Source organism: Pyrgilauda ruficollis, unplaced genomic scaffold (genome assembly GCF_017590135.1).
Source record: "Pyrgilauda ruficollis isolate IOZ18807 unplaced genomic scaffold, ASM1759013v1 scaffold25, whole genome shotgun sequence".
NCBI classification, from domain to species: Eukaryota; Metazoa; Chordata; class Aves; order Passeriformes; family Passeridae; genus Pyrgilauda; species Pyrgilauda ruficollis.
The window spans coordinates 7,552,330-7,797,718 of NW_024523822.1; the positions used below are offsets into that span (position 1 = coordinate 7,552,330).

The window sequence follows — 245,389 nt, forward strand, 5'->3', positions numbered from 1 at the left end:
TTTCGTACATGGAGCTGCAGAATCTTTACAAGTGTGTGTCTGAGACACCTCTTGAGGCAAGGCAAAATATTTGCCTCCAACCTTGCCGAAATGGAACCTGAAGTTTGCTTCAGGGTGTTTTTGTAAGCATCAGCTTATGGTCATTAAAATGTGACCAGCGTTCTGCTGGTTGTATTTCTGCACTCTCAGGTCACTCTTTTGGTCCATGGAGTTTATGCCGTGGGCAGTGGCATTGGCAGTGACAGAGCTTGGAGCCAGAGGCACAATTGTTGTATTAATAAATTGACACAAGTATAATGCCACATTGACATGTCTCTCTTGCTCTCAGTACCCAAAAAAGTAAATTTTCATGGCTTTATTCTGTAGATAGAATAGTTTGTTTGGCGTTTTAGGAACATACAATTCCTCTTTTCCCACAACAGTTCCTAATTTTCTTCCTAGGTTGAGTATTTTTCTTCCCAAGATGAAATCTAAAGTTCTAAACTTCCCAAGTTTAAATCTAAAATTCCTTTTATATAGATGGGAGAGGCTTAGTTGTGCAATAACACAGTGCTCCGCTCCTTACTCAGGTCTGTAGTCCAGTAACCACTGTGGAAGCACTGGATCTTGGATTAGCCCCCACTGTTCATGCCTTGCAAAAGGATCTGTTCTGCAAGGTTTGCTGGCTGATACCTGCTGCTCTGCAGCCGACAGAAAAAGTAGAAAACACCAGAACAAGCTCCATTCTTAGTGGAGTCCCAGTAGATTTTCATGAAACAAAGTTGGTTTATAGGAAGTTGTAAAATCCATTAAATGAATGGCTGCTGTTTCTGTAGAAATATTTCATCAATGATGATACATGAGAAACATAAGCACCTCAGTTTCTGTAGACTGTGTAATGGGGGGAGGGGGGTGGAGGGGTGGGTCTTAACTTCTTTTGGAAAAACTTCTTTTGATCAGTATAATTAATGCACAGTAGGGTGAGGCTCAGAACTTGCTTTCCAAATCTTAACACCTTTAAATTAACTCTATCATTTTATTAAGATATTGAAGTATTTTCTTGAAGGGAGAAAGAATACCTTTGTGGTACCAAAAAAAATTCTATTATTATCTTTTATTGAATTTCAGTATTGGTTAATCTCTCCGATTAAAGTACTGTTGATACTATAAATACCACAGTGGTCCTCTAGCATGTCAGCTCTTCATGCTCCTGTGCCTCAGGAACTGTCTTTGTCAGTTTTTTTCATTAGTTTGTCAAAAATGTTTTTATTTCTAGTCTTAATAAAGTCTCTTTTAAAAAAATCTTTCTCAGAGGGGTAGTTAATTTTATCTTTTATCTTAAGCCAATGTTTTTCATTTCAATTTCTAAGTAAATATAAGTGTTAATTCAATTAACAGTTATAAAATAATGAAATGGTCTCCCTCTATCTTCTTGAAATCTCTACAATATCTTTGTATGTGATTATGTAGAAACATTGTTAATTTTACTTGCAGCTCTCTGTTACCCTGTTTGAAATGTTCCTTAAGATACACCTTGAATTCTAAAGTTTAGGAAATAATACTCTATTTCAGCTCTAAAGTATAATACAAGTAGACTACCACACAAATTACAGTATTAGTAAGTCCTAGCTACAAACTGGTTATTCATAAATGCTTTTCTCATGTTTACATTCCAATATTGGAATATTATTCCAATTTTATTATCAATCAGAATTCCATTACCATATACTTTGAAAAAAAAAAACACTTCTTAATTAAAAAAATCCCAACCTTGAAAGTAAAAATTAGTTGGTATTTTCTCTATTTTTGTCCCCCAAATCTCAGTATTTAAATTTAAATATTTCCTGAAAAGAATGGCCCCATTCTCCTTTAGCAATATCCCACTTATAAGCCAGGCTTCCTCAGGTGCCTTTGCCATTTACAGTTTATTCAAATCTTGATTGCCAAAGCTTGGAGGAAAAATAACCTCTCTACCAAGGAAAAACCATTTCATGCTTTCATTTCTTATGTTCTTTAAAGAACTCCTCCATCTGTCAGGACATGATGCCTATCTTTGGACTAACCAGTTCTTTATATTTATACTTATAGATAATATAAAATCCTGATGTCAATAATATGATGCCAGGAGAGGGTAATCATTGACTGCTTCACTTTCCTGTGCAAGGCTGACTACTTTGGTGGTATTAGTACACAGACTCTCTCCAAATTTCTTTCAGTTTTATGTCTGTATGCTGTTCCTGCTTTGAAATATTAAATCTCTGACATCACCAGGGTTCCTATCCAACACAATTGTCTTGCTGAAAGCAGGGGCCTGGAACTTACATTTGGATTGTGCATGGCTCACTGGATGACTTCAGCTGTTGCAGAAAAAGTTATGTATACAACAAGCAAATGTTTTTAATGAGAAACTGGAAAAAAATCAATACTGAAGAAGGAATTTGAGAATGTTCATCATGTTGTCTGTCAGCAGTCTCATTTGCTTTAATTCCTTTATTAAAAACAGCTCTTACTAGTTCATTATATGACATAATTTAGGTTAAAACACAACCCGCATTTATCCTGTGGCCAAAGAGTCTCCAAGGGTAGCAGAAGTTGTATAACTTCACTTTGGAGAGAGAGAGGAGCAGAAGAACAGTGAGATAGGGTAGAGGAGTCCACAGTTTCCTTTCTAGTCCTATAGCCTTGTCACATGAACGCATTTGCTATGTAAGCACATGCTCTGACTGTGCAGTAAATGAGTACACAGCTGCCCTTGAAGTAGGAGGGCAAAGGTTTAATCTTATAAGTTTCCCCCACTGAAGCTCTATACTTTCTCTTCTTAAGATTAGATGGATTTCATCCTTAGGTGATGACTAACACTTTATGAGCTCATTCTCTGCCATCTGGGAATATAAATCCTTTAACACTGGCATTTGAGTAGCTTTACATCTTTTAAGCACTTGAGAAGTAATCCATCCTCTATATGCAGTTTTGTGTGCTGGATTTTCTCAGGTGGTGGCAGAGGAAGAGTTTCTCTCCTGGCAGGATGGAGCACCCTATAGGCCAGTCTTTACTCCCTGGTAGGAAGGTGAAGCAAAGATTTTTTGCAGCTTTGGTCTCTAATAGTCCTGCCATTCCCATCACACTGAAGCAACTATGCTCCAAGTTTGAACCAAAAGGAAACTTCCCTTAAGGACACATCCCAAGTCAGGCCAGACTGTCAGTCACTGACTGGATTTTTAATGCTGCCATGCCTCCAAATGTGGCTTCAGCTGCTTTCTGCAGGGCAGCATTGGGCTGTTTGCTCTGAGTGCTGACTGACAAGCATCAAATGCTCAAGCAAACTAGTTCTGAGTTTTAATACAATCATATGCTGTCTGAAGCCAACCACTCCAGGAAGCTTTGGGCAGTCAGAGAAATAAAAAGAACATGTGGAGATGGGCGTAAAGATATTTTGGGTGTAGTTGGTGACAAATCAGATATTGTCAGATTCACTTCAGACCAAGTATGTCTTTGCTGGCTTCTGGTCTTCTGCTCCAGGACCAATAGAGTTCTGGCATCATGACACTATCAGCTACCAGGAACTGAGGACAGTGGGGGTCAGGAGATTGTGGCAAAAGGGAAAGGGATGCTTTTCAACCAAAGAACTAGAAATAAGAAATATCAGAGGACTAGGAAGTTACCACAGTTGGTCGAACAAAGAGAAGCAAGAGAATGAAAATCTGGCAAACTTCAGGTAAGAAATTGAGAAACTATTCTCTCCTATTGAAATCATTTTGAGCAGCAGCATATGATCCCCAAAGACCAAGAAAGAAACTTGGTAGTTTGGGGAAGTGCAAAGCTGATCTAATAGATATTAAGTCCCAACTAATCTGGGGACCATTTTTTCCCAGGGACAAAAGCAATGCTCCCCCACAGTCCCAACTGGGCTGAGCCCTGCCTCAGTGCAGCTGACAACTGAACCCTTGACGTTGTTTCTCTGGGTAAATGGATGACAGCTGTGTATCATCCTTCCCTTGGTGACTCTTTCTTCTGGCACCATTTGTTTCCATTTCATTTTAAGGTCAGTATGAATTGTCTCAGGCAAAAATGACTTAATAATGAAATTAATAATATAAAATTATGTTAAAGTAATACTATAAACTTATCTTTTGGCAATCTGACAAGCAAGGGAGGCTTTAGATCAGATTATCCAACAATTACTTTTTATAAATATACCAAAGCCATTTCTTAGTGTAAACTTGCCAATTGCACAAGCACTCAGCAGTCTCTTGTAGGCTGCAGATTCTATCTTTCAAAAAACTTAGCAAGGTTTGCTGCACGAAACTCTCAGTTTAAAGACTGATATAACTGATTGCTTTAATATAATTTTCTACCAGAATGTTCCATGGTACACTGTGCCCTGAGATAGCATCTGAAAGTGGTTGTATGGGAGAGGTGTAGGAGGATCAGGATTCGTGACTCTATGGCAACTGAGAAAACCGGGATCCCAAAGCCATAAAAAAATTACTCCCTGTGATAGGAAGTTCTGTTTGCTCTTTGAAACTGAGCGCAGTAGAAAAAAATATTTTATATCTACCTATTGGAACAGGGAGGGAATTTCACACACTGATCAGAGAAAGCAAATATGGGGAAGGGAAGGGAAGGGAAGGGAAGGGAAGGGAAGGGAAGGGAAGGGAAGATCCCATAACAATTATTCTTTATGAGTACATGGATCTCCTAGCCAAAGACATGACAAATCACATCATAGGCCATGAAGTAACTGGCCCACAGCATCACAAGGAGGAAATGAAGACAGAAAAATGAGGAACACATCTCTTGAAGTAAAAGAGCATGGCAGCACTTCAGTCAGGACTAAGAACTCAGCCTGGAAGGCATTAACAAATGAACACTATAGGAAATTATTTTCCAGAGTATTGCACATTGAGCAGAATCTTACGTCTGTATTAAAATGTGCAAAAAGTGCTGTCATTTTGCACAGATGACTACCTAAGGAGCAAAGGCCAAGACAGTCAGCTCTTTCATCTCAACAGTCACAGGCAGGAACAAAAGAGATCTGGTGATCTACTAATGTCACGATACAAGTTTTTTCTTCCACAGAAAAGGATTAAGTACATTCTGACCAGTAACTTCTATCCTCATAATAAGCAGTGAAAGACTATTTTAACTAAGCCCAGTAAATCAAAGATGTGTGTGTACAGAGTAAAATTGCTTCTTTTCTTTTTTACAGTTACAAAAAGACCATCTGATTCCAATGATAATCAGCCACTCCACATGATTCCCATTAGCTCTGTCCGTGGAACACCTGAACAAAAGCCAAAGGAACTTGGACATGTTCCTCATTCTGCCTTTTCATTTTTCTCATCTAAACATCTGTTTTCCCATGTTGACGTATGAGCTCATAACTTGCAGAACAAAGACAACCCGTGCCTTCATGTAGCAGCATGTTTATGTAGGTAGCATTGGGGTTTTTCTGATAATTTCACCATATCAATTCTACCTTTTAGTCTGTTGTCCAAATTCACTGCCACATTGCAAGGAATGACCGAGAGTCACTGAATGTTTCTTTAGTGGGGAAAGTTTAAAAAAAATAACCAGAAACTAAGGCATAATTTAATGAGGTATATTGGTTAAATATAGCTTTATAAGGAAAACATGATGGTGATTACTTCATGAATAGCAATGCTATGACCACTATCACAGATCATGTCTATTTAGCTGCACAACACCATAGCATTTTCAAAACAAATGTAGTACTTGTGCCCTATTTTGAAGCTTTTACAAGTATTTGCTTTTCACCGATCACAGGGATGTCTCGCAATACCCCAGGCTAAGTATGTGTGTGATGGGTGTGTAACAGCTCAAAAGGACCAGGGCCTCTTAAACACCCTGAATTTAAGATCATCGGATCCTGTGGAATGTCTCACATATGGAAAACTATGAAAAGTTGAAGTGCTTGCAGATCAAATAAGTGAATTTAGAAAAAAAAAAGGTGAAAGATAAAAAAAGTCAGATTAGAAAACAGAGTACAAAGTAGAGTTGCTTTGGATTGTAATGTGATTTGTGCTTGTCCTGCTGGTGTTGGCTTTTCTTTGTTTACAGTATGAATGCTGTAAACCCCCTACAGCAAAACTACAATCCAAAGTTGAAATAAAGTTAGATTCAGTGTTAAGCATTTAAATATTTTTTTAAAATTTAACAGTTCACAGTGTTAATTTTTTCTTGCAATAATGCAGTTAATATTATTTTTAGTTTAGAGTTTACATAAAAATAAATATTTTCCTTCCATCCTTCTCAATTACATAAGCAGATGGGGGATCTTGAGATCAAGAAAGTGGAAGGCAGAGAGGGAGAGCAAGATGATAAACAACACATGAGTTGTAGCAGAAGGAACTTCATAACAAATGACAGAATGAGTATCATTAGGTTAAGGTTAGGACAGTGAGGCAGTAACAGTATGGATGTACAGATTTGTGGCCCTTAATACAGAAGTACAGAATATCAAATGTAGCCCTGTGTATTCCTTCAGTAATATAAACAGAGTGTCAAACACTCCAACAAATAATGTCAGAGTGTGGCACCTGGCTCCAAAGAGAGGAGACAGGCTGCTGTGGGCAGGCTGCTGTCAGAGGCCATGGGTGGACACCAGCTCCAGCACTGGCTTCAGACAGCTGGGGCTTAACAAAGTTCTTGCAGACCCTGGTGACACAGAAGTGGATTGAGTGGGGTTTCAGCAGATTTGGGGGGGCTTCTTGTGATTACTCATGCAGAAATTGTTTTCTCACCTCAGCTCACTTTAGGGAACCTGTATTTTCTATTAGGGATTTTTGGAGATGCCCATTTCCATAAAGTTTCCTGTTGGAAGGCTGAAAATTTAACCATAATTACTAGCATTTCTGCCAAAAAAGACAGTCATAATTTCAAGTATTAGCTGCCATCGACCCAATCAGCTGCAGCTACTCATATATCTTTCCCACCCAGGAGGAGAGCTCAAATGCCAGTTTTAGCTGACTCTTGTCCCATGGCAAAGACAGACATTAAGAGCAATGGATTCTTATAACATGTTTACATACAGCAGATGCAAAGGAATGCAGTTTGTACCTTTTTTTTGCCGAGCTTTGTTTCATCTGAGTTGGTATGCACTGAGAGGAAGCGTTCATGCTGTGCAGTTTCATGGGAAGACTGGAGAGTTGGGATCCCTGTTTGCTGGACAGATGGGCTCACCTGGAGGGCAACTGACCATGCTACCACTTCTTCACTGATTCAGCTCATGTGGCCAGCTGATGCCAAACTGGGCAGGAAAAGCCTTCTCAAATACCTCACAAATACCTTCAGATCTGTTTTTATGCCTTGTCTTAGGGTGGCACTGCACTGACACTCTCTGCAACACCTTAACAAACCAGGTTGGGGAGCTAAAATAACACTTAGATATTTGCATTCTCTTCAGCTGGTTTCTGATAAATTGGCTTCTGGTCCCATTCCCTTTGAAAGGGCAAGGGGTATTCCATTGCAGTGGTGCTGAGTCTCTGCCAGGTCACCAGCCTACACAGAAACCTGCAGCATGACTGACCAGGTGCAAATGTTTTGGGTCTAGACTCTTAAGAAGTCTTGAGTTGTGTATATATAGCCATACAAACTTATGAATCTGATTGTAGCAAGCCCTGCAGAAACATAGCTAAATGCTTCCCTGCCCTAAGAGATGTTATACACAATTTGGGAGAAGACCAAATGAGAAGTGGGAGAGGAAAAACATTAAATAATAGAAGCAAATATCCTTGTAATGACTATAAGGAGCTAAAGTCTAAAAGATTCAAACAAGATTAAACATTAAGAAGAAACATTTCATACAGGTATGGATAATTTGGGAAAGATTGCTTGGAGAAAATTAGTGTTTCATGCAGTTCCATGGTTCCACAGATTTGTATCATTCCCAGATGTTTCACATCTGAGATCCTCCTTGAAAAAGAGTGTGAAAGAGAAGGACAGTTCCTTGCAAATAATTCAGAAAAGATAAAGGGGCGCCTTAAGGGGGGGCACAGCAAAAAGGCAGACACAGCAGAGCAGATAGCTGAAGGAAAAATAGTGTTACAAGAAACTTAGCTATTGAATGCTTTCACAAAAAATGTACATGCAGTGAAATCAAACAAGTTTTACAAATCTGTTTTCATGCTCTCTGTTTATATTTAGGGTTGATTTAAGCTTTTATTTCAATTATAGCAGTTTTAGTACAAATTAATTCTCATAGTTTGGTTCCAACTGCTCCATTTTGATTTATAAAAAAACCCCACCACAGACAATGAAAAGTATCCCTCTCTGTTCTTTAAATAGCCTTCTGTTCTGTTCACTCAGAGTGCTGCACAATTATAGTCACAGCTCTGTTAATTAAGAACATGCTGTTATCCTCAGCACTGCGAGAAATGAAGTTACTGATAGATAAAGTTTTGAGGTACCCATCTCCCATGAGAGCTTACAATGAAAGGAAATGTGGGTGACTGATGATGTAAGAGCTTTGCAGCATGGCTGAGAAAACTGACCCTGTCTCTTTGCACCCTTGGGTATTCTAACAAGAGTGGTGCTCTTCCTGCAAGCGCTCTTCTGGTTTCAAATTGGATTATTCATAATATGTGTTGAGTTGTGAGAAGTTCCACAGCTATCCTTCTCTTCTTCTTTCTCTATCCTTCCTTGCTTCTGGAACATATTGTACATAAAGTTCCAGCAATGTGGGGATATAGGAACTTCATGCTTTGGTGATCTCATGCCTAAATAAATGGTCTAGGACATGATTAAGTTCCAACTAATTTTATATATCAGATAATAGAAACAACTTTATGTAAGGTTATGCTGATTACAATCCCCCAGTGAAACTCCCAGCAGCACAAAATCACATTTAAACCTCAGTAGGTCCTCTTACAGTTATTTTCCTGCTATTTTCCTTCATGGTTTGGTCTGTATAGATGCTTAGATGTGAAATGATACATGTGACAGATATACCAATATTTGTATCACATAAGGTTTTATGTTTTGATTTAAGAAGAAAGAAAAGCTATGCCTCCTAAAGTCAAAATTCTCAGGTGAGGATTGTTGCACTTGTTGCATAAAAACATTTATGTGTCAGCCTCGCAGCGCCCACAGCAATGAACAGGGCATGAGGAAAGATAAGCAGAAGTTTCTAGTCAATCAGCCTTATCTTTTTTCTCTTTTTTTGTCTTTCTCTCCTTCCAGATGCATGAAAGGGAGAGCACACAATGGGTAGTTCTCAACAAACCAAATTAAAACCCAGGCTAATCTCCTGATCCTTATCAGGACAATGACACAACAGCACACTATGCTTAGAGGATAAAGGATAATATTTTATAAATATACGTACATGGCTCTGGGACAACTATTTATGATCAAGAGATACTTGCTTCCTACATGTGATAGAAATTTTATCATGCAAAAAAATTATACCATGCAAGACCTAAAGTACATTTACTGACACTTAGGTTCCCCTAAGAACTGCACAGATAATTTAGAATTATTACATTCTAAATTCTAAATACTAAATTCTTCTTATTTGTGTTTGAAGTCTAACAGTCCAATGTTACATACTGATGTAGGTGCTACTAAACACTTCATGTTGTATTTCACACTGGCATGAAAGCTTGACTTTTCAAAAAGTAATATATTTTCTTTGGACATAGTTACCTCTGTTAGTTACAAAGCAGGAGGCTGGACTTGCTAGTGGACATTTTCAATACTTGACCTTTGGCACACACTTCTTAGGAAATTCCCTTAATTCACAAATTCTGAAACTCTTACTCATATTAAACAGACTTCAGCATAAATAAGTGTCATGTCACTCAAGCTTACACTAGATAACCAATGGAAAAATGGTTTAACAATCTCCTTTTGATCCTTCTGATCTATGGAATGTCTTCAAAATTTGATATGGGTAAAACTCCTACCAACATATTAGTACCATCAGTAGTAATTAGTACAATCAGTAGTAATAACATCAACAAAGCATCGCTGGCATTATCTATTTTTTGCCAAGAGACTTGTTATCATAATAAAGAAATAGAAGGCCTATTTACTTTGAGGTGTTTATGAAGCATTTAAATTTCTATTCAAAGAACCATATTAAGCAACTAGGTAATATTTCACATTAAGAGTGAAGAGGATCCCTGTCCTGACAGAAGCTGATCATTGTCTAAAGAGTGTTTCACAGAAGAAAAGTTAGAAATAGGACAGAGGAAAGTTTAAAATAAAATACTGAAAGAAACGGCTTCCTAAAGTACCATATAAACAAAATAACCCAGCCAGCTAGGGAAAAGAAGCTCAAATCCCACAAGACCAAAAAAAAAAGGGTTACGAAACTCACTGGTTTCCTTTGCAGAACATTTTTCAGGCACCAAGGAAGAACAGTTTTGATCTTCTCAGCTGAAAAGCTAATGAACAAAATCTGAGATTGTACAGCATCTCCTGTATGGGAGTTTGAGAGTTTTGATTCACAAAGTATCAAAGGAAAATAAGAATGGAAATTAAATGTCATATAGTTTATAAGTTAAATGGTCTTTCATAGCATAGCTCAGATCTGGAAAATAACTCAGGCTATGACTTTTTGCAATGATCAAGCTATTTCCTACTATTTCCTTTGTTTTGTCTTTTCCCAGTTGGGCCATTTTTCTTAAACAGTAGACAAATAATAACAGAATGGAACACATTGAAGTGAAATTAGAGCTCTCCATCAGCTAGTCTATTTTATGTTTCTTACACCATGAGGTGAACTTTACTGTAACTTCTTTGGCTCTGTGAACTCATATAAAGGAAAGAGGGAGCTAATGAGTACAGTAGGATGAATGGCAGTAAAAATAGAGTAGATGTCAAGATTCACTGTAAAGCATACCATGGCTTTAAATCTACCATAAATTGTCCAGACTTGTATGAGTTTCTCCTGTTACAAAATGCCTAAATGACTTCAACTTGGAAGGAACAATTCTGACTGATTAATTCACATTAGCAGTGGCTATTCATGTGAGTCAGTAAAAAGAAATATTAGTACTCAAACATCATAACACATGCTCAAATGAAAAGAGTTTCTGCTATTGTTGAACAGCTAGATTCCTAATCATTACTTCACTCAAATATTTCCTTTTTTTTTTCAAAAAGTACTCCATAATGAAAGAGAAGCATACTCTAGGAATTCTGTAATAATTAAATGTGTAAAAAATAAGACAAACTTTAGTAATGCTAAATATTATTATTAAGATATTATTGAAAGATATTATTAAGATATTATTGAAATATGTGTGTCTTGAGAATCAGTTATTCAGGTTTTAGCTCCTGCTTTTCTTGATGTTCCCAGTCCCATGGCTGCAGTACTGATCAGGATGACAGGATTACATTGGATAAGCAATACCTGCCATCTGCTGGAAGGATATTTTCTAGCACTGATGAGGCTGGCATTGTTTGGGTAGGTGGCCAAATACAGAGAAATTGAATTAACAGCATTCTAGAAGTTGTTGAGAAATTGAAATTCAATCTGCAGTATAATAAAAACCTTCAGATGTTGTTTACTGGTGGAGAAATGAGTCACAGCAAAAATTATTTCCAGAGCAACCAAATAGAACAGGACTAGAGACTTCATCAAAGTACTAATCCCCTTTTCAGTATGGTATCCCACAATTCTACCACTGCTACTACAGAAAAAAAAGAAGTGGGGGGGGGGGGGGGGGGGGGAGAGGAGGAAATGAGAGGAGGAAATGTTAGCAAATCCCACTAAACCCTATTTTCTATTCAAACCATTTCAAAAATGCAATTTTCCTCTATCCACTCTGTAATCATTTGCCAGAAACATAAAATACAGCAGTACTGCATATTTGAACAGAAAAGGGTCTTGGTCTTCCTATTTTACACAAGTAAAGCATTTAAGTTAACCATGATGATGAAACATTTTAGAAAGGGAATCCAACGTAGTGATCATGTAATGGTATTACAGACATAGATGTCTACTGCCACACACATATGTATTACATACAGATAAACTTCCACAATATATATCTTTGGGATTTTGATAAAACACTGCTATTTGTCTGTGCTTTTTAATGCCGTTGAAAGTATTCCATTAGGCTTCAAACTGACATTTCCACAATGTGAATGAATTAAGTGAAACGCTATAATTAGCTGAGCTAACAGAAATTGCACACTGCCTTTGCTACTCTTTGGTAGCAGCAGTACATTACCTGTTTAATACATTAGCGTGCTGTAGTAGGACTTGTAGTACTATTATGACAATTATCCATCACTTCTGAACCCAATTCCCTCTTATCAGCAGCATATAATTTTGCCATACATGAATAGCTCAGTCTAGAATTTTCCATGCTGGATGTTTGCCTCTGGACAATTTTGTAGAAAACTTCAGTCAAAAGATTTCAGCTGTTTCTGAAAACACAATTAAGGGGAAAAGAAAAAAAAAAAAAAACCAACAACAAAACCAACACACTGCTTTGACCATGTTAAAATATTCTGGCAGTCTGTTCTTTTAATAGCTATAGTACATTCATCCTTTGGTACAGGGGCTTCCTCTTTGCAAGGTGGGTGGCCTATTTATCAAAGGTAAACTTCTTGCTATCTTCACAAAACTTTATCAAAGCCTGTCCATATTATAAACCTTGAAGCCTTTGCATAACATGTTTCCAGTAGAAATGGCAATACATCCACTCACTCCAGCCTTGGGCTGCACACTACTTTCACAGCCTTTCAGGCTCCAAGCTGACATCGTGGCTGGCTGGTCCAGGCCTGTGATCTGAGACCAAGGAGACACTTTCAACAGTCCCAACACTGAGTCCTGGCAGTATGGGACAGGAAAAAAGGGGAGCTGGCCAGAACAGAAATGCTATGGTAATTGTGGTATGCTGCAGAGTGGTGTGGTGTGGGGTGGGATGGGATGGGATGGGGTGTGCTGTGGTGTTGGGGTGCTGTGGTGTGGGTGTGGTGTGGTGTGGTGTGGGTGTGGTGTGGGGTGCAGAAGGTGCAGCATGAGAGCAAAGTTGGGATGGGTTGCCACGGCACTGAGAGTGGTAGAATGGGAACAATCGAGAAAAGAAAAGGTTGGTGTGGTTGCCTTAGACCTAGTTCAAGATGGGGTTGAGATGAAGATCTAGAGGAGTGTGAAAGTGAACAAATAGGGTAGCAAGAAGGAGATATGAAAGGGAGATGGATTCAATTAGTGACCAGATATGTAGGAAATAGTGGCAAACGTCTAGGAAAATACATTAGAACAAGTAGTCAAGAGCAGATGACAAACCTAAAGGAGAAGATTGGAAATCATTGTGAATGGGGAAGCTGAGGAAGAAAGACTAGATGAGGAGTTAGGAGAGAAGAAAAAGTATGGGTAAGACAAGCATGAAAACATAAGCTGAGGAATGAAAGGAGGCCAGTCAAGGAGACAGGGTGGGAGTAGAGCTGGGATTTAGTTGGAGCAGAGATTAGTACCGGCTTGAGAAGTCTGTCAGACTGAGTATTCTCAGCCATTATTTATTTCAAGGCTCCTGGGTCAATATGGGACATATGTCTCAGTGGACTTTCTAAGGCATGGGCTGTAGGCTGGGTATCCCCAAGTGATGTTATCACACTTATCTTTTGCTCTTGTTTTGTTCACTTATCTGCTCTGATGATGCATTTACTACTAGTGTGGTAAAGGAAACTGATTCTTTGCTGGCCAAAATGTGCTTTTAACAGAGGTGAATGAAGAATTTAATTCAGTAAACTTATCACCTATCAAAGACAGTCTGTTTTTTCCTTGGCTATATCCAGGTATTTCCACAGCCCTTAGGAAGGCTGTGCCTGTGTGTGTATGCATGCATTTATCTTAGGTTACCTTTCCTTCACAGAGTGGGAGAGAGGTATGAAGGAAGAGACATCTCAAACTGTTTTTAGACATGCCACCCTCTTTATTGCATGCTGCTTTAAAAATGAACCTAAAGTTTATTCATATTTCTTCTGGTATGAAGAGAGCTGAAAAGTTTAGAGAGCACACTGAGAGAGCCAGCACATTGAGAACCACAGACTGGAGAGGACAAGATGCGTGGGCAGAGCTGTGGGCAGCTGGCAGTGAGCACAAGCTGACTGGAAGTTGCTTGCGCTGGATAATATGCAGAATCCCATTCAGTCCCTGGCCATACATGTACCTTGTTGAGAAAAGAAATCTCAAGAGTTCCCCCCCTCCAGTTTACTCATAATTTTTGAAGACCGCATTGGTCTCAGGGGCACTCTACTGATAGACCCTTAGTAATTAATTATTTTCATATTTTAATATCCATGATTAGAATATCAGTTGTTTTGTTACTTCAGCAATAGAGAGATGTCATTTTCTCATGCAGCTGAGGAATGGGGAGAAAGTAATGCAGACACACTGCATAATGCCCCTATCCACTGAAGACTGTAGTGAAAATGCTCATCTCCATAAAAGTAAGAGGAAAAAATGTACATGAGATTAAAGGATACTTAGTCATGTGTATAGCATTATGGATGAGTGGATTTAGAATAGATAGGTATCCATTGCTCCCTGAAAAGCCGCATTTAAAATATCTAATGTCCTGTAGAATGTATGTTTTGCCAACTTACCAAAAAAAAAAAAAAAAAGAGTTCAAATATTTAGAATATTTCAAATACTTAAAATACTTGTATCTAGAGTATAGTCTCTATACTTTTAAGAGGGCCTTACTACCACAACTGATCTTTAGTGTCTTTCCACGGGATTCAGAGCAAATATGAAAGAACAACCCATGTTATTCAGTGACAGACAAGGGAGTCTTTTAAACTATGTGGGTGATGTGTGTACTTAAAGACTTCCATTGCTCTCTGGTGGCAAAGGTTCCTGGGCATCAGACCTTTCCCAAGTGGTCAAAACCAGAGTTTTTTAAATGTCCTCTAAGTTCTAAGCTATTTTCTTTCTTCTTTCTCAGTCCACCCATGCCTGTTCCTGTCTCGGGTTCATGCAAGTGCAGAGTCCTGTGGTATTGCTGCCTAGTACTCAGAAAAAGCTGTCCTGTGCAATAGCAGCTCTGTCTTATGTGCTGCAGCTAATTAGTGTCAAAACAAAAAGAGGAACAAAGCCAAAAATAGAAATAATGACATCTTGAAAATATTCTTACTATTTTTTTTTTTTTTTTTTGTAGGATCAAAAAATTAATTCTCTCTCCTGGACTGGTGTCAGGAAAACAGAATCCAAATCACACAAATACCCTTCAGATGTGGTGTGATGTATATCTATTCCCCATGCATAAAATTTCTCCCCCCCATCTCCTAGCTGGCACCATTGAGGGAGAGAAGAAAAACCTTTTAGAGTCACTTGGAACTTGCTGCTGCTTCTCTGTAGCCCAGTTTCTGGATGTTTGAGCTTTAATTCACAGGCACATGCCAATACAAAAACCCATATTGAGTTCAGTGGGATCATTTGTAATGTTTTTCTTCTTGGTATGATTTCATGGTTTTAGCAAGTCTTTATACCTCTCTCCCCATTAAGAAGCGTTTCAATTCCTTGGTCTCTGGGTAGCTCTTCTTTGTTGTAAACTCCTCCCACTTTTTACAATAAGGTCAATTTTTCAAAGCATCAAAGTGGTCAAGTTAGGAGAAAGGCACAAAAGGGGTAAGGGCATGGCAAAAATATTTCTGGAAGAGGGCACTGAGTACCTGTGTAGAGAACTGACTGCATTTGTACAGGATTCAAGATTTCTGTATGTTGTGCCTGGGACCAAGGATAACATGACCAAGGATTATACGCTCAATAAATATTTCTGAACCAAGTAAAGGAGATAGAAGATATCCACTAATATTCCTCTAAAAGGAAGTATGGTCTCATGGACAGATACTGTCCTTTTATTTCTGTTGGTACATTACACATATTATTGGGTGTCTCAAGGGAACTCAATTAACAATAACAAAAATAAGCAGTTGAAGAATTTAGATTATACAAAGTTCATTTAAGTAGTTAAATTGTAGCCCCCTTTTTGTTCCTTTTTAAATTCTGCACTTGCAAGGAATGTTCAGCAACATCTAATGTTCAAGGTATGCAAGTCTAATGTGAATTTTACCTAAAGAAAGTTGAATGGAAAAGACTACATTTTTAACACTGTCACATTGTTAGTCCTGAGTAAAAATGTAAACATGATCAGCACATTCCTCAGGAAACAAAAAGAAGTGTGAAGTCCTGCTATTCTTTTTGTTGGCATATGACTGAGGGAATTAATGCAAGGAAGGCATGGTGAACTACCCCAGTCCAACACTTGGTCTTTTTTCTCTTTGGGTGCAGCTTGCCTGGCTTTTCTACTTGACTCCACAGTGCAAAGCTTTCTAGGTGACCCATATCATTCTTCAATGCTGGATAAAGCTGTTGACAGTCTTACAGCAGACAAAATTCATTAAATGGATTCAAGTTTGGAAATCTCATTTTCTAATGCTTTGCTGCAGCATCTTAACAACCACATCCAGTGTTCCTAATCAGTTACTTCTTATTAAAATATCACTTAATTGATTAAGAATCATGATAATAAAAGGAAATAAGCCATTTTTCTTGTTATTATTACTCTAAATGCAGGTCTCACTTTTCTCTTAACCCTAGTATATTGCTACCATGATTGGTGAAGTGTGCACAAGGGACCAGATCAAAGTTTTCTTTTTAAGCTATCCCAAACAATTTTCCAACACTGTGAGTCTCTGACTACTCTTCATTCTCCTGATCAGTCCTTCTCCAGTACCACAGCATCTTCTCCCGTCTCCTGAGGATTAAACTACTCTAGTTCTCTACTTCTTCAGAAGACAGTTCCAAAAGTGGCATTTCTGCTGTAATTTTATTGAGGCTTGGATAGTTATCAGTCTAGACAGACAATTTAATCAGGCTGGAAACGTGCCAAGAACTCCCTAGGAGCCAAGACTGATATGAGATCTCTAGACAAGAGCCAAAAATGGAGTGCACTGAGACAATTTTTTTTCCCTATTTCAGGATGTCGTTCTTCTCTAAATCATATAACAGATGGAGCCTCTTTCTTCCTTTCCTCAGCCAGCCTGATCCATTCAAGTGTTTGGGTCCTTACAACTGTAACAAAAAGCAATTTTGCAGTGGTGTCCAAAGGGATGCGTAAAAGGGATGACAGTGTACCTAACCCCACAAAAAAATTTTTTTAAATAATCCATCAAAAGAGGTATTGATCTGCCCTGAACACTTTGCACTTGTTCCATTAAGAGAATAGAAATTTGACAGAAAATAAACCCTTTGTGTTCCAGCTGGTTCTCAGAGATGAGGGAGGCTGGGTGTTTCTGGGTTTAATTTCTGATTATAACCAGTTCAGCTCTCTAAGTTTGGTCATGTTCAGTAAGAACTTTGATGAGCACAGGTTCACAAATAGTGCAATTTCAACAGTACGAGTCAAGTCTAATCAATAAGAATGTGTGTGAGCAAGATTCAGGAATAGTGTGATTTACCACTCTGATACTGGAGCTCTGGCCAAGTTCAGTAAGAACTTACATGATCCAGAGTCACAAATAGAATGGTTTATTGAAGAAACAGGAAAACAAGTTCTGGATTGACAGTGGTAAATGCACTAACTGCAGAGAGTTAGTATGTATAGCAACCGAAGGTACAGTAACAGAGATCCATTATAAATATATGTATAAATATATACATATGTAAATAAATATTCCTGAAACTGCTCCAATACAGATGTTCACCTAAATGCTTCCCTTTGGGAAGGAGGAGAGACACAGTCCACTGACTGATCCCAGACAAGCAGAGGTGTTTTCCCCTCCTCGTATATTTTTTTCTTTCTTTTTCTGCCCCAAACCCCTCTTCTTTTATACAATAAGTTTTAGCCCGTCCCAAAAGGAGGGAACAATTGCATGTTACACGCAGGGATCGGTGACTGTAACAACACATGTAAGGCATGTTCTCTTTCACTTGCATTCTTACTGGGTGAAAGTTAATAAGAAAACCAGGCTTCATGGCAGTCTTGGATACTTTCATTCAAAATTCATAGTTGATAGAAAGAGTAAAATAAACACTTTAGTCTTCCTCCACCTACAAAAGAGGCAGTAAAGGCTGTCTGAAATTCACCAGAGAGCTTTTTTGTGCATACTTATCTCCTTAAAGGACCCGATTTGTAGCAAGTCTTGTTTGGCACTGTGTAAGAGGGAGTAAAGCCAATGGCTGGTCTGAGGCATGGGTGCTCTTCTGTGCTTCACTGGAACAACACTGAGCAGTGAGGCCTCCACTTTGCTCTGAACATCATTCAGTTGTTAGACCTTACTTGAGCCAGGTGCAAGATAAGAAAAAGGCTCAGCTCATGTTTTTCCCAACCAGCCTCAGCAATTCTTCACCAGATTAAGGCAACTCTTGTAGAGGGTCTGATTTATGGTAACACAAATAGGATGAAAACTAGATGTAACATGCACATGGAAAAGGCTAGCAAACTTTCCAACCATATTATATTGGGTTTTATTCAGTAATAAATATATATATATTGTAGTAATAATATTACATATTATAGCATTATATCTCTTATAACAAGAAGTAGCCAGGAATGAATTACAGGAACTATGGAATTAGAAACGAGCAAGAGTGCAGGCATAACTCTGAAATGAAAAAGGTGGGAGGGTCATAGGGAACTGAAAGGTCTAGGAGGAAGGTAAGTCAGAGGATAAACAGATGAGGTTGCAGAAATGGCAGTAAAGGAAACACGACCAACAAGAAAGGAAAAATTCCTAGCATCCACTCCAGAGCATGCAGCATGATATTTGTGCCCAGTAGAATAAATGAACAATCTATTGGCCTTTTAAAAAACTCTCTCCATTATTGTTCAAATGATACTGCAAGAAATCCAGTATTTCAGGATTTATTAGAGAAAACTTTGAGAAAAACGGTCACCATAAATATAACTACTCTAAAAAATTAGGAACTGAATGCAACTGCTGGAGGCACTTTGGCACTTGCATAACTACCACCTTGGATTTTAATAGGAGTCCATTGTCTTGTAAAGAAATGTTATTTCTTCCCTAATGCACACAGACTGCTGATGTACTGAGAATATTTTCTTACTGTTTCTGAGTGGAATTCCTGAAAGAATATCCTACATTTCATGAGAGGATTTAAGAGTATGTTTTTAATACAGGAAATGGAATTACTATTTTAGACACAGTAAAAAAGGAGAAGCAATTGTTGATTGGTCTGCACAAATGACACATAATAAACCAAATTATCATAAAAGTTATTCCTTAGGTTAAATAGGGACTTTACAAATAGAATGAAATGAAAGAAGGAAAGGGGATGTGCAGGGTTTTCTTAAGGTCAAAGACCATGGTCCAGTAAGATGTTCTGATGGCAGAGAGACAGCACAGCTGCAGACAGAAAGTTGGGATGCTGCTCAGAAATATAGTATGCAGTCATCAGTGACTGCCAGTCAACCCACTGGTTCATGATCATGGAAATGTGTTGAAAACTATGTGGAATTCAACACCCGTGACTTTTTAGGTCTTCATTTTTTTTAATGAAACATGCCTGTTCACCTTTTGAAAGCTATAAAATGTTTCTTGAAGCTCAACACACAGAAAAAAATGAATTAATAGTGAATATGGTAAAATTGAACTAAAGGGAAGTGTTTATGAATTTGGGTCAAACTGATGACTAAAACTTTTAGTTGGAAGACAGGGTGGAAAATCCATATAGATTGAAACAGTTAAGCTTCTTTGCAATAAAATATTTCTGTTCAGACATGCCAAAAGCTTGAAAAGAATTTTTTTTTGTTTCAAAATAAAATTCTCGCTTTTTAAAAACAAGTAAAACAAGAAAAAGACTAAGCAAAGGACATAATTCTAAAAAGACATAAATAACTCTAAAAAGGCTTAAATTCTAAAATTTCTTTGCAGGCAGGAAGACTTGCTTTTGTCCAGATTTAGTTTTCAGCCCCAAGTATCTGTTTTGGTCAGAGCTTTCTTTTTATTTATATTTTTTGTTTGTTTACATACTGATTTCAGGCTCTAAAATCTATTTTCTCAGTTTTCTGAGAAAAAAAATGTACTGTTTTCTCAATATTTTTCCATACTTACAGGGCTGGAGCATATGCCTTAACAGAAGATTCGGTTTTGGTTAGCTTGGAAAAGAGAAGGCTGAGAGGAAATTAACTACCATCTTCAGCTAACTAAAGAAGAGTTGCAGAGAAAACAGCCATAGACTCTTCTCAGATGGGCACTGCAAAAACATAAGAGGCTGCAAGCCACATCACAGGACATTCCAGCTGGAGATAAAGACAATAGCTTTCACAAGAGTATGGCCAAGTACTGGGATGCAAAACTAGAGAACCTGAAGGATCTCCATTGTTGGAGACTTTCAAAACCTGACTGGGCAAGCCTGAGCACCCTGATCAAACTTCAGAATTAGCCCTACTTCTTGCAGGCAATGGGAATACATCGGTCACTCCAATTCAATTTACTCTGTATTTCTAAATGTGAATGTTTTGCACAGTAGTGCTCTGGGTTAGATCAAAACACTACCCAGAACGATTAAGTAACAACTACATGACTACCAAAAAACACTGGTCTGGCAGCTAGTGCACACATTCCATAGAAATCCAAGTGGTATTTCATGCTCTAATTTAGACTTTCAAGCTGAGCTTGGCCAATTACGAGGAGGAAATTTGCATCCTGAGCTTGGTTTGGACCACACCAGCTAACTTTCCAACCAAAACTCAGGCAGCATGCTCAGGATATTTTACATTAAGCACTGTTGATGTGGTTTGGACCTACACAACCCTCGTGTGTTGAAATATCTTCACAGACCCTTACAGCACACAGCAAAGCATGCAACCCTCAATCTCATTCTATAAAAAACTTCTCTCTGACAAGCCGCAACATAGCCCTCACATTGTGTCTGACAGCTTGACCTAAGAAAAAACCTACAAAAAAATAGCAGTTATCTCTCAGGGTCATAGGAACATCACATGGTACCCAAATGAAACCAGAGGCACAACTCACTCAGTATGGACACAGTTCATCAGTTAAAGCAGCGTGGGTGTGAGCCAGTGTGCCACCCCAGAGCCAGGAACTGAAACAATCCCTGGGATTGTTTTATTGAGCACCATAGACACATATATTATAGACACTGCAGTCTTTCAGAGAGTCAGGTTTCAATTAGTTTTAAATGAGGCTGAAGTTTTTACTCTGTATGGGAATAATGTCTCTCTGAAGCAGATTTTAAAACCCAGAAAACTTTTTTTTTTCTGCTTGATTTTCTAAAAAGTCTAATTTGTATGTAAATTTTTCAGTCAAGGATAATTAAGAATGCCAAATCAAGCACACAAAAGTTAGGAAATACCACCTCTAGGACTGACATTTCAAACTGAATTCACACGTGTTCTATGTATTTTTCATAGCTTCATGATTGACTGGTGGGTTTTTTCCTTCTCCCATTGGACTATACAGCTTTCCATTGACTAAAAAAAAGGGATGGAAAATACATGATATTCTACCTCAGGAAAGGGGTTTGTTTTTCTGGGTTTCCAAGATAACAGCTGCCAAGAACAGGTCTTTTCTGTGGTAGGCCTCATAGCCAAGGGTGCCCAAGCTTCACAGTACTCTGCTACATGAACCATCAGGGAGATCAGGATGAAATTAGGCTCCTTTATTGTGCCTAAGGTGATGCCTCAGGTTTTAACTTTAATATTTTTCAGATTCTGTACTGCTTTAGTGTATACATCTGAGCTTCATATTAGGGGATATCAAGCCCTCTTTGCAGAGTAGGTAGACAAAACAATTCCTTCTCTAGCTGGGGACCAAGGATAACCAATCCAAATCTCAGGCCCAAGAGCATAAACAACCGTGGACTGAAGAGAGAAAAACAAGAAGGATGGGACTTTATGGGCTAAAGCTGTAATTGGAGAATTACTCCAATATGCAAATAGACCAGAACTTATAAAAGCGTGAGATCCCATGACCGGTCATCCATTTTGTGACCATTTTGGGTTCATCTTGAGTGTAGCCCTGGCTGGGCTCTTGTGCTGCCCAAGGTGGATCTATTGAAGCCTCCTAATTTAAACTCCTACTTTATCCTTTAACTCTGTGTAGTCTCTGTTCTAGGTCAGCCTACAAAACGCATCAAAGGTGTGCTGCATTGAAAGCTCACTGAAAGAGAGACATTTTCCTTTGTAACTGTAATTTCCCTGAGCTGATTTAGTATTTTGAAATATTTCCACCTTCCTCTGGCACAGAATGACAGAAAACAGTCCAAGGCTGTAATGAAATTTTTTAGAATAGGACATACCAAAAGAACTTGAATATGTCTACACTGACATCCTAGCAGTTTTGTGACTCTTGCTAGCTCAGGTACTGAGAGCACAGGACAGTGAGCAACACAGACTGCAGTGCTACAGGCTAAATGTGTAAATGAACCTGCATACTTGGATTCTGTAATTGTATTGCTAATAAATTAACCACATGGTTTAAAGTTAACTTTGTGCCACTTCTATGAACAGCAACACCTCTTGATTAAAATGCTGTATTAGGAAAACTGTCTTGCCTATGAAAAAAAAAAAACAACCCTATGAAAACTCTCCAAACACACATATTACAGGAGATATTTAATGTACACTTAATACAATTTTATATAACCAATGATATGAGCTAATAGGCCTATAATTTGGTGTTTGCTTTCCATTAATTCAATGAGTTTTTTCTCAGATGGGTAGCAAGTCTTTGCATATTTATTCTTCTCAGTATTTAGGGCTGATAGAAATTTGAATGTGCCAAAGTGTTCTTCACCTCCCAAGGCATTGAGCTCTATCAGTCATAATGACAACTTCGCTTTGATGACTAAACACTACTTATGGCAAGGTTTAATGAGAACAGACTTTTCCATTGTACAGGGAATTAAGTTTAGTATTTTTAGCAGAATGTTTCTGTATTTGAATTATATGGTTATGCGCAAGAATGTGAACTAAAATGAAAAATAATGTAAAATTGAGAAAGACTTGAAGAACACATTACTCCTTAACAGTGAATTTTGATTTAGGATTCTGTCTCAACCCAAAAAGCTGACCATGCCAACAGGAAAAAAAATAAGGTGAACTTTGAAGGTCAGAATGGGACATGGGTTACTCTTATAACAAGCTCTTCCTTTTCCCTTAGGAAAGAAATCCTTCCAGAAGCACTGCATCAATCTGTCTTGCTTTGACCACTCTGACAAGGCAATCATTGACCACTCTGAGAAGAGAACTGAGCACTAGCCCAGGTCCACCAGCCATGTCCCAGGTAAACAAACTCTCAGGGGACAATGTTTTTTTGCAACATGCACCTTCCTTCAGCAACCTCCTTCAAGCTTCTCTTCTAACTGAGCTCTGTGCTTTGTCTCTCTCCCCACCCCAAATTTATGTGTTTGTGGGGACTTTGCCCCAACTACCCCAGACTCTGTGTTGGTTGAGACCGTTAATTCCTAGCTATGAGTCAGATAAACATGTTCTCATGTAAATTTAAGCACAGCTGTCTTGGGGTGATTTTATGATGATTAGTCTATTCCCTGATTGCATGCTTCATGCCCAAGAATGGTTGCTGTAGCTTTAAGGTGGGTCTGGAGGGAGATGGGAGCCTTGAAGCTCTTCAGTGGGCTTTTCCAAAGCCTCACCCCCAGGTGTCCATCATGCTGTGTGGTCTGGGTTTTTGCTTGGCTAGCATGGATTTTTTTTGTTAGCCCAGGCAGAAGTTTTTCTTTGTCCTTCCTGGATTTGAAGAGGCTGCAGCAGCAATTCTTCAGCAGCACTTCAAAGTGAACTGGAGATCAGAGACTAGTGGGAAAGACGAGGGGCCTCTCCATTTCAGCTTCACATCTTGGGAAAACCTGAGACAGCAAGAGAAAGCTCACCTGCTTCCTCTGCTGTGAAGAGCGGGCTGACGTCAGAGACTCACCAGGTTTTACATCTGTTTGCCTGAACTGCTGCTTGAATCGACTGGGGTTTTTTTTTGTTTGTTTATTTTCCCTGAAAACCCATCCCATTTTGTACCCATTAAGAGGCAAACTGCTGTTGGCTTTTTTCTTTTCCCTGGCATTTTGGATTTTTGTTCCGGTGTGTATGTGTGCAAGGGTGTGGAGGGGGCTAAGTTCTGAAAATTCAATATCTAGCATTTATTTACTTTTTACTTGCCATGTGGGCACTCTGTTTGTCAATAAATGGTTGGGGGTTTTTTTCACTTTCATCCACTAGTATTCATATTGACAGAAAGGGACTGTTGGAACTCTTTTTTTTTTTTTTTTTTTTAGAGAAAACACTCATTCCAGAGTGTTTTTCCCCTAAACTTGTCTCTAAACCAAGAAAACAGCACAAGACTTCAGGAAAGAATTCTTCTGATACTCTACTGTTCCCTTTGGCAGCCTCTTTCCAGGCTTAACTGGACTAAACTGGAGCTTCTACTCTTTGTGTCTCTTCCAACACTTATCCCAAACCTAGGTGTCAGGTGAGATCCAGCTCAATATTCTCAAGTCATAGCCCAGGTGAACATATCCTCAAGGAACAATTATTTTTGCCCCCATCCCTTCCTTTGTCAATCCATTTTCAATCCCTGACCAAATGAAGTGCTAAGGCTTTCTCTGTTTTCCCAAAGCTGAACATAACCAGATCCCTAATCATAGGTTCAGGCTGAGACAGCCCAAAGCCCCTAACCATCAACCAGATGGAAACTTCTCTGAAAATAATTCTTTCCTGCCCCACTCCAAATGGGTATTCAAACTTGGCCTGTTTCCTGTCCCTAAACCTAATTATAGCCACAACTTCAACTTTGGTTGGTATCTGCAGAGACCAGCCAAAGTCCCCAAGCCATAGCCATGATGAACAAGTTATCCCAAGAGAATTCCTACAGCAGATCTTTTTATCAAAATGGAGTGCTTGGCTCTGCCTTGTTACAAGTCTAACTTAGTCTGAATGCAAAAGATGGGTTGATCCTTAGTTCCAGATCCTGACCTAGCACCCAGAATAAAAAGATTTCAGGGAAGAGGTATTTTTGCAGCCTACCCCTTACTCCAGCTGTTCCTTTTCTGCCCCCCCCCCCAACTGCAGCCCCAGTTTTTTTCTCTCTCCTAACCAAGTATGTAATGTTAACATTAACCCTAATCCCAGACACCAGCTGAGCCTTCTCCAACATGCTCAGCCATGGCCTGGATGAAAAATGTCTCCAGGAAGAATTCTTTTCATGTTCCACCCCTTTCTGGCAGCTCTTGGTGACTCCACAAAGTGCATTTCCAGGCATGATGAGCCTCATTCTCCTAATCCGACACTTAACTCTAAGCCCATTCCTCAGGCTGGGCTGAGTTTTGGCTCAAGGCTTCCAAGCATGACCTAGATGAGAAATTTCTCAATGAAAATTCTGTCTGCAGACTACTCATCCCTTTTCCAGCTACTTGTTAACATTGCCAAGGATGGTGATTCTTGGATCAGGGATGTTCTTGTTGTTGCTCCCTCCTTCCAGAAAAATAATGGATATATGACTTAGTATTTTCAGTGAATTATGTACTGAGTTCACCTTAAAGCAACTCAGTCACGATCCATATAAGACAGCAAAATAGCTTATTGTTCAAGATATTTTCAATTTCCTGTCACAACAACCTTGAATGTGTTTTTATTGGGATTCTGCTTATTTACCTGATCAGAGGCTTTATCTGCTTCTGCCATATCCATCTGACTTCTAATCTAAAGAATTTATACAGCTGCAAGACACATGGCTTCAATATCATTCAAGATAATCATTAAAACCTCCTGAAACAAGTATTTTGAGACTGCAAAGCAATAGTTGGGTTTCCTTCATGCCACGGCAACCGGCCGTGGAGCTTTAAATATGGTGGTAAAGGTACTGTGTAAGGTATGTCTAATAGCTGTTGTGGTAAAACAAGGAATGTTTGCACAGTCAAGAGAGCTGGCATTTAAAAAATTAAGTTTAAGCTTTGTCTCCATTCTTTTTGGTTTTGCCATCATTTTCTCTTTTTTAGTGTGTCATCTGTAATGTGTTGATCTTATGCCGTGATCTTTGGGAGAATGGCATGAGAAAGATGATACTTTATATTAGCACTGCTGGAAGAGTCCTTGGGGTAACTTTGATCAGACCTATTAATACAGTTGAAGATTAATACTAGACTAATATGTGTCAAAATTAGTTCCAAATAAAATGTTTGCCTTATCTGATGAGTACAGCCAGAGTAGTATATTTGTTCCCAAGTGTTTTAATAAGTCACACAGACTTTCTTCAAAATATTTCAATTTGCTACAACTGTACGCCTATTTATGGCTATATCTCATTGCTTCAGAATAAAAATATATTTATTCCTTTCAGATTAATTTACTTTACCAGTCGAATCAAACTGAAACTGGCTATTTCCAGGTGCGGAACCGCTCCCTTTGTTCTTTATTAAGACAGAAATGTTTTTCCGACGAGAGCTCGGCTCTTCACGATGCTGCCACTTGGTGGTGCCCCGGCGCCGCAGTGAAAACCATCGTGTCGATCGCTCGGATTGTGGCATTCAGCCCCACCAGGTTCTTGCGGTGCTTTCTTTAAAATGGACAATATTTTCTGTCCCATGGCCTCGGTTTAATCTCTCTCTCTCTCTGTGTATAGGTATATGTATAAGTATGTATACATACATACATACATATATATATATATATACTTTGTTCTTTATTAAGACAGAAATGTTTTTCCGACGAGAGCTCGGCTCTTCACGATGCTGCCACTTGGTGGTGCCCCGGCGCCGCAGTGAAAACCATCGTGTCAATCGCTCGGATTGTGGCATTCAGCCCCACCAGGTTCTTGCGGTGCTTTCTTTAAAATGGACAATATTTTCTGTCCCATGGCCTCGGTTTAATCTCTCTCTCTCTCTCTCTGTATAGGTATATGTATATGTATATGTATAAGTATGTATACATACATACATATATATATATATATACACACATTTATACATATATCTATATATATACAAAACACAAAACATTCACTGGAGTTGAATGATGCCTTCAAATTTGTTAGGCATATTTCTTTGACTGATGTATTTAAAATACATTTAAAATACTATAACTACATTATCACTGTTCTGTCACCTCTATCTATATAGTGCAACATCCTAAACTTCTTAAAATACTTACAGAATACATTATTTGGGATGTTAGGGTGGCTCAAATGTGCAACCAGTTGCAACAACAACAGTTAATATTTTCTGAAAAATGAAAACAGTCCATGCTAAAGCATCCTTGACTAACTGATGTGCATCTATGACAAGGTGATCCACTTAGTGGATGAGGGAAAGAAAGGCTGTGGATGTTGCCTACCTGGACTCTAGTAAAGCCTTTGGCACTGTCTCCCACAGCACTCTCCTGGCTGCTGACGAGTTGAGTGAGTGCACTGTTTGCTGGATGAAATACTGACTCAATGTCAGACCCAGAGAGTGGTGGTGAATGGAACTAATGTAGTTGGCAGTTGGCCACTACTGGCAGTGATCAGTGGTCACTAGTGACAGGGATCAGTACTGGGTCCAGCTCTGTTTAATCTTTATCAATGACCTCGACCAGGGGATCAAGTTGACCCTCAGCAAGTTTGCAGCTGACACCAAGTTGCGTGGGAGTGTTGATCTGCTGGAGGGCAGGAAGGCTCTGCAGAGGGATCTGGACAGGCCGGATCGATGGGCCGAGGTCAATTTTAAGAGGTTCAATGAGACTGAGTGCTGGGTCCTGCACTTGGGTCACAGCAACCCCGTGCCACACGCTTAAGGCACAGTGTCTGGAAAGCTGTCCAGTGGAAAAGGAGCTGGGAGTGCTGGCTGACAGCAACTGAACATGAGCCAATGTGTGCCCAGGTGGCCAGGAAGGCTGATGGCATCCTGACCTGTATCAGAAATAGCTTGGTCAGTGTGACCACGAAAGTGACTGTCACCCTGCAGTCAGCACTGGTGAGGCTGCACCTCAAATCCTGCGCTTAGCTCTGGGCCCCTCACTACAAGGACATTGAGCTGCTCGAGCATGTCCAGAGAAAAGCAACGGAGCTGGTGAAGGGGCTGGAGCACAAGTCCTGTGAGGAGAGGATGAGGGAACTGGGGGTGTTTAGCTTGGAAAAAAATGAGGCTCAGGGATCACTTTATCGCTCTCTACAACCACCTTTAAGGACGGTGAAGCCAGGTTGGGGTGGGCCCTTCTAGGAAACCAGTGACAGGATGAGAGGACATCACTTCAAGCTGCACCGGGGGAGCTTCACTTTGGAGATTAGGAGGAATTTCTCCACAGAAAGGGTGGTCAGACATTGGAATGGGCTGCCCACCCCCGAAGGTGTTTAAGAAAAGACTGGACGTGGCACTTAGTGCCAAGGTCTAGTTGACAGGAAGGTGTTCACTCATAGGTTGGATTTGATGACAACAGATTCCAACCCCTCGGCTTCGGCCGCTCCCGCTCCGTTCGCTGCCTGCCACGTCGAGACAGCAGCCTTCCCCGCGGGCACCGCCCTTGGCTGGGCTGGGGGGAGGAGGAAGAGGAGGAGACCCGGGGGGCCCCGAGGCTGAGGCAGCCGCGTCCAGCGGAGGCTCCGCTCCCGTCCCGCCCCGTCCCGTCCTACCCCCACCCCCGGTGCCTCCGGTTCGGTCGGGCCGGCGCAGCTCTCCCGAGGCCGCGATGCGCTCGGCCTGAGCGCGCCCTCGCCGCCCCGCTCGGTTCGGGCCTCTGCGAGGCCGGGGACCGCGATGGCTGCGGGAAGCTGGCAGGAGGCGGCGGCCCGGTGGGCTGAGGAGGCGGCGGCCCGGGTGCGGGACGCCTTGTCGGGCGGGCTGGGGCTGCTGCGTGCCGAACTGGGCCTCGAACTGGGCCTCGACCCGCAGGCGCTGCCCACCTGGCTCGCCCTGGCGGTCCCGGCCGCGCTGGGGTTCGTGTTGCTGGGGCTGCTGCTGGCCGCGGCCTGCGGGGGCGGCCTCCGCAAGAAGCCGGCGCGGAGCGCGGCCGTGAGGAAGGGTGACGAGGCGGTCGGCGCGGGCCTGACGGCCGGCGGGGGCCAGGGCAAGTCGGCCGGCCCGGGCCCCGGGCAGCTGAACCTCAAAGGCGACGAGCAGAAGAAGCGAAACAGGAAGAAGCTGCCGGAGAAAGCGGCGCGGGTAAGAGGGGTGTGAGGGCCGGGAGGGCAGCGCAGGTGAAAGGCGAGCTGACAGCGGCGGGACCGGGCGGGCTGTGGCACCCGGCCGGGTCCCAGTGGGGAGGCGAGGGGGTCGCGTCTGGCGAGCGGCCCCCGGCCCGGCTGCCGCTGCCCAGGCCCTGTCGCGGTGGGAAGGATCTGGGTGCCATAGAGCTCTTCCCGAGCGGCCGTGAGATACTTGCTTGTGAAAGGAAGGGTATGGGGGTCCTGATTGCTCTGGAGCCGTCTCACGTCGTCTGGGTTATTTTGTTATTTTGAAAACCTGGAGGGGCAGCGCTGCCACAAGTAAACTACGCCTTAATAGCCCTGTGCGATGAGGAAAAGGCTGGCTTTTTGGATGCATTTTATTGTAAACAAAAATCATATGAAATCTGCTATTACTGTTATTATTCACTGAATAATAGGGTTACCAACCAGTAGTGGAAACCTTAGCATGGCTTAGAATTTCAAGCCAGGAGTTGTAGTCTAGTCAGCTAAAGACTATTGGAAGTAGCATTCTAAGCCCTATAAATGCTGTGATGATTCAAACTTGAGTAAGCGTTTTGCTTTGCATTTTCAATGGAACATGTTAGTGTCAGTGTTGCTGTGAGTGTACCTCAGTAGGAATGTGTCTGATTTAGTTATTACAGTAAGGATCATCTCCTTTAATAAGGAAATCTGTGTCTTAGCAGCCCCTTAAAAAGAGATAATTCCTGTAATTTATATTGTTTTAAATCCTCAATATGTAGTGTGGGAACCTTCCACCTTTGATAGTATGTGTCCACTTAAGAGAAAATTAGTAGAATGCAGAAATTGTCAGCTATCCTTTTAAGGCTTACAGTTGTCACAGTTTTGGGGCTTGAAGGGATTGCTTCTATAGCTTTTATATTGTTAGGATGTTTGTAATCCTATTTATGTCCCAATGGATTATAGGAATGAAAGTGTAACAGATGTCCCCTGCCTATTACAACTGTGTCGTATAATTATATCTTGCACTGTAAAATCTGAATTGTTTCCCTAATGATGAGAGAAAGGAGGGACAGTGGGTTTGTATCTTCATTTGAGTCTGTGGCAGCATTAAGATTTGAGAAGTTTGGGAAACTTTTTCATGAGAGTGTAAGGCTAGAATATCTTAAACAGAAAAAAAGTCTGTGTATGCTGCCAACCTGTCTTTGAACAGTGAACTACTGAAGTTGTTTCGGGAAGTTGCAAGAGACTGAATGCTGAGCACCAAGAAGAGGAAACATGATTCAGAACCTTTCTAGTGTAGCTAGGTTCTCCATTTTGGAGAAGGCATGCCAAAGATGTAATGTTTTTGCCATCTTGAGAGGCAGATACTTCAGTGTCAAATAGTTCTGTGTCAAAAAGTGTTATGCTTTCTTGACAACAAAGACTAATCCTAGAAATTAAATCGATTTTGCTTCGTTTATTTAGTTGAAACTCCAGTATGAAAACAAATCATAAACTCTTGCAAGTCATTGCCGAAGACATTAAAAAATGCCTCCGCAGAAGATTGACTGAATAGGTAGATATCAGTCTTGACTTGACAATGCTTTGTAGTATACAGCTTCATAAAAAGAAACTTGAGTAATTTTGTATAAAAAATAGCTGACATTTTTCATGAATGTGAATAATTGTACTCTATTGAGCTTGGTTTACGTAGGCATAGAATAAAGTTAAGGCAATCTTCTTGTAGGAGCAAATCTTCTTGTAATCAAAAGAGCTAAGTAGTTTTTAAGTCATTCTGTATCATTAAGATTTTAAAAGTTATTTTTATAGTACTTTGTATTCATTATTTCCATTGTGAGATGGAAAAAATCCTACCTTCTTCCAAAAGGAAATGCACAAACTGAATAATTAACTGTAGGTGCAATAAGTTTATACCAGTGACAAAGTTTAATAGGTCTGTCTTGTGCTCATTTTCCAAGAGAAGTTTGAAGATACCAGTATTCGCATGTCCCAATGTTTTCTGACTTACATGTGAAAAATTCTCAAAATAACTTTGGAGACTTAAAGATGCAACAAAAATTCTTACAGATTGCTGCCTGGTGATTTTCATCGTGTGGTTTGTGTGCTGTGATGCTAATACTGAGGGCTGGGAGGGGAAAAGAGTAAGCCTATTACCAGTAGATTTACTACAGGGCTTGCTGTGCCAGGGTCTAGATTTCCATTGCAGGAGTTTCAGAAAGCTTAGAGCAACTGGTCTGTGGCTTTAAGAACACACTACAGATGTCTAATTAAAAGCTGTAGGGTTACTTTAATACAGAATTCCTGAGCTCTCTGTATGGCAGGTGATGTGTAGCACTCATCAGTCAGGATCAGAAGTGTTTTTCACTGCAGCTTTTCTGAGGAAAAGTATCAATTGCTTTTTTCCTTGCATGTGGCTTTATTCAGTACCTGTAAGTAGGGTACAACTTACCTCATGATCTTAGTTAAATGTGTTTCTTTGAATAACACTGTGTTGACTGAATGCAGTAGTATCTGTGAGATTCTGTTTATTTACTTGCTGTTAATAGACTGAGAAAAAAATGGAGCTGAAACTGTTTAGCATTCATTAACATTAAAGTTTACAGAGCCAGTTCTGGCTTTCAGGCTGCTTGGAGCAAGGTATCATGGTGTCTTTACATCAGATTCTGTGCGGTAAACCTGAAGCTGCTTTTTTCTTTTTTTCATTTTTACTTTAACTCCTGCAAGAGGCAGAGGTCTTTGGCCTCATTAAGAATTTTTTTTTTCTGTCCCTAAAACTTAATATTTAATTTTGATTCCTTCCCTTCTGAATAATTACTGTGCCTCTCTCTCCTACTTCAGCAGAAAAAAGTGAAGCTGTTCTTACATGGTTTCTGTGCAATGTGCCAAACAACACAGAAACTTGACAGTAGCCGTCTTCTGTGCTCTGCTACCACTTTGGGAAGCCATTCACACCATCTGTTTGTAGACGTGGAAAATACCAAATTGACTTTGTACTTCCTATTTGTCATGCACCTGAAGAATAAATGCTACACATTCTAGTAAAAGTATTTGCATTCATTTGAGGAAGTTTCATATTTGGTCTGCTTGAAAGAACTTTCTGGGCTATGGCTGTTTATTGCTTATATGCACTTAGATTGTGTAAAGACTTTATACTCTCAGCTGATACTCATGGGTTGGTTTGTGTGTGTATTAGTGGTCAAATGGCAAACATAGGGCTGTAGGATTCTTCGGGCCTCACAGAGAAAATTCCTTAGTTTCTTTATGAAGAGAAGCTTGCAGAAAACATTGGCAAACAGATTCTTTCCTTGCCCAAGATATTCTAAGAGGTATCTTTATAATATGTGACTGAGGACTTTGGCTAATACAGCATTGTAAGATTGAGGTGATAGCAATTTCATTAATACTGTTTGAAGCATGAAACTGAGTTATCCTTTGCACTACCATGTTTAAAGAGTACTTTTTGTTTTGACAGTCTAAGCAAAACCTTTTTTACATTTGGTATGTATTAACGTCCTCATATGAATGTGTGTGGAAAAAGGTTTATTTAAGTATTGGAATTTTAAGGTCCTCAGGCAAGAAAAGCATTCAATAATCAATACTGTTACTGACAGCATTACTTCTGCCTTGTTGCAGCTTGCCTGGCAGCTTTAAGATGAGGGTAGAAAAGATGGAAAGTAATAAATTGCACAATTTTGAGTTAATTAATTTTGTCAGTGGATGTTTATTACCCATAGAGTTTTAAACTTTGGGCTACGGTTATCTTTTTAAAATGAAACATTTCTGAATACTGCAGAAAAACTTTCTTCCTTCTTGCTTCTGGTGCTTTCTTTGGTATATCCAAAAATGGTCACATGGATTTTGGTTACAATTCTATGATTCATCTGTGGGCAGAAAATAAATGTGGAACACTTCCACAGAAAAGGCGAGTATTACAATTAAGGGATGTATTTCTCCCGAATGTATCGAAGTCCAAGTTTTCTAGCATATTTCTAAAGGTTGTTGTTTACATGATCAGATGATCAGACAGCATTTTGAGCAGTCATGTGGATGAGTTTTTCCAGAGGGTTTTTAATGGATATGAATTAGTTTATTAGTTTCAGAGAAAAAGCTGAAAAAGGGTTTTTTTTTTTTTTAATTAAAGATTAAAACTCCTATTTATTGAATAGTTGGGAGGGATTAAGAAAGTTGTTTTCACTTTAAGGTATATATGTATATACCGTATATATATGCTACTAAGCAGGGTACAGAATTTAAAAAGTTAGTTGGCTGTAAACTTTTTTGTTACACATCCAATACTAGATGCATCAAATATGTTGTCTAACTTTACTTCTAAAGAGTCCGTGGAGAAAATAGAGAGGCACAAGAACTGAGTTTTGGCAATGAGTTATTTTCAAGATTAAGTATCAGTTCTTTGGTATCCCTGTGGAATATACAAATAAGGTGGACTTTGTTGAGAAGAACTTTTAGAGAGAGTTCCTAGACCAGACTTGTAAAATTTACTTTGTTTTCAGAATGCTAAGGGGAAATGTACTGCATATTAGATGTGACAAGTCTAGTTTAAAGCTGGTTGTTGAAGGAGAAGAGGGGTTAGGTGACCTGATCTTTCAATTTCTATTTATAGTTACTTTGAAGAAGTTGGCATGCTTGCTAACTACAGTAAGCAATACTATGTTATGCACTAGTGAAATCATGCCAAGGGTGGTTTGTAAGCATAATACAATGTGGCAAGACTTAAATGCCTGTAACAGTTAAATTGAGGATCAGATCTAATATTTGAAGGAGTAGGCCACACTAAGTTGTGATACGGCTTTTGTTCTACTTGAAAACAGTTAGGTTTGTGTGATGCAGAGTTACAACAGCTTTTGGGTTTTTAATAGCAAAAAAAAAACTAAAGATAATTGAGCTTGAAATTTATTTTGAAAGAATTGCAGGAATTAAAGCAGCTCTGAAGTAACTATTTATGCTTATTTAGTTTTCAGTCATTCATCTATCTGAGTCATTCTGAACGTGAACCAGTGATATTTGTGTGGACTCTATCAATTACTATTCTTAACAATTGTTTTCCATGCATTGAAATTAATGGCTGACTGTAGTAAAATATTTTCATCTCTTTTGCAGTTAAGCAGAGTAACTTCAGTCATAGTCATTTGTTAGAAGTAAATGATTTCTAAATTACTACATTTCTGTATGGGGAATATGTAGGCTAAGGTGTATGCCTTTGCTGTCAAAAGTAATGTAAAGACTCATTTAGTGATTGTCCAGAGTTCTGACTTTATATGTTGAATAATATATGCTAATTTTCTTTCCTTAATTGTGTGAGGGGGAAATGGTAGACTAATGTAACACCTGTAATCAAGTATGTCTGAAAAGAACAATGGGCTACCTTGCTTAGTCATGCTTCATGTTTGATTTCTAATTCCTGTTCTACTATGAAGTTTAACTTCTGAAGGAAGTGAGCTGGGAGGGAGATGCATAGAGAGAACTTGCAGGTGTTTGGTCAATGTAAAAATTATTTTTAAAAATTAGTCCTCTTGCTGAACTGCTACAAAGTGGTAATTGTGTTAATTTAATTAGATAATTTATGCCATGTATGACTGCAGCTGTTCTGAATCAGTTTTCAGAACACCTATAGGTAATTTTAAAAGCTGGTAAATTTCCAAAATGTACCTTTTGTTTTGAAATTCCTGGATTGAATAGGAGTGCGATGAAATGAGAAGACCTGTTCTCTTTCCTTTCTGATTTCTGTGTGTGGTAAATACAGAATTGCAGTAGATCCTTTGAACAACAATCCACAATTTCATCTGCTCTATTCAATAATCTTACAAGCATTTTTCTGTCAACAGTTGCATTTCAGTAATTGTGTAATTTGAGCTTTGCTTCATCTTTCTCTAATTTTTTTATTATTTATGCTCATTGTTTCCACAGCCTAATGGACGGTCTTTCCTTGAGGTATCTGAAGATGTAGTAATACAAGCTGTCCATAAAGACAATATAAAGCAGCCTGTGGACACAGAAAAGAAGAATGAAAAGGTTAGTTATGGCTATAAAGCAAAAATGTTAAAGTTTGATTTATAATATTTCAGTATCTAATAATTCTGGTTTTGGTTTAAAATCCTGTTACTTATATGAATGAAGAGGCAGATTTCTTATTGTGAAGAGTACTAATCTAATTTTGAGTTGAAAAGAGCTAAAATAGTATTTTCTTAACTTCTGAGACATGCCTTATCACAGAATGTTTGTCAAGGAAACCCCACTCCCAGCCCCCCACTAAACACTGATATCTCTGTTCATCATGTGACAGTGTTAAGCCTACAGAAATAAAGTTTGTTTCATCTTGATGGCTTCATGGGGATGCAGCATAATGATAGTATTGTTAAGTGCCTTGTAAATGGTCTACCAATTGGGGACCTACTATTCAAAGGATTTAGACCATGTGCCTGCTTATTTCTTTTGCCAGATGTATCCATTAGTAATTGGAATTGTTGATTTTTGATGATAAATGTGAGCTTTGAAGTCTGGTGTGGGCTTTTTTGTTACGCAAATTAAACAGCTACATTAAAAATGTCTTTTAAAACATCTATCTGCAATGTCTAATCTAAAAGGTAACCTTACTACTGGCAGTGTTATTTTTTGAACTGTGAGGACTAACCTTTTTTTATTATATATGCTGTCCTTTATGGGCAACATGGATATGCTCGAGCCTTTGATAATTTTTTTTTCTTGGTTCTTTTGCTAACATTGTGCATAAAGTTTTCCTACTGTCATTGTTTTCTGACTTTTCTTCAATAAAATGTTTTTATTGTAGCTATAATGAGGAAAAACAAAAGGTTGTGTATAAACTTCACTGTGAGGGTGGTGATACACTGGAACAAGTTGCCCAGGGAGGTTGTGGATGCCCCATCCGTGGAAGTGTTCAAGGCCAGGCTGGACAGGGCTTTGAGCAACCTGGTCTAGTGAAAGGTGTCCCTGCCCATGGCTGGGATTGGAACTAGATGATCTTTAAGGTCCCTTCCAATCCAAGCTCTTAATAAATACACTTGCTTACCCTCCAGTAACTTCTTTTGTGTTTAATGTTTTGGCTAAAAGACTCTATCCTTTTCGTTTGCTGTAGGACTTTTAAATATTTTTGCAATTGGCAAATTGAGTAACTTTTCTGTGAAATAGGTTTGCCTTAAAGTTCCATGATGTGTGGCTCTTCCTCTTCTCCATGCTTTGCATATCAGATTGACTTTGCTGGTTTTTTTTGCCCAAGAACATACCACAGTTTGAACCTGAATGAATAACTCTGTTTGCAGGTTTTTCAAGTAGATTAGGTGTTTAAATCCTCAGCTTCACGTTAAAATTGCAAACATAGTGACCTGAATTTTAAAATGTGAAGCTGAAACTGCAGCTCTAGGAAATAAGTACCACTAAATAGATGTGAATGATTAGTCAAATTGTGGTTTCATATCACTTTGGGGGATCCTGGGCAAAAAATGATTGGGTAAGGAGTAAATTGTTACCCTTCAATTAAAAGCATGCTTAAGAACTTGCTTTGAACTACAGGTAACTGTACAGGCTTCTAATTATTTGATAAGGCTTCTCAGGGCATCTATAACATTTGTAGCATTACAAACCTGCTGAGGTTGTAGGGGGTCCTGTGTAAGTGCCTTTGTGTACCATCTTTGGGATGGATGGTGTAAGACAATGGCTGTGATTTAAGTTGTATGTGCATGTGTGTACATATATGAATGCATGTAACCTATGGCCTGAAGGGCATATTTTTTTGTGCTTCAGTATGTGTGTTCAGTGAAAATCACACATCCTTTGTGTTTCTGTATTTCTTGGCTGCTTCAGGGTTGTGAATGTCATGTGTGTTTTTCTGCTTTGTGGGAGGGGAAGCTTTGGGCTCTGGCTGTTCACAAGGTTTATTACTCTGCAATTAGTGACTTGCCACAGTACAGGACAGGTTTTTTTAGTGTTTGGTGTAAGGGACTGTTCCCTAAGACATGACTCTGTGGATGAGATCGTGGGAAGTTAAAATGTCATCATCCATTCTGTTTGCAAGCACATAACTGCTTTGTCTTGAATACTAGAAATGATTACTCAGCTAGGGATCAAGAAGAAAGGTTTATTTTTCTATTGTTCTTGCATGGGGCTCAATGCATCCTAATGACTTAAAAAATTTGGTGAGCCTGCAGTATTCCTCATGTGCTCTTTGGCTGTTGGCAGAGCCAACACTGGCATCTTTGTGTGTTGCAGAAGGTGACCCTCTGAATGCATAGACTTCTGCAGAATGACCAGCTGGCTTGCTCTGGCTTTAGCATCTCTTGCTGTTTCCATCAGTTTGATACTGAGATAGCAACTGGTACAGTAGGAAGTTTAGCAGGTGGTGGGTTAATTGGATAAAAAAGGATGATTCTGGTTTTTCAGAACAGGGTAACGCAGTTTAGGAAAGTAAACGTGTTTTCAAGATTTACATTCTTGATTTTTTTAAAAATAGTGTTTGTTAATCACAAACTTCTTTTTCAGCTGTTAAACAACGATGTTTTTCTGAAAACTATAAAATTTGATGGCAATACTTCCATAGGAGCTAGTTATTTAAGGAAACTGAAGTTATAATTTGGAAGAGTAGTCGTCTTGAACTGTTGTCTGAGAGATTTCTGAAGTAATTTCAGGTCTTCTCTTAGTGCCAAAGGACAGTTGGGTAGTTATGGCTTTGTGGATAGAAACTTTAGGATCTCAAGTTCCAGTCTTAGAGTAGCTGCAAATGGGAGACAAAGGTACAAACTTATTCTGTTTGTAATCTTTCTCTGTTTGAGCTTGAAGAGGCAATTTATAACTAATTTTAATGCTAATTCTCACTTTCCTTTTTAATTCTTTCATTAGAAGTTGCCCTAGCAAATAATTTGACTTGTTCATATTTTTAGAACCAATTCTTCTCAGGTTGCTTTTGAAACCAGCCCTTCTCTTTTGGAGGCTTTTCAGAAGTTAGTTAGCTGTGTGCGGGCAAAGGTAGTCTGCTGAGCAAATGAGAATTCCATTTGGGTGCATCTGTAGTTTGGGTGTCCATGTACATTAAACCATGAGCTAACTGTTCAAATCAGTTCCCTAGATGTTATAGGTGTGGTGATGCAGCATTGCATATAAGCAGTGAATTTTTTATCATCTCTGCTGCACTAACAAGCTATACTGCTCTCAGTACCTGTATTGAAGCTACAGATTACTCTGGGGACGTGGTAACTCTAAGGCATATGAACTGAATAACATTGTGGGGGCCCATAGCATATCTGCAGCAGATGTAGTAATAATTTAGGTGTTACCAGTTCTGAATTCTAGAGAGATTGTTAGACACTTCTTGAATATTTAAGACTAGAAAACCAAATCGTGGGAACTCAGGTATACAGCTGGCAATTACTAGTCTGACTCTGACAGATGTAAGCCAGAAAGACATCCAGCATTCTTAGAATATTTCAGAGACAGTGAATAAGTGAATAGTTCTCCTTATAACATTTGAGTGGATAACCATATTTCTTTTTAAAGTCTTGTTGTTTTTCATTCATGTTTATCTGGTAGTTTTTATACCTTTCTTCACTAGGTTGTAAAGCTTTTCAGTACTGTGTTTTCTTTCTAAGAAGGTAGTCAAGCCAATTTGCTCCAAGGCTTTCTGCAATGTATTTTCTTCCAATAACTTGGGTTTTTTTTCTCAATACTATCTTTTCAACACTCTATATAGTTACCTGGTTGCACCAAAACTATTTGCAGTTTTGTCTGCAAATAGTCTGCAGCAGTCATGTCTGTTCCTATTTGTTTAGCTTAGCTCTTCAAGAAGCCATAATGATGAAACCTTGAGGGGAAAAAAAAAAGTTTGGAATATATGGGCTCTAATCACAGCTTGTGTTTTGAAGTAATTTCCAAGCTGGATTTTTTTTTTTTTTTTAAGGAGTCGCTGGCATTATTTATTTCTCCATGTGTAACTTTATACTTCTGCATAAAACAAATTTTGACAGAGTGGCATCTGCCTGCTAAACAGCTCATTACTCCTCTGTGACTGTGATGCTGCCAGCATAGCTGCTTCTACCTGCTTTCTACTCTGTAGCATAAGTAATGTTCCCCCCACCTGCCAATTCTGTGCTGCGTAAGTCTTTCACAGAAGGTTGTTCAGGAGAATCTGTTTTAAATTTATTCCTGTATTTTAGGGGGGGAGGGAGTTCTGAATCACTATGCCAAGTGATCAGTAAGTAATCATTAAGAACATGTTTTATTTTTATTCTAGTCAAAGAAAAAAAAGAAATCAAAGGGAGATTCCAAAACAGTTCAGGATACCTCTCGTCTGGATGGAAAGGAAGTTGATGAAGGTACTGAACACAAACATGCACAAAACGCAAACATTATGGCTTAAGTGCTGTTAAAGATTTACTTATGTTTGGTTCATAAAGAAACATAAGAAACTCATAACTCCATAGTCACGTATTGTGTATGGAAATATGATCTTTGAAACAACAGTATTTAGTAACTTCAACTGATTTTTTTAAAGCCATCTTTTAAAAACTGAGAAAGTGGATAGTAAGGTGTTCATGCTATTCATGTTTTGCTCTGTGAAGCCAAGTATTATCACAGAAAAACTTAACTTTGGCCATTTGTCGTTTTCAATCTAATGTTGAAGCTGACTGGTTAAACTGCCCTCAGACTTCTGTTGGATATGATACATGATGTTTGATAAGCTACAAATCTTTTCTTCCTCTCTGACTTAGTGATGTTTTCCTTTGGGTGATGTTTTAGGAGCTTGGGAAACAAAAATCAGTAACAGAGAGAAGCGTCAGCAGCGTAAGCGAGACAAGGTGCTGAACGATGGTGGCTCAGGAGAATCAAATCTCCAGGGCATAGAAAACACGGTTACTGTATCCATTGAACAGCTGATGCCTACACCATCACTTCCAGTTGGTCTCAGAAAAAATAAAGGTATGATGCTTGTTAGGTCTGTGAATGTGTCCTAGAAAGATAACTTTATTTGAAAGCTTAAATAGTGACTCTGTTTTGGATGTATGTTAGGTGTATTTGGCAGTGAAACTCTTGAAGAAATTATTTCAAGCTGTGTAAAAGTACTTTCTCATTGTGCAAGACTCCCTTTTTTCTAGCCTCATTTTTGGGGAAACTCAAGAGTGTGTTGGAGCAAGTGGCTAAGGCACTGGCCTCCACCCACACTGGTGCGCTGTTGGATGCTGCACAGCTGCATAGGCCTGTCCCTGTTCCTTCACTTGTGCTCTGTGACTGTGCCCTTTGTTTTCAGACGCTTCAAAGGCATCTTCAGCACTGCTGCAGGCAGCACCAACTCCTTAATTTTTTGAGTGCTTCCTTGTGGGAAGGTTATGCCTCTGAAGTTCTCTTAAAATATCATTCACTGCTTAACACATAGGTATTTTTTTCCAACATAGATTTAGTAGTATCCTGTACTAAAGCTGTTCATAATGGTAAGGCACGTGTGGCTGAGATTTACTAGTCAATTACTGTAGCTGAGGATTCAATAGGTGCTGCTGCTGCATTTACAGAAACAAGAGATTGCATGGGCTGGTTTAAAGCATGTGTAGGCACAGGAATTCCTATTTGGGTAAAACTGAGAAACAGGTGCTTTACTTAAATGAAACTTAATGTTCTAGCAAACAAAGTGACAAAAAGATTGAGCCTGGTACCTTGAAACAGTTTATCGAAATTTGTATACCTCACCCTCCTGTTTCATTGACATTCATTTGCACCTTGACTGAGTGCATAATTCTTGCCCTGAGGACTACATCAGTTGTTTCCTGCCTTTTTTTCAGTCCATTTACACAGGGCTCCAAGAAATGGTAATTCCAACTGTCTTTATGCACTGTTGCTCACCTTAACTACTGTAACCTCTCCAGTGAGAATCCTTTGTGTATCATACTTTTTTTGTATCTTATGTATCACCTTGTACAAGACTAATGCAAAAAGAATTTAGCTGTATCTAGTGTTTTCATGGTGAGGTAGAAGTTAGAAATAGTTACAGGTCTGAAATACTTAGAGCCACTCTTTGCTTGTAAATAACAACCTGTGTTTTAGATTTATGCTCTTTGTTCATTGGGAAAGTAGTTTAAGTTCTTTGAAATCTGCAGTTATTTGGTACATGGGTCCTAAGTCACTTTGAGAGCATTCTATCTGCAACATAAACACAAATAATAAAAAATATAGCATTTTAATTTTATCCTTAAGTTTTCTGGAAGTGTCTTAACTTACTGTGAGGTACTAATATATTATTTTCTTAAAATATTAGTAATGTATTGTTAGAAGATTGTTTTACAGGTGTTGCTTTATAAAAAAGCTTCATCTAGCTTTTTTTCCTCTTCTTAATCAGGTGATACACTTTTGAATGCACAGATTAACAGTTCTAAACCTGCAAAGGGGGAGTCATCGATTCCACAAGGTAAAAAGTTTTTATTATTGAGCATCCTAAGTAACTAGAGAAGTATTTTACAGAAGTGAAAACAGCAACTGTCGGTGCAGGATTTTGAGTTACTGACATGGAAATTTACTGTACATCTGGCTCTTTTGGCTATGCAAATATTATACTTCTAAGTTGCAGTTATTTCTTAAGAAATTGAAAACAGTCTCTGTTACGTGTAGAAATACAATTTTGAATTTTCTGGTAGATTACCTATTATAAAAATCTTTATGTACAGAACAGTAACATTTATTTTTAAGCTCTGCTGAAAATTTTTTTTATGCTAACTTTTCAGACTTACTCACTTATTTGTGTTAATGAATTATTTTCTCAAAGAAACCCTGGTATAGATAACTGCAGAGAGCTCACAAGTCCTGATTATTGTTTACACTTGTATCAGGTTGAATATACGTTACTCAGTTCTTTACATTCTCCTTTGAGATGCATAAATACATTAGTTTTGAAAGTTGTTACATATAAATACATGTTTATAAAAAGAATATACTTGACATATATCATACACAAAACTTAAAATATTTGACTAGTAAATCTTAACAGTTTTCTAATAACAGATACTGCTATAATAGTACTTGAAGTGAATTCGTTTGAGATAATGAAATCAAGATGATTGTTACTTACATATAGCCAACATTAGCTGTGTTGCTTTAATCAAAAATAACTAGTATAAATAAGCAAGTCAACAAATGAGTTATTAAAAGCACACAGATCCAGAAAGTGAATTCCTTTCTGCTTGTTTTTGAGAGCTTTACTTCACACACAAACTTCCTGTACTGTAGCACAGAAGGAGGGTGCTGTATTCTTCAGAGATGCCTAATGGGAGGACAGGAGAAAATAATCAAGTTTCAGTAAGGGGAAGGTCATGAAGAAAAAAGCTTTTCATGAGAGAGTTCAAAGCATCTCTGGACAATCAGTCTTTATGGTTTCCAGAACTTCAGTAATATGGTATAATTTTGAAGTTAGCTCTTCATTGAACAAAAGGTGGGACTAGGTGACTTTGAGAGATCCTTTTCAATCTTCAGTTTTTGATTTAGCGAGAACTGGCTGGTCATTTAGAAGTTAAAGTTTTTGACAAGAGAGTAGTATAATATACAGAGAATAATCAGGCTCCTGCTTCAGGACCTCAGCTGCCTTTTTGCAAAGTTGCAAAAAGGTTTTTCTAGCAGCTGCAGTTTGGTTTCTGTCTCTTCAGTATTCTTTTGTTGCCTTTCATATTACACTAGGAGGACATTGACTGACAGGAGCAATGCTAGTGCTGTAGAGAAAGGGCAGTGGTTTTTGTACAGCAGTGGTGACCTTGCAGATGTCTGTGTTTGGAATTGATTTTTCTGAGAAAATGTAGGCATATCTCACCTAATTAATTCTATGTCAGTGAGGCCAGCTTGAATTGGGCATGTTGATCCTGCCTGAGTTACAAGCTCATTTGAAAAATAAAATGTTTGGTCTGTGTTTTTTGTTGGCATGATACTGACTTGTGCATGAGGGTTTGGCTTACTGTTTAAGTGTTACACATGTAATATGCAAATATTTCTTAATTGCTTGTAGAAGAACGGTTCTTCCGTTTTTTCCACTGCATATGTAAAAAGATAAAGGGGATTTGATATACAAAGCACTTTGAAAAAGGTTTGTGATATATAGGAAGGGAGGCTGGATGCACTAGCCCTTATATTTTATAGGGACATAAATTTTAAAAATTCCATGATAATCTTTGTCTCAGTGTGCTGCTGACTTCTCAAAGAACATATTAAACTTGTAGTGGCTGGTAATTTCTCATGAGGATAACATGTAACAGAGATTCTTGCAGTGTTGTGGTCTTTTACCTTAGTGAAACATAAAATATGTTACTTACAAATGGAGTGTTACTATGATTTCTATCTCTCACTGTGAGGGACTCTATGGTCAGTATATCATCTATGCTCTTTGTAAATTCTGTGTAGTGTTTGGGAAGTATTTTCTAATACTTGGTAATTTCGTCTACATCCTGCTTGGAGAACTGCTGCATGCAGTTATGAAACAGAAAATAGTCTCCATTTAGTGCATGGGTTTTTCCACAAGTTGTCCCCATACTCTCTAAGAGAAATTAGCTGACAGTGTTGAAAGTACCCTCCCCACCCTTTTTCTAATCTAGAGACACCAGTTCACCAACACCAGGTTCAAGCCCTATAAGGAAAGGGATGAGGAAAGAGAGTGCGGTTGGTGCTGTTTTTTCCTCCCTCTTCAAGTTAGTAGACAGATGGTGCATATCATCTGAACTGGAAAATCAGCTGAGACAGAGCAGCAGCCCTGTCTGTATCACACTTGTGTAGCAAAGCTGTTGTTCATTCGGGGGTTTTTTATTAAGTGAATGTGCATATAAGTGATATTTTAATTATTCATCCAGTTGTTATTTTAAATAATCCTTTTATTATTGTTGTATTTAAGTTTCTCCAGGATTGAGTGAAAGCCACACAGTAAATGGAGGAAGCTGGAATGAGAAGTCTGTAAAAATCTCCTCACAGATTGGTGTAGGGGAGGAGAAATGGACATCTGTTCCTTCAACTGCAGCTGGGAAGAGGAAGACTGAGACATTGGCTTGGGGCCAGGACACTGGAGATGCTAATGGAAATGGAAAGGACTGGGGTGTAAGCCTGGTAGGCAGGCCCTGGAAAGAGCGTTCTTTGTTCACTCCTATTGGTAAGCTATTTCCAAGAACTTGCTTCATATAAGCAATTTTACATAAATTTATTTTTCAGTAGTGGATCTCTGAAATATTTTTATGTTTATATATTAAAAACATCTTGACGTGGTCTAGTGAAATGTTAACTGAACAATTTCTGTTCACTGTAAGTTCTGATGGCTTAGCATCTTTGTTTCTGTGTACAGTTAAACTGGGTTTTTTGAGTTTGTCTGACAAAGATTTTTTTCTGTGAAGGAATGTAATGTTGTATATCACTTTCATAAAATTCTGAAGATGATTACTAACCCATTTTGAAGCATAATTTCTTTTAAATTATGCCTTAAAAGCCAGGTTGGATTCTGTTGATCCAACATGATAAAATCAATTGTGTATGGTTTTGGCAGGTGTTTTTTAGGCCCCAGGCATAAACATTGTTTAACTCGTGTGACACTTAGTGTTACACTGTTTTTCTCATTAGAAACTGGTTTTTTTAGCGTTCAGTACAATTTTCTGCCTTTTTTTCTTGTGCTGTCCATAGTAATAATGGAGAAGAGATTTCTTAATTTCTCTCTGGGCAATACTCATCAACTTATTAGTAAATGCTGTAACATGGCCCTTCCCACTGTTCAGTCTAAGTATCCTCATCTCTTCTGGTAGGCAGTGTTCTTTTGTCATCAGCAGTGTTACCTCAGTCTTGTCAAGTAGCCTCCAGCAGCTGAGCCCCATCCAGCCACTCGCTCACTGTCTCACCAGCATGGGAGATATTGGAAGGAGAAAAGCTGGAAAACTCCAGTGTTGATATAAGGACAGTTTAATAGGGAAAGCAAAACCTGTTCATACAAAGAAAGCAAGGAAATAATTCTCTACTTCCCATGGGCTGGTGGGTGTTCAGCCAACACTAGGAGAGCAGCGCTTCATCACATGTAATGGTGACTTGTGAAGACAAACACCATAACTCCAGATGTCCTTCCTTTCCTCCTTCTTCCCCCGACTATACACTGAGCATAATGCCACATGGTAGGGAATATTCCTTTGGCCAGTTGGGGTCACTTGTCCAGGCTGTGTCTCTTCCTACTTCTTGCTGGGAAAACTGCAGCTCTAGCTGCCTTGCTGCCAGTGATGCAAGAAGTGGGAAAGGCCTGGACTCTGTGTGAGCACGGCTCAGCAACATCTCTGTATTACCAGTCCTGTTTTCAGCACAAATCCAAAACACAGCCCTACCCCAGCCATAATCTGCAGAAGTCTAGGCCTTCTTTTATTTCTCTGGCATATTTTGAAATTAAGTTCCTGAGGCTAGATTTTATATACCCTTGGAAGCCTTACCATTGCCAAGTAGAAGTGAAGGGCTTTTTTTTGTGTTCTGTCTAGATGTGTTGTGCTGTGTATTCTAACAAGGCATTTTGTAGTGACTGACCAACATTTTGTTGGTTTTGTTACTGTTGGTTTTTTTACATCATGTCTACCAAGCTGATTTGCTTCTGGTAAAATGAATAATTTTGTGGGGAAGGAGAGCAGTGAAAGACTTTCATGATGACCTCACTAAGGCTTTCAACGCTGTCTCTCACAGTGTGAGAGACAAACTAGAGCAGGTGTAAAACTGATCAGGCCCAAGGTAATGGTCAGTAAGTCCTACTCTCCCTGGAGGCTGGACAAGGAGAGTGTCACAAGGCTGTACTTAGAACTGTCCTGTTTATCATCTTTGTAAGTGAGCTGGAGGAGGCAACCATGTCATTCACATCCAGGTTCCAGATTATATCAAACTTGAATGTGGGGGCAGCAGTCAGTTGAAACAGTCCAGGTCAGGGATCCCATCCAGAAAGACCTAAATCTGATGGGAGTAATGGGCCAACAGGAACCCAAAGAAGTTCAGTGAGGACAAATGTCAAGTGCTGAATCTGGTTGGAAGCAATCCTGGCTGGATATTGACTGCCTGGACTGCAGCTTTGTGGATAAGGGGTCTTGGTGGGCACCAAGGTAGACATGAGCCAGCTGTAGATCCTAGTAGCAAAGAAAACAAACAATATGCTGGGATGCATTAAACGGAGTCAGTAAATTGGAGGTTAGTGGCTGTCTACTTTTTGGACAACATCTGGAATGCCTATCCAGTTTTTAGCCACTTCTCCCCCAATTAAGTAAATGTAATTCTAAATAAAAGCCACTAGTAGTTTTTACTGGCCATTTCTGCTTATTTTCTGCCTTATATGTAACAGTCTAGTATGTCTTTGTTTTTAAGCAGTATCTCCTATTCATCAAAAATTGTTCTGAATTTTATTCCCTTCTTTAACATATATATATATATATATATAATATACTCCAAGCTGTGTTCCATCTACATGTACTTTTCAAAACTTAGTGATAGCAGTAATGGGAGGAATAATATTATGGGGCTCAAAAAACAATTGACTTCTCTTTTGTGAGAAGCTTATATTTGGAAAAGGCTGTAAAGGGAAGATGGTCTTGGAAAGCTTGAAAATTGTTTCAAGCTGTATGTTGATAAAGTCACATCTCTGTCAGCACTAATTAATATTCTCAGTTAGGTGAAGTGCCATCATGGCTGGACTAGCCAGTGTTTTTCTGATCCAATTCGTAATTAAATAACTAAATTTTCAACATTGCCAGCAGTATGTGATGCTCTTTTTATTTTTTTTCCTCCCCTTTCCCACAGCTGCTTGGAATGTGGATGCAAGGATTAATACCTCTGAACAGAATTCTACTTCTTTCTCCTCATTTGGATTAACTCCTGGAGTTTCTGGTATGTGTGCCTTTCAAAAGATTTTTCCACTCTCTTCTACTCCACCAGTGGAATAGAGTTTGCCAAGTGATACTAATATGCATTTTCTCATATTTCTTTGAAAATAGTACTGCAAAGAAGCAGAAGACACTTAAAAAGCTATTTTCTTATGCTGAAATTATGCAGTAAAGTAACTGTATTAAATTGATAATCAAAAGCTAGATCAATCACAATATTAGTAAGAAGGTTGGAACTACAGGGGGTTGGAATGAGGTGATCTTTGTATGTTCTAACCCAAATAATTCTATGATTCTGTGATTTTTTTATTTAGCCGCCTTGTTTGTGTGTTAACTCTAAATAATGGGCATAAGTGTTTTCGCAGCATTGCAATATCTCAAGTTAGAGATCTGAAGATTTCTTTCTAGGAAAGCCCATTTGCCCCAGTCTGTGGCGTGGTTTGTTATTTGATGATTGAGTTTTTCCCCATGAAGGAACTAAATCACTACTTTGAAAATACTTTCCTTAGGCAGGATTTGAAGTCTTGAGTCTTTCCTCTGTATGACAAATAGAAATACTGAAGCTCTGGGGTTTTCTTTTGTGAAGGGTTGTGTGCTCAGAGTACAAACCTGTCTTCATGATAAATCTTGTGTGTTAAACAACTAACATAAGTCCTACAATGATTTATTATGCAATAAAGGGATCATATGTCAGGTTTTTTGCTCTTGCTTGCTTTCACCATGAGCTTGGCATGGCAGTTTTCCTTCGGAAGTAGCTGGCCCAGTGCTTATGTACTTAGGCTGCATTTGCTCATATTGCTGTTTACAGGCTTTTAACTGTTGAACTTAGGCTCAGTGTCCAGCATCTTAATTGTACAAAGAATTTTAATTAAAAAAAAAATCCCAAGCAGACACCTGAAACCAAGTTCAGTCTCTAAGCTAAAACTTATGACAGTTTATTAAATAAAGTAGGATGGCACACTGAGCTAAGATTCATCTACAATACCACCATTTCAACTTCAAGAGAAATAATTTTCTTTGGTGCACCTTAGCCAACAATGTTGTAATGCAAAATGACCACAAAAGAAATGAGAACATGTCCATATTTCTGTCATCTGAGGTATCTTTTGCAGAGGTATATGTAAAATAGAGACCCACATTCTATTCAAACTGAATTTCAGAAGTTTCATCGTACAGTAAAATATTAATTTGTTTAATTCTTACAATTAGTTTTTGTTTGTTTTACTTTTTTGTGAAATTGTTTTGTTTGCTGTTTATTTTTCTGAGAACAGTTATGTTAGATGTGTAACACCTTCTGTTATCATGACTGGTATTGGCCTTACTGTTGTTCATCCTGCTGCTTTTATGTTCTTGAAACCTTTTTTTAAATGAGGTGGATTCTTAGTAATGTGTAATTTGTTTGATCTAAATGTAATTAATGAGGTTTCTTTCTAGTGATCTTTTCTTTTAAGCTTTTTCCTGTAAGAGATCTTATTGATAGAGGGGTAACAATTTTATTACCCATAAAATTTCTTTGTGTTTTTCAGTTTGAGGAAACTGCTCTTACTCACTGTTCTTATCTTTTTGAGTTCTTTTCATGACTTTATTTTGTCTTCCTTCTTCAGCTTCCTTGTTTTTCTGAATATACCTTATGCACAAGACCCTACTAGTTCTCCTGTCTTCTGCAGTCCTTAAAATATGGCATTTTTCTTTGAGCCTTTTGTTTTCCTTTCCTACTTTGATTGGACTTCCTTCCCCAAGAAAACTTCAGGAAGCTTGTTAACTTACAAGTACAATTTTATTTATTCCCTTTCAGGTTCCAACAGTGAATCAGTTTCTCAGGCTGGTACTTCTGATTTTCAGTGGGATTTAAGTCATGCTCAACCCCCTGTTGATGATGAATGGTCTGGGTTAAGTATGTTCCTCTAAAATGTTCATTAACAAAATGTTCATTAACAAAATGTTAATTACTGTGAAGTGTAGTTATTTATATTAGCTACTTGCATTATACAGTGGTGGGTATCTGAGGAAAAACCTGAAATACTTGAATTCTGTAAGCTAATAGTTTGAAGGAATTAAAAATAAGTATTTTAATAAATTCTGATAGGAAATGGTTAGTTTTTAGGAAAAATACTTGGATATTCAAACTCGGAAGTGAGAGAGCTCATGCATTTTAAGGTAGAAAAATCTTTGTAATGAAACAGTCTTGCTGCAAGTGATAAGAAAAATCTATTGCAAGTCTGCAAAATATATATTTAGGAGATAGAATTTGAGCCAGTTCATTTTTACATGGTTGTACCTTACTGGAAAGTTAAGGCAACATCAGACTCTTGTATTTAATCTAACTTGCTTTCTCATTTAGTAAACATTAGGAAGTTCTTACATATATAGGAAGCATATGCAGGGTAGAAATAACTGACATTACTTGGGAATTGTACTTAAGTTGGTGTTTACTCCCCACTTTGTCCTCCCTGTTAATAAAAAAGTGTAGTGCATCTCATTAGGTGTTGACCTGAAGAATTGTTCCAGAAGTTGACAGAAGCAGCCTTGCATGTTGTCTTCTAAGAACAACTTATTGCAGTTAAATAACTGGTAAAGTGGAATAGATGGATGAAGTCCTTGACCACCATGTTGGCATGATTGCTCTGTTAGCAGATAATTTTGAAACTTACCTTTTGTGTTTTATCTAGTTTAAGGATAAGGAAAGCACATTTCAGTTAATCATTTGAAAGTAATCAGTTTTATGTTTTATCAAAAGCATAACTTTTGATTCACATATCTGAGCATAGAATGTTTATGGCTCAAGCTTCTGTTAATAGAATTTTGTCACAGTTGTCAACTAAGTGTACACTAACAGAAGTGGGCAAATGCAAGTTTAGCCCTAAGCGATACACAGATACAGCCTGCTGCTTTATTGGGATAAGAAAACTAACTGTATGTAGTTTTTATTGTTACTAAGAATGGATTTTTTTTCTTAAGCAACTACTGAGAGGGCAGTAGGTAAACTAAAAAGTGTTGAGTAGTATTTTTCAAATCAGTAAATTTTAGCATCTGAAGTAGGTGTCATTAAGATAATATTTTTATTAGGAAAATTTCTAACTATTCTAAATGTTCTAACTAATCTTAATATCTCTTAATTGTATTTTTGGCTTCATAATGCTTGTGAATAAATTTAATTGGGTTTATTACTGCTTTTTATTTTGACTTTAAATTGTTTAAATTGAATGCTACCATAGTTGGCAGACCAAATTTGCTTGTTCTTCAATTTGGTATAGACTAGGGGGGGAGAAATATTTGTGGTGTTAATGTGAATGTGAAACAAAAATGCAATCTTTTACAAAGTGTTCTGTTTTAAAATCCACTTGCTGCAACTTTCTGCTAAACAGACAGTCTAAGGCTTAGTTCTTCCCTTCTGATATTTTTAGTTTTTTATGCAGCTCACTCTTTAAAACTATCATTCCATCAAAATAACAAAATAGAGTATGGACTTAAGGGTCTTTGGAAAAAAAAGATTATTAAAAGTGGCAAAGTTATAAGATGACTTGAATCAGTAACATTTACAGTTTCAGATATATCACTTGTAAAGGAATCTTACTAACGCAAGATTGATCAGTGTTACAGTTCATCCTAATTTTTTCACCAGATAGAAAGAAAATAGAGAACAGCTTAAGACAGATAACTCTTAAGTTTGTTCCTCTTCACATAGTTTAGAAAAAGTCTCAAAGCTACTGCATCTAGCTAGCTGCTGCTGTGATTAGGCTCTGTAAAATCACTGTCATGCTCATTACTTTAAAAAGTCCTCCACTTATCAATAAAGTCTTTACCATTTTTTCAGAAAGATGGGAAATTACCGTTTATATCTTGATATCAAGAAGTGGATGTATGTGTAGGGGTTTTTTTATTTTTAAACTGGAAGTGAGCATGTGTAGAGTAAGGCAATATTCCTGAAAAAAATCTTTTAATCTTTGTAGATGGACTTTCTTCAGCTGATCCAAGCTCTGATTGGAATGCACCAGCAGAAGAGTGGGGAAACTGGGTAGATGAAGAAAAAGTTACTTCTGTTCCTCAGCGTGAAGAGAGATCTGATACTCAGAAGGTAAAAGGTGGTGTTTTCTCCTTAGCTCCAGGACTTTGGCCTTACCACTGCCATTTCTCAAAGTAACTAAAAGGGTATGCTAAAGTAATCTCTCATCACAGTTACACTGATAAGAGTAGCATGACTGTGTTTGCTCTGTACACAGAGAAGGAAAACACTGAATGTTATTGAGAAGAGAAAAATCAGTTAGCTCCATCTTAAACCTTTCTGTCTTGCCATAATTATAAGGACTACGTTATCAGTATAGACTTGGAGGGTTTAGATCTGTTTTTATAAATACTTCTTGACAATATTCAGTATGAAAAACAGCATTTCTGTGCCACTAGTGCCTGGTGGTCTGCTGCCTTTTCCATTCCCAACTCCTCTACCTGTATTACCAGATAGCATGTAAAGAATGTGGTCTTTCTAGAATGAACTAAGTAGAGAAGACTGTGTTCATTTCCACTTATATATGCAATTCCTTATAGCTATTGATTTATGTTTGGTCTATACAGGGTATGTTTCATTGTCATTTAAATGCTAAATACCTTCTGTTCCCATATGAAGATTTCAGATAACGAAAGAGAAAAAGCAGAGCCAATTCTTCAGAGTTCTACAAGTGGCAAATCCAAGAAAAAGAAGAAGAAAAAGAAGAAGCAGGGTGAAGAAGCTAACTCTCCTGCACAGGTAAAATCTTAATGGTTTAAAAGGCAATTGCAAGGAATTCACGAAATTGCCTTATCTTTGGCTATCAGCATCTTGAACAAAAATTATTTTTGGGAAATTAATTTCTTTATGGGATTGGATTGTCTACAGCTGTTTCTCAGGAGTTAAAGTAATTCTTATTTTACTAATATTTCCTTAATTTGTTGTATTCACAAGTTGAATGTGGGATAATTTGTAATTTTGCTGGATTTATGAAAAACAAAGTACATGGAAAGTATTTCCTGTCAAATCCTGAATTACTTATTTTCTGTCAAATCTGGATTCTGTACTGTAGGGATGCTTCCAGGTAGAAGTATCCTCTGCATGGGAAGCCTTTTCCTCATGTCCTTTGAAAGACAGCTGCTTTGGTGAATGTAGGTAGTTAGGAGAATGAAAGAAATTGAAGTTTTCTCTTAAGCTGTCTTCAAGTCCAGTTGTGTGAGAATATAATGGCTTTCTGAAGTACTGTTTTAATTTAATTTCTGTGAAAAGGTAAGTGCTAATGCTTCAAGCTCAGTTGGTGGAGCTAGTCTATGAGTCAAATTTCAATGAGGGAAAGAATATTTTCAAACTGAGAATGGCTGGAGTTTTCTGTGTTACTTAAATAGCTTTTGAAGAATTGCATTGAAACAGATTTATAAAAATAGGAAAAGCAGATTGCACTTCACATGGCAATTGAATCATGTTTGAATAGATGAAGCAAGTACTTTGCTAAAGGGAGAAAGCTTTTAATAGCTAATGATCAGAATGCATCCCGCTTGTGTTTTATTGTGACAGCCATTCATAGTTTACATTCTTTGCAGTTACAGAATGACCAATGTTCAGTGGAATCTGACTAGATTAGACTGAATTAGAGAGGGAAAGCAAAAACTTCAGTCATACTTGCTTTGGATTAGCTTTTATGGTTATCACGTATTCAGTTTATTAAAAGTTGTAAAACATTAAATTCCTGTTACAGGAAATTTTATTTTCAAGTTGTCTGTGTGGAGGTGGAGCTTGTGTTGATTTCCCTTGTTTCTTTTGAGGCAAATTCAGTCTGGAGCACTAGGGTGCTTTTTTTTAATTGAAATTTATTCTGGACTCTGCTATGACTCTAAGTATAAGTCAAGATTAATAAGTTGTGGTTAACAGATGTCTGTGAGTGTCCTACATTAATCTTAAGGTCAGTGAGGGTATTCTGAATTTTTTCCCATTGTTTGTGAGCTGTCTTTTAAATTATATATGTCAAGTAGAGCCCTACTTTCTACATTAATATAATCAGATTTGTTATTTTACTCATGATTCTCCAACCATTCCAATTTTGTTGCTTTTTCTTTCAGTTCATCAGTCTGTGAAGTCATCAGTTTATAGATAAGAACTTATCTGTATTAAATTTTTATGTAGAATTGGAAGCTTTGCTTGATAGGAGCAGACTGAACTGCTCACAGAAGCTACCCTTGTTATAACAGTTTGGTGATTTAACTTGCCAGTCCTACTTCAAACTCGTTTAAAATTTGTGTATTTATTGTGTCCTCTAAAAAATGGAACATGTTCATTTAAACACCTTCATCTTTCTCATTGATTATACTTAAATGTTCACACTCATTTCTTGACTTCAGTGTTTGTTAAGGCAACAGAAGCCAATTGAAAAGCTTGGAGTAAGCCAATATGTGTTCCTTCCTGTCAGGAATCAGACTTAGGCTGTGACTGCATTTTCATTAGGAAATAAGTGAAGGAACAGTGTTTCCAGTTTAAACTCAGAGACCTCTTCACAACCACAGGATGGATTCTTCTACTGCCACTAACAAGTGTAACTACTCTAATTCCACATTTAAAATTAAACCTTTCCACTTTAGAATATCTGAGGAGTAAAGGTTGAGACTCTTGGATACTTTGGATATATTTCCAACTTCTGTTCTGAGGTTTACTTCACATGCATTATGGTAAACTAAACTGCATTGCAAAAATATTAAAGCATCATAAGGATAGAAAACTATATAGCTTGCATTTAAAACTTGTAACAAAGCACAGAACCAAGAGCAGTCAAGTGTCACTGTGATACTTTTGCAAAATGTGTAGAGTAAATTCATTTAATTTCACACTCTTGTAATTTAACAGGAGTGTGAAGTTCAGTTCATTCTGAGATTGGGGTTTTTGTTAGTATGCATGAAGCATCCTGCTTTATTGGATTCTATGGGTATTTCTTTATTGGATTCTATGGATATGTCTTTATTGGTTTCTCTGGGTATTTCTTTATTATGTTGTTCTATACATTTTGAGTGTTAGCATAGGCTAGTATGAGCCCACTGCTTCAGTTATTCTTTTTCCTAGATTTTCTGAGTTATAGAAGCTGATTATGGCCACAAAAGTCATTCACAGGGGAGAAGAGTCAGAACTTGACTGCAAACACAGACTCTTCTTTTTTCCCCTCCCACTCCCCTTTTTGTAGGATGCTGAAGAACTGGATAGAGAAGCTGGAGAGCAATTTCAGGCGGATACCTCAAAAGTTCAAGCACAGCAGGAAAGAGCATTTTCTTTGAAGACCATAAGTACTAGTGAAACAGCTAAGGTAGGGATGCAAAATTTGATTTATGTTACAATTTGATTTGGAATTGCTCAAGTAATTTGACAGGTTAATTTGTGTAGATAAGGTCACGGTAGGAAATCTGTTTCAGGCTGTGTGTGTATGAATATAAAGGGAATTGAACAGTTGAATTTTAGGTAGAGGTCAGTTATGAGTTTTCAGAAGTATGTCTACTCTGTAAAGCAGTATCTTCCAAATCAGTAGTCACTTTCCTTACTGGCGAGTTACTTTCTTGTTTGAATATTCAAGCAATGTTAAAAACTTGGAAATGTAGAAACCTAAGAACTAATAGGTCTGAGCACAACACTAGTGGCATATGCTGCTGTTATGTTGCAACACAATGAAATGTTAATATCTTAATATATTCTGACTTAAAGGCAGTCTAAAATTGATGTTTGATAGCTGTACTGAGCTTAATGGCTGAATAAGAAAAGGTTTTATTTGAACCAATTCACAGACTATTTGCTTCAGCTCACAGTTGAAACATACTCTAGGCAATAGAAACTCTCTTTCAATCTTTCTCCAAACAGCAGCTTTCTTAGGTACTGCTACCTGACAAAGCATCTCCTTCTAGGAAGGTATAAAATATTTAATATTTCTAGTGGCTTTGATTTTTGTTTTTTATTTCCATAAAGAGTGAACAACACTAGGGACACAGCAGTTTGGTACCGGAGAGTATATATCAGAATACTGAGATTTAATTTTTAATTGTTAAGCATTAGTTTCATGATAATAATGCAATCTTAAGAGTCAATGAAAACATGAGAATGAAATGTTTTACAAGGGACTGCAAGTCACCAAATAAAAAGTACAGAAATACTTTTTTGGTTGAAAATGTCTTGAAAAGCACATTCAGACATACTTAAGGCTTATCAAAGTAGGGCTTTACTACAATTATTTACTACAGCTGATTAGTTTAGATCAGTTCAACCTTTAATCAAGGTTGGCAACAGCTGCCTCTTCTATCCTGACTAGTGTATTATTTGGTTTTGTGGTGGCTTTTTTGAAGCTGTATTTGAAAAGACATCTGCCTGTGTATGCAGGCTCCTGGAAGTGCAAGTTTTTGTTTTATTTTAGAAGCTTTAGTTGAAAATGTGTAGACAGAAAACTTGGGTTGTGACATCAAGGTGGCAGGTTTTTGACTTCTAGAAAAAGGCATAATAGTGCATCCTGGAAGACTATAGATTCTGCTGTTCAGAAATCAAAATTGATTTGAAAAATATCTGCAGTTATTTTTTTTTTCTCACAAGCAAGCTGTCAGCACTGCCAGAATACAAGCCCACTTTCACCAGTTTCAGTAGATTTTGCTCAGTGCTTTACTGTTTATAATCACACCCAACTTCCTAGGTGATATGATGCCATCAGCATCTCATGTAGACCTACACTACACTCTTTTTGAGGGGCTTGGGGGCTTCTGTTACTCTTGAATCTTAAATTCAGTCTGTTCATGTATGTGTCTATGTATAGCTATGTAAGTGGTAAGAACTGTGAAGCAAGACATGTTCTGTATTAAACTTTAGTGTGGGAGCAAAGAACAAACAAAATTATTGCTGATATTCTCTGATATAGAGAATAGTTGATAAAAGACAACTTGTGGATTGTTGTCTCTGACAGTGCAGATGGTCTGTCAGTCTTTATCAAGTCTCCTTGACATCAGATTTGGCTTCACTGTGATTTCACACATGCAAAGATGCCTTCCAATATTGTTTGACTTGGCTGTTGTAAAAAGTTTTAGAAACTGTGACTGACGTGTGGAACTGATGACTTAAGTTTCCAAGGTAGGTAGTTAGTCTTAAGCAAATGCTCCAAAACTCAAGAATGAAATACAGGGAAAAACAAACTGAGTACAAACAAGTTGTTATTCAGTATATCCTCATAAACATCAGAAACAGCTGAATTCTTCTTCTTGCGTTTTGCATCACGGCATCTGGTGATGGCATTTCCCCTTGCTATACATTGGGCTGCATTGAAAGCTTTTGCATTTTACTTACAGGCACAAGTTTTAAATGAAGAGAGATACTTGGAAAAATAAATAACAGTTTGACAAGTCGCTACTTCATTATTGAATCATAGAATTATGCACATAACTATATTATTTAATAGGTTTTATTTGTTGTTTCAGGCCTCCTTTCTGAACTAGCTGAGAATATATCTAGCAAAGAGTAGTATCCATTTTTTCATGTCTTCATCACTACCCACTTTCCTGTATTCAAAAATTTGGACAGAACTATTTGGAAAAATTTCCAGATAGTGCTGTATGTATTTGTATCATTACATTTGCTGTAATACTGCACGCTGTAACACTCAAGCTGCAACAGGTTTCTTAGTCAGCCTGAGGCAGCTGAGCTATTAAAATCTTAATTGAGTTGCTTTACCTGCTGGTCAAATGTGACTGTCCTGACAAAACTGTGATGACAAATCTGAATTGATTACCTTGCACTAGAAGCTTTATGTCCTCCTTTTGTTTTAGAAATCACAGTTTGTTAAGTTCATTTATTTATGTAACTGATGATTGCTAACTATTAGACAACATTAGAATTGGCTAAGCTGGGAATTCCTGTAGGGTGGGAGTTCATTTTATCAGCATGGTTGAAAAAATTTGAGATGACTAATTTTTCAGTAAATTGAGATAAATGCTGCAATTATAGATATTAAAAAAAAAAAAAAACTTATTTCAGTTGATGTGTAAGAGCACAGCAAACTACTCATGAAAGGTTAGAGAGCTGCTATCCTTTAAATTCATGTGTTGGGTTTTTTCAATTAAAGCTGTTGAATTTCTTGCTTAGTATGATATGATTAAAAGAAATTTGTATCTTTTTGCTCTCTTGAATGTTCTGACTGAATTTTTGAGATGCTTACATTATAGTGATGGAAGCAGTAAAAAACTGGTGACTGTGACATATTATCTATACATCTGCATCCAGGGATGTAGACTTCATTATTGGGTTTTCACAGTTCCAGGTCTTGGCTGTTGTGACACAACTACAGCTATGATTTCTTAATAGCATCTTAAAGTTTGGGGTTTATTGCTTGGCAAGATGCTGTGTTCTAATACATTCTGTTTTGAAGCCTTCTGTCATTTGGTGACTTGGTGTGGGATCTTATGTTTATGTTCTGAGTTTCCTATTGGAATGTCAAAATGGTTTTTTTTTCTTGTTTTGCTGTAATTTTAATTACAATAAGTGCTACACACTAGGGTACAGTTACATTTTGTCTCTGTAGTGGGAACCTTCAAAATCAACTAGATAATTGAAAAATACTACAAGTACCTTTTACTTGGCAGTTATTTCTGCAATAAGTTCCAGTGAAATACTTGCTGACTGCTTTTGCCAATATTTGTTATTTTATAAGCATACAGAGTGTTTTGAGCAGTTTATAGGAATGACTGGAGATATGATTTGTTTTGAGTTTATCTATTTGGTCCTATTTAACTTGCCTGCTTACCTTGCAACGAAAGGCATATGTGTCACTGTTTCACATCACTGTTGAATATTCTAGAATCCTTTTAGGGTCTTGATGATTTATAGATTGGTATCCCTTTCTTTGCATGTGCTGTATTTTAAGAATTAGTGTCGTTTATCTTTGCTTGTATGCAATTTGCTTGTATGCAATTAAAAATGTTGGCACTAGATGGCAGTCATAGTACTGCAGCCTCAAAAAATGTTAAGGCTTTAAATATTGGCATAATTTTTCAATGCCATCTTCTCAGCAGCTGCTAAGTATGCTGCTGAAATAACACCATTTAAGAGTGTTTGCTTTTGTATTACTTAAAAAACTTATGGAAACTCTTATTTTTGTTTCTCAAATAGTCTGAGGAGGCTCCTTCGCTCGCTGTTTCTACTGAGCCATCTGTAATTGTATCAGAGAGCAATTCTGACAAGATCGCTTCCCAAGTGCCACAGATGCTGCAAGAGACAGATGTTTCTAGTCCCAATATTAAGCAAAACAGTGTGCCTCCTCCACAGAGTAAGTATCTCTCAGTGCACTTTGTCTGAAGTTAGGATGTACTTTTTCCCCATAGAGTATAGTCAGAATGCTTTGCCCTGGGGTTTGAGTTTAAAGTGCTTTATCAGATCATTGTGTCTTATTTATACATCTTGCCATGTTTTTTACTTCCTTAAAGTTAACAGCACATTGATATTTTTGTTTTCATTGTGATGAAAAATTGGCTTCATATGCTTGGATGGCTGAAAATGTCTGTTGGGCTTAAATGTCCAGTCCTTAACAGACATGTGGATGTACTCATCACCATTGGGACTGGAGCTCCGTGCTGTGACTAAGGAGTTCTGCCAACATTGTTTAAAAGGGCTGCTAGCAAGTCTTCAGTGGAAAACAGATGGTTACTAACATTGCAGTTGACAGAATATTTAGCTACCAGAAATTTGGGAAAAATACAAATAATTCAATTTTCAGCCTACTGAGGTATTTTGATTTCTCAATTTAGCTGATTAGCATTTTTTCCCATATGCTTCCATGTAATCATAGAGGGAAACAGTTGCTTATTTGGGAATAGAAAGGTATTGGGTGGAGGTTTTTTTGTAGTCTAACAGTAGATAGATCTGGCTGAATTGCTGCAGGTATATTGTTTTTTGAAAATATACTATGCCCAGAAACGTCAACTGTACCCTCTGTTGTACTTGAGAAAAGTGTTTGTACTCAAAAGCATTTGAAATACTTACACAGTACAACAGGAATTTTAGAAGGGAAGTGAGGATGTGGAAGGTACTGACTTGTTAAAAAAATACGGATATTGATCTAGTATCGATATCCAACTGTGATGGACAAATCCTCTCTGACAGTTTAAAGTTAGAAAGTGTATGTTTATTGTGACTGCCCATGGATAGCTCCCAAATACACACTGCAATTTACAGGTGATTCAGAGTCCTTTTATCTATACAAGTATTGAATACCCAAAATATAAATACATACTCATAACTGTGGTACATCCCATTCCCCACTTCGTATGGTAATTCGTTCAAAAGCTATTAAACATGTGTAGTTTGTTCCTTGAAATATGTCAGTGGTCCCCTTCCAGGGGAGGGGTCCCAAAATGAGGAACTAAGTGAAGTCTTCCTCATACAGACCTTTCTACTTTTTCAATGCAAATATGACAGATGAACCCTTGGTAGAACTCCCATTCCCTGTCTTCAATTGCTTTCAAAACAGAGGAGGCCCACAATTGTCTTATGTTCCTAAAAGCTATTTATCAGTTTCTATATTCTTCATTATAAACCCAGCTAACCAAACATTGTGTTGACAAGCAATCAGTTATTAGTTAACTACTAACTCTTAACTTCATCAAGGCCTACCCATTTATTTTAATCAACTCCAGTAAAACTTATCTCTAACTTATCTTAGCTCCTCTAAAATCTCTAAATTCCTTAAAATTTGTCTCAGTAGTGCTTGGAAAAAAAAAATGTTTTGATTCAGGTTCTTTAATAAAATTAATAAATACTGACAATCCATAACAAGTTGCTGGCTAAGTGTTGAAGTACTAAATGAGTTTTTAATGACTGCAGAAGAATCATGATGACTTTATAATTATAGTCTCATTTGTAGCCATGATATTATGAAAAATCCTTTGCTGGGATTTTTCCTCTCCTGAGAAGCTGAGGAGCCTCAGGAGAGAAATGTAAGCAACAACTATCTGCTGCTGTGGAATGCAACAGGTGCATCTGTGATTGGTCCATGTGGATTGTTTTCCATTGATGACCAATCACGGCCACCTGTGCCAAGGCTGTGAGCAGTCACAGGATTTTGTTATTCTATTCTGTTCTATTCTTGTTGAGCCTTCTGATCTCTCTGTTCTTTAGTATAGTCTTAATGTAGCATTTTAATATAATATTTAACATAATAAATCAGCCTTCTGAAATGGAGTCAAGCCTCGTGTCTCCACACACGGAGAGTTCGCCTCAACACTCATTCAGCTGCATTAATTGGCATCTTGACTTTGAACACATGAAACAATGGAATATTTCAAGTCAATATATCAACTTAGAACTTTTTGTTCTGGTTCTAAAATATGAAATCTTTTGTGATTGATTCGTGCTTCAGCAATTGAAAGAACATCCCTTAGGTTCAGTATGTACAATACTAAACTTTACCACTTTTGTCAGCCAGCATGTTTTAAGGCAATCTGTTTTATTAAGAACGTAGTGCTTCTGTATTGGATTATGGATTCCATGTAACCACATCTTTACATAGTTCAATACCTTTAAAAACTACTCATATGTGGTGGTTAAGAGCAGTGTAATCTGGTAAAAGTGAGCATTTAATGTCAATTAAATCTGTGTTATTTCTAGGCCAGAAAATAACAATGACTCTACTGTAAATAATACATCTGCAAAATGAATGGCCTTTGATGTTTATCACTCTGAGTATTTGTGGGGTAAAAAAGTAGGATGAAATTGGCAAGCATTGTTTTAGATGCATTTCAAATGAAATTATTTTCATTTGAAGCAGATGATTAAAACTTCTAGTTGTTTGATCTGAATCACTTTGTAATAATACAATGTGTATTATCCAGGATTTTTAAAAGCCAATTCTGTGTAAATGTTCTCAGTCTTAACACTGTAATTATGTTTTGGTTTTTTAGCAAAGTCTGAAGAAAGCTGGGAATCTCCCAAACAAGTTAAAAAGAAGAAAAAAGCAAGAAGGGAAACGTGAACTTACTAAGATGGACATGTGTTGCTGAATATTGTCATGAAGATTATGCTGTTTATGCAATAATTTGTGAACATGTACAGAATTTTATATAAATTTCAAACAATTTTTAAAAACAGAACTGCTGTGAACACAAACATCTTTAAAAAGGAATCAAATGAAAGTAACTTTATGATATAACAAACAGAACATGCTACATTTGAAAGACATTCTGAAGAGTCTGTTTTTCCAACTTTTGGAGAGAGATCTTAATTTAAAAAAACTGGTTTTACAACACAGTGCCCTGTTTACAACAGATTATACTCTCATCTACAGCTGCGGATAAAAGATTAATTTCAAGAAAGGGTTTTCTGTAAAAATAATCGTCTGTACAATAATGGGTGTTTCTTGCCTCTCTTATGAGTGATGCATTAGAAGCACAGAATGTCAACCATTTGAATTTGTTTCATGCCTAAATCAAAGTGCTTTGATTCAATACATAATCTGCCATATCTTTACAGTAAGTTGGTTAGCAAGTCTGCTAGCTATCGCAGGAATCTCAAGTGCAAATCATTAACCATTTGTACAGTCAGACCTTCATGGTTTATTATATGAAGTTAACACAATAAAACTGCTTTGGGTTAAAAGTTTGAGAATGTGATTTGAAACTTGAGTATGGTTCATGAAGTTATTTTTTATAATGTCTATTACCTTACTTGAATTATTGAAGATAACAGTATATTTTTAAGAATGCAGTAATGTGCATAAAATTGGTTATCTTTTTCATTCCCTACAGTTTTTGGTTGATTCAGGATCTCATCTAAAAACTATTCTTTCAGCTTCTAAACTCATGAAATGAACTGAAAGCAAATTTTTCCTTCTCCTAATACCTGCTGACTTAGCATACCCAATTCTGTTGTCTATATTACTAAAACTCTGAAGAAATCAAAGTGAATTTTTTGCTCACAAATTATTTGGATTTCAAAGATCTGTTGGAGAACTGGAGTAGCTTCAGACAGCTTTAATTGACATTGTCAAAAACAGTTATCAGGAACACATTTTTTTACTGCCTTAACCTGTAGTATGTAGAATGTGTCTAGACTTCTGGACAGGAGTTAGTGTTTTTATATTAAAAAAAATTAAAATTATGCAAGTGAAACAGTTATAAAATAAAGACCATTTCCCGCTTGAAACTGTTAATTAAAATGGCATTGAAGATGTGTTGTCATTTTCAGGCACTGTAATGAGGTGGTATTAAAGTGGAAATGTGTTTGTGTCTGTAAGGTACGTGCTCAGCCATGTACACTGTAAATAGCCTTTACAAAAGTTGGTTTGGTAAGGATGGTATTTAACATCACCTGGTAAGTTCAGTTAAAGAGTCAGGATTCTTTTCAAATGATTGACTTCTGGTTTTGTGGCACAAACAGAATTGTTAACAGCTGTAACACACGGTACTGATCAACGATCTTGTGCTCTTACTGTACTCAACTGCAGCCTGACAGTATTGCAAGGCAAGAGCAGATAATGCAGCAAGCTGGGTTTAATTGTACTGAAAATGCACCTGCTAATGGAGAGCTTTCCTAATAAATGGATACTAACTTGCACAGGTATTAACTCCTGTATGTCAGGAATGTGACACTCTAAATTGATCTAAATTGTTGTTAAAATAAATTGAGCATATTGATGGTATTGATTTATTTACTGGGAGGGAGTAATGTTTAAGAATGGTATTTGTCATGATTCATGTGAAATAAATTTAGAACTGAAGTACAGCTTTTCAAGGAGTATCTTAAAGTAAACATGAAAAATAGGATATTATGAAATCATGCAGAGTCCTTTGCATGTAAATAATATTATAATTTTACTTGACTTCATAGTAAAGGTTAAAAAATACCCTTTGAATTCAGGTTTTTAATGTATGTCTGAAATCTGTTTCCAATCTGTATGTTATGCTACGAGCCTCTTTTATAGAAAATACAAAGATTTTATGTAATGGAAGAAACTGCCCCCAAGGACTTTCACTGCATAAATTCTTTTTTTTTTTCTCTTGAAAATAAAATCGGTGATATTTCTGGGTTAGTCAAATAGCTTGTCATTCTGGAAAAAGAAACAAACTAGCTAACACATAGGAACCCTGCTAACTGCTACTGCTAAGCAGGGTCATATAAGTACATAGCCTTCCTTTCAAAACGTTACCTATTTAGCAGCACCTCTTACTGTTTTCTTAATATGCAGTTTCAATGTCTTAGAAAGCAAAACTTGCTTTATTTGACATTCATTGAAGAGGTAGTAACTCTATATCATATTGTCTATAAATAGAAACTTGGTTATCTATGTGCTGTCATGTTTCTATGATTCAAGCAGTGGTTAGTCTTAATGATACACTGAATCCAGACTTTGGTACTTGGATAGAGCAAAAAATCACCATTTTAAAGAATCTTTTTTTTCTTTGGGTTTTTTTTCTTCTGTTGTTGTTGAATGCATGGAATGGTTTCATGAATCCAATATGTTGTTTTTTTCTAAATACTCTGGAATTATTTGTATGTGTAATTTAAACTTGTGATGATGTGTAATTGGATAGCCATGGCATATTTTTATTTCCTTTGTGGGGAGGGGAAGCTGTACAGAATTCATATGTGCTTGTTACAAAGGTAACTGTGCATTGGTTTGGAGGGGGGTGAAAATTGTATTTCTGATGCCCTTTTAGAAGTCTAAAGAAAAAAGTGCAAGTGAAGAGCACTACTTTAATATTTACTAAGAAAGAATGTACATATTAAAAGCATTTCAAAATTTATAGAAATATTGCTAGTACTGTTGTGTTGTAACTGAATTATAGCTCACTTGAAACTACCCTATTAATAGTTCCTAGCCATGGGATTGTCCTGTGAATAAGGCTTTTGTAAAGTGCAGACGTCCAAGTACATGCTTTAAGCAGACTTCCATCTATTAGTTGTTGTGCCTTTAACTCAACTAGACTGCCAGTCAAGATTTCAGTTGTTAAAAATTGCAGGTCCCTCACAGACACTTACACCTGTGAGCCTACTCCTGGTGACTACTGAGTAAAAATGAGCAGTTCTGGTTTTTCAGACCAGTACTAAAAGATTTCTTCATTGTTCTGCTGTAACTGGAAGGAGACAAAGCCTGAAAATTTTAATTGCTTCTTAAAATACTCTGCTAAAAATATTTTACTGTTAAAATTCTGAGTGAATTACTTCATTTAAGAACAAGGAGCATAGAGCAAATGAATTTGGGGCAGAAGGAGCAGGAAGGGCTGCGTGACTGATAGTTCCTAACTTGAAAATAATGTGGCAATACAATGAGTTTTGCTCACTGCAGGACTAACAGAACTACTGTTAGTTTGGATGGATGCTGGGAGCAAGGTGGGATGATTTCTGTTTCTTCATGGGTGGGGTGGGAATTATTGTTGGTTGTGTTCTGTATCATGTTATTAATGATTCATGGGTTGTTCCTGTTGAAACTTAGTTGCATTACAAAAATTGTCTGATTTCCATAGTGGGTCCTTCAGTTGAGGAAACTATTGAGCTTCTGCTCTTTTCATTTCTGGCTGTTTGTACCAAGCTGAAGGTTTCTGATTCACTGAAAATTGGTTTTTTAACTGAAACTGTGATGTCTTTAATATTGGTGTATTCTGAAAAGCGCATTTGAAATTCTTAACATGAAACTCATGGTTTCAGGAATTCATACAATACTCTAAAAAAACATGCTTAGGAACATCTGCAATTATAAAACACATTTGCTGTCTTACAGCATTAAATGATCCCTTAACTTGGCTTAGTATGTTTAATTCAGTCCATGGCAGAGGGTAAGCCATGGATCACTTGGAACCGGATTGCCACAATGAACTCAAGACTGACTAGGTATGAGGTGGCTCCCTGTTTCCTCATAGATAGCAAGTCCTGTACTAACAGTATTTCCACTTAGCTGTTCAATAGACTCTGACTTCAAGTGATTCCTTGTTTCAAATACCTGGTGAAGTATAAACTGAATATGTTGTTACTGAGGTGGGTTTTTTTAGAGGCTGTTCTGACAAAGGCTGCCACAGTTTGTTTTTCATGACTGCTATTTCCTTGGCCAGTCTTACCTATGTACCTAACAAATAAAGTCATGCCTAGAGCTATGGCTGCAAACAAAGCTCCAGATGGGAGAGAATTTGTCTATGATGTGATTCTGTAACTTGGACTTGCTCTCAGACAGCCAGACTTTAATGTGTCTTTTGAAGAGGCTTGAGACCCAGGAGACCAGTGCCTTCCTGAGCTGTAGCTAGCTAGCCAAAAAAGTAGGAGCTGTGTCAACTGCTGTCCCTCTGCTGCTGAGGGGCTGAGTGTCTGGGCCTATGTGTAAGGACATGTGCAAGCTTTGCTTCTGCTCTCAGAAGCCTTCAAAGGCACTGTGAAAGATCGGTAACCTCGCATTTTCACCTGTTCACAGAGGCAGCTAGTGATTGTGGAAAATAGCTGCAGCCATGTCTGAAATCACTGCAGTGTTATTTTTTTTCAAAAAGGGACAGATTCCAGGAAAAGCTTCCCTGGAGGGTGAAGAAGCTAGTGATTGCTGGGACTTTCTCAAGAATGCTCTTCTGAAAGCAGAAAAATAGTTCATCTCCTTTAAAGATAAGGTATACGTAGCAGGAGCAAGAGCCCCCTTGGCTTAACTGTGAGGTTCTGAGTCTACTCAAAAGCAAAGCATACCAGAGATGGAAATTTGGATAAATACCCACTGAGAACTATGTGGACATGGCCAAGGTGTGCAAAGATGGGAGCTGGAAAAGAAAAAGCTCAGCTCCAATTGAATTTAGCCAAGATGTCAAAAAATACAAGAATGGGTTCTTTGGCTATAAAAACACCAAGCAGAAGCAGAAGGCAGCTACTGTCCCGTTGATAAACAGGACAGGAGAATTAGTCACTGGTAATGCTGAAAGGCACAGGCTCTCAACAGTTCCTTCACCTCTGTCTCACCAGCACTGCTGGCCCCCTGGCCTTGGGACCAAAAATCCAGGCTGCTGCAAACACAGAGCCAGCAGTGGGGGTGAGCTATTACAGGAGCCAACATTGCAAGGCTGCTCTCCATCTTCTTTGGGAAGTTGTGGACTTCAGGGTGTGGCAGAACACTGAAAAAGGCTAATGTACCCCCATCCACAAGAAAGGCTTAAAGGAAGATCCAGGGAACTTTGGGCCCATCAGTCTTGTTTCAGTCCCTAGGAAAATTATGGAACAAAAACTTCTGGTAGCTATCACAAGTCAGATGAGGCACAGGATTGGGAAAAGCCAACATAGATTGACTAAAGACAAGTTGAGCTCGATAAACCTGGTCACCCTCTGTGACAAAGTAAGCTGCTTGGCTGATGTGGGCTGGGTGAACATTGCCTCCTGGATTTCCCCAAGGCTTTCAGTATGGTTTCCCACGGCTTAGGGGAGACCTTATCACCGTGTTCCACTATTCAAAAAAATATGGAGACTCCCTTTTTACAAGAAGCCACATGGAAAAGACAAGGGATAATGGGTACAAGCTATTCCTAAGGAGGTTCCAATTGGACACATAGGGAAATTTTTTCACAAAGAGAACAATGAACCGTGTGAATAATCTCCCCAGGGAAGTTGTGGATTTCCCCAACATTGGAGAGTTTTGAGATCTGGCTGAATAGATTGCTGGGCCACCTTGTCTCAACTGTGCTTTTGCCAACAAAGATTGGATCAGATGATCCTTGTACTGTACTTTAAAACAAACAAATGAACACAAAACAATGGTACCACCAAATGCCATAAAGCTTGTCAGATACTTTTTTTGTTTGAATGCAGTAAAATTATGAACAGAAAACAGACTAGAATAAAATTCTACATCACTGCTACCTGTCTTTCCATAAGTGGTTTGGGTTTTTTCCTGTGGTATACATAAAATAGATCTCAAGATTTATATTTCTATCAATCAAATTCTGCAGTTACCGAGGTGATTTTCTCCAGAAGTTTGAGGCTTTGTCATGTGTTCTTCAAAGACACAACTGCTTTAGGTACTGTGGTGTTAAACAGTATCCTTCTCATAACCACCACCGTGGCTTCTGAATTACGGAAGAATGTAATCCATCGGTGATAGTGTGGGGGGGAATAAAGCCTATAAATTCAATGATAAAAAAGCCTGTAGTCTTGGCCCAACTGAGTTTTGTCAGGGGCAGTTTAGGACAGGGCAGCTGCCTCAGATGCCTGTTTCAAGTCATCTGTTACAAGTAACGCTGCTGTGCCAGCATCATCTTTCATTTGACTTTTGAAGTATGTTGTTCCAGTTTTGTGCCTTAGTTACACTGCCCTTTAATTTGGCTGCAAAGTTGGAGTCTTTCAATTGCTTTGAAACTTTTTCAGGTTAAACTCTTTCTCCATGAGCTCTTGCCTGCATGGTCTGAGTAGCCACTTCAAAAAAACCAAATCTGAGATTGCAGGGTGGCTCTTGAGAGCAGTGGCCAGCACCCAGCAGCAGCAATGCCAGCTCACCCTAACCATTGCCTGCCCTGCCCCTCTGCCTCACCTCCAGCAGGGGCACAGGTATCTGTTAAATCAGAGGATGGCTGTGATGATGCTTGAGAATTATTCTTACTCCAGCTGGCTCTCTTGGTGTCTCTGCTGGAAGTCAAGTCTGTGGCCTGTGTAGAGTGGGGCTAATATTGGTGTTGCGTTAAGTGTGAGACTCATACAATTGTATTTAACAGCTGAGGTCCACCTTCATAGATAACATCTGTCACCATCATGTCTGACTGGTTATTTTAAAAACATTTTAAAATCTTAATCAGTGGATATTTTCAATATTTTCTTCATTTTTGTTGGAATTCTTTTCTGCATTTTCCAAGGATGGAGGTGCAAGCAGCAGTCTGCTCTGAACAAATGTGTTTATTTAATTTTAAAGAAAGGAAAACCTGTCTTTTTAATAAACAAAAATAATGTTACTTAGACTTCACCTGTGTATTGAACACTTTTGAACAGTAGTACTAGTAGTAAAAAGTATTTAAGTGCTTTTCTGGAGTGGGATCAGCACTTGATAGAATTGAGCTGGCAAATCAATACTGTGCTATTTTATATTCATATGCTACAGACATGCAGTTCAAAGTCATCCAACTCATGCAGCCTGCTGTTAACTGTGGAAATTCTTCATGGTGATTTAGGAGCATGTCTTTTTCTGTGAGCCCTTAGCAGGCATGCAGAACAGAAAATTTAGTGACTGTTTTTGTAATGATTAAAACATTTAAACTTGTACTGCCTTGAATATAAAAAATATTTAATAGAGATGAATAATTGAAGGGTTCCAAAGCCTCACACAGATGACTGAGAGAGGCAGGTTTCACATACCCAAAGATTGCCATATGTTTTGGATTTCTGCAATCACATCATGTGAATGCTAGACTTGGTCAAGCTTAGTCAGAAGTCATATGTGTCAGATTAGAAAATAATTTTTTGTCTGTTTCACTTTGAAGTAGATCATCTTGTGCAGCACAAGATCAGTATGGGAAAGCAGGACTGCAAGTGCTTCACTTTACATTAAGAATTCCATCTCTAAAAATCTTGAATTTGCACTAGTACGCCACTGGAATTTGTGCTGCCAGAGAGCATTGTGCTGGAACACAATTTCTTATGTGAACACTTAATGTAATGTTAACATCTCTTGAGAGCACCACACTGTTTTCTTTCACACAGTGTTTCACTTCTGCTTTGTGTTGATGCTGTATGGGGGACATGATACTGTTGGAGGCTTTAAACTCTTTAGAGACAAATATTCCTAATATTTCTTGAGCAGTCCACCTCAAAAATGGTATTTTAACTGAAGTTTAACTGAAGAAAGAATTCCTAATTGCGTTTTTTTTTTCTTATGGCAAAGCAGCTCAGCCCTGCTCCAGATGAAGTGAGCTATCAAGAGGGTGTTCTGTCAGGGCTTTAAGGATGTCTCCATCAGCATCAGCATGGTAAAACTCACAGTGAGGAGTCTTTTTGTCTTACAAATACAACACTGTCCCATGTGGCAGTTAAGTGGTTTAAAGGCTCATATACATTAAACATCTAAAGGGAAGGGGAAATATGTACAGATTTGATTTTCAAACTATGTTTTGGTTTGGAGAATGTCATGTTGATGATCAGTGATTTTTACATTAAAAATGAAAAGAAAGTTCTCTCCAAAGTGGCAGATGTGTTCTGGTCTGCAGAGATGGGGTTTCTGAGAGCTAAAAACCTCTGGTATTCCAAAGGTTTATGCATAGATGTTTGACACTAAATGAGTTGCAGTGCAGATGATGAGTTGCAACTGTGCAGACATAGATGTTTGACACTAAATTACTGCAATTACACTTTATCTGTGCCTTGACTAGTCCATTACTGAACACCACTGTGATTTGGGACAGCTCTGCAATGTTGGCTCAGTCAGGATTTCCCAAAGTTCGGGGTTTCTGAGAGCTAAAACTAAACCTCTGGTATTCCAAAGGTTTATGCATAGATGTTTGACACTAAATGAGTTGCAGTGCAGATGATGAGTTGCAACTGTGTCTTACTGCAATTACACTTTATCTGTGCCTTGACTAGTCCATTACTGAACACCACTGTGATTTGGGCTAGCTCTGCAATGTTGGCTCAGTCAGGATTTCCCAAAGTTGCCCAAGGCTATAATCAAACATGTTCAGACATGTGCATGCCTATAAAATGCTTTACAGTCACAGTATAGTAAAATACATTGATAACCTATATTGGGACACCGCAGAAAGCTGTGTGATTGTGAGATGTGCTTTTGAAACAATGTTTATACTGCACTTGGAGGTCAGCTGGCAAGTAATGCTATTTCAGTAGAATTATATTGGCATTTATTATGTGATTTGCCATAAAATATATTAAAAATTAGAGATATTATTTGAACTGTCACTGTTACTTCTGGCATTAGATATCTTAGGAGGATGTTTAGGAGACTGTGATGAAGAGAAGCCAAGAGTATCTTTGGTTTTTATAATTAGGAGAATATTAGCAGCCTTGATTTTTTTTTTTCTTTAGAAGAAATGATATAAAATATACAGTATTAGCTTCAGTCTCGTCCCACACACACATACACATGGTACTGGTGGCTCTGTCTTATGTAGCTTTAAATCTAGATTTCCTAGCTGAGTTTCCTAATAAATACAAATGATTTATAAATTGGAACAAACTTAATCCAATTAAAATTTCTGCATCATCAGCACTGTACAGAAGTGTTTCCCTTGCTCTTGAAGCAGTAATGTCATCAGTGCTGTATCTCTGCACTTCATGAAGGACATACCATGGGTCTGTAATCACTTATAGTGTATATAAAAGGTTACATTGCAGGTACAGTACTTGCAGTTTGCCTCTGCAGAAAAAGGCACATATTGACCCATACTGGAATAATGAAGAAGGGAATTAAATCTGGAAATATTCCCAGTGTTGAGCCATACTCAAATTAATCCATAAATTAAACATTAACTAATCTAACTAATGGAACTAAAGGAAGTAAATGCTGTTTGATGTATATTAGCTTTTCTTAGAAGGTTTGCCTCTCCTATCAATCAAAGACCTGTGACCTCCCTGCAAACTCAACACAGTATTAAAAACTGTCACTGTGATTTCCTTTGCTCAAGCAATCTGGCAAGCAGTGAGTCTGCTGGCAACACAACAACAAATTTATCCAACAGCACTGCCTCATCCTTGTATGCTGTACTTTATGTTCTATAACTGGCTACAGATTATGGATAAAATGTCCCAGTCCATTTAATACTGTGTTCAGCATAAACATTCAGGCCAGAAGACCAAAAAGCTCCAAGCATGACCTTCCACTGGGTTGGTGTAGTAAAAGGTCAAATGTAAATCTGGGGATGTTTTAATCTGAGTAGTGGAGAGGAATGGGGGTACAATCCCAATACTGTGTGCATTGATTAAATGAATACTGTTTTGTCTGATGCCTGCAGTTTTAAAAGCTTGGATAAAACTGTCTAGATCCCCACACTAGTGAGGGAAGCAATAAACATACTTAAAGGACTGAAAGCAGTGTCTGATAAGCAGAAAGTTAATTTATCAAAAAAAAAAAAATTGGAGAAGAATTTGTATAGAGTAGAAATTATTGGGACATGAGGTGGTAAAGGGTTCATTAACCTGGCGGAAGAAGAGGTGGTGAGTTTTAGCTGGATACAGGACACCTGCACCTTCCAATTTTGTTGATAACAGTTGCAAACAGTGGTCATGTCTGCACTTCTCGGTATCTTCAGGTATGCTGAGCCAGCAGGGGAAAAGCCAGGAGAACTGAAACTATTACAGAAATTTACAGACTTCAAAGGCAAAAGGAGAGAGGGTTTTTTGGTTGTTAAGGTACTGGCAGAGCCAGGCTATAAGTCCAGTATAAACATCCTCTCCAAGGCAAAACGTGGCAGCCCTGTGCAAAAGTGATTCAGAAAGAACAGCACGGGCAAGGGAGAGGAGAACAGGAATGGACACAAAAGAGCCACATACTTTTGGAAGCAGCCACTCCACATGGAGCAGATCTCTGAGGAGCCCATGGAAAGCAGACTGTGTCTGAGGAAAAGCTTCAAGAACATGTTACCAAACTGCAAATCTGCTGCCAAGCAAATAATTAGATAACTGCCCACCTTATTTTTGAGGTTTTTGCAAGTGTAGCACAGATGATTTCATCTCATCCAAAATGTTAAAATTAATCTGTTAGGCTGGCATGAATGAGAAAGCCAGAAGAAAAAAGAGCTGAATCTCAGTGTACTCTAGAACTCACTTCTTATGAGTCCCATATCTTCAGAGCAAAATCGAAAGGCTTTCAAGTGAGAAAAGGGGGAAAAGAAGGATACAATATAGCAAGCTTTTCATTGGAGAACATTTCAGCTCTTTGCAGGGCAATATATCAAAATATTTTAATGACATGTTTCTTAAAACCACCACCTTCAAGTAGAATTATGAAGCTGTGGCCCAAGGAAGCTACAGTTACAAGTACACTTTGCCATCAGGAAGGAAAATGGGCAAGTATATAAATTTCCTAAGATATTAGAATCACTATCTTCTATAAGACAAATCATGATAAAATATCCCAGTAGTGAGCTAAAAAGTTCCAGAATTTCTCTCAACAAATTTTAATTATTTAAAGAGAACTTTTAAAAGAAAGAAGAAATTATTTGTTGTCCATTGCTTGGTGCTGAAACACAAGAATTTAGCTCTGCAAGCAGTTGCACATCAAGCTGTGTCATTGCAATGGCTTTCTTACAGGCTCTGTGTTCTGAGTCGTAACGTGCTGGAGAAAAATAATACTGTTCTCACTCTGATCCTTTTTAAGCAAACCAGGGGAATGAATGACCTCTTGAACCCAGTTTGAATCGTAGCAGCAGTCCTGTTTGATTGCGTGCTGGCCAGTTCTTGTGGCAGAGGGGTAGTGTCAGACTTTTATTGGAGGCTTCTTCTTTTAGAAAGTACAAGTATTTTTTAAACTTAATTACTTTAAGTATTCCTAAAGCTTTGAATACTTGAATCACTTGCAGCCATCCTGAAACACAGGTTCTGAAGCAAGCTGAACAAAAGGACCCTTGAAATGGCTCTTTACTACAAGAGTCTCTTTCTCAAAGTCGTCACCTCCCTGTGCCTGAGGACAACACCCAGACCTTGGTTTCTGGGCAATGTTTAACCCTTTTCTTATCTTAACTTGCCAACTACAAAACAATTAACAGTGCCTTTGTTCACTCTGGAGCATGTGGCTAATCCTGCAAGCAGAAGATGCGATTCTCTTGAGCTGCCCTTTTGTTTAAATGCTGCAGGCAATGCTGGGCAGCAGTGTAACTGAATTATTCAAAGCCAGCTGAACTATGCTGCACCACCTCTGTGGGCTGTGCGCACAGATAGAAGGTGGGAATCACAAAGAGTTTCTAAGCCAACTGTCCTCTTACAGCAATCTTGTTCAGACAGGTATTAACAGGGTTGGGAAGTACCAGAAACCAATTTTAGTGAGCACTAGAAAGCGCAAGAAAATGCTGAATGGACCAGAGCATCCTCTGGCAGAAGGCAGAAGTTGTCCCTGCAGCGAGATCTCGGGAGAGAGATGGCGAATAGAGAGCAGCAGCAGAACACAGAGTGCACCGGGTTTTGTTAAACAGCTTGCAGCACAGAGAGCAGCTGGCAATGCAGCAAAGTCGGGCTGTGTCCCTTCCAGCTGGCCAGAGAGCTCTCAGGGTGTGCTGTAGGGAATGACTGGCTGTGTGAACGGAGTTGAGTGATCTACAGCTCTGCTGTGGTCAGGAGGGGCAGGCAGGAGCCATGAGCCTGCATTTCTTTTCTGGGTACATCCCACAGCCGTCACTCTGGCCAGCGGCTGAGCAAGGGTGTCAGGCTTTGACCCTCTGCAGTGTTTAATTTCAGCATTGAATGTTCCCTTGGAAAAATTTCTTACCACATGGACGCCACTGCAAAAATTATTTATTTTTTCAGCACAGCTGAAACAAGTGCTTGTAAGTGAGCTGTTAATTCTCTTGAGTTTGTCTCATTTGCTGAGCAAGACAGTAATACTGGTCCTGTCCAAGTTTTGATGAATAAAGATGACAATCTCGAGTATCTGTTGTACCTCTGGGAACCTTGGCAAAACTCAGGTGTCATCCAGTTCAGAAGTTGTCCTTGTTGCACCTTAAATGATTTTCCACCATTTTACACCACGGGGTGTAAGATCAGGTATCCTGGATTCAAAGCCACCTCTGTAACACGTGCTTGTCATTTCTTTCTTTGTAAGGCAAAATGGGAGACATGGAAGTTTTACTTACAGAGGCTGTGTTGAGCAGGGTCTGTGTCTGTGGAATACTCAGGCTCTGAAGCCTCCCCGCTACCAAAACCTTGCCAAGCAAACAAAATACAGCTAGTTATAAATCAGAGTGTGACATGAAGCCTGAGGTTTCCTGCTCTTTCCCATCAGGCTTTTTGAATGGAAATTAATAGTTATACAGGAAACTGCTCTGAAGTGATTAGTGTTTGCTGCTTATTCTTTCTTCCTTTTCCTTCTGAGAATATGGGAGTTAAAGCCACTGATGGGAACTTCACTTTCATAAGTGAAAGCAGACATGCAGTTAACCTCTCCTTACAGAGAGAAGAGCTGTGCTGGAGGATATTGTAAAGAGTGTCTGCCTCTGACAGCTCCAGGACCTGAGTTCCTCCTGCCTGGCTGCTAAAGCCCAGCTCGCTGTGCCCATCTCAGGCTGAGGGATGCAGCTGCTGCTTTCCCGTTTGCGAGCACAGGAGTCCAGCAGGGACAGCTACACAGACAGCCACAGACAAGGTGCTGCCTTCTTCTGTGCCTCCTACACGTAGGACTCACAGAAGATCCAAGCAGAGACCAGCTGGTCCTGCTTGATGTTTGCAAGCAGATAACACCCACCCGCCCACTGACCGCTCACTGATCCCCCCAGCAGCTGGCACTTGCTCCTTATCTCCCCCACACACAGTGTGGAGAGTGGAAACTACACAGAGAGACACTTAAAAAAGGTTTTATAAGAAGTGAGGGTGAGCAGGCAGTCTGTTAGGCCAGACTCAGAACACTATTCACCTCTTATACCCCTTTCTGTCTGATCCTCCTTCTGCTCCTTCCTGATACCCCTCCTCTAACTATTCCCTCCCCTTTTCTCCTTTACAATCCCCTTCTTCTAATGATTCTTTCCAAAGCTTTTCAGAGTCCTCCTCAAATATCCCAAACCACCTTGTTCTTCTTGTTTGCCCCTTCTTATCAGTTACAAACTCCAGGTGACCCTGCCCAAAGCTCTTCAATGGGCCATCAGTCAGTAACCTGACACTTTTGGGTTTTGGCATTGTCTCTCTTGTCCCTTTTCCACCAGGTTTGCATCTGTGTGTCCTTGTTTATGGAATCCCCCTTAATTTATTGCCATCTCTGCTTTGAAAAGGTCAGGTCCTTGGTCAATGGCCTTCACGAAGCAAATGCTCCTACCTTCCTCAAGGGATGCATGCGAGGGTTTAATCTCTAACTTTCCTACTCTCTGGCACTAAAGGACAAGGTCTCTCAAGGTTACCAGTGAGATAGTCCAGACCCCATGGTTTGTGATTTTTCTTTGGGCTCTTGAATATTTGTCAATACTAATTTTTCATTTTACAAGATTTTTAGTTTAGTTTTTGAATATGAATCTTGAAAATATTTGGCTTATGCATAGAATCTAGTCAAAATTATAAATTCAAGGCTACGTGGCTTTTCCTTTTATACACAAAAATCCCTGCCAACCCCTTTCCCGTTTTAAAAGGACAAACTAACAACAGAGGTTATGTAAAATTTCTACTTAAAGTATTTTTATTTAATTTACTATGGTGGCTTTATAAGTAGGGATAAAGCATAGTTGGAAATGTTTACCTGTACCAAGTTAGCTTTTAAGTTCCTGTTCTGTGCAGATGTATGTACGTACGAAATAATGAAGAGCCCCAAAGCAACCATATATGGAAGCACTGGAGTATTTTCAATGTTATATTTTGATGATAAATCGTGGAATTTGGTAGCAAGCCAAGACGAATGGCAGTAAATAAATTATGCTTAGGGTCAGGGTAGACATGCAGACCTTCTCACAGTATTTTCTTCATTATTTCATCTGGAGGACAATGCAAGCCTCAAATAATAAAACATGAAAAGTCAGCTGCTTGGTAGGAAGTTCAGCTCAAATCTGCATCAGTGCTTGAATATGCAGGACTGGGTCCTTCCTCCTAATGATGCGTGCCTCCCTCACACCCCACCGTCATCAGGGCATTAACTACAGGTGTGACCATGAGCTTACTGTTACCTTGTCTATCAGTGGCACGAGGAAATCCCAGGCACCCCAATAGCAGCATCTTTGGGAGTGGATTAGGAGGGCACTGTGAAAGCAAAAAAATGTTCATGGCTGCAGAATATGGGGCAAATTCAAAACATTCCATGACCTCCTCCAATATTATCTTTCCTTATAGAGAAATGGAGTTTATTTTTGCTGCTTTGCCACTCAAGAATTGCGAGACCAACTACGAGCTTTGCCAAGGAAGCGCCGAGCCGGGCTCATTCCAGGCGCGGCGGGGAGAGCATCCCCCGGGCAGCATCCCCCGGGGAGCGGCCCTGACCCGGCAGCGCTGGGGTCGGGCTGCAGCTCGCTGAACGCCCTGGACTGCGCATCCCGAAACCCTCCCGCTCTTCGGCGCGGCTGCTCCGGGCTGCTGCTGTGGGTACCGGCGCCCGCAGGGACCGCAGAGCTGCCTCCGCCCTCCTGGGCCGTGCCGGGCCGGGCCGTGCTCTCGGTCCCGCCCGCCGGGAGGGGCGGCCCCGTTCCGGCCCCGCCCGCGGAGCGGCGCGGACAGAGACGCGGAGCGGCGAAGCCCCGAGGAGCCGCCGAGATGCTGAGCTCGCCCTGGGCACGCTTCTACTCCAACAGCTGCTGCCTCTGCTGCCATGTCCGCACCGGCACCATCATCCTCGGCGTCTGGTACCTGGTAAGCGTGCCCCCGGCTCCGGGCGCTCGGCACCGGCTGCAGGGCAGCCTGAGGGGCTGCTCCGCGGCTGGGGGTGCCGATCGCAGCGGCTCGGGCTGCCCGGGCAGCCCAGGCGGGTTTCGGAGGCAGCCGCGGTGTTAGAGCAGCGAAATGCGCAGGCAGCGCCGCTCGTCCCGGCGGGCACGGGCTGTGCCGAAACTGGGGCACGGAGCGTGTGCGCGGACAGGGCTCAGGGCAGCGGGGCAGGAGATGCACTGCGCGGGCAGGCGCGGCAGGGGCTCAGCCCAAAAGCTGTGTGGGGGTTAAAAATGTGGTAAGTGAAGACCCCCGGGTGAAGGTTTTCCCCCAAACTTCGGGGTGGTCTCAGACCGGGGTGGCTGCAGCACACGGGCCCCGCCGGTGTATTAGCTCCAGCAAGGCTGCCCGGCCCCTGGACACCGCGCAGCAAATCATGTTTTATCATCTCTGGTCGCTGTTTCATAAAGCGTTCGGGTGTTCTTGTCACTGCTGTCCCCTGTGTGGCAGGTAATCGCTTGGCAGTAGCGTTTTGGTCTGCATGCTAGAGCTGAAACCTTGCAGGCAGGTGTTGGCAGGTACGAGAAAGATATCTTTCTTCTGCGGGGATTACGGGACACGAGTGAGGAATTTACCCTGGAGACACCAGCGTTATCATCAGTAACCAAAGGCTGTTTGGCGCTCAGTTATTTGGCCCGGGGAAAGACTCGGTGGGGAGGAGCCGCCTTAAGCTCTCAGTTCCTCTCTGACAATTGTTTCCCCATCCTTTGCAATGTGGGGAAAGCAGTTTTCGCAGAGCTGGTCCAGCTGTAGTCGCAGGGTTTTCAGAATAAAAAGAACTGGTTGATTGCTGTAGGTAACGTAGATGCTCTTCTCAGCCTGCCCCGTCTCTGGGTGTGAGGAATCAATCTCCGTCTGATGGCAGGGCTGTGCAGAGCTGTTTGCCAAGCATCATTTTTCAAATGACTGCAGACGGAAGCAGATTAGACCCGGGTTTATTTGCTAACCACTGAAATTCCCTGCAGAAGCAAGTGAAAAATGCAGGGCTGCCTCCACTGTAGGACAGCTCATTAAATAAATTCAACCCGTGTAATAAAAAAGCTAGGTTGACATTTATGTCCTAGAAATCATATAAAATGTTCTATGTCCTGTAAAATGTGTATTTCACCACTGAGAAAATTGTGCATTAGTTGAACCATTTCTTGCTCCTGGTTTAATAAAAAATGGTTAATAGCAACATCACCAATACTGACAGAATTGTGAAAGATGCCTCTCTTTGCCTGGCTGCAATTAAGTTTTGCTACGTTGTAATATGACCTGAAAGCTTTTGAACATTTCTTCTAGGGGGCTTATTATTTCTTTCAGCCTTCAGCTGAACGAGGCCTTTTCACATTGGTTCCACAGAGACAGGATACAGATATTTTAGCTGTTCAGTGACCTAAAGTTATTTGAGGAAGAGGGAAGTGCATCACCTGGGCTTGGATATAAAGAGAAGTCTGATAGCTTTTTAGACTGTTACCTAATCTGTTATAAACATTTAAATACCAGTGGGCCAATGTCACATAGTATTTTACTGCAAAATTTGGTCATAAATGTCCTTTCCTATGAGCAGGTATTTCCTGATTTACATCTCTTGCTTCTTTTGCTTTCATAACTTTTTCAGGATGTATTTCTAAATTACTTCAAACTGGTACAGTACACATTTCTTTCTGTGCTTTTTTATTGCAAGTATTTGAATTTTAAATTTAATCTTTAAGAATAGATATTTAGATGTATGTAGATAATAAATGCTAAACCTTTTTTATTATGTTAGGAAACAAAAAGTAAGGAAGGAGTAGCTCCTTGAATGAATGGTCGTGGTTGAAAGATCTGGTTGATAAAGTCATATACAAATTGATTTATTTGGCTCAGAAGAACAATTATGGTTTGGTTACATAACCATATAACATAACATATAAAACCATATATCTCTGCATGTATTTTGGTAACATGGTTTTATTACCATGTGCTGTTGAGGGTTAACATAAAAATAGATGTTGTCCTGGTGGCTTTTTTTTTTTCTCTGCATGTATTTTGGGTGATTGCATTACTCCAAACCACACATGACCTACGAGCATTACTTCAAAGTTCAAAAACCCTCTCTCAGCTTTTGCAACACCAGCATGTATTCTATATATGCTTTGCCATTATTCCTTACAGGAAATTACTTGAGGAAAAACATCAACCTTGAGAATGAATAGTTTTCTTGTTGCTCTTTCATTTCTCACTACCTGTGTGGTGTAAGTTTTATTAATTCTATGACAACTAATACAATGATTCAGTAGTAGAAGCATCTGAAGGAGGAAAAAGCAGTAGCTTAGAAGTTTTGGCAGACTTTTAACACAACATTTTCACAGTTTTGCGTTAGCACAATTTCAGGAGGCAGAATTTAATGTCTGAGTAAATATGGAAAGAATAGCGGGTGAGATGGAATTCATCTTCCCATAGCAACCCTCCCAGTGCCACGCTGTTCTTTGGGAGCTGGAAAGGTGTTGGTAACACACCAATGTTTTGTCTGCTGCTGAGCGGTGCTGGCACAGCATCAGTGCTGTGTCTCAACATTCCACCCCCCATCAATAAACTGGGGACCCTTTAGTTTTAATGTTTTAACTAGTTTTAATGTTTTAACTGGGTGTTTGGAGTCCTACAAATAGTGGGGAGAGTGGGAAGCCGAGTGCAGGTGGAGTCATCAGTGCTGCTGTTGAGGGAGTTTTCCCACAAAAGTGAGGGGCAGGAGCAGAGAGCTTTTCCAAGGCAAGCACAGCAGCCACAGACACTTACAATGGTCACATAAGTATCAATAGCTGGGAAATAAAAATTTAACTTTATTTTAGAACATGATGGATCTCAGAATACTAATGTCTCCATAGCTCTTGTGTTTCAGTAGTTTCTTCCTGGTAGAGCCATTGGTACTACATCTAGAGCAATATAACACACCGCTGCATGATACCGCAATATAGCATAATAATGCAATATACATAAAGTCACTGAGCACTGAGGTACTTCAGTGTGAAAAGTGATTTGTTAAGGTTGGAGTAGCCAGGGGAAATTTCCTGAAAAGAATATCTAATGGGGTTGCAGAATAGCCCACACCTCAGGAATTAGAGTGCTGCCTTGGGGAGAACAGCTTAACAGGGGGTGCTGCAATGTTAAATACAATTATGCTAAGGATTAAAATGTCAGCAATATGCTTGACTGGGGGTTAATGTTTATTTAAAACCTGAGGACCAGTTTGGTTTAGCTGGTATTAATTTTTGAATTTTCATCTGAGATGGGTTGTACACTTTTCTATATTATAACACGAAATCAGAGGTCACAATAGTAACGCAGAAACATTTTGGGGCACAAAAGTCTTACAAGTATCTGAGATGGATTGTACACTTTTCTATATTATAACATGAAAGACGTCACAATAGTAACGCAGAAACATTTTGGGGCACAAAAGTCTTACAAGTGTTGTATTTAAAAAAAACCAAGCCAAGTGAAATTAGAAAGTCACTTCCCATAGATGAATTTTGTCACTGTGCTGTTCAGGACAGTGACAATACTGAAATGAGCCAACTTCAGTTCTGATCTCCAGTGGGTGCTGGAGTCTGGGGGAAAGCTGGCATTTCAGTTTCCAAGTGCCCCAGTCATTGCTGGTGAGTCAGAATAACAACACCCCTGTCAGTGACAGCATTTATAAACACAGCGTGTCTTCTTCCTGAGGAAATGGGCTCCACTTTCCTTGTCTAAAACACAAAGAAGGAACAGCATCAGATATGCTGACAGTGTCATGGAAGGATTTTCCACTCTCCTGACAGTGGCAGTGGGGTTTCTGCACACCCTGAGGATCCACTGACACCATCTGGGATAGCAGGAATTCTGATTATTTCTGATTGCTTTGGTGGGGAGAAGACGAAATTGTAAGGTATCAGTTAAAGAAAATAAACAATAAAAGAAGGAGCCTTCTTCTTTGAGCTCTGTGTGCCCAGTGCCTCCTGCTACCTGCCTCAGGGCAGCAGAGCCCTGGGCCCAGGCTGCTCCTCCCCGTGGTCCCACAGTCCCCCCAGAACCCTGCAATGTCACCTGTAGCACCTCCAGTGCCAGTCCAGTGCTGCTGGCCCTGGGAAAAGGATTCCTGCAGAGCGGGGCCTGCTGGGGAGCCGCCGCTGCCACGCCTGGGAGCCGCTGCCCTCCCTCTGCCCCTGAGGCCCCGACAGGGAGGGGCTAAAAATAAAACTAATGGGAGTCTGAGAACCTCTTATAACCACAAGTTATCGAGTTGTGTGGCTCTCACTGAAGGATGTGCAGTAAGAACATAGATAGAGCAAGCTGAAGCGTTTAGCCAAGGTAGGTTAGATGTTTGAGCTGCTATTTGTGGAAAGCTCTGCATGAATTGCTAGTTGTGACATTTCAGTTCTGGATTTTTCTGAATATACTGGTGAAAACATGTCTAATATCCATCTCTGTCCCAGTCATCTTTTTTTTAATCAAAGGATTGAATCCTAATGATGAAAAACTGTACTAGTAGTAGACTTATATTGTGAAGGAAAAGAAAAGCACAACATGCTTAAATCAGTCTTACTGATTTAAGGTTGAACACCCTGATAAGATTGGTAGAGTGCACTTGATCTGATGTCAAAAGGAGAGTGAAAATATTTATTTTGTGACTAGGCCACTTTTATGTCCTGGCATTTTTCAAGCCTCATGCAAAACAGCATGTATGTCAGTGTGCTTAAATACCAGTTAGAAGATTTCAGTAATCTTGTCTTACTTGGCAGGGGGTAGAGATCAGCAGTGACTGCTCATGTAAACAAAATATCCCTGCACTGGATCCTTCCAAGCTGCTGCATCTGCTCTCCTGCAAGCTTTACGCTGCCTGAGACTACTCACATCAGCAAAGAGTTGTGACTGAGGGTCCTGTGAACAGCTTGTGAAGGCTTTTTTAGGGAAAAGAAAGAAATTCTAAGAAGTTCTTGATTATTTTCAAATCTGGGAGAATCAGGAGATTTTGAAAACTGAAAAAAAGAACTGAAGTTGTGAAAAGAGCAAAATTACACAATCAGAACACCTGATGTGTTATCTCAGTGTCAGGTTGTGGGAATTTTCATGAACACAGATACGAGGCCTTGTGTTTTACTTAGAAAATTAGCTTGCTTTGTCTTTATATGGAATGAAATGGGCTAAAAAGAAAGGGTTTTCAACTTTGTCTGTGTGAAGGGCCATAGTAGCCAGCTGACTGAAGGCTCAGTCCCTTCATATCACCCAGGGATGTTGCTTCCCGTGTTGTGCCAGTGGGATATAGCTGGGGTTGGGTGGGATTATCCTGCAGCACAGCCCTTACAACCTCCAGTGACAGCCCAGTTCTGCTGGCCCTGGGGAAAGGATTCCTGCAGAATGGGGCCTGCTGTGGATTCTTCAGGTGTTTGCCCCTCCATGGCCCAGACCTGGGCTGTACATTCAGGGGAAAGAGCTGGGTGGTGCCAATGACATTCCTAATTCCCATCCCTTGGTAGGAGATGCAGTGTCAGCAGTACATGAAATTTCTCGGCTAGCAAGTGAAGGTGTCATAATGTGAAATTAGTTGAGATTCCCAATTCTTCTAATAGAAATGGCTGAATTGATTAAATATTTATGTCCCAAGTGCCATGTCTACAAAATGATCATTAGTTTTTCTATTGTCTGTACTTCATAAGATGAAAGACAAGATGATGGAAAAAAACCAGTAACATTCCCAAGTAACTCATTAGACTTTTCCTATGCACATACTTGGTATTGTGGAGAGTGGAGAGAAAACTTGAAATTCATTATGAATAAAGGAGAATATTAATCTTACTTTTAAAGGCTTCCCTGATGATTGATGTACATGTTGAATGTCCAACTGACACTGGAATCAAAGGAGGTTCGGGGTATATGCTCTTGGACTGGATCACATCCATTTCATTATCTCCAAGACCAGGGGGGAAAAAAGGACTGATTCTGCACACAAATACCTGCTCAGGCCCTGTATGGTATTTTCTTAACAAACTGAAAGCATATGTATGATTAATTTTAGGTATGGCATAGCAAAAAATAAAGCCTAATAATGATCATTAGCATGAACAAAATGATCTTAGCTGAAGGACCTTCTCAATAACCAAATTATGATTGTAACTTCTCTAGAGATACATTTTTAAATAATTTAAGAGTTATTAGCTTCAAGAATGGCATCAGGAGAACTTCTTAAAGAACTCTTTCATGCTGTGCACAGGCCCAGGTTGGTTCCTGCAGTGCAGGACCTTATGCCATCTTTTTTTCTCCAATTCATGCTTTAGGCCCTCTTCAGTTGAATTACAAAATAAAGGAACACGTGGGAGGAATTTAAATGGCACCATCCATAAAATTGCTTGCAAAGAGCCTAATCACTTACCTGTGTGTGACAGAATCCATCCCTGAACAGGCTAAAAGGTTACCTGAACCTTTCATGGGTTCATTGGTACACCATATCCCAAGTTTTACCTGTGCTTTCTGCTCTAGGTAAAAATAGTTGGGTGAAAATTTCTGTTCCCTGTGCTGCAGAAAGAAATAGAAGCAGCATTTTATTCGTTTGTCCCAGACCCTGTCACACATCAGTGTGACATTAAAACATTTATTAAAATTGCTTTTTCATGCCAAAACTTGTAAGTCATTGGAGGGATAAAGTTTCTTGAAAATGTCTTTTGGGCAGCCCTTGCACTTACTGGACTGTTTATTAGTCTGTGACACAACACAAGGATTTATGAAAATGTCTTTAAGCTCTAATCCCCTAACATAGGCAGTTTTTCCTATATCCCCAAATACCACCCAAATATTTCATAGAGTATGTAATCATTGCAATGACAGCTGATAATCTGCATCAGTTATTTTGATAATGACACAGTTGTCTCATGTAATCAATACAATTATCATCTCAGAAACTGCAAACCTTTGTAAAATACCCATTTTTTCTTATTAAGGCCTTCAATTGGATAATAAATTCCCTCCAGTGAGAAAACAGATGGTTGATTGTAAGAGGAGCAAAGTTTACATAAATGCTTGTTGAAGGAAAGAATCCCATTAAGAGTTCAGTATTCTATAATTGCATTTGGGTTTTTATACAAAAAATCATGAATATATTTATGGAAAGGAGAGGAGGTATTACATTAATCAAGTAAAATGTGTTTGGAAGTTCTGTTGAAGGTTAATATGTATCTCCTAGTGAGCCAGAGGAGAACACATTAAGCTTCCTAAACTGATCGTTGATTAGACTGACGTCAGTGCAAATGCAATTAGTCTTATATATTCTTGGACATATGGAACGGATGTTGCAAAATAGCCAGGAATTAATTTCCTTGATTGCTTTCTTTTTCTCTTGTTTTATTGTGAGGCTTGTGCTTTGACTGTAAAACTCTGGAAGTTTAAAGTGGCAGATGCTTGAAGATGTGCAGGGCAATTTCTGTGCTGTTCTCAAGCAGGGCTGGAGGTTTAAAGTCCCAAATCTCCAAACAGCAGAATAAGAAGCAAAAACCCACACCTGTGTCTGAAGGCATCAGAGAGTGCTGCTGGTCAGTGTGAGGTGAATTGCCAGGGAGGCACCCCTGAAGAGTTAATATGGACTTGAGCTTAGCACACTGTCCCTGCACCTCCTGAGGGTCAGCTCTTTTGCAGGTGTCTGCAGTCAGCTCTAGCTATTGTCATCCTGGTACTCAGCCTTGAAAGTCCCTGAAGAGTTAATATGGACTTGAGCCTAGCACACTGTTCCTGCACCTCCTGAGGGGTCAGCTCTTTTGCAGGTATCTGCAGTCAGCTCTAGCTATTGTCATCCTGGTACTCAGCCTTGAAAGGGGTTTTGAGAGTGCTGGGACTGCTTTTCATTTTGTTGCTGCCATGTGCTGAGCAAGGTCTTGTTCTACCCAGAAATACATTAAGCTGCTTAAAACAGACAGGACAAATGCTTTTGGCAGAAACACAGGTTTGTGGGAGATTTTCACCTTGGAGAGATGCATTTCCCAACAGTGAAACAGCTGTGGCCAGCCAGACAGGATACATGTGATCGCGTTCTTTACTATTTCTGTAATTATCTGTACTGTCCCATCCTTCCACTTCTTCCTTGCGTAACTAAATCCCTGCCTTGGCTGCAGAGTGCTTCAAGCGTGCAGTCACTTATATGGCTACTGTGGATATTGCTTGTGGTGGCTGCATAAGAGTGATGGATCAGTGATTTGGTGCGTTTTGGTGTTGGTTTTTATTAGGTTGTTTTTTAAATGAAGTGGTTGTACGTGGCTTGCTCTCAAAAGCAGAGCACAGTCCTCTCAGCAGTGCAGTGGCCAAGTCCAAGGAGGGTGGAGGGGGCTCTGAGCACGGATGGGGCTGTGGGCTGCTGCAGGACACACAGTGTGCTGGCCAGGGCCAGTGGGTGCCTGCACAGTGCAGCCCAGCTAACACCTACAGCGGTGCTGCCTGGCCCTTCCTCTGTCACAAGTTCACACAAAAGTCTAGACCTGTGGGAGCTGCCACAACCCACTTCACAGTCAGACTTCAGCAGGTCTGCCCTCAAGCTTTCACAGTCAGCTGCGAGGCTCAAACATGCATTTTTGGAAGTCAAGGGCAAATGCAGAAACCAAACAAATCCCAGCTGAGCAACCCTTTTTCTAATAAGGTTTTATTGCATACCAATTCTCTGCTAGTTCTCCACTGCATTCTGAACCAAGATGACCTTTAGGAGAAATTGTGAGTTGATCTAGCAATGTTGTACGTGATTATGTTTCTCCATAAATATTTCCCTAGAAGTCTTGTTGGGCAGAAGACCTCAGCAGTCATTCTCAGGACGATACAGGCTAAACTTTCTTTAAATACAAAAAGCAACAAAGACTCCACTGATAAATTTGTATACAAATAGCTTATTTCCTTAAATCAGGGAAAGATGTAAGATTAAATAATGTTATGATCCAATCATTAAAAATTATGTAAAATTATGAAGGAGATGCTTCTGCCCAAATTAAGGTGCAAGCAAGACCATATGCCAAAGTCAGTAGTATGGATTTTATTTAACAGCAAATGGGAGGTAGAAAGAGAAAAAAGGAAATAGAACAAGGAGACGGGAGAAGAAGAGCGTGACAGCGAGACAGATTAAGTAGAAAATATCACCATTCCATGGATCCTGATGGTGTCCTATTGATCCTGTTCTTCTGGTCTTCTTGGTGGTGAGGGTGCCTCAAAACACAGAGTTCAGTGGATTAATGTACACTCAGGCCAGCTGGGAATGCCCAGGCACCTCTCCTGCAGGAACAAGTTTGACACAGTCTCTTGCCACAGGCTCTGGAGCAGTCGCACCACTTTGCATCACCTGCAGGACTCTGCTGCAAGGCATCAGGAATAAGTCTGGGGAGCACTTTGGGGGGTCTTTGATGGATTTTGGCACCCCCTCAGCTGCCTCTCCTGAATGTCCCATGGATGTGGCCTGTGGGGCTGGTGTAGGGGAGGATGGCTGTTCACTGTCTCTGACCTGAGGTTATGCCACACACCCAAAACTCTCCTCCTGCCCCCTTGGTTGGGGAGCAGTCTGTGCAAACTCAGCAGATGAGTCTGTGGGCTGTGGCCTCCCCCACCTCAAACCCAGCCAGAGCTGATTTTCAGGACAGCTGCTGGGTTTGGCTTTCTGGAGGATACTTCATTCTCCCTCAGTCTTGTCTCCTTCTCCCTAGACCTGAGATGATTGAACAATAGTGTCACCTTTGTCTTATCTCAAGTTCCCTTAGGCAGCTTAACTCACTGTCCCAAATTCCCCTCAGGAGGCATCTTCAGGGAGAGGAGGGCTTTGGTGGTTGCAGCTTCTTTATACAGTTTTGCCCTAATGGGCAAAAAGTCCTTCGTAACAATATTTAAGCCACAAACCATAACATTTCAGTCTCTCACAAGTATATAACAAACTAAACTCTGTCTCTAGGGAGGCAGAAACCTCTCATGTGCATATTGCACAATCTGTCCATCTATTTTTGAAATAAATTTAACCATTACCATATTTCACTAATAACAGACCTCTTGTGGTTTGGGTTTTAAGCTTGTTAAAAGGCTGGCAGGAGGCAGTAGTTGAGTCACTTGTATAGAAGAGTGCTGGTAAATTATTCTGGACTTCCTATATCAATTTAATCAGCATAGTCTTTAAAGTTTAGTGTCATAGCAATCAAAGCTGAAATTGTGTATAAAGTCTGATTGAAATATTTTATGCAGCTTTCTATTATATGCTCTCTGTAATATGGACTTTGTAATATGCTAGTCTGAGCCTGTCTGGATGATTCTTTGCCTTCTCATAAGTAGCATGGAAAAATAGTGACTACCCTATCTTCTCCAAATTAAAGAATATAAAAACCTAATTGCTACTTCTGACCTGACTAATGCTCTTCCTATTCCAGTGCAGTATTTCAGATAGCAGCCAGAACCATGCTTTGAGAAACCACACAGGGAGAAAGAACAGCTTGTTCAGGGACAACATTTTAGTTTATTATCCTGTAACGTTAAGGTTGGGCAGTCACCTGAAGCAGGAAGGCTTATATTTTGTTTTTCAGATCTTTTGTGATGTGACTAAACACTTGCATTTCCTTTTAATAAATAGCTCATCCTTTTCTGAATTCCTTCAACCTTTTGGCTTCAGTAATAATGCCTAATAATGAATTTCACTGGTCAAAGGAGTGAAGGATTCCCTTTTAACCCAAGTTCAAGTGTCCCTCTTTCTGTTTCTGTTCAGTCTGTTTTGCTCCATGGGATGAAAAGATAGTTGAGGGTGTCTGGGTTTCTAAGTTGGACCACTCATTAAGCTGTGCATCACTAACATCCACAGCTTGTCCCCAAGCACTGGGAAGTTGAAACATTTTCATTAGCATGAGGCAGAAGGCTTACACAGCAGGAAAAAGAGAGAGATGTCTGCTCAGACAGCCAGGGTTTTCCTGCTCCTCCATTCCTGGAGTTCACACCAGTGGCTGTGCTGCGCTCAGATGTAGCTCCTGTGCCCCCACAGCGAAAGAGATTGAACCACTGCTGTGAGACTTGTCAAGAAACTTGGGTACACAGAAGGGACATCTTGTTTCTTTTTCCTTATGTGCTATTTACCTGCTCTTCGCAGCACTCAGTGTAAAACCTTTATTGACAAAATTGTCTCCTTGTTTCTTCTTCAGTCAGGGTTCAGAGAAAGCCCCCAGTGAACACTTACAAACACAAAACTTTGCCTAACAGGGAGACAGAGAACAGACAGAAAAAAATCTTCCTATATGGGGCAATAAACCTTAATTCATTATCTACACTAACAGAGAAGTTTGGGAAAGGCACCCCAGATAGTGCAGATCTACCATGAGATAGTTAAATCCTGAACCTGATTTTTTTTGCCTTCGTAGAGTTCTTTTGTCCTTTTGTTGAACAAAAGTGTTATTGCTTTTATTAATATCTTCTATGCCTAAAGAAAAAAATGAAGAAATATGCAAGGAACATGTCTAGTGAAAAGGGAAGGGTAGATAGGGAGAATTAGACATTGAGATACTTAAATAGACATTTTCCATTCATTCTTACTTTTTCCGATAGTGATACTGATTTCATATATCCAAGTGCTAGAAAATACTCTTCTGTTTAGTTTCAAGGAGCAAAAGTAGTTTAAGACTGATGTTTTGTTTCTATCATTTCTCTAAAGAACAGGTACCTAGACTCAAAATTGCCTTGAATTTTTTGGAGACAAACAGAGAAAAAGGTACATGGGTTCTTCTTGAGATTTCCTTAAGTTTTACTAAAAATGTTTAGGATTTCTTACTACTAAAATTAATGTCCTTGCCAATTTGCTTCCTTAGTATCTCTGGAGGGGACAACAAACTAAACCATGGCAGTTTTGTGGGATACTAAAAATATGCTAGAACTCCATGTGCCAGTTCCTACATGTTACTAGTCTTCCCAGTGTCATGAAACCAGCTCTGGACTGTAAAAAGGGGCACAGGCAGGGAGTTAGTTCTACACCAATGCTGAGATTTAAGGAGTGTGCTTAAGTGGATCTCTCTTGAGTTCAGTGAGGCTGAAAACAGTAACAGAATTAAAACTGTACGAGCATCTTTCACCACCCATAACACTCAGACTGCTGCATGTATGGATTCAGTTATAAATTGAACCCTCAATAGAAAGAAAAGCTGGGGGAGGCTCTTTTTTCCTGTAAATATAGGTATCTCTCTTCACTGCATTAGAAAGTCTTGGGAGAGCTGTAGTAGAATATTTGTAGAAGGGAACCTGTAGGCTTCAGTAGAAACATCACTGTATTTTTAATGCAGTGTATTGATTTAAAGTGAGCATAATATTTCCTCTTCTATACTCCTTTATCAAAGCTATTTTATTTTGACTCTTGACTGAAAGCCATTGTAACTCCTGGCAATTCTTTCAGTGTTTACAGACATTTATGTAAGTTGCTGGCACAAGCATTTCTCTGTCTGCTTGAGTTAGGGATCATCAGTAGATTCATCATAGATCAGTAGTTAATGGTGTGCTCTTAGGAGCTACTGCAACTAATTTTATTTTAGATAAGCTGGGATAGATACCATGCAGCTGCACTTCTACAAAAGGTCTGAAATTATAGTGATAATTGTTTTCTGATCACCTGTTGCTGCAGTGGTTTCTGACACCTTTCCCCTGCACTTTATTCCCATGGGTCACCACAGTTCACTGCTGACCTCTGTAACAAATGACATGGAAAAAGGGTGACTCATTGACTGTGGAAGTCTGAAATTTTCATGCATTATATAGTTTCTAATTGCTGGATGCTGCCTTTGGAAGACATGAGGTTGTGTCCTTGCATCCTGACCACTGGACATCCTCTCCAGCAAAACTGCCTCACGCTGTGCTTGAGCTGCTGGTTCTTTATCACAGTGCAGGTGGAAGCAGCATCAGTGGCTGGTGGACAGTCCCAGTCTCATCTCCTGCTGCCTGTGCTGCTCATGCCTGCATGCGCCTTCCTCACACAGCTGTTGCTGTTTAAAGTGTCTTCTACTGAAATCTGAAATTATGTTTTATAAGCCCACAGCAGGAACTCCAGTTACTGCTCTAATATCTGGATGTCTCTTTTATAATATTTCCTCTTTCTCCTTGGCTTCATACATTCTGTGGTCTCTATAAAGCAGTTATTTTCCTTGCCTTCATTGATTAAAAAAAGTGATTGTAATTCCATCTGGCTGCCAGAGAAGTAAGATTTTGGGATTTAAAAAGAACAATTCTTTTATTTCCATATCAGAATAAGGGCACAGTTGGGCATTTTCAGGACTTTCTGTAGGTTTCTTGTCCAGTGTGTTGTTAGGGCACTCTGAACACCATCCTGCAGGGACTGAGCCCAGAAGCAGAACTGGGGCTGATCACCACCAGCCCCAGCAGAGCAGGTGATAAACCAGGAAGGCCAAACAAAAGCAAAGAGGGCTGGGACCAGGGACACAGCTGGAGACAAGCTGCAACATGCCTTTACGGGCTCCTCCCTGGAAGCACGGCTGGAGACTGGCGTGGTGTTGTACCACTGGGACCAGAGACTGATGACCCCAGGCTGACCTGGATGGGGTCCTGGGCCATGGGCAGGGTGTGGAGCAGCCCAGGTTGGGGCTGTGCAGGTCGGATAAGGTCTGTGAGTGTCCCTGGAGCTCCTCTCCTGAGCCCCTGGCACCGCTGGGGTGCAATCAGCTGTAGGACCCAGTGGTCACAGTTCCGACTTGATGGTGCAAAGTCTTGCATTTTATTCTTATTGAACACCTGTCATGGGCAGAGTGGGAGCTTCAGATAAAGTTTATTAAAGAAACCCTCCTGGTGAGTCACAGGGTGTAGAAAGGATCCCCTTGCTTTTTAAACTCCTCATAGAGGAGTCTGGGTATGGCTGGATCCTGTCTCAATCCCAGAGTTTGTCAGCAGTTTATGGCTAAAGGATTATATAGGTATAACTGAACCTTTATACAACTTATGTAGGTATAATTGAACCTTTTATACAACTTTGTTCCCCAGGATGAAGGACAGCAAACCAGATATATTTAAATAAATAAGTTTAAAAAAATTATTATTATTATAATGATTAGACAAAACTATTTTAACCAGAATTCTTCACTACACAGTATAGGAGATATAACAGCTATTATAGTACACCATGAAGCAATATTGAAACAATTGTATTAAAGCTAGCAAAAAAATATTAACTGGTAAATAATTATTATTAACAAATCAATGTTACGTACCCATATCAGTGACCAAGGGCCAGTTTCTTTCACTCAGCCTTGAAAGGTAACCTTGAAGGGCATCCCCACTCAAGGGAGAAGTCCCCACACATGCACTGCAGGAGGGAGTGTGGTAGAAGACCCTGCTGTTCAGGTTTGGGACTGGGTGATTGTCTGTCAGCCATTATGTCTCCAGGCCAGCTGTGTCAGCTCAGCAGCTTTAGGTAAACTATCAGCAGTGGCACTTGTTCCTTCATCCACATACTTTTTAGCAGTTCTACCACATTTTCATCTCACTATCAGAATGTTTAACTACAGGATTGAGTCAGACTTGGCTTCAGCCATTGTTCAACACCAAAGGCAGCGTGTATCCCCTTCTTTGTTTACCACTGATAGCTTTGCAAACAGGACACAGTTCAAGTTATTTTACCCCATTCCAGGGAGAGCATCCTGCTGCAATCCTGCTGTTGTATGGCCATGGACACGTTTCAGTTTCTCCATCCATGAAAGGAGGACAGTGTGTCTCACTGGGAAGGTACAGGGTTTAGCAGCTTCCTGCAACTTTGCATAATTAAAATGCTTTCTAAGCATTGCTAATTGGTTGTTACAGTGTTTGTTGCTGAAGAAATGTAAAACATCATGAAGGAAATTTTGGCCCTATCAAAAGAGCACAGGAATCTCTTTTGCTTTTCCTAGAATGGAAATTTCAGCTCTCATACTAACTGCATATACCAACAGGGAATAATTTTTTATGCTTTTGTCCTTGACTGTGTGTCCTTGGAAAACACTACATCAGTAAGTTTTTAGACACACAGAATTTATGCATTAAAGCATTTTTCAAAATTCAACAGTCACATCACTTTCAAAACAAAAGGAAAACCCTAATGAACACAATACACCCAACTGTGCACACATTTCTGGGAGAAAGAGGGAGCAAACAAACATGTGGTGTATTTCACTTGCACTGCTGACAGCACAGCTGGAAAGTGCTCGGTTGATTATGAGGATCTCAAGAGAACAAACTGATAGAACAGAAAAGTAATGCATTAAAGAGCATTAGAGAGATTCCTACTGACTGCAGCAGACTTCAGATCAGGCAAACACAATCTATATCTTATACAGAATTTAAGGCAATGCTGACAATCACATAATCTGAATTAGGACACATCCATAAGGAGAAAGTACAGTGCGTAGGTCAGTATTTTATGAATTTCATGGCTACATCTGTACCCAAAAAAATATGTCTTTAAAATAGCAACACTCTATACATTTATGGTTTCTGAATGCTTGGACATTTTGAGTAGTCTTCTTAGGTAAACATATTTATTACTGGCTTATATCTTCTAGCTTTCGACAAAGGAGTATAAAACAAGAACTAAGTTGTGACATGGAGTTATACATAATGTTAAAACCCAGTAAGATTTATGGAATGTAACTTTGAATTTTGATAGTCATCTGATGTTTTCAAAACCAAGAGAAAGCCAAGACAAGACCATGCTGCAGCATTCCCAACACAAAGCTATTTAACTATTCTATGTAAAAATGCAATGACAGTCTCTAACTCCCTCCAGACAATCTCTGCTTTTCTTATTATTCACCACACTAACTTAAATTTTCTTTTGCTATAATTCAGATCTGTTTACCCAGTAGATCTGTTTCCTCATTCTTTCCCCCCACCTTTCTGCTCATAAAAGACTGAGAGCACCTCCCCCTACTTTTTCCTTGCTAAGTAACCCCAGTTTTTTCCCTATCTGCCCTACATTCCAGATGTCTGACTACCCTCTGTTCTGATGCAGGATCTTCCCCAGGGTTTTTCCTTGTACATTTTAGAAGGACTTTGAGTCCTTTCTGCAGAGGCCCATGGAGGGCAAGTGGGAGGATAGTTTATGCATCTAGTGCCCAGGTTTCTGCAGCACTGCCCAGCACCATGTAGCCTTAAAGCTGAGCTTGTGGGATTCCACTGGGTTCACATTCTTCTGAAGTTCTTCACAAATGTGTTTCTTTATGCTTTTTGTGCTGAATTGCGCTCTGTTGTCTGAATTCTGCTCTAGTTGGTCAAAATAATTTTAATCTTATTTCACAAAGTGCTTACAAATTGGCATTGTCTGCAAATTAGAGAAAGGTAGAGGTTACAAGTCACTTAAAATAACAAGTCTCTCAATGATACTGGAAAACCCTAATCAATATATCTTCTTTTCTGGCTGTGAATCCTTAAATCTGCCACAGCTGTTCTTTCAGTACAGTTATCCAGCTCGCAGTGCATTCACCTTCCTGCACATTCAACCAAACCAGGTTTTCCGTGCTCATTTGTGAGAATCTCATAATGTCAAAAGGTGTGCTAAGATGCAGAGATGTTACCTACTGCTTCTCTCCTGTCCATAAAGCCTCTTAGTCTGTCAGAGAAGGAAAATAAAGATCAATTACTTACAGTTTGTCCTTGATAAGCCCGTGGTGATTGTTATTTGTCACCATACAAATTTGAAGTGTTAATGGGGAGACTGCTTGATTATCTGTTCTTATTTTGTTCTCACAGTCTATCTAGAAATTCATTAAATGACCTTCCAGCTTTGAAATTGCATAAACTGTTCTTGCTCTTTTCTTGTCTTGTGAACTCAATCTATTCTCAGCAGTTTTCAAAGATTGCTAACAGATCTGGTATCAGCTGGACTTGATGGAATTTACCTATCAAAAAGGACTTATCTTACCTGAGAAATTCTCTAGCCTGTTATGTCTTGAAATAACCTGTGCTACACCTACACCTTCTTGTTGCTGTTAGTAACCTGTGATCAGATTAGGATGACTTTGAAGTGAGAACCAAAGCAATAAAATCCGTCTTTCCAAGTGTACTGTTTTGAGCTTTCTTCTTTCCATTTTCTTCACCAGTTATCTTCCTACTTCTGTAGAATAAGCTTTTAGCCTGGCTGCATTATTTCATGCTGAGCAATCTTTTCTGCAATTAGCTCTTTTCACTTCAAAGCAATATGAGCATTTTGTTCAGATTTGTTTTAAAATACAGCTCTTGGCTACCTCTCCAATCCGTTCATAGCTGATACTTGACAATCCGCTTCTACTGGATCACTTGATATTCTTGGCATTTAATTCACTTACTGCATTTCATAGCCAAGGCCTCGGTGGTTGTGAATGTCCATCTGTGTCATATGACACAGGAATGTGAGCATCAGACACGGGGCTCACATTGCCACCTCCTCCCACCCCCCCCAGGCCTCCTCATTTAGCAGCTCACCTGAACCAGCACCCCATTCATGGCCTCTTAAAACATAGTAATTGAGCTCCTCTTTGGTCATCTAGCAGTTTTACAGGATCTGTCCCCAATTCTGCTTCTGCCATGCTGATAGTCCTTGATTACAGCACCCATTTGTAATAATCTCGAAAGGACTTGTGGATGTGCTAACATGTTTTATAGTCTGAAAAAGCAGTGGTAACTTTTCTGGTGTGGAATAGACTTGGAATTAAAAGAGGTAATCTACATTTTGTTTCATTTTCATGCTGCTACTTAGGGAAGAAGTCCTGTTTACCAGCTTAGAGGAATTAGTTGAAGTGTTAAGTACTACAGATGTACAGTTGGGAAACAGTCTCTGTCATAGGCTGGTGTGAAACTTGGTGGGTATGTGCTGCCCAGAGGTTTTCCATGGATTACTTTCACAGACTGATCCTTTTCCCTTTTTCCTCTCTGTAGATTATAAATTCGGTGGTCTTGCTGATTCTGCTGAGTGCCCTGACTGATCCTGACCAGTACCACTTGACTAGTGCTGAATTAGGGGGTGAATTTGAATTTATGGATGATGCCAGTAAGTACAAATTCCCTAATTACTAGCACTCATTGCTCCAGCATTTATGTAACTGTCCTATCGTTCCAGTAATTACTGTCCTTTTAATTATTGCTTCACCTTTGTATCTTGCAGATGCATTTTTATTGTGAAAGGTGTCATGACACAGTTCAAACTTGTTTCCTGGTGGTAACCTTATCTGCCACCTACCTATTAGTAATCAACCCATCTGCTCTGCTGTGTCCTGGCTTGGCAGGGGCAGAGCCAGCCCTTGGCAGGGGGATGTATCCCTGAGCATGGTGCTGAAAGCCCCGGGCGAATTTTGCAGGCCTGAGGGAGATAAGGAGTCTCTGCATCTTGCAGCACCACATCCCAAGCACCTGCACATGCACAAGAGCCCACGCTGCTGTTGTCCCTTCCTGCTGGGTGTATTCATGCACCCCCTGTGCATGTGGCATGACTTGCACAAACCTGCCCAAATAGATGTAGATGCAAATATCAACTGTACAGTCACAGGCATATTAGCAATAACACAGAGAATCCCTTCTCGTACTGAAAGGCATCATAGAAAATCTTCAGTATAGTTTCAGAGAAGGGTAAGCTAGGCCATTTATGTCTCCTACAAAACCTCCTGTCCTTTGAAAATATTTTCCTGTTCCATAGCTTTTCCAAGTTATTTGGTGGTTTGTTGATTCAACTGTTTAATTCATATCTAGTCAAGTTTTCCCTCAATGTGATTTTGATTAAAATGTCTGTTTATTTTCATTTCTGCTCACAAGATAGTTATATTCAACATTTCTCATAGTAGTCTGAAACAAGGTCTGTTGCTAATCACACTGGTGTCTTTCTGCTCAGAATTCCCCCATCTACAGCTAAAGGTTCTAAGTCCTTTCCTCATTCCTACTGAAGTCAATAAAAATGTCTGTAGGAGAAGCAATAGCCCCACACATGAGAAAAAAATTGCCCATTGTTGTGTTGGAGATGCTGGGTATCATGTAAGGGATGAATATTTCCACAAGGTATTTATGCAAATATGCCTTGAAGGTCTACATTGAATTAATGATAAGGGGTGATTGCAACTTTGTGTCTTCATTGAAAAACCACCTACAACTTCTGACTAAAAATCTTTTTATATAACTGGATTTAAGAAAGTAAGGACCATAGTAGATACAGATGGGCTCCTAGCTGATTCTGACATATTAAAACTGACTGCCTTGTCCTAATTCTCAGAGATTAACCTTGGTAATAACTGTCTGTCAGTGTGGTTTTATATAGCTGACATCAGAGGCCTGCCAGTGCCCAAGGCTTTAAAATTGTAATTCTGTTTTGTAATGCAGTAGCTGTCAGATAAAGTACATTGGGGATTTCCATCTACACTTGAAAATTTTATTTTCTGTATATTTTTATCAAGGCTTCTGGAGTGAGCCCTGCAAGACTGTGAAAGGATGGTTTATGGGCCAAGCAACTTCATTTCCATTTGGTAAAGGGAACATTTCACAGGCAGTTAAATTACAAATGAACACTTGAATTAATGTCTTCTTTTATTCTTTGGCTCCCTCTGGTTTGGTGCCTTACTGAGTAAAGGTCGTTGAGTCAAGCTACTGACTTTTATGGTTACTGGAAGTAGCTGGCAGGAGATAATTTCTTTCTTCTATTCTTTAAGCATGACTATATTTGTTCAAATGTAATGAAATGCTTTATTATGAGATAAATCATCAGGAAAATTTCACATACTTTTCTGTTTTCCTGCTTTTGTCTTTTTTGAAGAAGTGTTTTTCAGGTTAGCTGCATGCACTGAAACCATGTGTATGAAATACAGGAAGATACATGATTTTTTTATGCTAAAGAAGATCCCAAAGTTGTTATCTGTACTTCTGTTGACAAATAATAATGACACAAACACTAATAGCCATTATTCTTCTTCCTATTGGTGCTCCTACCAATAGCAAACAACAAAAAAACGCAGACACAGAGTTTACATGTAAAATTTGTCACTCCCTTCCTCTCTCTCCTGTAAGAGGATCCCTCATAAAAGATCTGAAAACATCATCTGGAAAAAAACTTATCAGCTGTGTCACAGTAGTCAAATGAAGTTAATGACAGGTTTCCCTTGACTTCCAAGAAACCAGGATTCCACCAATATTTGTGTTCAGATTTATTTCTAGCTGTGTCTGGTTTATGGAGAAATCTCAATTTCCTGTTCCAGCAATGGGAAAAATTCCTGCCACCTGCAGAGCCACAGCCAGCCTAGTGCAAAGTGCTTGAAAATACCAGTGCAACATCACTTCTAATCCCAGGATTTAGTGTGGTTCCAAGGGCATTACCAGAGGCTCCAAAGTACCTGTTTGATTAGTCAGAGAAAGGATTTACCTGAACACGTAGAAAAAAGCTCTAGGCTATTTATTTTCCCTTCTATTCTAGAAAAGGAAGCAAGGGGGAGGAAAGTCTGCCAAGACTTAACCATGTGGCAGAGGGAGTACTGGAAGACACCAGTGTGTGTGGCTTGTGTGGCTCTCCAAGATGTACATCTCAGAACATGGTAAAATGCTGGGCTTCCTCCTCTGCTGGATATTCAACTGAGCCCATTTAGTCTCATCTTTCTTTTTATTATTTCCTGAGGGAGTTTAGAAGCTGGACTAGGGAAAAGTAGAAATGTGTGAGCTGCTCAATGTAATGCTGCTGCTGTTGAAAGACTAATAATCTCAGCACAGGAGATGGAAAAGCCCTATAATTCATTTTGACTTCCCAGAGGGTTTTGCCTGAGCCTTCTGTTCAGCTTCTTCAGACACACAGATCACCATCCTGACATGTCAACAGCCCAAACAAGCTGTGAGTGTTGCTTGGTTTTATTTACTGCTGTCATAGTGTCAGAGATGTGTGTGTGATACTTCACAGGCCACATGACAACAAGGATTGACATCCTCTGCATGCCCTACAGAAACTGAGGGGAACTTTGACACTGATACCAGCAACTTAGGTCAAAATCTGCCCATGTCCCTGCCCTGGGATGGGCAGACAGGACAAGCAGACATCTCAGGACAGGGGAGAATAATGTGATGATCTCTCAGCTGAATATGACATGCACCCAGGACTTAAAAATATTAATTCAAATAGAAAATTTTTATAAAGAAATCTACCAACAGCAGGCTTGGACTTCTGCTGGGGGATAAATGGAAGTGGAGTAGGTACATTCCTGTCAATCAACACCTCCTACGCAGTACGAGTCCCAGATATAGGGAGGGGCAAAAAACTAGATCCCTTCCCAGTATAGGATATTCAGGGCAGCATCTTCCCCTCTGATTTTATACTCTGGAATAAATGTGCTGGGCCCAAAGGTGCAGAATACTCTTTCCTTCTCATTGCCCTCCTCTCTTTCTCAGGGAGCTGTGCAGGTTGTGACCCGGGGGGCTGCATGGTGGCTGGCAGCAGTGGCCTCAAGCTTGCACAAGCAGCCTGCAGGAGAGAGCAAGGCAGTAATCCTTAGCTGGCGGTCAGAAGGCTCTTGGATAAATAAGGCTGGGACAGTGGAGAAACTGCCTGAGGACTGCAGCCTGCTGCTCAGCAGCTTTCTGACCCCTGCTCTCAAAGCTGAGGGCCAGTGATTAACTCCAGGGCTGCGGCAGGTGATGAGGGTTTGAGATCTTCATGACTCCACACTCTGGGAGTGGCCTTGCTGGCTGCTCCTCCCTGTCCCTGCAGCACCCACCATCAGCCTCCTCTGCAAGAGGAGTGGCGAAGGCAAGGAAATACTTTTGAGGTGATTCGAGGGAGCTCGAGCTGCAGCTTGCTGTGCACACAAGTACCGCATGACAGAAGCTCTGCCCAGCCCCAGCAGCATCTTCTCTCCAAAGAGGCAGGGAAGTAGGATGTCACTGCAAAGTGTAAGAACTAAAGCACTCAACTGGTTTCTTTAAACCCAAGGAGAAAAAAACTCAACTGGTTCTTTTAAACCCAAGGAGAAAACTCAAAAAGCCATCTAGGACAAATAGCTGGATAACTTCTTCAGCAGTCCCAAGTACAGCCCTTCTAGCTATAGAAAGCACAGCATGGCTGGAAAAAAATCATACACCCTTGTCAGTTTCTCATTTAATGTGCTGCATATCTAGTTTCACTCTGATTAATTGAAGCTGACATGGCTCAAAAAACCCAATGAAGCCTTAAATGAGAAAGAACTAGCTTGAGCCAACTAGGACTTGGCATGGTGGAGCACAGTTAGGGAGACAGTGGAGACAGGGAGCATGAGTGTGTCGGACCAGATCTTCAATGTCAAGTTCATCACAATTTGCTGGTCTCTGGCTCTGAACCAGTACTGCCGCAGTCACCAGCAAAGCGGAACCTGTGACTCCTGTATCTGCTGCAAATGACAATGACAGCAGCTTCCCCCCAGATGCAGGAAGTAGGTTGTTGGGAACAAGAACAAATGCATAAGCAGTGCCTCCAAACTGATGGTCAGAATCAAAATATTGATCCATGAGCGTCTTTTACAAGAGGTTCAATTGAGGTTAGTGACTACAGCAGCTATTTTCTCTTCTTTTCTTTCATTACCTTAATTGTACTTGGTCCATTCAAAATAATTTTGATTTCACAGGATGTATGTAGGTAGCCAGAGTAAATGGCCACACAACCAGAAGTGTCTTAAGAGGCGGCAGTACCTTTTATTAGTAGAGTTTATTTTGTGGATACTTCTTCCTCTTGAGGGCAGAATTCAGATCACTTCTAACAGGCACAGCACAGCCTTTACAGCTCCTAAAAACCTGGAGACTGGTCGAGGTAATGCAGCTCAAACACTGCACTGGTTGTCTGAATTCTCTACACATTCTAAGAGGAGAAGGAGGTGCCTTTGGAGAGCAATTTGGGATGCACTGAGATGTTACTCCCTCCTGAATGATGAGCAGGGAGCCCATGCCTCCTGATGCCATCGTGTAGCACCCATGAGCTGAGGTGCAGGAAGCCACTCTGAAGGCAGCAGTGTGTGCCAGGGTGAGCTAAACTCACTGCTGAGTGCAGGCCCCTCTCCTGGGTGAGACCTGCTTATTTTAACAGTGAGACAAAGATTCAAGCATTTCTACTGTGAGAAAGGACATCTGTGCTCCAGGGCCTTATCAGACTACAGTGGTTTGAAGGTGCTCCTCCAAGTGCCAGGAAAGGGCACTTTATCCTTCAAATTTAATCCATTAAATTAGGAAGTAGCCTGCCATAGGACTTTTTCTGTGGCATTTGAGTTCCTATGCCATCACAAGGACAAACTTTGGGGGTAAGAGAGGGAGAACAAGAATCTTGAAACCTAGGACACAGGCAGTGTTCTGGAAAAGGAGAGACCTGGGTTCTGAAGTCCTTAATCCTCCTGTTGGTAGGTGCAGTGCCCAAGGAGCCAGAGAACACAAGCAGCTCTGGACATGTCCTCACCTGCCAGCAGCAGGTGCTCATTTTTCCTCCAGCTTCACAGGTCTCAGGTTCCTCTCTGCATGCAGAAATCTGGATTCGTGCAAAGTTTGTGCTCCCTCAGGCACAGGAGGATCAAGGACTGGGTCTTTTGTTCTCTACATGGATGATCATTCTGGTAGGCTGGAAATAATGACAGACAAGACTTAGTGCCTGTCCTTCCTCCTCAGCCATCACCTGGCTGAGCCTGCACTGCTTCCTCGTGGTGGCAGGTGAGACCTGTCCACAGCTGACAGATCCTCTCAGAGACTTGGGGTACATGCTCCAGGGCACGTACCCAGATTTTGATGCATCCAGGAAGTTGAGGACTGTTCCATGCTGTGGGATGCTCCTCATCATGTGCTGGAGTTAGATCCAGAACCTGATTTTGATGCATCCAGGAAGTTGAGTTGAGGACTGTTCCATGCTGTGGGATGCTCCTCATCATGTGCTGGAGTTAGATGTTGTGGGAGCTCTGTGATGAAATGATGCCATCTTTACACTTTGAATGCTTCCAAAGTTAGGGTAGTGAACACTCTGAGCACTGTTGTGTGCTTGTGCATCTCAGAGCTCCTCCACATACCTCATCAAGGCAGGTAGTTTAAACCTGGTGTCAGCAATGTGAACAGCATGTACCTCAGAGACCAACAGAGGTGGGATGTCTAAAGCCATGTCCTATATACCTCGCATCCTCTTTGTGCACTGGTTTAACCTCAGAAAATAGGCACAATGTTCCACTGCACTCCCAAACTCACTGTAAGGTCAAGTTCAGAAATTCACTTCTGATCTCCTGACAGTGGCCTGTAGTGATACCTAGGGAGGTGCATATGAAATGACCAAACATGTAATTTTTTCCCCCAGGATCATCTTCTAACTGTTCATGGCTTAGGAACTTCTTAAATTGAATGAAATGTTAATTGAAAGCTGATCAGCAGTAGAATAAAAAGATAGGAGTCCTGTAATTCCTCCAATCAAAACTTTAAAGAATAGAATATTTTCCTTCCTTTACTGCTTTACCTTTCCTGACAGTTATACATTTTCATTAATAAATATATCTCTGTAGTATTATTGGTTGAAATGAAAATTTTCAAGAAGTTATTTCTGCTAAGATGACTTTATCTGCCAGTTTTGCTCCTTTTCCAGTACAGAGATATGTGAGCAATGGTATGCAGCAGCTGTTGGTGAAGAACTAGTCTGGAGTGCAGAAAAGCAGACACATTCTCACTACAGATATCAGCATCACCAGTAAAATAGTCCTGTCAAAACTGCTCCTGATTTTTGAAAATGCTTATAAAAAACTAGACCATTTATCTCCATGGTCTTATAGAGGCTGTAGTTGTTTGCACAGTGTGTCAGCACAGTGTAATGCTGCAGGCTTGAACAGATAGAAGCACTGTCTGTGCTTCTTGTACTTAGGGGGTTCCCCACAAAAGCCAGAGATTTCTTCCAGCAATGCCTGGGCAATGCAGCTGACCCCATCTCCACCCATCTCCCACCCTGACCTTTGAGATGCTCTGCACAAGAGAGGTGGCAAGATAACTGAACCAAGCTCTGAATTTGCCTGCAATCATTGATGTGATGTGTCTCTTTTCCAGATATGTGCATTGCCACTGCAATTTCTCTCCTCATGATTCTGATCTGTGCAATGGCTACATATGGTGCATATAAGGTAATTCATTACGTTTGGGGAAGACACGAATAAAGTGAACCACACAACTCCATAGAAACAAAATTAAGAAAATTGTTTTCTAACAATTGCCTCTTTACTTGTTTAGCTGAAAATTGGGAGAGGGAAAATAAGTGGAAGAGGCAGCAGAACTGATTGCTTAGATCAGTGTTACCCCAGGGCCCCCTGCTGCAGTTGTGTTGATTGTCTGCAGTTTCAGACAGGAGTAAGCTCTGGGCAAATGGTGAATTCAGAGAACTGAATATTGTACTTATCAAAGTTAAGGGAATTTTTTCCCATTCACTTCCCAAGCCTGTGGTTTGTTCCAACATTAATCCTATTAATTAGAAAGGAAAAATATTGTGTGGTTTCTAAATCTCCTAATGTAACGAGTTGTGGGAGTTGCACCACACACATGACTGCAGTAGAGCGGCCAAATTGCCTTGGCCAAACCTTTTGGCTGAATGTCATATTTCTTGAGGCCTGATTTAATACTCCATGTCAAATGTTCCTTAGATTCCTGTAGAAAGACATATATTCCTCTATTTTAACCTATGGCTGATGAGTTTCTAATTTATTTCCTTTTTAGCAACATGCAGCTTGGATCATCCCTTTCTTCTGTTACCAGATCTTTGACTTTGCTCTCAACACGTTGGTTGCCATCAGTGTACTCGTCTATCCCAGCACAATTCAGGACTACCTCCGTCAGCTGGTAAATCACTTGATGTTCACAGACCTTTGGGGGCTTTGGGGGGCGCAAAACTCTATAAGGTGGAGTTTCTGCCCTGTATTTCTTGCCGGTGATATCCTTCTCATACAGTCCTTGAGAAGTTCTTTCAGTCCTTGCCAGACTGAATTCAACATCCTCGCAAGGCTACATTAGTAACTTACTACAATATTTGTGAAAAGCTCGGGAGTTTTGCAATGATGTGAAAGCTCTCAGCACCATTCATTTAGAATGAGACTCATATTGCAAGACATGGATGATGAATAATTGCTTTTGCATTCAGAATTATTGTGTTCATATCCAGTGGCTTATTTTTGGTACTATTTCAAGGATATTTTGTTGCTCCTTTTCATTTATTCGGTAGCTATAACACATTTAATTAGGCAGGAGTTTGATTGAGTGTAGGTTTGGTTTTGCTAGAAAATATTTTGGATTCTGTCCTAGGGACATTTAGAGTTTCCCTTCTCGTTCCACTTTGGCCAAACATCTATGGCCATTTTTGCATAAGTGTACAAGATATGATCACAACCCCCTAGAGCAAAGACAAGAGCCCACCAGCCTCTGTCTCACCACAGGACCACGTCCCACGGCCAGCAGGGCTCACGTGGAGTTGCAGAGCTCTGGGGAAGCCAGTGCTGCAAATGTCTCTGAAAATCTGCCTTGAGAACCTGACTACAGATTAGCTTGGCTGTGAACTTTGTTGTGTGGATGGAAAGCTGGCCAGTATAAATAACAGGTAATGAGAAACAGCAGGCAGATAAGTAGCCACACAAATCTGCAGGAAGAGGCAATGTGTCCTGCCAGTGAGAGCTGGGATGGATCAGGAGCCTGTTATCCTTCATCTTATTTAACACCCACCTGCATTCACAGCTGATGGTGCACTGGAAGAGAAGCAGAGGCATAAATCAAAAGGTTCTCAGAGATATGAGTGGAAAAGAGCAAATTACAGCCATGGTTTGGGAGTGCTACAGCTGGCACTGCCACTGCTGGAGATTTCCTGCCTGTCCTTTGCCTACAGACCTTTGCTGCTGCATCGGTGCCAGCCCTGCTCTTCTGGCAGCACAAGCATCTGTGTGGCTGCAGAACTCTCCCACCTCCCAGAGCATGAGTTGTAACCACATTTTACTCAGTCTTGGTCACTGTGCAAGAACATGATGGGGATAAAAACAGGCTGGTAAATGTTCACTTAAAAGCCTCTGCTCTTCTGCTGAAAATCTGGTGCTACATTTGGAGCTGACTCACTAGAAGGGCAAAGACCAGCTGTTCCTCTTGAAATGTATTTTAAAACAGCCATTTATTTCCTTGCAAATAAAAAAATAACAGGTCCTTCTGTAGCAGAAATAGAAGGAGCAGGTCTTGGAAGGGATTTGGTGCAACAGAGCACTCTGTCATCTGTACTGCTGCGTCTTTGGTTGCACACATCTTTGTCTTGCTGTTGTAAATCATATTCTGGACTGGTAATGAAATGTCACAGGTCTTCAGGAGTGCTGAACTGTCAGTGCTCAAAAGGGTAAGGGGGATTTCCAGGATAATTATAGGCTGATTAGCCTGACATTGCTACCAAGCAGAATAATAACAGAAGGGCTGGGGCTGACAGGACGGTCAATTGATAATGGATTAGACAAGAAAAAAATTATTAATGACTGCCAGCACAGTTTCATGAAAAATCAGTCCTGCAGGCAAACTCATTTTCCTTCACTACAAGATTACTGACTCCATCAATAAAGATGGGCAGGGCCATAATGGGCTTTGATGAGATGTTTGACTTGGCAGCATGATGCTCAGAGCAACAATAAAGCACCAGATCAATACAGGATGTATCACATGGATTAGGAGAGGTTAGCTGGCAGACTGCAAAGGCTTGTGGTCAAGCTGACCATCTGCCAGTGAGTTTCTATTTTGAGTAGAGGAAGATCTCCAGCAATCAGCAGTAGATTTCGTGCTCCTCCTGACTTCCATTAATAACGTTGGACCCCAAGAGGCACTTCTCATGGGAGAGTTTCTCCAGGCTCATTGTTTAGAGGGATTGAGTCCTTTGGTGAGAGGCTGTGAGCAGGAATATAATCTGGCTGTTCTGTGTTATCCTCTGGAAGACCCTGCCCTGCATTGCCCAGAGTGAGCACATCTCTGCATTTCCCAGTGGCAGTACTTGTGACTTTTCCCAGCAAATTCACTTCTAATAAAATCTGTGGCTGACACTGAGCTAGACTGCCTGAGAACTTGAGTTCAGCCACTAATGTTGCTACAGAGATAAATGCAAAGAAATGTAAAAGCCTGAGCAATACAGATGAGCATGCGGTTTGACAACTGTGCCTGGGATGCAGTGACCCTGTTAGCAGCCTAGGGATTTAAGTGCCAAAACTAGAGTCCCTAGGTTGTTTTGCTGTTTGCAAAAATTGCTCTTGGGATTTGTGGGCAGAAAAAAGAGCAATTAATATTAAGGGAGAGGAGACTTCCCTTCTCTGTCAGTAGTGTGGATTTCCTTCATCTATTTATGGAGTCTGGTTGTAAGAAACAATGCTTGAAAGTCAGAGAACATGCAGAAAAGTTCCTTAAAAAAAAACAAAAAAAAACTATATAAAAGCTGAATATATTGTAGTATGATGAGAGGCAATCAGCTTTTCTTGCTTCATTTACTGAGAAAGTGCCATTAAAGGTTTCATGTGCAAAATACTGAGGTATTAAAACGCTGTTTAAATTAGATGTAAGGCATAATGCTAATGAACAGCTGGAAGCTAGTCCAAGTTAAGTTCATTTAGAAACAAGGATTAGTTTGTATTTTGTCATTTGTGTTGGAGATTAGTGATAGGGAAAAACTACCAAGAGCTGTGATGAATTTTGAACAGTTAATGTGACCCGTTCAAAAAAGTTTTGAAGCTGCTCTGCATCTGCTTTGAAGCTGATAATGCCTCCTGTGTCTTAGCTGTGGTCCCAAGCACAAGTGGCTCAACTGGAGCCCCTTGTCCCTTTATCTGGAAGGGCTGCATCTGTTGGCATAAAGTTATTACATTTGGTTCAGAGTAAGCACCTCTGTCTGAGTGGGCAGAAGCAGAGGGGAGCTGTGAAGGGCACATCCACTGTCATCATATACTCAGACATAGGACAAGAGGAAAATCAATGCAGCAATTACACCATAAATGCAGTGCAATTCGGGTGTGAGCCCTCCTGATGGTTTGCAAACCCAAAGCCCTCGGGGGTTGTCTTGCCCTCACCCCCTTTGCAGTGGTCTGCCAGAGTAGGCAGGAACAAGGATTGTGTTTCTTCCTGGCATTCTTACAGTTTCTGTTCCTCTAAAACCGCTTTGCATTTGAGAAATGATATTTTAGGGGCACAGCACCATAAGGTAAATGAAAAATCCCAACTGTTCTTTAAATCCATTATTGAATATCTGGAAGAAAGTTTGCATTTGGTAACAGAATACATTTAGCAGTCTCAGAGTAACTTTTTGTTTGCTCTAAGGTGAGAAAAACACTGTTTCTTTCACCATCTTTATGTCACTATTATCTGGAATTGTTATATAGTTACTTTGATATCATACATAGTTACTTTTACATCTGCCAGATGTCAGTCTGTGGGTGATGAGTTACAGCTACTGTGAAACTCTCCATGTACTTTTAGCAAGATGATGAGCACATACCAATGAGCTGGTCAGGGCAATAGCTGAAAATGCTGCAATAGTGTTCACAGGGTGTTTGGTAACATCAGTCTATACTGGCTTCTTCTTTCCTAGGAACAGTGTCTTTGGAAAGTTCTTGTTGCCTTTTAATACCCAGCTGCACTCAGGTGTGCTACTTAATTGCCATGGATTGCAAGAGCATCTTAGCCTGAAGGGTCATGTGAAATAAGTAAAGGTTACAAGTTTCGCATTTAGTAAGTTTTATGGTGATCATATGATCAAAGTTTCTAAGAGTTACACTGGGTATCTTGGTCATTGTCATTTAAAAAGCAAAAGCTTTTGCATACAGCGAATCCAACATGTGTAAAATAAAAATCATTTAGTTCTTGGTCTAAGCAGAGGTTTAAAGCAGTTTGACCTAAAGCACATTTCTTTCATTTAATCCCACTAAATCTTTGGTAAATGGGTGTTTTAAAGCCTTCAAATTAAACACTTCATCTTCTGTCATCTGATAACAGCATATGAAATGGATTGAAGCAGAGGTGCAGAACAGGCTGGTCTGCAACTGAGTTATGCAAACTTTTTTCTAAACAAAGTGCAGGACTATGACAGTTCATCTAAACAAAATTTCAAAGTATATTAAGTAGCTTTACTGTGGGACTGCCTGCAATGCTGCTGCCTAACAATTCAGGTGGTATCAGTTCATGCTTTTAAATTTATGGAGAAATGCCTTGCTAACATAAAAGAGATTAACCTAAATAAATTTTTCCTATAAATTAAAGCTTAAAACCAAAATATCCTTTCTGACATTTTTAATGCCATTTTATAATTGCAAAGAAGTACCACTAACTTCATAGCAGAGCTTTACAAATTCTACAGACACATTGCTGTTTTCTTTCAATTTTGTAAGATTTCGATACTAGGGGGATTGTAACTTGGAATGACAACCCACACTGTATTTTAAAGTGAATTTTTTGTGATCCAAGGGGAAAGAAGACATGAAAGGTCATGCAAGCAGGCTGAGGGAATGAGAAATGGCTTTTGCCTTTCTCATTTTATTCTTCTCGTGCATTTGTATGATACCAATGCAGCAGAAATATACTTCCCATGCACATTTTAGAGTGCTTTTAAGTGTCTGATAGGGTTTTGATAGGAATAAGCAGTATTTTTTTAAATTAGAAGTGTATCAGGTAATTACTATGCATACAGCCATCTCCATGTCTGTGACAAGGTTATAAATGACACTTTAATTATGACTTTAGCATGCCAGTGCAACACCATTGCAACTACCTTTTGTTTGTATTGAAAATTTCGTCATGTTCTGCTCCAAAATCATTCCTGGATTTCCAATAATAGGCTTAATTTTTCCCACCCAGTTGTATTTCAGTCTCAGCTTCATCAAGCCTTGCACAACATCTGACACTGATATTTTTCCAGAAGTTTCAGCATCAAGCCTGGTGCCTGGAACCTTCCCAGCAGCAGGATTTCAGCTACTGGTCTTCCCACAGGGGAGCAAACTCCCAAGACAGGAGCAGAATTTCTTGTCCCACCTCATGTATCCACATTTAAGTTCATCATTGCAGTCAGTGAAGACCAGTGGTTTGATTCATCTGAACAACACTTGGTACCTGTTTTCTGTGGGAATTAATGAGATTTTGGGAACAGTTGCAGCCATGGGATGGATCCCCAAGGGCTGCCTAATGGCACCAGTTCCAATGTGGTTCCTGTACCGTGTGAGACTGGAGCCAGTTGAGATGCTTCCTGCCATCTTTCCTGCTTCTTTGCCAAAGGTGCCGGTATCATAAATTGGTTTTCCTCGAGCACTGAAGGGGTTTGTAGTTGTGACTTAAGATCAGACTGCTCATAGGCTGGCCCAGCCCAGTTAGCAAAAAAAGCCAAAAGGGTTTCTTCCATGCTGACCCAATGCTCCTGGGTTATCCATCAGAGAACTGAAAGCTTTGTCTCCCACACAGGAAACCTGGAAGCTCCAGAAGAGACTGACTTTAGTTTTTACATCCTGCACCAAGATCTCCCAGGCACCTGTGCATGGGGGTGACCATGGCACCCATGGGTGCAGCACCCACCGCCTCACTGGGTGCTTACACCTCTCATCTCTTCAGGACAAAGAGTCAGAAAGCTGAGCCTGAAGGGGACAAACTTCAGTATTTGTTCCTCATGTGCTCTCCTGACTTTGCTGAAATATTTGCTGAAACACTGGTGCTGATGTAAGGGAAGGCCAGGCACTGCTGAGCAGCACAGCTTGCCCCAGACTTGACCAGGGTTCATGGCTCCAGCAGATGTTCCTGCTTTTCAAGGAAGTGGAAACTTTCTTGGACATTAGCCTGCCCTCTTCTTGCCCCCGTGCAAATCCCTTTTGAGCTGATGTCTAGAAACAGCCCATTAGATTATGGCCAGAAACACAGCATGCAGTCATCCAGTCTTTGACCAGTGACTGGTTCCCAACAAACAGGTTCTTCTTTGGAGAACCAAAATCTTAATAAGAATTTTTTATTACATTCACAAACTATTTTGACTATTTTTTAATAGTATATCAGTACAGAAAAAATAATTTGGGTATAGATTTACTGTAACTGTCCTTAACTGACTGGACTTTCTAACTTCCTAACTTATGGTGTCCCTTCTGCAAACAAGAGGGCAGGTTGGGGCATTAATACTTAAATTTTATGCATATAAAGCTTTTGTTTAATTTTTCAGTGCATCGTTTCTTTGCATATACTCTTGCTTTCTTGGTCTCTGGGTGACTGCATCCACTATATTTAGAATAACCTTCTGTGGGGAAAAAAAAAAAGCAGTAACTTATTGAATTATAGCAAGCTAGTTCCCTAGCTCTACCTTGACAAAGAAGATAGCATGATAAAAACTTCAGTAGAGGGACAGAAAACTTCAGTAGAGGGACAGAAACATTGCTGTCAAGAAGCGGAAAATGTGCTTATGTAACATCTATCTGCAGACGGTTACAGCTGCTGTTGATGTTAACCACTCTGAACAGCTCATGGAAGCGCTAAATAAAGAGCTATTCTCAGTAGCAGCTGTCCAAAAAAAAGATAATTTCCTGATGCACTGGGCTGAGTGCTGGAATAAGGGTTATTAAGGGGTTACTCTGGATTTACACCATCATTGCCAAGAATACAGTTATAGCTCGGTCTAGTTAATTGTCCTGACAAGGATGCAGAGCTGGCCTGGTTAAGTAATTAGAACTGTAAGGGAAAAGGGAGTTGTGTGGAAGGAACTATTGCATTCAGATATAATGAGCTACTGTTGCAGTGGAGTTATCTTTTGTGGAGAACAGCTCTGTCTGTGAACAATGGTTTATTCTAACTGAAACAGGAACTTGTATCTTGCAGTATTTCAGAACTATTTGGAACATTCATTTCAAAGGGTGTGGAGATTTTAAGCAATAAAAAATACAGTAATACATTTTTAGGGGCTGTTTTTCACTGATCCTAAAGTGCTTCACAGCTTTAAATCACTAGAGCCTGTGTTAAGCAGGAAAATTCATTTGGTCACCTCTATGTCATGTATGTGGTAAGAGAAAGGCCTGGTGCAGATTTCCACTTGAAATCATGAAGTGTCCCCCTGTAGGACCCATGACTCCATGGGACACACACTTAGCAGCACTAACTAATGCTCCTAGAGAAGTAGTCCAAATTTAGCCAAAATAAGATGGAGTAGAATAGACTCAAGGTATTTTGAGATGTCATAAGATATTAGGTGAAAGGATTATTTTGTCCAGTTTTTCCTGCTTTGACTTTCTGGAAAGAGCTGCCACTGTTCTTTGGCAACCAGTGCCAGTGTAATGATTACTCAGTAAGTACGAGATTTGCTTGCCATTTCCATGGTGGAAGATTTTCTGCTGCAAAGCTCTCAGACTTCTGTTAGTCTGTGTCAGATACAAAGCCAGTGTGCACAGAGGAAGAGAGAGCCCACACCACATCCAAAGCAAAAAGCAAATCCCTCATCCTCCAGGGAGCCTCTGGCAGCTGAGTGTTCACAGTGCCTGTTGTAGCCACACTTACTGAAACTGGTTGTTGGTGGGCAGAGCTCTGGATTTAGTAGATCACAGAAAGCTTTGTAAGCTGTTAATTATAGAATGCGCTAGTTGAATGGCTCTTAAATTACTTCTGAGACTGACTCACAGTGTTTTGCTTATTTTTGCTTACACAGCCCAACAATTTTCCCTACAAGGAAGAGATTATGTCTGTGAACCCTACGTGTCTGGTTGTGATTATCCTCCTTTTCATAAGTATCATTTTGGCTTTTAAGGTAAGTGCACTGTTGTGTATGAAGTCTGCTTCCGGTCATGGGTGGAATGTCCCTTGCTGGGGGGTCTGTCTTTAGAAGAGTTCTGGGTAGCTACACCCCCAGCAGCCTGATACCTACAAGAAACAGGGTTACAGACATCATGAAAAAGTTGTGAAAAATCTCATTGACAAACACAAGAATATCTAGTCCACAATGGGGAAGTGTGATGCTTGTAGGAGGAACTCATGGCTTATGAATCCTTTGAAACAGGACAAAGGAGAGCCTATTGAAACAGACTTCTTGTTTTTTCAGAATGTGTTTGGCAGTGTGTCTCGTGAAAAACTTTAAAAACCACCCTAAAATGTGTAGGGAGAAGAGAAAAGGTCACCTCACTGACTGTAGCTAGGGAATAAAGATAAATTATCGGTCTTTCCAACACTGCGACCCATGCAGTTCAGAGATCTGGGAGGGGGAAGGAAATCTAGCAACATTTTCTTGCAATGTCATTCAAAATAGGGAAAATAATTAGCCAAGAAATCTTTGCAGGAGAATCTCATGGAATGGACTGACTGAACAAGGAAATGGTAGAGAAACTCAGTGGTAAAAAATTCAAAGTAGTGGGCACAGAGGAAGCATGCTCTTGTTTCACAAACACTGCTGTGGACTCTGAAGTAAGAATGACCACCTATAAAAGGGGTCTTGCAGCTGTTACAGATAGACCTGTGAAAATATTAGCTTAGCTCATTTCTGGTCAAACAAGTAAATCAAATGCTAAGAACATTAAGAAAGGAATAGAAAAACCAAAAATATAAATGGTATCATTTCTTAGCCAGTTCTGATGCGCACCATCTCTGGAAGCATGGCTTCCCTTCTGGTGCCCTGTCTCAAGAAAGAATTTTGTACAGCAGGTAAATAAATCCAAGCAATCTCTCCTGGGAGGAGCACCATAAAGAACTGTCAGACCTGACAACAGAAGGTCACAGGGAATGAAAATTTATTTGCAAACCTGGTAGGTGAGAGGGCTGGAGGTGGCAGGTACCAGGCAAAGAGGAGAAGTAGCATCATCACCCAGAGCAGCTGGAAAGGGCTCAGGTGAAACCACCACATCCAGGTTGACTGTCCAGTGCAGCAGCCCCCTCCTGCTGTGGGTCAAAAGTTCAAAAGGAGCTCAGAATAAGATCAGACAAATTAATGTAGGAAAAACAATCACCTGTGTCTCCTACTAGTGCCCTGAGCATTGGACCTCTTGTAAAATAGGCCGGTGTGTTTGCCCTTTTCTTGCACCTTCTACGAGTTTTCTCACAGCACAGTGCTGCTGGTTTTGTATTTCTTGTGTGGGACTTTATTTCAGATTAGTCTTGCTCTCTCTGCAAAGCACTTTTGCATTAGATTAGAGAAGTCCCGAAGAGTCACAGTGACACCAAAGATGTTGCTTCCAGACAACACAGTTGACAACATATACAGGGAATGTTACTGTGGCAAAAGAGGTAGATTAGGTTATTGAAGCTACTTCAAAACTGGGGAAAGAAACCCAACAGATAGGGTGTATTAAAGTGCTGTTGGAAGCTATGCTCGCTCTTCTGCTGTGATTTAGCAATAGAGTTTAGCTTTCTGACCTTAGATACTCACAACCGTACAGCGGATTTTACTTGCACTTCTAAGAAATATGTGTGAATTTAATAAATCCATAGGTTTTTCAGGTTCCACATGGAATGTGTTCTAAAAAATTTCTCCGATGCAACCAACAGCTTGTTTTTACCCCACGTGGGTCTGGTGCTTCATTGACTATGTATGTCAAGAAAGCTTCAAGCTTATTAAAAAAAAAAGGCAACTAAAATTGGAATGGCAAAAATGCTTACTACAGAGACAATAAGCCTAAGAAATTAATAGTGCCAAAGACTCATTTTGTTTTTAAGTGGTAAAACATGCTTTTTCCAAGAGTATATGTGGCTTATGTAATGCTCATTCTAGCAATGTATTATCATATAAATGAGTCACAAAAAATGTTACTTACACAGAAACACAAGCTAAATTCCAATTAGCATTTTCATTTGAATTTCTTATGTTTCCAGAAGAGCTGCCATGCAGATTTACAGAATCTGCTCCATCAAATAAAAGCTGAACACGCACACACACACATGCATCATCATTTCAGACATTTCATCTCTGATAGACTTAACAGATGGTACCACATTTATATATTGAAACTGGAAAGGTACGGTGTATAAAAAAATATGCCTCCTCTCCCTCTGGAGTTTAACTAGAAACAGGGAGAGGAACCAAAACATTGTGACCTAGGAAAAGCTACAGTAGGAAAAGCTGCATTCAAATAGTGGGAAATACAAAACAGAATCACCTAATTCCTCAGAAATATTTGGTATTATGACACTTCTGTTTTGGGTGAAGCTACATTCAGAGAAGAACACTACTGAGCAGAAAGCAAGGGTATGCAGTATTAGGATTTGTTGTATGCAGTTTGTTTGTATGCAGTATTGGATTTGTGTTCTGCAGTCATGGTTTTGTGAACAAGAGAGGGTGGTAAGAAAGCCAGTTAACCACAGACAAGCACTTGTCTTTTTAGTCCTTATTATTTACTTGTGTCTGAAGCACCTAATGGGAATTTCAGGTGATTTCACACAGAACGCTTTTCAGAGTTGACCAAAATACATTCCATTCACTGTCCTTGTCTAGAAACTGAGCTGGAGTTGCATATCATGAAACATAGATGTTTCTATCTGGCTGAGGAAGGATATCCATCAGCACAGATGTATTTATATACATGTACACAGGACTCCAAATTGCATATAGCCAACACAGTGACTTTTGAATCGTGTCCTCTGCAGCTGGTTTGGAGAAGAGGGCCTTGGTTTCCTCCAGCCAACCCCAACTTCTCAGACAGACAAGTGAGGCTTCAACCTCCCCATTGTGGGGAAGCTCCTTAGGCCCAAATGAGCTCAGATGAGAACAAACATAATGAGCCAGATTAAACCTTTTCCCCAGGCTGCCCCAAGCTCTCTGACACTTCAGAGTATGGCCTCTTCCTTTCTCTTTCTGAACAGTAGGCAGGAAGAGGTAGCTGCCAGTGTGATGTGTTCTCCATAATATGCCTATAAGCTGCATGTCCAAGCTATCGAGCCCGGAGATGAGACCACTCTGCATGTCCTGGTGTCCTCAGCAGATGGGAAAGGATAAGGATGAAGTTCTGTGTTCACCCTGAGAGATTTGGTATCTCAGCCCAAGGGCATTCTTCCTGGGAGGGGGAGCCCTGACCTGCAACACATCACCTGGATCTGCTTCCTTCCTGCAGGGCTGCTGGGGCAACAGCTGGGACCATGAACACAGCCCCAACAGCCAAGCTCTGATCCCACTCCCAGGAATGCCAGTGCATAGCCACAAGGTTATGGGCTATTTTGCCCAACCAAGGTTATGCCACCTGTTCCACAAAAGCCTAGGACAAGTCCCAGCACTGATGATGACAGGATACTTGTGGGAGAATCATCCCTAAAACAGGGTTTTGTATTGCATACCCCAGTGTGTGTGACTGTGAGCCACCAGCAGATGTCCTGGCCCCTGTAAGGTGCCATATAAAGTGTTGCAGACCAGTGGTTTGGTTTAATGTTATTAATTCTTTCCAATTACAACATTTCTTTCAGTTCTAAGCAGCTGTTCTTATAAAACCCTTTTATACCCACATGATACACATTCTAGTGTGCTGAGAAGATGGATTTAATTCCAGATTTTATCAGCACAGCAACCTATTGTTTCTCTCTCTGTAACACCAACATGGGAAATACATGTGGTCAACTGGTCTGCCATTAGCATCCCTTTGAAATCGTCATATAAATTTCAGTTTGTGTAGAGATCTTTATCTTATTTTCACCAGTTACTGAAGCCCATCCCAGCTCTGTAAACAGAAAATTCAAAGCAGCTGGGGAGTCAAATGGGATTCAGTGCAGGCAGCTGCTAACCTGAGGGGGCTCTGTTGGGTCTGTGCTGTTCACCCTGCACTTGCAGCCAGTGTGGGGTTACCCAGAGAGCTGCTGTGACCCAGATCAGCACGGGCTTTCCCTTGCTGTGTTACAAGAAGCAGCACAATACAACAACCTCTTAATTTCCACAAAGGAATGCTGGTCAGTCTTCTGGTCAATCTTCTGCTCTGATGAGCACAGGTCTGCAGTTCATTTCTGTTGTTATGCAGCTGAACAGGTGCTACTGCAACAGTGAGAGACAGGTTGACGAAGTTTTGTGGGTTTCAGATCCTTAGGGTCTCAAGTAACTCCCCACCATCCAAAGAGGAATACTGAAAGCTGGTTAGAAGTAGGCACAGTGCCTGTTTCTACATTCAGCCTTTTTACACACCTGTCCTTTCTCATGGTGGTTGTTTGGGGCTGCCTCCCCCAAAAGGTGTCACTGTCTGTCACCAGTCTATGCCGTGGTAGGCAGGAGATCCACTCAGGGTGGATTAGGCTGAGGGAGGCCTTTATCTAGGGCCAATTTCAAATGTGAACATTAGTCTCCTGAGATAAAAATCAGTATATTTATATACTGTGTGTCCAGCCACACATTTTAAAGCTGTATTTGAAACCTCAGCCAAGTCTTTCAGGAAAGAAAATTGGTAACTGAATCAGGAGCTCCATTTAACAGTGCAGCAGTATTGGTAGAAAGTAATTATTAGGAATGAGCTAAATAAAGTTACAGGTTGAGGAAAACAAGTTTCTGTGAGTTATGGTGTGCAGGCCAGCAGCACATGGCCAGAGCACTTGGACAAGGACATGCTCCGAGCTGCTGCCACTGTCTGCCCTGTGTTGGTCAGTGTCTTGGGGGCAATTCCTTAGTGTGTGCTGGCTGATGACCTCCTTAATTCAAGGAACAGACCTCACCCACTGAGAAACAACCCATGCATGCAGAGTTAGGATTCAGAGCTGGGAAAGCTGCAGAGGTTCATTGTGGGGTTAAGTGTGTTTTATTCACCACATGGAATGAGAGCATTAAAAAATAAATCTCCCACTAGCTTCTCCCAGATAGGATTGTATTATCCAAAACAGGGATTCCATCACTTTGGATTTTGACAGAAGGGGTATAGAAATAGTTTTGCAAATAGGTAGGCTTAATGTAAAGGGTTTCTTATAAAGACAGGCTGTGTCCCCACAGAAGTGTACTGTATTCAGTCTCTGTTCTGCATTGGCTCTTATGCCTTTCCCAGGTTATGGTATCTGAGCACTAAAAGCTAGTGAACTACTTATTACCACTTTAAATTAACAATAACATTTTACTTAGTTCTGGAAAAGATGCAGTTCTCCATGTATGTGCATTTACCTTTTTCAGTAGCCTGGGGTAGGTTTGCACAGCCCATAACTTGGTCTGCAGAGCCTGTCTAATCTTCCCTTGGGATTTAGCTCACTCCAGAAGCCTTTTGCATCCCCATTTGATGGCCAAAAGTATTGTCAAAAAGTCTGCAACAGCTGTAAGTCAATCCAAGGTCTGTAAGGTTCTGTGAAAAAAGAGGAAGCAAATTTACCAGATTTTAGCCAGTTCAGCCCTAGTGGAAAAAAAACTTCCTGATCTGCAAGCAAGCCATCAGTGAGTCACGTGGCATCCTGAAAAACACAGCTCTGGAGACAGAGGAAGCACAGAGCAGCTCAAAGGGATAAGAAGCTTTTGGAAGGCCATCAGTGCAAGTGAGTCACAAAAGTATGACTCACTCAGTGAGACACACATACAAATTCAGGGCTGGCAGTTTAATCTACATGAGTTAGGTTTATGGAAGAATTTCTGTGCAGACCTACTAAGTAAAAATATAAGCTGGCCACTATGAAAACACAAAGTTCTCCTCATCACCATCATGTGTGATTACATGGGTGTCTTGGTTTGAAAGAAAACAAAAGGAAAAACCCTAACCCCCAACAATAGCAAGCAGAAAGCTCCAGAGAGAACTGCTTCAGTCCTGTCAGCTGTGTTACCGACATCCTGCGGATCTGACTCCAGCTCCCCCACATCTCCCTCTTATCTTCCTTCCAGTCACTTTGCTCATCTCTGCTACTCAAACTGAAATCTCTCCTGCTCGTGAAGGTGGTGGTGGCTGTTTTGCCCAACCAGTTAAAAAAGTGGACAGCTAGTTGTTTGACAGGAAGCAGCACTACCCAAGCTCCAAGAACAAAAGCAGTGAAGTTTATGATCTTGCAGTAGGTTGATTGCTGCTATTATTGAGGGTTTTGTTTTACACTGGGAAAAAAAAACCCCTCAGTATTTTCAACAATGTTTAAAATGTCAAAATAACTTCAGATGTCAATAAAAGCTATTACTTTGGCGATTTTCTCTAGTCAAGCAACAATACCAAGACCCCAGACCATTCCAGTCACATGGAATACATTGATTTAATAAGCCGCCTTTATATATTGAAAGCCAGTAAGGTGTCCCCAGAACCTTCTCACCTCTAAAGAGCCCAAATTCTATCAGTAGAAGCAGTGACTCACAGAGCCCCCAGACTCTGTGCAGTCACTGCAACCAGGGAAGTGACTGTCCCATGCTTCTGTCATGCTGATGTTCATATTTATAATGCTCTATCAGAAAAACATCCATGGTTTATTTTCTGCGCAGAATAATAAATCCCTTTTCTTTGCAGGGTTACTTGATAAGCTGTGTGTGGAACTGTTACCGATACATCAATGGCAGAAACAACTCGGATGTGTTGGTGTACATTACCACCAACGACACTGCGGTAAGGATGTTAGATGGCAAACATTTGTGTAATATTATGCATTTAACGGCTTTATTTTATCTTTCTGACTCCTTAGTTAACTGCCTTAATTCCTCTGGCAGTCCTCATCTGTTGGTGATGCTTGGATTTCACACTCAGGGGACTGGAGTGCAATGGTTGCAAATCAGTCTATTGCTAAAATGCTGGTTTTATTTTATGCATATTATCTGCTAAAGAATCTGTGTTAATCATAAACTACAGTTTATCTTGTGGCCCCAGGAGTGACCTCCAGTTCTGAGCTCTCCAGCTGTGTGATGATCTGGACTGTGGAGGGACTGATTAGGGCTCAAGGATGCCATGGTCTACACCTGCTGTGAAATTCTGGTTTATCTATAGAAACTGTGATTTAGGACACTTAACATCTGGTGTAGTGCTTTACAAACTCACAGAGAGGAGCTAAAAGGCAGCAAAAGTTCGGTGATTCATTTTCCAGTGCATGATGGGGTTTGTATGGTAAGGAGCCCAAATGAAGCAAAGATTGACATGAAAGAAATTAATTAACAGATTTTAACCTCAAAGTACAGAAGACATAGGTTCACTTTATAGCAGTTTAGTACTTACATGCACGTGTGCAAGACATGATTGCTGAGCAATATCTTGCTTTTTGCAGAAGGCACTGAAGGACTATGGAAAGAAAGGGTCTCTGGAAAAGAGCCAGTTCTGTTTGCAGTGGTGTTGCCATGGAGCTGCTCCGTTCCACCCAAGCTACACACTGGGGGCTCTTTGCCAGATCAGCCCCTGGGGTGACCCAGGGCTGATGTAACAAGGCTCTTTACACCATTTACATAACAGAATGAGAGCAGCACAAGCTTGGTCCTCTGTATCATCTGGGTAAAATCCCAGGATTGCCTTGCTCAGGTTTTCCTAATTGTGGGTGGTCTCCACGCACTGAGGTTTTAGACTGTCAGCTATAATCCTTTGGAATGAGTTATTCCCATGCAGCCACAAGGGCTTAGAAAACCATCACTATTTTTACATGAGAGATGTAACTCTTGTATAGTTATTTGTCTTCTATACCTGAAGTTTTAAGGAAAACATAAGAAGTTTTACAGACCATGATCACAGCTGGCAACGAGGACATTTAAGTATAAAAACATGGATTTATTGAGAGCTAAGAAGTATTACTATTTTCTTTACTGGAATCTACTTTGAATAAAACCAGGAATTTTATGTGAAAAGTATTTGATAACTGTTTTGTTCAGCCTGTAGGTAGTTGTAACTCAGCTTCAACTGCTGTTCACTCTATAACCCTCAGAGCCAGCAGTGGGAGAGTGTCAGCTGGATTATCTGGGAAACTAAATTTAGTTTTTAAAAGTTACATTAAAACCACCTGCTTCACTGCTGCCTTCATAAAACAAAAGACTGTTTTTTTAGAGATGCCTGGCTATCAAAACTCTTCTCAGTACTTTAGTATTTGATAATTACCAAATGTTTCTGTGAGAAAAGGAAGCACTTTTATCCCATTCACAGATGACATTGTTGGACTGAGCCTTTAATTTAACTTGGCTTATCTTGCTCTTAGAAGACATCTAAAGCAAAAGCAGGTTGTGAGAAAGGTTGTGCATTCCTAGCTAGGGCTCTGACCATTGGACTTCCCCAGTATTTACACTTCTTTAATTTTAATAAGGTGAGAATCTGTTCCCGTAAGGTATGATGCATCTTTCTAAAGAGGGCCAATAAGATGACATTAAATGAGAAAGAGCTGTTTGGGAATCACTCAGAAAAAATCACTCAAAATTTCTTCTTTGTGAGTACAGAAAGGCTCAGGAGAGAAGGGCAAGAGGAGAGTCACTAATAGCCTGGGTTTTGAATTATGTATTTGAGGTGGAGGCGAGCTTCATTCAAACCCATGTCTGACTGCTTCTTTCTAGTCAGGGTGTGAGCACCTTCACCCTTAGGTGACACATTCCATATCCATCTCCTTCACATCCTTCCCTGACAAGCTCCATGGGTACCCACCAGCACAGTGCACTCAGTGCAGTGATGGAGGAGCTGATGTGCTCCTGAGCAGCCTCTTCTTTCTTCTGCTCTTTGCTGAGCTTCAGAAGGAACAGCAGTACGTGGGGTTAAATCCCCATCATTCTCCACTGTGAGTCAGAAGACAGTTCTTCCCTCCCTTCACCCCCTGTAATCACAGACTTAAGGAGATTATCTTTTTCTGCATGTATGTCTGCATTCCAAAACATACACAACCCCCCCCCCCCCCCCCCCCACCCTCCCCCCCCCCCCCGACATTACTGTAAAAAATGTAGGCACAACATTGTTGCTTTAAAATGAAGCATGGAAGAACAGGGCTTTGTAAGTGAAATACTGGGGACCTCTGAGAGTTCAGAGCTCTTGAGGAAACCTTACAAAATTTTGAAATGCTGTGATGGGTCACTACAGTCTGTTGAATTGTATAATATTCTCACAACATTCAAGTGTACTTTTGTATTGAAATGGTGTTTTTTCATTTTTATGAATGCTGGGAAACTTCTTTCAGCAGGGCTTCTTCATACCAATAAGCCTTTAAATCATGAACTACAAGTTTCTTTAAAAATATGAGTCAATCTCTATCCTCTTTATTGAAATAAACATTTTTAGAATCAAACCTGCTACCTGAATTCCAACAGAGCCTGCAGGGTACATTCTTGTCTTCAGGGATGTTTTTTGATATGTACTTGTCATCAGTATTAGCTAAAAGAATCTGTGAAACAAATGGAAACAAAAATCTAAGCTTAAATATGAGACTGGGTGTAATTGCTACAGTTTAGAGTAAAAATTTTAAGCATTATGGAATCATAGAATCACAGAATGGTTTTGGTTGGAAGGGACCTTCAAGATCATTTAGTTCCAACCCCCCTGCCATGGGCAGGGGCACCTTTCACTAGACCAGGCTGCTCAAAGCCTCATCCAACCTAGCCTGGAACACTTCTGGGAATGGGCCATCCACAGCTTCTCTGGGCAACCTGTTCCAGTGTTTCCCCACCCTCACAGTAAAGAATTTCTTCCTAATGTCTAATTTACACCTACTCTCAGTTTAGAGCCATTCCCCCTTGTCCTATCACTACATGCTCTCATGAAAAGTCCCACTCCAGCTTCCTTGTAGACCACCTTTAGATACTGGAAGGTGCTATGAGGTTTCCCTGGAGCCTCCTTTTCTCCATTTTTGTGGCCCTCCTTTGGACTGGCTCCAACAGGTACATGTCCTACTTATGATGAGGCCCCCAGAGCTGGATGCTTTCTTCTTTATAGAAGGATATTGTCTTATAATCGATCCTGTAGTCTGAATTGCTTCATGCTACTCATTTTCTCTGTTGTTCTTAGCACAGAAATTTCCAGTTAGTTCCCCTGGTCAGACCGGTTCTTATAAATAATGCTCATAGATCTGTTCTGTAACTAACCTTTTATCAGCTACCAGATAATCTGATTTTTGTCACTCCCTGTAAGTGGTTTAAGCCATCCTTTTTGCAAATGTGCCATCTGGAGCAAACATGCCTCCTCCCACTGCAGGCTATGAATGGGATACTCCTGCTGCCCACTAGGTGAGAGATCCTCCTTCTGTGACCTTTGATCAAAACTGAATATGCCTGGCTTGTCTCCATCAACAGACTGTGTTATGACATGGGAGGGCCAGCTGATGCTGGGCAGGGGAATGGCCTGGACCCCAGGCAAGGGAAGATGTGACACTCTTATGCTCCTGAGGACCTGAGAGTCCAGCTGTGTACATTAGTCACAGCAGAGTCTCTTGAGAATATGGATCTCCCTTCTCCTAAGTGTTTTCCAATACTTCTCTCCCCTCAGTTTCTGGAGGTGTCTGTAGGAGGTTTTGGCATGGCAGTTAAGTGGCTCCCCTGCAGTAGTCTGAGGATTGCTTGTCCCAGTTTCCCAATCCACAGTAACCTGAGGATTGTTTTTTTCCACTTTCCCAATCTGGGATTGCTTTTTCCTGCCAGCTTCTCAAACGCACCATGGATGAGGGTTAATTTTCCACACAAGTTTAAAGTGTCACAGTAGTACCATGGAAATGTTCATCCAGTTTGGAAAAATTGCCAGTGTACAGGTGCAAAAGATAGCCCAAAGTTAGACATTTGTTCTCTGGAGCAGTAGCAGCTCTATTGTACTCTTGGACAGCCAGGGGATTTCAGTCTGCCTATTTTTAACTCTCACTGAAGCCAATCAATGGAAGTTTCATCTCTGGTCATGCTGCCAGTGGGGATAAAATGTAAAGCTGTAAATCTCTCTTCAAAGTGGGATTTAAATCTTTATGTGCTTTATAAAATCGCTTGAATAGATTTTATCTTACATACACATATCCACAATGGTTAATAAGTTACTTTTAAAAAAAATGCAGATATATTCCCTCTGTGGGCATGACCTCAACTAAGTAGCCTGCAATTAATTGGTCAACACCTTTGTTTGCTTTCCCTTTCTCAAAGCAATAGGAGACCTATTTGAGAAGTGCAGAGTTAGATCTTTCTTTCCTGCTGGATGATTTCTCTGAGCAGAGGAAGAAATTCTTTGGTGAAGTTGGAAGAGCCATTCTTTGTATTATTATTGTGTTATTAATTTGGTGATTAATTTGGCTATGGACAGAGGGAAGGATCCTTAGACTCATGCTAGTTAAACAGACTGAAGCATGAATGGATCTCAGAGACAGATAAACCATAGCAAGAGCTTTTATTTCTAATAGGTGCTTTGGAACCTGTGGTTTCCAAATGCTGAGCCAGATTTGGGATGGTATGTGTCAGAGTAGAAGAGAGCTCAGAGAAAACTTCTGCTTTAAAAATGTCCTAAAAATCCTACAAACTTGTCAGTGCTCACCAGGTAGCTGGTCTTGTGTGGCAGTTTGTGTGCCACAAACTGTTACTGGGCTACTAGATCACAAATACCTTTTTGCAGTGAATAGTAACCAGGGAAACATTTTAAAATGAGCTGGCACCACAGATTAATATCCCTGGCCTGACTCACTGGGTGCATTCAGGGCCTCCAATGGAGTCCAGGCAGAGGACCCTTGGCCTTCCTTATTGGAAACTGTCTGATAAAACCTGCAAGAGGAAAGGCAAGTAAAGCAGGACATAGAGAAGAAGAAGAGGAATCAGGGACAAGAAATAAAGGTTGTAAATAAAACAAGAAACACCCAGTGCAATAAGTGAAGGGGATGTTTCATTAGTAATCCAATGTAATAGTCTACATGAGACCTAGAAATGTGGTCTAAATGCTGGAGTTGTTTTTCTTCAGACTTGTACTTTGTAAACATAACAACACAAGCAATTTCTTTAATAAGAGAATCTTCAAAGGGCTCAAGATCCATATGGATGCCACTATTCACATCTTGATAGTATGCATGTGCCACATGTGCAGTTCTTCCTCTTCTGTTTGATTCTGAGTTGCAGAAAAGTATCATGATGGTCTGCATTTGCCAACAAACAGCTCTTCAGCTGCTCCTGCATTTCATATTCTACTTGCAGTGAAGTCCCATGCCTTGTCAGCTGGCCTTTCATCTTAGTGAAAAGATTGGTCCTTTATTTTTTTAAACTTTCCACCTTACCATCTATTCTCAGCTCTTGCTTCCACTTTTTCCCTGTTTATGGAAGATTTTTTTAAAATTAAAATCCAGCATTCCCTGTGGCCTGAATTACTTCATGCTGCTTGTTTTCTCTGTTGCTTAGTGCTATAGGCTAATTGCCCTTCTTGTTATGGGTCTCAACCATTATTAGGTAGCTGCTGTCAGAAGCCAGCTGTACTGTTTGGACTATTAACAGTGGACTATTAACATTTTAACATAATAACTACATAATAAATTAACTACATAATAACTACATAATAAATTAACATAATAACTATTAACTATTAACTATAATAATGGACTATTAACAGTGTCAGTTTGGGGCAAATACCCTCTTAAGTTTAAAAATAAGATTTCCAAAACATTTTCCTTTGTCATGGCAGTTATAAATTTATCTGCCAGCTAAATGAAAAGTTCAAAATATATATGTTTATCTAATTTTCTAAGTAGATTGTAAATCTGTGTTTATTTGCAATTGACATATTGGAATTCGGAACTAATATGTGACAATTTGTGAGAGATTTACAATAAAACAGACAAATCTCTTCTCAGTGTTCATAATTAGATTAAAAAGAAGACATGAAATGGGGACATGTAATTTAAATCTTCCAAATCTTTTTGGGTTCACTAATTGGGTATGTTGCAATGTATGAAAAAAAACAGTGTTTACAAATTTGCAGTGTTTCTTTCTTTAGTGCTTTTTATCCTGATGGGATTGATTCACTACCATCTGACAGCTGCTGCTTTTTGGGCTTCAAAACACAAGTCAAAGTCTTCAGTATAATTCCAAGGATACAGTGCAGCAAAAGTCAATGACAACTTAAATCCCTGTTGCCCAGGATGTATGGGTGTTAAGCAGAGCTGTGTGTGAATTTTCCAGGTCAGGCTCAAGTCATAGTTACACTGTGCACCAAAGGACAGTGGAGGTGACAATTTGCTCAGGCAGGTGTTGCTCCAACAGGGAGTCCCAGCAGAAATGAGCCATGCTGGGGCTTTACAGCCATAGAGTTGGCCCTTGCAGGAGCCCTGCCCTGCTGCAGAGCTCTGCCCAGGCGTGGTCCTGCTGCCGCTCCAGCACGACCTCATCTGCTGTCACCTCATCACATCGTCCTGCACTGCACTGCACAGCACAGCGCTGGCCTTTGCCAAGCAGAGGAGGAACTCCTCACACATCCCAGTCCCTCCCTCCCCAAGGCTCTCTGAGAAGCTCTCCCAGCCCCATAAACCACTCAGATGCTGAAGAGCTCTCAGCTGGCTGGGGGGAGTGGTGACAGCTGGTGGCTCTGCGGGTGGCTGTGTTCTCTCTGAGATCGCCTGGAGGCCACACTCTGCTCCCTACCAGGGAGGAGCACCCAGCTGCCCGTGTTTGGCAGTGGTCAAGAGGCCTGTCCTTCTGTGGTTGTTAATGCTTTCAGTTAAATTATGGGCTTTAAGACTCATTGCATTTTACTTTAGTGGCTCCCTTAGAGCAATTGTGCTCTTCCCAAGCATCCCTTGGGACTCTTTATGGACACAGGGCTGTCCACTGCGGTCTGTTCCAAACTGCACAGCACTTGTGGATTTGGTCCTCTGTCTTATGAGCAGTGAGGAAAGCAAGGTCTGCTTTAAATTAACTCAGGGACAGACACTCAGCTTCAGAAAGGGCCAGGCTGAGTGCATGTTCGTCCACCAAATTTAGAAGATCTGCAAAAGTTCTGGGAGTTTCTGGCTGCCAGGTGCTTTATGGTTGTGATTTACTAACAGTAATAGATTTTTTTTACTTACAGTAATAGAATTGTTTATACGGACAGGAGCCTTTCCAGCAGCATCTGTAATGTAAGCGTGGCTGTGATAACCACACCCTTGGGGGATAATCAGTCCTGTTAAACAATTTGGGTGTCCCATGTGAGCTATACCCAGCTTTCTGTCTTGTTAACACTTGAGTGGAAGACAGTTTGTAATTGTAAAAGATAAGGTTAGAAAGAGAGGTAGTTTAGTAATTAAAAAGTCCACTGAAAGAGTAGTGATCTCTCACAGTTTTCTGCACTCAAGACAGCAACCATTTGTTGCACAGAGTAGAAGTATGCTTCAGTGTCTTCAGTACTGATGACTTGTAAATGAATATACCCTGAGAAAGCATGTGCTCATCCAGAAAATGCTCATTTTGAAACAAAAGAAGGAACAATTGAAAAAATAATGCTGTTCTGCCTGTACAAAATCACAATGTTTAGCTAGAGATGCAGCAGTATGAGGCTGACCAAGATGCAGGAAAGATGTCTGTGACCTGAAGAGGGCTGTTGCTCCATGCCTCTGAATGGAGAGAATAATTACACCATTATTCTGCAAGACTTTTATGAGGCTGCACATGATGAAACAAGACAATAGCTTCCTCAATTCAATTTTCTTCCCACGCAAGGGTAATCACAATCTGTCCCTAAATATTGTTGTATCCTAGAAATTTATACATTTATTCATCTATCTGGAGTGCTGAAAATGTTGTGCTGCTTCATTACAGAATTTCATAAACTCATGTAAAGTTTCCTAAGTAGTGTCTTGGAGAGCTGGTGGCTTGGAATAAACAAGTAGTTTTGCCAAAGAAAAGCCATACCAGCTCTAACCTTGAACAGATGATTTTGGAGCACTGAACCCTACTTCTTTGCTGAATGGCGTTATAAATTATCTCTGAGCTATTCTGCTTCTCCATCTGTAGTCGTTCTAGTGTGGTTTCTAAAAGAAATACATACATATAAACATGAAAATACTTCCTGTCCACGTTGAGAGGATGATTTCTTGGGATTTATTTGAAAGACAACATGTAATGAAATCCTGAAATAGTAATTAACTAGCATACTTTGGACAGATTTTTCAAACAAAAGCGTCCAAATGAAACCGTAACAGCATCTGTGTATGAAACAAAGTCAAACATTTCTCATTTAATATTAAATAAGATTTGACTCAGATGTGAAGCTTTGGTTTTGGCCCTATACCCAGGGCTCTTTTTATCTGAGGACAGGGAGAAAGAAAAAGAGAAAGATGGGAACATTTTTTTAGACATTGATATGTTACTTCCTCAGAAACATTTGCTTTGACTGGACTCATTTGCGTAAAGCATCCATTAACACTGTAAACAAGCACATTTGAAGCAGATATTCATAAGCATTTTCTTATAAGAATTGCTTCTAAAGGGCAGTTGATGTCATCTGGAAGATCATCTGACCAGCTCAGGTGGGTGAAAGTGCCTTCCACTCTCCTGAGCTCAAATGTAGGTCAGCTACCTCCCCAGCACCTTTCACATCCCTGGTCCTGGAGCTCTCCCTTCAGCTGGACCCAAAACCTGCACGGGAGCCAGGATCTTTAGTGAGATGAAAGAGGGCAGAACAAGAGAGGACCTCATAGGGTCTTTGGAGTCATGAGTGGCAGGGGGGTGCTCACTGACTTAGAAAAGAGCTAGGGCACACTCGGTGAAACAGCTACTGGCAGGTTTCATAGCAAACCAAAGGCATTTCTTCATGGGACACCTAGATGAGCTGTGGGTCTGCTTACCAGGGGACATTGCAGTGCTAGACATCAGCATGGATTGAAATGCAGGCTAGAAAAATAAATGAAAGAAAAATTCCATGAATGACCAGTAGCACAGCAAGTCCTTGACAATCAAATTTCTGACAGTTTAGTGAATATTCTGGGCAATGTAAGTTGTAACTACATATGCTTTCACTGCTCTTTCTAAATTTCTTTCATTGTTCTGTCTTGCACTTCTGTTTTTTTATCATTCACCACTTATTACTGTGTTCTGGATGGACCTTTAAACTTACCCAGGAGACCTGTTCCTATATGATTGTGCTTAACTGCAGCATTCTGAAAGCTAATCCCTACTTCTGTCTCCAGTGCTTGCAACATCTGACTGCATCTCACCACAGAATTATTATTATTATTCCTCTTTCTTCACTACTGGAAAAAAAGCTCCCTCTTCTCCTGAAGGCTGTCAGCCTTTTCATACAGTCAGTGTAAAATGTGAATTCATGTTAAGGGATTAAATAGAAAACTGAATTCTCAGTGGATTTAGTTTTAATACTTCTTGTTTCTCCACTGGTGGGTGCTGTGTGCAGTTTTGGGCACCACAATATAAGAAAGATATAAAACTATTCGGAAGTGCCCAAAGAGGGCCATGAGCATGGTGAAGAGTCAGAGGGGAAGCTGTATGAGGAGTGGCTGAGGTCACTTGGTCTGTTCAGCCTGGAGGAGACAAGACTGAGGGGAGACCTCATAGTGGTTTAAGGCTTGCTCACAAGGGGAATTGGCAGACATTGATCTCTTCTCTCTGGTGACCAGTGGGAATGGCCTGAAGTTGTGCCAGGGGAAGTTTAGATTGGATATCAGGAAAAGTTTCTTTACCCAGAGGGTGGTTGGGCACTGGAACAGCTCCCCAGGAAAGTGACCACAGCATCAGCCTGACAGAGCCCAAGAAGCCTTTGGACAATGCTCTAAAGCACAATGTGTGACTCCTGGGGATGGTCCTGTGCAGGGCAAGGAGTTGGGCTCCAATGGTCCCTGTGGGTCCTTTGCAAGTCAGGTTATTCTATTCTGTGAACTCTTGGAAGCTCATTATAGAAAAAACATATTTCTTCAGACACTCTTGATAAATGCTACTTCTACAGAGAAACGTTGAAAACTTTTGAAGGTCGGCCTCAATAAAATCACTATATTTAGTAGCTTCCAGTAAATCTTGTACAGAAAATAAAAACAAGTGCTACATTAATAGGCTTATTTACTTTCAAATAAAATACAAAATTGATTAAATAATCAGTGATATTTACATATAGTCTAGACCTGATTGTCACACAAAATACTAAAGGAAATAGCTACCACTTTGTGGCTCGAGTCTCCACAACAGAGCTTAAATTGAAGAGATTTGGATTTCAGAAATTTTTAAGAAAAAAAAATTACCTTAATTTTACATTTTCCTTTGTAATCTCAGACTGCTCAGAAAAAAAACCACACTGTCAAACTTGACAGGGAAACATTGCAAAGAGAGAATTATTCTAAGCCTTTCCTGCCTAGAGAGTGAAGCAATCAGCTGGCTGCAGCTGTGTATGCACGCAGACGTCTGCTGTTTTCCCCAGGTGATCTTCAGAACATCTGTGTAGTCAAGAGCCCAACAGTACATTTGGGACTATCTTGAATGGGACAGGTGGTTTTGATGGCAGCCTTCCCTCTAGAGTTGTTTGTAGGCTGGATGCTGCTTCACTGCAGCTGAACGTGCTTTAGGTTGCAGTTAATGGCTCCTCAAAGCACCACAGCTGTGGGAGGAAATTCCACTGCTCTTGGCTGGGTAAATGACAGGACAATAGGGATGTAAACATGAAATTAGTAAATGTGATTGCATACCATCGAACCCTCTCCAAAGCACACAGTGGTCTCAGATTGGTGCAAGTAGGTTGTTGGTCATGGCTGGAATCACTGAGATGAAATGAACCCAAAGCAGAGGGCTGATGCAATTAGGCATTGCTGCTTAAAAACCTCTTCTTTCAGTTCAGTTGTCTCTGAACCTGATGCATCAGCCTTGTGCTGTATTGAGGAGAAAATATACCCTGCATTAGAAAAGGCATGCAATGACTGAATTTCAGCACTGCTTTCAGCACTGGCTCTGGCATATTCTTCCCATCTGTCTAACACTATTCACCCTGTGGTTACTCTTCCTCTTTTTAACAAACAGAGAATGCAGCCTGAGCCTGCTGACACTTTGTATTTGACCTGTGGCTCCTTTTGCCCTCTCTTCTTTTCCTTCCCACATACTCAAATCACCCTTAAGATTTGGGTGTCTAAAATGTAAAGGTCATTTCTGCAGAAGAATTATGTGCAGTACATTCAGAGCTGTGGTGAAGCGCTTGGGATAAACATTTTCAGGCATAGGCTGAAATTTCTGCAAATACATATTTAGTTTGTAAATATTTCCACAATTTAGCGCCCGTCTCATACAGTCATATCCAAGTGTCATCCAAGGGAGTTTTGACTCTGTCTTGATGTTTCAACATCTTTTAAGACATAACAAATAATGCACCTGTTTTATGTGAGATCCTTCTAAGGCAAAGTTAAACAATTTGTCAGAGATCCAAATAATAGCAACAAGACCAGGACAGGAACAGGAGTAAATTGCAGCAGTAATGACCCTAATTCCACACAGCTATTTATTGTCATCTGTCCCTGTCATCTGTGTGATGTAATCTGAAGTCCTTCAGCATAAAGCAAAGGTGTTTTTACTGAAAAAGCTAAAGTTTGAGAAAACATCGTGAATGCTCAGTATGACCATCAGTACTTATCACAGACCTTTTTAATCTATAGCCTTTTTTTTGGCATTTAAGGTGTTGGATAAAAGTAAGTTAGAGTTGTGTGTGTTTCTAACAAGACATCAACAAGGTTTTTTTGTCATGGGAACTGCCAAATGTTTCTTCCAGCAGCCAAACAGAATGCTGTTCAAACTCAAAGCTGTTGTGCAGCAACCATTCCATCCAGTGGGGAATACAAATGGCTGTTGGAAAAAGAAATCCAAAGCTCTCTGGAGGCACATACAGATTTCTGTTGAGTTCAGTGAGGTTTGGGTGAGAATGCAGAAATAATCAATTGATCAAATATTTTATTTTACTCATACAGAACCGAGCACATTTTCTCCTTTAGAAAGAGGAGATCTAAGAGCTTGAGTTCAAACAGGAGCCACTGCAGCAATATGAGAAAATTTATGCATGTGCTGAAGAAAGAAAATTTTCTCCTGAAAGTTCAAGTAAATGTGGAATCAGCAGCAAAGATAAGAAGTGATTATTGAAATAATGCAATATGCTCCCCAAAGCAAGCAAAGAAAGAAACAAAACACTGTTGGGACAAGATTAGCTGCAAACTGTTTGAATATACAAGTATTTACCTGTGTTTCTTCTCAGATATATTTCTAAGCAATGCCTTAAGAACTTATTCTCTAAAACCAGATTAACCAGGATGTAAAAAATAGGAAATGACATATGCTTATATTAACTGAATATGCTATAGCCATTGGCAAACTTGTTTGATAATTATTTCTTTCAGAGAAGGTCATCCCATATCATGTGCTTTATAATAGAGATGCTTATGTAATACAATTAACCAAACCACTCAGATGACACCAGCTAAGTCAGGAACAGGATTTCTTACGGGTCAGTTGTGGATTACTTCTGCCTATTATACATGACTGCTTATCACAAAATACTTAAATGCTATTGGGAATGAAGCCCAGCCCTCAGCATTCCCTGCCCCACTTGAGCACAGGGCTACATAGCCCCGGTTTCCCTCCCTCCCTTCCCAACTGAAAACCTCCTATCTGGAGCATTCATATGGCAGATTGGAGCTGTGGGTTTGAACCCTCTTGGTTTGAGACCCCTAGAGCTCTGATTTAGAGTCTCTCTGTGATGCTTTTACACCAGACTATTGTACAAACAGTGGGTAATGTTATATCTGGCTGCATCTTAAAGGATGGTGTTAAAATGGTACTTGCTTCTTAAATAAAATTAATGCAGTTATAGGGCTTGTGAAAGAAGCTAGGAGCTTCTGTCCTTTAGATTTTAGGCATGCTTGTAGGACAGAACTCTGCACCTATTTAGTCTTCCAAACTTGCTGGTCTACTGAAAAAAGCCAGAATGTCTTCATATAGGGATCACTGAGTGCCAAAAAATGTGTGTCCTTCATAATTTTTATAGTAACTTGTGAGTGACAATCTCAAACACTCTGCAAACAATATTCCCACAGCACTCAGGCAACTAACATACATTTTTCTTAATTCACAACAAAGAAATGCAAAAATGTAATGTCTGGGAAACAAAATGCATCAGTTATCTGAGTGGAGATTCTGCCTTGGGGTACCATGTACCTAAAATATGCACATATTTTTTGTACTTTTAATTAATTTAGATGGCATCCATTCTAATCAGATTCACAGATAAGACTGAATAATGAGTTTCTATTTTCCAGTTTCTGAATTCTCCCTTTGGCTCGTTGACTGGCTTCCATTCTCTCTCTGGAGAGCATAATGTACTGCCTGAATATCTATGCTAATTTATATTCACAGCACTTATCTGCTTCCTTTAGCCGTCATGTAAGGTTTTCAGTTATGTTTAAAGGACCATTATGGATGGATGGTTAAGAGCATATAGTGGAGAGGAAAGACATAACCACCTGTGGATTCAGTGACAGAATTTGACTATTGTAATTTCAATGTCTGTAGTCAAAATAATGGTTACAGTTGTGTTCCTCTGAGGGTGGGGACCCACAATCCAAAAAGCTTGTCAGGTTATGTACCTGCAAGTTAGCAGAGGAGCACCCAGATCCCTTCCAGGAAGGGGTTTCTTTATGTCTAATGCAACTATGGAGTGTGCATAGTTTTCTGATGGAGAGTTCCCAAAAAGAATTGGGGAGTGTTTGGGGTCCTTGGTGGTCCAGTCCTCTCCAGGAATATGACCACTGTTTGACCCTGCTTTTGCACTTATGTTGTATGGTCACCACAGAACAGGAAATTTTGCTCCAGAAAAGGACTGCCCTACCTTTGTATGGTCCCACCTTTCCAGGAATGTTCTGTTCCAACTTGCCCACATGAATGGCCATTAGTGTTTGAGATATGGCAATGCATTATCTCCTGGCTATCACAGCACGTGTTACAGTTGAGACAACCACAATACACAGAAGTGTCACCACGCAACTTGAGAAGGCTTTAGGCATTCACCCATACACAGTAACATCATGCCACTTCAGAAGGCTGCAAGCATCTGCCCTTCTTGTTCTTTAGCTCAGCCTTTTATATTCTTCACCTTACATGCATTGTCCCTGTGTGTCCCTGTTCCCTTTGGTGGTTGGTCAGTGCACCTGGGCACTCCATGGCTCATTGCTGTCAATGCTGCTCACCTGCTTTTCCCAGCTGTACCCACTGGGGATGAGGCTGGCTGCAGCCCCACCCCAGTTACCACAAACTGTGTATCTACAGCTGTCCAGGCTTCTACAGGCATTCCTCTCTCCCCTCAGCAGTTCTTGTTGAACTGTTGCTGAGAAAGTGTCTTCTGAGGCCCTTGGGGCCATTGACCCATATTTGAGGTTTGGGTCTGCAGAATGAAGAGTGCTTACCTCTCAAGATGTAAAAGCCTCAGCAGGAGGCTTTTCTCCTACCAGACAGATTGTGTTTCATACAAGAGTGAAGGGAATGGAGAAGTTCACTCATACCATTAATTCTTCAGGCCAGGAGACCTACTGGAAATGACAGCAACCTCGATGCTGAAGTAATAATATTGATGTAAATACAGTAGTCTTACTGTGGATTTAAACACATGGATTTAAAAGAGGATCAGAGCACAGGAAGAGGTCTTGTCCATTATTCATATATCAGCTCATCTTTATCAGCTGGAAGATGGACAGCTCTTTGGATGACAGGGCCTGACTGTTGCTTCTTGTCACACCTGATGAAATAGACTCTGAACCTGAAAGAAATGGATCACAGGTTGGAACTTAGCATTATGAAATGTTCACAAAGAGAACTTCATTCATTTTCAGAGTAATATCTAGATCAGATTGAATTACTAATTATATTGTGTCTTAATAAACTAATGAACATGTTTCAGCATATTTGAGAAACTAGTGCTTTTTTAGTAACATAAGGATTTTACTAGAAATCCTGTTATTAAACTACTGATCAGTGCTAGGGAGGAGATTTCATCTGTAGTGCTTTTCACAGTTAACATGCTTTAGCATTGTGATTTACTGAGGTTACCTTGCAAAATATGTTTATGATTTTTATCATAATGTATATTTGAAATCCTAAATGTTGTCCTGATTTCCCTAGATAAATAGTCATAAGATGCTTGCAGCCTTTAAGGGTGATATGGTTTATTAAATGCTTTTCAAATACGAGGGTTTTTAGACTGTGTAGTGTATAAAATATTGCATTTACTCAAGCTTAAACATGGTATTGAAGAGCAACGGCTCTGACAATTTCCTTTTCTAAGTAATGAAACTTTTCTGATTAAGGGCTGAAGATGCCAAGGTAGCCATTCTGTAATCTTAACAACATGCACAGATGTACTTGAACACATGGTCATCAATGCATGTTTGTAAACTCACATGAGTATAATATGAATCATACTTGGAACTATCCCACAAAAGTCTGTTCCAAAGTCTATTTCAATCTACAGAACAATTCCTACTGATTTTGTATGTTGTGATTGAGGTCCAAAAGGAATGATTATGGATGTTTCTTTGCAGAAGGCAGGTTATCAAATTCTATAAGAATTGGTGAAATCCTCTCATGGCAGAAGTCCCTATGAATATTCCCTATGTGCTGATTTAGACAATCAGCTTTACATGCTCTTTAATGACCAAGAAGCAATGCTGATAAATCTGGAAATTCCATTATGAATAATTCATCATCAGCTGCATAAAGTATCTCAGACAGTGCACTTCAGTGATATTCTTGCATGTTATTGAGATATTTTAGGAAATGTACACTCATTCTTCATTCAGACATCTAATTTATCCTCAGTCCCTGCTGGGGTTCACAGACCAACTCCTCCTTTGTCTTTTCACATGCAAGCTAACTAATGTCAGTGCAGGTGCCATTAAAAATTGCATGATGGCTGTCATGCTTGCCTAAATAAGTGGGAGTCTTGGTTCAAATCTCTCCTCTGCCCTATGTGCCCTGAACTTGCATCTCCCATGTCCTAGAAAGCTGCCTGGACTCCAGTGAATGGGGTTGATATATGACTAAACCTGTCCTAATTTTCTAATTGCTATCAGATGTTGAAGGATTCACTGAAATGCTTCTGGAAGTATAGATCTTCCTTCTCATGGCTCAGTACTCTAGAAGTATAAAACTGGAGATTTATTTAGACATTGGGCAATTTGTTCTCCATTTATTTTCTTTTTCCCCACTCCAAAATAATTATTAGCTATTCCAGAGAGGGCTCAGGAGAGGTTTTCAGGACTTTTCTCACTCTGGCAGTTTGAGCACTCCTCCAGGAGACAAGGTTTAGCACTCTTGACAGAGGAGAGCTGCAGAAGAAGCAGCCACTATCACTGCCAGATGGAACAGATTCAGGTACCCGCAGTGAACAGATGCAATCAAGGGGTTACTATGAAATGAGAAGAACTCTGTTTTCTTTCATAATTAAAACAGTATAGATATTGAAAAGGAGGAACTTCAAGCTAATATTATTTCTTTTCTTAACTATTCTGCTCCTGCTTAATAATTTACTCTTTTTTGGTTTTGGAGTTTGTCTTGAGTTTTGGGGGGGTTTTTTGTTGGTTTGTTTGGGGGTTTTTGTTGTTGTTTTGGGGTTTGTTTGGTTGTGGATAAGGCCTTAGGGGTTTTCTTTTCTGTAAATTTTATCATGTGACTTCTTTTTTAAAAATAAAAACTTTTTTCCTTTCCTGCAGGTCCTGTTACCACCATATGATGATCCTGTGAATGGAGCTGCTAAAGATCCACCACCACCTTATGTGTCAGCATAAGTGAGAGTGCTGTGTCCCCAAGGAGGATAGCTTTACTTTACAGACATTGAAGCAATAGTTTGATAATTTCACTTCCAGGATATAACCTCTGTGGGTTACACTTTGCTGTTTTGCTGACATATTGAAACCTAAATTGTATGACTCATATTCTGTAGATAGTTTTAATAATTTGCTGCAACTACAGTAGTGTTACAGAAACTAGTGAACTAGTTTCAGAATAATTCTGGGTAGCACTAGGGTTACAGTAGTCACTGAATAGCTTTTCCCACCATGTCTGACATACAGTGCTAGAGAACGTAGAACTTTGCATTCTCAATCAGGTTCAGAGTGTAACTTAATTTTTTTTTATTTGTAAAACTTCCAAAGCATTACAAATATGTTTCTCAGATGCCCACATTCAACTTCAGAATACAGACCAAAAAGTCAAAAAAGTAACATTCCAGTTCATTCCTCTTATGCAAGTATTTTTGAAGTTACTATGCTATGAGTGATGATGATGATTGCAAGAAGAATTAGTCTTATGCACTGTTCTCATCAAACTGGCTAATGGGAAACATATTTAATTGGGAAGGATAAGTATGGGAAAAGAGAATAGACAAAACATTCTATGTGTAACAAACCAGAACTTGTGATCTACATGGACTCACTTTATCCCAGCCTGAAACCATTCTAATGCCCAAAAAAAAAGCTATCAAATTCTGATTACTTTCTTTTCCTGGCTATCCACCTTTTTCCTCTCCACTAACTTCACAAATAGTATTTTGAGGTCACAAAATCCCTGCTTTAAAGTCCCATGATTAGGTGACAAAGCTGTGTCTTTTGCCCTCAACACGCAAATGTTTTCCCATTGGAATGTGCCTGTAAATATCGCAACGTTCTGCTGAGTGTAAACTAAATTATGCAGATTCTAAGATACATGTTCCCAACCTGTGGGGAACTTAAGCATGTAATTTCTTTGGGCATCAGCAAATATGTTTTGTCTGTTTCTCATATACATCAGTGTGAGGGTATAGATTACTTTATGACTGGACTGGTTGTACTGAGAATCTTTCTCATGGGACTCATTCACCCATGAGTGTTTGTGTGAGGTATTTATTTCTTCTCTAGAGAAGTGCCTCCTGCACATGTAACTTTTTGTTTTGATGAAGTTTCTACTTTTAATTGAAAAGAAACATGAAAAGGGAATATAATGTGTGTCTCTACCTCTCCTTGTTTCCCTCTGCATTGTCTCCTCTGCGTTTGGGGCGATGGTGCAGGCTGAAGCTCGGCTGGTGCCATTGCACAGCACCCCAGGTAAAGGGCAGTGCTGAGCTGAGTCACAGTTAGGAGGGCACCAGAAGACACCAAGGTGCCATCTCTCCTGTGGCTGTGTTGACAAGGGAGTCCATACTCTTCCTGAGCAGGACACCTGTCCTCACCCGTAGTGCATTGACTCCATTCTGCTGACTGAAGAAATGTGGACCTTTTCCTGACTTTTTCTGGAAAAGAGCTTTCCAGGGGAGCACAGGACCAACAAATTATTATCACAGAGATTGCAACTGTGAGCTGTTCTTGCAGAAGCTAGGGAAGGAAAGGACAGACTCTTTCTGCCTGTCTCTTCCACACCCCTGGCAAAAGGCAGGTCCCCATCTGCTTGTTGGAATTTTAGTTCATGGTTGATCTACTCTAAGATCAAGCTAAGCAATGCATTTGAATGAACCAATCCTGAAATCCATCCACTGATCTTTGTCACACTCCTATGTTTTTCCTTTCTGAATAATGCCATCTACTCTTATTACAGGTATCTTCAGGAATTAATCTGAGTTTGGAGGTTGTGCTGGCTGGCTGGGCTTCTGAGCTTAATTTTCTTTCATTCTTGACAGACTTGTGAAGGATGTTAGGCAGTCATCTGTTTGAGAAAAGCTGGTTGTAAATACATTGCATCTGTGTATACAAACTTCTCTACAATAAAAGGGATTGTTTCCTCAAGACTATGGAAATATTTTTTTTATTGTCTTCCAAGCACAAACATACATAAATTCCTGTCCAATCAGTCTGTCATAGTAGAATTTTTTCTGTAGAGGACTAAAGGATAGTTTTTTAGTCCACTCACCAGTCAATTCATCATCTTTCCCATCATACTGTATAAATGGAGGAGAGGACAGTAAATTCTATAATTTATTGCATAGTAAGACCAAAAGATAATTCAAGGTTTTAGTTCATTGTCCAAAACCACAGACATTTTTTCTGGTCTGATGAAGTGTGTAATACAGAACAGGGCTAAACTACAGAACAGAGCTACTCTGAAAGCTGGGGCTTCTTTTTCCACACCATAATAGGGATAACATGCTAATTCACATGAAATTTCTTAAGACTTTAAGTTGTCTCACTAAGGAATCAAGACTTCTTCACACACTCCATGCGTGCATAAATGTGAGTACAGTGTGTCCTTCCAGAACTCCCCTTGGATTTGGTCCAATTTGAATTAAAGTGGGCAGGAAGGTTGTGGTATCAAATCCATGACATTCTTGCACACAGAGTAAATATCTGGGTAGGAGGTAACTGATAATGTAATGTTAGTTCTGGTGACATATCAGGATCCCCATGAGAGAGGAGTTCCACTCCTCCCAAACAAAAATGAGATTCTGTGGGTTACATGAAGAGACAAACTCCAGCTGAAGGGTTTTTATCCTCAGATGTTGAATTAATTCTCCATTTCCATGTATAATTCTGGGGAATTTACACCACAGCTTTTCTGTAATTAATTTTTAATAGTCATCTGTGACACAGCCTATTAAAAAGCTGGCTTCTTAAGTTTCTCTGTTTTGGGAACTGCTTACTCCTAAGAGTTTTTTGCAATATTCCTTGCAATTTTCCTTTCTCACATATATTAGGAGCATCTGCGTACTCAAATGCTCTTCTGGTTTTGTATCTGAAACTCTGATATAGCTGCTTTTTATTAATAATTTTTAGCAACTTAGGAGTGGAAAGAAAATACTTTGAGGGAATGTTGACATGAAACATCACAAATATAAGGCCAAAACCAGCAAACGGGAATCTAAACTTTTATAGTGCCAGAAATATAAGTAGAACTTTTGCTGAAATATCTTCTGGTGTTGGTTGGTTGGTTGGTTGGTTGGTTTTTGTTTGTTTGTTGTGTTTTTGTTTGCTTGTTGTTGTTTGTTTGGTTTGGGTTTTTTGTTGTGGGTTTTTTTTAAATGTGTGCTACAAGACATTGCAGGCTTCAGAAATCCTACACATGCTAAGGCACAAGTCCAACTTTTCTCATATGTGCCTGATGCTTTTATTCCTGATTGAACAATGCAGCAATGCAGCTTTCCTTCATTCTGCACTCATCCATGCATCATATTGGAGAAAGCAACAAGAAATTTGTAGTGATCCAACAATGCGGCACTCGTGCTTGTAAGTACATGACGTTTTCTAAAACAATTACTAATGACCACCATTTTAGGTGTTAGTCTGTCTGTATTTCTTTGGGAAAACCTCTGGTTGGTAAAAACAATCCAGTCTTGATATGTTAGCAAAGGCCACATCGAATCGGTACACAGCCAGATAAAATCTTGGCAAGGAAGCAGAGCAAATGATAACCAGTCCACAAGTTCCAAACAAATTCCAAATTCCTTCAAATTAGGGCATTCCTCACCACTATCCTGTTGGCTAGGGATACCATGAACAGTTTTAAAAATTGTTCCTAATAACACATCTGTGCACACTGGTGCTTGGAATGTGCAAAATGGAAGACTTGGCTACTGCTAAGGGCAGAAGGGAAAAAAAAGGAGCAGGAACAGGAACAAAACATGGGAGGGCAACATTCATGTACATCTCTTAAACAGCACAGAAACAAGGTTCACTGCTGCAGTATTGGTTGACTTATGTGCCCTTTCTTTCTCCTCTGCTGTGGTCAGGAGGAAATATAGTTGCTCATGTAACCTCTTGTATTAGCTGTTAGACAAGCTCTGTTGCAGAATTCTGTCACTGAAGGGGATGATACCTTTGTCTTACTTGCTTTAATGCAAGGAAATCTACAGATTAATATTTCTAAACCAAAAGCAGTATTGGTTAAATGCCTGCAAAACTGTCTAGTCAGACAGATGACTCTAAACTGCTCTTCTGGAGCTAAGTTTTATCCTTAGAGAATTAGATGTTCTCTCCATAGAGGCTGCTCTCCTTAGATGCTGCTTCTCTGGAGCCAGGTTGTATCTTTCCCATTTACCCATCCCTATTAGCTGTAGAAACTGCAGTCAAATACCACAAAAAAAAAGCATTTCGTGCAAATTCACTATGGAGATGTTTCAACGCTATCTCAGTTCCCAGCTCTGAGAAATCCAAAACAGCAGCTATAGCTATCTAAAGGGAGGCTTGGCTCTGATAAATCAGGATTAGTGTTCTTTCAGAGAAGGACTCTGGTATTTATAAATTATGTCTCCACACCCATGGGTTTGACCTGGAATCCTTCTGCACTGTGGCCAGTTTTTCAGCTGAATAGCTCAGCAGGGTGTGGAATACAGATCTGTGACCTTCTGCCTGCAGCCTGTGTCTACCTCCAGCAGAAGAGGATACTCTAGCACTGGGAGTGAAAGCCTCATTGTCACCCAGCCAGCAGATACAAAGCTATTTCAAAGCAAAGAGGCAGTTCTACAACTATACCCTGGACAATGAGATACAACAGTAGTTTCTTTTAGTGAAAAATCTTAGTGAAATTTAATGCAGTAAATTATTTTCTTTTTCTTCAGAGAAATTAACTCTACCATAGCTGAAACCAGGACACAGATTATTCAAACATTTCAGACAGGAGAGTTTTCAGGAAATAATGAAATGTTTTCATTTGTAGCCAGAGCTGGACTTAACTAATTAGTCTGAGTGGAGGACACAGGGTCACTTGGAAAGGTGAATAAACAGCAAGGAGATGAATCAGGCCTGCAGCAGGGCTGGCTACTTGGCTTACATGAGAAGCTTTGCTAGCCAGCAGAGACAAAAGAGCTGTGAAGCTACTCTGAGGGAGGGAGCTGCAGCACTGCAGAGGCTCTGCAGGCATTTCAGAAGACTTCTATTTGCTCTTTGAGGTCGACATGACCAGCAATAGCAGGGATGAGCAACATGAAGCTTTTTAGCCCAGATCCTGAGCTATATCACAATACCTATGTGCATCCTAACTCTATAACTCTAACAGGCTTCTGTTTCATATAAATTTTCCCTAAGTATGTAAATATTTCTGGTTTTGAAAGGGTTGGGGGTTTTTAGAGATTTTTTTTTTTTTCATGTAATATTGAATCTGTTTCCCTCTCCAAAACTCCCCATTTCAGGACCCTTCAGGAGAGTAGAGGCAAACATGAAATTAGAGGTCCAACTTGGACCTCTGGGTAAACTTTTAGCATCGAATCTTCTGATCCCATTCAAGGCCAGGATGGGCAAGGTGCTCTTCAAAATTCACATACCATCCTAATAAGATCAGATATGTTCTACTTTATGGATGGAAGATACTTCAGCCTTCATTCTGTGCCAGAGGCAAGCACAAAACAGGCACCTTCTCTCTTACAGAAAAAAGGTGTCTGGATAGGCAAGTACTTTTATAGTTTTATTTTGTGTATCATCAGTACACGAGTTTAAGATCAACAGATGAAAAATAAATCAACGGGACACTCCAGGAGATTGATGCTATTTACATGAATGTGGTCATTCTTGGCAATATACACTATATCAGATACACTCACCTGGGGCAGCAAGGACAATGAAAGTAAAAGAACAAAGGCAAGACCTGGCAATTTGTTAAAAAGATTTATCTTTTGGGAATTTATAAAGTCTTCTGCCCATTAAATAATTAGAAAAATGGGATGAGTTTTTTTCTTTCATTGCATTAGAGCAGAGGATGAAATTAGCTTTGTCAGTTGGACAGAGCAGCTCAAATTTCCTGCTATTGTGTTATCCTGCTGCTTTGCTTCTCATTAAAAAAAAAGCTAAAGAAGTTCAAAAGGCTCTTAGAAACAATTTGATCCACTAGTTTTGAGTGGTTTTTTTTCCTTAAAAAAAAATTGACTTTGCTTATTTTTTAATGCAAATATTTTCCTTTTAAATACATAGATATTAGCCATGGTATCCGTGACCATATGTTCGTCTAGAACTGACTGGATTCTGTTTCAATGTATATTTTCTTTGTGGTTTTTTATCTTGTGAATTGTCAGCAAAAAAAAGCCCAAAGCACAACATAATATATTGTTACCTTTTGGTTACTTATTCCTCTCTGCAATTCAATTATTCAGCCTGGATAAAAAGTCCTGACATACTAATTTGGACAAATAAGTTTGAAATAAAAGTAATGTATCATTACACTGTGTGTAGACACTGTGTAAGCACTCCAGGGGTCTAGAAAAGTAGCCCCTGGTTAAAAAGGGAAGCTCAGAAATATTCCTCTGTCAACTGTTGCACTCCTGTGAGCACCAAGCAACAGAACATGAGTGGTTTCATAATTGCCACTGTGCAGGTGTAGAGCAGCACCACTGAGATGTGGCTCTGGTACAAGAGGCTGCACCAGCAGCACAGTTGAGCTCAGACCAGTTCATTTTACATGACCAGCCTGAGGATGAGTTTAAAAAAAGGGTGTCTAAGAAAAAAGGGAGGTGGGTGTTTAAGGAAACAAACAAACATCTACCAAACAGCTTTGTCTCAGGGGTCTGAGACCAGATAGAGTCACAATCTAGGAAAGTTTTAGGATGTGATCTCTGGCTATATTCAAGGCGTCTACGTGCACCCAACATACAATGTCTTTCCTGGCCATGAGCTAGATCCATACTTAGCTCACATTCCTTCTGCTTGTTCCTTTTTCAGTTATAAATCACCTCTGTGGCAATGCTTTTCTGAAATGCAGGCAGATTAGATCTACTACATTTCCTTTGCCTCAAAAAAACCCCACAACAGGTTGGATGAGCACATCCTAATGTTGAGAAACTAATTCTGTATTTATCACCTGTTCATGTTTTGAAACATCTGTAATTTTTTGTTGTTGTTCTGAAGTGTCTAGTATTATTTGGATCAGAACAGAAGCTGAGATGGCATTTGTGCAAATCATGATGGTCTGAGGTACTTATTGCTTTTCAATTTGATATACCTGTGCTGGGATGGAAATTGTCTCCTCCCCTTGATGTGAATGTGTTTTAAGGTTCATGTCTCCCTTGTTTGTAGTTGCTGCAACTCTTGCTCATTATCCTGCCTTTGTCTGTGTTGACTGTAATAAAATATTTATAGATAGCAAAGTCTTTAGGATTGCATAGACAAACAGAAGCAAGACAGATTTCTCAAGGACCTAGAAAAAAATTTTTGTTAATTTCTGTTGCAAACAAGAAAAATTGAGATCTCACTAAAATGTAGTTTGAAATAAATAAATAAATAAATAAATAAATGTAAATGGTTGTTAGTGCAATAAAAACTATGGATTTTGCCAGTGGAGGAATTCAGCTTCTTAATTATTGACATGCAAGGTTTGAAATGTTTATAAACAACATCATAATGTTGTACTATTGACTGTCTTTATTAGTCTACAGAGAGATCAAACCATAGTTTTTAAATCACTTAAAATATTTGTAGCTGACAGCCTTATAATTGGAAATGTAGAATGTATGTGTAATACTAGGTCTCAGGGTTTATAAACCACACTGTACTGCAATTAATCAAGAAGAATTTGCATATGCAAATTTGAATCTATCAGTGGAAGCATCAGTCTTAATTGTTTAATTAGAAGAGACACCCTTTCCTGGGTCCAGTGCTGGCTGAAATCAAACTGTCTCAGTTGACTCCTGAAGTGCCAGATCAGCAGGTGTTTGGTATCTTAAAAAAAAATGCAAGTTCCTGCTAGTTACAGGGAGTTTTCTTGAATTCATACAATATCTTTGAAGCAAAACTTTATCAATCTTTTCTTTCTCTAGTATTCTTCCTAAATAAAGACAGGATTTCCTCTTTTCTTTTCTTTTCTTTTCTTTCTTTTCTTTTTTTTCTTTTCTTTTCTTTCTTTTCTTTTTTTTCTTTTCTTTTCTTTCTTTTCTTTTTTTTCTTTTCTTTTCTTTCTTTTCTTTTTTTTCTTTTCTTTTCTTTCTTTTCTTTTTTTTCTTTTCTTTTCTTTACTTTTTTTTTCTTTTCTTTTCTTTTCCTTTCTTTTTTCCCTAGACATCTACTGTGGTTCAAACTATTGTAATGTAAAGCAGGTATGTTACAGCTGGTCAGTAACACTGGCCAACCATTACTGGTCATTTGTCAATTACCATATGATTCTCCATTTTTTATCACTTAAAAATTACTTAAAAGATAAGGATATAGGGTTTGATTCTAAATTGAATCTGCTTTCCTGAAGAAGTAGATAATTTTCTCTCTCTCATTATTAATCTAAAAACATCATCCTTTTGCTACATCCACAGGTTCTATTTTGGATGTGCACTCCACTTTTTTCTTTGCTGTTTTGAGCATCTCTTCCTACAGCTAGCCACCTGCTTGACACTTAGATGATTCTAATTTGTACATGGTACATTATACCACCTCTAAAAGGAAACAGACAGATATTTTGCAAACCCATACTGTTTTCTTACTTGAATCCTTCACATTCAGCTGACATTTTCTATAATTCCAGGAACATGCTGCTGGTTAAAAACAAATTCAGTAAAGACTCAAACACAGATGTAATGAAAAGTGTTTATTTCTCACTTGTGGTAAAAAGGACTGTCCTGAGTGTTAGTGATAGATCAATGATACACGAATTGCACAGTTCTGTTCACAATTCATGGTTTGTAAACTTCATTATATACACATAAAAACAGGGGAACTGAAACAGATCAAAGGGTTTGAAGGAGTATGAATATGTAAAGAGCTTGCACATCTCTCCCACACTTCTGTGGTCATCTTGCTGTGTTTTATTTCCAGAGGTTTGAGGACTAGAATCTTGACAGATGTTCTTGAATCTAAGAATCATTTCACATTCTTAAAGTAAATGAAGAAGACAAGTAACTCCCTGGTGTGCATGGCTGGACATGCAGGCTCAGGCCCCTTTTGCCTTGCTGTCTCTGTCCCACTGCAGACTTCCATCTTGCTGGGTGCCATGGATAGCAGCTGAGGTCAGCCACAGGGGCTCAGAGAAATGGACACAAGGCAAAATTTTGATTGTTGAGGCCCACATATTGCAATTAACTAAGTTCTTCCTACTGAAATTCTCTTGGAAATTCCATTTGACTCTTCAAAAATTTTTGGAACAAGAAAATCAGAACTCATGCACATGGTAACTGAAAAGCAAGCATTTGCCTTATACCTAGGTTATACATTTTCTTAATTTTCTTCAGAACTGTGTGGCAGCTTATGATTACCATCCAGCCTGGATAATGTTTATAGTGAAAAAAATTTGATATATGATCAAATAGGCAGGACTCAATGAAGTTATATACTGTTGGTAAAATGTATACTGAATTCACCTGCAGACAGCACTCACCTAGTTTATCTAGCTGAAAAGTTGTCCAGGAATTGCTACTCTGCCAAGTATATTCATGGGCTTTACTTCTGCTGTAACTTTGAACATGTGAGCAGGAAAACTGCATTTTCAGCATTTCCTTTGGTAATTTAAGCCATGCCATGCTTAAATTCAACTCTCCTTCAGAATCCAAGGTAATGTTTTCTTACTCAGCTCTGGGACAAAATTGACATCACACACACAAAAAAGCTCAACTTAGATCTTACAACATAATCCAGAAAGCATGCAAATTGCTAGCTCTAAATCAGTTCTTGCACAATGAAGAATATTCTAAATGTAACAATGTCTTTGGATTCTTATGTGTGTCTGGATCTCAAATGAAATAACAAGTTCTTCATGAATCTTATGTAACATCTGTGTGGTGCTCAAAATAAGCACCCAAACTACAACTCTGGCAGAATTTAGGCAGAGTGACTCTTGACCCAATGGTGTTCATACAGAATTATACAGATCAAAGAATTAAAAAAGAAAATTACATCAACATTTAAAATGTAGTGTTTCAGATGCCCAGCAGCCAAAGGGTAGCCAGTCCAATCAGATCCCTGGGGGCTTTTGTGGCAACATTGCAGCAGAAATACCTACCTGATCTGTCATTACTGTGGCTCCTGGCTTGAGATTTCCTCTGATTTCCTCTTAAGTGATGACATTACTACTTTAAAAAGGAAAGAGACTCTCTTGTAGCAGATATCAACAGGAATGTGGTACTTAAACTTGTAAGTACAGCTTTAAAATAAAACGTTAAAACAAAAAGTACAGTTAATGAATGCTGTCTGGCTCTGCATGTCTCAGATGAAATATGTTCTGTTAAAAGGCCATTATGATAATTTTTTAATATACATTATATATCTATTATATACATCATAGCTGCCCAACCTTCACACCATCATGGGTATTAATATACAGAATAGATGTGTACATATATATGCATATATGCAAAACTTTGGTCTTGATTAAATATTGTGTACTGGAAGCATCTTTTCTTTTGGCTATGGTACAGCTGTGATCTGAGCCACAGTTAAATCTGACTCATGAACCATCTTGGGGAGATAACAGGAAGCACCAAACCGTGCACTGAATTTAGATTTAAAAGAGATTACTCACAGTCTTCAAACTAAGTATATGTTCAGAGATTTTAGTGGGTTTAAAAAAAAAATAAATCATAACCTTAAAAAATATTTAACTCCTGAAAGTTTGCAATGCCTGATGCCTAGATTTGTGGAAATCACTCCAGAAACTTGGTTCTTCATGAAGTTCATAATGAAATGTAAATGTTAATCCCTTTGTTACCAATCCTAATCTAACATCCAGAAGACAAGGAGTCTGAGTTTTGCTGCCAGGGCTGTGCAGAGGACCTTGGGAGCCAAGGAGGGTTGGCAGGTCTGTCCAGCTGTCTGTGAGACCTTGTGCTGGTCACCTGTGCTGGCTCTCAGGCGCTCTTCCAGGACAGATGCCCCAAGCCTCTGCACAAACAGCAGTTAGCAGCAGCCAAGTCACACCTGCACCTCAGACTGTCCTGCAAAAAACACCAGGAGCCACCTCTGCATTTTGTGAGGTTTCTGCTGGTTTGTGCTGCTTGTGATGTAAGAGCACACAGGGGAACTCAGGCGGCCAAACAGCTGCAGGGAGCTTGTGCCTGCGCTGGGCACCAGCCTGCTCAACCTTGTACAAACTGGTGTCTTTCTCCACACCAGATCCCTCTGGACCAAAGCAGGAAGTGAATGCCCAGCTCCACAGTTGGAGAAAACGTGATCTGCAACGCAGAACTGCAGGCACCAAGGGAGCAGTGCAACTGAGCAAGTTGAAGGTTGGGCAGCCATTGAATATGCTCTCTAGGCATCACTTTTGGAATTAAAATACAAGATCTTTTTTGAGTCTTCAACATACAAAAAGATAAATAATTACCCAAAGTGGTTATTTTCTGCATTAATTTATGGATTGCCTTACAACAGCAGTTCTCTATTAGTCAAAAAATTGCAAAGGAGAAAAAAGAATTCCCTTACAAAATGATATAAAATATGAAGAACAGAGATGCAGATAAACCAGCCTGTTTCTAGTCCAATTTTTCTGTCTGCAGGTTTCTATCATTAAGTGCTATTACATTTCTGTTGGCTGCATTGAAGACACCTTTTATTAAAGTTTTGTCCTTTATATACTTACTTATATGGTGTCCTTAAGTCACCTCCTAAACCTGAGTTATTAAAGGCATTGCCTTTTCTGAGTTTTTCACTGGATGGCATATTTTCCAGTTCTCTAATGGTTCTTTCAGTTCTTTGCTACACCACTCCAAGGTTTTTTAAACATTCTGCTTGAATTATTCAGAGCTTTAAGGTGTAGCCAAAATAGAATATGTTTTCTTTAATGTTGTGAATAAAGGATTTAAAGCACTATGGAGTCAAAAATTTATCCTTGCAGTTTGTCTTGAAACACAGTCAGTAAGTACTCTTTGCTCACATACAGCTGAGATTCATAATCTGTTTTGCAATCTATTTCATATGTGCAGAGCTATTGCTGCAGCATTATAGCTTCCTAGTCAAAATATTGTGTTATGTGAGTGCCTAAGAAATGTCCAAGTGTATAATGTATAAACTCAACCCCATACTGATCCTTTCATAGCCCATTAAAAAGAAAGAAAAAAGGGATATTTTGACAAAATCTGTTTCCCTAAGCAGTCCTCTGTTCTATTATCAGTTTTGTGAATAATGCACTGAATGACAGTACTATGGAAAAATTTAGGTAGGAAGTGACCAAAAAAACGCCCAAGGATGGTGTCCAGCATCTCCAAATTATAGCCTCATATGAATCTTATGCTTTACCTGAAGTCAAGAGACTTTACCTTAGGAACTCTCCAAAATATGATTTTTTTTAATATAATGACTGGTGGTGGTGGTGGCATTTGCCAATATTTTGGCTCTGCACCAATCACTGTGTTTTAAAAGACTGAAGAGGAAGAAAACTTTGAAAAAGAAGTTGCAATGAAAGGATGAATGATTTAAGGCTTCTTGAAAATACTACTAGATAGTAGTAGATATGATATTGTAGGTATAGAATAGCTTAATTTAATGTGTACCTGGTAATGCTGGGGGAAAAAAATCAACTCCCTCTGCCCCTAAATATCTGGAAAATCCATTCAAATGTAAGACAATATTTCACAGGAAAATGCATAAAAGAAAACTATAGAAAAAAAAAAAAGCTATGAGATGCTACAGAAGATCTGTAGTAATCTTGGTATGGTTTGTAGCTAAGTTAAACCTGGTTAGGTAGTGAAAAGATATTTCTAATACTGCCACTGAATCCAACCCAACGAAAAGTTTCATTCATAGTCAGATAAATAAAATCTTTTTCTTCAAAAGATAGAAAAACCAATCCTCTACTTTGATATCTACAATAAGTACAATTAGGAATGCTAGTTGGAAGAAAAAAAAATAACCAACCAATAAAGAACTAGAAGAGAGATTAAATACCATAGTATAAGATCACAGAATTACTGAATCATCAAGGTTGGAAGAGACCCTCAAGATCATGTATTAGAGAGGATTAATCCACGGGCAAACAGGCACAGCTGCACATATAAACTGAACACAAAGGTGACCATCAGCCTCCGTGGTGCTGTGGCCACTGAAAATGATAAAATTATGAAATCCTTGACCACATCAGGAGAAGTGGAGAGGGCTTGCATGGTGTATCATGTTTAATTTTGCCACACACCCTCTCAGGAGCCACATACACAGCAAGATCTTGCTGAGTGAAACAAGAGTGAAAGCTGAAAAAGAAAATGATTGCTGTCACTAAATGCCCTAGGCAAGCCTTGGAGAAGAAAATGAGTTCCTTAGGTTTAAAGACAATGTTGATATTAGGAAACAAATACAAAATTGCCATAAATACTTTTAGACTGGAAATTCGTAGGAAGTGTCTAACTACCATGAAGGTCTGACACTGTCCTCTACTAACAGCAGGAAGAAAATCAATTCACTGCTGTTTTACTTAAAGCACCTGCTTATTATGTAAAACCTACTTTCTGAAATGTGGTTTTTGTATTAAGTGATTGCCTATGATAACTGAGAAGCAGCCTACATCACTTCTTCCAGACTGAGAGTAATCCAGGCACTAAGAGAAGACAGGAAAGGAACAAACAGACTCAAAGTCTCAGGTATCTAGTTAGCAATCTTCATGAAACGTAAGAATTACCTGTTTTTTTGGCTTTGGTTGTTTTTTTGTTTTGTTTTGTTTTGTTTTGTTTTGGTTTGGTTTTTTTGGGTTTTTTTGTTTGTTTGTTTGTTTGTTTGCTTTTTTGGTTTTTTGGAGTTTTTTTGCCAGATTTTTGGTTCTTTGCATATCAAAGCATGGCTTGATAGAAGCCTCCAGCTTTTTCTTACTTAACGTTTTCCAATCTTCCTCTACCCATTGTATCAAATGTTGACAGACTGAACAAAGGCTCTCCCACATCAAAAAGAAGTCACACGATGGGAGTGGAGGGCAGAAGCTCATAATTTGAGAAAGGACAAGCAGCAAAGAAACTGGAACTTTGAAATGTGGAGATTACACAGTACTTCTGGTGTGGTATAAATAAATACCAAAGTCAAATAAAGTCAAATAAAAGTCCCCTATCTTCTATGCTGTCTCTTATGAAACAAAGAGATGCTTTGTGCTGACTTGCTGCCATCATCCTTTCCTCCAATCTCCCGCTGGGATACCTTCCATGCGTTGAGCCTGCCAACAGCAGCAGGCTGCACGGCCTCTGGGAAGAGCGCGAGTGATGGGCTCTCTTATCTAGAAACTGGAGCTAAAGCCACCAGAGTTACTCACATGAGTTACTCTCACATGATCTTGTCACTACAACATTTTCTCCTGACTTTTGTCTTCCTCTGGCAACTGAGCTGATGCCTCAAGCCACAGCACAGGGAAATGGAAGTACAGTTTCTGTATTTTCAGACAGCAATGCATTAATAAGGACCGTGACTGGGTCCTATGCTACATTACAAGGAGAAACAGAATGGGAGAATCGTTCTGCACTTGGCCCTGCTGGGTTTGCTATAATGTCTATCAGTGCTCAGTTGCATTTTTATTTTTTCCCTTTTCTCTGGATAGAGGAAAGGTTCAGGAGCCAGAGCTCAGAATTAAAGATAAGGTGAATCCAACCACTTTCAGTTTTAGATTTGCTTGTTATCTGTACGCTTCCTTTTCGAGATTAGATTTTGTACACTCACATCACAGGCAATTAATTGTGCTTTGCAAAACTCACACAAAGTAGCTTTGCTGATTGCAGAGTTACTCATTATTCCGGCAACTCTGAGGGGCAAAAGTCTCCCCTGTTGGACTCCTCTGTTGGACTCCTCTGATGTACTTCAGTTGGCATGGCTTGGCGATTTATGTCTTTCCTGTTGGACAGTGACAGTGAGCCCGGCTCACCTCTGCCATTTAAATGGCTTTCACTGGGTTTTTTGTTTGTTTGTTTGGAAGGAAGGAAACAGAAGTCACAATTGTTTGAGAAAAAAGCAGGAATTTTATTTTTTTTTCTTCTTCATACATAATACCGTAAGTGTTGATATAAACCCCACACTTAGTTTTTCCACGTGGACTACTGACCGCGTCGCTGCTGTGTCAGCTAAGAAACGACGGTCCCTGCTATTTGGCCAGCTTATTTCACGCTTTCCTCAGCGTTTTCCCCGACGGAGGCTCCCACCGGCCCGCCGCGGTGGCAGACACCGCATGAATCACCGGGGACTGTTTGCCTTGGCCCGCGGGTCCTGCGCGCGGGGAATGGGATTTCCATTCCCCGACGTTTCCCTTGGTCGGCTTCCCTGGAAGGCAGCGGCCCGGGGAGCACGGCGCTGGCCGGGGAAGGATGCGCTGAGCCGCCAGACAGAAATCACACCGCTTTTCTCTAGCAGGAACTCACGGCCCCCATCAGGGAGAGCCCGCTCGGCCCGAGCAGGCGCTGCTCCCGGGGCTGCGGGAGCTCCCCTCGCCGCCCGCCCCAGCGCAGGGACAGCTCTGGCACGGAGGAGCCAGCAGCGGGGCCGAGGTGCGCGGGGCGGCGGGGCCGGGCCGGAGCCACCGCGGCCGGGAGCCCAGAGGGGCCGGGAGCCCTGTCCCTGACGGGGCTGGCGGGAGGGAGCGGGTCCCGCGTCCTTCGGGACCAGGCGGGAACGCCTGGGACCGACAGCCCGTATTCCGCAAGAGCCGTCGATTCCCTCTCTTTCCTCCCGGCAGGCGCGAGGGAGCGGGAGAAGAGCCCGGGTCCCATACACGGGCCAGGCGGGAAGGAGTGGGACGGCAGGTCGTACCCCTCAGCGGGGCAGGAGTGAAGAACCGCGTCCCTGACGGCAGAGGCGGCTGAGGAGAGAGGAACGCGGCTCTCCGCGGCTCCTCCCGCGGCCTCCCGGCGCCGCGCCGGCTCTGGAGGTCTCGGCAGGACAGCCGGTGTCTCCATAGCGGGACTCCCCGCTTTCCCTCCCCTCAGCTGAGCCGGGCTCCTGCCGCCGGGGACGGGGCTGGCGGGAGGCGGCTGCTCCCGGGGGGCGGGCGGGGGAGCGCCGTCCGGGGCCGCGCCGAGGGGAGGAGGCTCCGCTCTCGCTCCCGGCCGCCGCCGCTGCCGCGCCGAGCGGAGCGGCCCCGCCAGCCCCTCAGGTAAGCCCGGCTCTGCCGCCTGCCCTGCCCCGCCTCGTCTCGCCTCTCCCGCCCGCCAGGCGGGTTCGCGGCGCTCCGCCCGGGGACACCGCACCCCGCCGTGTCCCGCGCCGCCCGGCGCGGCTCGGCATCGCTGCCATCTCCCGAGTCTCTGCACTGCCGGCGGCCACCCCGCCCCAGGGCCCCGGCGCGGCGGAGGAACGGCCCTGCCCCGGGGGCCCCGCCGGGTGGGGGGCGGCCGGGAAGGCCCCGCGGGCGGCCAGCGCGGGCGGCGGGGGCCCGGCGGGGAGCGGGAGGCCGAGGCGAGGGGCCGCGGCCGCGTCTGCGGCTGGGTTGGATGTTCGCTTGCTGGGTCCCGCTGGAGCGGTTTGCTGCTCGTGGTACAGCCCGCAGGAGAGGGTTTCCCTTTCCTTTGGACCGCGTGGGTCTGAGCAAACTTAACTGATCCTCCTCCCCGTGCATGCCGCAGTAACTCATTTAACAGTGCTGTAAGGAACCCCCCGCAGTGTGTTGTAAGACCAGTGTAGCATCGGAACCGAACTTTGCTTCGAAACGTGTTGGAGAGTAGCCTGCAGGTGTCTTTACCAGCTTGCAGCAGCGCGGGCTGGGGCTTCTCCCCGTGCCAGGGCACAGCCCAAGGCAGCTCTGCACTGCAGGGTCGTGCAGGGTAGGAGGGGCTGCCCGGGCTTCCTGAGAGCCCTGCGTTTGCTGGGGTGCAAGGAGTGAGGGGCGGTTTGCTGAATGTAATCTACTTACCCTGGAAACTCTACTGAGATGGTGCTCATTAATCTGGCAAAAATCATCACGGCATCTTTAAGGACCATGTATTCCTGCTTCAGAAGACAGTTCTTTCTGTGTTGAACTGGCCTCTATCACTGCTAAATTGTAGAATATTATTGACTGAGAGAGAAGAATGCAACCTGCTGATTTATGTAATAATTCCTAAGTGCTTGGGTTTGCTTGTGGGACCATTGTTCTAGAGGTGAGTGATCCTGACTGAGGTCTGAAAAGGTGACGTGTTACATGTTATAGCTGCGTTTCTGTCAAACAGCTGACTACTTCAGAAGAAACTATCAAAGTGTATTCCATCAAAAATTCTCCTTAAATCAAGAGCTGAATAAAATACACATATGGTTTTTCCATTAAATCCTACAAAATCTATAAAATAGTTTTGGAGTATTACGCTTTTCATGTAGATGTCTCAGCTTTAAGCACGAGATTTTCTAAACTTTTCCTCATGTAATTTATATCCCTGTGATATTCATCAAATTAAATTTGATTTATTTTATATCTTCAGAAAATGCAGCACTCAGTTACACAAAGCTGCCACTAAGATCCTTAATCCTGCACTCAGTATTCACACCTAATTACTTTATGTGAGTCTCTCCATTGACTTCATTGGGATTTCTCATGAACAAGGGAATGCACATTCTGCTGTGTATGAGCTGGGGCTCAGGGACCCAGCTGTGATGGTAAAAGATGTTTTAGTCAGTCCAGGCAAACTACGGAAAGGCTGATCAGATCTACATACTCTCTCATGACTTATAAACCATCTCCATAGGAAGGTAAAACAGTAAGCACTATTTAATTGTATTGTGGGTATCATTAACAAGCTCTTTTTATACAGTGTACTCATTGTTAGTGTTTTCATTATGAGCAAAGAGTATTTGGAATGGAGTGAGTTTAATCCCCAAATTATTTGTTTACAGTGGTGTTGGTACTGGGGTCAGTGTGACTTTGCAAATAAATTTCAGAACCGCTGTATCCTTTTTTCCCCCCAAACCTTTCTGTTTGCAGTTAAGTCTGCTGTGGCTTGTGACTACTTCAGAGACAAAACTAAGCAGCTTATATGTGTATAATATGTCATATAATATATGCTTTCATTTAAATACCTACTGTGCATGGTAAAAGTGAATTTTCTCAGTTTTCCCATGCTACTTTTCTGGGCATGTTGTGGAAACTCTGATGTCTAGATGAGATTCAGTACCAGAAAGTGCAAATGAGTCTTTCTCAAAAGAACAAGATAATGAAAAGGTCTATTGTCCAAGTGGCAACAGAAGAAAATCATGGCATGGAGATTGATGCTGTCATAAAATAAGAATTCCCACTGCTAGAGCTTGGTGTCTGACCACTGGAAACTATGCAGAGTAAGCCATACTATGGGTGTACTGTTCTATAGCACCACCATTAACTTTTATGTGGTGAGAATTTACTGAAATGGTCCTCAGCTTCACCTCTAAGCAGAGGTTGGACCTGATGGCTTACAGAGGTCTTTTCTGACCTAAATAATTCTATCATTGTATGATTTAGTAGTTATTCATTTTATAACAGTGATATCAGGAAGTCTGTATGTCATTCAGACAGATGACTTTAAATTAAGCAACAGATCCCTTAGTCTTCTTCATTTCATTAGAGCTGTATAAAATTAAATTATATATGTAGTACATATACTCTAAGCCCATTAAAGAGCAAAGTCTGTTGTGTAGAAGTCCCACTGTGATATTTACATCTTGACAATAAAATTGAATGCTGATCTCTGCTCTTTCTGATATGCTGTATATTTCGGTGTCTGAACTCATCAATTCATGTGTGTGCTTATCTGGCCTTTGTGCTTGGATAGGCAAATTGTCCTTTCCCCATCCCCAGCACTCTTTGGACAGCTTCCAGAATGTGGTTGCCCTCCTGTATCCTGGAGCACCTTTGGTTATGCTCTGCACATGGGTATCATGTACAGAGTTGGATTTGTGGGCATATTTGGCTGATTACCAAACGTCATTCACCTCCCCTTCTAGGAACTGCTCTGTAATGCATTTTGGGTCTTCCCTGTACTGTTTCAAAATCAAAGTTAATTTACTCCACTGTCACATTTGATTTTATTAGTCCAAGTTACAGCTCCGCTGTGGGATTTTTGGCAGCAGCTGGAATAAATAGCTACTGGTGGAGATTCAGCCGCAGCCCAATTCCTGTGCAAGGTAGGGGCATATCTCAGTACAGACAGCACTGGAATATCCTTTTAGCTGCCAAGGTAGGGATATGTGCTGGATGAGGAGGACTGTATGGAAGCAGAGGAGACAAAGGTGGAAGACTTTGTGAGTCTGTAGTTGTCACCCTGTCCTCACTACTATGCGGACATGTCTGGAGCAGACATTGCTATCACATGCTAGGATTGTGTCCCACTGCAGACACAAAACAACCTGTGGCATGAAGCTTCATGGATCCATGCAAAGAATTTGTCCCAGTCTTCTCACACTGGAGTACTTCTGGTCCTAAATCCACTGCAGATTCAGGTTACTCATACTGTCTGGACACTCATTATTTCAGATTGATACAAGACTGATGTTGCCAAGTCAACAGTTCATTTTGTTATTGTGGTGGCTTGCTGTGCTACTGTGAAAGCTGTTTGTAATTGGGTTGGCTGAATACACCAGAATTACTAATTGACTTTCAGATAATGAGTTTCCCAGATTTATCTCATACTACTGACAGCACGAATGGCCCAAGGTAGCCTCTTAAAAGGAGCTAAAAAATGTTTTAACAAGTGAGTACTGCTCTGATGCTTTGCAGGATGCGGTGCAGGTTTGGGTTCATGGACATCTAGGTTCATGGGCACCTAGTGCCTGCCATCAGGGTTGAACAGCATGTGAGGAATTTACAAACTTACAGCACCTGAAACTTTGTTTCTTCTTGGTGATTTAACTCTATTGGTGAAATGTAGTTGATAGTCATGATTTAGAATGGGTGTCTACCTTTCCTGTGCTGCTAAGCCTAGTGAAGCCTTCCTTATGCAGCAAGGAGTTACAGAAAATCCAGTCTATCTTTTGGTGAAACAGGGTGACAGTAGATTGCTCCTTTCTAATGATGAAGGCAAGATGGTTCTTCTCTCTGATGTGCTAAATATCACCATCCCAGTTGTAGCTACCTGCCCCCACACAACACCTGCATGGCTAGGGACTATATATATATATATATATATGATTTAAATGATGTTTTGTGATGTTGGACTCTGTGGGCCTCCATAGCCCTTTTTTAGAACTGGAAAATGCCTGTGTCAGAACTGGTCCAGAAAGACAGAGGAAATTACTAATACTCTGTGTCCTGATGCCCATGCTACACAGTGATTTTAATGAGTAGTGAAATAGTAATGCATGTGCTGCCTTGTGGAGAGTGAAGTACTTTGGAATATACTGTAACTGATAGTTAAAAGGGCTTTACAGTGCCTGTAGCCTTTTTTTTTTTTTTCAATGTGGGATTGAGAAAGAGGTATTTTGTGGCTTTCATGTAATAAGACCTCATTTATTTTTCCAAGTAACTCATCATGTTTGCTAAATTGGGGAAACAGACTGATTTTATTGACTCACATAGATTGCTTGCAGTTCATTTACATTCAGTGAAAGTTTTTGATTTGATCTGATCACGGTTTCCTGTTATCTTAAAAATGGGGAGATAATAAGGAATGCTGAAAGAACTTCAGAATGGTTCTCTTCTATGAACTTGTGTTCTTTATAACTTAAAAACACTGAAGTTAGGTCTGATGGAAGCTTAATGAGAGTAAATGACTGTCTCTTTTAACTGTGAAAAAAGAAAAGCCAAAGGCAACCTCTGTAGTGCTAATAACTGTTGCTCTGGTGCTTTTTTGTCTTCTCTTCCTCTCCCATCTATGATGAGAAATTATACAGGGTTCAAGAGAGGAGATACTATTTGCAGGTGTTGATGTTCCACGTAACTATTGAGTATTTCCCCTTCTTTGTATTGTGCCAGTTTTGTTGGTAGCTGGAGAAGGTAGAGAGGCAGGGATTTGTGGAATTTATGTTTCTGATTTATCCTTGGAAGGAAACTTGTACTACAAGACAAGGAGGGAGACCATACAGAGGAGCAGAAGGTATGAGCTGAAACATATTACTTGTTTTCCAATTTGTTTTTCAGCATGATCTGCTCAGCAAAGGCAGGTATGCTTTAAGGTACTTGAGTGAAAAAAAGGTGATCTTTCAGGCCAGTGGAGGGGTTTTCTGCTTCTCTCTAAAAGAAATTTTCCTGAAGTGTGGTAAGAGGTGGGAGAACACTGACTTTGGCATAAGCCACAGAGCATCTCTTTTCCCTTGATATTATTTAAGAGTTATCACAGTGAAGAAGACAAATATTTAACCTGCAACAGGCAATGGAGAAGGTCACTGATTTATTACCACTGACACTGAATATTCAATAATGTCTCTGCCCAAAACAGCCATCAGTCCTTTACAAGGAGAATTCCATGGAAAGATATTTGAAAGCATAAAAACAGGCTTGTATTGTTTCACTGCTGTCCAACAAAGGAAATAGGTATTTTAAAGATGAAATCTCAATTTTATTTTTTAGTATTCCTACACTGTGGTTCATGAAACTCCATAACAGTGCATCAGAAAAATTACTCTGATGCATGGGTATATGGCTAAGCTAGCACAGGTAATATTGATAAGAACACACCATGGCAATATTCAGCTCTTGACTAGCAGCCAGTTAGGGAATGAGGGAAGCCTTAAAAGAACAGAGAGCCTGTCTGTTTATTTGCCATCTTCTGGGAGAATCTCCTCTTTTATACCAAACTTCTTCTAGACAGCTGCAGATATGGCCAGCAGCCATCACCAGATTGTACCTCTGTGATCAGCAGTTGTCTCTTCTCTGTTAGCAGCTTCTTCACATGTCCAGCACAGCACTGTGCTGCACTGAGTGCTCCAAGGCTGCTGTGAAAGCCTCACTCTTCTTCCTCTCTCTGTGGGTAGAGGAATGGAGCAGTGAAAGCTGGTGAATCTGGTGCTCAACCTGGTAAAGCCTCATGGACTGGCAAGCCTCCTCTTGCTGGGTATTTTTGTTGTTGTTGTTGTTATTGTTGGGTTTGTTGTTGTTGTTTTTGGTTTTTCGAGCTGTTCAGGATGTTTGTCTTGCAGTGACTTGGTCTTGGGTCTGCCATGGGGAGTTGGTTCCCAATAGTATAGTGCTGACAGCTGGAATCAAAGTGCCCAAAATATATTCACCAGGTAGCCACAAAAATATGACTTTGTAAGTTTGGTACTTTGGGAATGTGTTCTCAGCTGGTAGAGCAAGGGTTAACCAACAGTGGGGAGATACAGAGGGCTGTGGCAGAAGGGCTTAGCCTGCTGGAAAAATGAGGTGTTAAGTACCAAATGTGGTGCAGTAAACACCATCCAGCTTCTAGAGTGAAGACAGGAGACCTTGCAGAAGGCCCAGAAGATAAACAGAGAACCATGGGAGGACTGTATGAGGAGCAGCCATGCAACCACAATACAGACTGGTCATGTTAAAGCAGCAGTGGACACAAATATGTAGCTGGAACTAGAGCAAAGCACACAAGTCCAGGCTGTCATCACCCCACGAAAGCAGCACAGAAGCTTTCAGTGTGGATGAAGGGGTGACAGCAGGCTTGGATCAGTGCATGGTATCACATATACAGCCTTTGGCTTTGGGGTTTTTTGTTTTTTTGTTTTTTCCTTCTCACATTTTTATTTTAGATTATATGTTGGTGGTTTTTTTTTTTTTGGGTTTTTTTTTTTTTTTTTGAAATGAGGCAACTGAACCTCTTCGCTGTTAATTATAGCTTCTGTTTGAAACAGTATTTTAGAACACTGTTTGTGAGGGTAGGAGTGTGTTCATAGTAGATTTTATTTTAGCAAGAGTAGGATCCTTTTTGGTGGATCTCTTAATAGATTTATTTTCTGATTATCAGACTAGAGATACTGAGATATTGAGATCTGAGGATCTAAATTTTCTGAATCCAGAGTACTATTGAACAAAATGTTATTCAGTGGTTCTTTTTCTTTAGTACTCCAACTTTACTTTTCAAAGGGATTGGTAAAAATTAAATTGAAAATATTTAATGTATTCCAGAATTCAATGGCAGCTAATGAATGATTATGGAGACAACTCATTTTATATGGTCAGCTAATTATATATTTGTATGCTATGTAAACATTTTCCTCACAGAATTCAAAGACTTCAAATCACAACAAACACTTTTTTTTCTTATTTCTGGAGTTGTACTTGGTTCTTTAATGTGCCATCAGCCACAGCTAAAATGGCTTTTCTTAGAGTTTAGTGCCATCTTCACAGCTGTTTAGGGTGAATAGAAAGGAGGAATGAGTTAGGCCTCTGATAAGTTGTTAAGAACCAGAAAGCCCTCTTGAGCATTCTGTTCATACCTAGTTCCTGTAACAGCCTTGCAAGAAGGATATTTCTCTATTCTCTAACCCTGACAGCATGGCTTCTGATTTTCTGAAACATCAGTGCTAGAGCTGGCATGTGTCCGTGAGGTCCATTTGCCTCGTGTGCTGAATGAGCAGGCCTGAGTGAGAGGAGACCCTGGCACAGCCCTGTCTGTGTTGATGTTCTGAGGAGTGAAGAGATACCTGGGACTGGTGATCTCCAGATTTAACAGCTGTTGCCTCCAGCAAAACATAGTCCCATTTCCAGTGGTGTGTGTTGTTTCCAGTGTTCATCTGTTTCTGACTAGAACACTGGAAAAACTCTAGCAATAATACCATCCAGATGCCCAGAAATTTAATTATTTTGTGGCCATTTTTATAAACACCAGCTATTTCCATCTCTTTCCTAGATCAAATGTCCTTGAATCATGTATTGCCCATTACTGGATAATATTGAACACTGAAGTAAGGTTGGGCATTTTGAGTGCAAAGACTCATTTTGGCGTATGCACCAGAATGTTGTGTCTGCATTTTGGGCTGCTGAGTAGGATACACACAAAGAAAAATAGATTGATGATCAGAAAAATACATTATGTGCAATGGTTGTGTGGGAAAGACTGAAAAATGATGAATAAAATATCTTTATTAGAGAGAAAATATTTATTCAGAATTTTCCTTTCTGCCAGTGAATAACTTATGGTGGGAAAGAAAATGAATTATCTTTCAGAACTGAAGCATTTAGGTGCTTTCTGTTCCTTATCTGCTTGTTAGGTTTAGGGCCCTGTTAAAATTGTTTTCAAGTCTTAGTTACTTCACCAAGAATAACTGTTAAAATTTTCACTGCTTCAGAAGTTCCGCTCAGATTCAGTTAAAACAGTTCTTTGTTATGAAAGTGGGTAGCTCTATCCATGTCTTGCACACCTAGGGGAGATCTTTACTAAGTTTCGTTGTATCACCACTCCAAGACTGAATCCAGCTCCTGTGGGATGCTCTCAACCATGACAATAAATGTTTGGGGGAGCGTAGAAGGAGCCTCTGTCTGAGGAAGACACCAATGGGGAGCACAGCCAGAAAATGTGTCTCTAGCATGTCAGTCTTAGTTTTCTGTTTGTGGCAGAGTTAGCCATGGATTTTCATTATGCATTAACAGGCTCCTGGTCAGGAATCATCTCTTAGTGTAGGAATTTTGGCTGTCAATTTGTTCTTCTGTATGCTAAAATTGCTCCAGAACTTATGGCAAGCTTCTTTCCAATCCCCAGGAGTCTGTTCTTACAAGCAAGATTAATCTTGCACTGGTATCTTCATGTTAGCAACCATGGACTGTCTTCTGAAAAGTAAGCATGAGTTGTCACCAGTTCACTGAAATATATTTTCTTCTCTCTTTTTTAATTATCCAAGATTTTCTGAAGCAAGAATTCCTCAGACTACAGGAACTTGTGAAAAAAATTGCAAAGGAGCACTGAGTGGAGTAACAAAAATATATTTGTGTCCTCCTCAAACCTGTTTCTACTGACAGGCTGAGTGATACAAACTTCCTTTTCTTGGTTTAAAAATACTTGATTATTATAAATTGTTGTCAATGTTGACTATGGACTTCAACTAACAATACTTAGAAAGGTATACAGGGACTGCCAACTGCTGTGTTATTGTGTAAACCTTATTTCTTAAAGTTGTAGGTATTATTCAGTGCCCATGTGTCTGCATGTTTGTATGTGATGGAAGGGAAGCAATGCTGCTGGGTGACTGATGTCTTCTGTTGCTTCTTTTTATGTAATCAAAGAACTTAATCTCCTTTTCTACTCTTGCAGTGTTACATCCTTGCATGTCCCTCTGTTTCACGAAGATGAAGAAAATGATTGCATGTTTCCTTCTGCTATTTGCACACACTCTGCTTTCCACTGTCATGGCAAAGGATCTCCCCGGAAGACATTTCACCCGCAGAAGGGATGTTAACACACAATCTCTACTGGGTAAGTTGCACACAAAATACCCTAAACACCACTACCAAAAGCTGTCTCAAGTACAAATAATAAAAGGCATAAGCAGCTGGCCAAACCTTGGCTGAGTTAGTCTATAACAAAAAGGAGATTTCCATTTGCCAGCAGTGATTGCAAAGTTTGTTGACCAGGTAGCAGCTGTTGAAAGAAGTTTTTTACTTTTGGGGTACCAGATTTATTTCATGTATGTGATATTAAATAAATATTTGCTACTGGACTGTTTGCTTGAAAAAAAAGAAACAACTTTATTTTCAGTATTTAGAGGAAATACATGCTGGTCCATGGAGGTTCTGTCAAATGAGCCTTTTACCATGCTGGAAAGTTTTACCCGTCTGCATGTGTGTAATGTGCATAAAGATGATTGAATAGAAATCTGTGGCTATTGAAATGAGGCTTGTCATTACATTACTTGATGCTAATCCCTTTATTTTGTCAGATTTATTTATAATGAGTAATTTTTTCTAATGAGGTAATTTTTTCCTCTTTTGCCAAAAATCTTAGGACAGGGTGTATCAGTTTCAGCTTGTGGGCTGTCATGTTTTAAAACATAAGGTTCATCTCTCTATTGTTGGTCATCACTTGTGTATCACAGTCAACTTTTTAGTTTCCTCACAGTTTGTGACTTAGAATAACTGTCTTTTGCTAATTGTTTAAAGTAATTGTCAGGTTATGAAAACACAGCATGGATGGGGTTTGGACACAGCCTATCATTAGGGATTAATGATTTCCATCAGTGGTAGATGTCATCAGATACCTCTCTCCAGCCACTGGGAGATGGTAAGTGGACTCCATAAAGGTCGCCTAACCCATGAACATGAGGAATGTGAAATGTCCTGCAGAAGATACATTGGGAAGAAAGCAAGAATATGGGAGAATGGGTGACAGAGAGGAGTGCAGCAAGTTTTATCAGTGAAATGCTTTGTCTAAATAAAATGTAATCCTTTAAATGATGTAAAACTCCATAAAGTACCATTCACAATCTGTTAACTTAAAAACATTGGTTTTCAATTCCAATAGGGCAAATTAAAACAAAATATAACAGATTTCCATTTCTTATTAATCTTCCCCAAAACTAATAGACACAGTCCTGAAACACTTGGGGTTCTGCTACTGAAGGCTGAAAACCACAGCTCTGGAGATCTAATTCTTAAGAAACCATGGATGTAGGACAACAAAGAGAAATATCCACATTCACACCTTGCTTAACAAGAATCTCAAACTTTCTAAAATCCTAAATTCTAAAATGTGATTATATAGGAGCTCTTCCTGAATATTTTAGGATTTAGCAAATACCCTAAGTGAACTTATTACTTTAAGAAATAAACTGTCCATCTCTGCAGAAAATGAATGCAGAGGCAAGGTGTTATGTGGAGAAAGTGTCACATTTCTCAGTTGCCATTTTCCTTGTGATTTTTAAAAATTCCTTTTATAACCTCTTTTTCAAATTTAAATAGTGGAAAATATATAAAAGGGTGTAGCACTCAGTATAAATCAAAACATATAGATTAAATTATTTATTTCTTCTTTCAAAAGCCAAGAGATTTCTGGTCCCTGCATTTGGAAACCACTGGATCCCTACTCAGTTTGGCATGTGCAGGATGCAAACAGTTCTGGCTAAAGGAACCTCTTCAAGACATTAAATGATGCAAAAAATTTGGAACATTCTCTGAGCCAGCCTATAAAAGTACGTGGCAGTTTGGAGTCAGACTCTTGGGCCTTGCACTCTGTTTCAAGAAATTAGGTCACCTGCTTATGTGCAGCAATGTATAGAAACAGCGGCATGGTAAAAGCATGCCTCTCTGTAAAGAACAGAATGTGTAAAGTGCCACTGTGCTGGAAAGTTGAGTGTTCCATAAATGGCATGAGAAAGAACAGGGCCAAAACATGATCTCTGTGACATCAAGTAATAGACTTAATAAAATCACTCCAGAATTCCAGCAATTTAACAGGGATTAGAAGTTGTCACATTCTATGTAGTATGCATTTAATAAGTAGTGGTAGTGATGACAATTGCTGCAGTTGTGTAAAGACTTGCTTGGCAGGCAAAATGGAGCAAAATAGCTGCAAAGAACCAACGGGTACCTGGAAAAGTAATAAATTCTAAGGTTGGGGGTTGGATTTTTTTTTGGATGGAAGTCTCTTTTTCAGGACTAAAATGGAAGTTTATGCTATGTAAGTATAGCAGTATTAAAATACTTTTATTCCTTTTTTCTTCTTTTCACCATTTTTAAAACAAAAGTGTATTGCTGTGGTAACTATTTACTGGTAAAATACAGTGGTGTCCAAGTACAGAAGTAAAAGTCATTGTTCTAGGAGACTGTCAAGTTAAATAAGTAAAATGCAATGGATGAAAAATTCTGTGGAATTGTCCATATAGAGAAAAAAGTTCTTTGAGATCCAGGATTAGGAGGATTTAATTTTTCATCAGCCATGCACTAATACTTCATAGATTTCTTAATAGTCTTGTTAGGTCTAATTTCCTATACATTTTAGTAAAGTCTTCTGGAGGAATGAACTGTGTCTGAAAAGATATATATTTTTCTTATTCAGCAATTTTTCAACTAAATCTCAATGCACATTGTTTTAATTTGGCAGGTCTTTGCATTGCTTATTGCTGTTTAAAATTATTATTGCTATAGCTAGTAATTTCTGTGAAAGAGCTGAAATATTTTGTTCAAGGATCTATTGGAAATAGAGTTTTAGGAACTCTCACTATGTGGCCCTTGAAAGCCAAACTGCTTTGCAGGTTTTTCTTTTATTAAACACTGAGTCAGACTTCCAAATATAAAAAACTTGTCAATTGTGCCAAATTAATTAACTTTTAACATTTTCTTAAGTCTTTCTTGCAACATATTAGGTATGCATGTATTTCAAGTAATAAAAGAATTTGTATTATGTTGCTGAAAATGCTGTTTTCGTCCAGGTATATTTATGTTTTAAATAATTGTTTCCATGGTTGTGCAGGATCTTGTGAAACAACAGAAAGATGTAAGATGTCAGTTTCTCTTTCCTGTAGCAGATAAGAGTCACCTTTCCCCTTGTCTGACATATGAACTAGATTTTGCTTTCTTTTTCCCTTCATCAGTACTTTGATCCAGAGTTTGGATCAAATTTGGTTTATCCTGATTTGTGAAAGGAAAATAATATTTTGTTTTTTTCTAAAGAAAAGCAGTGATATACTTGCTACATGGTTACAAAGATGACTAATCTGTTAGATTAGCTGATTCCCTTCAGATATAATGAAATGGACTTCTGCACCTAAACAGACTGATGAAGAGCAAGGTCAGTTGTCCAGAGTGGTGATTTTCCGTGTTTGCAAGGCCAGTGAGAGGTCTACAGCATCCTTCAGCAGGTTTCATGTCTAGAAGCAACGTGCATCCCGTCCTTGTAGATCCAAGATGTAGCGCCTTTTTGGTATTTGAAGTTATGAGGTTTTTTTCTGAAGCAGAATTGGGACTTAGGCCCTACTGCATCTTAATAATTTATTACAAAACAAAGCAAATCAAAATTCCCACACTGTAAGAAAAAAACCCCACAAGTGTTTGTGTTTGCTTTTTTTCTTGATGAACTCTGTTCTAGTAAACTGGGCATGTATTTCATTTCATATGGGCATACTTCTTTGGAAAGATCTGAAGTAAATGCAGGAAAGCTGTAGTGAATACAGTGAAAGCTAGAATGTAGAATACTATTCTAAGCAATAATATTTTCTCTGTTCCTTAGGAATATGAAACATGCAGCTACATGATTTTGAAAATAACTGTTTAAGGAGAAAAGTTAATTTAGGGGGCATTCCTTTAGATATTACATGATACCAGAAGAAACAACAAAAAATTAACGGATACTGCGCAAAATTAAAACAGGGGAAAGGAGGCCAAGAAGGAAGTGTACTTGGCTCCTGTTCAGTGGAAGCTGCTGCAAAACGCAAATGCCTCTCTCTGCATTAAATTATATTTTGCAACAAAATATACAATGATTTGTCTCTTGCTTGTATATGTATGACTCCACTAATAATATGAAGTGAAGTAATAGGAACTATGTGGAACACTCACTAAGTTTGTGAATCACTTGCTACAGCCAGTTAAAATTAATCCAAGGATTCTTATCTCCAACCCAGTTCTTAAACTTGAATGTATGTAACTTTAGGTCTTAAGACATTATCAGGTTAAACATTCTGAGTTATTTTAGCAGCAAATCAGGAGGGAAAGCATGTGACAGAAGTGAGCCCAAACCATCATGCTTCTGTGGAGTGCAGATAAGATTCCTGTTTAATTTTGGTTTAATTCATTGTATATTTATACAGTAAGAGCTTACCAGAGATCTCTAAATTCTGCTAATGTGGACTGTTGAGCCAATGTGGGATGCTTTCTGCTGTAAGGAGCTAATTCACAGCCTCAGCGTATGTATGTGTAATTTCTTCACACAAATGCAAGCCTGACAAGTTTTATGTCCTCAGACATAATCCTGTCAGAAAGTAGAATTATTGTAACTGAAGTCTGTACTGCAACTGAAATGCGAATTATGTCACAGTTAACTATATGTGTTAGACATACTGTACTGGGGGAGATGAAAACTCTTCCATGCAGCAGATGAAGGCAGGAAGTTGTTGCAAATTATATCCTTTGAATTACCACATAAGTAGTTAAAATTCAAGCAAAATCCTAGCCAAGTTTTTGTAAGGATACAGGGTAATCAAATACCTATCCATTTATTTACCTATCAGTTTTCTATTCAAAACATGATATTGCCATATAACTAGAAACACGTTATGTTTGGAAAGAAAGCAAACAAAGCATTTTACAGCCTGCAAAATCACCTGGTTTTTCCTTCTGAGGTGTGTAGATACGTACTGCAATCATTGTGCTGCAAGGCAATATTAGCAATGGTGTGTTTTGCTTCTCAGTAGTGCTTGTTTCAATAACTGAGAGGCCATCCATGAACTTTATGCTAACTCTCATCTTAATCTCTCAGCTGTTGGCCTCTCCCCCACAGTAGCTGCTTTTTCAGATTCTGGGGTTTATGCACAGTAGAACACCCTCTCTCTGTGGATTTGAGGCTTGGTGGCCTGGTTTCTGCTAAGGTTGTGCCTCCCCAGCCCCTCAGAGAAATCCCAGCATCTGAGAAAGAGAGATGTGATCAGCAACCATATCCCTGCCCAGCCAGTTGTTCCTGCAGCAGCTGTTATCCCTTAAACAGCCCCAGCTAATGAGCCATGAGGACTAGCTGGGACCGTGACAGACCTCAGGGATTTATGTCCTAATCTGAGTATGCTCATCTGTAGCCAATTATCATGGAGATCCGAAAGTTTGGATTTTGATCTGTGCTAGCAGTTTTTAACCACAGAACAACATTCTGCTTGCCAACTCTTGTATTTAGTATTCATTATTAATTTTCATGTATCAAAATCACATTCACTTTTAAGTCACCTATGGGGTATTTCTGTAATTTAAATTATATGGAATATAATTTGATTTCCAGCATCACAACAAATTGGATTGTATTTCTTTAATGTGTATTCCCTCTAACAAAGCCTTTTCCATCTTCCCTCCTTCCTCCCTTCTTTCGTTGTTTTTTTTTTCTTATTCTTTTAATTTGCCCCTCCCCCACCCTTTTTTTTCCTCTTTTCCTTTTTTTTAAAGGTAATTTGTAATATTTCCACAGGATGAAAGAATATCTGCTGTTACAGAAAAAAACTTGAGTCATGAACTAAACATCAAATGATCTTTGTATTTCTGAATTTGTTTGTTACAGCCCCCACAAATTACTGTGAAATACCATTTCTGTTTGAAAAAGTTTTCCTTGACAATTATTCAGTGAGGAATATTACTGTGAGTAAAAAAACTGTTGTTATGAGTATATTCTCAAGGAGCTCAAAGCCTCCTCTGTGTATTATATCTTGAAGAAAAAATCAGGCCAAAAGAAAGAATACTGACATTCAGCAGTGTGCTGGTTTTGACTTCATTTTGAGCATTTTGCCTTCTTAATTTAAAAAGTACATATGTACAAAATTAATTTGAAAATCATAGAAACAGTATTTGCATGACTTCAAGAACATCTCATTTTATAGGCATGAGTGGGTATTCAGACACTGTTGTGGATGAGGACAACATGCTTCAAATTGCTTTGGAACCTTGAAGACACCATCTTATTTAAGTACTGTTGAAACGGAAGAACTGCTGGTTCACCGGTAGACATGATGTCCCACATGTTTTGGGAGACAGGGGGAATGGTATACAGCACTATTCCCTCATGCTGTTTCTGAATTTGTTCTGGAAAATAATCTAATACTTAGACCGTTACCAATAGATAGAAAAATGTGGTTTCAGGTCAGCTGATCAGTGAGTAATGTTGAGGTTGCTAACAGCTTTCCCTGTAAACAAAGACATGGGCAACTTTAAAAAAAAGTATTGATAAAAGTTTTTAAAATGTTAAGCTAATATCCTGAAAGCAGGACACCACAAACTCAGTAAGGTCACATTTTTTTTCTCTAGATTGTCTATGCTGCTACTAACAATTGTTTACTTTCTATATCCATTCTCTCTCTAATAATTTCTGTGTCACCAACAGCACCCTAAGTAGCTCAGGCAGGATGGGAGTCTCAGATCTTCAAGCAGAAAGATAAAAAGATCACCTTCTCCCATACAATCACCTTTTTCATGTTGGTTGTGATTTGATGTTTTACAGGTGAGTGCAGGAAAAGACAGTCACAGTCAGAGTAAGTGCTTCCAGGCTGGTTGTGGGAGCAGGATGCAAAGTAGCATTACTGTGTGTACCATGAGTTTCTTCATCGTGGCTCAGAAAATGAATTCCTCATCTCTCATGGGCGTAAGCTATCCTTAGCTGAGAGCACATGACATTTGTTTCTGTCAGAAAAGTGGTGGGTAGGTTTTCATGTTGCCCTGTGCATGGGGATATCAGGATACTTTATCCTTCTGTGCAGGTGTTCCACTGCCTGCAAGGAAAACAACCTGCACCCTGGTCCTCCTGACTGTGAAAGCAGGTTTGACTCCTGTCAGGAAACCCAATAGTTTCTGTCTCAGAGCAGCTGAAATATGCAGAAAGAACTAAGAAACTTGAGACTATCCTTACACCATACTTTGGCTTCATACCAGAGAGCCACCAGTATAGGTAAAGAAATGAAGAAACACTATGAGTCAGTTCTGGGACTTTGGATTAAGAGAGACTTAGTGTTAATAATGACCTTGTTATTTTGAAAAGTGTGACGGGGAAGGAATAGAAATAGTGAGGTGAAATGAGAACAAAGTAATATACTACTTTAGTCACTGCAGTGACTAATAGTGAAGCATTTGCATGTAGAAGAAAATGGAAATCTCTGGACAAGAGCCTCATGCTGTATAGTTGTCCCAGAAATTTTGGAAGTTCAGAAAAGATTTTGTCAGAGGCAATAAAGAAATGTCTGGAGGCTGTGTTCCATTTAGAGATTGTTCCCAGATGAAGAAATTTGTAAGGAAAAATGGGTGAACTGCCAAACTCATAATGAATGTTTGGGTTAGGGCCATAGGCCTGTGTGTTTGGGGAAATATTCACAGTAAGGATAGGGCCAGAAAGTACAGGGGCAGGTCTTGGATCCATGGCCTGTCCCAGAGCTGGGAAACGGTGGCATCACCTGCAGAATCAAGTGTAGCATGTATGTGGGCTAGGAAAGGGGTATTGAGCAGTTTCTAATGTTTACTTTAGGAACTAGCTATGATTATATCTGAAATGTGCCATACCATACTTTGTCCATCTTTGAATGGAAATGAAAAAAACCTAAAAGGAGCGGAAGCTAACTTACTCAAAATGTCTCACTAGGGACAGAAGTGCTTGGAATAAGTGCTCTTCTTCATTTATTCTTTGCAACAATCACAATCACAAAATGTGTTTCCCAAAGCATTTTGCACTTGGTATGTTTATGAATGAATTGGAAATTTGGCTATTATTTACTTGTATAATTTTATGACAAGAAGATTAAACATTCTTGATGACCTAGGAAATATTTTGGAATTATCTGAGAACATGTCAAACACAATGTTTCTAGCTGGATATTTAGCTAGGGAAAACCAGAATTATGGACTTCAATAAAAAAATATTTGACACCCAGGAAATTCATACATCTTTTAACAAATTTTGTAGGAGTTACAGAGAGATTTATAAGGAAAGAAGTTGTAAAAAGAAGACAGGCTTGAGGGAAAATGAAATAATAAGATGGTAAAGAAAGAAGAGACATTTAGGAAGAAGTTGTAAAATATACTAACAAGGAGAATAGTTTTCTCCTCCTTTTATTTACTTTTGAGTAAAGGCTTGTTCTGTTACTCAAGGATAAAATCTAAAAATACAGCTGGTGTTACTGCTGGCAGTGTCACAGGGCATGTAATTATTGCATATGCATTACTGGGGGTAAGCTGAGAAACACAAAACATTAAAATTACCATTAAAGACTGCTCAGGCAATAATTATTCTATGATCTCATTTTTTCTTAATTCTTTTTGTTTGAATTGTCATACTCTATAACATCTTAATGGAGCTAATATTTACTTGTTATAAATTACTTTTTCAATGTGTAAACTTTGTTGTAGTGTTTACCAAACTGAGCTGCCCTCCTTTTGCTTTGCATACAACAATAGCCTTCTTTAACATTTATCCATTTTCATCTATTAGGATAAAACCAAATAAGTAATATCTAAATTAAGAAAAAGAAAAAAAAAATTACTAAGGAGTCATAAAGATGTGGGACAGTACCAGAAAATAACTAACTCATTTTTAAACAAGCAGTGTTTTCAAGACAACCAACTTGCAAAAACTTTTGAAAAATGACCATCTAAAACACTAGTCTTTGAATGTGTTCCGTTTGAATATGCCCAAATGGAAATGTTTGAGGAAATGAAACAGTGCTGGGCACATTCTTGGGCACTGGACCTCCACCATTATTGTTGCTGTTAAATGGCTGGAGCTGTCTCTGGCCCACAGTGACTAGCAATCACCATGTGTGGTTCAGAAGGTACAGAGAATAATCCCTACAGGGATTGTTCCTAGGAGGCCTCTTGCATGCAGCCACTCTGTTTGAGCAGGATGGTGAGTTTAACACTATGGATGGAGTCAGCTGGCCTCTGAGCTTAGCTGGTACCTTGGACTGCTCTCTGACACTGACACCGTGGTACAACGTGGTCTGCTTCTGTGCTGGGGGATACCCTGAGCTCACAGACCAGTTCTGTCCACAGAGGATGATCCCTGGCTCATGCTGCTTCCTGTATCATGTCTGAGGACTGCTTGAAAAAATGTGAACTGTCCTCAGACAACAGTATCAGGAACTATTCTAATGATTTAACAGTCTAGAGAAGTCAATTCAAATGCCCAAGAAAGCTCCCTAGTGCTACTTTTATTGTATTAAGGGAATGTAACATTAGTGAAAAATGAGAGGATAGAAACATGCTCTCAGACACAGACCCTGGATGGGTGAGCAAAATCAAAGCACTGTGAGCTTTGTCAAAGCCAAAACAGGCTGAACATAATTTGCCTTGAGAAAGGAATAAAAGGAAACCTGCAGTCATCAGATAAAATGATTTAACTAAATTTTCAGCTTTAGAGGAAATTAAGATGCTCAATATTTTAGGGTTTTTTCTGTATCTCTCAGTAATTGGATCCTAGCTGGATTCTTCCTAGTAGAACTGAAATTTCGTTGCATTGTTAGTTTTCCAAAGGTGGCATCACCGTAGCTGTCATTTACGAAGTGGATATTGAGTAGAGAAGGACAATATATTTACACTGACTTGATCTTTCCTTCTGTCTTTGTCTTCCCTCTTCTGGCTTCCCCTTTGGAAAACACAACCCACACTGAGGGGTTTTTAACTTTTGTGTTGGTAATGAGAGACCTCTGCTGACTTAGAAGTAGGTTTATGGATGAGTAGCTCTTTTCAGTGAGTAGGTCAATTTTCATAAGAGTGAAAGGGAATTACTTTTGGTTATGAAGATGTTTGCCAAAGGACAGCTGGTCAGAGGAAGAGATTATAGTTTATAGGACAAACAGAGAAGCATGTAACTGCTAAAAAGCTATCACTGGAAATTTATCTGAGAGGATGAGTGTTTAGATCTGTCAGTCATTACTGCTGATTGCTACTCCTCAAAATACCACCAAGCTGGATTTTTTTATCTGTAGAAAAGTTACATATTATTTTTCACTGAGCCCAAGTTAAATCAACTTTAATAATTACAGAGTTTTAAAAAACAAATCATACCAAATCAAAAGACAAAGATTTTAAATACATCTTAAGTTGGAAATGTTTGGTATTTCTATAGATAGAACTTTACTGGTCAAAGTAGTTTTGAAAAACACTGTGTTTCATTCAGCTTAATAGATTTTTCCAAAGTAATTCAGCACAATGTGTTTCTGTCCACCAAGGCTCTCCAGGCTTTTTCCCACCAAGATTCATTCCAGACTTCAGAATAGATGAATGAGTCTCTTCAGACTGGGATCTAAATCTTTATATTCCAATTAAAAGGATTCAGCACCATGGCTGTAGTTCTGATTTGTTTTCACAGAGTCACAGAGTGGACAAGGTTGGAAGGGAGCACAGAGGGTCATCTGGTCCAACCTCCCTGCTCAAGCAGGGCCATCCCAGAGCACACGGCACAGGATTGGGTCCGGATGCTTCTTGAATATCTCCTGTGAGGGAGACTCCACCACCTCTCTGGACAGCCTGTTCCAGTGCACCCACACAAATAAAGAAGTTTTTCCTTATGGTCAGGTGGAACTTCCTGTGCATCAATTTCTGCCCATTGCCTCTTGCACTATTGCTTGGCACCACCATGAAGAACCTTGTCCATCCTCTTGACACCGTCCCTTCAGAGACTGTTAGACATTGATGAGGACGCTTCTGTGTTGTCTCTTCTCAAGTCTGTACAGGCCCAGCTCCCTCAGCCTTTCCTTATAATAGAGATGCTCCAGTCCCCTCATGATCTTTGCAGCCCTCCTCTGGACCCACTCCAGCAGCTCCATGTTTGTCTTGTCCTGAGGAGCCCAGAACTGGACACAGCACTCCAGATGTGACCTCACTTGGGCTGAGCAGAGATCCAGTGTCACCTCCCTGGACTTGCTGGCAATGCTCTTCCTAGCGCACCCCAGGACACTTTGGCTTTATTGGCCACAAGGGCACTGCTGGCTCATGGACAGTTTGTTGTCCACCAGATCTTTCTCTGCAGAGCTGTTTCTAGCAGGTCACCCCTGTCCTGTACTGGTGCAGGTTGTTCCTCCCCAGGTGCAGGACCCTGCATTCACCTCTGTTGATTTTCAGATGGTTCCTCTCTGCCCATCTCTGCAGCCTGCCGAGGTCATTCTCAAGGGCTGCACAGCACTCTGGGGTATCGGCCGCTCCTCCCAGCTTTGTGTTGCAGGGAACTTGCTGAGGAGGCCTCTGCCCCTTCACCCAAGTTATTGGTGAAAAGTTAAACAATACTGGGACCAGTACTGATCCTTGGGGATCAGTACTACCACCATAGTGACAGGCCTCTAACTAGACCTTGTGCAACCCCCAAGGGATCTGCTGTTCAGCCAGTTCTCAAACCACCTCTCTGTCCACTCACACAGTCCACACGTCCTGAGTTTGCCTGAGAGGATTTTGTAAGAGACAGCATTGAAAGCCTTGCTGAACAAGGTAGACAATATCCACTGCTCTGCTCTCATCCATCCAGGCAGAGGTTTCATCATAGAAGGCAACTGAGCAATTGAGAAGGCAGTGCTGGTCAAGCATGATTTATCTTTAGTGAATCAATGCTGAAATTTAAGGGAAATAAAATAGCATCCATTTTACCCTTCTCTCTTATCTGTCCTTCCCCTCATATGCACACACATATTCTTAACCTTTTTTTTCTGTAATTATCCTTCTTTCCTCTTGGTCTGCTCCCACAAATCATAAGGCTAAGAAATCATAATAAGAAATGCTAAGGCATTATCTTTGTATTGCTGGAATCATTCATGTTATATTAGTAAAGATAATTTGTAATTTTTTATATATAAGTTAATTAAGATAATAAGGTGGAAAATAGTTATGTGAGGATATCTGTATCCCATTAGAACTGGAATTTTGTTTCTGCTCAGCTTGGCTTATATTCAACCTGCTCTGATTTTGAAAGAATAAGCAACCCGAGCATATTCCTACGCTTATGAATAAAGCTGTACTGTAGACTGCACATGAATAAATCCAGGCAGTCATTTTTATTGTCATTAAAGAGCATTTTATTCTATGCCAAAAAATGTTCTTGGTAATCTATGAAAGAGGCTTCTGAGTTAACGAGTGAAAACAAGCATCTTTCTCACCCCCTGCCTTGGCAGAAGTGCCTGGTGAGTGTTCGTCAGCAGTCACAAGCAAATTTGTTTCAAGGACAGTCTACAGGGAGACGTTTTTCCAATTGAGTCTTTGATTGGCCCACTTGTACTAGTGCAGTGTGGCATGACCTTTGATTGTACAGTCAGACACTACTTTTCCACCAAACCTCTGCCTCATTCACTGTACAAGATGGACGACAGTGCGCTGGGAATTGAATTGCGTTTGGCAATACAGGAAACTACTGATTAGGGGTGTATCATCTTAGTAAAATGAGGATGCCACTGCAGTCTGATGAGCATTCTTTCCATCTTTAATCTTTCAAGCCAAGTATACAAACACAACTAACTACTTCACAGGTTTATTCATAGCCACAGGAATTTAAGAAGAGGAGCGGACACAATGACTGAAGCCATAGGTATATCTGACCCTATATTCTGTCTTTGACAGAGGTCAAAACTAGATGTATGTGGAATAATTTAAGGAGAAGAAAATGCAACCTGCAGTTATTCCCTGAACTGAAATGCTTTTGTGACACAGGGATTTCCTAATTTGGAGGAGTCTTTAGTATACACATTAAACCTCTGTTGATTTCTTATCATCAGCATCCCATCAACGTCCTTTTAATAGTTTTCCATGTGCTGTCTTCTTCTGTGGCAAGTCTGATAGCTCAACTCACAGGCTTACCTCAAGCCTGTCATGTGCTGGCTTCCTTTGAAGGGTCAGTCTCTATCTATTCTCATCATGCAACTCATGCATGTGTCTCATATTTCTTATATTCTTTCAGAAAGGTATGCTGAGCAGAAACCAGAGGATATACCCACAGTCCCAGAAAGCTCTTAGGGTGCCTAGAAGACAGCCAGCCTTCACTTCTGCTGCTATCCCTCATAGATTGGCCTGCCCATCTGTGCCATAGTCAGATATAGACATACTCTGTCTGTAATATTTCTGTTTCAGTGACTCTTGGGAAAAAAGGCTTCTGATAGCTGACACGGATTTCAGGGAGTGTTCAGTATGAGTGTTTTTTTGGCTGAGTAGAGTGCCACTGCAGACAACAGGATTTTCTCTCTGATGCAACCATATAATTTCTCTGTGATGCTGAGCTAGTCCAATACATGAAACTTTCCCCAGATGGGTATTAATTAGATGTTTGAAATCTTGACATTTGATTTGTAGAACTGCTAAGCATTCCCAGCTGCAATTGACATAATTGAGAACAGTACTTTGTACATGCAAAGTGCTGCTTAGCGCCAACTTCCTTGAAAAATCAGTCCCTTCACATCTCTTATCAGTCAGTGCAATTAACAGATGCTTTTGACATGTATTTCTTTGTGTTGTTGTCTGTGTTTTTAATGAAACACTTATATTCTGTCACAGTATTATATCCTTGTCAGAGTATTAGATTTCTAAATTCTCAGGCCCTGCCACACAAAGCATCACAGTGCAGCCCACTTAAATAGTTAACTGTCGTTCAGAGAGGATTTCCACCCTTGCATGGGAAATGAGGTCAAAATCTCAACAATGACACAACAGGGTAACGCACAAGTACCTGAAGAGTGACATTTGACAAGGGCATGTAGTGGTAGGACAGGAAGGAATGAACTAATAAACTAAAAGAGGTCAGGTTTAGATTAGATATAGGGAAGAAATTCTTTACTCAAACAGGTTGCCCAGAGAAGTTGTGAATGTCCCATCCCTGACAGTGTTTAAGGCCAGGTTGGATGGGGCTTTGAGAAACCTGGTCTAGTGGAAGGTGTCCCTGCTTATGGCGGGGGAGTTAAACTACATAATCTTTAATGTCCTTTCCAACCCAGTCTCTGTGTGATTCTATCTCACCATTCCGCTGGCATTAAGCATTCTGGGCACTTAACCTCACACACACATATAAAAAAACCCCCATATAATGATCAAGTATCAGGCAGTCTTTGTTATTTACTGGAGAACAAATTTATATTGCCCCAAGTAGTCTTAATTGTGGTATGTCCTATTTTTCCTGAATTTTCACAGCACTTGTCAGAATGTTTGTTTAGACAGTAAATCTGAACCTGTTCTTTTGAAATTGTAAAGTTGTTTATTTTTTTTTCATTTTCCTTGTAGAAAACTCTTGCAACAACAAACGTCTGGACCTTGTTTTCATCATTGACAGCTCTCGCAGTGTGAGTCATTATGACTTTGAAAAAGTGAAGGAGTTCATTTTGACCATCTTGCAGTTTCTGGACATCAGCCCTGATGCCACGCACGTGGGTCTGATTCAGTACGGCAGCACCGTCAAACAGGAGTTTTCACTGAAGACCTTCAGGCGGAAGCAGGACATCGAAAGAGCCGTGAAGAGGATGATGCACCTGGCCACTGGCACCATGACTGGACTGGCTCTGCAGTATGCAGTGAACATTGCATTTTCAGAGACAGAGGGGGCTCGACCTCTGAGGCAGAATGTGCCCCGAATTATCATGATAGTGACAGATGGGAGACCTCAAGATCCTGTGGCAGAGATTGCTGCTAAAGCACGTAACTCAGGAATCCTAATTTTTGCTATTGGAGTGGGAAGAGTGGATATGAACACTCTGAAGTCCATTGGGAGTGAGCCACATGAAGAACATGTGTTTCTTGTTGCTAATTTCAGTCAGATTGAAACACTGACCTCTGCCTTCCAGACTAAACTTTGTGGTAAGATTTTTATCTATAGATTTGAATATATAGATGAAAGTGAAACAGAAAAAATATGCATTATAATTAAACTTTTTTTTTTACATGAAACCTTATCTGTTAGAACTTATGTATTGAAGAGAGATTAGCCAAACAACATCCAGAATAGCGGTCACACATGTGGGGAAAACTCATGCTACTGTTAAGTGCCGTAAAATGTGATTTAATTGCTTGTGGTCATAAGCAGTTAGGCAAACACACGTATCATGATTTTCCTATTGCATAATAGCAATAAATTTATGATCTCTGCTATTTGAATATTAGATAAGTTTTTTCATCTCTTCTTTTTAAGTGTGATCTCCCTTAGTAGTGAAACTTTAAACTGCTGAACAGTCTTTCAGTTATTTAAATAGTCTTGAGAATCCTTGGATTTCTCTTTCAAAGGTTACATACTAATTATATGCAAAGAATCATTTCTGTATATGCCTTGTGACTGAAGTGAAACACAGACTTAGCAGGTTTTGTATTCTATTTTTAATACAGGAAGTTAGGAAAAGCCGTTACAGTGACATTATTCATTCATACAATAAGGTAAATATTTTAATAGGCAATAACTTACAGCAGAGATATCACTTCCATCTGTAATTCCCTGATAAGGAATTACCTTTTGCAAATATTATGGCATTTGTAATTAATTTTATTTTAATCTGTGTGCTTAGTAGACTTTTTTATTTATTCCTGAGATAAATAGGAAAGTATTTCATACAAATTTGGCATTAAGCTGATGTATTTTCACTAGAATTCAGAAAAAGAATGCATGGTAAGATTAAATGGTCACTCATGTCTAGGGATGCTTTTGCCAGAAATGGACTGCAGCTTATTGTAAGGATAGTCTGGAAAATTTTCCTTTCTTGATCTTTTCCAAAATTGTTTCAAAGAGCAGCTGAACTGTCTCAGCACAAAGCACCAGTGCAGACATTCATCAGATAATAGATTTTTTCCCATTTCTTCCTTGCTGTATTATTAGCTGGCATAGTAGGGTATATTTAAAAACCAAGAGTAAACTAATCATGGATTGAGGGTTTAAATGGAATGAACAGCAAATGCTGATTTTTTTAGATTGTGTTTTAGAAACAAATCCAGTACAAATACCATTTACTTGGTTGGGACTTTTTTCTGACTGGGCAGTGTCCAACAAATTCATTAAAGTATTTTAGCTCACTTTTATTCAAAATTATGTGTTCCTCAGTAAAGCCATCCCCCCCGCCCACTGCTGATGGAGGACTATGGAGGTGACAAGGGTAGCAGTTGCCTCCTCCTTCCAGGGAATGCCTCCACAGGATTTGCTGGGCTGAGAATTCAAAGTGAGATCCTAAGACATGTTTACAGACTCAGGTTCAGCAGAGAATTTAAGCTGTTAGATTCATACGGATTTCAACATAAGGTACTAAATTGGAGATAGGATCCATAACATTTTATTTGCTCTTGATTGTGAAGCAGCATTCATCTTGATGAATTTCAAGACAGTAATCATAGCCTCTGCTTCCTAGAGCACCTACATTCCTCCAGGAATGTGGTTAGTTTAAGTCCTCCCAGGTGTGGACCCAGAGGCAGTATCATTGTAGCTGAGTGGAACATCTGGACACCTTGTTTCTTTGCTAAAGCAATTGAAGGCACCCTTCTAGTCCAGTCTTCTGGAATGCTGTCTGCTGTGCTTCATGCTGTGGGAAAAGACCTTGGCCCCTGAGCTGTCCTTGTGTCTGAATCACCCTTATGTCTGTGGAAATGTGTCTTCATGGTTCCTGCGATGACAAGAGAAAACCATGGCCAAATGGTGAAACTCTGTGGGGAAAACAAAATATAAGCCAAATTAACCACTATTACTACTGGATGGGGGAGACTACTAAGTACCCAGGACCTATATTCTCAGAAGAATCCCTGTAAACAGGATGTGCTCTATTCTGTTAAGTCAGAGGTTCCCTACAGTTCCTGTCCCTAACTGTTAAAGGTTTGGGGTTGTCAGAAACACCAGCTGAAGCCAGGACCCCTTTTCATTACTAGTTGCCAAGGTAAAACAGAAGCAAAGAGTATCCTGAGGGATCAGAGGCATGAAGAATAAGACAAGAGTTGAAAACTCAGAAGAATGTCAGTGGAAATGGGAACAGAATCCAGGAAAGGAGATGGAGATCAGATGAAGTGTGAGAAAGACAGAACTTGGGATGGAGCAGTCAAGGGCAAATAAAGTCTTTATTATATTCCTGTAAAGTAAATAGCAGTGTCATCCCTATTTTACATTACAGGAATGGAGCCACAGAAACAGGGTTAAGTTTGTCGAAACCACCCACTAACTTTAAATATTTGACTCAGTGCAATCCCTGGTGTGATTTTCAGGCACGTAACATTTTTGGACTAATACAACATGTCATTCACAGCTCTACAGCCATCACTTGCATTCTTGCAAATCCAGATTCAGGTGTCTCTATCTGAACAGTTACAGTATGAAGGATTAATGTTTCCTTGAAGATACTGATATTATTGTCTTGCCCAAAATCAAATAAGGACCCTGTGATACAAAGAAAAGATCTAATTCACAAGGCTCAAGTTCAGATTCCTTTACTATGAGATCACCCTTTCTACTACTTCAGTCCCTTCCTGTGATCACCAAACACCTCTTGCAACAGATGAGGTTGCAGAAATCATTCAGAGAGCAGACTCCACCACTGAAATCAGACTAATGACCAGAGTATCACTGTTTTGAAATGGGAGCAACAGAAACACTTCAAAATATGTACACTGTACTTGTGTGATGGAGGGAAGATTGGTAACAGACAGCAACAATGTACTCTCAGAAGGAATGTGAGTTACTGGACTCCTGTCATTGAATGCTTTCATTTTCAGAATGACAGAAAGATGACAAGACAAGAAGTCAAAGTAGGTCTGTGTTCACATAAATAAAAGTACTTGAGAAGATTTATTATGGGAGAAATTTGTGAGATCCAAGAAGCTGATTAAGAGATTAGGGAATTGTGGTGGCATGTGTGCTAGCAATAAATACCTAACTCTAGTAACCATGCCAAAGAACAGATACATAGTATATATGTTAAAATCACATGTGAGTTTTTTCCACAAGTACTACACCTACCCGGTTAAGGTACTTTGCAGGCTTCTGTTGTGGCTTCTAGAAGATTACTGTCAATATCTATTCCATAAATTTTGAGCTTTGTCGACCTACCGCGTTAAGGAACACATCAATCCCTAATTGCTGTTGAGAAAAATAGATAATTTTCCACACAAAATTATCTGAGAAGTAATTCATCTATATATTATAGAGATTACATACAAGCAATGCTGCACTGGAAAGAAAATATTGAGATTTCTTAATCCCCGAATGCTGCTTGAGAAAAATAGTTCAACAATGAATTTGACTGAATGGGCCTCCATTCTTTTTCTCTTTCATTGTCTATCTGCTGCATTTTAATACTTGCTATTAGAGACATAAAATGCAAACAGAACAAAGACAGACTCAGAAAGACTTACAATCTGGAGGGTAGCTCAACTCAGCTCCTGCATAATGAATCTTGGAGATACGTGTCCTCAGTGTCATCATGTATTATTTACATGTTCCTCAACATTAATAACTAAGTAAGCAAAATAGTCTCTTCATTAAGTTGTTTTTTAATAATTCTTCTTTACTATTGGATGCTGTGTGGTGATTTTCTTAATGCAAGAAATTGAATGTCCTCTAAATCAGCTTACACTTAAATTTCACTTATTTTCTAAAGTTGATTATAATAGGTTTGTTTTATTGTCTTCATAGGACCACCAAATTATTAGTTTTTTCAGATACTCCCTTGTGTATTTTTATTTTCTTAAGCTCTCATTTTTGTCTTTACTAGCAATACTTAATTTGAAATTTCTGAGTTACTTCACTAAAATTTTCTACACCATTTTTTTTTTCAGTTTTTTTTCAGTTGTGACCACAAGTAATTAAGACCAGCAGCTAATAATGTTTTCCTTTTTTGTTTCAGTGCCTCATATGTGCAGTATAGTTGAGCATCGCTGTGATCACTTCTGCATAAACACCCCTGGCTCCTACTCGTGCAGATGTAAACAAGGGTATATTCTGAATGCTGACCAGAAGACTTGCAGCAGTATGTTATCTTTCTTTTCTCTTTCATACTCCCAAAAAGTGTTTAACATTGCTTCTCTTTCTGTTGGGCTCATAAAGAGCTGAGGTCAGTACATAATTAATGATAATCATCAGAAAGTGTCTAGAAAGGTGAAGTTGTAATTATTTTTCTTGCTTTAAGTGAAGTTCTTACAAATCTCTCTGAAATACATCCAGCTGAATTTTATACACAACTCTGCAGAGGTACACTGTAACTATATGAAATTACATTTGAATTTTATTGGTATTTGAAGTTCAGCAATTAAAAACAACGAAATCAATAACTTTATCATCTCAAATGAAGTGAATTTAGATACTTTATTGACTTGTCCAGCTAGCAACAGTACTAAAAGGTACAGAATGGTGCAATAAACCCCATACTAGAAAACTGTGAAATAACCTGACATTCTGAAAAGCTCTTTCTAACTGCTAGTGGAAATATAAGGGTTTGCAACCTTTCAAAGAATGGTTTCAGAAGTTTTGCTTATGCTCTCATTCCTCTCTTTAAAAGTGTTGACTTTTTCAGTTTTGAGTAACTGGCTGTATAGTTTATAATAACAAACTTTATTTCCCTTTAATTTTGATTTTTGTGATCATTATTTTGTTAGTCCATTTTAACTTATTTCCTAGTAATTAACAGCAGTTTACATCAGAGGGATATGCCAAATTTATTTCTGTGTCCACCTTATTTTAAAGAAATTATGTAATGCTGTCTTTAATCACTTGTGGAAAATGTGCATGGTAAAAATTCCAATTTTTATCACACAGCAGTGTACAGATTCACATGAAAGTGAATGGATTCAAATTAAAGCTGCTAAACTTATTGTAGCCAGAAGAAAAATTTTGGAAAATGTCTTTTCAAGAAACTGTGGGAGACAGTCATCATGAGAGCATAGAATGTACCTCTTACAATCAATAATTTAGCACTAAGATGAAGACTGCAGGCTCAAGTCCTATGTTGTGTTTGATGTTCTGTATCTCAGGAGAGTGCCATAAAACTACTATGTATCTTGAGATTAGTGGATTCTTAGTCTCTCTTGCTTAGAGCTGTTTTATATCAAATACTAAGCCCCAATGAAACAGTGAAGGTATGTGAATAAATTTTAAAAAATTTTAATTACAAGTATGAAAAATTCTTTCTTTATTGTCTCTTCTTCTTTTTACTCTATTACATTTCCATAGTTTTTCTCAGCCAGTAGTTCAACACTTGGGCACTGCACTGCTTCAAATACAGGTTAATTTCCAAGAGTTTTGGAATTGTGTGTAATTTTTCTGCTGGTGACCCATGCACAGTAGCCCTCAATATGCTCCCTCTCTACCATTTTTCAAAGCCCTTTGCTGCATTGCTTTACCTTCTTTTTTAGCTATGATATCTATTAGTTTTCCCCACTTACCTCTCACATGATTTCTTTGATTGACCTGCTTTGATCATCAATCAGATGATACCAGATTGTAGTTTGATCAATATGAAAGGGAAATTTGTCCTTCAATGTGTTTGTAGCCTTTGGTTTTTTTACATCGCCAAATTATAAATTAATTTTAGCAATTAGCAGTGGAAATCTGAGAGTCATCAAACTGGCCTTAAATGTGCTAGGATGGTGCAAATCATTGGTGAAGAAAAGAGATGATGCACTATCAGTCTAGAGAGGTCAAACGATTATGTCTAAAACCCCCACAGAGATGTAACAGAATTCATGAGGATGGGGAGCCAAGCCTGGACAAAGGAGTCAGCTTAGTTCTGGAGGTAGGAGAACCACAGTGAAAGAAAAATCCACAGTCTGGGAGTATTTTAATCACCTTCACTAGCTGTTAATTGCCCACAAGTGCACAGAGACAGTGGATTCCTCACTTGACATTTAAGTAAAATAAATCTTCATCATGTTTATGTTAAGTACAATACACGATCAACATAAACCAGATGTATTTATCTAAGGTTTGGTTGTATTGGCAGCTCTTCAATGAACAAATAGTTTCTTTACATACATAATTTAATACTTTCTGAATTAACCAGTGCAGAAAAGATGAATGCTATGTAGCTAATATTATACTCTTTTTTCATTCTTTTGTTAGACTCAGTTTTTATTCTTCTGTTCCCTTGTTTCTTTTTAATGCTGTGAGAGTATATGCTACCAGTACTCAGTTCTTTAAAGCCCTTAACCAAATGGCTTAAATCAGCAATGAACTGGCAACTTCACTTCATGCTGGGAAATGGGGTTTTTTTTAAACTAAAAATATTCTTACATTTCTTTAATTATTATGGTCATATACTCCTTTCCTGCACTGTGGTCTAACTTTTCTAGAGAAGAGTATTTGTGTCAGATAATGGGTATTCTTTACTTATTATGCTGTATTTGTTTGTTTAACTAATCTCTCCCATTCTTCTCTAGAGATGTTCAAATCTTACATTAATAAACAAAATAATACAAAAGAGGAATGTAGCTGAAACAAGCTGGAAAATTATCTATTTGTGGGTGTTTACACTGGAACAAAAGAGTTAAGCGACTGTTTATGCTGTTCATCATGCCGCTTGATATGAAGCAGACAGCTATAAAAGAAAATTTGTTTTTGCTTGGCTGATTTCCTCAAACATGTTCCAAAAGCCTATTTTGTAGCTGTAAATGACCATTATGTGTTGAACAGTCTTTGAGCGACACAAAGTGCTCTGCTTTCCAGAGCTTTCGCTGGGGAAACTTGGGGTTCTCATAAAGCTTTAGTCTGTTGAAAAGAAAGCCCAGTGTGCTTTATTTGGCTAGGTGCTGAACTGACCTCATTTGTCATGGTAATTTTTTTGAGATCTTTTGCATGGGACGGGTAACACGCTATGGTATTTTGCGTAAAAATGAAAAATTCTAAAACTCAGAAATTAAATATCACCACATTTTTTATTGTTGTGTTTCCTTTTCTTTCCCTTTCCAACCTCATTGCCATTTATCTGGTTATGCAAAATAAAATACCAAAAATACACAAATAAAGACAATTAGTTTTCTTTTTAAAAAAAAATCCCTGAAGAGTGCCCTTTAAACTTTTCAGGGAAGCATACATAAAGGAACTCTACTGGGCACCATTGGTCCATTAATAGTCTTTGCCATCAGCTGAAGGAATCAGTGCCTCAGTTTTGAGTGAATGATCCTATTGTCTTTCACTGTTTGACAGAACGTGGGCATGATCTGTGTCAAAATGAGCTCATCTCTAAAGAGCTGTCCATAGCTTCCTGAAATTTATTTTGATCTGTAGTCTACCTGTGCATTGTAGAAGGTCAAAGAATTTCATACTCCTGCAATTATATGTTGTAGCTCAGGACCTCTGTGCTGTGGAGAAACATGCCTGTGAGCAGATTTGTGTGAACACACCTGGCTCCTACGTCTGTCAGTGTTATGAAGGGTATGAGCTTGATGTAAATGGAAAGAGTTGTGTTGGTGAGTATGAATTCAGCAATTCACATTTACCTCTTTGTTTTTGACAAAGACCAAAGCAAAATTCAATATAAATGAGTATCCACTTTAGCTATACACAATGATGTTCTCCTGTATGAGTGGTAGATGAGAAAGCACACATAAATGACATGTTTGTAGGCCTTTACGGATAATGAATGGTGTCTTGGGAAGATTGTTCCAAACAGTTTCACACAGAAAGTAATTTTCCATTTTGAAACAACACACCCGATGTTTTATTCAAGATCCATGTAGGTGGCCTGCAGTGTACTGGCATGACATATGCGGCCATTAAAAAAACAGAGGTGGACAAACTCAGTAGCTCCTCTTCAGACAGAAGTTGTGCACAGAAAAACTTGAAAGAGGACAATTTCTTGATGTTTTTTCACTTGACTTGATGGTGATGTGAGGAGAAATTTCAACTCCTTTTTTGGAAAGGTGACTTTAAGGACAGTTTAGCCACTTTAGGAACCCATCCACTATGTGCCTGTAATTTTCACTGCGGGCAATGCGGAAATAAATATCACTCCCAAGAATTACAGCTCAAAAGAGAGTGTGTGGAAATATGGTACAGTAATTCTTTAGCACAAAACATACTTCCCTCTCTATTACTCTGTAAATATCTCAGTCTTCTCTGTTTATATGTGGTAAATAGTTCTATTACAATCTCTTTTACCAGCCTATGTACCTATTTTTGTAAACTTTTCATTCTGTGCTCCATTCTGAGAAAATACTGTCTTCTGGTTTCCACTGCAAAAAGCCCTAGTGAAATCTGGATTAAAAATTACATTATTGGTTAGGTATTCTCTTCAGGCAAGCACTTAGATGCATGCTTAATTTCAAACACAAATTGAAGTACCATGGAAATGAATCCAAGTCAACCCTTGGCCTCAAATCTGCCACAGGCTGCCACAATGCTTTTCTCCAATAGCCTACTCTTTCTTGTCATTTTAAGACAGCTCTAGCATACCTTCCTCTTATTACCTTCAAAAAGCTATTGGCTTCCAGGATAAGCCTGTTTTGAGATGCAAAATAGGTGACAGTTTGTGGAACTTTCTTCATGTAGCTTCATGCAAGACACACAAAAAAGGTTTTGAGGTTTTTTAGGCCTGGGATAACATGAGGTTTTGAAGAATATTCACTCTGTGCTTACTCTTCAGAAATGTTTCCTTTACTTATGGCTTCATGATTTCAGTATAGGAGTATTTGAAGGTCTCAATATAATTTGTCTCCAGCATAATTTGGCCACCCATATACCATTTTAGGAACCTGCTTTTTGAAACCAAATTGTTTTGAAAATGCAGATAATACTGGTTATTTAGGTAAGTTTTTATGTTCTGGCCCAGATTTCTATATCTAACATTCACCTAATAACCTTAGCTGACTCTCTTGACTTTTACTTGTATTCGAATAAAGGATATATTTCTCTGCTATATATTAGACTATATCCTGAGACAGAAAATCTGTGACCTCTGGTAACTTCTTTCATCCCTGATTCTTTCCTACCATATATTCTAATCCAAAATATTAATGCTTAGTGTCAACAGCTGTTGTTACTATTTCCTATTAGGTTGAAGTTCCTTGACAGCCCAAGATATTCTTTACCAGGAAAGTAGCTGCCAGAGCTTTCATTCTGGTGAAATTCTTTGTATGTCAAGTCTAATATTGTATTTTGTAATAAATGCAAAGTCTATTTTTTGTTATTTAAAACTTCAAAATATTTCTATGCCGCTTATTAAATTTCTTGCATTGGTGTTTAGGATTTTTGTCTGTTAATAACTTATCTGCAAAGGCTGGGGTGATTGCTGTTTGGAGGCAATGATACATCTTTGACATTTTTTTTCCTACCTCCTCACTGACTCTCTTTGGCTTAAGAGATAAACATTTATTATGAGCACTGTTGTTGACATTTAAAGATTTCATATTCTCTCTTCAACTATTTTCAAAATACAGCATACATGGGTTCACTGTCTTGTCTTTTATAGGAGTTTTTCTTCTCCACTTTATTCCTATTCATTTGTACCTTTTAGCAACAAAACTTGAATACATGCTATTCATATCGCTGCAATAATTAGCAGTATTAATCGGAATTTTAAGGCACATTATTAACATTTCTGGTTTTTATTTTTCTTTTTCAGTTGCATACTTGGCACTTAACTTTTAAATTTGTTACTGTTGTACAAGAAATGTTCAATGTATATTAATTATATTTGGTCTATGCAGAACTTCGTTTCTCTACATTTCTTGAACAGGAAAAGATTGTCTGGGTAATTAATGAATTTGATGCTAATTTGTCTGCAAATCCTATTGTTGGTGTCCAGAATTTGACTTTTCAGGTTTGAACAATTTGAGATTTTTTGAGGAATTTGCTTCTACTAAGAATGTACAGCTTCTGCAGATGTGATCACCAATGAATGATCATCCTTGATGGAAAATTTTTTAAGGGGGACTATGTGTACTACTGAATCAGTAGGGATAACTCTCAGTTTTCATTACTCCTAAGTTAATTAACCCTTCCTTTCTGTGAAGTATTTATTATCAAATGAGCAGGATCCAAAGAAAGATCTTGATGTACACATATACTAGATATCACTGAGAATAATAACAATTTTGCAAAAAGCAGTGACTTCATTAAGGTTAGTCACTCCTCCCCTTCCAGAGAATAAAAAGGGAATTTCAGTAGGAAATACACATTGTGATATTCTTGGAAAGAGTCAAAGGTTTCCATCTAAGATATCTAAGACTTCTAAAGTTTTAACTCAAGCAAAAGCAAATGAGAAAGTGCCAAAACTTCATTACACGGGCATGTTTGTTAAATTTTTCTGATGGGCTAATTTAAGGATCAGTGGTGATATTAATTGCTTTATTGACATGTGCCAGCCAGTTACCTGAATGGCAATAATTACATGAAATCTCACCGCCAGAACTCACAAGTATCCATTCAAGCTGACCACTGAACAACCAACCACTCTGAAGAGTTGGCAATGCACAGTTTATGTATGAATTTGTGGGCTAAACAATACTTGAAACTGTCTGCTCAGCAGTAAATCTGGCTGGCAGGGTGCTATCACTTTGCCTTTTTTGAACTGTTTTTCACATGGACCAGTCCTGTCAGTTGACATTTGCTGGTAATGAGCTACCCTTTCTCCATCATGCTGCTGGACACTCAGTCTCTCCACCTTGGTGTTGCTGGACATGCTGTCCTCTCTTTCCTGGCACTAGTGCTAGACTGTATCCATCTTGCTGCAGTTGCTGGGCTTGGATCCCCTTTTTCTGGCAGTGTTTTGGCTGCTGGCACCTCTCTGCAGTCCTGGCACTGCTGGGTTTTTTTGGCTGCTTCTTAGGTTCATATGAGTCTTCCCTGAGTGTGTTTTGTTCTTCCCTCACATTCTTTTTCATCCTCCTTATGCCTTTACTTGCTTTACACCTTCTTCTCCTTAACTTCCTTCATCCTCCCATACCTGAATAACCTCTATAAATATTATAGGGCTAAAACAACCTCTTATGAGAAAAGTAACCCATGCAGTCCATGGTTCAGAGAGGGCAATGTAAGCACCCAGAGTGCAGAACTGCTAACTGGAAGTAAAAAATGGTTTTCATCACTTACTAATACCAACTGAGAAAAACAAGGTGGAGCAAATATGCAGAGATGACAACTGAATGAATAGTTTGCTCACTAAAAAGGACATTAATAAGTCATCTAGAAAAAAATTCTTATTGAAATAGACATGAGATAAAATTCAGAACAGTGAAATCTCAAGTTTTCACATTCTCATGTATATCTCATGACTTAGCATAAAATACGCTCTTCTTCCAGAGATGGGTCATGTGGGAATAGTTCAAAGCTGTGCCAGGGGAGGTTTAGACTGGACATTAAGAAGCATTTCTTTACCAAGATGTTCAAACACTGGAACAGGCTTCCAACAGGAGGGGGATGCTCCAAGCCTGTCAGTGTGTAAGAGGCATTTGGACAAAGTCAACTCTGAACTGGTCAAGGAGTTGAACTAAATGGTTATTGTGTGTCTCTTCCAACTGAATATTCTATTTTCACTGTTTCAATGTTCATCATTAGTTGGGCAGTTGTAGATATTGTAATATAAATTAATTTTGTTAAGGTTTAAATGCAGAGGGGGAGGTAACTTTACAAAGACATCCATATTGGCTATTTCCCAGGCATGATGCTAAATTGCATGTATTCTTTGGCCTACCTATTTCTTAATGTGCCTTTTAAACACTTGAAAATGTGCATGTTAGAATTCATTTAAGAGAAAAGCTAATTGAATGACACATTATATTCTTGAAACGTGTATTCAGTAAATAGGTTTTAATATGAATCGATTCAGTCTGGAAACAGGAAGTTTCCTGCCCAGAAAATGGTATCACATGGTAGCCAGTAAGTAGTTTGACTTGATTCAATGCAAATATTCTGAAGGGTTAAAAGAAAGTCTTTCAAAATAGCTGAATAGATTATCTGCTTTCCTGACTAGATGACCTTGACTAAATATAGTAGCACACCTGAGTGTGCATGATTTATATAGATGGGGCAGTTGAAGAAAGAATTGATTGCATTAAAACAAATTACTGCCTCTTAAAGAAATTTGTGAGACTCAGCAGTATAAAGTAGTGAAAAAATTTACTCAGTTGGCAAAGAGGAACCTGTCTTGGTATGAAGCTAAGCACATTAGCAGAAAGAACCAGGTATACTTCTGCAGAAAGAACCAGGTATACTTTCCTAATGTAGGCCTGGCAGCTCTTTGCAGGGAGAGCACCAGCTCTGTGACTTATCTTTAATTTTTTCTAAGACTTTTGTTGTGAAGATGAAGCTTAACCTACAAAGAAATTTTAAAAATCCTTTAATTTCTTTAGCAACTTTGAATGGGCTTGACAGAGTAAACTCTGAAGTATTATTTTATTACCCTTTGGCAGTCTAACTTTTAAATATGGATTTGTGTAATAAATGACCAGACTTATTAAATAGGTGACAGGACTGCCTGTGACATTTTTTTTTTTTCCTTGCAAAAGGCATTATATAAGCAGAATATCCATGGTGAATATTAGCCTGAAGCTCTCAGGCTTTGCAGTTGTAGCTGCTTTGTACAGAAAAAATCTGGAGCACATTAGAGGGAATGAATGCACTGTGAGAGTCCTCAGTGTAGAAGATAATGCCAAGATTCTCCTATATACTCAGGCTACAGGAACAGCTCTTGAGAATTAATACAGCTGGGAGGGAACTAAGGAAAAGTAGAGCAATTCCAGGACTGGGACTTGAGAGACAGAAGACAGAACTAAATCAAACAAACTTTTCTATGCCCTGGCCTACAGTTTGAACATCTGGACAGTTACTCACTGAGGCATGGTTTCCAGATATGAGAAAACATGTTGAGAAGGCTCCTGACAATCTGAGAGCTGATAAATGTTCAAAATTGAGAAATTATTCAGGACATATTTAAAATCTGGTTTACCAACTGTTGTTGTGAGTGGACTACTTTTTGCAGACAAGCTTTTCACAACACAATTACATCAGCTTTTCCTTTTTTTATATTACTGTGTGTCTCTAGAACCATAATATCCATGCATAATAGTTCTAATTTTTTTCCTAATTGCACATGTTTGTTGTTCTTTTTCAGTTGTAGACTACTGTGCTTTGGATAACCATGGTTGCCAACATGAATGTGTTAACACCAAGGACTCCTATTACTGTAGATGCCACCCAGGGTTCACTTTAAATCCAGACAAAAGAACTTGTGGAAGTAAGTTGTGATAAAGTTTAATTATGAACAGTTTATACTTCTTCTGTCTTCCAGATGTCAGCAGTAATCTTCCCACTAGTCCTGGGAATGCTGACTAATGCATCAGGTATAGAAATGGATCAGGTTGGAGTGCACTGGAAACCAAAGGTCTTGAAAACAAAGCAAGTTGTGTTGAGGGGAGTGCCTAAGGGTGAAGGTCCCTCCTATGAACAGGAAGCTTTTAACATGAAACCCAGCTCTTTTTCAACAGCAAAAAGCTGAAACTTTGCCTTGGATTTCTCTTTGATTATTCATTTTTTTTTTCAGTTAGAATATAATCTCCCTAGCTGGGTAAACAAACAAGTCTGTGCAAGACAATTTCTAATCAGTTTGCTTTGTAAGATGATCTAAAATAATGAGTAGTTTCCCAATCAGAAGAAACGTTGCAGTCTGTTTTTCTGTGGATTTTTTTCCAGAGTGAGTTCTCTGATGATATGGCAAAGCTCTGTCAGTATCAGTATCTTCTACCAGGCTTCCATGTTTCCACCAGCTTATAATAACTTCATGGCTTTGCTTGTTTGTTGTTTGTCAAATTTGATACCAGGCTAAAAAGATCAAACATTACTGGAGTTAGGAATGGCCATGAAGTGGAGAGGATCTGACAGACCAGAAAATATTCATGCCAAAGCCTCCTGTAACTGGGAAAACAAACTAAAACGTCCACAGTGATCAATGTCATAACTCCCTTTCAGGAAATGTCAAGGGAAAACCTTAATGTACCTTCCTGGTTACCTTTCTTCATAAATGAGGACTTTGATAAAGAAATATTACTATTGTGCCTGTAAGCAGGCCAGCTCCATTAGTTTCAGATGATTGCTGCTGCCAGTGATGAATTTAGCCCATATCATTGAAAAGTATGTTCAAACTATCTCTGAAAAAATGCATCAATATAGCACTACATTTCTGTGTGAGGGGCATTTCAGTCCTTCTGGTGAGAGATTTGATTAGCCTATAGATTGTATTTCTATTGTGTATTATGGTTGATATCTATTCTACTTTAACATTTAGGGAGAAAAAATGTAATCCTGTCTGTACATGTGTTCTTACCATTAAGGGAATGAAACATACACTTCTCAAAGGTGAACACTCCCAGTTCTGGCACAAATTTATGGAAGTGCCTGTATTTGCCTTGAGCATATAGGGGGTCTCGATGACTTGCCAGACTGGATACATAATTTTTAGATGGTCAGAGTCAGGGGAGATGAAATTTCTGCTTCCCAAGGGCCAGAGTATTTGTAGTGGTTAACATCATTTGTTGATTGTATTAACATTCTCATTTGTCAAGTATCTGTCAGCTAAGGACTGGCTAATTATACTTCCACATCCATACATATTTGAAATCTTATTTTAGTGTGCTTTCCACTGCCCAAGCACGAGTTTTTTTTAATTGCTTTAAGAATTTGGATTTTGAGCAGTGTTTTTCTCCTCCAGTTTGAACCAAAGAAAGTCCTTAAAACTGCATAAACATTTCATATGCCTTGACTGATTTTTAGTTTATGGCCTAACTGTATGCATTATTTTAACATATTTAAATTGATGATTCACAGAATGTTGACATCTGAGGGAATATTCTGGGAAAGTAGTCTTTCAGGCTTGACCTCTCTCTATCCTCTATCTGTTGCTTGAGACAGTATATTAGGCATAAATAAGCACAAATAAGACTTACTAAGCCACTATTCCTTACACTTGATGTCCTCTGAGCCTTGTGGATAAATTAAAGCATGAATGAAAGAACTGTGTAGCTCTTAATGCTGCAAAAGTCAAGGCAGCATGAGAGCTCTCCAGAGCAAAAGTGTCCCCTTGTTCCCATATGTTATGAATCACACTGAGTTTCAGTCTGCATAAACAATGCCAACAAACAAACTACAGATCACTGGATTAAAAATGTTTGTGACTTAAAAAATTTAACATAAATTTCTACATATTTGGCTTATGTACTGAGTCTCAGGGATGATGGCCAGCTGGTCAAGACTCACACATGCCAGACCAGTTCTCTGCATCAGCAAGCAGGCCTGAGGCGCCCACTCCTGAGATCTCATGATTGTCTCACAATCCTGACTTCCCTTTTAAAAATAGAAAGTAAGCCTTTATGCTCATGGCTACAAAGAAATGCATGGAAATGTAAGTGTTGTCAGTATGGTCATGCATATCTAACAAATGTTTTCTCTGGGAACTGTTCCAAAGTTCTTAGAATAAAACACAAGCAGCAGTGCTCATGAAGCCAACCTTGTCAGCACCATCAGAGTGCTCTATGACTGGAAGAGTGCAGCAAGTTTGGTTTATCGGTGAGGCAGGTGGAGGACATTCAAGCCACTCTTAAGGAGATTCCTGCCACTCTTGCTGCTCCCCTCAAGAGGACAGATGGCAGCTTCTGCTTGTACTGGGTGCTGCTGAGCCTCTACTGTTCTTTACGAAAGGCCTGTTTGAGATCTGGGTTCACATAATTTGTAGCTGGGCAAGGCTCTGTTAATATCCTTAACCTGGGCTGTGTTGATAAACACACTATAAACCATGTTTTTAGTGTCCCAAACAGAATAGCCTCAAGGTTTCAACAAAGATAATACATATTTTTCAGCCCTTGTGGTCATCTTCAGAATCAGTTATTCAGGAAAAGTCTCTCCTTGAGTAGCATGGATTTGAGCAGGTAAATGCACCACAGCACTACTTAGGTCCAGAGGGCATACAGTACATTCCTCTGGTGCACACACATGGCTTTATGGGTTCTGTCTCTTCAGTGCCCTCTTAAGCAAAAATATATTTTCTAATTTTCACTTTAGTAAACAGATATCTCCATGTTATGTATATATGTATGTGCATATGCTGTCAAAAAAAGCTTTGGTAAAGGAAATGTTAATTAATGTTATCAATGTTAATTAATATACAGAGTGGTGTTCAGAAATTATAACATAGTCCTTCCGAGTTTTCTTAGGAAGTCACATTCCACTTTGTTTATTCTGAAAATATAAGTGGTTTATTATCACAAGGGGCTTTCATCATATATAAAGACTCAATTCCATTAACCGGCCACAAATGCAAAGAAAGAACTGTCCATGCCTCTGAAAGCAAATCACCTCTGGGAATAATAATTAATTAACTTCTGGGAATAATGAAACCCCCCGAGTTTTCAGGTTTTATAATGAGGTGTTCAGAAGTGCCTGGATGTTTTTTGAAGAGTGACTTGTTTATCTACTTTTAGCAGTGCTGAGGGGATAGGAGCATTTTTCACTAATATAAATTAACTACACTGATACAAAACTAAGTGATCTGTGATAAGTGATCTTCATCTAAATGAATGTCAGGTTCATTGACTTCATCAATAATGATGAATTCTATAGGGGAAATATCTCAGTGCTTAGTGCACAATTGCTATCCTTTCTAAGTTACTTTATCCACAAGTGGTAGCTGTCCCTAGTCTGGTCATCTTCTCTTCCATGGGCATTTCAAATGGAAGAATTGTGAAGCAAGCATTCAGAGCTGTTAAAAACACCCACACTCCTGATAGCCTCTTTGTCCTGCTGTGATCTAATGAATGGCATTCAAAAGCATGTTTGTGTGTTTATTACACATCATGTCTAACATGCTCTGCTCTGAGTGAGTAGAGGCAATTTTGATGAGGCAATGTATAAGGCTTAGCTGCAAAATAGGATTTTAGGATTCTGACTTCTCTACTGCATTAACTATTTCTGTTCTCTAATAATTCTTTGTAGTATACAAAGTAGTATTTTGAAAAAAAGAAACATTTTATTTTCATGGTTTGAAACAATATGGTAAAACACCAAAACGGTGCCTAAGGGAAAAAAAAAGGTAAAAGAAAACAAAATAACTAATTTTTACCTAGTTTGTTTCTGAGAAATTTTATTACTCACTGGCACAAATGTTTTTGTTGTTTAGAACCAGACTATTGTTCTCTTCAGGACCATGGTTGTGAACAGGAATGTGTTAATACAGATGATTCCTATTTTTGTCAATGCCAAGAAGGGTTTAGACTTAATCCAGATAAGAAAACATGCAAAAGTGAGTAATCCTTTGGACATAATAAAGTTCATCTGCTTTTATTTCTTGAACCTGCAGTGAATTGTTTCCCTTCTGAAAGGATGGAAGTTTTCTGTGTAATTAAGGTTTCTTTATAAATGTTATAAATAATATAAACAAATGTTTCTTTATAAACTTGAATTTAACTGAATGAATCATGCTGGGAAAGTATACATTTCTCTGTTTTGTAGATTACTTTGTATATTAGACACTTTTGAAGACTTTTATGAAAACCTGAGGATTAATGTAGGAACCAAAATTACTTAAAGTTTATTACTTATTTGAAACTTTCTGGCCTTGGCTTCTTAAAGACACTAACAGCTTTGAAATAAAAAAAAAATCACCATGTTTTACCCAGCTGGTTTAGCCAAGGACAGATACATTTCATCAGCTTGGAAATGTATTGAACAGGCAACACAGCTATCAAAATCATCTTCGAGTCACACACGAAGCTTTACAATTTCCTAAAAAAATTGTAAAAACAGCATGAGCAATGTCAGTGTTACAAACCAGTCACACATGCCATTTACTTTAGAATGACTTAGTGTTACAGTTCTTCTTGATTGGAGGCCTGGAGTCACAGCAGATTTTTACTGTGATGTCTTAAAATTTAGAGAGAATATATTCAGCAAAATGAAATAGCTGATCTTGTGACTCAGTTGTTGGGAGGAGAAAATTGTACTACTGATATTTTATGAATAATAAACTTGTTTAGAGCAATCTAATTCTATTTCTAGACACTCATAAAACGCATACCTGGTTTGGAAATGATATTTTTGTTCAGTCTTAAAGACACGTTCTCACAAAGCATTTTTGTCTACACAGTGCTGCTTTTGCAGTCATCCATGCTATTCTGCTTTTTATTATCTATATGGTATTTTAATACATTCAGGTTTTTATAGATTCAATAGCCTTGGTAGAGCAAATAGAGCCAAGAGAACAAAAGAACAGCATAATATTAAATATTTATTGCCAAGGATGTAATTGCAAATTAAAGGCAAATTGTAATTCCCATTTGAGGTATTTTTCCTTATGGGGCTTTGGATTTGGCTGCAAATCTGGTGATGCTTCCAGGATTAGGCTCCTATTCCAAATCTTGTTGTAACAAGGGCCATGTTAGCTAAGCTTGTGAAATAAAGCAGTATGTTTGCATGTATGCCCTTTTCAGAAATCAGGGACAATAGGTGAGTGGTGACAAGCACCAGGCATTCCTCCTTCACCTCCATGTGTGACTTCTGCTTACTACAGGAGGAGATCTGTGGGGGTCAAAGTGAAGCCTTACATAGCTGAGTGTGTGCAGTCTGCTCTCAGATCCTTGTCTCACTGTCAGCTTTAGCAGGTGTCCAAAGCACTGAATCCAGTATTGTTTAAGAAAAGTGAGTTTTTCTAAGCCATTTTACTTTAGAAGCCCTTGTGGCTGGCTTCAATTTTCCTCTCCACAAAAGTAAACTTCTGTGCTTTAGGTCAGCATGACTGTGAACATGAATGTGTTAACATGGAGGAGTTGTTTGTGTGCAAATGTCATCCCAGATATGCCCAAGAACACCACGACGATACGTGCAGCAATGAGTGTGTCTCATGAACTGCAGTGACTAGTTTGCTGCAAGGGAGAGGTGTGAACAGAGTGAGAAAACACTCCTGGGTCCATTTTGAGATGTTTCTGAGTCATGCAAACCTATGTTACTGCAAAGTTCACCAGAAGCCAGGCCTAGTGAAGTAATGCTATAGTGAGATCCCTGATCCAACAGAGAACTAAGGCATCATTTTCTCCAATCTGAATAACCGGGGAAATGTGTTCAGCCATTTCGCTCAAAGGCACTGTCTATCAGGAAGGCAGTGCTTGCTGCTGAACATCCATATCATTGCTATGGGCTGTGTAACCTGCACACCTCCTACTGCTGTATGCTGGTATTTGGGGATGTGAAGAGATCCATCTCTCCTCTGTGTTTGCACCTTCAGTGATCCGTTCAATGAAGTGTCCTTTTTCAGAAGAATGTTGCTAAACAAAGGATTGGTATTGCCCCAGAGAAACCCAACAGCACTGCCCACTTGGCATCACCCACTTTTATAAGAGAGTTTTATTGCAGAGAACCATTTTGCATATCACCTAAAGCATTGGCAGCATTTTTCCCCTATGTACTTACAACATACTTTTCCAAAGGAATACTCAGTCACTGAAGTTTTTAAAACACTTGGTAGGACAGGGAATAGTCATTTTTAAAGAAACTGTGATGAAGGCATATTTAAGGTAATCTGGATGAGTTGCTACTTTTTGACAATTATAGTTTTAGACTATCTCAAGTTGAATTTCTAAAAATTAATGTATTCTGAGACATTCCTTGTTTGTAAAAACAGTGAGCCTTCCTCATCCTTTCCCCTGCTTGCATTTTTTTACACATGTAATAAAGCACATATAATTACAACATTTACAGTTAAAATGATTTCCAAAGTCCGGTAATTAGCACCTTTGTGATTACTGCACTCTTTGAAAGAGTGTGTTACAAAATTCTGCATGAGACCCCCTGATATTTGAACATTAAAAATTCATATTGGTGTGGGTGTTTGTATTGAAAAGATGGAGCCAAACAGATGTAATTTTTCACAGGGAATATGGGTATTTTCTTTTTTTTTGTTTCCACATTTTTTGTGTGCTCTGAGAAGTTACACAAGCCTCTTCATAATGATGTGAACTCTTGGAAAAAGGAGGAGGTTCCAGCTGGAACTTGCTTTAGCTAGTAAAAACTGACACCTCAGCTTCATTTGTTCAAGTGTACGTTGTCTCTCTGTGTATAATGGCCAATCTGGACCAATTACTGCAAGCTCGTTGCTTAGTTAAATAAACCAATAAACAGAAATATTTAAAATAAGTGATTTAACATGAAGTACAGATTTTTTTAAATATAAACAAATTGCTGCAGACATGTCTGTTCACATCTGTAAATGATTTGCAAAGGAGACATGCAAGACTATGTTTGTGTCTGAAGGAACTCCACTACTTTTAATCAAGTTAAGCTAAAGTGATTTGGGCCTATATAACTAAAATTAGCCATTAACAAACCATCAGTAAAACACTATGAGGAAGTTCAAAGCTTTTTTTCCCTAAATTGTCCTTTTTCTGTACTCACAGAGTCAGCAAATTGCATAGTACATGTGCAAGTGCATGTATCTCACAGCTTTGCTGTCCACTGTGAGGATATGTATTTTTTAAATCTAGTTCACACCTCTCTGCCTTGCCCCACCTTTTGTCTTTCACACAATTAGTTGCATACAAGACTTAAAAGACATATTCCATTTTACCTTACTTGGAATAGGAATAGGAAAATCAAAGAAATGGAACATGTTAAGACACTCACACTTGTAATTTCTATCTGTCCCCCATGAGGCTTTAACTGCTTGAACCTGTTGGCCAGTTAAAGTTTTAAATTGGTGATTTCTTGTCCTGTTGAGAAAAGAATTTAATCTTTATGAGACAATCTGAAAGCCATAATTCCTATTTCAAAAATTACTAATACTCATATTTGATGCAAAAATTTAATGGTGAACAGAAGAGAGAGTCGTGCTTTTTAAAGAAAAGCATGATTCTGTGGGTGAGACCAGTCTGGGCTTCAGGATTCTCCCTTCTCTCCACTTTTTGTTAGTTCAATCACATTGTGATTTTTGGCAAAGGAAATCTGCACTTCACCAAGTTTGCTATATGCCAAGTGGGGTTGTTGTATTAATTTCACTTAGGTGTTGTTAATTAACTCAGGTTACTCAAGTAGGTGGGGATACTTGCATAACTAAAAAGCTGCACTAATCTTTTCCCCTTGCTCTGCTCATGTACTAACTACAGTGTCATAGTTTATGTATCTAAGACACCAATGTGATTTCTTCAATCATTAACACAAATCAATAGGAGTGGACCACTGTGTTGAAAGCAATCATGGCTGCGAGCAATTGTGCCTAAATACAGGAGACTCCTATGTCTGTCAGTGCTCTGAAGGATTTGTCATCAATGAGGACCTAAAAACCTGCTCACGTGAGTCTTGCGAGAACATCCTTTATTTCAGCTCCCTTGGGAAAGGTTTTTTGTTTTCCTACAGGGAAAAAGTCTCACCTTCAATTTATTCTTACAGTCTGCATTTCAGTAATACTTTAGTAATTTGGAAGCAGAAACAGAAAAAGTATTTAGGAAAGAATACTTGTCAAGATAACTGTTAGTCCTCACATATTCAGGAAAGTTTTGGGAGACCTATTCATCCCCAGGTCTGAGGACAGTTTTTTAGTCACATGACAAATGTGTCTGACAGGTCATCTGGACAGCAGTGTCCCCAAGACAAACTGCCCCACCTTACCTGGGGCAGGAGGAGAACTGAGAGCCCCACACTGAGCTTTACCTTTAGCATGGGAACCCTTAATAAGTGAGCAGTTGTCCTGGCAGCTCTCTGTTCTTTATAAATCTAATGATCATTGAGAATTTATACAATTTCACAAACAGTTGAATGGCTTCCTTCACGGGAAAAATAGTGTATTGAAAGTGCCAGAAAAAGAACAATATGAGTGCATTTTACCTGTTGAGTTCTTACGGACCTCTTCGGTGAGAGTGTTCTGTCCACTTTTTACAGGTTTTTGAGGTATATTATCTTTCAAGCTTGTTGAGTGTTGGAGCAGCTCCAGGATTCACCCTTTTTCTTGCTCTCAGGCACAAAGTTTTAAGAGAAGTCAAACTGCAAGTCCTCCATCATAAAAATTATCTAGAGAGAAGTGAGGCAAATCAGCAAAAGCAATTTGCCTTTTTATTTTATTTATCTTTGTGTTTGCCTCCGTAGCTCCATCCAATACCTTGACCAACTTTGCTTCTGTCTGCCACTGCAGCTCTCTAGAAAGGGGCAGACAGTAACACAAAAGTATGATTAGTGTACATGTACAACATTAGGGTCTACTAAAAACAATTTTTTAGATATTTATTGGTAGTACCACTGAAAATTTAGAAACAGCCAAATAATGGACTTTTTTCAACTTGCAAACAGAAAATCCGTTTTCCTTCCTAGTAACAAGAGATGATTTTTCATTCCTGAGTTATTTTCCTCCAGGCTGTACTTGGAAACCTATTAGTAGCAGAGTTCAAGAAGCATTTGGACAACATTCTCAGACAGATGGTGTGAGTTTTGGGACCGTCCTGTGCAAAGCCAGTAGTAGGACTTTGACTGGTCCTAGCAAGTCCCTCCCAAATCAGGATATTCTATGATTCTATGAAAATAGTGCTGAGTGCCATGAAACTGAGCTTTTTTGAATAGCTCCTCTTCTCATAATCTTGTTCTTATATATATTTAGGAAAGATTTGTTGTATTCCTGAGCTGTAGATGAGATGTTGAAACCTTGTGAACATTTTTAGGCTACCATGAAGAGAGTCTTGGCACTTTGCAATTTCCGGAATGATAAGTTGAGAGGAAGGAATTAGCATTTAACAGATACCAGTCCTAGTGAGAAAACATCTGGGACGTTCTAGTGTTGTATACACTGGCTCAAGGATCTTAAGAAAGCTATGGGAACACCTGAATGGTAACCAAATCTGTACTCTGACAACTCATTACACAAAAATAAGTGTGTGTACCCAATAGACAGTAGCAAGTCCTGCTTGCAAAGAGTCAGGAGCCATATGTCTTTATGACAGAGAAGAAACACTTGGGAAATTTGAGATGAAAAGTGGACCACATTTGATAGTACTTGTCATTTGCAATTCTTTGTAAAATCTTGAGTAGTTCACGCCAAATCCCACTGACATCTGAGAGGTTTTCTTCTTGCTGCCACAGGAACTGGGTCAGGTCCATAAGTGAGTTCTGGGGACTGCCACCTTCACTTCAGGCCATTTAGAGACTATTTAAAGAATGTTCACAAGGTAGCTTTTATGTCTTTGCCAGTGTCATATATAAAATCATTGCCAAAGTATTTTGGTTTTTTAATACACTTTAATCCAATCCAGACATGGACTCTGTTTAGTTAGGCTAAACACAGAAAAGTATAAGTTCTCAACTCTGCTTAAAGTAAAAAATGAAAAGTAGGACCTCACTAGGACCTCTTACATTTTATTGAAGCTTTATAATCAGATGAGAAATTGAATTATTGTTTAAGCAATGTTTGTTTAAGCAATATTGTTTAAGTTCAATGTATTTATATTTACTTGTTTATATGGAATGCAAACACTAGAGATTAAAAATAATTGAGTCATTATTGGTTAAGTTTTTAAATAATTTTAATTGCTCCTACAGGAGTTGACCATTGTGCTCTAAGTGATCATGGCTGTGAACATATGTGTGTAAATGGTGACAGATCTTACACTTGTCAGTGTTTTGAAGGATACAGGCTTCGTAATGATGGGAAAACATGTAAACGTAAGTTATTATTCAGCAACTTAGAGTCTAATATTACACACATAGAAGAAATCTGTAAGGTAGGATTGGATTCCCTAAATGTTCAAGGATTTCTAGAGGTTGTATTTCCCCTTTGGTGTCATATTTACCAGCAGTATTCCAATATCTTGGATATGCTGAAGCATCAAAAATGCTGAGTGCATACTTTTAGCCACCTGAATCACATCCTAAACATCAGTGCCATTTAAAAAGTAGCCCTGAAATTGGACAGTTGTGGATCCAAAACTATCCAGAGCTGGGACGACTGTGATTTTTTTTCTAAAATTTCAAGGCAAAACTATAATGTTTATAAAGTCTTACCCAGTATGAAGCTTGCAACATTATTAATGAAAAGTTCATTTTGTCCAACATGTCCAACAGGATCAGGGTGATTGCAACAGAAATGTCATAATTGTGTTACAAATTTGACTGTATTACACAGTTATGATGAGTGGCAGATATCAAGGAAAAAGACTAATAGCAAATTTTTTTCAACTTTTGTAGCATAAGTCACCAAGTGATCAAAGAAGAATCATGGATAAATCTCAGAAAAACTCACAGGCATTCAGTATTTTGTAACTGCAATCCCCATAATATCTAATATCAACATCTGCTCTTAAAAAATATTTACAGAAAAAAAAAATTAAAGGCATCCAGATATTGCCATGACAAATGAAAAGCTCCTTATTCTTAGCTGGTGTCTCATAACATCACCCTCTTTTGTTATTCTGTGCAGAGACAAATTCTGCCCTTCTCAAAAAGTTAGGATAAACTAAAAGCAAGTTAACTTTGAACATACTGCCCTTAACTAACAGAATTTTTTATATATTAAATTATTTCCAGGTAAAAATGTCTGCAAATCAGTCAACCATGGCTGTGAGCATGTTTGTGTTAATGCTGACAATTCCTATATCTGCAAGTGTCATGAAGGATTTGTACTGAGAGAAGATGGCAAGACCTGCAGAAGTGAGTGACTGGTATCTGTTGAACACTTTTGCATGTACATCAGGCAAGGAAGGAAAGGGGCATTTTTTACTTCTTACTGGAAAAGAAGCAACAAACTTCTTTTGACAACTACATTTCTCTAACATGTTTTCATTCAAAACCTACATGTATATCAATCATTCCCAGGACAGGACATCTGCAAATCAGTCAGCCATGGCTGTGAGCATATTTGTGTTAATGAAGATGACTCCTATGTTTGCAAGTGTCATGAGGGTTTTCTGCTGAGAGAAGATGGGAAAACATGCAGAAGTAAGTACTCTGAGAATTACTCATAGAATTTTATTTACAGTATGTAGATCTGAGAAGCATTCAAACAAATACAACAGTTTACTGTCATAATAAAGGAGTAGTCTTCATATGTATCATATAGGAGTAGTATTTATGTATTTATATATTTAGACCTTCCAAATGCTTGTGAGAGACTCTGTGGACAAAAATAGTGTATTTTAATGGATCAAGTGACAGACTGTAAACAGAAAATACTCAAAAATGTTAAAAAAGTTAACATATTTTAACTGTTAAAAGTGTTTGCTGCCGAAAATTTACCCTGTTTATTCCATTAGTGTCAGCAGAGCTAATGAAAGCTATTCTTTCTCCCTGCATGATACATTTGCTGTAGATTTTCTTTAACCAAATATCATCAACTGTTCTCAGATAAAGACATTTGCAGTTCAGTTCACCATGGCTGTGAACATGTTTGTGTTAATGCTGATGAGTCCTACATCTGCCAGTGTTATGAGGGATTTGCACTAAGGGAAGATGGAAGAACATGTAGAAGTAAGTATCCTTCTCTTCAATAGATTTTCTTTATAATCTGTGCATTTGAAGATATATTTTAAATACGGCAATCTTTTTTTTTAACAGATAAAGATGTTTGCAATTCTGTTGACCATGGCTGTGAGCATATTTGTGTGAATACTGATAGTTCATACATTTGCCAGTGCTACGAGGGTTTTGTATTGAGGGATGACAAGAAAACATGTAAAAGTAAGTTATTTTAATGTTACTATATTTTTTATATTCAGACATCTACAGAAGAAATATATTATTTAGAGGCAGCTCTTCTTATAGGAGATTTTTCCTTGCAAAAAGGAGAATAAATTCTGTATTTACAAGGAGTTTACTACTGTTAGTCTTTAAAGTTTTGGAAGTGTTCTTATTCATCAAACTGTAGTAAATAAAATCTAAATTATTCCTAGATAAAGACGTCTGCAAATCAGTCAGTCATGGCTGTGAACATCTTTGTGTTAATAATGATGATTCATACACTTGCCAATGCCACGATGGATTTGTACTAAGGCAAGATGGGAAAACATGCCGAAGTAAGTAGTTTATTAATAAAAGAAGAAATGTATTTTTTGTCCTGTTAGAATATTATTCACTGATTCATAGTAGCCAGAATGGAATATTTTTTCTCTGTAGATCATAAGACTTGTCTGAATTAAGGATTGTTTGAACCAAAGCTACATTTCAGAAAAATCAGCCAATTTTAAGGTTTGAATGTAGGTTTTAAAATTTCATTTCCAAATTAAGTATATTGAGTTTTAATCTTGAGCATAGAAAGTTGCTGCATTTTAGTGTACTGTGTTCTTCTGTCTATATTCATGCAGATCATTACTTAACTTGTTCTGTAACCTCTTAGCATGTTTTTTTGTAAATTATAAGCAGATGAAACTCCTTCAGGCTTTTTATGTCTTCTAATCTTTTTATAACTCTTCTTGCTCCCCTAAAACCTCTGCGGTTTATCAGCACCCTTGTGGATGCACCACAGTGAAAGAAAGTCTTCAAATAGGAGATTCAGCAGAGTCCAGGGCAGAGGAATAATAGCCATCTAATTCTTATTTGAATCTACCTATCATTTTTTTAATCATTTATCTTTTGGTTTTTTGGGTTTTTTTTTGACAAAAGACAGTGTTAGTCTCTGACTAAAATATTCTGCTAGTACTCATGTTCAATTAGTTATCATGATCAAAAGTTATTTAAGATTCTCAGTATCACAGACGTCCCATGTCCTTAAGGCTGTAAGTACAACCTTCATTCTTTGTTTCTAAATGTATATCCTTAATTCTATTTTAAAATTCATATGATTTGCTGTTATCCAAAAAGATTCATGTTACCTTATATCAGCAGCTGCTTTATATTTATTTGGTATTCTCTCAGAAGTGGAATAATCTATGAACTTTATTAGTGATTATTTTGTGTCTTATTCTGGGCTGTCCAGAAAAATATTAAGTGGTAGAGAAGCAAGGCAAATTCTTAGAAAGAAAGTTACTTGATAGTTGCCCATTTAGAATTGGTTCTGAACCCCTTTCTAGCCAGTGTTAATCCATATAAAGTTGATTCTGTAGTCTGTTTCTTTAATCAAAATAATACCAAGACTGCTGTCTTTTTGAATGCTCCATTGTAGGAACAGTATAAGCTTTAAGAAGCAGCCTCATCATCAATTAAGAAAGACATTTATTTAGTTTTTCCAGGATTTATTTTTCCATAACACCAAGTTGATTGATCTTAGTCCTCTTTCTTTGCTTTTACTCTGACTCAAGTTCCACATTATCTCTTGCATTATTTTAATTCAGATAAATGTCAAGATGGCAGGTTTACAGTGAACTACTCATCTTTTTAAACACTGGAACCATAGTACTTTTTTCACTGGGAATGGAGACAACTCAGTGTTTTGGGGCTTCCTCAGAGTTCTAAGAGTTACTGAAAATTAACTCTAAGCATCCAAGATATTCTTCAGAAATCTCTTTTGCAACTCTCTGCTGCAAGTTATGTGGAGTTTCTGATTCAAAAATGTGTGTGTGTGTGTGTGTGTTCAGTAGATGCTGTGTGACCTACTTCACACAGTGTGAAGCTCTTCGCTCCAGCAAGGTCATCAGTAATCTATTTCACAAGTTCAGACCTGAATACACTAAAATGTTTTATATTTCTGCATGAAGATTGGCAGTTCTACCTTTCTGTCTATTAATTAATAATACATTGTTAGAATACTTTTTGTTCCTAATAGTATCTAAATAATGTACTCATACTACCCTTTATTTGCTTGGCCATGTATCCCCTTGCCCTTTATCTTATTATTTCAGTGTTTTCACATTCCTAATATTTTCCCATTCAGTAAATACTGTGAATGTTCCTTCCTTTCAGTCATTTTTCAAATCTTACAGCTGTTTTCAACTTTATTTCTAGATTTTTTAACTACCCTGCCATTCTTTTTAGATTCTGAGACTACATTTTTTGGGAGTGTCTAGTAAAATAACCTTAAATAGTGCAATCATTGGTTTTTATTACTATTATTATTTCTCCCCTGCATCCCAAAATAGTCTGGCTCATACTTACTTACAGCTATGTAAAATTCATCCTTCTGAAGTAGTAGCCACATCTGCTGCTGGTTTGTATTTTATTCTGTTTATAAGAAAATGTTTCTGAGTTGTGCACAGCTGTGTATAAGCAGATGCTAATTTTTACTTACATTGTAATTTCTCCCTTACTCACTATGACCAGATCTAGTTTAGATTGCCATGTCTTAAATATAATTATTTTTGAGTTAGAATATTGTCTTATGTAGTAGTTTTTGGAATTTTTCTTTTGGAAGCAGGAGACCCCCAAGAAATTTGGCTCAGGTTGAAGTTCTAAAAACACAAACCTCAAGAGTCAAATTGAACTTGGCTCTCAGGAAGCCACTTTTTGTGTAAATGTAATTCTGCATTAGAAACTGATATTTATTTTGTATTGCATGAAGAAGAAAAAGGGAATGCTGATAGATGGCTCCACTTTCTTCTGCACTTTCTCCCCATCTATCCTTTTTGAAGAGGTTTTAACCAAGTGGTTTAACATTGCAGTCATACAAGCCCTCACATCAATTTTCAGCAATCCAGTTAGATTTTGTTTATCATCTTAAATAAGTAGTTCCTATTCTTTCAGGTTTTGTTTATGCAGACTCTTGGCACTGATATAAGTATGTTAAGAATTATGGTTAAATCATGTCCTCTGGTGTTTTTCTTAGTTTTGTTTTTACCAGCATGCATTTGTGCTAAATGACTGTACTAAATTATTCCCTCTTAGTGTTCTTAATGTATACTCCTCCTCCTCCTTAATCTAGATAGATTAATCCTAAAATGGTTTATTTTCAGTTGGAGGTCATCCAAACCATGAAGTTCTGGTCAGATGATAAAGAATAGATACTCAATGTAAGCTAAGACGTCCATCATTTAACTAGTGAGAGATTTGCTTTCAGTTTGCAAACTTCCATCTTTTCTTGCTCATGGGATTGACCCCCCAGTCTCTGTATTTATAAAAAACTGCTTAACTAACAAGCCACATAAATATTATCTAACTATTCCCAGGCAAGGATATTTGCAAATCAGTCAACCATGGCTGTGAACATGTGTGTGCTAGTGCTGGTGATTCATTTGTTTGCAAGTGCCAGGAGGGATTCCTGCTAAGAGAAGATGGAAAAACTTGCAGAAGTAAGTAGTCTGATCTTTATCAACATGCTCTTTATCTGCAGCTCATGCTTGTGTAGAAATGGGCTAACCAGCAAAAGCTGTCATCTGTTTTCAGATAAAGATCTTTGCAAATCAGTCAACCATGGCTGTGAACATGTTTGTGTTAATTCTGGTGATTCATATACCTGCAAATGCCATGATGGGTTCCTACTGAGAGAAGATGGGAAGACCTGCAGAAGTAAGCAGCACAGGAACTTAATTGGATGAATTGCACATACAATAATGAAGGCCTCTGCTGATGTGTGCTGACTACCAACTCTCCTGTTTGCAGACAAGGACATTTGCAACTCAGTTGACCATGGCTGTGAACAAGTTTGTGTGAATACTGAAGATTCCTACATCTGCCAGTGTCATGAAAAATTCATACTGAAGGAAGATGGAAAGACATGTAGATGTGAGTAGCCTGAGCTATGAAAGTATGTTTTTATTTGAGCCCTCAAGTGTTGTGGGTGTGAGTGCACATGTGTATGTTTGTGATTTCCAAATATTTGGGCTGGTTTAAAAAAGATACCATCTCTCCCTAACAAGCCTCACCTCACAAACCCCATCCACTTTTCTCAGATAAAGATGTTTGCAACTCAGTCAACCACAGCTGTGAGCATATTTGTGTTAATACTGGTGATTCCTATGTCTGCAAGTGTCATGAAGACTTCATACTGAGGGAAGATGGAAAAACTTGCAGGAGTAAGTTATTTAATCTTTGTTTTGTACTTCCTGGTCTGTTAATGAAACACACTATGCAACAGTAGTGTGTTGTGTCTTTATAACAAATCAGCTTCATGTAAATGGGATCCTTCATGAAAAATTATAGCCAAATTTTTTATATTTTGTGAAATTTATTTACTTAGCTAACTGTGCTAAATACAATTTTCATTATTCCAAGGTAAAAATGTCTGCAAAACAGTCACCCATGGTTGTGAACATGTCTGTGTTCCAACTGGCGATTCATACATGTGTCAGTGTCACAAGGGATTTATATTGAGGCGAGACAGGAAAACATGCAGGAGTGAGTAGCTGAAACTTTTATGGGGAATATGTTTTTCAGTCTTAAAAGAAATAACAGACTTAATTTCACTCAAAGCTTGTGCATGACAGTTTTGTATTTGAAAAATGGTCTAATAAGGGGATTCTCTTAACAATTCTCAGATAAAGACCTGTGTAAATCCATTGACCATGGCTGTGAACATGTGTGCATTAATAATAACAACTCATACAGCTGTCAGTGCCATGAGGGCTTTGTCCTGCGACAAGATGGGAGAACATGTCGAAGTAAGTAACTCATTATGTCTGTCAGCCCCTCTTCTCTGGCACTGCTACATGAATGAGCAAAGATACTGTACTCCTTCACCATGTGTTCTTCAGATATCATGTTTGGAGTATTTGGATTTATACAAGGTTAAATAGAATACAGATAAATACTTCAATTTTTCCTAGGTAAAGATGTCTGTAAATCAGTTGACCATGGTTGTGAATATGCTTGTGTTAATAACGGCGATTCCTATATCTGCAAATGCCAGGAGGGATATGTACTAAAAGAGGATCAGAAAACATGCCGAAGTAAGTATATTTTATTTAGAAAGCGTTTGTTTCTTTTATTTTGAAAATTAATTGACCTCACTTCAAAAAAATTATAGGATCATAGAATGGTCTGGGTTGGAAGGAACCTTATTAAAGACCACTTAGTTCAATCTCCCTGCTGACAGCAAGGACACCTTCTACTAGACCAGGTGTCTCCAAGCCCAATCCAGCTTGGCTTTGAACACTGCCACAACCTTTCATTTCAAACATGATATAATATTTTAAATCCCAGGGCATATGCGTGTGGCACAAAATGTCTCAAAAAATTAACTTGATGCTCTCCTAAGCAAAAATCTACCAAATTGGAAGAGTTGTTTTAGTCCAATAATAATTCTTTTGAAACATCAGGGAAAAGCCAAAGGGGAATCTTATTATCAAGGAATGTACATTTTAATCAGGTTCATGTACTGTGGGTCTTTTATCTTTATATACTATATTTTAAAATCCCATTAATTTTATTTGCTTATCTTCCAACATAACATGCATTTATCTCATCATCTCTTAATACTTGGAGGAGAAATTCTACTGGAATTCAGTAAAAATGTTTATTCTGCCAAAAATGGATGCTTTAGTTGAGCAGATTGTGATTACCAAAAGAACAGTAACAAGTTCTGACTATTCTCAATCCTAACTGACTCCATGCACCATGAACTGCTGTCCTTTCTTGACTTATGCAGTAGTATTGAAGTGGTTCTGATATGTATATTAATTGCATTTTCACCTTAGTACATGTGAGGTGTCTTTTTGTCAGATGACTACAGAAAGGAATTCTTGAGCAGTTTTAAAATAGGTATTTCCTAAGGGGAGAAGTCCAGTCTTTAAAGCTGAAAATCCATTATTCGTACTTTGACTTGGTAACAAACATCTCCAGTAATTTCTGCAGAGTGATTTCTGCTGAATAATTCTCTTTTGTGTAGTGCTTACAGCCTGTACAAAGATCAGAGATGAGTGGAGGTCAAGGTTTACTTGGTCCAGACTAAGAAGCAAATCTTACATTCCTTAGTATGGCATATTTTCCCTGGAAGCTACATTGATCCAATAGGAACTAGCTCCAATAGGAGCTCTGCAGCTCCTCAGAGCCTTTGCACAAAGCACACATTAATCTCTGCTTGCTGAAGGCAATTCCTTTCCAGAGTTTAAAATAAAACAAAACAACCCACCTGGCAGAAGCACTCTGCAGCTTGGAAGACATTCTCCAATCTCTAAATTCCCTAACCTTGTTATTGATGCCCAACAAACTACTTTGATTTTTGCATGTGCATTTGCCAAAAAGCATGAGAAATACAAATTTTACAAATTCCCCTTTCTGACAAACTCTGAGCTCTAATGGGTCAACCAGAAACACAGCAACAATACATAAGTCTTCTAATTACAAAATTGGTAGACACAAGCAAAAAACCCTTATCTAGCTAATTCTGATTCTCTCAACAATTAAATAGTTTTAAAACTGTTTTATAACTCCTGCAACACAAATGCAGCTTCAGTGATTCTCTTCCATGTCTCTTAGCGCTGACAAATTTGACAAATGCAAGGTTAGCATACAGGCTTATCTCTGGAAGAAAATGATGGCAACTCTGTCTATGTGCTAGCTATGTTCTTCGGTTCTCTCCACTAAAGAGTAATTCTAAACATTTGCTGATTTTTGCTGCATTTTTAAGAATTGTAGTATTCCACAAAGCAGAATATGTCTCAGTAAATACTTGCTGTGGTTTTAATTTTGTTAAATTCTCAGTCATAGGCCCACACTTAGCTTTTGAGACAGACTGTACACAACATCTTCAGACACATTGGCACAGAAGGACGAGCCAGGGACAGGGTATACTTTACATGTTCCCTGATTTTTTTCCAGGGTATCTGGATCCCTTTCTCAGTCTTGTGGAGTTTTTTCTTGATCTGTGCACTCTGTTACTCCTTTCACAGGATGCACTGAAGGCCCAATTGACCTGGTGTTTGTGATTGATGGATCAAAAAGTCTTGGAGAGGATAATTTTGAAATTGTAAAACAGTTTGTCTCAGGAATCTTGGATACACTTGAGATTTCACCCAAAGCTGCTCGAGTTGGTTTGCTTCAGTATTCCACTGAGGTTCGTACAGAGTTTACATTAAGGCAGTTCAGCTCAGCCAAAGACATGAAGAAAGCTGTGTCACAAATGAAATACATGGGCCGAGGTTCCATGACAGGACTGGCACTGAGGCAAATGTCTGAGAGAAGTTTCACAGAGACCGAAGGAGCAAGACCATTTTCAGCAAATGTGCCTCGGATCTCCATTGTGTTTACGGATGGACGGGCCCAGGATGAAGTCTCTGAATGGGCTACCAGAGCAAAGCAGCGTGGTAAGGGGATGTTTGGTGTCAGTGTTTTTGGTGTCTCATTCTAAAAGGCAAATATTGTTAGAAGTAAGATGTAGTCACAGTTTGGATGTGCTAATTGAGAGAGCGTTTGCCAAAGCAGCCTGGCCAGTACGGTGACAGTGACCACTGTCCTGCACATCAGATCTTTGTGTTCACAAGGGCGTTTGCTGCCAGGCATGTGCCTCATCCTCACAGCAGGAGTCATGGGGAGGGCCACACAGGTAGTGGTGCCACCCACCTGGCATGTCCTGAGTGCCCTGAACGTATCCTCTAAGGGTAGACATTTGATACAGAGACCTGGAAACACTGGGAACTTCATCACAATTCTAGGAAAACAATTAAAGAAACCCCAAGCTGTGTCTTCAAAATATAGAAATCTATTCTTGTGAGAAATACTACAGTAATAATTGGCTATATTTTTGTTTATAGGGTATATTCTTTATTTTTAACCAGTTTTATAGTGCTAATGGTGTTCTGGAAGGAAGATTACTCTTTTGGAAAGCATTCAACTGTAGTGATGTCTATCTTTCTGTTTCTACATGCCAATATGCTGAAATGTGACTGAAAACTACCACAAATCAGAATCTTTTTATCTGTTTAGCAGAGTTAACTGAAAATTTTCAAAACTTGTCAAGAAAATAAACAACCTCTTTTTTCTTCACTAAACCTTTTTTTAAAATTTTATGAGAAACTGCTTTAAGAACCATGGCTGATGGGCCACAACACAGAGAAAATAGCCAGACTTCAAAAGATTTTGAAGTCTTTTTTCTGTGCTTGTTTTATTGATTTGACATATTAATCAGAATTTGATACATGATTAGTAGAGCACTGATCAGGATCAATACCTCTCTGTAAGGAGAAAAGGGAAAAACACCCAAGGATATGAGAAAGGCACATGCTAACAGGAGTGGCAATACAACGAAAGATAAAGTGATTTTAAAATAACTTTAAAAACCCCAAACATTTACAGGCTTACTAGTGAGATGAAACTACATGGAGGATTTACAGAAGGAAAGAAGTACAAACCAACTTCTTTACTTGCTGACTGAAACCTCAGCTCTGGACTGCTTACACTGACTCTGCAATGCTACAAGCCAAACCCACTCCCTGTGTAACTGCAGCATAACCAGTAGAGTAATGCTCAATATGAAACGGACCCTGAATACTTTATCACTGATATCCCTAAGTCTTTAAATAGCAGTAACTTCAGCATGACTGGTGCATTCATTAAATTGAATTAGCTTCTGGTGGGCAATTTCCTTTCCTGGCTAAAGTGCAATGGTAGGCAGATTCATGAAGAAAACGAAGGAGATACGTTAAAAGTCAAAAACTTGGAAAATGCATACTTTGTGGTATTATCAAGCCCATGATTCTTCAGCAAAAAGATTAAAAGTTGCAATTCAGTGAGGTGATTCTTCAGCAAAAAGATTAAAAGATTAAAAGTTGCAATTCAGTGAGTGTGCAGCAGTTATCATCTCATGTTAAATAAAGATATCAAACCTCCTCATCTCCAACCTCCTCATCTGAAACCAACCAGAGAAGGCAGCTTCTTCTCTTGAATCATGTAAGAGCTGTGAAGCTCACAGCTGTACTACGAATCACAAAATCAGGACTTCTTGTGGACACTTTCTAACCCAAAACTGATATACAGAGAAATGTTTTATCAGATCATATGCTCATTAGCATAAATACTGCTGAAAAAGAGATTATTGAAGATCTCTATATTTTGTAGTTATTGCTTGTTTAAAATCTATCTGGTGAGAGGGCTCTGAACCACTTTCTCCTTCCTTGCTTCCAGAGTTAAGAAAACTACACATCCTCACCTTCACCCTAGCACCTCTGCTCTGGAAATACTTGTCCTGAGCATCCCTGCTGTAAGGCTTTTTCTTTCCTAGCCCTATACATTTCTTGTTTTCCCATTCTTACACTCCTGCATGGGCCTTCCAGCCTGTTATTGCCCCTCAGAGAGCAAGAATCAAGTCTCATTGTACTCTGGGGATTTCAATGAAACACTTACATATTTTTCTGAAAAATTACTGCCATCTTTCAGGATTCTGCCCCATTTGCTAATATGTAACAGGTTTTTCGATCAGCCCAGTAATCAGCTGCATTGCATATACCCTACAGACACACACAAACCAGGGACTTGCAGTGCCATTTTGAGGCTGAACTGTGTGATTCTCTTGGATTGTTTGTAATACTCTTTCTGGGACCATTTACTATCAGTAGTGGCCAGGCAAGTGTCATCTCTTTAACACAAAAAATGTATGTCAAATTACAGCAAACAAGAGTTTCTGCAAATATCCCAGTAATTAAAGCATATTAAGCTTCTTCACTGATTTTGAAGTTACATATAATATACATTTCTTGGGCTCTCCCTTTCTCTCTTATTTTCCTTTCATGGACGAACAAGTGCTTAGAATTAGAACTGCTGAAATAATAAGTATGTGCAATTTCTTTTGAATCCAGGTATAATCATCTATGCCATTGGAATAGGAAAAGCAATTGAGGAAGAACTGCTGGAAATTGCTTCTGAGCCATCATATAAACATCTCTTCTATGCTGAGGATTTCACAGCTCTGGAGGACATAAGTGAAGAGCTAAGAGCCCAAATCTGTGAAGGTAACAAAATTCCATTTTTCTTGAGATAGAAGTAAATATTTCAGGTATTTTGCTTTTTGGATTTTTCTGCCCTTTAATACATGAAGAATATATACTGTTAATCCATCACTGGGTAAATGTATTAGTAATTATCTTCCTTTATTTTCACAAAGGTTGCATAAGATGTACAAGTCTATGCCTAGAAGAATCAATCGCTTCTGCTCTTTTCTGTTACTGCAGTTGAGTCAGCCACGCATTGAACCCCACTCCACCAAATAAACATGATCTATTTCATTAGGAATGTGGGAAAATAATCACGGATCTGTAATATCTTAATGAGAATTAAAAAAAAAAATCCTAAGACTAGCAGCAAAAACCTAAACCACAGCAAAATAAATTGTCAAGAGCTGTTATGTGTATTTATAGACTAAAAATAGTTCATTGAACATACATTCACAGCTACAAAGAGTGGATTTCAGTTATGCGTAAGCTCTGAGTTTTGCTACACAAATGTGGAAATGTTTGTTTCAGAAAGCACCCTTCATTCTGGAACAAACAGCTTGTATATAAACATTCCCAGATGAAGTTTTGCAAGGGGAAAGGGGGCATCTGAGCTGAGATGAAAGCTATGGAGCCAGGAAGAGGACAGCATGTCTCTCCCACTCACACATTCCCAAGACTCAGTATTTTTTCCTACGTTCAAACTGGTACCTGAAGCAAAATTCAGAAGCAATGCATAGAATGATGTTAGTCATAAGGCTAGAATTGTGCAAGATTATTTAATTTTCATTAGATTTTATCTGGTTGTTTTCTCGAAATTAAATGCAAACAGATTTTGCCCTTTTTTTTTCTTTTACGTGATTGTATAAAATTAGCAGCAGGTCATTTCTTTATACAGATCTCAAGAAAGAATCTGTAAAAAAGACTTTGAGGATGTTTCTTAGCTTGTATTCTCTTTGTCCTTCAGTCCTTAGAAGTCCTAGTTTCATCTTTCTGAAATACTAAATACTATGATAATATAAAACCAAGCCAGTTCAAATAACCTTATTAGGCAGATAATCTTCCAATGACAGCATGTCGTCTTAAAAGCTTTTGGAGAAGCCAAACCCAAAACTATCTGGCAGCCAGAACAATAATTCTCACTCGTTAGCAAACCCCAGTATAATAACTCTCACTGACCAGCAAACCCCAGAGCTCAGTGATGGAAATGCATCCTTCAGGTACCCACAACAGTGGTTAGCAACCACAATGGTTTTTTTCCTTTTAACTACATTATTTACAATATGAAAAAGTAAGTAAATCCTGCCCCTTTGTGGCAGTTTCTTGTCTGCACCTCCAGTAACTGGGCAGCACTGGTGCTTCAGCTTCTGTCAACAGGCAATGAACGCCTCACACCTGTGAACTGGGGACTGACCCAGCCTTGTTTTTCTGGACACTCCAGAACTATCTATTACTCATCAACTCACTCCACCAGAAATTCTGCCTCCACACCTGTTACACAATCTAAAAGTTCTTTTTTAAATTCCTTCTGTTGTACACAGTGCAATTTTTCTCCTCCTTTGCAATAGCAATGACTTTTATCTTTACTCCAGCTTTGGTCCTTAGCTGAGGTCTTCTGAGGCTCCACCTTGTGAGGACAGTAGGAGATCCTGTCCTCATGGACTCCATTGACAGAGCTTCTTATCCCTAGTCCCAGCCACGGATGCACTGCATGTTTCCAACCAAAGTAGAAGTCCTCCAAATGGTTTTTGGGGAGGGGTTAGGCTTTTTTCTTTTATTCTGCAAGAAAGCATCTGCCTTGTAAAATAGCTGCTGATTACTATTAATTATTCTTGATAACTAGTAGTAAAGGTAAAAAAAGGAGGGTTTTTTTTTCTCCCTCTTGCCTCTTATTAAAAGGAATTCAGTTGGAAGGTTCCCATTCACTGCTGTGGTTAATGTTAATTTCTCATCTGACTGGAAGCACTAACGAGGCTCCAGCAATGTCATACATAATACGCACTCAATATGATTGCAGCTCCAGCCCTGGGCATGTGCATTGAGGGAGCTTTTAATTACATGGTCATATACTATTTTTGTCACAAGACCCCAGCCCTGATCAGATGACAGTACTCAGCAGCCAGCTGGTTAACATTCTGTTCTCCTTCCAAGTTGTGGACCGTTATCAGTTCGGCAAATATTCAGACACTGCTTTTGATGACACTTTCTCACAGGCTCCTCCTAACAAATTACTTGTGGGTTTTTTTACAAAACAGAACAGTAAAAATGAACATCCAGCTTCAGCCATTGTTCCCCAACAAATTTATTCATTGCACTGACTTCACCAAGGGATTCAGGGTGATCAGCCTGTCACTACTTGTGTGTTTATTCAGCTTCACAGAGGCAATGAGATCAGAAATTTTAGAGCCCCAACTAGTTCCTGAAGCCTGAAGAGGAGTTTCTTAAATGTCCAATTCCTATTCCTAACTGGAGACCTCCTGCCACCTCTACCAGTGCATCTGTCATTTTTCTGTCCCTAATTACATGTTCACACCAGCCCAGTGCCCAAAGCTCACACATTTCAGGTCAGTTCCTCTGCCCTTCCTAAACAACACCCTCATTAGCTTGCAGCTCCTGAAAAACTTCTCGAGCAAGTCATTACCCAGGGTCAAACACTCAAAATTCATCTTACCTGCTCCATCGCTCCTACAACAGAAATCTTCACCATCCTTGTTCCCACTTGATCTTTTTTCAGCTAGACTCTGCTTCTTGTTCGTTTCATTCCCTTGTGATCTCATCCCACACGTCTCTGCCCTGAACTCTTCTCCAAAAATCTGAGTTCCTTCTAGCAGCTGGTTCCCATGCAGACTGAGATATCTATATCTCTCTATATAAATATTGTAGTTCTGCTGCCTGATCTCTGGTCTCCTTATTCAACCACTCATCTGTTCTTCCCTGATATTCATGCTCAGTAATTCCAACTTCCACTCAAAAGAGCCTCATCTCCTTCCCAGTGCAATTTAGCACAGCTGTGTTTTATTATGCATCTGTCAAAACTGACTAAACCAGCAGGGACCCCAATAGTTATAGCAAACCTGGATGTCACAGAAGCATCTTCCACCTCCCTACTGCATCTTCATGGTGTATCAGGCGAGTTTGCACTGTCACCTTTTACCCCCATGCATTCACTTTCAGGGAAGGAGCTCTGGGTTCCAGAGGAGGGGGTGTGTCCCAGATGCTCCATGACCCTGGCATCATCGGTCCCGTCGTGCAGTTGTTAAATACCTGCTCTTCAGCTCAGCCGGGCCATGAAGGGCTCCGGAGTCAGTCGAAGGTGAAGTGTTCATTTCCTAGCGAAGGACCCGTGCCCAAGGAACCGCAGCTGCTCCACACTGCCCTCTGGCGGCACGAAAGGCGCAGGGCACACAATGGCTGCGGCTCTACCTCCAAACAGGTTTCTGTTTCCTCTCAACCTCCTGACTAAAAAGATCGAGGTGTGGACTCTGAAATAAATCCTTACATTTTAAAGGCTGTGCTTCATGAATTAGAAACGTGTATTTTTGCTTACAGCTGCAGTGTATCAAATAGACGCTGCTGCACCCTTCTCACCTAAAAACTCCTAACACCCTGATCAATGTTTCCCATTATAAAGAAAACTGAAGGACAGAAAGAAACTTTTTCTTTCTCCAAGCAATGTTCTTATTCAGTTCACCCCAAAGGATGATGAATGATAATGAAACATGAAAGAATTTTCACTGTAGGACACAAAGTAGATTGCTGGCATTTCAGATTGCTTCACTATTGCTTCACTAATAATCACTTCTGGTTTTGGAGGAGTTCTGGTAGTCTGAGTTGAAGGGCAAGTTGTGGAGTTTCCATCAAAACTGGATCTCTTCTAAATTGCACGGGTATGAGGCATTCTCCATGTGTTATTAGAGACCAACATCAAGATACTGTCAAGAAACATCTCCAGTTATAGGGAATGTGAACATTTTTATTGTTCCTTTTGTGATATAATTTCCTTTGGAAATTTCTATCTACCAGCCTTGAAAGAGTCACCTCACCAGCAGGATGCATCATCTGGGAGGCTTCATAAGACTGATCCACAGCCATCAGGTTGGCTGTTTTAACTCAAGTGTCCTTTCTTGCTGCCTTCTGTAGAGAACTCTCACAATTCAGCTAAAATGGTTTATCCCATGTCCCTGCCTCCTCACCTCTCCGAGTCACCCTGAAATGTGAAAAATGGAGATTCACTGTAACAAAAGAATGGCTGCATGCTTCTTACATCATCTGAATTAAATACTTCATGGGGACGCTTGTATTTCAACACTGGGCTTCACACTTTAAGCATGTTCAGCTTTCAATCACTTCTATTTTTCAAAGGAACCTTCACAATTCCCTTTCAGTTCTGCAACCCACAACTTACATCATGTATACAGTAAATACAGCCTAACAGCCTGGTTCCTTCATATCTTTGCATCCCTAATCCTTTCCTTGAATGAGCCTCACTGCAATTAGTGACATTACTTACTAATTAAGGAGAACTCAGTGCATGTGAGTAGAAAAAAAAAATTGTAATTTAGTAGGTCTGATTTTTAGAGTTTTGGGGGGTTTCCTGCAGGACCTGAATCAACCACAATAGCCATCACAGATGTCATTGACTGTCCACATCTTGCAGTACACCACAAGTATCTATTTGAAGACAGTCACATCCACTCAACAACAGGTAATCAGGCTCCCTTTGCTTAGAACAACCCAGACTATTCTTTGAACATGGAGGACTACACATTGTGTACTGTTTTCCAGTACCAACAGAACCTGCCTCAGGGCGTTCCTTGGGATGTTGACCTGTTTTGAGAACAGGAAGCTTTATTAAACCTGCTCTGCATTTATAATGTCTTTTCATTTCCTCCCCATCCTATTCAATTTATTTAGCATTTAGCCTCTACTTAAGTGTTTGTTTTTCAGCAAAAGCCTCAAAAGATAACGACCAGTGCAAATGTGAAAACCTTGTGACATTCCAGAACTATGCAACCAGTGAAGTAAGAAAACTCACCCAGCGATATATCCTTTCTGAGTAACTGTTTCTTACAGGTAAGATAAGAAAGGCAGGTTTTCGCATCAAGTCTAAACTGCCTCCATAGCTAAAATCAGTTTATTGTAATGAAAATCTAAACTATATAATAGTTGCCAAGAAGCAAGGCTTTTAACTTTTAATCTGCTTCTCCTTCATAGAAGGAACCAAAATATTAACAAGGATCTTGAATTTTAATAACCCCTTACAGTAAACACCTTCAGGAACAGCAAAGAAACAACTGGTCAAATTCACGACTAACATGCTTTGCTTTGGTTTACTTCTTCAGATGCTACTGAAATAGCATTTACTGCTACAGGTGTACAGGAGATGTTTCCCTCCTGAACTCCTTGGTGAGGCACCATATGCAGTGAGTCATTTAAAACCGTGCTCTAGATGAGGAGGAAATCAGAGAACTCAGGTTTGGTTAATCTTGCATTAAAAGAAATACAGATAAAAGTTAGCACAGTGCAGATCACTAGCTTCTGCTGCCCAGTTAGTCTATTTCAAGGGAGTTGCTAGTGCAGCAGCCTTTACACTGCCTGCAATATCCATATCTCAGGAAAGAGCAGCAAACTGGCAATACCACTCATCATGCACTATTTATGCAGCAAATTCCTGTTTTCTTCATGAAAGCTGCTTCTGATCAAATAAATGCCAACAAGACATCACATGTTCTGCTTGAGTTGTGTAACTGTGTGCAGCAGCAGTAAGCACTTAGTCTCTGCACAGAAGAGTACAGTGATACCAACAGCTTGTCACTCTGTGCTTCCTAGACAGGAACAGCTTCAGACTGTGAACAGTCAGTCCAGAGGGAGGCAAGCAGAGCCCTCGGTGGCTGGTAACCTGATGCAGAACATTGCCTACCAGTTCAGACCTTCCCTGCAGCAGCCAGCCTATCTCTCACCTTCCCAAGTGAATCCTTTGGCAGACACTTTATGGAATTATGTTCTAATCACTTGATTGAATTACTCCATGCAAAGCAGATTTCATAAAGGAGGAGAAAGCCATCATGAAAGGTTATTGCTAGGTGCTGCAAATGCTCATCAACATACATACTGCTCTGACGGGACTTCCTCAAACAACTTCGGAGAAAAATTTCTAGGTAATTTCCCACTTCCATATATATATATGTGTTATATGACATACAGCATTCCAACCTGCAAGCTGACAAGAAAGGAGACCAATTCTTGCCCCTTCAGGAGCTCTTTACCACAACCTCCTGCACCTGGGCTGCGAGGAACTCTGAGCTTACTCAAAAAACTTAAGTTACTAAGCTTAGAAGCTTAGCAACATGTGCTTTTGTGCTTTACCATTTGAGCAGGCAACCCTGTGAGTTTTACTCCAATGGCTCAAGGTGATGGAAAACCTGTCAACACTAAACCAGAGACTAGGAGTTTTGATAGGAACAGTGCTAAGCACTTCCTCAGAGCGCTGTGCAGCCACTGCTTTGAAGAGTATGAACCATCCAGTTTCCTCTTTATTACAAACCTTGTTTCTCTGCCTTATCTCAAGAGCAGCTCAGGTATGAGGTGCTACACTAGTCCTTGGTAACTGCAGACTGCTGGCTGGTCCTCATCCAGAGGTCTGGGGGGCGTGGGAGGGAGAACTGGCTACAAAAGTAGCTCATTGCACAATACAAATTTAGAGGGACCAGTCCAAACTGTTTTGTGTCCAGCTACATTTAACTGCTATCAGTAAGTTGAGTGCAGTTTCACTGTTTCACCTCTGCCTCTATGAACACTTGAGAAATATGGCTATTGAAGAAAATGCAGTTCACATGGTGCTCCTATGCAGAGTAAGCTTGCCACAGCAGACACACAGAAATTACCAAACCCAATGTCCAGGCAGACTGGACACCCACAGAAGCAGGATACCCACCCTTGCTCCTTACTAGCAAGAGATTTTCCTGCTGATACTGCCGGGGGTGGCAGGGTGACAGGGGGATGGATAACAGTACATGTGGCTGTTCTGGCCAAACTCAATTTGCCTGTCTGCCCTAAAAAAATCCTAACAACGTGTCAAAGATCCCAATTTCTATACCCAGTTCTCCGTCTTCCTTGTGTAAGACCTTAAAATGTTGAAATCAAGACTCTAGTCAAACAAGCAAGGAGTGGGGCGCCACAAATTAATCCTTCTGAGGTAGATCTTAGTGCCTTCAGATCTCACTTGGTGCTAGGCCTCCTCTTCCTCTCAGCTTCCCCTGGCTGCAGCCTTTCCATGGCACTCAGAGAGAGGGGCTGAAGTAAACAGTACTGGTCCACCATCTTCCTGCAGGAGACCGCATTCCTGCCAACTGGAAGTGCTTGTCAGGAAAGGGATGCTGTACACTATTTTGCATTGCTACAGCTTCTTACTGTAAATGGAACCAGCCCTAGATCCCATGGAGTTTGTTGTGCTCTATTCCACATTTGTCTGGAAACCACTATCACAACTGTGGACAGGAACAAATCATGAGGAGCAGCCATTCTTACTGGGGTCTCAGAGCCCCACAGTTCTATAATCTACTGTTAGTTATGTGCAGTTTTCCACATGATTAAGTGAAACATTTTTAAACAGCATTAACTAGATAATTTACTAGATATTTACCCTCACTTTAAAATAGAGAAAAGCAATTTGTAGAACCAGCCTTTTTAATAAGCTGCAGTCTGAACTCCATGTCAAGGTATGCCTGTTAAGGAATGGGGCTTCACACAGCTTTCTCAAAGCTGATCAAATCAGAACAAGAAAATAAAGGGGAATCTTTTGAGAAACTACTGGGAGTCAAAGAGGAGAAACAAGAGAATGTTTATGGACCATAGCAATCAGGTAGCTGACTTTTTCTATTAATGCATCCTATCAGTAGCTCTCTTTCCTTAACTTTTTATCTACTGGAAGAAATGACGAAGAGAATGGAAGACTTGGAAAACAGGCTAAAATACTGATCAGAATTTGAAGTGTATGCTACACTGTATATTTATACAAACTTGTCAGAGCTATTTTCTTAAACTGGTTTAAAGTAAAATAACATCTTTGTGTCTGAAGTTGAAAAGAATTTTCTGGATACTTGCATTTATATGCCATGTGTGGTCTTGCATTGATTGCAGATAAGAAATGTTGATAATTTTATATAAACAATTTAGTAACTAGCAGAAGTTCTAATTAAGCAGAACAACTGAAATAAGCTATGCAAAATAATAAAATGCTGTTATTTTTTGAAATGAAACCTCCATGTTTTGAAGTATTTTTAGGGTATGAATTTGACTTGCTTTTCTGTATTTCCCTCCTCCACTCCTAGTATTTTAAGTACACAGTTTGTGTATATATATATAGTTCTATGTATAGACATACATAGAACAAGTGAGACAGCATTCACAGCCATTAGGCTTGACTTGGATTCTTTAAAGTTACTACTGGAATCAGTAGGAAGTAAAAATATAGTTACACATTTGTTTTTAAACTGTGATGGAATTAAATTATCCAAGTGGGAAGTCTGCTGGATTAACAGAGCATCACAACTTGTTTCAAAAGCTTTTCCTTATGTCCAGACTACCCAACTTCTCCCTGCCGTCCTTTGGTCAGTATTCACTGATTCTCTAGCTTTCCCGAATCCAAGTAGTATATTAATTCTGAAAACATTACTTGGTGAATTCAGCTAGCTGCACACCTGTTAAACACTAAAACACAAAACCAGCAAACTGCTTCTACTCTGGCCACCAGAAGTGTTTTCAAGTCTCACTCCCTTCCCTTGAGTGCAACTCATCCAGATCTGTAGTTTAATATGTAAATATACCAGCACTTCCTCCTTTGCTCAGAGTCTGCCTCCTGACTTTCTCCAAATGGAAACACCAAACTTCATTCACTTTACAACAGAAATAGCTGCAGCAAATCTTAAGTGATTAAGTGATCTCAGACAAGGTGGTGAGTGTGCATGGACATACAGCAGCAAGCTTTGAAAGATACCTTGTGCTTTGGCATACTTTCGAATTCTGCAAGGTTACAGGTACATTCTGATTTCACTGGGTGTTTGTTTTTACCATGTCAGAAAATCACGGGCACCTCAACTAACAGTCCCTAGTAATAAGGAACATCCTGCAGTCATGGTCTCAAACAAAACAGGCACAAATCTCTAAGATACTGACATTCTCAGCAATTGTGACTTGAGAACACCAGCTCATCTGTCTCCAATATCTTCACAAAACTAAAAAAAGGCTACAGATTTAAAAACAGCTTTGTGAAGTTAACTGGTATCTTACTGAAAGTGTATGTTACACATCGAGAAGCAATATCCTGTTTTTCCTTTCACAAGTATGTACTTTTGGAAGGAAAAGACAAAGGAACTAATGCACATTAGTACATGATTCACTTGGTAAAAACAGTGTGAAATATTTAACTAAAGTAAAATAGGATTCCCCAGCAACATCCCAAATTTGCTAGTCCCTTACATTATGCCTTGGTTTTGCATTAGCATCCCAAAAGCAAACACTATGGGAGCCCCAGCCCGTTGGGACTTGGCACCATACTTGCCATGATCAAGGCTTCCTTCACTTACCTCTTAAGATCCACAATACCTACAGAAAGAAAGGCAAATTTTGCCATGTGAAGGTTATTTCTAACAGAACAAGAAGGACAGCAGTGGTAATGAATCTTCATTTATATAGTTTGTTCCCCAAAACCAACAAAGGTATAATACAAATTTTTCTTTAAAAGAGATCTGTAACCAGTTTTATTGTAGAAATAACACCTTTACAGCATTTACTTCTCACTGGTTTGTTCTGGCATGCTTCTAATGATGTCAGAGTCACCTGTAAAACAAAAATGTATTGTTACAAGAGGACCCATGGGAAGATGATTTTAGGAATAAAAGTAAGAAAAAAAATCCCTACTCATAAAATCACCACAGTGATTCTAGAAAAAGAAAACAACCTAAAAGAACAGATAGTCTGGTTAGGAAAAAAGCAAATAAAATTGATGATAAGAATACTTGTGTTTTTCTAATCCAAGTACAGGACTTTCCAATAATTACAGACCTGTCACCAGCATTTACAAAGCCAGGACTAAAACAGCAATCTAGCCCTGGAGGACACAATGCATAGTTTTACTATAGCGAATGTCTAGCCTCCCCTGATCACAGAAATATCAGGACAGCGAGAATATTCGCATTGTCAGCTACAGAGCATTGGGACTGACCTGCAGCTCCCACCCCACCCAGAACCAAACCTGAAAGCAACAGTTTGAAAATTAAGTTTACAGCTACTATTTGACTAAAAGCAAGCTAAATAAAGTTTCTGGAAGCAGTAGGAAATTCAAATCATTGTGACTTGGGGAACAGCTGGTTAAAGTTATTCCAGAAATCATTACACCTATGTGTATGCATTCTGGTCAACAAACAGAACAAGGGATTGATTATTCTAAAACATTCTGGAAAGAAGATGGGAAGTCACCTACTTAGCATCCTATAGAAGGAATCTGAGCAACTCTCTGGGACAAAGATTGTTACCAAACCATAGTCATTACATATAAACATACAGTTTTAAAATGAAGTGTTTAACATAATTTTCATTCCCTCAATGAATATCCACCTGCCTATTGGTTATTTTACTATATACTATTCTGGGAAACAGGACAAGTCACAACCCTCTGTCTCAGATTATGAACAGTCAAACAGGGCTGTTGTAAGTAGTATGTAGTCATGCTCATGTCCTAGCTGATGGGTTCAGAAATAGATCCCATACAGCTGCTTCCCAGACACTGAAACCTCCCTACAGACTGACAAGCGGACAAAATGTTCACAGGGCTCAGCAGTAAAAGAGCTATGTGCAAGAGAAACAGTAGTCTTCTCAGTAGTTCTGAGAACTTCAGACTCACAAAAGAACAGGATCTTGATCAGAGAAAATTTTAATGGTTAAACCTGATGGAAAAATGCAGTGGAGTGTGTCACCACTCCTTCTCATTCCTTGCTCAGTGCTGCTACTCACAGGAGAAGGGAGGATCCACAGACACCTCCTCATTTGGCCCCTACACTGCAGGAGAGAATTACCTGGGTCAATGATGGCCAGTGTGCACACTCTGTAGTATTTTCCACATGCTGTGCCCAGCTCAATGTTGTTCCCGCTATAATGATGGACACCAGTCTTAGCAAGCATAGCGTAGTACTCAATCTCTGATTTTCTGAAATCCAAAAACTGGGTGTTAACAGGACCACAAACAATTCTGACCAACTGCAATACAGAGAGAGCAGCTTTAACTCCTACCACACTTGAACCTTAAGACCCTTAACTTTTCCTTCCCACCCAGAGAAACACAGCTGTTTCTTGTGAGGCAGCATCACTCCATGCTTGTGGCTCAGGAACCTTTACTGAGATGTCAGCTGACGGTTTGTAACAAAAAAACCCTTCAGGCTGCTCCTACTCAGGCTCATTTCTACATGGTAGAAGGATTCAGCACCTGCAGACCTCTGAAAGGCCTGTATGTGTCAAAGTGCATGAACTAAGAGCGTTAATGTCGATGGCCAGTGGTGGCCAGGTGCTGAACAGAGCGACACAGCTGTTGCAGCTGAGAAAGGAAACATGTATTTTAATTTAAAACAAAAAGTCCATCTATGCTGCCCTCTCTTCTGATTTCCACTTGGAGAGTCAAGCAGTCAATACTGTTTCCCAAGCATTTTCAGATCACCACCAATATTGGGGATTGCTGCCCACTACAACAGTCTTGCTATTTCTCAAGTATCTAATTTCTGGGTTTTGCACTGACATTGTCTTGAGCCTCTTAATATCCCTCAACAACAAAAAGAGCTCAGGTATTCAATGAGGAAAGTGTCAAGCTATTAGTACAAATTACATTCTCAAAAAAGGAGGTTCACTGGCCAGGACCCCAAATTTATAACTAACTTTGACAAAGTGCTTCATATATTTTAAATTTGCTATCAGTTTTTCTAGCTATAAAATTATTTTCCAATACACTACTTTGGAAAAACATAGGAATTCAGCCCCATTACACTCTTAGTGAACGCTATCAAGTGTGAAAAGCTTCCAGTACTTTCTCTAGTGCAAACTCCTTGAATTAGAAAGCCAGAAAAACACCAGGAAGCATTTCAACACTTCTAGACTTGAAATCATTACACAGCAAACTACCAAACAAATTTCAGAGCACTCTAGAACATGCCAGCAAAGCCCTCTGTATTAAGTCTCTGGAGCAATTAGCACGAAGCACACACTGCATTTGTACCAAGAACTCATCTCAGAACTGTCTTCTCCCACATCTGCTTACCTCAAAGCAGGACAGTTGTTGGCGAGGATGACCAACTTGGCTTTGCCCTGACGAATCATTTTCAGGGTTTGTTTGTACCCAAGCACATATTTACCACTTTTCATAACCAGCTGAAGCCTGGAGTTGATGGACTCCAGGGACTTTTTCTGAAAAAGATGTAGAAAAGTGTTATTGTGTTACTTCACACTTTTCAAAATAATGCAGAACACAATAGAGAAATTTCAAATATATGCATTTTTCATAATCTCCCTATAATCTGAAACATGGACTAGGAAAGGCCAGTCAGTTACCAGAGTATAAGAAAGCTTACAGACAGGGGCATTGCTGATAGTATGTTTTCACAAGTTCAAGAAGTTCTTTCTTACCCCCACATCTCTCAATAGGAAAATACATCTCAAAGCACTGTTGCTGTTATCTACATAAATCAGTGACATCTGCGTGTATCTGACAAGCTCTTGTCAAGCTCAGCTAGTCAAGGCCTTGCAAAGTCTTGCTTAGCCTGGCTAAGCCAGGTTTAGCGTCTGTCTCTCCCCAAGGCAAACACTGACAACGTTACATGGAGCAGCAGAAGAAAGTACTTCTGTGCGATACCGAACTGATACTACAGCAGGGGAGCTGTAATATCATGAGCGATGCTCATGACAACAGGTTAGGCGCATTTGACGGACGAAATCACCACCTTTGGCCAATAAACTCAGATCTGTCAGAGCCACTCTGAGAGAAAGGCCAGAACATGGCAGGAAAGGCGAAACTGAACTCCACCCGCACCAGGACCTCGGCACCACCTCTCCCCTCCCGCAGCCACCTCAGGAGCTCTGCAAGCCCCCGGGACATCGCGCGGGAGGGACCCGAGGACTCCGAGCGCGGCGGGAGGCGGCCCAGGGGCGCGGCCGGTGTCAGGAGGGCACGGTCCGAGCTCTGAGGGCCGCGGCGGGCTGTGCCCAGGCCCCCAGCACCCCCGGCCGCCGCCCAGGCCATGCCGGGGGCCCCCGCGCACCAGGGCGCTGCCCGGACGCTCCGCCACCACGTGCGCCCGGCGCGGCCCCGCTCCCACTCACCGTCTTCTTCGCGGCCACCATGTTGCTGCCTCGCGCGGGGTCCGGCGGTACCTGGAACACAGGGGGATGGAGGGGAGCGGTCAGAACCCGGCAGCAGCGCCCGCAGCGGCCCCCGCGCCCCCGGCCCGGCCCCGCTCACCACAGACGCGCCGCCAAGATGGCCGGGCCGCCAGAAAGGAGCGAGCGCCCGGCGAGCACCGCGCGAAACCCGCGGCAGCTCTCGCGAGAGCCGCGCACACCCCACCCCGCCCCACGACTGCCAGTGCTCCCGAACCACGGCGGCCGCCCCGGGCGGGGCGGGGCCTTGTCCGGAGGAGGCGGGGCAACACCGCATGGGGGCGGGCCACACCAGGTGGGGGCGGGTCATGAGGTGATGTGGGCGGGTCATGAGGTGATGTGGGCGGGCCCGGCCCGGCTGAGGGGCCGGCCCGGCTGAGGGTGTTCCCGTCGGGGCGCTGGCCGCCGCCCTTTCCCGTCCCGCCGCCGCTCTCGTTCTGTAGAGCGGCTTTAACTCTGTTTCACAGCACAGCCTCGCGGAAGGCTTCAGGAGCTGATGCGGGAAGAGCCGCAGCGGCCTGAGCCTCCCATCATGGAATCACGGAATGACCTGGATTGCTAGGGACCTTGGAGCTGCCCTAGTTCCAGCCCCGCTGCCATGCCATCTTCTGCTAAGCCAGGTTGCTCAGCGCCCCTTCCCACCTGGCTTTGAATACCTCAGAGGGTTGTGGGGCATCCATAGCACCTGTACCAGTGTCTTCACCACCCTCACAGTGAAGGGATTCTTCCCAATATCTAATGTAAACCTACTCTCTTTCTGTTTGAAGCCATTCCTCTTTCTCCTGTCACTAGCATTACATGCTCTTGTAAAAAACAGTCCCTCTCCATCTTTCCTCTGGGTTCCCTTCAGGTACTGGAAGGCCACAATCAGGTCATCCCAAAGCCTTCTCTTTTCCAGACTGAACAATCCCAATTCTCAGCCTTTCCTCGTAGCTCCCTCCCTCTAATTGTCTTGTTGGCTCCCTCTGGGCTCGGTCCAGCAGGTCGATGTCCTTCCTGTGCTGGGGACTCCAGAGCTGAGCACGGTACTCCAGGTGGGGTGTCACCAGAACAGTGTCCCTGGGGATTGTCACTTCTGGCACAGGGCTGGTGGGGAAAATGATGGGATGGAGAAGATAAATCCCTTGGGCACTGCAGGGCACCAGCACAAGGGACACATGGTGGCCTGTCCCTGTCCCTGCTGTCCGCGCTGTGCACGCTGCCTCGCTAAAGCAGCAGCGCCTGCCCTCTGCCCTGCACAACAGCCCTGGCAGGCCCCAGTTCTGCATGAATGGCCTGTCCCGATGGGATACAGCCCTGGGATGGCCCCAAGTCTGAGCCCACAGACAGGTTTCTTGCCTGAAACCAGCCACTGAGCTTGGGAATAGACTTGGGCCCGACACTGCCTACATTAGAGGTTCAGCTTTGGGCGCCCTCAGCGCAGCTCCCAGGTTTGCTGGGGCGATGGCTCTGCACTCCCACCAGCTGTGCAGTGTCCTTAGCCCGTCCCCAAGCAGCCCCTGGCTGTGCTGGAGTGACAGTGCAGGGAAACTTCCTCCTGCCCCGCATGCACTCTGGAAACCACCAGCTTGAAAACTGTCTCACTGAGCACACATGCACGGTGTGGTTTGGGACCAGGGCCACGACATGAGGCTGCCATTTTCAGGCCAGGACATTTGTTCTCAATCCCACAGTGCTGTCCACAGTGCTGGAAGAAGCAGGCCAGGCTGGCGCAGGAGGGAGCAGAGAGCATCAGCAGCCCAGCTGGTGCCTGCAGGGATGAGCAGTGTGGGTGCTCTCTGTGAGTTGCAGAGGTTGCCTGTGACATACCCCTAGAGGATGCTCAGGGATCCAGCCTGGGGACAGGACAACAGGTTTGCTGCTAGTGTGACTTTATGCCCTTAAGACCCTACACCAGAAAGGCATCCCAGCATGTACATTTCTTATGAAATTACAAAACTAGCATAGGAGCTTTGCTAGACTCACCCAGGTTAGCACAAGCATGGCAAAGTGCTGGACTTGTCAGCGTTAGGAAGTGTGATGCATTTATCAATATGGAATATGGACCAACAAACTAAAAAGCCAAGACAAAACATGTTGCATTCAGTTATTATAGTATGCTTTTATTATTAGATATTTCAAATAAGGGAAATAATTTATAGCAATATACTGTATGCCCTTCTCCTGTTATGGCTACCTCCATGGTAACTTTTTCTGATGTATGATCACAGACCTAACCAAAATATTTCCAACAGGAAAAGCTTCTCTGTGACAGGCAGCCTTTGGTCAAAATGCAAACCATCATCCCAATCATTTTTTTCTGGGTAACAGCCTTTGGTTTTGACAGATCAGTTTAAGCACCTAAATTAAGATATAAAGTAACACTGAGACAAAGGTATGTTGGAAAAAATGTTACCAATCTTAAATGGAGCTGAAATATCACAAGTGAAACTCTGACACTGGTCCATCTCTAAACGTAAAGTTCTCTGGGAATAATGTCTGTGTTAAGCACATAAATTATACATGTAGTATATAAATAATAATATAATTATTTTATATTTTGGTGTGTCTCTATAGTCCAATGTCTTTTATTTAAAAAAAACCCAAATTTCTATCCCTTTACAGAATATGATTAAATCAATTTTGAAGTATACTTCAAACTTTTATTTGGCAACTGAAAAGTAAACTCCAGTCTATGTCTCTTTCTTTTCCTGTTCCTCTTTTTGCCCTTGTCCCAGCCCTCAGGTGCATTGTTGTTATTCCCCATCAAACTGTGACTTTGCTTTTAAGTCTTTATACTTTTACTCGGTTGGTTATGATCTGGTGAAACATTCATCTTTCATCCTTGTTGAAATTCCTGGCAAGGGAGTAATGGCTCAGTGGGCCTCGTGAAGTCCTCGGTGCCATTCCTTTGGACTACTCCAGGTTTTATGTCACCTTGCAAGATGCGGGAGCCATGCACGGCTCCGGGAGAGGGAGCTGTTTCCAAGGATACCCTTGCAGCCTCCACTCACGTTAGGAGAGAGCAACTTTCCTTAGCCGTTTATAAAACCACCTCTTTCTAGTAATGTGCTTTTTAAAAAATCTCTGCATTTCCAAAGGAACTTTCTGATAGACATGTTTGGCATTGGACCCCAAATTCTGTTCCTAAATCTAGGTGGAATAAGGATTGCGTTGGGGGTGGTGGAAATACATGCAGAAATGAGCACTATTGTCTCTCAGCCCCCAAATCTCCCTTCTGTGAAGGCTTCTCCTGGGGATCTGTAGTCCATAAAATGTCCTTTATAAAGACAAAGGGCCAGTCCAAATCAAATGAAAATTACACTAGAAGAAAGAAAAGGCTTTGGCCCCACTAAAATTCCTTAAACAATATTTTACAGCCACTGTTTTGTTTAAAACACCATCTGGGAGTGCATGGGCCTTGACAAGAGCCGTTTGAGCATTAAGGAATGGGGGAAGGCACATCAGGGAGAGTTTGGCACCCTGGCACCCTCAGCACCCTCAGGGATCTTGAGCTCCCATCCACAACGGGGCCGTGATGCAGCAGAAATAGAGGAAAGGCAGGGAAGCAGCAGACAATGTCTCTGTCTCCAACAAACAAGTCTCAAGATGGAGCGACCCAGGGAGCAGCTGGCAGCCTCAGGAAAAGCAGTGTTACTTCTCCCAGCACCAACAGCAGGCACTGTGGTCTCATGCATCCCCCTGCCTGCCCCACCACGCTCAGCCAGGGAGTCAGCTCCTCCTCGGGCTGAGCCAGGTGTTGCTCTGGCTCTGGGGCTCTGCGGGCTGGGGCTCACTTTGGCACTGGAGATGAGCACACAGAGTACTTGGGGAAGGCAGGACCACTCCTCATCCTGGCCTAACTGTGCTTGCCTGGTGACAGGGCAGGAGCAGGGTTTCCATCACAGAGGGAGAACGTAATCCAGACAGCAGTGGTCTTGAAGTTCTTTTCCCCACTAAATGCTGACAAGGTTGTGTAAGAAAGCAGCAGTTAGAGGTATGAAGAGGTAGAAGAGTGAGAGCACTATGAGAAAACTCAGTGGTGGAACACTGACCTATCCCAAAAATTAGAAAGCAAGTTCATTTTGGGTGAATGAAAGCAACTCAGTGTATCTAAAAAAGATAAGTCAGGGTGATGCCTTGTTGTGATCAATTAAAAACAGAGGCCGGACAAAATTAAGGGTATGAAAAGTGGTTATATTTATTGAAGGGTCTTCAGGTACACTTCAGATAGACAAAGTCCACCCACAGGCTACACACAAAAAAAAAAAAAAAATAACGAGTCATGGGTTTTCATACTTTTATCAGTTTGGTCCATTTGCATATTGGGGGTTAATCTTCCAATTGCAGCTTCAGGTAATGAAGTAATTTACCCCTAGTTTGCTCCCCCCCAACTCACTTTTGTTTTACATTTCTCAGGGCCTGAGACAGAAGGATTTCCTTGATTCCCAGGCCTAGAGAGGAATTGTTTTGTCTGACCAAAATGGGAAGACAGTAGCTGACACTCTGTATGGAGTTTAGAGTTTTACACTAAAGAATTGCAGGATTACAAATATATGAAAAATATAAAAGCTAAAATCCTAAAGCATGAAGGGAATCTCCTGCAGCAGCACTGACACTAATGCCAGTGTATCAACAAACAAGCCATGGTGGCAGGTTTACACATACCTGGGGACAGACAAGCAAGTTCATGGAGCTGGCCAGGATCACCTTGGGGTCTCTTGCAGCAGTTTGGCTGCAAGGAATCAGCACTGGACATAGTGCATATGTGAGTTCAACCAAGCAGCATGCCTTTCTGCAGAGAAATCCCAACTTCTCTCTGCTATAGAACACCAAGCACTGCCCCCACAAATGCAGTGGTAATAATATCATCAGTTTTTCTCATTACTCATCAGAAAATCCAGTGAATAGTAAAATGAGGTACTAAGAAAAGAGGCATGTGTGCTAATTATGTGTGCTGTTGTAGACAGTGTATAGTTACCTGAGAGAAAAGGTTGGAAAGAGAAAGAGAAGAATGAGAAAAAATAATTCTGAAGTCTGAAAAATGAGCAGTACATGGGCACCCTATGGTACAGTCTGGGATAGATACTTCTGTTAAATTCTCTGAACTTCTGAGGTCTTTATAAAGCTGAAGTGGCAGTGCTGCTGATCCTCAGAGAAAGTTGGGATCACTCTGGCAGCCAGGGATGCAGAGGAACATCTGAAGCTGTAGCCCTGCTTAGCCCCTTCCCCTGAAAGTCGGTAGGCAATGTGTAGAACAATGTGTAGGCAATGTGTAGAACTCAGCACTTGCTCCTTGTCAGAGCTGCCAGGTGTCTGAGATGGTAACAGGTACTGTTGTGTTATGTATGTGCATACACAGATACTTCTTGGCATGCTTTTACTGGCTGAAAATCTGTCCAGGTCTGCAGATATCCAGATATTCACAACAGACAGTATTTAACCTCAAGGTTAAATAATAATACTGATCTGTTACTAGGAAAGCTCCAGTAAATGTGTGGTGTGTCTGGGGGGATTTCAAATTGTAGCCTCTGCTGAAGCCACTGCAAGAGGGACAGTGTGTCCATAGCCATCCTTCAGGTGCCACAGGCCACATGCTAGGAGATTCAATTCAGAAAAGAAAACTGATCTTCTGACAAGCTAGGCCTATGTCTTTATTTCCAATATGAAGAGAACATTTTTTTTTTTTAATAGGGTGAAAACATGCAAAAAATGCAGTCCTGCTTTGATTTATAGTCTGGTCACGTCCTTGCACAATTACACAACAATGCTGTGTGAACACCTGCAGCCTTTGTTCTCTAGTTTTGCATATCAGAGCTATTAAAAGTGACAGATTGTGTTCTCTGATAATCATTGCATTTACAGCAAATGCAAACATGTTCATCTGATTTTCACAGGGTTGTGCCCTGAACTATCCCCTGTATTGTCAGGCAGACGAATGCAGCTCTTTGTTTCACATTACTGGGAATTTAGAATCCCACTAAGACACAGGCCCACTAGATCTGAATTAAAACCTTTCTTCAGCCACCCTTAAAGCAGCTTTACTATGAGGAAGGAAGGAAGGAAGGAAGGAAGGAAGGAAGGAAGGAAGGAAGGAAGGAAGGAAGGAAGGAAGGAAGGAAGGAATTGTGGAGGAAAATGGGTCAAGTGCAGAAAGGTTTTCACATCAGGGAACAGGGAAAACCTTGAGGTTAAATACTGACTGTTGTGAATACCTGGATATCTGCAGACCTGGATAGATTTTCAGCCCATAAAAGCATGCTAAGAAGTATGTGTGTATGCACATACATAAGTATATACATGTATAAATACATACATTTTTACACCTGTATATGTAGCCAGCTTAAATCCAGTGCCAGTACAATGAGAAACTGCATTTTCTAAGGACCAAATTGTGCAGAAATCCACAGGTGAAGATTTCTAAAGACAGTAATTAGTTTGATGAGAAAATCTTCAGATTGCCTCCTTTCCAGAAAATTACAAGGCATGTACTAGGAGCTAAGTTTCAAGGTCATTGCTATCCCAGGCAAAACAGAAATAGCTGTTTCAGAAGGCAGCTCTCTGCAATTCATAAATCAGCATCACAGAACAGCCTTCAATGGACCTACAGATATTTGGATCAATGAAACATTTGGCCTGAATTACTTGACACAATAAACAGTTCAGAATATTTTATTACTTGTTTAGGTACTGATCATCCTGTACCCAAAGAGCTGAGAAAAGAAGTAATCAAAAAGAAAACTTGATTAACATAATGTTTTGAAAAATCACTGTGATTTGGAAAGTCATAGGATTTGGGACTATCAGAAAATAGATATAAAAGTAATTGCTGCAGTAGGAATAATATCTAAAATACTCAAAAATCTTAACAGCTAGTGAGCTCTGGAATGAGTGCAACAAGTTTGGTCATATAGTACTGGCCTGGAGAACTTAAAAATTATCAGGCAATGATAAAATCTTTGAGAAATCTTAGAGAAATCTTTGTGAAGTTTGCTTTTGGAAGTGTATTGCTGATTGTATATACAAGGTCATAGGTATTTGTTGCTTTACCTCTGGATATACAGCTATCCCTGAATACCCATAGTTTACATTTAATTTTAATTTCCCAATTTGTATTCCTGAATAAAATAACTAGTGCAATATAATTGTTTTGTTTATTTGCTCTAATGGTTTGGGGGTTTTTTGTGCTACTTTGGTACTACCTTCAGTTGGGGCAGTACCAGGGTGGTTTGGATTAGAGAAGGCAGAGAGTCTATGGAAGATGCCCTGCCAAGGGGAAGGGATGGGATGGAAAACTTACCAAGGATTTTCATCTGCCAACATCGTGCTGCAGCCACAGTATCCCTTGCATGAATTTCTTTGGGACTCTGTACAAGGTCTTACAATCCTGTGCTCCCAGAAGGCAGGACAGTAGCAGAGAGGCAGTGTGTAGTTATCCCAGGGAGATGTGTTTGTGCTGGGTGCTCTGCAGAGGGCACACATTGTCCAAGCCTGGCCTGGCCGAAATGCTGAGGTGTGCCCTGCCTGGGTCCAGCTCCAGCACTGGCTCTGTTATGTCCAGTCTTCCTGCCCAAAAGATGCAACTCCTCCTTCATGCAGGAAGAGGGAAGACCATGACATTGTTAATTAGTGTTTGTGGGAGCCACCTGCCAAATGGCCCTTGGGCTCCCATTTCTATTTCTGTATCCTATCCAAAGCCTGTTTAAAGAACACGAAGTACAGAGCACCCCCGGTGAGCCTTGCTGCCGAAACACCCTGAGCCACGCTCCCTCTCTCTGGCCTTGTAAACCTTGAGCTCCTTCTCTGCTGTATCTGCAGGAAGCTGGACGGTAGGTGCACTCTGCACAGCTCACCCTTTGGTTAGGACAGGGAGGGAAGCAGGTACAAAGCTCTGCAGGCAAGAAAATGAACTAAATGTAACCTTCCCTTTCTTATTTTCCTCAGTGCCCAGTGTTTGATGAGTCTGTCCTGGTGGCCCGTCCTCTTTACTTTGTTCTGTGAAAGGTCACAGAAGACAGGTGGGATATCAGGTATGTTTCCTGTCATGTCAGGCTTCCTCAGCTTCAGAGTCCCAGACACTTTTATTTCCTACCTGTGGCAGCAGAGCAGTGGGATGGATGCCTGGGTGTCTTCCTCTGTGCTGTTCAGGAAATCCCCACATGCTATGTAGGGAACTGACCTCACTCCCACCACAGCAGTCAGGATTTCACACCAGTAGCATGAATGTTAAATATTTCTGAAATTAATTTTTAAGTTGCTAAGCCCTTTGTTGCACTCCTGCTTTTGTTGTCACAGAGCAACACGTTTTGCTAATTGTAAAGTTACCAGCATTTCAGTGTCTAGTGTTGCATAATAATCTTATATATTGCCACATAGAAATCTACAGAGCCTACAATGGATTTTTAATGTTGTTTTTTAAAAAGCATCCTGAAAATTAATTCAAACTAAGGAAGCAAAAACTATTGCAGAAATTATTGGAGTTATTGCTACTGCTCTGCCTTGGCTGTGGAACATCACAAACCCTGGACAAATGTCCGAATACAATATGATTTGTCCGAATAAATTTCTGGGTGGATAAAAAAAGTTCATTTAGAAGAACACATGATTAGTCTAAATTTGACATAATCAAGTTATGTCTTGGGTGCAATAAATACATTATCTGCTTATGCAAGCAAATGTGTGGCAAAGATTTTTCATTCTTACACTCTGGGACGTTTTTAGGCCACCTCAGCATTCCTGGACATCCGTTGATTTGCCTATATGCTAATATAAAAATATTATCATTATTTTACCTTTCAGGCTGATGCTAGGGGTGTTGCACATGGCCGCTGAACCCAGAGGACTCTGCAAACCAAGGATTCCTGTTTGTCTCCGAGTTGCTGAGACCCCAGGGGTCTGTCTGTCCCTCTCAGCCCCACGGGTGCATCCTGCAGCTGTTCGTGTGTGCAGGCAGGGCTGGCAGCGGGGCTGCGGCTCCAGTGTGTGTACGAGCACACCCCCGAGATGTTCAAACCACACACAGCCAGTGCACATAACCCAGCCCTGCTGCTCCTCTCGCGGGTCCGGTCTGCGGTTCCCTACAGACACCCCACACCCTCAGTCTCAGGTTCACAAGCTCAGCCGCATTCACGGACCGCCAAACATCGGCGTGGCCTCCAAGTCCGTCTGATACCGCTGCCAGAGCTGGACTCTCTTACCCGGGCTGCGGGTCTCCTCTACTCGATGCTGTCGTGGCTCAAAGCTTGTTAGAGGAGTTTACGAGCACACCCCAGGGTTAAACTCCGGCGCACACGGAGTGTGCACCCTTCCCGCCGGCTGCCACTTGCACCTTGTGGCAGGCACCCTGGCACAGCGCAGGAATCCGCCCCGGGGCAGGTGGCCAGGGCCGAGCGGCGGGGGAGGCTCCATCGCCGGGGCCGCCCCCCCGGCCCCGCAGGTCGGTGCTGCCCGGCGGCCGAGCCAGCCGAGCCGAGCCGTGCTCCGAGCCGAGCCGGGCCGGCCGTCGGGAGCGGCTGCAGAGCCCGCCGGCCCCGCCATGGGCTGCTCCAGCAGCGCCCGCAGCCGGGCCCAGGAGCCGCCGCCGCTGCCGGGTGAGCGGGCGGGGGGAGCCGGGCGGGGGGACCTGCAGAGCTCTTTGGGGTGCGGGGCCGCGCTGCTCTCAGGGCGGTGCCGTCCCGTCCGTCCCGTCCCGTCCCGTCCGTCCCGTCCGTCCCGTCCCGTCCCGTCCCGTCGCGGGGAAGGCGCCGCGGGTGCGCGTCCCGCAGAAACCCCGCGGGGCCAGGAGCCCGTCGGGTTTGCCTCGGCTTTTAATTCTGCCCGCGCAGCGGAGGGAGCTGCCCTCCGAAAGTGATGGCTTCGAAACTGGTGTAACTTGTGAATGAATGCCTAAGTCCCTTCCGCTCCGCTGGCTTTTTTTTTTGTTTTGTTTTGTTTTGTTTTGTTTTGTTGTTGTTTGTTTGTTTGTTTAATTTCCAGATGCGTCCTGCTGTTGGTCTTTTTGTTTAGTACCTTGCCAGTCTAGTGCCCTTTCTTTCGGTCTTTAAAAGAATAATGAATTAGCAATATTTGACCCCACCATCCTTCCTTTTTCTTACAAAATCCACCCGACATAATGTGCAGCATCGGCAATGTTCTTGTGGCTTTAATTGGCTCAAGTCACAGCAGACTAATTTTGTGAGCAAGCTATATTTGCAGGGTGTTCCATAAGAATATTCTTGCTCTTCAGTAGAACTAAAACAAAACTTTGTTTCCATATTCATAATATTTAGCTCTTTGCTCCAAGGAAATTTTGGAAACTCTTCTGTAAGAACCTGAATGCTGCAGTTACAGGAGTTGTCCTCTGCAGAAAGATCCATCTCGAAGGCAGTTCCAAAAAGTTGTTTGCATTTCATTTTACTGCATTTCTTTCCTATATTCTTGAGTTATGGTCTGTTGTTGTTACTCCGCCTGCAGCAGCCACGGGTTTTGCATGGTTTTATATTCTGTGTGTTGTCTTGTGGTGCTGTGGCTTGTGACTGGAGAGGGGAGAGCAGGTTGTGGGCTGAGCATTGTCTGTGCCACCACAGAGCCAGCACACATCTGCTGAAAGTATCAGGAGAAACCCCTTTATGCTGTACCTGCTGCCTCAGTCACCTGGTCAGTGTACCAATTCCTCTGCCTTTCCATCCTCCACTAAATGATACCTGCACAGGAGCACTGAAGGACTCAAAGAAACAGCAGAAGTAATTTATTCTGAGTATTTTAATTATTCTGAATAAAAGTATGTTCATGGCAGGATAGGTCATGAAATGTACTAAATACATACACTAATGGCATGGCGAGGATGAAGTGCAGTTTGTAATTACAGCTGAAAGATTTGCATTAATTTGGCAATTACTAACCAGATATGTTAACAATTTGCTAATTTACTTTAATAAGAAAAGATAATTTGAAAAAACCCCTTCTCTAATAAGAGGAAAATGTATTTAATTTTCTTCCATTGATGTTAAACTCATAAAACTTTGAGGCTTTTCCAAAAGGAAAGAAGGCAAAGAGAAAATACTGTAGCCATGGCCCACATACATTCACTGTGCTTTTCTTTGTTTCTCCAGCTAAAAGAGTCTACAGCAGGGAAAATAAAAATTTGAAATTTAAAAAGAAAACAAAACTAGAAGGAATCCTAGGAATGTTGACTGCCACATGATGTTCATTTTTCTTGGGGATAAAGGTATTGAACAGATTACTGAGAGGATTTATTTTTTCCATATTTGGGAATTCTTTGCATTTCAGATGAGAGCACAGGAATGCTTCCAGGGTTTCCAGCAGTGCAGATCTTATGTTGCATGGCAGTATTTTATAATCCAATTTATATAAAACATTTTGAGGGCTAGCTGGAAGTTATACTACTGATGCTTATAGGAGCTGCAGGAAATTCTTAGTAATAATACATTTGAATTGTTTCTTTTACTGTTAACATAAATTAAAACTCTATATAACATGCTAATTTTCATGGCTCATTTGTTTCTGTCTGTAGGCTTTTAATGCTCTCTGTCCATCTGGCACTGAGCAAGGTGAAGGCATGAAAATGTCTAAAGGGACAAAAAATAAAAATGCGAAAAACATCGAATTTCTGGTCTCTGAGCATACATTGCTTTTTAAATCACTGCTTAGAGCAGCTTAAGTTTAACGTTTACTCACTATTATTCTGATTTGGTATCTGTTTCACCTTGAGCTTCATTTTAGGAAAAGGAGTGCTTGGAAGACAAGGTGTGATAGAGGTCTAGAGAAAGCAACCAGGGAAATATATTTGGTGTTTCTCATAATGCAAGAACTGCCATGATGAAATGACCAGCAGCAGGCTTAGAGCCAGCCAAGATGTGTTTTACAGGGGATGTAAGTGGGCTGCAGCCCTCATTCCCATTGGGTATAGTGGAGACTGAGTGTAAACAGATTGGAAAGGGGCTTGAACAGGTTGACAGAGGAATTCCACTGACAGATTGACGCTCAGCCCCGTGGGCTGGGACCCTCTGCCCTTTCCCCTGCCCCTGGCAGCTGTCAGAGGCAGGGTCTTGCCCTGGGGGGGGGGGGGGGGGGGTGGGGGTCTGTTGTCAGAGACCCATAGCTGAGTTTGCCTCCTGTTGTTGGAGTTGCATTATAAATTGCTATTCCACTGTGGATTTGGAGGGGTTGGTTGGAACTTGGGTGGTTTGACAGTTCCTGGGACAAATGAGATTTTATCTGTCTCGTAGTCGAAATTGCCTTCTGTCTGTCTCAACAGTCCAGATTCTCAGTTCTTGCTCTTCTTCTGGCTTAGCCATCCTTCCCTGGGTCTGTAGGCACATGCTAACAAGGTGACATTTGCTGGGGAGCTGTTTTGCTTGAATGTCTCAAAAGAACTGTAAACTTACTTTAAGGACAGCAGTATTGAAACAGATGTTTTAAGAGCAGGGTATACTACTTTTTCTCCTGTTCATCTATGTCTATATGACATGTATAGATGTGTTCATCTGTGAACAGTATCATATGGTTCTGCTTACTGACTTTGACACTGCAATCATAATTTTCTCAGAAAATACAGTTTTTCCAGGTTTGTAATTATTATATAAACAGATTTCATGCTTGAATTACCAGGGGTTTCATCCTGACATTCTTTAGGAAAAGGTTAAATAGAAGATCCTGTCAAACTGAATTTCATCAAAATGTTAATAAGTCAGTCTGATAGGTAGGTATAGCTAATTTTGAGTCTTCAGCTTTTATCCTTAAATACCTGTCAAAGTAATTTTGTCAGTACTTTAAGCATAATTTTTTTTTTCTGCCAAAACCCATTGCTTTACTAGCCAATATGTTGATGAAAGATGAAAGAAGTGGAAGTTTTAATTTGTTTAGGCTTCCTGTTGTTGAATTTTTTATTAGACAATCATAGTATGAATGGTAGTTTAGTACTGAAAAAAACAAAGTGGTTTTTGTTTTAAGAAGTGAGCACTGCTCATCCTCTGAGTTCTCAGGGGTTTTATTCAGTCCCCCTGAAGGTACCACCAGAACTTCTCTCACACAGCCCAGGACAGCAGCTCCCTCACACTCCCCCATTGATGCTGTGCTTGGTTTGGGGCAGGAAAAGGTGCTTCCTTGCACTGTCCCATCACCAGCAAACCACCTGCACACTCAGATTCAAAAGGGAAAATGTAACAGAACACTGACTTGCAAAAAAATCTGCTCTCTTCATATAACATGCATCAAGTGAAAACTTAATATAAGAGCAGCATCATCTCTACTGGATATGTGTGGATATGTGCAGCAGACCTGTGAGGGAGTATTTTCCCTGGCCAGGAGGGAGCTCTTTGTCAGGTACTGCTTGTGTGGTTCACTGTGGGTTTAGTTGTCATCCAGCTCATGTGCCCATTCACCAATTATCTTTAGTAATTCTCTTTTTCCTTTCCTTGCTCTGCTGTCACTAAAAGCATCCTCAGGTGCAAACACCCTGACTGCAGATGACCATGGAACGGTAGCTGAGCACACACAGCTGGACCCAGCAGAGCGTGTGAGCCCTGCCTCTGAGCAGCTGCCGGGAGAGGAGGCTTCAGCCACGATCCTGAACGTGGAGGGAAAGACAGAGTCGGTCAGTAAAAGGGAGGAGCCAGAGGGCACCGAGCCCCTGCCTGCCGGAGAGGAGGAGAGCTCTGAGCTGCCCTCTGTGTGGCGAGAGGAGAGCAGGGGGCCTTCACCGCCAGCACCAGGAGAAGACGCTGGGGCACCATCTCCAGGACCAGCAGAGGACAGTGGGCTGGTAGAGGGCAGTGACAGCTCTGTAGTGGAAGCCGTTGAGAAAGTACATATTACTGAAGAGGAGCATCTCATTGAGGGTAATATTTGTGCTTTCATAAATTCAGGAGACAAAAATTTGCCTCCAGGGACTTCTGTGTGGGTCCTTTTGTCTTTACTAAGAGTCTCAAATGAGCTTCTGGAGTCAGAATTTGGTCCAGGGAGTCTCTATGATGTGAGGCATAGAAGAATGTGGCTGGGGAAGCCTTGGATTTACAAGTCCAAGCTGTGATAAACTTAATCAGCATTTCCACCTCTGCTATTTCATTTCATGTCCTTTTTGTTCTTAGCAGGTAAAATGTCCCACCATACCCCTAATTTAAAACACTGTGTCTCTGAGTAGCTCAGACACATTCCTTAATATTTGCACAGCCCAAAGGCTCTTAGTCACATGTACTTAATCACATGTACTAAATATTAAATTATCAATTACTAATTATTAACTATGTGTCAACTGTCCTTGCATACATAAAGCTGGATGTAGAAGAAAAAGCATCTCTGATGCACACTTGGCATCTCCAGTGTGTCCTAGAAGCTTGGCTACAAGACAAGCAGAATAGAAGTAGTAGTGGAGAGAGACAGAGCTGTCTTTGCACCAGTGCTTGGAGATGACTGGGTGGGGAGAGAGGCTGCATGAGGAAGAGGAAGCAGTGGTGTCTGAGGTGACAGGGATTTCCATGTGCTGTGGAGGAACCTTTAGCAGGAGGTGTGCTCCTTCCTGGAAATTGCAGGCTATGCTCCTCCTTGGGTTAGTGCCCAGAGGACATGGACTGTGCTTGCAGAAGCTGAAAACTTCACAGGAGGAATCAAATTTCTCCTAAAAGGTACAAAGTAGCTCAGTAAGGAATCAGATGCATTCCTGGGGTAGCTCTTCTTCAGGGAATAAGCAGGTGGAGCACATGAGGAGTACTTCTCTGCAGGGAGCCATCCTCACTCCAGTTTGGCCTTGAAGAAGTGCGGGGTGCAGAAAGACTGATCCCTGCGAAGTCCAGAGCCAGTTACACACACTGCCACCACTCCTGTGGCTTTGTGCTGCTTGTCTCTGAACTGGCTCTATGATCTCATTCTTTGCTCATCCTTTGTAGCGGAGCGTGGTTGTTGGATTGCTTTGTCCTCTCTCATGTCTCTTCATGAAAGAATTTTGTCCTCTACATAATCATCTATCCTTGGAATAAAGTTTTGTTTTATGTAAGCAGTAAATGACAGGTTGCTCACCTGTTAAACACACATCCTGCCCAGCTGCAAACTCCAATTTCATTATTCACCATTTCTAAGCCTTAGGGCAGTGCCAGAGGCAGAGCAGCACACCCTGGACCTTGTGCTGTCACATCTCATCAGTGGAAACATGTTTACAGTTTTCTGTCTGTCTGAAGATGAGTTGTGGGGCTTCTATCACCAAGTGATATGTGCAGGGCGAGTGAATGAAGCTTTTGGGGAAAAGAGTTTTGCTCCTATTATTTCCAAGGTAGAAGGAATACCTTAACTTGTGTGCATTCTCTTCCCAGGCATCTGATGGAGAAGGGATTTTCTATTTTTATGCTATGGTACATATGATACTTAGCATTTGTTTTGCTTTCCCTTTGTGCTTCCATAGCTATGGCAGGAAATGAGTTAGGCTGCAGCTTCCCTGGGAAAGCAGGGTTTCAGCCAGACTTGCATGTTACCATGTTTGCTATTTCTGTTTTGTTCCAATTGCAACTAAAACTGCATATCTATGAAATAAAATACAGGAAAAAAAATTGATGAGAAAGAGTACTCATGATTTCCTTTGGATACAGCATCAAAGGGATTTTGTGAAAGCATTAGGAGAACTTCATGGGCATGAGGCAACCATATTTCAGCTGGATGATGAAAAGTGTTTGTTTTCCTGTTTGCTCTCTCTGGGTTCATTCAGGGGGTACCTTGATAAGGGGCATTGGAAAGCTTGCAAAGCAAAATCAGGTTTACAGAACGGAGCTGGGGCATTTGGTGTTTTTTTTTAGTGGATCCTAATTTGATCTCCATGGTTACCATTCCCAGGTGAGACCGGAGAACAGGTGGAAACTGAGCTGCTCAGTGAGACAGTAAGTGAAGGGCCTGAAACAAAAGAAGAAGAAACAGGAGAAGCTGTGGATAGTGCAGCAGCGACAGAGATAGGTATGTTGACAGAGGAGGGAAGGACCACATGGGTTATTTTTTAAGAGACAGCAAAGACTGTCCTGTCCTTATTGGGCATATCTTATTATTCCCCTGTAGGCATACAGCTGCTTTCTGCATTTTTGCACAAGAGAGTCAAAAATACTTTACAGTAAAAGACACTTTTGAAAGCAACAAATTGGAAGTCATGCTTTTTACATGGATCATCTTTATATAAGACACAATCTTTATCAGTGATAACTTTTCCCTCTTTGGGAAAAATGGTAGACTGTAACATGCAGTCTTGGAAAATAAAAAACCTTTGTTAAAGTCATGACTCTACTCATTATTATTTGCATGCTTGTCTTTATAAGCTAAGCTTTAATGCTGCTTTGTGATTTCCATTCTATGCCAGTCATTTTAGATCCCCTTGTTCTCCTTATCAGCTGAAATCAGCAGTGTGGTGCTGTGATGAAAGCACATTACACAGCATATTCAGTCACATGGTGGGAAGGAAAGTCACAGGCCAAATAAAGTTCCTCTGGAAAACTGCCACACCAGTGAAGGCAAAAATTCAAGGGGATAAGATTATCCCTCTAGCAGACTTTGAGATTGTAGTCAAAATTCTGTCACTACAGTCTTGCTACAAAAGTTATTTCTTCTTCTTCCTCCACATTTACTAAGAACCTCACACTTGAGTGTATCATGTAAAGTGTTCACATGCCCAGAAGGCAGAATTAGAATCACAGAATCATTTAGGTTGGAAAAGATCATTGAGTCCACCTGTTAACTCAGTGCTGCCAGGTCCATCACTAAATCTTGTCCCTAAGTGCTGCTTCCACAGTTTTTTGAACACCTCCAGGGATGGTGATTCCACCACCACAGGATACACTATGGTTTTGCTGGAATGTGGAAAAGGATGAGCAGGCAATGCAGCTTCCCCTTTCCCTCAGCAAATGTTATTGCAATAGCTGGAATCACCTTCTCCCTCTCCCCACCTTCTCCCTCTCCCCTCCCTCCTAATCACTGGCGTACTTAGTCATGCTCAGAATCTCTCTGGGCTAGCGAGTATTTCTGTAATTCAGAAGAGAACAGCTTCAGCAGAAAGGGTGGCAGATACCTTACACCAGTGTCTTTCATGACTTCCAAAGGAGCCCCTTGCGCCTGGGGTGAGCAGTCTTTGGTTCCTTCCCAGCGCTAGTATGTGTCACAGCCTTAGGGCAAGCCAGCGTGTCGCACTGCTGCTTGTGCCCCTGCCAGAGGGCTGAGGGAAATGGTTTTCAGCACAAGCACTGCAGCCTGTAACACAAGTAGGGTGGTGGTCAAGCAGTTTGGTCAAGGCTTATGTGCCTTTATGACCTTGTGATTACCCAAGTAAAATTAGATCAGCAGTGATTAAAAAAAAAAAAAGCTCACCTCCCTTTAATTTTCATCTTTACAGATTGTTACTTTTTCAGCTAGCCTATGAAGACAAGCAGTTGTTGGCCATTGACAACTGTTCTTTTGCAGGATCTTTAAATTTATGCCAGATAGCTTTGCCTATGAAGTCAAAACAAGTTTAATCAATCAAATTGTTTTTAATGTCTTAAAATAATGTCTTTTTAAAAAGCTCCTCTGCTTTTGCAAAGAATCAACACTCTGTGCTGTGAATTCAGCAAAGCACTTAATTTGATTCTAGGAAACCTCAAAGAACATCTTCCTGCTCCTGAAGAGTAAGAGAATCATTACTCTTAGGAGAAAGGCTTGGCTTGGAATGGACCTTAAAGATCACCTAGTGTCAACCTTCCTGCCGTGAGCAGGGATGCCACCCATTAGATCAGATTGGTCAGGGCTCCATCCAGTTTCGCCTTGAACATTACCAGGAATTTCACCCAGTAATGATTACAGCTTTGTTGAAATTCTTCCTGCATTTGCCTGTTTTGACAGTATTCTCCCCAACAGTTTTGTAAGGGAGCAGAAAGAGCAGCCCTTCTTCTGTCTGTAATGCATTTCAGATGATGGGAGTGCACTGACCCAGCTCAGAGGAACAGCTGCAGGCAAGAGGAGCAAACAATGCTAAGAACGGAATAGTGACCATTTAAACCTGGGATTCGGTTGTGTAAGGGAGCAATTCTTCCATCTTGAAAGGATATTGGAGAAATAAAGCAAGATTCTGGGCAGGAAAGCAAGACTGCTTAAGGGAATGGAAAAATTCTTACTTTGAGACATCAAAAACATTCACAGCTTCGTCTCTAGGAGGGTATGACTAAGAGAATACAAGCTGATCCTAGTTAAAAAAAAATTAAGAATAGGGCTCTAAAGGTAGCTGATGTCCACCTAAGAGTAAGGGAATGCTCAGTGATGTGCAAAGTGTGTTGAATTTGAAACCATTAAAGGGATTTGGCTTTTTTCATGTTATATTAACAATCTTCTTAGTCACAGAGAATCACTGCAGTTGGATGTTTTTCATTGGTCACCTTCATTCCCATGCAAAATTTCCCACCTTTCCTGTGTTCCTTACCCACCCTCATGGAACACCACACTCAGTGTGAGGAAGTCCCACATTCTCATGTTCCCTACCCTTGCTGAGTCTTCTAGCTGGGAAAGGAGTACTTTGAGCTGGGATGGCCAGACACTGTGATTTCAGCCAGTCACCCCCTTAGGCATTGTCTTTTAGCTATCAAGTGAGCCCCAGAGCTTCTCAGCTGCTGATGGCCAACAGTAGCTTCAGGGGCTGGACACAGTTCCTCAGCCATACTTTGTCATGGAATAACTGAGGTAGAAAAATACCTCTGGAGCTCAAGCAGGAACAGGTCGTCCTGCTGGGTTTTGAGTCCCCAGGGGATGGAGACTCCATCAACTGTGGGCAGCCTATTCCCGTAACTTAACTGTTCTTACAGAAAAAGAAAAAAAATCTTGTATTTAAAGGTAGTACACTGTACTTCAATTTGTGCCCTTTGTCTCTTGTCCTTGCTTAGGATTTACTGTCCATGAAATGCCTGCCTCTGTGTCAAATCTGACTGGAAGGATGTAGTGATTTCAAAAGTTGTTAAGAGAAAAGGCAGCAGGGTGAGGAGGAGCTCGAGACTGTAGCAGTGACTCACAGAGGTGATGTTAATGTCTGTGACAGGAACTGTAACTGGGTATGAATGGGATGGGGGAAGAGGAAGCAGAACCTGTGCTTGCTTTTAGGTCCACATAGAACATTCCTACAGATCTGGGAGAAGAGCAGATATCCCCTTCATCCTGTGATACTTCCAGGCAACTTTCACTTTGAGTTCCTGTCAGCTTTAGTGAATATCAATTTATACCTTCAATTCATTGCTAAATTAATTTTTTCCATGTGTTTCAGAGACAGCTAATAACAAGGAATAGAAGCTATGTCTCAATGAACGTCCTCTTCTTGGGCCTGCTCTTCTGTTCACATGAATATTTTTAAATTCTATTGGGTTGGGAAAATAGAAAGGCTTTTATGGATTGAACCACAAGCTACAGACACATGAATAGGAGGCGTCAGAAAAAGTTTTATATAATACAGATTTTTTGAAGTCAAGCTGCCAAGACTTCAACTGTTTGAAATACCCAAACTTTCATCTCCCTGCCACAGAGTGCCTTCTATACACACCAGCATAATTTTTCAACGGCAGTATGATCATTCCTTTTTCAATTAGGAGTTTTTCCCAGGTTCAGATTAACTGGCTTCAAATTGTACAAACTTTCAACCAACAATGTATAGCATGAAGAATAGAGTGTAGCTTTTTTCTCTTTAAATGATTGTATGTAGGCAGTTCCTCTGAGTGCCTGGACTACCAATGTAGGCAGCTGCTGAAGTGTACAGCACGTAGAGGACTGGGAGAGGAAATTTACCAAGCTCTAACTAAATGCAGAGGGGAGTTTTCCAGAAAATAGAAAATAACAGAGTGCAATGTCCAGGACCCAGCTGTGTGCTGCTCACTCCCCATTTTTAAACTCAAATTTATTGAAGGGATTGTAATACAGCACAGGGGGCATTTTTTACTGAGTGGGTTGTTTTAGTTGTATAAATCCTAGAAGATAACTTCACAGTGTTAACATTCATAATAATAATAACCTGTCTTTAGCTGTGTAGCCCTCCTCATATGCATTTGTGGCTTCTAAAATGGACTTCTAAGAGAGAAAATACAAACCTGCCTAAGAGACAAATATAAGCCTGTTCCCAAAGAAAAGGTTATCTATTATATTCCCCTGGAGTGCTGTCCTCCTGGAGAAATATGCTATCAGGGACTGTCTGGGTTCTTTTCCAAAATGCTAAATAATCATTGCAGAGATGAAAATGGCAATGCTTTCAAACAAATTTCCTGTGAAACAGGCCCTGGATAGGATTTGTGTTTTGGGTCAGATAAAGAGTAGAAATTTCTTCTGGTGGTGAATGTTGCAGGATCACAGAATCAATTCAGTTGGAAAACACTTCTAAGTTACTTGAGTCAAAATGTTGACTGAAGACCACCTTGTCAACTAGACCATGGCAGTAAGTGCCACGTTCAGTCATTTCTCATCCAGGGATGGTGACTCCACCACCTCCCTGGGCAGTCCATTCCAATGTTTGACAACCCTTTTCTGTGAAGAAATTCCTCCTGATGCTCAGCCTGAACCTCTGCTGGTACAGAGCTCTGTCCTGTGCAAAGGGACTCCATATAACACATTGCTGTGGATTGTGTTTACAAGATCTCTGGCATAAGGATGTAGGAAATGAAGAAAAGGTCAGTTACCTAAAAATGGCAAGCACAATATTGCCCTTTTATTAGCTTTTTTGTATAATAGAACTTAACAAAAATCCTGTCACCAGCAAATTATTCAAATCCCCTCTAAGAGATAATTTCATACTGCATGTACATGTCTGACTCCAGCTGACTCTGGTTTGTATGAAATAATCTAATTGATACCCTTGGCCTATTAACCTTTTGTATAAGCTGATAGCTCTTGGCTGTATCACTAAATCCAAGGTTTTCTGCTTAGTAACATTCTTATGAACTTGTCACTTTCATTTAATGTCAACTTCCTGGTGCTGTCAACACCACAAACTTTTAAAACCCAAATGCATACCTTTTTTTTAGGGAATTTTGCTAGGTGGTTGTCACTTTATTTTTTAGTTTTTCTAGCCTTCTGTAATAGAGAAGCTAAAACGAGCTGCTAGTTCTATTAAAAAAACTATTGACTTTAAAGTGAGCATCAAAAATTCAAACAGAAGTAGTCAAAGTTTTTATCCACATACTCAAACCATTCCATGAAAAGAAGCCATGAAAAACAACACCATGCACTTTGAAGAGCTGAGGAGTGGGAGAACAGGTACTGAGCAGAATGAGAACACCCCACAGTGACAGGGAACTGGGCTGGGTGTACAGCCATGTTCCAGGATGCCCCAAGCACTTCCATCTTCAGCTGCATCTCATGCCTGATTTCTTCCTGAGAGCTGGGAATTCAGTTCAGCCACCAGCACATGTGCCAGCACAGCCCCACTCCAAAACACAGGAGATTAAATCGGCAGAGACAGGCTGCCTACTGGCAAGATCGTGAACTGCAGTCTGGCAAGCATTGAACTATTTTAAAGCATAAAGCAACAGGAGCTCTGTGACAGAGATCAGTAGTATTCATAGCAACAGAGGAGACCGCACTTGGAAATAAAATGTGAAGATACAAGGGAGTCAAAATGACCTGCTCACCTCGGAGTCACTCTTTCTACCACTGTTGTAACAAGGAAGACAGGTGACCATGTATGTTCTTCCTCACTGTTCAGCTTCTTCAGGCCATTAAGCAATGCAGATGAACACAAGAGGAATATAAACCAGGCAGTAACTAAACAGTAGCAGTCTTTCTCAATCCTCTTCATCCTTACATAGTCTATAATCACAACAGGTGAATTCTCTTTTTTCTTTCCCAAAGAGGAAATATGCTTGATACTATCTATGTTAAACATGAAAAGTTAAATCACCTAAATTATCAAAATATGCTTGCTAGAAATACGCTGAACACTCCTGCCCTGAGAAATAAGACATCCCTACTATGTAAATTTAATTGATCTGTCAAAGAGTTTTGTCCTGTAAAAGGCTGAGAAAAGGA

General features: G+C 40.0%; 4 protein-coding genes and 1 non-coding gene across 7 annotated transcripts; 3 read left to right on the plus strand and 2 right to left on the minus strand.

Moving 5' to 3' along the window:
• Window positions 1-28,463: 28,463 nt before the first annotated feature.
• MTDH (metadherin) lies at window positions 28,464-63,698 on the plus strand. Of its 2 annotated transcripts, XM_041470700.1 has the most exons (13): window positions 28,464-29,089; window positions 35,002-35,106; window positions 39,332-39,413; window positions 39,838-40,017; window positions 41,426-41,494; window positions 43,952-44,203; window positions 46,852-46,938; window positions 48,730-48,828; window positions 50,885-51,009; window positions 51,556-51,675; window positions 54,122-54,241; window positions 58,066-58,222; window positions 60,852-63,698. In XM_041470700.1, the coding sequence occupies exons 1-13, from the start codon at window positions 28,685-28,687 to the stop codon at window positions 60,920-60,922; spliced, it is 1,872 nt and encodes a 623-aa protein (XP_041326634.1). In that variant the 5' UTR covers window positions 28,464-28,684; the 3' UTR covers window positions 60,923-63,698. The 2 variants fall into 2 exon arrangements, with proteins under 2 accessions (XP_041326634.1, XP_041326635.1); XM_041470701.1 differs by lacking the exon at window positions 54,122-54,241.
• A 12,514-nt stretch (window positions 63,699-76,212) lies between these two features.
• On the plus strand, window positions 76,213-135,849 carry LAPTM4B (lysosomal protein transmembrane 4 beta). Its single transcript, XM_041470881.1, has 7 exons — window positions 76,213-76,368; window positions 94,306-94,417; window positions 101,413-101,486; window positions 102,073-102,195; window positions 110,012-110,110; window positions 116,712-116,807; window positions 133,807-135,849. Exons 1-7 carry the CDS (start codon window positions 76,273-76,275, stop codon window positions 133,879-133,881), a joined length of 675 nt encoding a protein of 224 aa, XP_041326815.1. The 5' UTR covers window positions 76,213-76,272; the 3' UTR covers window positions 133,882-135,849.
• Window positions 135,850-149,908: 14,059 nt separating this feature from the next.
• On the plus strand, window positions 149,909-218,229 carry MATN2 (matrilin 2). 2 transcript variants are annotated; one of them, XM_041470910.1, is made up of 27 exons: window positions 149,909-150,007; window positions 159,009-159,170; window positions 173,609-174,178; window positions 178,186-178,308; window positions 181,619-181,741; window positions 187,384-187,506; window positions 191,437-191,559; window positions 195,473-195,595; window positions 197,826-197,948; window positions 198,810-198,932; window positions 199,098-199,220; window positions 199,626-199,748; window positions 199,836-199,958; window positions 200,171-200,293; window positions 203,315-203,437; window positions 203,532-203,654; window positions 203,748-203,870; window positions 204,038-204,160; window positions 204,360-204,482; window positions 204,623-204,745; window positions 204,911-205,033; window positions 206,975-207,388; window positions 209,876-210,028; window positions 214,031-214,102; window positions 214,608-214,712; window positions 214,955-215,050; window positions 217,932-218,229. In XM_041470910.1, exons 2-27 carry the CDS (start codon window positions 159,023-159,025, stop codon window positions 217,982-217,984), a joined length of 3,825 nt encoding a protein of 1,274 aa, XP_041326844.1. In that variant the 5' UTR covers window positions 149,909-150,007; window positions 159,009-159,022; the 3' UTR covers window positions 217,985-218,229. The 2 variants fall into 2 exon arrangements, with proteins under 2 accessions (XP_041326844.1, XP_041326845.1); XM_041470911.1 differs by lacking the exon at window positions 204,360-204,482.
• A 1,506-nt stretch (window positions 218,230-219,735) lies between these two features.
• On the minus strand, window positions 219,736-223,635 carry RPL30 (ribosomal protein L30). Its single transcript, XM_041470880.1, has 5 exons — window positions 223,506-223,635; window positions 223,367-223,417; window positions 222,309-222,454; window positions 221,080-221,210; window positions 219,736-219,844 (listed from the first exon to the last, which is right to left on the minus strand). Exons 2-5 carry the CDS (start codon window positions 223,385-223,387, stop codon window positions 219,795-219,797), a joined length of 348 nt encoding a protein of 115 aa, XP_041326814.1. The 5' UTR covers window positions 223,388-223,417; window positions 223,506-223,635; the 3' UTR covers window positions 219,736-219,794.
• Window positions 220,068-220,202, minus strand: LOC121355480. The gene has a single exon (XR_005955424.1). It is a non-coding gene; the product is annotated as a small nucleolar RNA SNORA72 (small nucleolar RNA).
• Window positions 223,636-245,389: the final 21,754 nt, after the last annotated feature.

What these genes read in the sequence shown, in the direction of transcription:
- RPL30 (XM_041470880.1), bottom strand. Translation starts at nt 223,387, where the DNA reads ATGGTGGCCGCGAAGAAGACG. An exon ending in AACAACTGTCCTGCTTTGAG is followed by an intron (nt 221,211 to 222,308) that starts GTAAGCAGATGT and finishes TTTGGATTTCAG; the next exon opens with AAAATCAGAGATTGAGTACT. An exon ending in ACTGGCCATCATTGACCCAG is followed by an intron (nt 219,845 to 221,079) that starts GTAATTCTCTCC and finishes TTTGTTTTACAG; the next exon opens with GTGACTCTGACATCATTAGA.
- MATN2 (XM_041470910.1), top strand. Translation starts at nt 159,023, where the DNA reads ATGTCCCTCTGTTTCACGAAGATGAAGAAAATGATTGCATGTTTCCTT. An exon ending in AGACAGGAAAACATGCAGGA is followed by an intron (nt 204,483 to 204,622) that starts GTGAGTAGCTGA and finishes AACAATTCTCAG; the next exon opens with ATAAAGACCTGTGTAAATCC. An exon ending in TACCAGAGCAAAGCAGCGTG is followed by an intron (nt 207,389 to 209,875) that starts GTAAGGGGATGT and finishes TTTTGAATCCAG; the next exon opens with GTATAATCATCTATGCCATT.
- MTDH (XM_041470700.1), top strand. Translation starts at nt 28,685, where the DNA reads ATGGCTGCGGGAAGCTGGCAGGAGGCGGCGGCCCGGTGGGCTGAGGAG. An exon ending in TGCCGGAGAAAGCGGCGCGG is followed by an intron (nt 29,090 to 35,001) that starts GTAAGAGGGGTG and finishes TTGTTTCCACAG; the next exon opens with CCTAATGGACGGTCTTTCCT. An exon ending in TGGAAAGGAAGTTGATGAAG is followed by an intron (nt 39,414 to 39,837) that starts GTACTGAACACA and finishes GTGATGTTTTAG; the next exon opens with GAGCTTGGGAAACAAAAATC.
- LAPTM4B (XM_041470881.1), top strand. Translation starts at nt 76,273, where the DNA reads ATGCTGAGCTCGCCCTGGGCACGCTTCTACTCCAACAGCTGCTGCCTC. An exon ending in CTACATATGGTGCATATAAG is followed by an intron (nt 101,487 to 102,072) that starts GTAATTCATTAC and finishes TTTCCTTTTTAG; the next exon opens with CAACATGCAGCTTGGATCAT. An exon ending in TTACCACCAACGACACTGCG is followed by an intron (nt 116,808 to 133,806) that starts GTAAGGATGTTA and finishes CCTTTCCTGCAG; the next exon opens with GTCCTGTTACCACCATATGA.